The 271678-nt window shown below is 44.8% G+C and overlaps 6 protein-coding genes, 1 long non-coding RNA gene and 1 pseudogene across 11 annotated transcripts in view; 2 read left to right on the plus strand and 6 right to left on the minus strand.

The window, feature by feature from the left end:
- Window positions 1-79087: 79087 nt before the first annotated feature.
- LOC139545149 (uncharacterized) lies at window positions 79088-86367 on the minus strand. The gene is made up of 3 exons (XR_011669003.1): window positions 86101-86367; window positions 85921-86030; window positions 79088-79814 (listed from the first exon to the last, which is right to left on the minus strand). It is a non-coding gene; the product is annotated as an uncharacterized lncRNA (long non-coding RNA).
- An 8231-nt stretch (window positions 86368-94598) lies between these two features.
- On the minus strand, window positions 94599-95627 carry LOC139545150 (transcriptional and immune response regulator-like). Its single transcript, XM_071352593.1, has one exon. The coding sequence runs from the start codon at window positions 95505-95507 to the stop codon at window positions 95202-95204; it is 306 nt and encodes a 101-aa protein (XP_071208694.1). The 5' UTR covers window positions 95508-95627; the 3' UTR covers window positions 94599-95201.
- A 31499-nt stretch (window positions 95628-127126) lies between these two features.
- Window positions 127127-156360, plus strand: LOC139545151 (zinc metalloproteinase-disintegrin-like berythractivase). Its single transcript, XM_071352594.1, has 22 exons — window positions 127127-127281; window positions 129847-129932; window positions 130332-130408; window positions 130705-130783; window positions 130883-130959; window positions 138678-138861; window positions 139173-139235; window positions 140731-140802; window positions 144580-144749; window positions 145658-145739; window positions 146956-147089; window positions 147369-147546; window positions 148511-148600; window positions 149823-150018; window positions 150239-150344; window positions 150465-150621; window positions 150766-150852; window positions 151288-151381; window positions 151623-151731; window positions 151911-151995; window positions 152124-152213; window positions 154075-156360. The coding sequence occupies exons 1-22, from the start codon at window positions 127224-127226 to the stop codon at window positions 154102-154104; spliced, it is 2304 nt and encodes a 767-aa protein (XP_071208695.1). The 5' UTR covers window positions 127127-127223; the 3' UTR covers window positions 154105-156360.
- Window positions 156361-156601: 241 nt separating this feature from the next.
- LOC139545152 (serine/threonine-protein phosphatase 2B catalytic subunit gamma isoform-like) lies at window positions 156602-201786 on the minus strand. Of its 5 annotated transcripts, none has more exons than XM_071352596.1 (14): window positions 201082-201786; window positions 189265-189462; window positions 186109-186233; window positions 180998-181109; window positions 175023-175168; window positions 174709-174848; window positions 172463-172540; window positions 172261-172355; window positions 171917-172042; window positions 171659-171736; window positions 168360-168447; window positions 167668-167765; window positions 165807-165833; window positions 156602-159592 (listed from the first exon to the last, which is right to left on the minus strand). In XM_071352596.1, exons 1-14 carry the CDS (start codon window positions 201149-201151, stop codon window positions 159450-159452), a joined length of 1524 nt encoding a protein of 507 aa, XP_071208697.1. In that variant the 5' UTR covers window positions 201152-201786; the 3' UTR covers window positions 156602-159449. The 5 variants fall into 5 exon arrangements, with proteins under 5 accessions (XP_071208697.1, XP_071208698.1, XP_071208696.1 ...); XM_071352597.1 differs by having other exon boundaries at window positions 156602-159583; window positions 168360-168450; XM_071352595.1 differs by having other exon boundaries at window positions 168360-168450.
- Window positions 201787-203924: 2138 nt separating this feature from the next.
- Window positions 203925-225025, minus strand: LOC139545154 (vacuolar protein sorting-associated protein 37B-like). The gene is made up of 4 exons (XM_071352602.1): window positions 224618-225025; window positions 212468-212639; window positions 207373-207455; window positions 203925-207038 (listed from the first exon to the last, which is right to left on the minus strand). The coding sequence occupies exons 1-4, from the start codon at window positions 224720-224722 to the stop codon at window positions 206556-206558; spliced, it is 843 nt and encodes a 280-aa protein (XP_071208703.1). The 5' UTR covers window positions 224723-225025; the 3' UTR covers window positions 203925-206555.
- A 568-nt stretch (window positions 225026-225593) lies between these two features.
- Window positions 225594-243213, minus strand: LOC139545153 (ABC-type oligopeptide transporter ABCB9-like). The gene is made up of 12 exons (XM_071352601.1): window positions 242514-243213; window positions 238544-238658; window positions 238224-238354; window positions 236989-237194; window positions 236617-236814; window positions 236213-236341; window positions 235657-235845; window positions 228328-228501; window positions 227918-228077; window positions 227558-227694; window positions 226758-227046; window positions 225594-225892 (listed from the first exon to the last, which is right to left on the minus strand). The coding sequence occupies exons 1-12, from the start codon at window positions 243211-243213 to the stop codon at window positions 225879-225881; spliced, it is 2442 nt and encodes an 813-aa protein (XP_071208702.1). The 3' UTR covers window positions 225594-225878.
- An 18986-nt stretch (window positions 243214-262199) lies between these two features.
- On the plus strand, window positions 262200-264942 carry LOC139545155 (2-oxoglutarate and iron-dependent oxygenase domain-containing protein 2-like; annotated as a pseudogene).
- Window positions 264943-268877: 3935 nt separating this feature from the next.
- Window positions 268878-271678, minus strand: part of LOC139545156 (electrogenic sodium bicarbonate cotransporter 4-like) — a 29517-nt gene continuing 26716 nt past the window's right edge. The window contains exons 21-23 of the mRNA XM_071352603.1: window positions 271268-271450; window positions 271074-271132; window positions 268878-269484 (exon numbers count right to left, since the gene is read on the minus strand). Of these exons, the coding sequence (XP_071208704.1) occupies window positions 269313-269484; window positions 271074-271132; window positions 271268-271450 (414 nt within the window). The 3' untranslated portion in view covers window positions 268878-269312. The remainder of the gene's footprint in view (window positions 269485-271073; window positions 271133-271267; window positions 271451-271678) is intronic.

Raw genomic sequence — 271678 nt, forward strand, 5'->3', positions numbered from 1 at the left:
AAAAGTGTGTGTGTGTGTGTGTGTGTGTGTGTGTGTGTGTGTGTGTGTGTGTGTGTGTGTGTGTGTGTGTGTGTGTGTGTGTGTGTGTGTGTGTGTGTGTGTGTGTGTGCGTTTGTTTGTCTGTGTGGGTACACGCGTTCTAAAAGAGTAAATTCCTGTCCTGCACTCACCTCTCTCTGCTAAGCCCTCTGGGGCCCCAAAGACCACACACACACACACAATATCTGCTCAGATCAGGTGACAGTTCAATAGAAAGTCAGCCTTGTTTGTTGGCCAACTCTGACCACTCACATTACATCCTGACTCATGTCAAATCATATCATTTTAATCCAATCTCTTTTATTAAATTCTCCGCCATGTACCCCCCCTTCCTCTTGGGGGGAATCTTTTGGAAAATGTCAGACAACAAATTAAAATAATATTGCATGGTAGTGTAGACGAGGGGACACTTTCATTTCATATCCCTTTCATTACAAGTCTGAGAGCAAATGAGGTAAATAGATGGAAAGTGTAAACGATTGGCTACTACACATCACTTAATATGAGGCCTCTGAGTGGACCCCTACCTATATGTGCAGTACATATCTACCTCAACTACCTCGTACCCATGCACATTCACTCGGTACTGGTACTCTCTATATATAGCCATGTTAATTTCGACTCCCTATATACGGTGCATTCGGAAAGTATTCAGACCCCTTGACTTTTTACACATTTTGTTACGTTACAGTCTAGTTTCTAAAATTAAAAAAAAAAAAAATCCCTCCTCAATCTACACACAATACCCCATAATGACAAAGCAAAAACAGGTTCAGAAATGTTGCAAATGTATAGAAAAAAATCTAAAACTGAAATATCACATTCAGACCCTTTACTCAGTACTTTGTTGAAGCACCTTTGGCAGCGAATACAGCCTTGAGTCTTCTTGGGTATGATGCTACAAACTTGCCAAACCTGTATTTGGGGAGTTTCTCCCATTCTTCTCTGCAGATCCTCTGGCACAGCCATTTACAGATCTCTCTAGAGATGTTTGATCGGGTTCAAGTCCGGGCTCTGGCTTGGCCACTCAAGGACATTCAGAGACTTGTCCGGAAGCCACTCCTGCATTGTCTTGGATGTGTGCCTAGGGTCGTTGTCCTTTTGGAAGGTGAACCTTCGCCTCAGTCTGACGTCTTGAGCGCCCTGGAGCAGGTTTTCATCAAGGATCTATCTATACTTTACTCCATTCATCTTTCCCTCGATCCTGACTAATCTCCCAGTCCCTGCCGCTGAAAAACATCCCCAGAGCATGATGCTGCCACCACCATGCTTCACCGTAGGGATGGTGCCCGGTTTCCTCCAGACGTGACACTTGGCATTCAGGCTTGGTTTCATCAGACCAGAGAATCTTGTTTCTCATGGTCTGAGAGTCCTTTGGGTGCCTTTTGGAAAACTCCAAGCAGGCTTTCATGTGCCTTTTATTGAGGAGTGGTTTCCGTCTGGCCACTCTACCATAAAGGCTTGATTGGTGGAGTGCTGCAGAGATGGTTGTCCTTCTGGAAGGTTCTAACATCTCCACACAGGAACTCTGGAGCTCTGTCAGAGTGGCCATCGGGTTCTTGGTCACCTCCCTGACCAAGGCCCTTCTCCCCCGATTGCTCAGTTTGGCCAGACGGCCAGCTCTAGGAAGAGTCTTGGTGGTTCCAATCTTCTTCCATTTAATAATGATGGAGGTCACTATGTTCTTGTGGACCTTCAATGCTGCAGAAATTTTGGGGCACCCTTCCCCAGATCTGTGCCTCGACAAAATTCCGTCTCGTAGCTGTACGGACAATTCCTTTAAACTCATGGCTAGGTTTTTTTTCTGACATGCACTGTCAACTGTGGGACCTTATATAGACAGGTGTGTGCCTTTCCAAATAATTTCCAATCAATTGAGTTTACCACATGTGGACTCCAATCAATGGAAACAGGATGCACCTGAGCTAATGTAACGGTGTAGCTTCCGTCCCTCTCCTCACCCCTACCTGGGCTCAAACCAGGGACCCTCTGCACACATAGACAACAGCCACCCTCGAAGCATCGTTACCAATTGCTCCACAAAAGCTGCGGCCCTTGCAGAGCAAGGGGAACAACTACTTCAAGGTCTCAGAGTGAGTGACGTCACCGATTGAAACGCTATTAGCGCGCACCCCGCTAACTAGCTAGCCATTTCACATCGGTTACACAAAATTTTTACTCTCATATCAAAGGGTCTTAATACTGTACTTATGTAAATAAGGTATATATATATTTTTTTTATGCATTTGCAAAAATATTGAAAAAATTGTTTTTGCTTAGCCATTACGGGGTATTGTGTGTAGATTGATGAGGAAAACATTTGTTTTCTGTACCGTAACAAAATCTGGAAAAAGTCAAGGGATCTGAATACTTTCCGAATGCAATGTATTATGTTCTACTCCCTATAGCCATGTTATTTTTTACTCCTCCTTTTTACCCCTTTTCACTACCTGTTGTCTACGAAGCATGTGACAAATAAAATGTTATTGATTGATTTGAATCCAGGTGTACTGATATAACACAGTGACATATGTAAAGACTTAATTTTGATTTCCCCTAATGATACATTTATAAATTTTAAATAATCTACCGTACACTGAGACTTTAAGCACTGTTAGAAATGGAGGGACAGTAGTTGCTGATTATATTTCCATAAATAATTTGTGACATCAAAATTGTGCAAATTACAGTTCATAAAACACTTAATTGCTCTGGGAAAATCAATGAATTACATGTTTATTGTCAATAATCATATCTAGCTGTTCTTTGTGGCATAGTCTTCCCTTTGGAAACTATTTCAGTGGAATTTGCATTAATTCAACTCACATGAGTGATATTGATTGTCTGAAATGCATTTTGGCAAATGAAACCATAGCCGACAGCGTGAAGCCAGAGGGAACAGATTTGTTTTGATGAATTATGCTTCTCCAGTAAATCCTTGCAATAATTCAGACATGTTTTTCTAAGGGATTTCACACATATACAGGCACACACACACGCACACTTGCGTACACACACACACAGTTTGAGTTACATTTCTTCTGGGAATAACATGATACAGTATTATCATTCTGAAACTGCCACCTGTTTGAATCGACAAATTGCTCCTGAGTGAGAAAAACCTTGACGAATAATCTCTGAAAACATTTCTACCCATATACTGTAATACCTGTATATCTTCCTCTATCCCAGAGACAGAAGCCTGTTCAATAATGCAGCAGGCATTCAGTTGAACCTGCTTTGTAAAGTTATAACTTCCTTACAGTATGTGAAATCATTATGGCATTTTCCAGTGGCATTTTCCAGGCCATTATTTCAGGAAGCAGATGATATGGCATCTGATCTGTAGTCTGACAGAGGGATAGTTATAAGTCAGAAGGAGCACCACACTGTTGAATTCTGCAGAAATAGCTTTACAAACACCCACAGCTTTATACAATAATTTGAGTCTGCTTCTAACAGCAGGAAAATAGTCCTGCAACAACAGGAAATTTGAATTATTATGTGGATTTAAATTTATGGACATTTTTGTAGCGGTTGATTTGTCGGGCAAATCAAGTCTGAAATTGAATGTGAAAATGATAAACTATAAAAGTATTTTTTAAACCTTGTACACACGTTACAATTGTTATTTCGTGCTGTGCAGGAACATTCTCTACAACAGACCTGTAACAGTAACATCTTTTTTGGTATCTCTGATGCTACGGTGGTGGAAATAGAAGTGTCACTCACGGGGTAGTAACAAATCATCTAATCCCCAATCACTGCAGGCTAGGAATGAACACGTCTCCTCCTCCACAAGAGTGAAACTAATGGGATATGGAGATGATGAGTGTTTCTGTGTGTGACGCATGTGGTTCCAGACTGCTTCAGCCCCTCACTGATGCACTGGCACCAAGGAGAAGGAGACTGAATGAACTTAAATCCTTTTGGGAAGATTTAATACATCTCCTCATGAATATTTGACGTGTCTTTGCTATACTTAGCCTCTGAACCACGCATCCATCATCTTGTGCAACAGATGTTCTTGCTACACCGGGTAATGGATTATCATGTTCCACAACACATCTGAACCAGCAGTGTGGGATGGGAAACAATGTGTTCACCATTGTTGGTATAGATTTGCTCTCATCGTAGCCTTATTGTCTGAATCTGAGCTTGACCAAAAAGGGTCTGAAACATTCTGTTCTCAGAAGGTTATGTGGCTCTATGACAAGATGATGACATCTTGGAGATACTATGCCCGTAGGCCTACAAAAAAAAACGGTGTGAGAAGTCTGCCTAGTTCTTCATGTTGAGTGGCTGCTAATGAATTCACCAGGGATTTCTATTGCAACATGGTCTCATTAGAAAATGTGACATGTCCGCTTATTGACAACTGCTCTCTATACAGATCTTAATTTGACCAGTTTCTCATAGCAGGTAAATAATTCCGCAGCAACAGGAAATGTGAATTATTATTAATCAAATGGCCACCCGGACCATTTACATTGCAGGTGGGTACACAGACGGGACAGACGAGGGTCAAAACCAGGAGGGCGAGAAAAAGAGAGGCTGGGAAAAACAGGAGCTGACAAGACAAATGCTGGTAAGCATGACGAACTGGCAACATGTCACGCCCTGACCTTAGAGAGCCTTTTTATGTCTCTATTTGGTTTGGTCAGGGTGTGATTTGGGGTGGGCATTCTATGTTTTGTTTTCGATGATTTTGTGTTTCTATGTTTTGGCCTGGTATGGTTCTCAATCAGGGACAGCTGTCTATCGTTGTCTCTGATTGGGAAGCATACTTAGGTAGTCCTTTTTCCCTCCTTTCGTTGTGGGTAGTTGTCTTTGTTTGTGGCACAATAGCCCTTAAGCTTCACGGTCGTTTTTGTATTGTTTATTGTTTTGTTGGCGTCATTCCAAAATAGAAGTAATGTACGCTCATCACGCTGCGCTTTGGTCCACTTCATTCGATGGCCGTGACAGAACTACCCATCACCAAGGGACCAAGCAGCGTGCGTCAACCTGGAGGACGAGCTGGACCGGGGAGGGGAGCATGTGACTGGTCAGGCACCGTGTTATGGGGTGATGCGCACGGTATCTCGAGTGAGCATTCACAGGCCAGTGCTCTGTGCCAGCGTCCCGCATTTGCCGGGTGGAAGTGGGCATCCAGCCAGAACGGGTAGTGCCAGCTCTGCGCTCGAGACCGCCAGTGCGCCTCCACAGCCCAGTGTATCCGGTGCCAGCGCCAAGAACCAAGCCTCCAGTATGTCTCCCCAGCCTGGTGAGTCCTGTGCCTGCTGCCAGAACCAGGCCTCCTGTATGTCTCCCCAGCCTGGTGAGCCCTGTGGCAGCTCCACGTACCAGTCTGCCCATACGTCTCCTCACTCCAGTGATGATCCAGGGCAAGAAGCCTCCAGTGATGATCCATGACACAAAGCCTCCAGTGATGATCCATGGCAAGAAGCCTCCAGTGATGATCCATGGCACAAAGCCTCCAGTGATGATCCATGGCACGAAGCCTCCAGTGATGATCCATGGCACAAAGCCTCCAGTGATGATCCATGGCAAGAAGCCTCCAGTGATGATCCATGGCAAGAAGCCTCCAGTGATGACCCATGGCACGAAGCCTCCAGTGATGATCCATGGCAAGAAGCCTCCAGTGATGATCCATGGCACGAAGCCTCCAGTGATGATCCATGGCACGAAGCCTCCAGTGATGATCCATGGCAAGATGCCTCCAGTGATGATCCATGGCACGAAGCCTCCAGTGAAGAGTCATGGCACGAAGCCTCCAGTGACGGCCTCCAGTCCGGAGCCAACAGCGACGGTCCCCAGTCCGAAGCCTCCAGTGACGGCCTCCAGTCCGGAGCCAACAGCGACGGTCCCCAGTCCGGAGCCTCCAGCGACGGTCTCCAGTCCGGAGTCTCCAGCGACGGCCTCCAGTCCGTAGCCTCCAGCGATGGAGGTGGTGGTGGAGGCAGTGGTGGAGCGGGGTCTGCGTCCCGCACCTGAGCCGCCATCGCGGATAGATGCCCACCCAGACCCTCCCCTATAGGTTCAGGTTTTGCGGCCGGAGTCCGCACCTTTGGGGGGGGGGTACTGTCACGCCCTGACCGTAGAGAGCCTTTTTATGTCTCTATTTGGTTTGGTCAGGGTGTGATTTGGGGTGGGCATTATATGTTTTGTTTTCTATGATTTTGTGTTTCTATGTTTTGGCTGGGTGTGGTTCTCAATCGGGGACAGCTGTCTATCGTTGTCTCTGATTGGGAACCATACTTAGGCATCCTTTTTCCCACCTGTGTTTTGTGGGTAATTGTTTTCTGTATAGTTTATGCACCTTACAGAACTGTTTCGGTTTTCCCTCTTGTTTATTTTGTTTGAGTGTTTTGTGATCTAATAAAATCATGAACACTTACAACGCTGCGCTTTGGTCCGATCCTCATTACAACGAACGGGACATGAATGTATCGAGCTGTCTGTTTAAAATACCTGCACACAGCTCAGACAGCCATGCATACCCCTCAAGACATGGCACCAGAGGTCTCTTCACAATCCTCATATTCAGAACAGACTATGGGAGATGCACAGTACTACATAGAGCCATGACTACATGGAACTCTATTTTACATCAGGTAACTGATGCAAGCAGTAGAATCAGATTTTTTTATATTTTTAAATACACCTTATGGAACAACGGGGACTGTGAATAGACACACACAAAGGTACAGACACGTCCACATTGTTGTATGGTGGTATCAACCATGTTGTATTGTAGATATGTATTGGTGTAATAATGTTATATGATGTACTGTTTTAAATTTCGTTTTATATATAATGTAAGTGCTTTAATATGTTTGACAGCAGCTAATGGGGATTCCTAATAAATACAAATACAAATTGTGAACAAAATATATATGCCATTGCATACTTTCATATGTTCATTACTCTTGGTCCCAAATTTATGGGATAGTTTATTATATCTTAGTGAGGCGCTGTCCTTATATAGAGGTCAGATGTTATAGTGGTTCTCAAATGGCTCCTGGGTTTTTTCACCCTAAACCCATTCCATCTTCTTATAGAATTTTGCAGGTTAGTGAATGTTCCATTTATAGCTGCCATCAGGGCAGGTTCCGTTGATTCTCCTGTAATCGGATGATAATTTTTTACTGGTTTGTAGTAAAAACGTTCAGATGTTTTGCAGTGACGCACGGCTGCATAGATCAGACCCACAACGCTGTGGATATTGAATGAGACCGGCTGAAGAGGCACTTTATCTGTAGGCAGAGAATTCCATTATTCAAATCTGAAATCAATCAGTGTGCCAGCCCGGGCACAGACCCATTTCAAACATCCAGCTGAATCATTTAACGATTAGGCCTGGATAAATGACCCTTTAAGCACATAAGGCAAACAAATTGGATGTTGCTTAAGTTCCCACCAACATCAGCAACACCGCTGGTGTCAGCTACTTGTGATCGAGGGTTCTGCAATTAGAATGTGATAATGTTCTCTCCTTAACTGCAGTACCTTTTTACTTATCTATTTTGTAAATTATGATTCTTTGTTTTTGGTTTGTTGGCTGTAATATGTGTTTTCCTTTGACTTATTTACATTCGTAGTATCACAATGTTCCACATATTGTCTATCTTCTATAGGTAAGAATGATTGAAGATTGTAGATAAACTACCAGAACCTTATCAGCTAAGGAAGTCACCAGAGACTACCGTAGATGTAATGCACATCATGAGTTCCACAGATTAAGAAGTTACAGAGGGAAGGTCATTCTTGCTCACCATATAAAGATTGTCATTCTTACTCACCATATAGGCTAGGCTGCTGAAGGCTGGACAAGTCACTCATAATGTCTGACCAATGACATCAAAGGTCAAAAAGAGCTTCAGGGGATCTGTGTGACAGATAGAAACCTAGCTGCATGTTATGGAAACCTATTTAATGGTACTTTCCCTTTCAATGACTTTATCAAGGACATTATCTACAATCAAACCAAAGGTGTCCGTCCCAAATGGCACCATATTCCCTATATAGTGCACTACTTTTGACCAGACCCATATGGACCCTGGTAAAAAGTAGTGCACTACAGTGCATATAGAAAGTCTACACCCCCTTGAACATTTTTCACATTCTGCTGCCTTAAAATTTAATCTAAAAGGGGATTCAATTAGATGTTTTTTCCTACAGATATACATAATCTACTCCACATTTTCAATGTGAAAGAAAGTTATAGAACATTTTCTAAATTAAGAATAAAAAACAAATAATAATGACATATCATAATTGGATAAGTCTCAACCTGTCACGTTCTGACCTTAGTTCCTTTTTTATGTCTTTATTTTAGTCTGGTCAGAGCGTGAGTTGGGGTGGGCATTCTATGTTGTTTTTCTATGTTTTGTTCTGTTCTATTTCTATGTGTTTGGCCTAGTATGGTTCTCAATCAGAGGCAGGTGTCAGTCGTTGTCTCTGATTTGGAGCCATATTTAGGTAGCCTGTTTTCCTTTGTGTTTTGTGGGTGGTTGTTTCCTGTGTCTGTGTTTGCACCATACGGGACTGTTTTGATTTTTGTTTGTTCATTCACTTTGTTATTTTGTATTTTTGTAGTGTTAAGTTTTATATATTAAAATGGACACTTACCACGCTGCACATTGGTCCGATATCTCTTACTCCTCGTCAGAAGAAGAGGAAAGTCGTTACACAACCCCCCGGACATAACACTTGGTGGAAGCACATTACAGCTGTGAATCCTTTTCATTAATACCAACTTTGCACAACTCTTAGGGCAACATGTGTCCATTGTTTTTGTCAAAATTGCTCAAGCTCTTTAAATTTGGTTTGGAATCATTGATGGACAGCAATATTCAAACCTTGTCTCTAATTTTCAAGCAAATTTAAGTCAGAACTGGAACACCTCTTAAATCAGGAACATTCAACATCTCTTGGAACTGGATATACTGTAAGAGTTGTGCAAATTTGGTAGAATTGTTATGAAAATGATTCACAGCTGTAATGACTGCCAAAGGTGCCTCCAACTAGTATTGACTCAGGGTGTGGAGACTTATCCAATTATAATATATGATATTTCAGTTTTTAGAAATGTTCTATAACTTTTTTTCACTTTGAAAATGTGGACTAGGTTGTTTAGATCTCTAGGGGAAACAATATAATTTAATCCCTTTTTAGATTTTATTTTAAGGCAGCAAAATGTAAAATTCAAGGGGGTTAAATTATAGAAGCAGGGTATGGTGGAGTTTCGAGAATTTTTTTCCTTTCTCCTACTTCCCTTTTAAGGGCACAAGGACATTTCCTTTCCGAGCTAAAAACAAATCGTTGAGAGATATTGGAGACCTTTCAGGGTTTTATCAAGGGGAATTTAAGGTCTATAGATTGTGTCTGTGCATGTTACATCTTACTTAACTCCTCCGTCAATTTCACATACTGTAAGTAATTGCTCCAGAAAGGAAAATAATGTGCTTTATCTGCCAGTCCGGATTCTCTGTCAAAGATAGATGAGGGTGAGGCTGTAATACGTTCATCATTAAATGTATTAGATAAAAGGACAAACAATGTTGGTTAGAGCCTTATCTGATAAAAGCACCACTTGCTGTAATGTGCCAAATGATGCACTACAGAAGATTCACATGGCTTTTCTACATTCTGATGAGGGAATTGTATTGTTCTAGGTTGTTCCACAGTCAGGGTGAGATACTGCAGCTGGTCACTAGGATTTAATCTACTCCATGCAACTTGGCTGTTTCTGAAACAAGGCAGGCAATAACCTCTGATTGCTTTATTCAGCCTTATGAGAATACAAGACTGATTTCCGTTTATCTGAATCTCTGTTGTACTGAGATTACTCAGGTTAAGAATGTAATACAGTGCCTTGCAAAGCATTCATACCCCTTGGATTTCTTCACATTTTATTGTGTTAAAAAGTGAGATTCAAATGGATTTCATTCCATTTTTGTCAACAGTCTACACAAAATGCTCTAATGTCAAAGTGGAAGATTTACACAGACTGGATATAAGGATTGGAAACCAGCACTAAATCCTATGCCTGTTGTCCTCCCTCCCTGTACTGGGAGAAAAGCAGAGTGGACCGCTACATCTCCAACTCATCTGTCTTGAAAGGATATAATAACATCTGAACTTCAAGCCGCTGCGTCTGGCTTTTCTCTCCTCCTCCCAGTCTACTGTATGCTCATCAGACACAGATCTGACAGGTAGGACCTATCCATCAGCTGCAGATTATGACTACGTCCCAAATGGCATCCTATTCCTTTTATAGTGCACTACTTTTGACCAGGGATCTGGCATGGGGTGCCGTTTGGGATTCACACTTATGTGAGATGACCTACAGGTGTAGGATCTTAATTTGATCACTCTTTTGTTATTCTCTTTTGTTGCTCTCTTTTGTTGCTGTCGTGATTTACATAATTTCTACGAAAACCCACATTAACACACCTTTATATTAACAGTATTTCATTTTCATGTAGTCTACTTTTGGCCAGCTAATAGCCTATAGGACTAAATGTTAAAATCCTTTTGCTGCAGGATTATTTTGCTGTGACAATATAGGTAAAATTAAGATCCTGCATTTGTCTCCATTGGCTGCAGACTATGTGATATGACCTCATATAGCCTCCCTCACCTTCACCACCATGACAGGTTCTGTCTATCATACAGAGATATAAAGAGAGTGACAGAAAGGATTCCAGAGTCGAATGAACGCATGTATCAGAGAGCAATGAGAGAGCAATCAGACTTTGTAATAGAGTCAAATCCCCACTCCCAAGGTTTTCCTGCCAATTAATAGAATATAAAATGTTTTAGATTAGAACATTGTTTCTGATATCTGACTTTTTGGCTGCCTGCTCATGAGAACGTTTCACTGATTTTGTCCTGCCATAAAATAAGATTGCCAACATGAACAATTTTGCATTAATGCCCATATTTTGAATGGGGTTTCAAGAAAAGTAATGAAAAAAGAGTGAAGAGATATAGCATTTCATTATAAACGGAGATAGCTGCCTGCCTCATATGGAAATTCTTCTGTACTCTTTCCAATAGATGTAATTTTAAAATGCTATCGCTCCCACAATGACCCAGAGAAAGTGTAGACCAAGCATATCTGTACACTCTGATGGAATGAAGCAAAACAAATTCCCTATAGAAAATAGACATTGCTCATAATATCATTTAAAAATTGCTAAGGTTGCATTCAACAGCATCACGGTTGTCAAGATTAAGCTCCAATAAGCATTTTTTCAGAGGTAGTTGTTTTCAAACTCACTTTTTGAGACTCAGGGCTGGATTCAATCCATATTGCAGAAGTAGGCTATTACGGAAGATATGCGTTTTAGCTTGATTTAAATTTAAAGGCAATGTTCCCGTGTTCGAAGAGACTGCATTCACGGTGAACTTTGCATATGTCGGCTCAATCGGATATTACCTTAAATATTTTATGCGGATCTTCCGCGATACTTCCGCGATATGGATTATATCCAGCCCTCAGTCTTGGAAAATGAACATCCTATAATTACACATTACTGCACTGTGCCATTGTCTCATTACTGGCAACAAGCACCACAGCCTCTCTCAATGTCACACCATAGTTCTACGTGACCTTCATGGAAGTCACAGAGGATGTAATCCTGTTATAGCTCCATTAGTGATGAGCGCTGCTGCTTTCTTGATAGAGAACCATGTCTAATGGGTTACTTTCTTTGTGGGGATGTTTAATTTTGTATTAATCACCATACATGGATTCTATAGGACTCATACTTAATTCAACTTTAAAAGTAGTTCCGGTATATTGTTTTTGTGTAAAAAATTGTTTTTTACGTTTATTGGAATTTAACAAGGTTCAGTGGATATACAGTTGAAGTGGGAAGTTTACATACACTTACATTAGAGTCATTAAAACCAGTTTTTCAACCACTCCACAAATTTCTTGTTAACAAACTATAGTTTTGGCAAGTCAGTTAGGACATCTACTTTGTGCATGACACAAGTCATTTTTCCAACAGTTGTTTACAGACAAATTATTTCACTTATAATTCACTATATCACAATTCCAATGGGTCAGAAGTTTACATACACTAAGTTGACTGTGCCTTTAAACAGCTTGGAAAATTCCAGAAAATGATGTCATGGCTTTAGAAGCTTCTGATAGGCTAATTGACATAATTTCAGTCAGTTGGTGGTGTAACTGAAGGTACCACGTTCATCTGTAGAAACAATAGTAAGCAAAGTATAAACACCATGGGACCACACAGCCGTCATACCGCTCAGGAAGGAGACACATTCTGTCTCCTAGAGATGAACGTACTTTGGTGTGAAAAGTGCAAATCAATCAAAGAACAACAGCAAAGGACCTTGTGAATATGCTGGAGGAAACAGGTGCAAAAGTATCTATATCCACAGTAAAACGAGTACTATATCAACATAACCTGAAAGTCCGCTCAGCAAGGAAGAAGCCACTGCTCCAAAACCGCCATAAAAAAGCCAGACTACGGTTTGCAACTGCACATGGGGACAAAGATCGCACTTTTTGGAGAAATGTCCTCTGGTCTGATGAAACAAAAATAGAACTGCTTGGCCATATTGACCATCATTATGTTTGGAAGAAAAAGGGGGACACTTGCAAGCCGAAGAACACCATCCCAACCGTGAAGCACGGGGGTGGCAGCATCATGTTGTGGGGGTGCTTTGCTGCAGGAGGGACTGGTGCACTTCACAAAATAGATGGCATCATGAGGATGGACAATTATGTGGATATATTGAAGCAACATCTCAAGACATCAGTCAGGACATTAATGCTTGGTTGCAAATGGGCCTTGGTGTCACGCCCTGACCATAGAGAGCTTTTTATGTCTCTATTTTGGTTTGGTCAGGGTGTGATTTCGGTGGGCATTTATTTTTATTTTTTTCTATGATTTGTATTTCTGTGTGTTTGGCCGGGTGTGGTTCTCAATCAGAGGCAGCTGTCTATCATTGTCTCTGATTGAGAACCATACTTAGGTAGCTTTTTCCCACATGGTTTTTGTGGGTAGTTATTTTCTGTTTAGCTGTTTTGTTTGCCTGACAGAACTGTTCGCTTTCATTCTCCTGTTTGTTGTTTTTGTTCGATTGGTTTTTTAAGTGTTCATGATTAAATCATGAACACTTTAAACGCTGCACCTTGGTCCACTCTTCCTTCAGCCCACGAGAAACGTGACACTTGGACAATGACCCCAAGTATTCTTCCAAAGTTGTGGCAAAATGGCTTAAGGACAACAAAGTCAAGGTATTGGAGTGGCCATCTCAAAGCCCTGACCTCAATCCTATAGAAAATTTGTGGGCAGAACTGAAAAAGAGTGTGCGAGCAAGGAGGCCTACAAACCTGACTCAGTTACACCAGCTCTGTCAGGAGTAATGGGCCAAAATTCACCCAAGTTATTGTGGGAAGCTTATGGAAGGCTACCCAAAACGTTTGACTCAAGTTAAACAATTTAAAGGCAATGCTACCTAAATCTAATTGAGTGTATGTAAACTTCTGAACCACTGGGAATGTGATGAAAGAAGTACAAGCTGAAATAAATCATTTTCTCTACTATTATTCTGCCATTTCACATTCTTAAAATAAAGTGGTGATCCTAACTGACCTAAAATAGGGAATTTTTACTAGGATTAAATGTCAGGAATTGTGAAAAACTGAGTTTAAATGTATTTGGCTAAGGTGTATGTAAACTTCCGACTTCAACTGTATGTGTCTCTAATATGGTCATACGTTGGGCAGGAGGTTAGGAAGTGCAGCTCAGTTTCCACCTCATTTTGTGGGCAGTGTTTACATAGCCTGTCTTCTCTTGAGAGCCAGGTCTACCTATGGCGGCCTTTCTCAATAGCAAGGCTATGCTCACTGAGTCTGTACATAGTCAAAGCTTTCCTTAAGTTTTGGTCAGTCACAGTGGTCAGGTATTCTGCCACTGTGTACTCTCTGTTTAGGACCAAATAGCATTCTAGTTTGCTCTGTTTTTTTGTTAATTTTTTCCAATGTGTCAAGTAATTATCTTTTTGTTGTTTCATGATTTGGTTGGGTCTAATTGTGTTGCTGTCCTGGGGCTCTGTGGGGTGTGTTTGTGTTTGTGAACAGTGCCCCAGGACCAGCTTACTTAGGGGACTCTTCTCCAGGTTCATCTCTCTGTAGGTGATGGCTTTGTTATGGAAGGTTTGGGAATCGCTTGCAGACTGTGTAGACTTTTCTAGTGCCCTTGTAACCGATGTGAAATGGCTAGCTAGTTAGCGGTGGTGCGCTCTAATAGCGTTTCAATCGGTGATGTCACTCGCTCTGACGCCTTGAAGTAGTTGTTCCCCTTGCTCTGCAAGGGCTGCGGCTTTTGTGGCATGATGGGTAATGATGCTTCGTGGGTGTCAGTTGTCAATGTGTGCAGAGGGTCCCTGGTTCGAGCCCAGGTAGGGGCGAGGAGAGGGACGGAACCAATAGTACTACACCCTCGCCAATTCATTGTTATATTTGTTGAAGAGGGTGGGGCTTAAGCTGCATACCTGTCTCACCCCATGGCCCTGTGGGAAGAAATGTGTGTGTATTTTGCCTATTTTAACCACACACTTGTTGTTTGTGTACATGGATTTTATAATGTCATATGTTTTCCCCCCAACACCACTTTCCATCAATTTGTATAGCAGACCCTCATGCCAAATTGAGTCAAAGGCTTTTTTGAAATCAACAACATTGTTGTTCTTTGAGGAAATGTACAAGTCTGCTGTTAATGATAATGCAGAGGATTTTTCCAAGGTTGCTGTTGACGCATATCCCACGGTAGTTATTGGGGTCAAATTTGTCTCCACTTTTGTGGATTGGGGTGATCAGTCCTTGGTTCCAAATATTGGGGAAGATGCCAGAGCTAAGGATGATGTTAAAGAGTTTTAGTATAGCCAATTGGAATTCGTTGTCTGCAAATTTGATATTTTGTTTTTAGGATACTATCAACACCACATGCCTCTTTGGGTTGGAGGGTTTTTATTTAGCCCTGTAGCTCATTCAAGGTAATTGGAGAATCCAGTGGGTTCTGGTAGTCTTTAATAGTATCTCTCCCTCTTTCTTTTTCTTTCTCTCTCTCTCTCTTTCTCTCTCTCTCTCGCTCTCTTTATTTTTCTCTCTCTCCTCTCCCTCTCTCTCTCTCTCACTCCTGTTATCTCTCTTTATTATTCAAATGTTTCTTAAACCTATGTTACCTACTGTAAGATATATATGCTATTGCTATGATTATCTCTCACATTGCCATAGGAAGAAACAAATTAACTAAATTATTCTGTTCTGGAAGAAGAAGATGACCAGATGACCAAGGAAACAGTTTAATTGTAATTTAGAGACTCTGAGAGGCAGGAGAGACAAACGGTCAAATCAGTCAAATCAAGCTGGTGTGTTACACATTTGTTTATTATGTTTCTTCCTTTGGCAAACACACCAGGTTGATTTGACTCATTTGACCATGTAGTACTGTGGTAGTATGGGATTAAGTGGGAGAGGTTTCTTCTCCCAATGCATTTCAACTACACCCTTTCTCCTCGCCAGTTTGGATTCTTTCTCATTGACTTTGTGGAAGCGAGAGTCTTGACTTTGTTCTTGTGAAAGAATATTGAATTGAATTATAAAAAATGAGGGAGAGATTGAGGAGCGGGTCAACGCTGAGTTGAGGCGAGAAGAAGCGCCATCATGTGTGGATTAATCAAGCTGTGAGGACTCAGAGTCTTGCGGGAATGAGATAGAAAGACAATAGAGAAGAAAGTGTTGACATTTGCACTCTATTATACTTGACTGTTTTCCTTGTTTTGCTTTGATGTGAGGGGCCGTCTCTGTCTGATTGGGAGATTCTGCAGAGATGCTGGAAAAGCAGCAACATGTTGCTACAGCTTTACTTTGGTTTAGCTTCAGGGCTCGGAGGGTAGCCTCTATACTACCTCGTATGATGAAAGCATGTGTCTGAAAATCTCCATCCGATGTAAAAAATTGCAATACTACAAAATATATAGAAATCAAATACATCCTAGAGGAAGTGAAGATCATGGACATAGACTTATGTGAGGAAAGACATTTATTTAAAAAAAATTGTCATTATTCAAATGAAAGGCACTTCTCCATCAGATTAAACTGATCACATAAATATTACAAAATGAATAACTTAGAGTTCTTAATGGAGTCATAAAACAGTTACTGTCATAATACTGTCACACCCTGATCTGTTTCACCTGTCTTTGTGATTGTCTCCACCCCCCTCCAGGTGTCGCTCATCTTCCCCATTATACCCTGTGTATTTATACCGGTGTTCTCTGTTTGTCTGTTGCCAGTTTGTCTTGTTTGTCAAGTCAACCAGTGGTTTTGCGCCTGCTTTTTCCAGTCTCTCCCCCCCCTCACCCTCCTGGTTTTGAACCTTGCCTGTCCTGACTCTGAGTTTGCCTGCCTGACCTCTCTGCCTGCCCTGAGCCTGCCTGCCTGACCCTGAGCCTGCCTGTCACCCGGTAACGTTGCTCCACCTCTGGTTTACTGACCCCTGCCTGCCTTGACCTGTCCATTGCCTGCCCCTGTTGGATTATTAAACCATTGTTCATTTGACGTTGTCTACATCTGGGTTTCACCCTCATACCTGATAAATACGTTGCACACAACAGGATAATTGGATGTAGGTGAAGTAGACTAGCTACACTCTACACAATTAAATTGTGACTGCCATCAAAAACAACTTAAATACCCGTGTTACAGTGAGTGCACCTCGGGACTGGATCAATGTCTGATTTTTAAGGTAATTGTAACACAACGACATTAAGGTCTTATTTACCACATAAGACACCTTAAACATAGTGTACACCATACTGATGATTAGTACAGGCTTTCTCCCTCTCACATGCTGAGGTCATTGATTTGTGGCTTCTCTAAATTTGAATAATGAACAGAGCGGACAGTCAATAATGTGACTCTTTTCATGTTGATTTGTGTTGGAGTCAAACATGTAGCTAGTTGACAGATTACTTCTATAGGAATCCAATGAACACAGTGTTAGACATAGACTTGCAACCCAAAATGGCACCCTATCCCCATAGCACACTTCTTTTGACCAGGGAATAGGGTGCCATTTGGGACACCGTCATGGACTCCTAAAGCATCAACTCAGTGTGAGAGTAATGGGGATTGGTACACTTTCTCTTTTCGATTGATGAGGTTGAACTTCCCTTTAAAAGCACCCACATTTTATAGACTCCTCTCTGGCGGTAAATCATACCAATGTAAATCATACCATGTGAGCATGGATATTCTCCTCTCATCATAACTGACTGCCTGGCATGATTTGATTTGTGGAAGGCTCCCCGTGCTCTGAATGAGATTTGTATTCTCACCACCTCTTTGTCAGGCATTATGTTTTTACCAGCCCAATATAGTCTTACTATAGTGGTGGATACAGTGCCAGGACTGGAATTTGTTCATCACTCAAACGTGGTTACAGGTGTGGTACCGTAGCTCTATAGTGAAGCCTGCTATGGAGGAAGACAAGGGGCATTACAGAGGAAAGCTCATTCTCATGTGTGCTATGAGGTTTCATCTGTTTGCATGGGAAGCTACTCAGTTTCACTTCTCTAAGTGGGCCCAATTTTACCAAGACTTAGTCACTGAAAACATCCTGGATCCTGTCATTCCCAATGAACCCCACAACAAACCACTAAATGTCATCCAGAGAGAGAACATGTATTGTGTTGCTAAATCTGATTGACATGAACGTTATTATGAAACACAATCTCGTACATCGCAACCAGATCCCAGAGAAATGGCAATGTTAAACTATTTTCAATGTGGTGCCGGACACTTGAGGGCACAGGAACAATGCTTTTGTTTTGCTAGACATCTACAGAGCCTGTATATGAGCTAATTGATGAGAGCCTGTATATGAGCTAATTGATGAGAGCCTGTATATGAGCTAATTGATGAGAGCCTGTATATGAGCTAATTGATGAGAGCCTGTATATGAGCTAATTGATGAGAGCCTGTATATGAGCTAATTGATGAGAGCCTGTATATGAGCTAATTGATGAGAGCCTGTATATGAGCTAATTGATGAGAGCCTGTATATGAGCTAATTGATGAGAGCCTGTATATGAGCTAATTGATGAGAGCCTGTCACCAAGTTAATATCTCTGCTGTAGTATATTTGTTTCCATAACCCCCTGACAGTTAATAAACAAACAAAATGTAACTGTTGTAAAAGAGATTGTCTGTAAAATGTGTATAAGATGTATAAACTGAAGGTAGAAGCCTAAGTGTTATTGTTTATTCGTTTACTCCAATTGGAGGGGTGGTAGGGTTTGCGGGGAATAATAAAGATATATTCAAAAAAATAAAGTATATACGGTATGTATGTGTATATGTATGAATGTTTGTGTGTGTATGTATAAGGTAAAATATATTTACTCCAAAAATATATGGGGGATTGGAAATGATGCAGACAATTACATTGATGGAAGCAACAACCTATCCGTAATATTAAAGCTGATCCACCCCTTAGCGAAAACAAATAATAAATAAATAATAATAATACTGCATGGGGGATATCAAAGGAACAAACAAACACCTGTTGAATATTTGAAGCCTTTATTTGCAGGCATCCTGTGGACTGAGATATATAAATAACTTTACTGATAAAGCAAGTAGAACCTTTGTGACTAGAAACCTGTCTTATCAGCTTAGGCAGGACTTGCACAATTATCCCAACATAAGCCTAAACAACAAAAAACTATTAGAAAATGCCCTATTCTTACCCATGCCTGATTTAACAGATTTTTTGAAGATGAGCTGGAAACAATATGACTAAAATAATCATATTATTGTATTGTGCACATCTTTAGAAATGATCGGACGGCAGGTGGCCTAGCGTTTAAGAGCGTTGGGCCAGTAACTGAAACGTTGCTGGTTTGAATCCCTGAATCGACTAGGTAAAGAATGGTGCCCTAGAGCAAGGCACTTAACCCAAACCGCTCCTAGAAGTTGCTCTGAAGATGTGTCTACTAAAATGTCAAAAATCTATACATCAGTCTACAGGGAAAACAATGTTTTCTGAAAACCTGATTCTCTTTCTTATCCATGCCCGATTTCCTAGTTTTAGATATGAACTGGAAATAATCACATTTATCATATATCATATACAGTAGCGGAGAGTGGGGTAAGTTGAGCAATGTTTTACATTTACCATCACTTCGTTAAGGGAAATCATCAAGTTAATTTTTTTATATAGCCCTTCGTACATCAGCTAATATCTCGAAGTGCTGTACAGAAACCCAGCCTAAAACCCCAAACAGCAAGCAATGCAGGTGTATATATCTTCATATATTTCAGGATCTTGTGTATCCCTGGAAATAATCAGAATTAATGTAAACATTACAGTTTTGAAAACATAGCTTGTCCAAAAAAAGTGGTCTCATGGCACAACTTAGCCCGGGTATGTGGTAAATTGAGCAGAGGGACAGGGTACGTGAAGCCGCATATTTCTATACTAAATGAAATATTACCACTAACTTTTTTTAAACATGTCTATCTTTATTTCCCAAACACAATTCAACACAATCACAATAGATTATTGTTTACACTTTTAACATAGGCCCTGTTGTTACCTCATATCCCAGCGATAATGTCTTCTATTACACCTGGGAAGAAAACCCTTCAACTTGCCCAACTTGCCATTGGCTCAACCATTGGCTCTAGTTAACCCATGGTCACTGGCCCAACTTACCCTAAGGCAAACATTTTGACTATACTAGCCCACACAGCTACCAGGATGCACTTTCATGCTAGGTTTAGGACCTCATATTGAAGCTTATAAAGACCCCAACTGACACATAGAACCATCTTTAAATGATCTACTTTGGTTTCAATACAAGCATCATGAAGCCTTCTATAACACAATACATTCATTTAACAGGGTGAAAATCAGTTATTTTACCTAACTTGCTTACCACTTTTTCTATGTGGTTTCTTCCTTCACAGACGCCATGAAAATATGGCCTCTTCTTAAATATTTGGTCAAATTCTGAATTTTTGTATGATTTCCTAGAAACAAAGGTGGCTCAACTTACCTCTTTGGCTCAACCACACTCCCCTACTGTAGATGACTTCATCCTGATTTGTCTCTCTTACCCATATTGTGGCAAAGGAAAAACAAATAACTACACCATGTAAAATGTGATGCAGTCCTTTTTTGCAGGAAAGTGTCCTGCTTAGTTTCTGTTCTTCTCCTGTGAATGCCGAATGAGAGAATGAGTGATGAACATTTTTAAAACATTGAGTGCCCTGAAGGCGGCAGTCCCTCACTATATGACAATGTCAGTGTTAGAGATCAAGCTGATAAATCACACAGCTGTCAAGTGAATGATTCTCTCAGCCGCTGAGAAATGTCACTGTCATTGGCCTCATTGTTGCATTTCTTATCATGCAGCTACATTAACTGCCTGACGATATACAATTCCTTCAGCTATTTGTAATACATGAATTCCATCATGTTATTAACACACTCTTAGAAAAAAGGGTTCCAAAAGGTTTCTTCGGCTGTCCCCATAGGAGAACCCTTTTGGTTCCAGGTAGAACCATTTTGGGTTCCATGTAGAAACCTCTGTGGAAAGGATTATTCATGGGACCAAAAATTGTTTTACTTGGAAACAGAAGTGCTTTACCTGGAATCAACAAGGGTTTTTTAAAGGGTTCTCCTATGGGAACAGCCAAAGAACCCTTTTAGGTTATAGATAGCACCTTTTTTCTAAGGGGCAGGGTACTGTGTAAACCGAGTGGAATATGAAAAGAAGAAGACGAAAATTGTCTTGATTTTCTTTCAAATCATTCATGTCTCCACCAGCATGACTTTGTTTAAATCTCAGTGAGTTTTTTGCATTTTGAGGTGCTGGAGATTATCAGTGGCAGATCAGTGATGACTATTGCAGAGGCTCAACTCCAACATTCCCTTATCACCATTCTGCACGGGCGTATGGTAATTGTCACGGTGCTAAGCAGATCTAACCAGGATAACTCAGACTCAGGGACCTATGGGTCCTGGTCAAGAGTAGTGTACTATATAGGGAATAGGGTGCCATTTGGGACTCATTCACAGACTACACAGTCTTAACTGGGAGATATCGCTTTCTTTTTTCTTTTAGAACACCGTTCGTTTCCATCCAACCCGTGCTTACAGTTTTATAAAACAGTTTTTCAGACATCCATTTGATCTTATCTCCCCCTTTTATGCCTGAAACAGAATTAACTTACCTTTACAATTAAGTCCCCCGGTGATTAATTATAATCTTCAGCAAAACGTCACATTAATTTAGCAGCAAGCCTTCTTCCACTAGGGCTGTGTAGTGTTAGCTTCATAGCAGCACCCACCCTCAGAGAAGTTAAACACGTGAAGGAATTAAAGAAACATGTTTCATATGACACATCTCTTTCCAGCACATTAAGTTACTTTTCGTGCCAAGACCCAGGGCTGTCAAATAAAATGTTGAGTTATTAAATGACACTAAGTATGCAACCCACTGAGTTATTAATCATAAAAGTGTTTATCGGATTACAACAGAAGCAATCTTTTTACAGGAGGAAAATGAAAATAAGATTCAGAAGAAAAAATATATTAGATTCAGATAACAAATTCAGAACGCTGTGTGTATATTAAGATGAATAGCACAATTGTCTTCATGCCCACCAGGACTCTCTGCAGATGTTTCTCTTAAATTGCTTAAGTGTACATGTATGGAGACCATATGGGTCCAATCTTCTACGGCACAGTAACTGATGGTTCAGCTGTGACCGGTGTTGTTCTATGGTTATATAATTATGCACCTCATTTGGTCTCATTTGTCTGTTGCACAATCAAGCCTATGCAGTACCATACGGTACCACCTGTTATATTAATACTGCACCAGTCACTTTGGTCAACCCTGAAATAACAACAACCCGAACAACAGAGGACATCGAGGTATGACAGTATGTGTTGCTCTGTTCATTTTCCAAAGACAGGATCGGGGACGTGACATGCTCCATCTCCTCCCCCTGCCTAATGGAGTCACACCTCCTCCATGCGTGTTCTCCTTGTAGAGCAGGTCATTAAAGCTGCATGCGATTCATCCGCCACCACTGTGCCACACTTGACTGCATGCTCTCTCTCTCTCCATCTCTCTCACTCTCTCTCGCTCTCTTTTGCTCTCTCTCCTCCGTCGAGTTCCCTCTCACTCATACCGATCAAAGGAACAGGCCCCAGGCATCCAACACACGGGAGAATTTCAACACCCTTCATTGTCTCCGCTCTCTCTCTCTGCTGCTATGTGTTGATGGCCTTTTATATGAGGATGTCTTCTTTACGTATGACAGCAATCTGAATGCACATGGATGTTGATGTAGAGTTAGAGTAAACCTCTGATGTGCAGGCAGCAGTCTACTCATGGCCTCGGTACAGCACTAGTACATCACGGTGCAATATGACCAGGCTTTAGACGTGTTTTATCTGGATGGTTGCACACTGTACACATTCCATGACAATTCTGTCAGCTCGGCTGAGTTAGTGTGTTGTTGCGTGTGTTGTGTGCGCTGTTACGTGCGCTGTTACGTGTGTTAGTAAAGCTAAAAGCCTGGTGTGATTGAAGGTAGTAGCATGAGATCAAGCATAAGCGGTTGAGTCCGTAGTGCCCTTGCAGGATGACCTGAGCCTGCAGACGTTTGTGTTTCTGCTTCCTGTGGCTGAGGCTGAGGCTCAGCATAAGGGACTTAGACAGAAGCAATGTAGGTGGAGGGGCATGCAGGCAACCTCTTCTGAGTCTGGGGTCAAACTAGAAGACAAATTAAAGATTGTTTGGGATGTTACTGTGGTAATGGGTGGAGGTCATGACTTGAAATGATCTTCCCTCACTGCGTGACATCTGAACTAACTGTACTTCTACTACTGAGAGAGAATCAATCATGTGTTTCTCTATTATGAAAATCTCCTGTTAGATTCAAATCTAAGATGCTGCTTGTATTTTCGCACATTGATGGAGTCATTTATTCAATACAAATATAGTCGCCGTTTTGAAGAAAACACAACATTCATAACACCAATCTTTGACTTGTTTAGACCTGTGGCACTTTCCCAAGATGCCATGGAAGTGTAAACATTAGCAGTCATTTCCATGCCAGTCCTATTCTAAGTAACACCATAATATTACAACAATTGGCTACACATAATTACAGATTTAAAAACCACATTGTGGACCACTCAGAGAGAGTTTTGAGACACTGTTATCTTCTGTAGGCAATCATAGTACAGGCCATCAATCTATTCTAATATTTTTTCATTGGAAGCCAAAAGAGACATAATAATACAGAAAATAATTATTTGATGTGGTGTTGTCAGTCTGGTATTTAAATTGTCCAAACCTTGACAGCTCTCACAGGCTATCTCCACAAAGAAGACAAGGACACCCAAGATGTCTCTGCCTGTCTGGAATACATAATATTATTCCAATGACAGCCATTGTTTCAGCTGAGTACTCACTCACGCAGAGGAAAACACTTTGCACCCCTCTTAACAATTCCCCTGAATCTTTAAATGGCTCAAGCCTTCACTATACAGACAGCAAACTATAACCTTTTCTGAGTGAATATCTGTGTTTGAGTCGGCGATCTGTCAGTCACTACGCCTCATCTCCATACAGATGGCTGGAGACACAGGTCGCGTCACAAATCGAACACTATTCCCTACATACAGTAGTGCACTACTTCTGATCAGGGCCCATAGTGGGACCAGGGCCCATTAGTGGCACCAGGGCCTGTAGTGGAACCAGGGCCCATAGTGGGACCAGGGCCCATTAGTGGCACCAGAGCCCAGTAGTGGCACCAGAGCCCATTAGTGGGACCACGGTGCATTAGTGGCACCAGGGCCCATAGTGGGACCAGAGCCCATAGTGGGACCAGGGCCCATTAGTGGCACCAGGGCCCATAGTGGGACCACGGCTCGTTAGTGGCACCAGAGCCCATAGTGGGACCAGGGCCCATAGTGGGACCAGGGCCCATAGTGGGACCAGGGCCCATTAGTGGCACCAGGGCCCATTAGTGGCACCAGGGCCCATTAGTGGCACCAGGGCCCATTAGTGGCACCAGGGCCAATTAGTGGGACCAGGGCCAATTAGTGGGACCAGGGCCAATTAGTGGGACCAGGGCCAATTAGTGGGACCAGGGCCAATTAGTGGGACGAGGGCCATTTAGTGGGACCAGGGCCCATAGTGGGACCAGGGCCCAGTAGTGGCACCAGAGCCCATTAGTGGGACCACAGTGCATTAGTGGCACCAGGGCCCATAGTGGGACCAGAGCCCATAGTTGGACCAGGGCCCATAGTTGGACCAGGGCCCATTAGTTGGACCAGGGCCCATTAGTGGGACCAGGCCCATAGTGGGACTAGGGCCCATTAGTGGGACTAGGGCCCATTACTGGCACCAGGGCCCATAGTGGGACCAGGGCCCATAGTTGGACCAGTGCCCATAGTTGGACCAGGGCCCATTAGTGGCACCAGGCCCATAGTTGGACCAGAGCCCATAGTTGGACCAGGGCCCATAGTGGGACCAGGGTAGTGGCACCACAGGCCAGTAGTGGCACCAGAGCCCATTAGTAGCACCAGAGCCCATAGTGGGACCACGGCCCATTAGTGGGACCACGGCCCATTAGTGGCACCAGGGCCCAGAGTACGACCAGAACCCATAGTGGCACCAGGGCCCTTTAGTGGCACCAGGGCCCTTTAGCGGGACCAGAGCCCATAGCGGGACCAGAGCCCATAGTGGGACCACGGCCCATTAGTGGCACCAGGGCCCATAGTGCGACCAGAACCCATAGTGGCACCAGGGCCCATTAGTGGCACCAGAGCCCAAAGTGGGACCAGGACCCATAGCGGGACCAGAGCCCATAGTGGGACCGGAGCCCATTACTGGCACCAGAGCCCATCGTGGGACATGAGCCCATAGTGGGAACAGGGCCCATTACTGGCACCAGGGCCCATTACTGGCACCAGGGCCCATAGTGGGACCAGAGCCCATAGTTGGACCAGGGCCCATAGTTGGACCAGGGCACATTAGTGGCACCAGGCCCATAGTGGGACCAGGCCCATAGTGGGACTAGGGCCCATTAGTGGCACCAGAGCCCATTAGTGGGACCACGGTGCATTAGTGGCACCAGGGCCCATAGTGGGACCAGAGCCCATAGTTGGACCAGAGCCCATAGTTGGACCAGAGCCCATAGTTGGACCAGGGCCCATTAGTGGCACCAGGGCCCATAGTGGGACCAGGGTAGTGGCACCACAGGCCAGTAGTGGCACCAGAGCCCATTAGTAGCACCAGAGCCCATAGTGGGACCACGGCCCATTAGTGGCACCAGGGCCCATAGTGCGACCAGAACCCATAGTGGCACCAGGGCCCATTAGTGGCACCAGAGCCCATAGTGGGACCAGGACCCATAGCGGGACCAGAGCCCATAGTGGGACCAGAGCCAATCGTGGGACCGGAGCCCATAGTGGGACCAGAGCCCATTAGTGGCACCAGAGCCCATCGTGGGACATGCGCCCATAGTGGGAACAGGGCCCATTACTGGCACCAGGGCCCATAGTTGGACCAGGGCCCATAGTGGCACCAGGGCCCATTAGTGGCACCAGGGCCCTTTAGTGGCACCAGAGCCCATAGTGGGACCAGGACCCATAGTGGCACCAGGGCCCATAGTGGGACAGGAGCCCATCGTGTGAACAGGGCCCATAGTGGCACCAGGGCCCATTAGTGGCACCAGGGCCCATTACTGGCACCAGAGCCCATTAGTGGCACCAGAGCCCATAGTGGGACCACGGCCCATTAGTGGCACCAGGGCCCATAGTGCGACCAGAACCCATAGTGGCACCAGGGCCCATTAGTGGCACCAGGGCCCATTAGTGGCACCAGAGCCCATAGTGGGACCAGGACCCATAGTGGGACCAGAGCCAATCGTGGGACCAGAGCCAATCGTGGGACCAGAGCCCATAGTGGGACAGGAGCCCATAGTGGGACAGGAGCCCATAGTGGGACCAGAGCCCATTAGTGGGACCAGAGCCCATAGTGGGACCAGAGCCCATTAGTGGCACCAGGGCCCATTAGTGGCACCAGGTTCCATAGTGGGACCAGGGCCCAGTAGTGGCACCAGGGCCCATTAGTGGCACCAGGGCCCATTAGTGGGACCAGGGCCCATTAGTGGGACCAGAGCCCATTAGTGGGACCAGAGCCCATTAGTGGGACCAGAGCCCATTAGTGGGACCAGGTTCTATAGTTTGACCAGGTTCTATAGTGGGACCAGGGACCATAGTGGCACCAGGGACCATAGTGGCACCAGGGCCCATAGTGGCACAAGAGCCCATAGTGGGACCAGAGCCCAGTAGTGGCACCAGAGCCCATAGTGGGACCAGAGCCCATTAGTGGGACCAGGGACCATTAGTGGGACCAGGGCCCATTAGTGGGACCAGGGCCCATTAGTGGGACCAGGGCCCATAGTGGCACCAGGGCACATAGTGGCACCAGGGCCCATTACTGGCACAAGAGCCCATAGTGGGACCAGAGCCCATAGTGGGACCAGAGCCCATAGTGGGACCAGAGCCCATAGTGGGACCAGAGACCATAGCGGGACCAGGGCCCATTAGTGGCACCAGGGCCCATTAGTGGCACCAGAGACCATAGTGGGACCAGGGCCCATAGTGGGACCAGGGCCCATTAGTGGCACCAGGGCCCAGTAGTGGCACCAGAGCCCACTAGTGGCACCAGAGCCCAGTAGTGGCACCAGAGCCCAGTAGTGGCACCAGAGCCCATTAGTGGGACCAGAGCCCATTAGTGGGACCAGGTTCTATAGCGGGACAAGGTTCTATAGCGGGACAAGGTTCTATAGTGGGACCAGAGACCATAGTGGCACCAGGGTCCATAGTGGCACCAGGGCCCATAGTGGCACCAGGGCCCATTACTGGCACAAGAGCCCATAGTGGGACCAGAGCCCATAGTGGGACCAGGGCCCATTAGTGGCACCAGAGCCCATAGTGGGACCAGGACCCATAGCGGGACCAGAGCCCATAGTGGGACCAGAGCCAATTGTGGTACAGGAGCCCATAGTGGGAACAGGGCCCATTAGTGGGACCAGGGCCCATTAGTGGGACCAGGGCCCATAGTGGCACCAGGGCACATAGTGGCACCAGGGCCCATTACTGGCACAAGAGCCCATAGTGGGACCAGATCCCATAGTGGGACCAGAGCCCATAGTGGGACCAGAGACCATAGCGGGACCAGGGCCCATTAGTGGCACCAGGGCCCATTAGTGGCACCAGAGACCATAGTGGGACCAGGGCCCATAGTGGGACCAGGGCCCATTAGTGGCACCAGGGCCCAGTAGTGGCACCAGAGCCCAGTAGTGGCACCAGAGCCCAGTAGTGGCACCAGAGCCCAGTAGTGGCACCAGAGCCCATTAGTGGGACCAGAGCCCATTAGTGGGACCAGGTTCTATAGCGGGACAAGGTTCTATAGCGGGACAAGGTTCTATAGTGGACCAGAGACCATAGTGGCACCAGGGTCCATAGTGGCACCAGGGCCCATAGTGGCACCAGGGCCCATAGTGGGACCAGGGCCCATTACTGGCACAAGAGCCCATAGTGGGACCAGAGCCCATAGTGGGACCAGGGCCCACTAGTGGCACCAGAGCCCATAGTGGGACCAGGACCCATAGCGGGACCAGAGCCCATAGTGGGACCAGAGCCAATTGTGGTACAGGAGCCAATAGTGGGAACAGGGCCCATTACTGGCACCAGGGCCCATTACTGGCACCAGGGCCCATTACTGGCACCAGGGCCCATAGTGGGACCAGGGCCCATAGTGGCACCAGGGCCCATAGTGGCACCAGGGCCCATTACTGGCACAAGAGCCCATAGTGGGACCAGGACCCATAGCGGGACCAGAGCCCATAGTGGGACCAGAGCCAATTGTGGTACAGGAGCCCATAGTGGGAACAGGGCCCATTAGTGGGACCAGGGCCCATTAGTGGGACCAGGGCCCATAGTGGCACCAGGGCACATAGTGGCACCAGGGCCCATTACTGGCACAAGAGCCCATAGTGGGACCAGATCCCATAGTGGGACCAGAGCCCATAGTGGGACCAGAGACCATAGCGGGACCAGGGCCCATTAGTGGCACCAGGGCCCATTAGTGGCACCAGAGACCATAGTGGGACCAGGGCCCATAGTGGGACCAGGGCCCATTAGTGGCACCAGGGCCCAGTAGTGGCACCAGAGCCCAGTAGTGGCACCAGAGCCCAGTAGTGGCACCAGAGCCCAGTAGTGGCACCAGAGCCCATTAGTGGGACCAGAGCCCATTAGTGGGACCAGGTTCTATAGCGGGACAAGGTTCTATAGCGGGACAAGGTTCTATAGTGGACCAGAGACCATAGTGGCACCAGGGTCCATAGTGGCACCAGGGCCCATAGTGGCACCAGGGCCCATAGTGGCACCAGGGCCCATAGTGGCACCAGGAACCATTACTGGCACAAGAGCCCATAGTGGGACCAGAGCCCATAGTGGGACCAGGGCCCACTAGTGGCACCAGAGCCCATAGTGGGACCAGGACCCATAGCGGGACCAGAGCCCATAGTGGGACCAGAGCCAATTGTGGTACAGGAGCCCATAGTGGGAACAGGGCCCATTACTGGCACCAGGGCCCATTACTGGCACCAGGGCCCATTACTGGCACCAGGGCCCATAGTGGGACCAGGGCCCATAGTGGGACCAGGGCCCATAGTGGCACCAGGGCCCATAGTCGCACCAGGGCCCATTACTGGCACAAGAGCCCATAGTGGGACCAGTGCCCATAGTGGGACCAGTGCCCATAGTAGGACCAGTGCCCATAGTGGGACCAGTGCCCATAGTGGGACCAGGGCCCATTAGTGGCACCAGAGCCCATTGTGGGACCAGGTTCCATAGTGGGACCAGGGCCCATAGTGGGACCAGAGCCCATTAGTGGGACCAGAGCCCATTAGTGGCACCAGGGCCGATAGTGGGACCAGGGCCCATAGTGGGACCAGGGCCCATAGTAGGACCAGAGACCATAGTGGTACCAGGGCCCATTAGTGGTACCAGGGCCCAGTAGTGGTACCAGGGCCCAGTAGTGGTACCAGGGCCCAGTAGTGGCACCAGAGCCCATAGTGGGACCAGGGCCCATTACTGGCACCAGGGCCCATTACTGGCACCAGGGCCCATTACTGGCACCAGGGCCCATAGTGGGACCAGGGCAAATAGTGGGACCAGGGCCCATAGTGGCACCAGGGCCCATAGTCGCACCAGGGCCCATTACTGGCACAAGAGCCCATAGTGGGACCAGTGTCCATAGTGGGACCAGTGCCCATTAGTGGGACCAGGGCCCATTAGTGGGACCAGGGCCCATTAGTGGGACCAGGGCCCATAGTGGCACCAGGGCACATAGTGGCACCAGGGCCCATTACTGGCACAAGAGCCCATAGTGGGACCAGAGCCCATAGTGGGACCAGAGCCCATAGTGGGACCAGAGACCATAGTGGGACCAGAGACCATAGCGGGACCAGGGCCCATTAGTGGCACCAGGGCCCATTAGTGGCACCAGAGACCATAGTGGGACCAGGGCCCATAGTGGGACCAGGGCCCATTAGTGGCACCAGGGCCCAGTAGTGGCACCAGAGCCCACTAGTGGCACCAGAGCCCAGTAGTGGCACCAGAGCCCAGTAGTGGCACCAGAGCCCATTAGTGGGACCAGAGCCCATTAGTGGGAACAGGTTCTATAGCGGGACAAGGTTCTATAGCGGGACAAGGTTCTATAGTGGGACCAGAGACCATAGTGGCACCAGGGTCCATAGTGGCACCAGGGCCCATAGTGGCACCAGGGCCCATAGTGGCACCAGGGCCCATTACTGGCACAAGAGCCCATAGTGGGACCAGAGCCCATAGTGGGACCAGGGCCCATTAGTGGCACCAGAGCCCATAGTGGGACCAGGACCCATAGCGGGACCAGAGCCCATAGTGGGACCAGAGCCAATTGTGGTACAGGAGCCTATAGTGGGAACAGGGCCCATTAGTGGGACCAGGGCCCATTAGTGGGACCAGGGCCCATAGTGGCACCAGGGCACATAGTGGCACCAGGGCCCATTACTGGCACAAGAGCCCATAGTGGGACCAGAGCCCATAGTGGGACCAGAGCCCATAGTGGGACCAGAGACCATAGCGGGACCAGGGCCCATTAGTGGCACCAGGGCCCATTAGTGGCACCAGAGACCATAGTGGGACCAGGGCCCATAGTGGGACCAGGGCCCATTAGTGGCACCAGGGCCCAGTAGTGGCACCAGAGCCCAGTAGTGGCACCAGAGCCCAGTAGTGGCACCAGAGCCCATTAGTGGGACCAGAGCCCATTAGTGGGACCAGGTTCTATAGCGGGACAAGGTTCTATAGCGGGACAAGGTTCTATAGTGGACCAGAGACCATAGTGGCACCAGGGTCCATAGTGGCACCAGGGCCCATAGTGGCACCAGGGCCCATAGTGGCACCAGGGCCCATAGTGGCAGGGCCCATTACTGGCACAAGAGCCCATAGTGGGACCAGAGCCCATAGTGGGACCAGGGCCCACTAGTGGCACCAGAGCCCATAGTGGGACCAGGACCCATAGCGGGACCAGAGCCCATAGTGGGACCAGAGCCAATTGTGGTACAGGAGCCCATAGTGGGAACAGGGCCCATTACTGGCACCAGGGCCCATTACTGGCACCAGGGCCCATTACTGGCACCAGGGCCCATAGTGGGACCAGGGCCCATAGTGGGACCAGGGCCCATAGTGGCACCAGGGCCCATAGTCGCACCAGGGCCCATTACTGGCACAAGAGCCCATAGTGGGACCAGTGCCCATAGTGGGACCAGTGCCCATAGTGGGACCAGGGCCCATTAGTGGCACCAGAGCCCATTGTGGGACCAGGTTCCATAGTGGGACCAGGGCCCATAGTGGGACCAGAGCCCATTAGTGGGACCAGAGCCCATTAGTGGCACAAGGGCCGATAGTGGGACCAGGGCCCATAGTGGGACCAGGGCCCATAGTAGGACCAGAGACCATAGTGGTACCAGGGCCCATTAGTGGTACCAGGGCCCAGTAGTGGTACCAGGGCCCAGTAGTGGTACCAGGGCCCAGTAGTGGCACCAGAGCCCATAGTGGGACCAGGGCCCATTACTGGCACCAGGGCCCATTACTGGCACCAGGGCCCATTACTGGCACCAGGGCCCATAGTGGGACCAGGGCAAATAGTGGGACCAGGGCCCATAGTGGCACCAGGGCCCATAGTCGCACCAGGGCCCATTACTGGCACAAGAGCCCATAGTGGGACCAGTGCCCATAGTGGGACCAGTGCCCATAGTAGGACCAGTGCCCATAGTGGGACCAGTGCCCATAGTGGGACCAGGGCCCATTAGTGGCACCAGAGCCCATTGTGGGACCAGGTTCCATAGTGGGACCAGGGCCCATAGTGGGACCAGAGCCCATTAGTGGGACCAGAGCCCATTAGTGGCACCAGGGCCGATAGTGGGACCAGGGCCCATAGTGGGACCAGGGCCCATAGTAGGACCAGAGACCATAGTGGTACCAGGGCCCATTAGTGGTACCAGGGCCCAGTAGTGGTACCAGGGCCCAGTAGTGGCACCAGAGCCCATAGTGGGACCAGGGCCCATTACTGGCACCAGGGCCCATTACTGGCACCAGGGCCCATTAGTGGGACCAGGGCCCATAGTGGGACCAGGGCCCATTAGTGGCACCAGAGCCCATTGTGGGACAGGAGCCCATAGTGGGAACAGGGCCCATTACTGGGAACAGGGCCCATAGTGGGACCAGGGCACATAGTGGTACCTGGGCCCATAGTGGGACCAGGGCCCATTAGTGGCACCAGAGCCCATAGTGGTACCAGGGCCCATTAGTGGTACCAGGGCCCAGTAGTGGCACCAGAGCCCATAGTGGGACTAGGGCCCATTACTGGCACCAGGGCCCATTACTGGCACCAGGGCCCATAGTGGGACCAGGGCCCATAGTGGGACCAGGGCCCATAGCGGGACCAGAGCCCATAGTGGGACCAGAGCCAATTGTGGGACAGGAGCCCATAGTGGGAACAGGGCCCATTACTGGCACCAGGGCCCATTACTGGCACCAGGGCCCATTACTGGCACCAGGGCCCATAGTGGGACCAGGGCCCATAGTGGCACCAGGGCCCATAGTGGCACCAGGGCCCATTACTGGCACAAGAGCCCATAGTGGGACCAGGACCCATAGCGGGACCAGAGCCCATAGTGGGACCAGAGCCAATTGTGGTACAGGAGCCCATAGTGGGAACAGGGCCCATTAGTGGGACCAGGGCCCATTAGTGGGACCAGGGCCCATAGTGGCACCAGGGCACATAGTGGCACCAGGGCCCATTACTGGCACAAGAGCCCATAGTGGGACCAGATCCCATAGTGGGACCAGAGCCCATAGTGGGACCAGAGACCATAGCGGGACCAGGGCCCATTAGTGGCACCAGGGCCCATTAGTGGCACCAGAGACCATAGTGGGACCAGGGCCCATAGTGGGACCAGGGCCCATTAGTGGCACCAGGGCCCAGTAGTGGCACCAGAGCCCAGGAGTGGCACCAGAGCCCAGTAGTGGCACCAGAGCCCAGTAGTGGCACCAGAGCCCATTAGTGGGACCAGAGCCCATTAGTGGGACCAGGTTCTATAGCGGGACAAGGTTCTATAGCGGGACAAGGTTCTATAGTGGACCAGAGACCATAGTGGCACCAGGGTCCATAGTGGCACCAGGGCCCATAGTGGCACCAGGGCCCATAGTGGCACCAGGGCCCATAGTGGCACCAGGGCCCATTACTGGCACAAGAGCCCATAGTGGGACCAGAGCCCATAGTGGGACCAGGGCCCACTAGTGGCACCAGAGCCCATAGTGGGACCAGGACCCATAGCGGGACCAGAGCCCATAGTGGGACCAGAGCCAATTGTGGTACAGGAGCCCATAGTGGGAACAGGGCCCATTACTGGCACCAGGGCCCATTACTGGCACCAGGGCCCATTACTGGCACCAGGGCCCATAGTGGGACCAGGGCCCATAGTGGGACCAGGGCCCATAGTGGCACCAGGGCCCATAGTCGCACCAGGGCCCATTACTGGCACAAGAGCCCATAGTGGGACCAGTGCCCATAGTGGGACCAGTGCCCATAGTAGGACCAGTGCCCATAGTGGGACCAGTGCCCATAGTGGGACCAGGGCCCATTAGTGGCACCAGAGCCCATTGTGGGACCAGGTTCCATAGTGGGACCAGGGCCCATAGTGGGACCAGAGCCCATTAGTGGGACCAGAGCCCATTAGTGGCACAAGGGCCGATAGTGGGACCAGGGCCCATAGTGGGACCAGGGCCCATAGTAGGACCAGAGACCATAGTGGTACCAGGGCCCATTAGTGGTACCAGGGCCCAGTAGTGGTACCAGGGCCCAGTAGTGGTACCAGGGCCCAGTAGTGGCACCAGAGCCCATAGTGGGACCAGGGCCCATTACTGGCACCAGGGCCCATTACTGGCACCAGGGCCCATTACTGGCACCAGGGCCCATAGTGGGACCAGGGCAAATAGTGGGACCAGGGCCCATAGTGGCACCAGGGCCCATAGTCGCACCAGGGCCCATTACTGGCACAAGAGCCCATAGTGGGACCAGTGCCCATAGTGGGACCAGTGCCCATAGTAGGACCAGTGCCCATAGTGGGACCAGTGCCCATAGTGGGACCAGGGCCCATTAGTGGCACCAGAGCCCATTGTGGGACCAGGTTCCATAGTGGGACCAGGGCCCATAGTGGGACCAGAGCCCATTAGTGGGACCAGAGCCCATTAGTGGCACCAGGGCCGATAGTGGGACCAGGGCCCATAGTGGGACCAGGGCCCATAGTAGGACCAGAGACCATAGTGGTACCAGGGCCCATTAGTGGTACCAGGGCCCAGTAGTGGTACCAGGGCCCAGTAGTGGCACCAGAGCCCATAGTGGGACCAGGGCCCATTACTGGCACCAGGGCCCATTACTGGCACCAGGGCCCATTAGTGGGACCAGGGCCCATAGTGGGACCAGGGCCCATTAGTGGCACCAGAGCCCATTGTGGGACAGGAGCCCATAGTGGGAACAGGGCCCATTACTGGGAACAGGGCCCATAGTGGGACCAGGGCCCATAGTGGTACCTGGGCCCATAGTGGGACCAGGGCCCATTAGTGGCACCAGAGCCCATAGTGGTACCAGGGCCCATTAGTGGTACCAGGGCCCAGTAGTGGCACCAGAGCCCATAGTGGGACTAGGGCCCATTACTGGCACCAGGGCCCATTACTGGCACCAGGGCCCATAGTGGGACCAGGGCCCATAGTGGGACCAGGGCCCATAGCGGGACCAGAGCCCATAGTGGGACCAGAGCCAATTGTGGGACAGGAGCCCATAGTGGGAACAGGGCCCATTACTGGCACCAGGGCCCATTACTGGCATCAGGGCCCATTACTGGCACCAGGGCCCATAGTGGGACCAGGGCCCATAGTGGGACCAGGGCCCATTAGTGGCACCAGAGCCCATTGTGGGACAGGAGCCCATAGTGGGAACAGGGCCCATTACTGGGAACAGGGCCCATAGTGGGACCAGGGCACATAGTGGGACCTGGGCCCATAGTGGGACCAGGGCCCATTAGTGGCACCAGAGCCCATAGTGGGACCAGAGCCCATTACTGGCACCAGGTTCCATAGTGGGACCAGGGCCGATAGTGGGACCAGGGCCCATAGTGGCACCAGGGCCCATAGTGGCACCAGGGCCCATAGTGGCACCAGGGCCCATTACTGGCACAAGAGCCCATAGTGGGACCAGTGCCCATAGAGGGACCAGTGCCCACAGTGGGACCAGGGCCCATAGTAGGACCAGAGACCATAGTGGTACCAGGGCCCATTAGTGGTACCAGGGCCCATTAGTGGTACCAGGGCCCATTACTGGCACCAGGGCCCATAGTGGGACCAGGGCCCATTAGTGGCACCAGGACCCATAGCGGGACCAGAGACCATCGTGGGACCAGAGACCATCGTGGGACCAGAGACCATCGTGGGACCAGAGACCATCGTGGGACCAGGGCCAATTAGTGGGACCAGAGCCCAGTAGTGGCACCAGAGCCCAGTAGTGGCACCAGAGCCCAGTAGTGGCACCAGGGCCCAGTAGTGGCACCAGGGCCCATTAGTGGCACCAGGGCCCGTAGTGGGACCAGTGCCCATAGTGGGACCAGGGCCCATAGTGGGACCAGGGCCCAGTAGTGGCACCAGGGCCCATTAGTGGGACCAGGGCCCATAGTGGGACCAGGGCCCATAGTGGGATTAGAGACTATAGTGGCACCAGGGCCCATAGTGGCACCAGGGCCCATTACTGGCACAAGAGCCCATAGTGGGACCAGAGCCCATAGTGGCACCAGAGCCCATTAGTGGCACCAGAGCCCATAGTGGGACCAGGGACCATAGTGGGACCAGGGACCATAGTGGTACCAGGGCCCATAGTGGCACCAGAGCCCAGTAGTGGCACCAGAGCCCATAGTGGGACCAGGGCCTATAGTGGGACCAGGGACCATTAGTGGCACCAGTGTCCAGTAGTGGCACCAGAGCCCAGTAGTGGCACAAGAGCCCATAGTGGGACCAGATTCCATAGTGGGACCAGAGCCCATTAGTGGGACCAGGGCCCATAGTGGGACCAGAGCCCATAGTGGGACCAGAGCCCATTAGTGGGACCAGGTTCTATAGTGGGACCAGAGACCATAGTGGCACCAGGGCCCATAGTGGCACCAGGGCCCATAGTGGCACCAGGGCCCATAGTGGCACCAGGGCCCATTACTGGCACAAGAGCCCATAGTGGGACCAAAGCCCATTAGTGGTACCAGGGCCCATAGTGGCACCAGGGCCCATAGTGGCACCAGGGCCCATTACTGGCACAAGAGCCCATAGTGGGACCAAAGCCCATTAGTGGTACCAGGGCCCATAGTGGCACCAGAGCCCAGTAGTGGCACCAGAGCCCATAGTGGCACCAGGGCCGGTAGTGGGACCAGAGCCCATAGTGGGACCAGGGCCTATAGTGGCACCAGAGCCCATTAGTGGCACCAGGACCCATAGCGGGACCGGAGCCCATAGCGGGACCAGAGACCATAGCGGGACCAGAGACCATAGTGGGACCAGAGACCATAGTGGGACCAGGGCCCATAGTGGGACCAGGGCCCATTAGTGGTACCAGGGCCCATAGTGGCACCAGAGCCCATAGTGGCACCAGAGCCCATAGTGGCACCAGAGCCCATAGTGGCACCAGAGCCCATAGTGGCACCAGAGCCCATAGTGGGACCAGAACCCATCGTGGGACCGGAGCCCATCGTGGGACAGGAGCCCATAGTGTGACCAGAGACCATAGTGGGACCAGGGCCCATAGTGGGACCAGGGCCCATAGTGGGACCAGGGCCCATAGTGGGACCAGGGACCATAGTGGCACCAGGGCCCATATGGGACCACGGCCCATTAGTGGGACCACGGCCCATTATTGGTACCAGGGCCCATAGTGGCACCAGAGACCATAGTGGGACCAGGGCCTATAGTGGCACCAGAGCCCATTAGTGGCACCAGGACCCATAGCGGGACCGGAGCCCATAGCGGGACCAGAGACCATAGTGGGACCAGAGACCATAGTGGGACCAGAGACCATAGTGGGACCAGGGCCCATAGTGGGACCAGGGCCCATTAGTGGCACCAGAGCCCATAGTGGCACCAGAGCCCATAGTGGCACCAGAGCCCATAGTGGCACCAGAGCCCATAGTGGCACCAGAGCCCATAGTGGGACCAGAACCCATCGTGGGACCGGAGCCCATCGTGGGACAGGAGCCCATAGTGTGACCAGAGACCATAGTGGGACCAGGGACCATAGTGGCACCAGGGCCCATATGGGACCACGGCCCATTAGTGGGACCACGGCCCATTATTGGTACCAGGGCCCATAGTGGCACCAGAGACCATAGTGGGACCAGGGCCCATAGTGGGACCAGGGCCCATAGTGGCACCAGGGCCCATAGTGGGACCAGGGACCATTACTGGCAGCAGAGCCCATTAGTGGGACCAGAGCCCATTAGTGGGACCAGAGCCCATAGTGGGACCAGAGCACATTATTGGGACCAGAGCCCATAGTGGCACCAGAGCCCATAGTGGGACCAGGACCTATTAGTGGCACCGGAGCCCATAGTGGGACCGGAGCCCATAGTGGGACCAGAGCCCAGTAGTGGCACCAGAGCCCAGTAGTGGCACCAGGGCCCATTAGTGGCACCAGGGCCCGTAGTGGGACCAGAGCCCGTAGTGGGACCAGAGCCCGTAGTGGGACCAGGGACCATTAGTGGCACCAGAGCCCATTAGTGGCACCAGAGCCCATAGTGGCCCCAGAGCCCATAGTGGCACCAGAGCTCATAGTGGGACCAGGGCCCATAGTGGGACCAGAGCCCATCGTGGGACAGGGCCCATAGTGGGACCATGGCCCATTAGTGGGACCACGGCCCATTAGTGGTACCAGGGCCCATAGTGGCACCAGAGACCATAGTGGGACCAGGGCCCATTACTGGCAGCAGAGCCCATTAGTGGGACCAGAGCCCATAGTGGGACCAGAGCCCATTATTGGGACCAGAGCCCATAGTGGCACCAGAGCCCATAGTGGCACCAGAGCCCATAGTGGCACCAGGGCCTATTAGTGGCACCAGAGCCCATTAGTGGCACCGGAGCCCATAGTGGGACCGGAGCCCATAGTGGGACCAGAGCCCATAGTGGCACCAGAGCCCATAGTGGCACCAGAGCCCATAGTGGCACCAGAGCCCATAGTGGCACCAGAGCCCATAGTGGGACCAGGGCCCATAGTGGGACCAGAGCCCATCGTGGGACAGGAGCCCATAGTGGGACCAGAGACCATAGTGGGACCAGAGACCATAGTGGGACCAGGGCCCATAGGGGGACCACGGCCCATTAGTGGGACCACTGCCCATTAGTGGGACCACGGCCCATTAGTGGTACCAGGATCCATAGTGGTACCAGGATCCATAGTGGCACCAGAGACCATAGTGGGACCAGGGCCCATTACTGGCAGCAGAGCCCATTAGTGGGACCAGAGCCCATAGTGGGACCAGAGCCCATTATTGGGACCAGAGCCCATAGTGGGACCAGAGCCCATAGTGGGATCAGGGCCCATTAGTGGGACCACGGCCCATTAGTGGGACCACGGCCCATTAGTGGGACCACGGCCCATAGTGGCACCAGAGACCATAGTGGGACCAGGGCCCATAGTGGGACCAGGGCCCATAGTGGGACCAGGGCCCATAGTGGGACCAGGGCCCACTAGTGGCACCAGGGCCCATTACTGGAACCAGAGCCCATTAGTGGGACCAGAGCCCATAGTTGGACCAGAGCCCATTATTGGGACCAGAGACCATTATTGGGACCAGAGCCCATAGTGGCACCAGAGCCCATAGTGGCACCAGAGCCCATAGTGGGACCAGGGCCCATAGTGGCACCAGGGCCCATAGTGGCACCAGGGCCCATTACTGGCACAAGAGCCCATAGTGGGACCAAAGCCCATTAGTGGTACCAGGGCCCATAGTGGCACCAGAGCCCAGTAGTGGCACCAGAGCCCATAGTGGCACCAGGGCCGGTAGTGGGACCAGAGCCCATAGTGGGACCAGGGCCTATAGTGGCACCAGAGCCCATTAGTGGCACCAGGACCCATAGCGGGACCGGAGCCCATAGCGGGACCAGAGACCATAGCGGGACCAGAGACCATAGTGGGACCAGAGACCATAGTGGGACCAGGGCCCATAGTGGGACCAGGGCCCATTAGTGGTACCAGGGCCCATAGTGGCACCAGGGCCCATATTGGCACCAGGGCCCATAGTGGCACCAGAGCCCATAGTGGCACCAGAGCCCATAGTGGCACCAGAGCCCATAGTGGGACCAGAACCCATCGTGGGACCGGAGCCCATCGTGGGACAGGAGCCCATAGTGTGACCAGAGACCATAGTGGGACCAGGGCCCATAGTGGGACCAGGGCCCATAGTGGGACCAGGGCCCATAGTGGGACCAGGGACCATAGTGGCACCAGGGCCCATATGGGACCACGGCCCATTAGTGGGACCACGGCCCATTATTGGTACCAGGGCCCATAGTGGCACCAGAGACCATAGTGGGACCAGGGCCTATAGTGGCACCAGAGCCCATTAGTGGCACCAGGACCCATAGCGGGACCGGAGCCCATAGCGGGACCAGAGACCATAGTGGGACCAGAGACCATAGTGGGACCAGAGACCATAGTGGGACCAGGGCCCATAGTGGGACCAGGGCCCATTAGTGGTACCAGGGCCCATAGTGGCACCAGAGCCCATAGTGGCACCAGAGCCCATAGTGGCACCAGAGCCCATAGTGGCACCAGAGCCCATAGTGGCACCAGAGCCCATAGTGGGACCAGAACCCATCGTGGGACCGGAGCCCATCGTGGGACAGGAGCCCATAGTGTGACCAGAGACCATAGTGGGACCAGGGACCATAGTGGCACCAGGGCCCATATGGGACCACGGCCCATTAGTGGGACCACGGCCCATTATTGGTACCAGGGCCCATAGTGGCACCAGAGACCATAGTGGGACCAGGGCCCATAGTGGGACCAGGGCCCATAGTGGCACCAGGGCCCATAGTGGGACCAGGGACCATTACTGGCAGCAGAGCCCATTAGTGGGACCAGAGCCCATTAGTGGGACCAGAGCCCATAGTGGGACCAGAGCACATTATTGGGACCAGAGCCCATAGTGGCACCAGAGCCCATAGTGGGACCAGGACCTATTAGTGGCACCGGAGCCCATAGTGGGACCGGAGCCCATAGTGGGACCAGAGCCCAGTAGTGGCACCAGAGCCCAGTAGTGGCACCAGGGCCCATTAGTGGCACCAGGGCCCGTAGTGGGACCAGAGCCCGTAGTGGGACCAGAGCCCGTAGTGGGACCAGGGACCATTAGTGGCACCAGAGCCCATTAGTGGCACCAGAGCCCATAGTGGCCCCAGAGCCCATAGTGGCACCAGAGCTCATAGTGGGACCAGGGCCCATAGTGGGACCAGAGCCCATCGTGGGACAGGGCCCATAGTGGGACCATGGCCCATTAGTGGGACCACGGCCCATTAGTGGTACCAGGGCCCATAGTGGCACCAGAGACCATAGTGGGACCAGGGCCCATTACTGGCAGCAGAGCCCATTAGTGGGACCAGAGCCCATAGTGGGACCAGAGCCCATTATTGGGACCAGAGCCCATAGTGGCACCAGAGCCCATAGTGGCACCAGAGCCCATAGTGGCACCAGGGCCTATTAGTGGCACCAGAGCCCATTAGTGGCACCGGAGCCCATAGTGGGACCGGAGCCCATAGTGGGACCAGAGCCCATAGTGGCACCAGAGCCCATAGTGGCACCAGAGCCCATAGTGGCACCAGAGCCCATAGTGGCACCAGAGCCCATAGTGGGACCAGGGCCCATAGTGGGACCAGAGCCCATCGTGGGACAGGAGCCCATAGTGGGACCAGAGACCATAGTGGGACCAGAGACCATAGTGGGACCAGGGCCCATAGGGGGACCACGGCCCATTAGTGGGACCACTGCCCATTAGTGGGACCACGGCCCATTAGTGGTACCAGGATCCATAGTGGTACCAGGATCCATAGTGGCACCAGAGACCATAGTGGGACCAGGGCCCATTACTGGCAGCAGAGCCCATTAGTGGGACCAGAGCCCATAGTGGGACCAGAGCCCATTATTGGGACCAGAGCCCATAGTGGGACCAGAGCCCATAGTGGGATCAGGGCCCATTAGTGGGACCACGGCCCATTAGTGGGACCACGGCCCATTAGTGGGACCACGGCCCATAGTGGCACCAGAGACCATAGTGGGACCAGGGCCCATAGTGGGACCAGGGCCCATAGTGGGACCAGGGCCCATAGTGGGACCAGGGCCCACTAGTGGCACCAGGGCCCATTACTGGAACCAGAGCCCATTAGTGGGACCAGAGCCCATAGTGGGACCAGAGCCCATTATTGGGACCAGAGACCATTATTGGGACCAGAGCCCATAGTGGCACCAGAGCCCATAGTGGCACCAGAGCCCATAGTGGGACCAGGGCCCATAGTGGGACCAGGGCCCATAGTGGGACCAGAGCCCATAGTGGGACCAGGGTCCATTAGTGGCACCAGGGCCCATTGTGGGACCACGGCCCATTAGTGGTACCAGGGCCCATAGTGGCACCAGAGTCCAGTATTGGCACCTGAGCCCATAGTGGGACCAGGGCCCATAGTGGGACCAGGGCCCATAGTGGGACCAGAGCCCATAGTGGGACCAGGGACCATTAGTGGTACCAGGGCCCATAGTGGCACCAGAGCCCATAGTGGCACCAGAGCCCATAGTGGCACCAGAGCCCATAGTGGCACCAGAGCCCATAGTGGCACCAGAGCCCATAGTGGGACCAGAACCCATCGTGGGACCGGAGCCCATCGTGGGACAGGAGCCCATAGTGTGACCAGAGACCATAGTGGGACCAGGGACCATAGTGGCACCAGGGCCCATATGGGACCACGGCCCATTAGTGGGACCACGGCCCATTATTGGTACCAGGGCCCATAGTGGCACCAGAGACCATAGTGGGACCAGGGCCCATAGTGGGACCAGGGCCCATAGTGGCACCAGGGCCCATAGTGGGACCAGGGACCATTACTGGCAGCAGAGCCCATTAGTGGGACCAGAGCCCATTAGTGGGACCAGAGCCCATAGTGGGACCAGAGCACATTATTGGGACCAGAGCACATTATTGGGACCAGAGCCCATAGTGGCACCAGAGCCCATAGTGGGACCGGAGCCCATAGTGGGACCGGAGCCCATAGTGGGACCAGAGCCCAGTAGTGGCACCAGAGCCCAGTAGTGGCACCAGGGCCCATTAGTGGCACCAGGGCCCGTAGTGGGACCAGAGCCCGTAGTGGGACCAGAGCCCGTAGTGGGACCAGGGACCATTAGTGGCACCAGAGCCCATTAGTGGCACCAGAGCCCATAGTGGCCCCAGAGCCCATAGTGGCACCAGAGCTCATAGTGGGACCAGGGCCCATAGTGGGACCAGAGCCCATCGTGGGACAGGGCCCATAGTGGGACCATGGCCCATTAGTGGGACCACGGCCCATTAGTGGTACCAGGGCCCATAGTGGCACCAGAGACCATAGTGGGACCAGGGCCCATTACTGGCAGCAGAGCCCATTAGTGGGACCAGAGCCCATAGTGGGACCAGAGCCCATTATTGGGACCAGAGCCCATAGTGGCACCAGAGCCCATAGTGGCACCAGAGCCCATAGTGGCACCAGGGCCTATTAGTGGCACCAGAGCCCATTAGTGGCACCGGAGCCCATAGTGGGACCGGAGCCCATAGTGGGACCAGAGCCCATAGTGGCACCAGAGCCCATAGTGGCACCAGAGCCCATAGTGGCACCAGAGCCCATAGTGGCACCAGAGCCCATAGTGGGACCAGGGCCCATAGTGGGACCAGAGCCCATCGTGGGACAGGAGCCCATAGTGGGACCAGAGACCATAGTGGGACCAGAGACCATAGTGGGACCAGGGCCCATAGGGGGACCACGGCCCATTAGTGGGACCACTGCCCATTAGTGGGACCACGGCCCATTAGTGGTACCAGGATCCATAGTGGTACCAGGATCCATAGTGGCACCAGAGACCATAGTGGGACCAGGGCCCATTACTGGCAGCAGAGCCCATTAGTGGGACCAGAGCCCATAGTGGGACCAGAGCCCATTATTGGGACCAGAGCCCATAGTGGGACCAGAGCCCATAGTGGGATCAGGGCCCATTAGTGGGACCACGGCCCATTAGTGGGACCACGGCCCATTAGTGGGACCACGGCCCATAGTGGCACCAGAGACCATAGTGGGACCAGGGCCCATAGTGGGACCAGGGCCCATAGTGGGACCAGGGCCCATAGTGGGACCAGGGCCCACTAGTGGCACCAGGGCCCATTACTGGAACCAGAGCCCATTAGTGGGACCAGAGCCCATAGTGGGACCAGAGCCCATTATTGGGACCAGAGACCATTATTGGGACCAGAGCCCATAGTGGCACCAGAGCCCATAGTGGCACCAGAGCCCATAGTGGGACCAGGGCCCATAGTGGGACCAGGGCCCATAGTGGGACCAGAGCCCATAGTGGGACCAGGGTCCATTAGTGGCACCAGGGCCCATTGTGGGACCACGGCCCATTAGTGGTACCAGGGCCCATAGTGGCACCAGAGCCCAGTATTGGCACCTGAGCCCATAGTGGGACCAGAGCCCATAGTGGCACCAGGGCCCATAGTGGGACCAGGGCCCATAGTGGGACCATGGCCCATATTGGGACCAGAGCCCATTAGTGGCACCAGAGCCCATTAGTGGCACCAGGGCCCATAGTGGGATCAGGGACCATTAGTGGCACCAGGGCCCATTACTGGCACAAGAGCCCATAGTGGGACCAGGGCCCATAGTGGGATCAGGGACCATTAGTGGCACCAGAGCCCATAGTGGCCCCAGAGCCCATAGTGGCACCAGAGCCCATAGTGGGACCAGGGCCCATAGTGGGACCAGAGCCCATCGTGGGACAGGGCCCATAGTGGGACCATGGCCCATTAGTGGGACCACGGCCCATAAGTGGTACCAGGGCCCATAGTGACACCAGAGACCATAGTGGGACCAGGGACCATTACTGGCAGCAGAGCCCATTAGTGGGACCAGAGCCCATAGTGGGACCAGAGCCCATAGTGGGACCAGAGCCCATTATTGGGACCAGAGCCCATAGTGGCACCAGAGCCCATAGTGGCACCAGGGCCTATTAGTGGCACCAGAGCCCATTAGTGGCACCGGAGCCCATAGTGGGACCGGAGCCCATAGTGGGACCAGAGCCCATAGTGGCACCAGAGCCCATAGTGGCACCAGAGCCCAAAGTGGCACCAGAGCCCATAGTGGGACCAGGGCCCATAGTGGGACCAGAGCCCATCGTGGGACAGGAGCCCATAGTGGCACCAGAGCCCATTAGTGGCACCAGAGCCCATAGTGGGACCAGGGACCATAGTGGGACCAGGGACCATAGTGGTACCAGGGCCCATAGTGGCACCAGAGCCCAGTAGTGGCACCAGAGCCCATAGTGGGACCAGGGCCTATAGTGGGACCAGGGACCATTAGTGGCACCAGTGTCCAGTAGTGGCACCAGAGCCCAGTAGTGGCACAAGAGCCCATAGTGGGACCAGATTCCATAGTGGGACCAGAGCCCATTAGTGGGACCAGGGCCCATAGTGGGACCAGAGCCCATAGTGGGACCAGAGCCCATTAGTGGGACCAGGTTCTATAGTGGGACCAGAGACCATAGTGGCACCAGGGCCCATAGTGGCACCAGGGCCCATAGTGGCACCAGGGCCCATAGTGGCACCAGGGCCCATTACTGGCACAAGAGCCCATAGTGGGACCAAAGCCCATTAGTGGTACCAGGGCCCATAGTGGCACCAGGGCCCATAGTGGCACCAGGGCCCATTACTGGCACAAGAGCCCATAGTGGGACCAAAGCCCATTAGTGGTACCAGGGCCCATAGTGGCACCAGAGCCCAGTAGTGGCACCAGAGCCCATAGTGGCACCAGGGCCGGTAGTGGGACCAGAGCCCATAGTGGGACCAGGGCCTATAGTGGCACCAGAGCCCATTAGTGGCACCAGGACCCATAGCGGGACCGGAGCCCATAGCGGGACCAGAGACCATAGCGGGACCAGAGACCATAGTGGGACCAGAGACCATAGTGGGACCAGGGCCCATAGTGGGACCAGGGCCCATTAGTGGTACCAGGGCCCATAGTGGCACCAGAGCCCATAGTGGCACCAGAGCCCATAGTGGCACCAGAGCCCATAGTGGCACCAGAGCCCATAGTGGGACCAGAACCCATCGTGGGACCGGAGCCCATCGTGGGACAGGAGCCCATAGTGTGACCAGAGACCATAGTGGGACCAGGGCCCATAGTGGGACCAGGGCCCATAGTGGGACCAGGGCCCATAGTGGGACCAGGGACCATAGTGGCACCAGGGCCCATATGGGACCACGGCCCATTAGTGGGACCACGGCCCATTATTGGTACCAGGGCCCATAGTGGCACCAGAGACCATAGTGGGACCAGGGCCTATAGTGGCACCAGAGCCCATTAGTGGCACCAGGACCCATAGCGGGACCGGAGCCCATAGCGGGACCAGAGACCATAGTGGGACCAGAGACCATAGTGGGACCAGAGACCATAGTGGGACCAGGGCCCATAGTGGGACCAGGGCCCATTAGTGGTACCAGGGCCCATAGTGGCACCAGAGCCCATAGTGGCACCAGAGCCCATAGTGGCACCAGAGCCCATAGTGGCACCAGAGCCCATAGTGGCACCAGAGCCCATAGTGGGACCAGAACCCATCGTGGGACCGGAGCCCATCGTGGGACAGGAGCCCATAGTGTGACCAGAGACCATAGTGGGACCAGGGACCATATGGGACCACGGCCCATTAGTGGGACCACGGCCCATTATTGGTACCAGGGCCCATAGTGGCACCAGAGACCATAGTGGGACCAGGGCCCATAGTGGGACCAGGGCCCATAGTGGCACCAGGGCCCATAGTGGGACCAGGGACCATTACTGGCAGCAGAGCCCATTAGTGGGACCAGAGCCCATTAGTGGGACCAGAGCCCATAGTGGGACCAGAGCACATTATTGGGACCAGAGCCCATAGTGGCACCAGAGCCCATAGTGGGACCAGGACCTATTAGTGGCACCGGAGCCCATAGTGGGACCGGAGCCCATAGTGGGACCAGAGCCCAGTAGTGGCACCAGAGCCCAGTAGTGGCACCAGGGCCCATTAGTGGCACCAGGGCCCGTAGTGGGACCAGAGCCCGTAGTGGGACCAGAGCCCGTAGTGGGACCAGGGACCATTAGTGGCACCAGAGCCCATTAGTGGCACCAGAGCCCATAGTGGCCCCAGAGCCCATAGTGGCACCAGAGCTCATAGTGGGACCAGGGCCCATAGTGGGACCAGAGCCCATCGTGGGACAGGGCCCATAGTGGGACCATGGCCCATTAGTGGGACCACGGCCCATTAGTGGTACCAGGGCCCATAGTGGCACCAGAGACCATAGTGGGACCAGGGCCCATTACTGGCAGCAGAGCCCATTAGTGGGACCAGAGCCCATAGTGGGACCAGAGCCCATTATTGGGACCAGAGCCCATAGTGGCACCAGAGCCCATAGTGGCACCAGAGCCCATAGTGGCACCAGGGCCTATTAGTGGCACCAGAGCCCATTAGTGGCACCGGAGCCCATAGTGGGACCAGGGTCCATTAGTGGCACCAGGGCCCATTGTGGGACCACGGCCCATTAGTGGTACCAGGGCCCATAGTGGCACCAGAGTCCAGTATTGGCACCTGAGCCCATAGTGGGACCAGGGCCCATAGTGGGACCAGGGCCCATAGTGGGACCAGAGCCCATAGTGGGACCAGGGACCATTAGTGGTACCAGGGCCCATAGTGGCACCAGAGCCCAGTATTGGCACCTGAGCCCATAGTGGGACCAGAGCCCATAGTGGCACCAGGGCCCATAGTGGGACCAGGGCCCATAGTGGGACCATGGCCCATATTGGGACCAGAGCCCATTAGTGGCACCAGAGCCCATTAGTGGCACCAGGGCCCATAGTGGGATCAGGGACCATTAGTGGCACCAGGGCCCATTACTGGCACAAGAGCCCATAGTGGGACCAGGGCCCATAGTGGGATCAGGGACCATTAGTGGCACCAGAGCCCATAGTGGCCCCAGAGCCCATAGTGGCACCAGAGCTCATAGTGGGACCAGGGCCCATAGTGGGACCAGAGCCCATCGTGGGACAGGGCCCATAGTGGGACCATGGCCCATTAGTGGGACCACGGCCCATTAGTGGTACCAGGGCCCATAGTGGCACCAGAGACCATAGTGGGACCAGGGACCATTACTGGCAGCAGAGCCCATTAGTGGGACCAGAGCCCATAGTGGGACCAGAGCCCATAGTGGGACCAGAGCCCATTATTGGGACCAGAGCCCATAGTGGCACCAGAGCCCATAGTGGCACCAGAGCCCATAGTGGCACCAGGGCCTATTAGTGGCACCAGAGCCCATTAGTGGCACCGGAGCCCATAGTGGGACCGGAGCCCATAGTGGGACCAGAGCCCATAGTGGCACCAGAGCCCATAGTGGCACCAGAGCCCATAGTGGCACCAGAGCCCATAGTGGGACCAGGGCCCATAGTGGGACCAGAGCCCATCGTGGGACAGGAGCCCATAGTGGGACCAGAGACCATAGTGGGACCAGAGACCATAGTGGGACCAGGGCCCATAGGGGGACCACGGCCCATTAGTGGGACCACTGCCCATTAGTGGGACCACGGCCCATTAGTGGTACCAGGATCCATAGTGGTACCAGGATCCATAGTGGCACCAGAGACCATAGTGGGACCAGGGCCCATTACTGGCAGCAGAGCCCATTAGTGGGACCAGAGCCCATAGTGGGACCAGAGCCCATTATTGGGACCAGAGCCCATAGTGGGACCAGAGCCCATAGTGGGACCAGGGCCCATTAGTGGGACCACGGCCCATTAGTGGGACCACGGCCCATTAGTGGGACCACGGCCCATAGTGGCACCAGAGACCATAGTGGGACCAGGGCCCATAGTGGGACCAGGGCCCACTAGTGGCACCAGGGCCCATTACTGGAACCAGAGCCCATTAGTGGGACCAGAGCCCATAGTGGGACCAGAGCCCATTATTGGGACCAGAGCCCATAGTGGCACCAGAGCCCATAGTGGCACCAAAGCCCATAGTGGGACCAGGGCCCATAGTGGGACCAGGGCCCATAGTGGGACCAGAGCCCATAGTGGGACCAGGGTCCATTAGTGGCACCAGGGCCCATTGTGGGACCACGGCCCATTAGTGGTACCAGGGCCCATAGTGGCACCAGAGTCCAGTATTGGCACCTGAGCCCATAGTGGGACCAGGGCCCATAGTGGGACCAGGGCCCATAGTGGGACCAGGGCCCATAGTGGGACCAGAGCCCATAGTGGGACCAGGGACCATTAGTGGTACCAGGGCCCATAGTGGCACCAGAGCCCAGTATTGGCACCTGAGCCCATAGTGGGACCAGAGCCCATTATTGGTACCAGGGCCCATAGTGGCACCAGAGACCATAGTGGGACCAGGGCCCATAGTGGGACCAGGGCCCATAGTGGCACCAGGGCCCATAGTGGGACCAGGGACCATTACTGGCAGCAGAGCCCATTAGTGGGACCAGAGCCCATTAGTGGGACCAGAGCCCATAGTGGGACCAGAGCCCATTATTGGGACCAGAGCCCATAGTGGCACCAGAGCCCATAGTGGGACCAGGACCTATTAGTGGCACCGGAGCACATAGTGGGACCGGAGCCCATAGTGGGACCAGAGCCCAGTAGTGGCACCAGAGCCCAGTAGTGGCACCAGGGCCCATTAGTGGCACCAGGGCCCGTAGTGGGACCAGAGCCCGTAGTGGGACCAGAGCCCGTAGTGGGACCAGGGACCATTAGTGGCACCAGAGCCCATTAGTGGCACCAGAGCCCATAGTGGCCCCAGAGCCCATAGTGGCACCAGAGCTCATAGTGGGACCAGGGCCCATAGTGGGACCAGAGCCCATCGTGGGACAGGGCCCATAGTGGGACCATGGCCCATTAGTGGGACCACGGCCCATTAGTGGTACCAGGGCCCATAGTGGCACCAGAGCCCATAGTGGGACCAGAGACCATAGCCAGGGCCCATAGGGGGACCACGGCCCATTAGTGGGACCACTGCCCATTAGTGGGACCACGGCCCATTAGTGGTACCAGGATCCATAGTGGTACCAGGATCCATAGTGGCACCAGAGACCATAGTGGGACCAGGGCCCATTACTGGCAGCAGAGCCCATTAGTGGGACCAGAGCCCATAGTGGGACCAGAGCCCATTATTGGGACCAGAGCCCATAGTGGGACCAGAGCCCATAGTGGGACCAGGGCCCATTAGTGGGACCACGGCCCATTAGTGGGACCACGGCCCATTAGTGGGACCACGGCCCATAGTGGCACCAGAGACCATAGTGGGACCAGGGCCCATAGTGGGACCAGGGCCCATAGTGGGACCAGGGCCCACTAGTGGCACCAGGGCCCATTACTGGAACCAGAGCCCATTAGTGGGACCAGAGCCCATAGTGGGACCAGAGCCCATTATTGGGACCAGAGCCCATAGTGGCACCAGAGCCCATAGTGGCACCAGAGCCCATAGTGGGACCAGGGCCCATAGTGGGACCAGGGCCCATAGTGGGACCAGAGCCCATAGTGGGACCAGGGTCCATTAGTGGCACCAGGGCCCATTGTGGGACCACGGCCCATTAGTGGTACCAGGGCCCATAGTGGCACCAGAGTCCAGTATTGGCACCTGAGCCCATAGTGGGACCAGGGCCCATAGTGGGACCAGGGCCCATAGTGGGACCAGAGCCCATAGTGGGACCAGGGACCATTAGTGGTACCAGGGCCCATAGTGGCACCAGAGACCATAGTGGGACCAGGGCCCATAGTGGGACCAGGGCCCATAGTGGCACCAGGGCCCATAGTGGGACCAGGGACCATTACTGGCAGCAGAGCCCATTAGTGGGACCAGAGCCCATTAGTTGGACCAGAGCCCATAGTGGGACCAGAGCCCATTATTGGGACCAGAGCCCATAGTGGCACCAGAGCCCATAGTGGGACCAGGACCTATTAGTGGCACCGGAGCCCATAGTGGGACCGGAGCCCATAGTGGGACCAGAGCCCAGTAGTGGCACCAGAGCCCAGTAGTGGCACCAGGGCCCATTAGTGGCACCAGGGCCCGTAGTGGGACCAGAGCCCGTAGTGGGACCAGAGCCCGTAGTGGGACCAGGGACCATTAGTGGCACCAGAGCCCATTAGTGGCACCAGAGCCCATAGTGGCCCCAGAGCCCATAGTGGCACCAGAGCTCATAGTGGGACCAGGGCCCATAGTGGGACCAGAGCCCATCGTGGGACAGGGCCCATAGTGGGACCATGGCCCATTAGTGGGACCACGGCCCATTAGTGGTACCAGGGCCCATAGTGGCACCAGAGACCATAGTGGGACCAGGGCCCATTACTGGCAGCAGAGCCCATTAGTGGGACCAGAGCCCATAGTGGGACCAGAGCCCATTATTGGGACCAGAGCCCATAGTGGCACCAGAGCCCATAGTGGCACCAGAGCCCATAGTGGCACCAGGGCCTATTAGTGGCACCAGAGCCCATTAGTGGCACCGGAGCCCATAGTGGGACCGGAGCCCATAGTGGGACCAGAGCCCATAGTGGCACCAGAGCCCATAGTGGTACCAGAGCCCATAGTGGCACCAGAGCCCATAGTGGCACCAGAGCCCATAGTGGGACCAGGGCCCATAGTGGGACCAGAGCCCATCGTGGGACAGGAGCCCATAGTGGGACCAGAGACCATAGTGGGACCAGAGACCATAGTGGGACCAGGGCCCATAGGGGGACCACGGCCCATTAGTGGGACCACTGCCCATTAGTGGGACCACGGCCCATTAGTGGTACCAGGATCCATAGTGGTACCAGGATCCATAGTGGCACCAGAGACCATAGTGGGACCAGGGCCCATTACTGGCAGCAGAGCCCATTAGTGGGACCAGAGCCCATAGTGGGACCAGAGCCCATTATTGGGACCAGAGCCCATAGTGGGACCAGAGCCCATAGTGGGATCAGGGCCCATTAGTGGGACCACGGCCCATTAGTGGGACCACGGCCCATTAGTGGGACCACGGCCCATAGTGGCACCAGAGACCATAGTGGGACCAGGGCCCATAGTGGGACCAGGGCCCATAGTGGGACCAGGGCCCATAGTGGGACCAGGGCCCACTAGTGGCACCAGGGCCCATTACTGGAACCAGAGCCCATTAGTGGGACCAGAGCCCATAGTGGGACCAGAGCCCATTATTGGGACCAGAGCCCATTATTGGGACCAGAGCCCATAGTGGCACCAGAGCCCATAGTGGCACCAGAGCCCATAGTGGGACCAGGGCCCATAGTGGGACCAGGGCCCATAGTGGGACCAGAGCCCATAGTGGGACCAGGGTCCATTAGTGGCACCAGGGCCCATTGTGGGACCACGGCCCATTAGTGGTACCAGGGCCCATAGTGGCACCAGAGTCCAGTATTGGCACCTGAGCCCATAGTGGGACCAGGGCCCATAGTGGGACCAGGGCCCATAGTGGGACCAGAGCCCATAGTGGGACCAGGGACCATTAGTGGTACCAGGGCCCATAGTGGCACCAGAGCCCAGTATTGGCACCTGAGCCCATAGTGGGACCAGAGCCCATAGTGGCACCAGGGCCCATAGTGGGACCAGGGCCCATAGTGGGACCATGGCCCATATTGGGACCAGAGCCCATTAGTGGCACCAGAGCCCATTAGTGGCACCAGGGCCCATAGTGGGATCAGGGACCATTAGTGGCACCAGGGCCCATTACTGGCACAAGAGCCCATAGTGGGACCAGGGCCCATAGTGGGATCAGGGACCATTAGTGGCACCAGAGCCCATAGTGGCCCCAGAGCCCATAGTGGCACCAGAGCTCATAGTGGGACCAGGGCCCATAGTGGGACCAGAGCCCATCGTGGGACAGGGCCCATAGTGGGACCATGGCCCATTAGTGGGACCACGGCCCATTAGTGGTACCAGGGCCCATAGTGGCACCAGAGACCATAGTGGGACCAGGGACCATTACTGGCAGCAGAGCCCATTAGTGGGACCAGAGCCCATAGTGGGACCAGAGCCCATTATTGGGACCAGAGCCCATAGTGGCACCAGAGCCCATAGTGGCACCAGAGCCCATAGTGGCACCAGGGCCTATTAGTGGCACCAGAGCCCATTAGTGGCACCGGAGCCCATAGTGGGACCGGAGCCCATAGTGGGACCAGAGCCCATAGTGGCACCAGAGCCCATAGTGGCACCAGAGCCCATAGTGGCACCAGAGCCCATAGTGGCACCAGAGCCCATAGTGGGACCAGGGCCCATAGTGGGACCAGAGCCCATCGTGGGACAGGAGCCCATAGTGGGACCAGAGACCATAGTGGGACCAGAGACCATAGTGGGACCAGGGCCCATAGGGGGACCACGGCCCATTAGTGGGACCACTGCCCATTAGTGAGACCACGGCCCATTAGTGGTACCAGGATCCATAGTGGTACCAGGATCCATAGTGGCACCAGAGACCATAGTGGGACCAGGGCCCATTACTGGCAGCAGAGCCCATTAGTGGGACCAGAGCCCATAGTGGGACCAGAGCCCATTATTGGGACCAGAGCCCATAGTGGGACCAGAGCCCATAGTGGGACCAGGGCCCATTAGTGGGACCACGGCCCATTAGTGGGACCACGGCCCATTAGTGGGACCACGGCCCATAGTGGCACCAGAGACCATAGTGGGACCAGGGCCCATAGTGGGACCAGGGCCCATAGTGGGACCAGGGCCCACTAGTGGCACCAGGGCCCATTTCTGGAACCAGAGCCCATTAGTGGGACCAGAGCCCATAGTGGGACCAGAGCCCATTATTGGGACCAGAGCCCATAGTGGCACCAGAGCCCATAGTGGCACCAGAGCCCATAGTGGGACCAGGGCCCATAGTGGGACCAGGGCCCATAGTGGGACCAGAGCCCATAGTGGGACCAGGGTCCATTAGTGGCACCAGGGCCCATTGTGGGACCACGGCCCATTAGTGGTACCAGGGCCCATAGTGGCACCAGAGTCCAGTATTGGCACCTGAGCCCATAGTGGGACCAGGGCCCATAGTGGGACCAGGGCCCATAGTGGGACCAGAGCCCATAGTGGGACCAGGGACCATTAGTGGTACCAGGGCCCATAGTGGCACCAGAGCCCAGTATTGGCACCAGAGCCCATAGTGGGACCAGAGCCCATAGTGGCACCAGGGCCCATAGTGGGACCAGGGCCCATAGTGGGACCATGGCCCATATTGGGACCAGAGCCCATTAGTGGCACCAGAGCCCATTAGTGGCACCAGGGCCCATAGTGGGATCAGGGACCATTAGTGGCACCAGGGCCCATTACTGGCACAAGAGCCCATAGTGGGACCAGGGCCCATAGTGGGATCAGGGACCATTAGTGGCACCAGGGCCCATTACTGGCACAAGAGCCCATAGTGGGACCAGGGCCCATATTGGGACCCTAGCCCATAGTGGCACCAGGGCCCACAGTGGGACCAGAATCCATAGTGGCAATAGGGCCCATTAGTGGCACCAGAGCCCATAGTGGTACCAGGGTCCATTAGTGGGACCAGAGGCCATTGTGGGACCAGGACCCATAGTGGGACCAGGGCCCATAGTGGGACCAGAGCCAATAGTGGGACCAGGGCCCGTTAGTGGCACCAGAGCCCATAGTGGGACCAGGGCCCATAGTGGCACCAGGGCCCATATTGGGACCAGGGCCCATAGTGGGACCAGGACCCATAGTGGGACCAGGGCCCATAGTTACACCAGAGCCCATTAGTAAGTGCATTATGTAAAGCCGGGGTAGGCATCTAGATTTAGCCGCTAGACTTGGTAGGCTAGTGGTTAGAGTGTTGGGCCAGTAACCGAAAGGTTGCTAGATCGAATCCCTGAGCTGACCAGGTAAAAATCTGTCGTTCTGCCCCTGAACAAGGCAGTTAACCTGCTGTTCCTGGGTAGGCTGTCATTGTAAATAAGAATTTGTTCTTAACTTACTTGCCTGGTTAAATAAATAATAATAATTTGTGACCTGCAAATTCACCACAACTAATCCCAAAAAGAGATTGTGTTTGAAAAAGAACAATCAATTCATAACTTGATTACATTGAGACACCATCACATATGTCTCTTTTTTTATATTTGTGGGAATACTTGGGATTGTTTTTTGTAGGGAATAAGGTACCATTTGGGACTCTCCCACGGTGACTGAACTCCACCACTAGTTAGGCGCCACCTCTGGCAACAATACAGCAATTAAGGGAAAATAGCCATTTCAAATTCAATGACCATTTTTCTGGTCGTTGGAAAATCCCACAATCCTGCCTGCTCAGTACAGCATCAATGTGGTTTCAGAGAGAGAAGTACTCCGAGAGGATAACAGGGAGATAAAGAGGAGGCCAAAGACTGTCATTAAATTACCAACAATAAATAAGACAACAATATCTATCCACCTATGTGGGGATCATAGCATTATTATAGCTAGCCTTAGGCGGTGGGCCAACACTTTAAAACCACCGGTGAACATTGGTTGCGTCCCAGATGGTATCCTATTCCTTATGTAGTGCACTACTTTTGAGCAGAGTTGTATGGGCCCTGATCCAAAGTAGCGCACTAAATAGTCAATAGTTTATCATTTGAAAGCACAATTCCCTAACCTCCTTAGCCTATGTTCCTCAAACACAACTGTATTGTTTAGTTCCATAATGCATCTGTACCGAGTGGTTCCTTCCCTAGGCCCTTTGCTGCTCAGTTCTGTTATAAAGGTACCTTCACTTTTTAAAGAGGGCACTTACCAGCAGAGGGCACTTGCCAGCATTAATCATTGTGAACAGCTGGCCTTTAGCTGGGGCCTTGAATGCACAGTGCCCTAGGTCTAGGGTACAGGCAGCAGCACAATAACCTAATCATTCTCCTTCCCTTCCCCAGCCCAGACCCAAGCTCCAGCCTGGTTCCCCAGCCCAGTCACCTGCCCTAGCCCACTTTCCAAGCCCCAGCCCGGTTCCCCAGCCACAGCCTGCTTCCGCAGCCCCAGCCCAATTTCCCAGTCCACAGCCCATTGCCCTAGTCCAGTTCCCCTGCCCCAGCCCGCTGCCTGCCTGACACCCTCTGGTTCTGTTTCACGATACAACATTTTTTTTTTCTGTCGGTCGACTCTGACCTTTCACTATTTCATGTGTCTATTTTTCCAAATGTCAACATATTGGCACTGACTGTTAAACCAGTTGTGTTAAACATGATCTGAAGTTCATGTCTTGGGACCAAATAATGGATTGAATGGACAATGCACGTAAAGTCATCATGACTTTTTCCCCTTTTGAAAAACTCCTATATTCTCTCCTGTGAAACAGTGAGTCACAATGTTGATGTTTTCATGCTCCTTGCCTCCATATGCTTGGTATGTCATTATCACATTCTAACCACAGTGACCTTATAACAATGACCTTTGAAAAACAGCACAACAACATCTTTACTCAAGTGTAAAGAATGTGCAGCACGTGTCAGAAACAGTCAGACAGAAAACAGACCTCTGTACATCACAATATAGGAAATACTAGTCCCCTTCCCAGCTCCTCTGACTTCTTTGTTTATTGTCTTGGCCAAACTATACTAAGTGCGTAGAAACGTAAGTGATAGGATATTATTGCCTTGCTTCATGCTTCCATGTTTTTATTAAATGTTAGAACTTCAACTCTTGTGTCATAATCATTGTGCTCATATGATGTCATGGTGTACGGTATGCTACTTCTGCACATGTCTGCTAAAGTCCTGTACTTTGCAACTAAAGACACAGTGTTCAGTTTGACCACAAGGTGGAGTAATGGTCCAAAGAAATAGTGGTGACTCAATGGAGAAAATAGTATTTGTGACGGAATGTACAATACACAATCAGAACTAATGATACAAATCCCATGGTTTTTAAAGATTGCCCTTTAAAATGTTAGTATGTAAATTATTAATAGTTAATTAAAATTGGTCTAAAAATCACTTGAGATTCAAAATATATCTGTAATATATATTTAACTAGGCAAGTCAGTTAAGAACAAATTCTTATTTACAATGACGGCCTACCCCAGCCAAGCCCTAATCTGGACGACGCTGGTCCAATTGTGCACCGCCCTATGGTACTCCCAATCACGGCTGGTTGTGATACAGCCCAGGATCAAACCAGGGTGTTTGTGGTGATGCATCTTGCACTGAGGTGCAGTGCCTTGGACAGCTGCACCACTCCAGAGCCCGAGTGACTTGAAGTGATGACTTTAATGATTTGAAGTGATCTGTAAAATACAGTAGTGAAACATACAAAAACTGTTCATTGAGTTGAAGTCAGAAGTTTACATACACTTAGGTTGGAGTCATTAAAACTAGTTTTTCAACCACTCCACAAATTTCTTGTTAACAAACTATAGTTTTGGCAAGTCGGTTAGTACATCTACTTCATGCATGACACAAGTCATTTTCCCAACAATTGTTTACAGACAGATTATTTCACTGTATCACAATTCCAGTCGGTCAGAAGTTTACATTCACTAAGTTGACTGTGCCTTTAAACAGCTTGGAAAATTCCAGAAAATGATGTCATGGCTTTAGAAGATCCTGATAGGCTAATTGACATAATTTGAGTCAATTGGAGGTGTACCTGTGGATGTATTTCAAGGCCTACCTCCAAACTCAGTGCCTCTTTGCTTGACATCATGGGAAAATCCAAATAAATCAGCCAAGACCTCAGAAGAAAATTGTGGACCTCCACAAGTCTGGTTCTTCCTTGGGAGCAATTTCCAAACGCCTGAAGGTACCACGTTCATCTGTACAAATAATAGTACGCAAGTATAAAGACCATGGGACCACGCAGCCGTCATACCGCTCAGGAAGGAGACACGTTCTGTCTCCTAGAGATGAATGTACTTTGGTGTGAAAAGTGCAAATAAATCCCAGAACAACAGCAAAGGACCTTGTGAAGATGCTGGAGGAAACAGGTACAAAAGTATCTATATCCACAGTAAAACAAGTCCTAAATCAACCTGAAAGGCCGCTCAGCAAGGAAGAAGCCACTGCTCCAAAACCGCCATAAAAAAGCCAGACTACGGTTTGCAACTGCACATGGGGACAAAGATCAAACTTTTTGGAGAAATGTCCTTTGGTCTGATGAAACAAAATTAGAACTGTTTGGCCATAATGACCATCATTATGTTTGGAGGAAAAAGGGGGACGCTTGCAAGCCGAAGAACGCCATACCAACCGTGAAGCACGGGGGTGGCAGCATCATGTTGTGTAGGTGCTTTGCTGCAGGAGGGACTGGTGCACTTCACAAAATAGATGGCATCAAGAGGTAGGGAAATTGTGGATATATTGAAGCAGCATCTCAAGACATCAGTCAGGAAGTTAAAGCTTAGTCGCAAATGGGTCTTCCAAATGGACAATGACCCCAAGCATACTTCCAAAGTTGTGAAAAATGGCTTAAGGACAACAAAGTAAAGGTATTGGAGTGGCCATCACAAAGCCCTGAGTTCAACCCGAAATAAAATTTGTGGGCAGATCTGAAAAAGAGTGTGCGAGCAAGGAGGCCTACAAACCTGACTCAGTTATACCAGCTCTCTCAGGAGGAATCGGCCAAAATTCACCCAACTTATTGTGGGAAGCTTATTGTGGGAAGCTACCCAAAACATTTGACCCAAGTTAAACAATTTAAAGGTAATGCTACCAAATACTAATTGAGTGTATGTAAACTTCTGACCCACTGGGAATGTGATGAATTAAATAAAAGCTGAAATAAATCGTTCTCTCTATGGACTCTACAAGGTGGCGGAAGCGTTCTACAGGGATGTTGGAATAATATTATTTATTATTCTAACATTTCACATTCTTAATAAAGTGGTGATCTAACTGACCTAAGACAGGGAATTTTTACTAGGATTAAATGTCAGGAATTGGGAAAAACTGAGCTTAAATGTATTTGGTTAAGGTGTGTGTAAACTTCCGACTTCAACTAGAATTGTATAAATACTCTGTGAATAAGTAATACATTGACCTACACTACCGTTCAAAGGTTTGGGGTCACTTAAAAATGTCCTGGTTTGAAAGAAAAGCACGTTTTTGTCCATTAAAGTAGCATCAAATTGATCAGAAATACAGTGTATACATTGTTAATGTTGTAAATGACTATTGTAGCTGGAAACATACTTTTTTTTAATGGAATACTGTATCTCCATAGGCATAGAGAGGCCCATTATCAGCAACCATCACTCCTGTGTTCCAATGGCACGTTGGGTTAGCTAATCCATGTTTATCATTTTAAAAGGCTAATTGATCATTAGAAAACCCTTTTGCAATTATGTTAGCACAGCTGAAAACTGTTGTGCTGATTAAAGAAAACCAGCCTTCTTTAGACTGGTTGAGTATCTGGAGCATCAGCACTTGTGGGTTCAATTACAGGCTCAAAATGGCCAGAAACAAATGACTTTCTTCTGAAACTCGTCAGTCCATGCGAGAAATTGCCAAGAAACGAAATATCTCGCACAACGCTGTGTACTACTCCCTTCACAGAACAAACTGTCTCTAACCAGAATAGAAAGAGGAGTGGGAGGCCCTGATGCACAACTGAGCAAGAGGACAAGTACATTAGAGTATCTAGTTTGAGAAACACATGCCTCACAAGTCCTCAACTGGCAGCTTCATTAAATAGTACATACAAAACACCAGTCTCGAAGTCAACAGTGAAGAGGCGACTCCGGGATGCTGGCCTTCTATTATGACGGCAAAGAAGGACTGCATGTTGAAGAATGTGTTATCAGGAATTGTTGTCTTGCACGGGAAGATGGGACACATTAAGTAATCAGGAACATATGGCAAAAAACCAGACTAATGGCTCTTTTCAATCTGTAAAGTTGAAGCGTTACAGATTCTGCGATGGTAATGTAAAGGTAATTTCAGATTGAGCCGACGTGTGCAGTGTTTACTGTGAATGCAGTCTGCGGTAAAGAGGGAACATTGCCTTTAAATTTCAATCACGCTGTAAAGCTGATCTCCTTCGGTGCTGATTGAATAGAGCCCTTAAGTATATGAAGATGCAGTATACGTCCTATATACAGGAGGATATTAGTGACAGGAGGTAGAGTAGAGGTAAAGAATAAAGAGGTCATACAGGACACACACACTGGGAGGGAGGGCAGTGCCTGGGGTTCAGAGATCATTGGAGCATGCCCAGGTGACCTGAACTGGCAGGAGCACAACCTCCCCCAGGGCCAGGTGGAACCATTAAATACAGACAAATAATAGTTTGTTTACTTGTTTCAACTACAGAAGAGGGCAAAGGGCTTGTTTATACAATTTTATTGTAATTTAAAGTGCTAGCACAGCAGGATACTGTAATAAACAGATTGTGCTAAATTCTCCAGTAAGTCCCAGAGCAGCACAAGGAGTCCAAAAGTACACAGACAACATGAATTAGCTCATTGATATTAGAGTAAAGATGGCATGAGCTGGAGTTGTGTGTTTGTGCTACCCTGAGTGTACAGAACATTAAGAACATCTGCTCTTTCCATGACAGACTGACCAGGTGAATCCAGGTGAATCCAGGTGAATCCAGGTGAACGCTGTGATCCCTTATTGATGTCACTGTAGATGAAGGGGAGGAGACAGGTTAAATAAGGATTTTGAAGCCTGTAGACAACTGAGACATGGATTGTGTATGTGTGCCATTCAGAGGGTGAATGGGCAAAACAAAACATTTAAGCGCCTTTGAACGGGGTATGGTAGTAGGTGCCAGGCACACCGGTTTGTGTCAAGAACTGCAACACTGCTAGGTTTTTCATGCTCAACAGTTTCCCGTGTGTATCAAGAATGGTCCACCACCCAAAGGACATCCAGCCAACTTGACACAACTGTGGGAAGCATTGGAGTCAACATGGGCCAACATCCCTGTAGAACGCTTCCGCCACCTTGTAGAGTCCATGTCCCGATGAATTGAGGATGTTCTGAGGACAAAAGGGGTTGCAACTCAATATTAGGAAGGTGTTCCTAATGTTTTGTACACTCATTGTATATATTTATAGCCCTTCAGTGTGGAGGAAATGCATCATTCAGTCATTAGATATCTCTCTGTACGTGAGAGCCTACTTTAGAATGGTCTGGTGGGGTTTTCACAGTGTAATGCACTGCTATGACGAACCTGAACACAAATTCAGCAGAGCACAGGTACAGTGGCTTTGTGCGGAATGGCACCCTATTCTCTATATAGTGTGCTTTTTTTGACCAGGGCTACTGTATAGTTAAGAAGGTGCCATTTGGGACGCAGACACTGTGAGTAACGTTATCAAAGAGTCAATAGGCATTTCTTAGTGTGTTAGATAGTGTGACAAGCTCTAGGTGGTACTGTACGAGACGTTGGTGGAACATGTGTGGGCATGAAGGGCAGTAAACAAAGCTGCGGTGAGTCAGAAACAAGACAAAGCAGCTGTCATCTCTCTTTCTTTCTCTTGCTCTCTATCTCTCTCTCTCCCTCTGATAAGCTTTATTAGCATAAATGACAAGGCCACTGTTGCTAAAGCAAGCTGAGATAATGACATCAACAATAACAGCATAATGATCTCTCTCTCTCTAGCCATCTCTTTATCTGCTGCAAACACACACACAAACTCACAAACACACACACAAACTCACAAAGACACACACAAACTCACACACACACAAACTCACAAACACTCACACAAACATATGAAGGTAATTAAACACTCTGTAAACAAATGCCCCTATCTCGTGAGACAGCTTGCACCTCAACATTTTTTTAAAAAGATAAGCAGTGAAAAGAGGTATAATTTAGGCTCCTGGCTGTTCTCCATCATTCTGCTTGTTGAAAACAAACTTTGTTTGCAAAACAACATTAAAGGTAGTAGACGGTAGCTGGTGGGCTGACAGTCTCAGTAATGTGTTGCTTGCTACCAAGACCGCTATTCCATAGTATGTGTTATGCAGAGAGGACTTTAACACCCAGCCAGGCAAGCAATCTGACATACCCCCTGCCTGCCTGACAGCGTTTCCATGCCTGCTCCTACTGCCTGTTAGAATCCGTGTTTACATGGTTATTTAACACATTTTAGAGTCATGTGTAAGATAAATGGTGACAGCATTAACTTTCTTGATCCACAGTCACACCTGTATGCATTTGATCTTTGGTATTGAAAGAAAAAGCTGATAGGAAATTGGGGGTTTGATCTGTGTCTGACTGTCAGCCACAAGATGCTTAAGGCATTATTACCAGAGACACTAAGATGGATCTGCTCACCAGAGTGGAACAGAACAGCCTCCCTAAGCACATGTAATACAAATATACGACGAGATATGGCTCTACATAGAAAAAAGGCCAGAACGTGAAAGGAAATAGGGTAAGGCTTTTCTTAAAGCCTGCAATAATGTAGTATGATGCCTTTATAATATTTAAATGTCATACAATTTAAATGTTTATTAGGTACACCTATCTAGTACTGGGTTGGATCCCCTTTGCCACCAGAACAGCCTGAATTATTCGGGGCACGTAAACATTGCTCAATTGGTTTCAAGGGACCTAACGCATTTCCACGAAAACATTCCCCACACCATTACACCACCGCCACCAGCCTGTACCATTGACACCAGGCAGGATGAGGCCATGGACTCATGCTGCTTACGCCAAATCCTGACTCTACCATCAGCATGACGCAACAGGAACCAGGATTCGTCCGACCAGGCAACGTTTTTCCACTCCTCAATTGTCCAGTGTTGGTGATCTTCTTGTTTTTAGCTGATAAGAGTTGAACCCGGTGTGGTCATCTCCTGCAATAGCCTATCCCTGACAAGAACCGACAAGTTGTGCGTTCCGAGATGTCCTTCTGCACACCACTGTTGTACTACGCCGTTATTTACCTGTTTGTGGCCCGCCTGATAGCTTGCACAATTCTTGCCATTCTCCTTCGACTTCTCTCATCAACGAGCTGTTGTCGCCCACAGGACTGCCACTGACTGGATGTTTTTTGTTTGTTTCACCATTCTCTGTACACCATAGACACTGTCTGGTGTGAAAAGCCCAGGAGGCTGGACATTTCTGAGATACTGTAACAGGTGCGCCTGGCACCAACGATCATACCACTCTCAAAGTCACTCATTTTGCCCATTCTAACATTCAATCAAACAGTAACTGAATGCCTCGATGCCTGCTGCCTGCTTTATACTGCAAAGCAACCAATGGCCATGTGACTCACTATCTGTAGGAGAGAACCATTTTCGTGAATGGGGTGGGTTACCTAATGATACTTTTCCTAAGCATGTATGACCCTGTTGTCATGTCTTATAATCATCTTATAATGATCCTGACTAAATACCTTCCATTTTAAGACAGTTAAAATTACAGAGGTGGTTACGGCATGGTCAGCCACACTGGCGGGCTGACATCTGAGCTACTTATGGGCTTTAGGTGCCAGGCTGCTGCACGTGATAAGGTGACCTGGCCTGGCCTGCCTGGCATACTCTCTGACGCGGTGCCCTCTCTAACTTACTCTGACTTGACCTGCTGGGTTAATCTGAGCAGGTTTCAAACTGGATCTGAAGCCGTGGTGCCCGAGCTCATGCAGATCTGGCTGGGGTGTACCGGCAGTTTACCGACTGCTGCTAGTACTAGTGTGGTCTCTCGCTCTCTCTCGCTCTGCACAGCCAGATGCATACTTACTGTCTACTCAACTCTGAGTGTCTTAGATGTGGTTTGGACATCTGCTGGGCCTTTTCCCAGAAGCTCTCTGATGTTATTGTCTGTCAAACCCAGAAGTTATTCTGGGGCTTGTTATTTTAGCCATCGTCTCGATCTTTTCAAAATGTCATCATTTCTAATGTTTTTGTTATTTTGAACTTGTTCAAATAACTCCAAACTTTGGGAGTTGTTTTGCTTTGTTGCACGTTGATATGATGATGACCTCTACTCTAGTATTGACAGTGTGTTGTTGGTAGAAAACAGCTCAATTGTTTCTTCAATAAATGTGCTGAAACCAATATGTATTTGTCATTGCAACACAGCAGGAGCAGCTAAAACATAGAATAGGAGTGGTGAAACAAAGAGCAGGGATGCAGAAGAAATCACATCTCCAAGGACATCATTATCCTCTCATTTCTAGATTTGAAGTCCCTACACACAGCATGCAGATATATAAATATATTGCACTCTATTGTCCCCCTTGGCTGGAGTTCAGAGGTTAGTCCAGAGTTAGCACCTCTCCATAACCTCTGAGTTCCTTTCAGAGAGGTTGGGTTAAAAGGGGAAGTCAAATTTCACTTGCACCTTGTGTTATCTTAATGTTAATTGAACATACTGAGCACAGACCCCTTTCCTCACAGTACTGTATGTTACCCGATGAGTGCGTCCCAAATGGCACTCTAGGCGCTGATCAAAAGTACAGAAGTAGCAGCACCGGTACTCCCTGCATATAGCCTCATTATTATTATTATGTACTCCCTGCATATAGCCTCATTATTATTATGTACTCCCTGCATATAGCCTCATTATTATTATGTACTCCCTGCATATAGCCTCATTATTATTATGTACTCCCTGCATATAGCCTCATTATTATTATGTACTCCCTGCATATAGCCTCATTATTATTATGTACTCCCTGCATATAGCCTCATTATTATTATGTACTCCCTGCATATAGCCTCATTATTATTATGTACTCCCTGCATATAGCCTCATTATTATTATGTACTCCCTGCATATAGCCTCATTATTATTATGTACTCCCTGCATATAGCCTCATTATTATTATGTACTCCCTGCATATAGCCTCATTATTATTATGTACTCCCTGCATATAGCCTCATTATTATTATGTACTCCCTGCATATAGCCTCATTATTATTATGTACTCCCTGCATATAGCCTCATTATTATTATGTACTCCCTGCATATAGCCTCATTATTAATATGTACTCCCTGCATATAGCCTCATTATTATTATGTACTCCCTGCATATAGCCTCATTATTACTATGAACCCCCTGTATATAGCCTCATTATTATGGACCCCCTGTATATAGCCTCATTATTATGGACCCCCTGTATGGACCCCCTGTTGCGTCTTCTTCACCACGCTGTCTGTGTGGGTGGACCATTTCTGTTTGTCCGTGATGTTTACGCCGAGGAACTTAAAACTTTCCACCTTCTCCACTACTGTTCCGTCGATGTGGATAGGGGGGTGCGCCCTCTGCTGTTTCCTGAAGTCCACGATCATCTCCTTTGTTTTGTTGACGTTGAGTGTGAGGTTATTTTTCTGACACCACACTCCGAGGGTCTCACCTCCTCCCTGTAGGCCGTCTCGTCGTTGTTGGTAATCAAGCCTACCACTGTAGTGTCATCTGCAAACTTGATGATTGAGTTGGAGGCGTGCATGGCCACGCAGTCATGGGTGAACAGGGAGTACAAGAGAGGGCTGAGAACGCACACTTGTGGGGCCCCAGTGTTGAGGATCAGCGGGGTGGAGATGTTGTTTCCTACCCTCACCACCTGTGTGCGGCCTGTCAGGAAGTCCAGGACCCAGTTGCACAGGCCAGGGTCGAGACTCAGGGTCTCGAGCTTAATGACGAGTTTGGAGGGTACTATGTTGTTAAATGCTGAGCTGTAGTCGATGAACAGCATTCTTACATAGGTATTCCTCTTGTCCAGATGGGTTAGGGCAGTGTGCAGTGTGATTGCAATTGCGTCGTCTGTGGACCTATTGGGGCGGTAAGCAAATTGGAGTGGATCTAGGGTGTCAGGAGGGTGGAGGTGATAGGATCCTTGACTAGTCTCTCAAAGCTTTTCATGATGACGGAAGTGAGTGCTACGGGGCGATAGTCATTTAGCTCAGTTACCTTAGCTTTCTTGGGAACTGGAACAATGGTGGCCCTCTTGAAGCATGTGGGAACAGCAGATTGGGATAAGGATAGATTGAATATGTCCGTAAACACACCAGCCAGCTGGTCTGCGCATGCTCTGAGGACGTGGCTAGGGATGTCGTCTGGGCTGGCAGCCTTGCGAGGGTGAACACGTTTAAATGCTTTACTCACGTTGGCTGCGGTGAAGGAGAGCCCGCAGGTTTTGGTAGCGGGCCGTGTCGTTGGCACTGTATTGTCCTCAAAGCGAGCAAAGAAGTTGTTTAGTTTGTCTGGGAGCAGGACATCGTGGTTTTCTTTTTGTAGTCCGTGGTTGACTGTAGACCCTGCCACCTCTCGTGTCTGAGCCGTTGAATTTCAACTCTACTTTGTCTCTATACTGACGCTTAGCTTGTTTGTTTACCATGCGGAGGGAATAGCTACACTGTTTGTATTCGGTCATGTCATAGTGGGACCAGAGCCCATAGTGGGACCAGAGCCCATTATTGGGACCAGAGCCCATAGTGGCACCAGAGCCCATAGTGGCACCAGAGCCCATAGTGGCACCAGGGCCTATTAGTGGCACCAGAGCCCATTAGTGGCACCGGAGCCCATAGTGGGACCGGAGCCCATAGTGGGACCAGAGCCCATAGTGGCACCAGAGCCCATAGTGGCACCAGAGCCCATAGTGGCACCAGAGCCCATAGTGGGACCAGGGCCCATAGTGGGACCAGAGCCCATCGTGGGACAGGAGCCCATAGTGGGACCAGAGACCATAGTGGGACCAGAGACCATAGTGGGACCAGGGCCCATAGGGGGACCACGGCCCATTAGTGGGACCACTGCCCATTAGTGGGACCACGGCCCATTAGTGGTACCAGGATCCATAGTGGTACCAGGATCCATAGTGGCACCAGAGACCATAGTGGGACCAGGGCCCATTACTGGCAGCAGAGCCCATTAGTGGGACCAGAGCCCATAGTGGGACCAGAGCCCATTATTGGGACCAGAGCCCATAGTGGGACCAGAGCCCATAGTGGGACCAGGGCCCATTAGTGGGACCACGGCCCATTAGTGGGACCACGGCCCATTAGTGGGACCACGGCCCATAGTGGCACCAGAGACCATAGTGGGACCAGGGCCCATAGTGGGACCAGGGCCCACTAGTGGCACCAGGGCCCATTACTGGAACCAGAGCCCATTAGTGGGACCAGAGCCCATAGTGGGACCAGAGCCCATTATTGGGACCAGAGCCCATAGTGGCACCAGAGCCCATAGTGGCACCAAAGCCCATAGTGGGACCAGGGCCCATAGTGGGACCAGGGCCCATAGTGGGACCAGAGCCCATAGTGGGACCAGGGTCCATTAGTGGCACCAGGGCCCATTGTGGGACCACGGCCCATTAGTGGTACCAGGGCCCATAGTGGCACCAGAGTCCAGTATTGGCACCTGAGCCCATAGTGGGACCAGGGCCCATAGTGGGACCAGGGCCCATAGTGGGACCAGGGCCCATAGTGGGACCAGAGCCCATAGTGGGACCAGGGACCATTAGTGGTACCAGGGCCCATAGTGGCACCAGAGCCCAGTATTGGCACCTGAGCCCATAGTGGGACCAGAGCCCATTATTGGTACCAGGGCCCATAGTGGCACCAGAGACCATAGTGGGACCAGGGCCCATAGTGGCACCAGGGCCCATAGTGGGACCAGGGACCATTACTGGCAGCAGAGCCCATTAGTGGGACCAGAGCCCATTAGTGGGACCAGAGCCCATAGTGGGACCAGAGCCCATTATTGGGACCAGAGCCCATAGTGGCACCAGAGCCCATAGTGGGACCAGGACCTATTAGTGGCACCGGAGCACATAGTGGGACCGGAGCCCATAGTGGGACCAGAGCCCAGTAGTGGCACCAGAGCCCAGTAGTGGCACCAGGGCCCATTAGTGGCACCAGGGCCCGTAGTGGGACCAGAGCCCGTAGTGGGACCAGAGCCCGTAGTGGGACCAGGGACCATTAGTGGCACCAGAGCCCATTAGTGGCACCAGAGCCCATAGTGGCCCCAGAGCCCATAGTGGCACCAGAGCTCATAGTGGGACCAGGGCCCATAGTGGGACCAGAGCCCATCGTGGGACAGGGCCCATAGTGGGACCATGGCCCATTAGTGGGACCACGGCCCATTAGTGGTACCAGGGCCCATAGTGGCACCAGAGCCCATAGTGGGACCAGAGACCATAGCCAGGGCCCATAGGGGGACCACGGCCCATTAGTGGGACCACTGCCCATTAGTGGGACCACGGCCCATTAGTGGTACCAGGATCCATAGTGGTACCAGGATCCATAGTGGCACCAGAGACCATAGTGGGACCAGGGCCCATTACTGGCAGCAGAGCCCATTAGTGGGACCAGAGCCCATAGTGGGACCAGAGCCCATTATTGGGACCAGAGCCCATAGTGGGACCAGAGCCCATAGTGGGACCAGGGCCCATTAGTGGGACCACGGCCCATTAGTGGGACCACGGCCCATTAGTGGGACCACGGCCCATAGTGGCACCAGAGACCATAGTGGGACCAGGGCCCATAGTGGGACCAGGGCCCATAGTGGGACCAGGGCCCACTAGTGGCACCAGGGCCCATTACTGGAACCAGAGCCCATTAGTGGGACCAGAGCCCATAGTGGGACCAGAGCCCATTATTGGGACCAGAGCCCATAGTGGCACCAGAGCCCATAGTGGCACCAGAGCCCATAGTGGGACCAGGGCCCATAGTGGGACCAGGGCCCATAGTGGGACCAGAGCCCATAGTGGGACCAGGGTCCATTAGTGGCACCAGGGCCCATTGTGGGACCACGGCCCATTAGTGGTACCAGGGCCCATAGTGGCACCAGAGTCCAGTATTGGCACCTGAGCCCATAGTGGGACCAGGGCCCATAGTGGGACCAGGGCCCATAGTGGGACCAGAGCCCATAGTGGGACCAGGGACCATTAGTGGTACCAGGGCCCATAGTGGCACCAGAGCCCAGTATTGGCACCTGAGCCCATAGTGGGACCAGAGCCCATTATTGGTACCAGGGCCCATAGTGGCACCAGAGACCATAGTGGGACCAGGGCCCATAGTGGGACCAGGGCCCATAGTGGCACCAGGGCCCATAGTGGGACCAGGGACCATTACTGGCAGCAGAGCCCATTAGTGGGACCAGAGCCCATTAGTTGGACCAGAGCCCATAGTGGGACCAGAGCCCATTATTGGGACCAGAGCCCATAGTGGCACCAGAGCCCATAGTGGGACCAGGACCTATTAGTGGCACCGGAGCCCATAGTGGGACCGGAGCCCATAGTGGGACCAGAGCCCAGTAGTGGCACCAGAGCCCAGTAGTGGCACCAGGGCCCATTAGTGGCACCAGGGCCCGTAGTGGGACCAGAGCCCGTAGTGGGACCAGAGCCCGTAGTGGGACCAGGGACCATTAGTGGCACCAGAGCCCATTAGTGGCACCAGAGCCCATAGTGGCCCCAGAGCCCATAGTGGCACCAGAGCTCATAGTGGGACCAGGGCCCATAGTGGGACCAGAGCCCATCGTGGGACAGGGCCCATAGTGGGACCATGGCCCATTAGTGGGACCACGGCCCATTAGTGGTACCAGGGCCCATAGTGGCACCAGAGACCATAGTGGGACCAGGGCCCATTACTGGCAGCAGAGCCCATTAGTGGGACCAGAGCCCATAGTGGGACCAGAGCCCATTATTGGGACCAGAGCCCATAGTGGCACCAGAGCCCATAGTGGGACCGGAGCCCATAGTGGGACCAGAGCCCATAGTGGCACCAGAGCCCATAGTGGTACCAGAGCCCATAGTGGCACCAGAGCCCATAGTGGCACCAGAGCCCATAGTGGGACCAGGGCCCATAGTGGGACCAGAGCCCATCGTGGGACAGGAGCCCATAGTGGGACCAGAGACCATAGTGGGACCAGAGACCATAGTGGGACCAGGGCCCATAGGGGGACCACGGCCCATTAGTGGGACCACTGCCCATTAGTGGGACCACGGCCCATTAGTGGTACCAGGATCCATAGTGGTACCAGGATCCATAGTGGCACCAGAGACCATAGTGGGACCAGGGCCCATTACTGGCAGCAGAGCCCATTAGTGGGACCAGAGCCCATAGTGGGACCAGAGCCCATTATTGGGACCAGAGCCCATAGTGGGACCAGAGCCCATAGTGGGATCAGGGCCCATTAGTGGGACCACGGCCCATTAGTGGGACCACGGCCCATTAGTGGGACCACGGCCCATAGTGGCACCAGAGACCATAGTGGGACCAGGGCCCATAGTGGGACCAGGGCCCATAGTGGGACCAGGGCCCATAGTGGGACCAGGGCCCACTAGTGGCACCAGGGCCCATTACTGGAACCAGAGCCCATTAGTGGGACCAGAGCCCATAGTGGGACCAGAGCCCATTATTGGGACCAGAGCCCATTATTGGGACCAGAGCCCATAGTGGCACCAGAGCCCATAGTGGCACCAGAGCCCATAGTGGGACCAGGGCCCATAGTGGGACCAGGGCCCATAGTGGGACCAGAGCCCATAGTGGGACCAGGGTCCATTAGTGGCACCAGGGCCCATTGTGGGACCACGGCCCATTAGTGGTACCAGGGCCCATAGTGGCACCAGAGTCCAGTATTGGCACCTGAGCCCATAGTGGGACCAGGGCCCATAGTGGGACCAGGGCCCATAGTGGGACCAGAGCCCATAGTGGGACCAGGGACCATTAGTGGTACCAGGGCCCATAGTGGCACCAGAGCCCAGTATTGGCACCTGAGCCCATAGTGGGACCAGAGCCCATAGTGGCACCAGGGCCCATAGTGGGACCAGAGCCCATAGTGGTACCAGAGCCCATAGTGGCACCAGAGCCCATAGTGGCACCAGAGCCCATAGTGGGACCAGGGCCCATAGTGGGACCAGAGCCCATCGTGGGACAGGAGCCCATAGTGGGACCAGAGACCATAGTGGGACCAGAGACCATAGTGGGACCAGGGCCCATAGTGGGACCAGAGCCCATCGTGGGACAGGAGCCCATAGTGGGACCAGAGACCATAGTGGGACCAGAGACCATAGTGGGACCAGGGCCCATAGGGGGACCACGGCCCATTAGTGGGACCACTGCCCATTAGTGGGACCACGGCCCATTAGTGGTACCAGGATCCATAGTGGTACCAGGATCCATAGTGGCACCAGAGACCATAGTGGGACAAGGGCCCATTACTGGCAGCAGAGCCCATTAGTGGGACCAGAGCCCATAGTGGGACCAGAGCCCATTATTGGGACCAGAGCCCATAGTGGGACCAGAGCCCATAGTGGGATCAGGGCCCATTAGTGGGACCACGGCCCATTAGTGGGACCACGGCCCATTAGTGGGACCACGGCCCATAGTGGCACCAGAGACCATAGTGGGACCAGGGCCCATAGTGGGACCAGGGCCCATAGTGGGACCAGGGCCCATAGTGGGACCAGGGCCCACTAGTGGCACCAGGGCCCATTACTGGAACCAGAGCCCATTAGTGGGACCAGAGCCCATAGTGGGACCAGAGCCCATTATTGGGACCAGAGCCCATTATTGGGACCAGAGCCCATAGTGGCACCAGAGCCCATAGTGGCACCAGAGCCCATAGTGGGACCAGGGCCCATAGTGGGACCAGGGCCCATAGTGGGACCAGAGCCCATAGTGGGACCAGGGTCCATTAGTGGCACCAGAGCCCATAGTGGCACCAGAGCCCATAGTGGGACCAGGGCCCATAGTGGGACCAGAGCCCATCGTGGGACAGGAGCCCATAGTGGGACCAGAGACCATAGTGGGACCAGAGACCATAGTGGGACCAGGGCCCATAGTGGGACCAGAGCCCATCGTGGGACAGGAGCCCATAGTGGGACCAGAGACCATAGTGGGACCAGAGACCATAGTGGGACCAGGGCCCATAGGGGGACCACGGCCCATTAGTGGGACCACTGCCCATTAGTGGGACCACGGCCCATTAGTGGTACCAGGATCCATAGTGGTACCAGGATCCATAGTGGCACCAGAGACCATAGTGGGACCAGGGCCCATTACTGGCAGCAGAGCCCATTAGTGGGACCAGAGCCCATAGTGGGACCAGAGCCCATTATTGGGACCAGAGCCCATAGTGGGACCAGAGCCCATAGTGGGATCAGGGCCCATTAGTGGGACCACGGCCCATTAGTGGGACCACGGCCCATTAGTGGGACCACGGCCCATAGTGGCACCAGAGACCATAGTGGGACCAGGGCCCATAGTGGGACCAGGGCCCATAGTGGGACCAGGGCCCATAGTGGGACCAGGGCCCACTAGTGGCACCAGGGCCCATTACTGGAACCAGAGCCCATTAGTGGGACCAGAGCCCATAGTGGGACCAGAGCCCATTATTGGGACCAGAGCCCATTATTGGGACCAGAGCCCATAGTGGCACCAGAGCCCATAGTGGCACCAGAGCCCATAGTGGGACCAGGGCCCATAGTGGGACCAGGGCCCATAGTGGGACCAGAGCCCATAGTGGGACCAGGGTCCATTAGTGGCACCAGGGCCCATTGTGGGACCACGGCCCATTAGTGGTACCAGGGCCCATAGTGGCACCAGAGTCCAGTATTGGCACCTGAGCCCATAGTGGGACCAGGGCCCATAGTGGGACCAGGGCCCATAGTGGGACCAGAGCCCATAGTGGGACCAGGGACCATTAGTGGTACCAGGGCCCATAGTGGCACCAGAGCCCAGTATTGGCACCTGAGCCCATAGTGGGACCAGAGCCCATAGTGGCACCAGGGCCCATAGTGGGACCAGGGCCCATAGTGGGACCATGGCCCATATTGGGACCAGAGCCCATTAGTGGCACCAGAGCCCATTAGTGGCACCAGGGCCCATAGTGGGATCAGGGACCATTAGTGGCACCAGGGCCCATTACTGGCACAAGAGCCCATAGTGGGACCAGGGCCCATAGTGGGATCAGGGACCATTAGTGGCACCAGAGCCCATAGTGGCCCCAGAGCCCATAGTGGCACCAGAGCTCATAGTGGGACCAGGGCCCATAGTGGGACCAGAGCCCATCGTGGGACAGGGCCCATAGTGGGACCATGGCCCATTAGTGGGACCACGGCCCATTAGTGGTACCAGGGCCCATAGTGGCACCAGAGACCATAGTGGGACCAGGGACCATTACTGGCAGCAGAGCCCATTAGTGGGACCAGAGCCCATAGTGGGACCAGAGCCCATTATTGGGACCAGAGCCCATAGTGGCACCAGAGCCCATAGTGGCACCAGAGCCCATAGTGGCACCAGGGCCTATTAGTGGCACCAGAGCCCATTAGTGGCACCGGAGCCCATAGTGGGACCGGAGCCCATAGTGGGACCAGAGCCCATAGTGGCACCAGAGCCCATAGTGGCACCAGAGCCCATAGTGGCACCAGAGCCCATAGTGGCACCAGAGCCCATAGTGGGACCAGGGCCCATAGTGGGACCAGAGCCCATCGTGGGACAGGAGCCCATAGTGGGACCAGAGACCATAGTGGGACCAGAGACCATAGTGGGACCACGGCCCATTAGTGGGACCACGGCCCATAGTGGCACCAGAGACCATAGTGGGACCAGGGCCCATAGTGGGACCAGGGCCCATAGTGGGACCAGGGCCCACTAGTGGCACCAGGGCCCATTTCTGGAACCAGAGCCCATTAGTGGGACCAGAGCCCATAGTGGGACCAGAGCCCATTATTGGGACCAGAGCCCATAGTGGCACCAGAGCCCATAGTGGCACCAGAGCCCATAGTGGGACCAGGGCCCATAGTGGGACCAGGGCCCATAGTGGGACCAGAGCCCATAGTGGGACCAGGGTCCATTAGTGGCACCAGGGCCCATTGTGGGACCACGGCCCATTAGTGGTACCAGGGCCCATAGTGGCACCAGAGTCCAGTATTGGCACCTGAGCCCATAGTGGGACCAGGGCCCATAGTGGGACCAGGGCCCATAGTGGGACCAGAGCCCATAGTGGGACCAGGGACCATTAGTGGTACCAGGGCCCATAGTGGCACCAGAGCCCAGTATTGGCACCAGAGCCCATAGTGGGACCAGAGCCCATAGTGGCACCAGGGCCCATAGTGGGACCAGGGCCCATAGTGGGACCATGGCCCATATTGGGACCAGAGCCCATTAGTGGCACCAGAGCCCATTAGTGGCACCAGGGCCCATAGTGGGATCAGGGACCATTAGTGGCACCAGGGCCCATTACTGGCACAAGAGCCCATAGTGGGACCAGGGCCCATAGTGGGATCAGGGACCATTAGTGGCACCAGGGCCCATTACTGGCACAAGAGCCCATAGTGGGACCAGGGCCCATATTGGGACCCTAGCCCATAGTGGCACCAGGGCCCACAGTGGGACCAGAATCCATAGTGGCAATAGGGCCCATTAGTGGCACCAGAGCCCATAGTGGTACCAGGGTCCATTAGTGGGACCAGAGGCCATTGTGGGACCAGGACCCATAGTGGGACCAGGGCCCATAGTGGGACCAGAGCCAATAGTGGGACCAGGGCCCGTTAGTGGCACCAGAGCCCATAGTGGGACCAGGGCCCATAGTGGCACCAGGGCCCATATTGGGACCAGGGCCCATAGTGGGACCAGGACCCATAGTGGGACCAGGGCCCATAGTTACACCAGAGCCCATTAGTAAGTGCATTATGTAAAGCCGGGGTAGGCATCTAGATTTAGCCGCTAGACTTGGTAGGCTAGTGGTTAGAGTGTTGGGCCAGTAACCGAAAGGTTGCTAGATCGAATCCCTGAGCTGACCAGGTAAAAATCTGTCGTTCTGCCCCTGAACAAGGCAGTTAACCTGCTGTTCCTGGGTAGGCTGTCATTGTAAATAAGAATTTGTTCTTAACTTACTTGCCTGGTTAAATAAATAATAATAATTTGTGACCTGCAAATTCACCACAACTAATCCCAAAAAGAGATTGTGTTTGAAAAAGAACAATCAATTCATAACTTGATTACATTGAGACACCATCACATATGTCTCTTTTTTTATATTTGTGGGAATACTTGGGATTGTTTTTTGTAGGGAATAAGGTACCATTTGGGACTCTCCCACGGTGACTGAACTCCACCACTAGTTAGGCGCCACCTCTGGCAACAATACAGCAATTAAGGGAAAATAGCCATTTCAAATTCAATGACCATTTTTCTGGTCGTTGGAAAATCCCACAATCCTGCCTGCTCAGTACAGCATCAATGTGGTTTCAGAGAGAGAAGTACTCCGAGAGGATAACAGGGAGATAAAGAGGAGGCCAAAGACTGTCATTAAATTACCAACAATAAATAAGACAACAATATCTATCCACCTATGTGGGGATCATAGCATTATTATAGCTAGCCTTAGGCGGTGGGCCAACACTTTAAAACCACCGGTGAACATTGGTTGCGTCCCAGATGGTATCCTATTCCTTATGTAGTGCACTACTTTTGAGCAGAGTTGTATGGGCCCTGATCCAAAGTAGCGCACTAAATAGTCAATAGTTTATCATTTGAAAGCACAATTCCCTAACCTCCTTAGCCTATGTTCCTCAAACACAACTGTATTGTTTAGTTCCATAATGCATCTGTACCGAGTGGTTCCTTCCCTAGGCCCTTTGCTGCTCAGTTCTGTTATAAAGGTACCTTCACTTTTTAAAGAGGGCACTTACCAGCAGAGGGCACTTGCCAGCATTAATCATTGTGAACAGCTGGCCTTTAGCTGGGGCCTTGAATGCACAGTGCCCTAGGTCTAGGGTACAGGCAGCAGCACAATAACCTAATCATTCTCCTTCCCTTCCCCAGCCCAGACCCAAGCTCCAGCCTGGTTCCCCAGCCCAGTCACCTGCCCTAGCCCACTTTCCAAGCCCCAGCCCGGTTCCCCAGCCACAGCCTGCTTCCGCAGCCCCAGCCCAATTTCCCAGTCCACAGCCCATTGCCCTAGTCCAGTTCCCCTGCCCCAGCCCGCTGCCTGCCTGACACCCTCTGGTTCTGTTTCACGATACAACATTTTTTTTTTCTGTCGGTCGACTCTGACCTTTCACTATTTCATGTGTCTATTTTTCCAAATGTCAACATATTGGCACTGACTGTTAAACCAGTTGTGTTAAACATGATCTGAAGTTCATGTCTTGGGACCAAATAATGGATTGAATGGACAATGCACGTAAAGTCATCATGACTTTTTCCCCTTTTGAAAAACTCCTATATTCTCTCCTGTGAAACAGTGAGTCACAATGTTGATGTTTTCATGCTCCTTGCCTCCATATGCTTGGTATGTCATTATCACATTCTAACCACAGTGACCTTATAACAATGACCTTTGAAAAACAGCACAACAACATCTTTACTCAAGTGTAAAGAATGTGCAGCACGTGTCAGAAACAGTCAGACAGAAAACAGACCTCTGTACATCACAATATAGGAAATACTAGTCCCCTTCCCAGCTCCTCTGACTTCTTTGTTTATTGTCTTGGCCAAACTATACTAAGTGCGTAGAAACGTAAGTGATAGGATATTATTGCCTTGCTTCATGCTTCCATGTTTTTATTAAATGTTAGAACTTCAACTCTTGTGTCATAATCATTGTGCTCATATGATGTCATGGTGTACGGTATGCTACTTCTGCACATGTCTGCTAAAGTCCTGTACTTTGCAACTAAAGACACAGTGTTCAGTTTGACCACAAGGTGGAGTAATGGTCCAAAGAAATAGTGGTGACTCAATGGAGAAAATAGTATTTGTGACGGAATGTACAATACACAATCAGAACTAATGATACAAATCCCATGGTTTTTAAAGATTGCCCTTTAAAATGTTAGTATGTAAATTATTAATAGTTAATTAAAATTGGTCTAAAAATCACTTGAGATTCAAAATATATCTGTAATATATATTTAACTAGGCAAGTCAGTTAAGAACAAATTCTTATTTACAATGACGGCCTACCCCAGCCAAGCCCTAATCTGGACGACGCTGGTCCAATTGTGCACCGCCCTATGGTACTCCCAATCACGGCTGGTTGTGATACAGCCCAGGATCAAACCAGGGTGTTTGTGGTGATGCATCTTGCACTGAGGTGCAGTGCCTTGGACAGCTGCACCACTCCAGAGCCCGAGTGACTTGAAGTGATGACTTTAATGATTTGAAGTGATCTGTAAAATACAGTAGTGAAACATACAAAAACTGTTCATTGAGTTGAAGTCAGAAGTTTACATACACTTAGGTTGGAGTCATTAAAACTAGTTTTTCAACCACTCCACAAATTTCTTGTTAACAAACTATAGTTTTGGCAAGTCGGTTAGTACATCTACTTCATGCATGACACAAGTCATTTTCCCAACAATTGTTTACAGACAGATTATTTCACTGTATCACAATTCCAGTCGGTCAGAAGTTTACATTCACTAAGTTGACTGTGCCTTTAAACAGCTTGGAAAATTCCAGAAAATGATGTCATGGCTTTAGAAGATCCTGATAGGCTAATTGACATAATTTGAGTCAATTGGAGGTGTACCTGTGGATGTATTTCAAGGCCTACCTCCAAACTCAGTGCCTCTTTGCTTGACATCATGGGAAAATCCAAATAAATCAGCCAAGACCTCAGAAGAAAATTGTGGACCTCCACAAGTCTGGTTCTTCCTTGGGAGCAATTTCCAAACGCCTGAAGGTACCACGTTCATCTGTACAAATAATAGTACGCAAGTATAAAGACCATGGGACCACGCAGCCGTCATACCGCTCAGGAAGGAGACACGTTCTGTCTCCTAGAGATGAATGTACTTTGGTGTGAAAAGTGCAAATAAATCCCAGAACAACAGCAAAGGACCTTGTGAAGATGCTGGAGGAAACAGGTACAAAAGTATCTATATCCACAGTAAAACAAGTCCTAAATCAACCTGAAAGGCCGCTCAGCAAGGAAGAAGCCACTGCTCCAAAACCGCCATAAAAAAGCCAGACTACGGTTTGCAACTGCACATGGGGACAAAGATCAAACTTTTTGGAGAAATGTCCTTTGGTCTGATGAAACAAAATTAGAACTGTTTGGCCATAATGACCATCATTATGTTTGGAGGAAAAAGGGGGACGCTTGCAAGCCGAAGAACGCCATACCAACCGTGAAGCACGGGGGTGGCAGCATCATGTTGTGTAGGTGCTTTGCTGCAGGAGGGACTGGTGCACTTCACAAAATAGATGGCATCAAGAGGTAGGGAAATTGTGGATATATTGAAGCAGCATCTCAAGACATCAGTCAGGAAGTTAAAGCTTAGTCGCAAATGGGTCTTCCAAATGGACAATGACCCCAAGCATACTTCCAAAGTTGTGAAAAATGGCTTAAGGACAACAAAGTAAAGGTATTGGAGTGGCCATCACAAAGCCCTGAGTTCAACCCGAAATAAAATTTGTGGGCAGATCTGAAAAAGAGTGTGCGAGCAAGGAGGCCTACAAACCTGACTCAGTTATACCAGCTCTCTCAGGAGGAATCGGCCAAAATTCACCCAACTTATTGTGGGAAGCTTATTGTGGGAAGCTACCCAAAACATTTGACCCAAGTTAAACAATTTAAAGGTAATGCTACCAAATACTAATTGAGTGTATGTAAACTTCTGACCCACTGGGAATGTGATGAATTAAATAAAAGCTGAAATAAATCGTTCTCTCTATGGACTCTACAAGGTGGCGGAAGCGTTCTACAGGGATGTTGGAATAATATTATTTATTATTCTAACATTTCACATTCTTAATAAAGTGGTGATCTAACTGACCTAAGACAGGGAATTTTTACTAGGATTAAATGTCAGGAATTGGGAAAAACTGAGCTTAAATGTATTTGGTTAAGGTGTGTGTAAACTTCCGACTTCAACTAGAATTGTATAAATACTCTGTGAATAAGTAATACATTGACCTACACTACCGTTCAAAGGTTTGGGGTCACTTAAAAATGTCCTGGTTTGAAAGAAAAGCACGTTTTTGTCCATTAAAGTAGCATCAAATTGATCAGAAATACAGTGTATACATTGTTAATGTTGTAAATGACTATTGTAGCTGGAAACATACTTTTTTTTAATGGAATACTGTATCTCCATAGGCATAGAGAGGCCCATTATCAGCAACCATCACTCCTGTGTTCCAATGGCACGTTGGGTTAGCTAATCCATGTTTATCATTTTAAAAGGCTAATTGATCATTAGAAAACCCTTTTGCAATTATGTTAGCACAGCTGAAAACTGTTGTGCTGATTAAAGAAAACCAGCCTTCTTTAGACTGGTTGAGTATCTGGAGCATCAGCACTTGTGGGTTCAATTACAGGCTCAAAATGGCCAGAAACAAATGACTTTCTTCTGAAACTCGTCAGTCCATGCGAGAAATTGCCAAGAAACGAAATATCTCGCACAACGCTGTGTACTACTCCCTTCACAGAACAAACTGTCTCTAACCAGAATAGAAAGAGGAGTGGGAGGCCCTGATGCACAACTGAGCAAGAGGACAAGTACATTAGAGTATCTAGTTTGAGAAACACATGCCTCACAAGTCCTCAACTGGCAGCTTCATTAAATAGTACATACAAAACACCAGTCTCGAAGTCAACAGTGAAGAGGCGACTCCGGGATGCTGGCCTTCTATTATGACGGCAAAGAAGGACTGCATGTTGAAGAATGTGTTATCAGGAATTGTTGTCTTGCACGGGAAGATGGGACACATTAAGTAATCAGGAACATATGGCAAAAAACCAGACTAATGGCTCTTTTCAATCTGTAAAGTTGAAGCGTTACAGATTCTGCGATGGTAATGTAAAGGTAATTTCAGATTGAGCCGACGTGTGCAGTGTTTACTGTGAATGCAGTCTGCGGTAAAGAGGGAACATTGCCTTTAAATTTCAATCACGCTGTAAAGCTGATCTCCTTCGGTGCTGATTGAATAGAGCCCTTAAGTATATGAAGATGCAGTATACGTCCTATATACAGGAGGATATTAGTGACAGGAGGTAGAGTAGAGGTAAAGAATAAAGAGGTCATACAGGACACACACACTGGGAGGGAGGGCAGTGCCTGGGGTTCAGAGATCATTGGAGCATGCCCAGGTGACCTGAACTGGCAGGAGCACAACCTCCCCCAGGGCCAGGTGGAACCATTAAATACAGACAAATAATAGTTTGTTTACTTGTTTCAACTACAGAAGAGGGCAAAGGGCTTGTTTATACAATTTTATTGTAATTTAAAGTGCTAGCACAGCAGGATACTGTAATAAACAGATTGTGCTAAATTCTCCAGTAAGTCCCAGAGCAGCACAAGGAGTCCAAAAGTACACAGACAACATGAATTAGCTCATTGATATTAGAGTAAAGATGGCATGAGCTGGAGTTGTGTGTTTGTGCTACCCTGAGTGTACAGAACATTAAGAACATCTGCTCTTTCCATGACAGACTGACCAGGTGAATCCAGGTGAATCCAGGTGAATCCAGGTGAACGCTGTGATCCCTTATTGATGTCACTGTAGATGAAGGGGAGGAGACAGGTTAAATAAGGATTTTGAAGCCTGTAGACAACTGAGACATGGATTGTGTATGTGTGCCATTCAGAGGGTGAATGGGCAAAACAAAACATTTAAGCGCCTTTGAACGGGGTATGGTAGTAGGTGCCAGGCACACCGGTTTGTGTCAAGAACTGCAACACTGCTAGGTTTTTCATGCTCAACAGTTTCCCGTGTGTATCAAGAATGGTCCACCACCCAAAGGACATCCAGCCAACTTGACACAACTGTGGGAAGCATTGGAGTCAACATGGGCCAACATCCCTGTAGAACGCTTCCGCCACCTTGTAGAGTCCATGTCCCGATGAATTGAGGATGTTCTGAGGACAAAAGGGGTTGCAACTCAATATTAGGAAGGTGTTCCTAATGTTTTGTACACTCATTGTATATATTTATAGCCCTTCAGTGTGGAGGAAATGCATCATTCAGTCATTAGATATCTCTCTGTACGTGAGAGCCTACTTTAGAATGGTCTGGTGGGGTTTTCACAGTGTAATGCACTGCTATGACGAACCTGAACACAAATTCAGCAGAGCACAGGTACAGTGGCTTTGTGCGGAATGGCACCCTATTCTCTATATAGTGTGCTTTTTTTGACCAGGGCTACTGTATAGTTAAGAAGGTGCCATTTGGGACGCAGACACTGTGAGTAACGTTATCAAAGAGTCAATAGGCATTTCTTAGTGTGTTAGATAGTGTGACAAGCTCTAGGTGGTACTGTACGAGACGTTGGTGGAACATGTGTGGGCATGAAGGGCAGTAAACAAAGCTGCGGTGAGTCAGAAACAAGACAAAGCAGCTGTCATCTCTCTTTCTTTCTCTTGCTCTCTATCTCTCTCTCTCCCTCTGATAAGCTTTATTAGCATAAATGACAAGGCCACTGTTGCTAAAGCAAGCTGAGATAATGACATCAACAATAACAGCATAATGATCTCTCTCTCTCTAGCCATCTCTTTATCTGCTGCAAACACACACACAAACTCACAAACACACACACAAACTCACAAAGACACACACAAACTCACACACACACAAACTCACAAACACTCACACAAACATATGAAGGTAATTAAACACTCTGTAAACAAATGCCCCTATCTCGTGAGACAGCTTGCACCTCAACATTTTTTTAAAAAGATAAGCAGTGAAAAGAGGTATAATTTAGGCTCCTGGCTGTTCTCCATCATTCTGCTTGTTGAAAACAAACTTTGTTTGCAAAACAACATTAAAGGTAGTAGACGGTAGCTGGTGGGCTGACAGTCTCAGTAATGTGTTGCTTGCTACCAAGACCGCTATTCCATAGTATGTGTTATGCAGAGAGGACTTTAACACCCAGCCAGGCAAGCAATCTGACATACCCCCTGCCTGCCTGACAGCGTTTCCATGCCTGCTCCTACTGCCTGTTAGAATCCGTGTTTACATGGTTATTTAACACATTTTAGAGTCATGTGTAAGATAAATGGTGACAGCATTAACTTTCTTGATCCACAGTCACACCTGTATGCATTTGATCTTTGGTATTGAAAGAAAAAGCTGATAGGAAATTGGGGGTTTGATCTGTGTCTGACTGTCAGCCACAAGATGCTTAAGGCATTATTACCAGAGACACTAAGATGGATCTGCTCACCAGAGTGGAACAGAACAGCCTCCCTAAGCACATGTAATACAAATATACGACGAGATATGGCTCTACATAGAAAAAAGGCCAGAACGTGAAAGGAAATAGGGTAAGGCTTTTCTTAAAGCCTGCAATAATGTAGTATGATGCCTTTATAATATTTAAATGTCATACAATTTAAATGTTTATTAGGTACACCTATCTAGTACTGGGTTGGATCCCCTTTGCCACCAGAACAGCCTGAATTATTCGGGGCACGTAAACATTGCTCAATTGGTTTCAAGGGACCTAACGCATTTCCACGAAAACATTCCCCACACCATTACACCACCGCCACCAGCCTGTACCATTGACACCAGGCAGGATGAGGCCATGGACTCATGCTGCTTACGCCAAATCCTGACTCTACCATCAGCATGACGCAACAGGAACCAGGATTCGTCCGACCAGGCAACGTTTTTCCACTCCTCAATTGTCCAGTGTTGGTGATCTTCTTGTTTTTAGCTGATAAGAGTTGAACCCGGTGTGGTCATCTCCTGCAATAGCCTATCCCTGACAAGAACCGACAAGTTGTGCGTTCCGAGATGTCCTTCTGCACACCACTGTTGTACTACGCCGTTATTTACCTGTTTGTGGCCCGCCTGATAGCTTGCACAATTCTTGCCATTCTCCTTCGACTTCTCTCATCAACGAGCTGTTGTCGCCCACAGGACTGCCACTGACTGGATGTTTTTTGTTTGTTTCACCATTCTCTGTACACCATAGACACTGTCTGGTGTGAAAAGCCCAGGAGGCTGGACATTTCTGAGATACTGTAACAGGTGCGCCTGGCACCAACGATCATACCACTCTCAAAGTCACTCATTTTGCCCATTCTAACATTCAATCAAACAGTAACTGAATGCCTCGATGCCTGCTGCCTGCTTTATACTGCAAAGCAACCAATGGCCATGTGACTCACTATCTGTAGGAGAGAACCATTTTCGTGAATGGGGTGGGTTACCTAATGATACTTTTCCTAAGCATGTATGACCCTGTTGTCATGTCTTATAATCATCTTATAATGATCCTGACTAAATACCTTCCATTTTAAGACAGTTAAAATTACAGAGGTGGTTACGGCATGGTCAGCCACACTGGCGGGCTGACATCTGAGCTACTTATGGGCTTTAGGTGCCAGGCTGCTGCACGTGATAAGGTGACCTGGCCTGGCCTGCCTGGCATACTCTCTGACGCGGTGCCCTCTCTAACTTACTCTGACTTGACCTGCTGGGTTAATCTGAGCAGGTTTCAAACTGGATCTGAAGCCGTGGTGCCCGAGCTCATGCAGATCTGGCTGGGGTGTACCGGCAGTTTACCGACTGCTGCTAGTACTAGTGTGGTCTCTCGCTCTCTCTCGCTCTGCACAGCCAGATGCATACTTACTGTCTACTCAACTCTGAGTGTCTTAGATGTGGTTTGGACATCTGCTGGGCCTTTTCCCAGAAGCTCTCTGATGTTATTGTCTGTCAAACCCAGAAGTTATTCTGGGGCTTGTTATTTTAGCCATCGTCTCGATCTTTTCAAAATGTCATCATTTCTAATGTTTTTGTTATTTTGAACTTGTTCAAATAACTCCAAACTTTGGGAGTTGTTTTGCTTTGTTGCACGTTGATATGATGATGACCTCTACTCTAGTATTGACAGTGTGTTGTTGGTAGAAAACAGCTCAATTGTTTCTTCAATAAATGTGCTGAAACCAATATGTATTTGTCATTGCAACACAGCAGGAGCAGCTAAAACATAGAATAGGAGTGGTGAAACAAAGAGCAGGGATGCAGAAGAAATCACATCTCCAAGGACATCATTATCCTCTCATTTCTAGATTTGAAGTCCCTACACACAGCATGCAGATATATAAATATATTGCACTCTATTGTCCCCCTTGGCTGGAGTTCAGAGGTTAGTCCAGAGTTAGCACCTCTCCATAACCTCTGAGTTCCTTTCAGAGAGGTTGGGTTAAAAGGGGAAGTCAAATTTCACTTGCACCTTGTGTTATCTTAATGTTAATTGAACATACTGAGCACAGACCCCTTTCCTCACAGTACTGTATGTTACCCGATGAGTGCGTCCCAAATGGCACTCTAGGCGCTGATCAAAAGTACAGAAGTAGCAGCACCGGTACTCCCTGCATATAGCCTCATTATTATTATTATGTACTCCCTGCATATAGCCTCATTATTATTATGTACTCCCTGCATATAGCCTCATTATTATTATGTACTCCCTGCATATAGCCTCATTATTATTATGTACTCCCTGCATATAGCCTCATTATTATTATGTACTCCCTGCATATAGCCTCATTATTATTATGTACTCCCTGCATATAGCCTCATTATTATTATGTACTCCCTGCATATAGCCTCATTATTATTATGTACTCCCTGCATATAGCCTCATTATTATTATGTACTCCCTGCATATAGCCTCATTATTATTATGTACTCCCTGCATATAGCCTCATTATTATTATGTACTCCCTGCATATAGCCTCATTATTATTATGTACTCCCTGCATATAGCCTCATTATTATTATGTACTCCCTGCATATAGCCTCATTATTATTATGTACTCCCTGCATATAGCCTCATTATTATTATGTACTCCCTGCATATAGCCTCATTATTAATATGTACTCCCTGCATATAGCCTCATTATTATTATGTACTCCCTGCATATAGCCTCATTATTACTATGAACCCCCTGTATATAGCCTCATTATTATGGACCCCCTGTATATAGCCTCATTATTATGGACCCCCTGTATGGACCCCCTGTTGCGTCTTCTTCACCACGCTGTCTGTGTGGGTGGACCATTTCTGTTTGTCCGTGATGTTTACGCCGAGGAACTTAAAACTTTCCACCTTCTCCACTACTGTTCCGTCGATGTGGATAGGGGGGTGCGCCCTCTGCTGTTTCCTGAAGTCCACGATCATCTCCTTTGTTTTGTTGACGTTGAGTGTGAGGTTATTTTTCTGACACCACACTCCGAGGGTCTCACCTCCTCCCTGTAGGCCGTCTCGTCGTTGTTGGTAATCAAGCCTACCACTGTAGTGTCATCTGCAAACTTGATGATTGAGTTGGAGGCGTGCATGGCCACGCAGTCATGGGTGAACAGGGAGTACAAGAGAGGGCTGAGAACGCACACTTGTGGGGCCCCAGTGTTGAGGATCAGCGGGGTGGAGATGTTGTTTCCTACCCTCACCACCTGTGTGCGGCCTGTCAGGAAGTCCAGGACCCAGTTGCACAGGCCAGGGTCGAGACTCAGGGTCTCGAGCTTAATGACGAGTTTGGAGGGTACTATGTTGTTAAATGCTGAGCTGTAGTCGATGAACAGCATTCTTACATAGGTATTCCTCTTGTCCAGATGGGTTAGGGCAGTGTGCAGTGTGATTGCAATTGCGTCGTCTGTGGACCTATTGGGGCGGTAAGCAAATTGGAGTGGATCTAGGGTGTCAGGAGGGTGGAGGTGATAGGATCCTTGACTAGTCTCTCAAAGCTTTTCATGATGACGGAAGTGAGTGCTACGGGGCGATAGTCATTTAGCTCAGTTACCTTAGCTTTCTTGGGAACTGGAACAATGGTGGCCCTCTTGAAGCATGTGGGAACAGCAGATTGGGATAAGGATAGATTGAATATGTCCGTAAACACACCAGCCAGCTGGTCTGCGCATGCTCTGAGGACGTGGCTAGGGATGTCGTCTGGGCTGGCAGCCTTGCGAGGGTGAACACGTTTAAATGCTTTACTCACGTTGGCTGCGGTGAAGGAGAGCCCGCAGGTTTTGGTAGCGGGCCGTGTCGTTGGCACTGTATTGTCCTCAAAGCGAGCAAAGAAGTTGTTTAGTTTGTCTGGGAGCAGGACATCGTGGTTTTCTTTTTGTAGTCCGTGGTTGACTGTAGACCCTGCCACCTCTCGTGTCTGAGCCGTTGAATTTCAACTCTACTTTGTCTCTATACTGACGCTTAGCTTGTTTGTTTACCATGCGGAGGGAATAGCTACACTGTTTGTATTCGGTCATGTTTACGGTCGCCTTGCCATGATTAAAAGCAGTGGTTCGCGCTTTCAGTTTTGCACGAATGCTGCCATCAATCCACGGTTTCTGGTTGGGGAAGGTTTTAATAGTTGCTGTGGGTACAACATCACCGATGCACTTGCTAATAAACTCGCTCACCAAATAAGCGTATTCATCAATGTTATTGTCCGACGCTATGCGGAACATATCCCAGTCCACGTGATCGAAGCAATCTTGAAGCGTGGAATCAGATTGGTCGGACCAGCGTTGAACAGACCTGAGCACGGGCATTTTCTGTTTTAGTTTCTGTCTATAGGCTGGGAGCAACAAAATTGAGTTGTGGTCAGTTTTTCCGAAAGGAGGGCGGGGCAGGGCTTTGTATGCGTCGCGGAAGTTAGAGTAACAATGGTCATGGATTTTTTCCGCCCGGGTAGTGCATTCGATATGCTGATAAAATTTAGGGAGTCTTGTTTTCAGATTAGCCTTGTTAAAATCCCCAACTACAATGAATGCAGCCTCAGGATATGTGGTTTCCAGTTTACATAGAGTCCAATGAAGTTCATTCAGGGCCATCGATGTGTCTGCTTGAGGGGGATATATACGGCTGTGATTATAATCGAAGAGCATTCTCTTGGTAGATAATGCGGTCGAAATTTGATTGTAAGGAATTCTAGGTCAGGTGAGCAAAAGGACTTGAGTTCCTGTATGTTGTTATGATCACACCACGTCTCATTAATCATAAGGCATACATACCCCCTCGCCCTTCTTCTTAGCAGAGAGATGTTTGTTTCTGTCGGCGCGATGTGTGAAGAGACCAGGTGGCTGTACCGACTCCGATAGCATGTCTCGAGTGAGCCACGTTTCTGTGAAACAAAGAACGTTACAATCTCTGATGTCTCTCTGGAAGGCAACCCTTGCTCGGATTTTGTCTACCTTGTTGTCAAGAGACTGGACGTTGGCGAGTAGTAAACTCGGGAGCTGTGCGCGATGTGCCCGTCTACGAAGCCTGACCAGAAGACCGCTTCTTCTGCCCCTCCTGCGGCGCCGTTGTTTTGGGTCGCTGGCTGGGATCCGATCCATTGTACTGGGTGGTGGACCAAATAGAGGATCTGCTTCAGGAAAGTCGTATTCCTGGTCGTAGTGTTGGTAAGTGAGAGAACGACAGGGAAAGAGAGAGACTGTGAGAGACTGTGTCCTCCTCTGCTTCCTGTATTACTGGATCACTGGAGGATATAGACAGAAGAGGAAGTTCATGCCCTGAATAGAGAGACCCTATAGTACATACTGTTCAGTACATACTGACTGGTTTATGTTCAGACAAAGAGACATTGGATGATCAATATGGAGACCCAGACAGCATAGGATGAGAGGCTGCATTAAAGACTGCAATCAATCCTATAGACACACGGAACTGTGTTTTCCACTGAAATACCTTTGCATGTATACAATTAATAGTAAACATACAAAATAATGACCCTCCATAACTGCCCAACACATCAGGAAGCAGAGTGAAATATCTGACTACACCAGAGAACAGAGAGAGGTGACAAAGCCTGACTAAATATCCGCTAAATATCCGCTCTTTCATCGGCCTACCGCCTGACGTTTGCCAAGCCTGATACGGATCAAGCCGCGAAGCAATAGAGGCTTATCAGTTTCCCTTCCCTTTATCAAGTTCCTGTCTTAACTGATGGATGGGGGGCGAGTCTGCACAGGGAAAGAGCCATTGTTAGGTCCATGTTTCTGGAGAACTGTGAAACTACTAACACTTGTAGGTCTAACAAGGCCTCTTATCAAAACAAAAGAGGTGTTATAGGTTATTAACAGAGACTGGACAACTCCCCAAAATCAGAAAACTACACCATCCCTATTTATGTATCAATAAGGAGAAGGGACACCATAGTGTTAGCTTTAGATGTGGGGGTGGGGTTGGCAATGCCCATCGGGACACCTTAGTGTTAGATTTAGATGTGGGGGTGGGGTTGGCAGTGCCCATCGGGACACCTTAGTGTTAGCTTTAGATGTGGGGGTGGGGTTGGCAATGCCCATCGGGACACCTTAGTGTTAGATTTAGATGTGGGGGTGGGGTTGGCAATGCCCATCGGGACACCTTAGTGTTAGATTTAGATGTGGGGGTGGGGTTGGCAGTGCCCATCGGGACACCTTAGTGTTAGCTTTAGATGTGGGGGTGGGGTTGGCAATGCCCATCGGGACACCTTAGTGTTAGATTTAGATGTGGGGGTGGGGTTGGCAATGCCCATCGGGACACCTTAGTGTTAGATTTAGATGTGGGGGTGGGGTTGGCAGTGCCCATCGGGACACCTTAGTGTTAGATTTAGATGTGGGGGTGGGGTTGGCAGTGCCCGTCTTGTAAAAGAGGTTTAATATCTATTTCAAGATTACAAATCTTGAACTTGAACATTGACTTGATTTTGCTGCACTGCTGCACATTATGCAAACACAAAGTTACCTGTAAGTGTAAGAATCTTGAGCACAATATCAGCATGTTGAGAGTGAGACGACACCCATTATGATCCGTTTACAGTGCAAAGTGCACTCTTAAAACCCCACAATGCCTGGTTCAAGCACCCACTGGCCTATTACTCTTCATCAGTCTCTGTGTGGGTATTACCAGCCAAGCACTTTCACCTGCATTAGACTAGGTGTCAGTGATGGGATCTGCCTGCATATGTCCTCGCCGTACTCTCAAAGAATTTATGTTGTGTTATCTGTGCTCAAGATTGCACCCGACCACCACTGATAACAGTTGACCCTTGGAATGGCACCTACATTCAGCCATTACGTCAGCCATTACATTCAGCCATTACGTCAGCCATTACATTCAGCCATTACATTCAGTCATTACCTTATGTTCACTTCCCAGAGTGTCACGTTGGCATAAAGGATCGGGAGACAGATGCAGGAATGCGTAATATGGGTTTTAATGACACCCAAATTACGGCGTGCCGTGGAAGGGCACGGGGACGAAGACCAAACAAACACTATACAAAAACACAGGGTTGAAACCCAAACAAAAGAGTGAGGAGTACCTCGAATAAATAACACAAGTGCACAATGATTAACACACGGGACGAGACCTGTAATCATCTGCGCAATCCACAATGTCACGAAAGCCAAAACACACAGCACAGGTACTCACACGCACATAGTAACAATAATCGACCCCCCAATGGAAACCAAAGGACACATATATACAAATACAATCAGTGGGAATAGGGACCAGGTGTGCGTAATGAAAGTTCCAGAGGGTTCCGTGACACAGAGAGAATGCTCCAACATGCCGGAAATTGTGATTTTTTTTTCTCCCCATTTCAAGTTCAAAGTCAATGCTACTGCAAGTTCAAAGACAATTCTACTGCAAAATCAAAGACAATTCTACTGCAAAATCAAAGACAATTCTACTGCAAAATCAAAAACAATGCTACTGCAAGTTCAAAGACAATTCTACTGCAAGTTCAAAGACAATTCTACTGCAATATCAAAGACAATTCTAATGCAATATCACAGACAATTCTACTGCAAGTTCAAAGACAATTCTACTGCAAAATCAAAGACAATGCTACTGCAAGATCAAAGACAAGTGTCGCAGTGTACCATATACAGTATATATGCTACAACCCCTGAAAATGACATTGGGAAATTCCATGACACTGTTGGCCTGTTTCATCCACAGTGCAGTGCGGCAAAAAATACTTTTATCTTTATCTATCTTTACCTTTTCATAATCCACCGTTACAAAATTTGCATCGCTGACGACCTAAAAATACATGCAAATAAATAAACCAAAACCTAAAAGTGATACATAAATAGCAGCTGGGGTCGGCCATTGTGCTGTGTCTTGCCTTGGCTTCCTCCTCAGGCCTATAGTCTAGCTGCACCTGCACGGCCAGGAGCAGAACAGGGTGGAGAGAGGGCGCTGGGGGGCTGGGGAGGTTAGTGTGAGGGGCGGAGGGGACAGGACAAGGGAGTGAAGGGAAGAACAATAGCAAGGCCACATGGTGGAACTAGAGCGAGACAGCCAGTCTGCCGGCCGCCCAGCCCCAGGAGAAACCTCAGCATCACAAAGGAAAAGGCTTCTCTGGAGCGCTCCCCGCACGCGCCCACAACCACACACACATGACAGACACAGATACACACACATACACACACACACACGACAGACATACAGATACACACACATACACACACAGAACAATAGAGACCCCCAGCCATCCCCGGTCCGGCAAGCCCTGCCCCGAACATGACTCCAGCTCCAGGGACTTAACGCACACAACCGAAGGAACAGGCTGTCCTGTCAGAGAGGGAGGGAGGGAGGTATACAAAAGGTTAGAAGAACTGTTCTGCATGTAGAGATCCACCACTATGCCCTGTTGCACATTGATGTGGTGCTGAGGTGTACAAGATTACTGCTCATATCAGTAATACAGTATGGGTTGAGAAATGTTTTATTCAACCATTGTGTTAGGTTTAGGGCCTAGCTCGATGGGACAGCCTGACCTGAATGGGACAAGCTGAACTAAATGGGACAACCTGGTTATGTAGATAAAGGTTAAATAAATAAAAGACATACAATTCAACAACAAAAATATATTTTCGTCTTGTCTTCAAGAGTCAGAAACGGAATTGAAACGTGTGTCTGCATGCAACTGCTGTTTTTGACCTCTTGGGTAACTTATGGGCACAATCCAATTGCTTTTTCCTCTGTCTAAGAACTATGTGATTGTTTTTAACATTGACCTCATCAACGATCACATTTTCCATCTCATAGTGTGTGTGTGTGTGTGTGTGTGTGTGTGTGTGTGTGTGTGTGTGTGTGTGTGTGTGTGTGTGTGTGTGTGTGTGTGTGTGTGTGTGTGTGTGTGTGTGTGTGTGTGTGTGTGTGTGTGTGTGTGTGTGTGTGTGTGTGTGTGTGTGTGTGTGTGTGGTCACTGAGAGTGTGCCTCACTGATGGATAACCCACTTGTTAAATCAACACGCGAAATAAAGCCACGGCAACAGGAAGAGACAGTGGAGAGATGCACAGCTGAAACAGACCAAATGTTTTGCTTGGGATGTGAAAGAATCAACAGTGTGTCTCCATGGTCCCACTCTGGGCACATGACGGGGAAGCAAGGGTCAGCTCCAACACAGTGGACTGACGCAACACACACACACCCTGGCCTGAATGTACCGCCCAGCAGCACCAATCCTACACAAATGGCGCCTAACACACAATACACTGATTCATCCAAAAACAACAGAGGCCCTTAGACTAAAGTCAGTTGTGTGTCGCTGTCTACGACATAACGCCAGTGATTAACACCCACAAGAATGTGCCAAATGCTAGGAATCCCCTCTCTGAGGTCCTAGGACCAGAACTGGGTTGTTTCTGCTCGAATATTTTGTGTTCCCTTTAAAGGAAAAGTCTCGATCAGTGCTTGTTCATCTCCATCATTACCTCTCACACGTTCCAGTCTTTCCTGTATGGAGATTACGTTTTCATCCCCTTTGACTGTTGGGTGGTCACTCTCTAAGCCAGCCAGCTGCTTTTGACACACGGCTGAGAGATTGAAGGAGAAAGGAGAAAAGTCGGCCGTAGCAACAGAAGCCCTGTTTATACCTGCTGTTAATATGCGTCCTTTGTCCTGATCATGTCCTGATCTTGACCTGATTTTGTCTGTTTACACTTAGAAGATCTGATCACAATCATATCACAATGTGTCTTTTAACCGTTTACACAAAATGTGGACAAAATCAGGACGAAGACGGCACATTAGAACCAGGTATAAATAGAGCTTAAATGCTTAGGTCAGAATCATCAAACAGCAGGAGGTGTGAGACCAAGGGTGTCATGCACCCCAACAATCTGAGGGGGCACAAAGTACGTGAGGATGGCTTGGGGGTGTTCCGGAGAGGGGCAAGGCCCAACATCTGTATGTTTTTTTGTTGTTGCATTTTTCAAAAACAGCTTTTTCCTGCATTCTAGAGCCATAATCCTTATGCTTAACAGAAAAAAAGGGCTATTGAGTTTTAGCGCTGAGTGTGATATGCTGAATGGTCATTCACAGTCAGTCTGTTTTCAATTGTGTTTTATAACCCTCCTTAACAGAAGATGCCAGTAAAGATGTAATTGCTTTGTTGTGGGGAACACTTGAAACCAAAGGAGTTGCTCAGCAGATGGGATGCATGGTTCACAGAGTTCTTACCCGAACAAACCTGGACTGATGCATTATAATCTGTTTACTGATATATCATTTCCCAATTTACAAATTCTGGGATCTGTCTGTGTGGCAATCTGACCCAGGGAATTGAGGGAAACCAATGTCTGTTTTAGGAGATGCATTTAAGAGTTTAGAACCATAAAACTTCAATTAAACACGTGTCTCAAATAGCCACCTGTCCCTTTTAATAGCTGGGCATCGGCACACATTTCAACAAATAAACGCCTGTTTTAAAATAAACGCTGGGTCTAAATTAATTGTTTACGAGGTTGCCATGAACACAGTTCTGATATTCCCATTGTGATGGGCATGAAAAATATATGTAAAAAAGTATCTCGTCATAGCTAGCCATGGCGCCAGCAAAATGAAAACAGAACATCAACTCCATGGTGCTGAAGCGTGAATCCGGGGGTGTATGATAGGCAGCCTAGTCTTTGCAAGTCTGATCTGCAATGGATGTGTTATTATAATGTTTCTAATGGTCACAATAAACGGTGTGGTAGTCTTTTCGACATTCTATTCAGCTAAAGATGTGTGCATTAAGGAAACAGACACCTGGCTCCAATAGAAAACTGTCTCTAATAAACGTTGGTTGTGTTCAGTGATTAAAGCAAATAAACGCCCAGACGATTCATTTATGGTACTTCTTGGTTTTAAACTCCTATAGAAATTTCTTCAGTTAACATTAAAATATAGCTCTATGATTTGTCACTAGTGTCTTTTTCAAGAATATGCAACTCAATTGAGAGATTAAGGAACAAGAGAGCCAGGTTTTAGGAGCGAGTTTGTATTAAAGATTTGGTTAATATAAGCCTAGTATTATGCCAGGAATTATAACAGAGAAAATGTTGAGAAGGGGCAGCTTTTCCCTCCTTTATCAAGAAAGTAAATGTGAGTCATGGGGATAACTTGTGGTTGTTTATACTTGGTTCTAACATGTGGCCTTTGTCCTGAAATTTGTCCACATTCTGATTGTGCCCGGATTTTTAGACAAGTGTAGACGATTAAAAGAAGCATTGTGATCTGATTGTGATCAGATCTTATAAATGCAAAGAGACCAGATCAGGACATGATCAGGACAAAGGACGAATGTTAGAATCAGGTATGAACGGGGCTTTAGTTCCTCTTTTTAAAGCGCATGGTTAAACCCGGTCTACACCGGAATCAGAGGCTAGTCCCTCTGATCATAAAATCCTGTCTCCCTCTCCTTCTCTTTCTCTTGCTCCGTCTCTACCTTTCACCATGGCAATGGCCCGAACATAAAGGCTAAAAGATTGTGTGCCACAGTGTCTGTTAACATCAAAGTGTCGCAGCACTGATCGCTGTATGAAAGGGAGGAAGAGGGCGGGAGAGGAGGACAGCCCTGAGTTAAACATATCACCCAGCCGCCTAGACAATTGGTTTAAATATTTAGCTTTCTTTTAGCTTTGTTTTCCGAAACAATTGGGTAGCCTTAAAAGGAAAAGAGGGAAATCAATGCTGTCCTCTGTGAGATGATACACAGAGCAACCGAACTGGAGCAACTGGTTATGCAAAAACCCTAAAAATGAACTCTAAATCTAAATCTATACCAATAATGTCAGACACTTTGTTTGAAACAGAGGTGGACAGTTTCCTTTTTATTGTGTTTATGAAACAAAAAGTTGTGTTTGATCTTCACAGTTTTTAACAGCAGCTACGTCTGTGCATTTGTGTGTGGGTGACAGAAAATGAGTGAGAGACTGAGAGAGAGAGGTGTTTTACGACGACTTAGCGCCAGCATGCCTGAAAAACGTGGATATTCACCTGAGAAATCCCCAACCGCAGGCTAGGGTTTCCTGTGTCTACGGTTCCCACTGCGGCGGGAGAGCGGCACATGCAGAGGCCAGGTACAGTCAGATGTCAGGTGATGCATCCCTTACCCTCAGAACTGGTTTGAGCCGGCAGAGAGACTATCAAAGCAATGAGATTAGCAGACATCCACTCGCTGATCCCCTTGGCTCCAGCTAAGCCAACCGATAGCAAAACCCTGACCAAAATTACAGACCTGAAAAACCCAAACACTGTGTGAAAATATGGAAACTGTTATTAGACATTTTAATAGGTGATATTGACACTATGTCTCCTGTACTGTCTGATGAGAGACAGTTAAAGGCATTGTGTTGTATAACCTCTAATGCAGCAGGCCTAAACCCTGTAATACTACTTAAACAAGCTCTTATCTGCAGAGTGGGGATGTTGAGATACACCTTACACAAACACTGCTGTGCACTGCAGAAAACCTCCCCAGCAGAACTGGTTTGCACTGGTCTGGAGGAAGCCCCATGAGGGAAACCTGATAAAGGTTAACCACATCAAGCCATGTGTAACTTTACCGCCCCCCCCCTCCCCCCGAAACACCTTTATTTCAACATTGACAGAGAGAAAGTGAAATCATGAGAGAATTTCTGAGAAATTAGCTATAGTTCCTAGAATACATGACTTGACATTTATTAATTGTCATTTGCTATTATTTCATATTCTTATGATGAATATGAATACATATAATTTGATATGATAACGAATAATGATATCATAATTATCATTTTATGGCAATGAAAAGATAGACTCCTTCTTGTTCTGTTTGCATAGGGATCTATGGGCTCCTGAGTGGTGCCGCAGTCGAAGGCACTCAGTGCTATCTCAGTGCTACAGACATCCTGGTTCAAATCCAGTCTGTATCACAACCGGCTGTGATTGGGAGTCCCATAGGGCAGCGCACAATTGGCCCAGCGTCATCTGGGTTTGGCTGGTGTAGGCCATCATTGTAAATAAGAATGTGTTCTTAACTGACTTGCCTAATTATATAAAGGTTAAATAAAAAAAGAGTCCATTGGAGAGGCCATAAATGATGTAAGGCTGGTTGCAGGTGAAGAGGGGCCACGTTAAGGTTTACACTACACTGTGTGTTAAACCATTTCAAGACAAATGTGTGCAGTATTATAAGTTTTAAAATGCTAAGCACCCCTCTCTATGAATGTCTCCCTTCAAACAACTAAAATGGATCTATAATAGTGTATAAGGGTGTAACTTGATGGAATTAGGGATGAAGACCATTTTAAACTAATAATACTAAAAAAGACAGTGTATTTACAATCTAACCTGAAAAGATACCTATCAGAGATCATTCAGAGTTTGTATCAAACAATAATATGATGCAGTCATTCGAAAAGAAAGCAAAGATAATAGAAGTTATATTTCAATAATAATTTATTAAAGAAATTGCAAAAGAACATTTCATAAATGCATGTCATCATGTTCCTATAAAATGTTTTGACGAATAAATTGGTGGCTACCATTCAACAGTGTTACTAGCAGGTATCACAAAGTTAAAATGATACAGAGACAAGGCATGTGTTTTCACAGGATCAGGCATTTTCAGGCACTTTATCTTATTACAGTTATTATTCACCAGCAAATAGGAACCTATGAGCTGCACATTGACAGCCGAGCATTCAACAGAATGCATAGTCAGTCAGGGAGAGCGTCATGTCTCCCTGTTTCTTTGTTCGGGACAACAGCCCCCATTATTCCCATTCTCTCCTTTCTTCTTCCAGCACGTTGTATCCATACGAACCAGTGTATGCTGCTATTACGCATGGAGCGCATCTTCATGGAATAGTCACACTTTGTTGCCTTCGAAGACAGTGCTTTGAATTTAGGCTTCCTCCATTCCAGGACGCTGCTTCTCCTTCTCCTTGCCAGGTGACAGGTCGGCGTCACCTGCCCAACCACCACAGCGTCATTCTAGTGCACTTCAATTCAACTCGTTCAGTAGAGCCGAGAAGAGAATGTTCAACGCAGTTTCAGCATGTGGCGAACCATGCCTACAATCTGGAGGAACTTGTCCTTCTTTCGCTGCTTGAGCGCCATCAGGGCTTTGGCCGTCTCCGCTGGATCTTGGGTGAAGGAGAAGATGCTCCTCACCCTCTCCTCCGCTTTCATGTCCCCCGTTTTCTGGAACAGCCTCATCAGTGCGTCCTGGTTGACATTCTCGAATATGTTGGGAACGGCCTTCTTGCGGTGTGCTGTGTCAAATTTGTTCCCGTGGACCGATGGACTGACACGGCAGGAGTCGGAGGATACAACGTAGTTAGACATCTTGTTGACGCTCTCTTTTTAGCTGGTCCAGCAACTTCTTTGACTGGGGTTGTATCAGGGAGAGGGAACACTACTCGCTCGTGCGCTAGGGATTGGAGTGAGTGAGGACTGGGAGCGCCGCCTGCGTTATTTAAAGGGCTGCTAGGGACGCTCATGCTGTCAAGCCCCAGTTACAGAAGTGACATCACTGGTCGTGCTACCCTCCCGCAGGGAACGCCTCTGTACTGTTGCTGTGCGCACATCAAACCGACTGAAACAGTAATTATGTATGATCCAGCAGAGGCAGAGCCTACTGAGGTGCATGATGTGAGCAAATGTTCTGTAGCCCATATCTACTGTGTATTGAGAAGGCAGTTGTCACAAGTTCAGTAAATACATGTTAACATATCATGTAAACATATATCTGTTCCCACATAGGACATGTAAAGGAATTTCAATCTCAATTGCCACACACTGTAGCTAGTTGAGTCATTATAGTACAAAATAACTTAAATTGTTATTTCCGTCTATGTCTGGAAAAGCATCATATCCTGTTGTTATTAGTTCAAGAGTCACTGTTTAGATGAGATAGTGTGTTTTGGTTGCGTAGGACCATAGTTTAGGCCCACGTGTTTCTTCAAACCATTGTCTTTTCATTTTCAACCCACACTTCTCATATCTGTCTCACTTTAAATGAAGAGAAAAAGTCTATGCAGTCTTTCTGAAGATACTTGCTATGGCAGTTGGCAAATTGTTTCTACAATGAGTAATACTCCTCTTACAATTCACTATCCATTCCTGGAGATATCCAAATTAAACCTCGATCAGCTTTAATAAAGGCATCCTGAACTTGACTCAAAATGTTCCTTCAGTTGAGCATGAAATAAATATCAATGTTCATAATGGCAATTCCTAGATGAAGAGAAAGGAGAACAGACATAGATCAAATCAATCAAAATAATGTTGGTTTAATTACGAGTTGCAACAGGGAGACACCTCCAGAGAAATCTAACAGGCCTTCTCTGAGAAGGCATTTATAAATGAATCAGACAGTACAACATGTTCTGTAAACATCAGCTCCAGAGGCTTGTAGGAAGTCACAACATCAGCTGCTACAGAATCACACCGTCTCACATATGCAGTACATTATCAGTGTGTCCCAGGCCCAGAATGGTGTCAAACTTTAACCATAACATTCAACGATGGCAGACATTTGATACTGGCAGTTAAGCAGGTCCAAGGTAGCTACATCAGTATTATAGTTACAACAGATAATTGTAGAAAATTAGGTATTGACACATACTTGGTTGAGTTCTGTTTCCCTTCCCCCATGGGATACATCTGTCTGCGTCTCCCATACCATCAAGTTACATATCAGTCCATATCAACAGTTAATCAAACACAGGAAATAGTGAAACAAATAATCCCCACTACAGTGTTGTATTGTATTAAACTGTTACTGGGTCAATCCACTAATTAGGTGTTTTTTGAGTATTGTAACTTGGAAAAAGGCACTAATTTCTTGAAATGACTCTGACTTTATTTACTGTAAGATAAATATAGGTGACATTCAATAATTCCAGCTAGTAGCACTATAAATACCCTTCGTTATGTTTTCCAAACCACGGGGAAGGTTTGTTTACTGGCAGGTCTGTCTGGGCTGGAGGGGAGTGAACTGAAACCCAGCCCCATACTGATTGATGGCTGTTGATAACAGAGCGTACGTCCCAAATGGCAGCCTATTCCCAATGGGCACTGGTCAGAAGTAGTGTACTATATAGGGAATAGGGTGCCATGTGGGACCGAGCCAGAGAAAGGCGTCCCCCTTAAGAGACGTTGGAATATATAAACTTCACTTAATATATAAACCTCTAGGGCACATATCCTGGAAATACTCACTGTGAATGTTCATAGAGCTTCAACCCTCAAGCTACACTCATTCCTCAACCTACACAACCCCTCATTCACTCTGCTTTTGTACAGGGCTGTCTGTATACTGTCTCACCACAGGATACCTGGCTGTCTCGAGCTGTCATGGCAGTTATGACAGAGGACACAGAATATTAGCCAGGTTCCGGATTGTCGGAGTCAGCAAAAATGGAATGTTTATGACATAAAAGTAGTTCAGAGCAGAGACAGTCAGACCAGCGCTACACAATGAGATCTCTCAGCTCAGCCAGAGGGGAAACGGATGTGCAGCGGTTTGGGCCGTTCTCCCATACACACAGAGTGTCTCCATATTAACCACATTAATAACAAAAGAGTGCTAAATGTACCGAGGGTCAAAGGTCTTATCATCATTCTTCCCCTTGGGGTCAACTCTGTGGAGACACTCTGGGGAGAGTCTCCTTCTACAGTCATAAACCGTCTCCGCTGGTTTGGCAGAACACTTTATTATAGTTAGCCATATCTCAATGTCTAAATCATCAATGTGTCCTCAAAACAGTGACATCTGGTATTTTGGTATTTTATTAGGATCCCCATTAGCTGTTGCGAAAGCAGCAGCTACTCTTCCTGGGGTCCACACAATCGCTGATATGAGATCACATAGGGGAGAACATGCTTAGCCTACGTGTTTCTTGATTTCTAAATCATGTACATTTCAGGGAGTCATTTTAAAATTGACGTAGCGATCTAGACCAACAGGGTCAATGTCCTTCTGTAGCTACCTCTATCCCCTGTCCCCATGTCTTTCTTTTGCTACCTCTATCCCCTGTCCCCATGTCTTTCTGTAGCTACCTCTATCCCATGTCCCCATGTCTTTCTGTAGCTACCTCTATCCCATGTCCCCATGTCTTTCTGTAGCTACCTCTATCCCCTGTCCCCATGTCTTTCTGTAGCTACCTCTATCCCCTGTCCCCATGTCTTTCTGTAGCTACCTCTATCCCCTGTCCCCATGTCTTTCTGTAGCTACCTCTATCCCATGTCCCCATGTCTTTCTGTAGCTACCTCTATCCCCTGTCCCCATGTCTTTCTGTAGCTACCTCTATCCCATGTCCCCATGTCTTTCTGTAGCTACCTCTATCCCCTGTCCCCATGTCTTTCTGTAGCTACCTCTATCCCCTGTCCCCATGTCTTTCTGTAGCTACCTCTATCCCCTGTCCCCATGTCTTTCTGTAGCTACCTCTATCCCCTGTCCCCATGTCTTTCTGTAGCTACCTCTATCCCCATGTCGTTCTGTAGCTACCTCTATCCCCATGTCTTTCTGTAGCTACCTCTATCCCATGTCCCCATGTCTTTCTGTAGCTACCTCTATCCCCATGTCTTTCTGTAGCTACCTCTATCCCATGTCCACATATCTTTCTGTAGCTACCTCTATCCCCATGTCTTTCTGTAGCTACCTCTATCCCCATGTCTTTCTGTAGCTACCTCTATCCCATGTCCCCATGTCTTTCTGTAGCTACCTCTATCCCATGTCCCCATGTCTTTCTGTAGCTACCTCTATCCCCTGTCCCCATGTCTTTCTGTAGTTACCTCTATCCCCTGTCCCCATGTCTTTCTGTAGCTACCTCTATCCCCATGTCTTTCTGTAGTTACCTCTATCCCCATGTCTTTCTGTAGCTACCTCTATCCCCATGTCTTTCTGTAGTTACCTCTATCCCCATGTCTTTCTGTAGCTACCTCTGTCCCCATGTCTTTCTGTAGCTACCTCTATCCCCATGTCTTTCTGTAGCTACCTCTATCCCCATGTCTTTCTGTAGCTACCTCTATCCCCATGTCTTTCTGTAGCTACCTCTATCCCCTGTCCCCATGTCTTTCTGTAGCTACCTCTATCCCATGTCCCCATGTCTTTCTGTAGCTACCTCTATCCCCTGTCCCCATGTCTTTCTGTAGCTACCTCTATCCCCATGTCTTTCTGTAGCTACCTCTATCCCCATGTCTTTCTGTAGCTACCTCTATCCCATGTCCCCATGTCTTTCTGTAGCTACCTCTATCCCATGTCCCCATGTCTTTCTGTAGCTACCTCTATCCCCTGTCCCCATGTCTTTCTGTAGTTACCTCTATCCCCTGTCCCCATGTCTTTCTGTAGCTACCTCTATCCCCATGTCTTTCTGTAGCTACCTCTATCACCATGTCTTTCTGTAGCTACCTCTATCCCCTGTCCCCACGTCTTTCTGTAGCTACCTCTATCCCATGTCCCCATGTCTTTCTGTAGCTACCTCTATCCCCTGTCCCCATGTCTTTCTGTAGCTACCTCTATCCCATGTCCCCATGTCTTTCTTTGGCTACCTCTATCCCATGTCCCCATGTCTTTCTGTAACTACCTCTATCCCCTATCCCCATGTCTTTCTGTAGCTACCTCTATCCCATGTCTTTCTGTAGCTACCTCTATCCCCATGTCTTTCTGTAGCTACCTCTATCCCCATGTCTTTCTGTAGCTACCTCTATCCCCATGTCTTTCTGTAGCTACCTCTATCCCCATGTCTTTCTGTAGCTACCTCTATCCCCTGTCCCCATGTCTTTCTGTAGCTACCTCTATCCCATGTCCCCATGTTTTGCTGTAGCTACCTCTATCCCCTGTCCCCATGTCTTTCTGTAGCTACCTCTATCCCATGTCCCCATGTCTTTCTTTGGCTACCTCTATCCCATGTCCCCATGTCTTTCTGTAACTACCTCTATCCCCTATCCCCATGTCTTTCTGTAGCTACCTCTGTCCCCATGTCTTTCTGTAGCTACCTCTGTCCCCATGTCTTTCTGTAGCTACCTCTGTCCCCATGTCTTTCTGTAGCTACCTCTGTCCCCATGTCTTTCTGTAGCTACCTCTGTCCCCATGTCTTTCTGTAGCTACCTCTGTCCCCATGTCTTTCTGTAGCTACCTCTGTCCCCATGTCTTTCTGTAGCTACCTCTGTCCCCATGTCTTTCTGTAGCTACCTCTGTCCCCATGTCTTTCTGTAGCTACCTCTGTCCCCATGTCTTTCTGTAGCTACCTCTGTCCCCATGTCTTTCTGTAGCTACCTCTGTCCCCATGTCTTTCTGTAGCTACCTCTGTCCCCATGTCTTTCTGTAGCTACCTCTGTCCCCATGTCTTTCTGTAGCTACCTCTGTCCCCATGTCTTTCTGTAGCTACCTCTGTCCCCATGTCTTTCTGTAGCTACCTCTGTCCCCATGTCTTTCTGTAGCTACCTCTGTCCCCGTGTCTTTCTGTAGCTACCTCTATCCCCTGTCCCCATGTCTTTCTGTAGCTACCTCTATCCCCTGTCCCCATGTCTTTCTGTAGCTACCTCTATCCCATGTCCCCATGTCTTTCTGTAGCTACCTCTATCCCATGTCCCCATGTCTTTCTGTAGCTACATCTATCCCCTGTCCCCATGTCTTTCTGTAGCTACCTCTATCCCCTGTCCCCATGTCTTTCTGTAGCTACCTCTATCCCATGTCCCCATGTCTTTCTGTAGCTACCTCTATCCCATGTCCCCATGTCTTTCTGTAGCTACCTCTATCCCATGTCCCCATGTCTTTCTGTAGCTACCTCTATCCCATGTCCCCATGTCTTTCTGTAGCTACTTCTATCCCCTGTCCCCATGTCTTTCTGTAGCTACCTCTATCCCCTGTCCCCATGTCTTTCTGTAGCTACCTCTATCCCCATGTCTTTCTGTAGCTACCTCTATCCCCATGTCTTTCTGTAGCTACCTCTATCCCCTGTCCCCATGTCTTTCTGTAGCTACCTCTATCCCATGTCCCCATGTCTTTCTGTAGCTACCTCTATCCCCTGTCCCCATGTCTTTCTGTAGCTACCGCTATCCCATGTCCCCATGTCTTTCTGTAGCTACCTCTATCCCATGTCCCCATGTCTTTCTGTAGCTACCTCTATCCCATGTTTTATTTGACGTCTTCTCCATCCTGCCTGTGCATGCTTGTCTTACCTAACTCTAACACAGCTGGACTTTTACTTGTACCATTGTAGGATATTCTTGCAACTCCCCTGTGTCTGGATTGGATGATTTCATGCATTGTAGTTTGGCACATGATGTCAACCAGCCAGCTAACTTGGCCATGTCCGATACTCATTAACAATATAGGCAATGGGACGTTGAAACTCTCCAGTATTATCTTAGTGCTCCTTTATCACACAGAGCAGTCTGGGATGCTGCCTGTGTCCCAAATGGCACCCAATTCCCTATTTAGTGCATCACTTTTGACAAGAGCCCATAGGGATCTGATCAAAAGTAGTGCACTATATAGGGAATGGGGTGCCATTTGAGATCCAACTGTACTGTTACATAACATGTCCGCCGGGGTGCAGATTTGAATGTGTTTTCAGCCTGGGTTGTTCGATACGGAGGAAAGCATTGATCATAAAACCAATACTCAGTATTAGCCTTCTAATGGGAAGCCGGCCGTATCGGATAGAGAAAACAGGAAAGAGCAGGGTTATTGGGTATTACTCTGCTGACAAATGTGTCCATTACGTATGTCAAGCTCTGTGTTGTTTACTAGGCTACTGACGTTCAGAAGGGCACAGTTATTCAAGCAATAAGGCCCAAAGGGGTGGTGGGGGGGGGGGGGGGGGGGGGGGTGGTATATGTCCAGTATACCATGGCTATGGGCTGTTCTCTGCACGAGGCAACAAGGAGTGCCTGGACACAGCTCTTAGTCTTTTTGGCAACATATCACAAACCCCCAAGGTGCCTTATTGCTATTATAAAATGGTTACCAATGTGATTAGAAAAGTAAAAATAAATGTTTTGCCATACCGTGGTATAGGGTCTTATATACCACAGCTGTCAGCCAATCACCATTCAGGGCTTCAACCACCCAGTTTATAATATGGGATACTGCATTGACATGTCATTCTCTTTCTATTGCTGCTATAGTTCTGCCCTTCTGTTCTGTTGCTGATCGGCACAGTTCTCTTATCATATAGGGCATGATGATTTCAAATAAAATAAAATAAAACACATATTTAGCAGATGTTATTTCGGGTGTAGCGAAATGCTTGTGTTTCACTAATGCTGTATTGACTGCTCTGTCAACTCTGACATCTGATACCAATGACCTGCAGCTGGACACTAATGGAACTAATATATAATGCTATTCATAACCCACAATAAAAAAGGATTATAAATCCACTGATTCCTATAAGAACAAATCAAAGTACAAAGTATCAAAGAACAATTTATTATGTGGTACAAAACTATACTATGCCAAAAATTCCAAAGGAAGCAAATCTGTTGACAGCCAAATGAAATATCCTGGGGCACAGGACCACTGACCAGTAAATAGTGACTCATGGAATGTAACAGGAAATAGAGCACAGCAGATCAAGCAGGCGACCATAGAGCCCATAGCTGCGTGTTTATGTGTACACATGACCTTCATTGCACCCTTGTTTGGAAGTCTGATTCCCTTTCAGGAATCTGTAGTGCTGGCAGCAATCATCCCATAACTATGACAGGTTGATTACTGGACCCATTACCCCCTTATTACAAAGAGCATTTATGAGAGTTAATGGGAAGTGTCTCTCCATGGGCCCTGGCTGTGTTTTGAACAGATCTTACCCATGGCACCTCTCCAATGGCAACAGACAGCTAGCTTCTCATAGTATGAACCGGACAAGGCCGGCATACCAGCTACATTCCTGCTTCTGACTGACAGTCTGGCAGGGTCTCAGATGGATGGAACACGGAACAGGGCCCTGGAACCCAGAATGGAACAGGGCACTGGAACCCAGAATGGAACAGGGCCCTGGAACCCAGAATGGAACAGGGCACTGGAACATGGAAGCACTGCAGCTGAACTGCTCTGGGATGGTAAACACCAGCACTGCAGAGGGATATTAAACTGGTGTGTGTGTGTTTTCTCTCCTGACGGTAACACGAAAACCACACAGCAACGCTTGATTGACTTTTAAAACCTATTACAGAGAGGAGCTCCTCAGTTGGGGGTCCAATCTATCTGCCTACAGTTATGGGAAATAGGCTTAGTAAATCATCTAGCGGTGGAAGGTTTACCAGAAAATGTTTTGTGTTTACAATGACAAATCTGTGAGGGGAAAAACAAAAACAAATCAGCTTTTTCCTTTTTTCTGGGATAAGTTTCATAACCCTCAGGGAGCCTGGTATAGATGATGGGCGAGATCGGTCATAGGTCAGAGATTCTGGAGGCAGCACTGGCACGCAGAGAGCAGGCGGAGCTACGTATATAGAGCTTGTGTTTCCTCTTTCTTCCTCCCACCTCCTCTCCCTCCCTTCTCTACTCCAGGGACAGACCTGAGCATATAGATTAAATGACTGTGCATCTCTACCACACACGAAGCCCAGGCAGCACTACACAAAATCGGTCGCTGCCCAATCGCCTCTCCCCCTGATCATGGCTGGCTGCACTAAGACCGGGTGGCAGCGTAGCCTAGTGGTTAGAGCGTTGGACTAGTAACCGAAAGGTTGTTAGATCGAATCCCTGAGCTGACAAGGTACAGCTGTCGTTCTGCCCCTGAACAAGGCAGTTAACCCACTGTTCCTAGGCCGTCATTGAAAATAAGAATGTGTTCTTAACTGACTTGCCTAGTTAAATAAAGGTAAAAAATAAAATTTAAATTTAAAAAAAACTCTCCAATCAGAGAAAGCCAGACACATCAAGGCAACACACGATCAGGAACATCATATTAGGTCACTGCAGGGCTGGACCTGGGGTGTCAGGATGACATTCCAGATTAGCAGTGGTGTAAAATACTTTAAAGTATTATGACGTTTTTGGGGGTGTCTGTAATTTCCTTTATTAGTTTTACATTCCTAAAGAAAATAACTCCCATACATTTTCCCTGACACCCAAAAGTACTCGTTGCATTTTGATTGCTCAGGCACATTCACAAACCTATCAATATCAAAATTCACGAACCTATCAATATAACGTGTTGTCATACCTACTGCCTCTGATCTGGTGGACTGTAAATGAGTGTGCCTCTGGCTGTCCGTAAATAAATAAAAACACGAAAATTGTGCCGTCTGGTTTGCTTAATATAAGAATTTGATGTATAGCATTTACTTTTACTTTTTACTTTTACAAAAGTATGACAATTGAGTACTTTTTACACCACTAAGTATATTCTAAACCAGATACTTTTAGACTTTTACTCAAGTAGCATTTTACTGTGTGACTTTTACTTGAGTCATTTTCAAGTAATGTATCTTTACTTTTACTCAAGCATGAGAATTGGGACCTTTAAACTGGTCAACATTCACAAGACCACAGGGCCAGATGGATTGGCAAGTGTCTTCCCTGACATTTTCAACCTGTCCCTGACTAAGTCTGTAATACCAACATGTTTCAAGCAGACCACCATAGTCCCTGTGCCCAAGAACACTAAGGTAGCCTGCCTAAATGACTACCGACCCGTAACACTCACGTCTGTAGCCATGAAGTGCTTTGAAAGGCTGGTCATGGCTCACATCAACACCATTACCCCAGAAACTCTAGACCCACTGCAATTTGCATACCATCCCAACAGATCCACAGATGATGCAATCTCTATTGCACTCCACACTGCCCTTTCCCACCTGGACAAAAGGAACACCTATGTGAGAATGCTATTAATTGCGTACAGCTCAGCGTTAAAAACCATAGTGCCTTCAAAGCTCATCACTAAGCTAAGGGACCCTGGGACTTAACACCTCCCTCTGCACCTTGATCCTGGACTTCCTGACGGGCCACCCCCAGGTGGTGAGGGTAGGTAACAACACATCTGCGATGCTGATCCTCAATACGGGGGCCCCTCAGGGGTGTGGGCTCAGTCCCCTCCTGTACTCCCTGTTCACTCATGACTGCATGGCTAGGCACGACTCAAACACAATCATTAAGTTTGCCGATAACACAACAGTGGAAGGCCTGATAACCGACAACAATGATACGGTCAGAGACCTGGTCATGCGGTGCCAGGATAACAACCTCTCCCTCAATGTGATCAAGAAAAAGGAGATTATTGTGGACTACAGGAAAAGGAGGACTGAGAACACCCCCATTCTCATCGGCGGGGCTGTAGTGGAGCAGGTTGAGAGCTTCAAGTTTCTTGGTGTCCACATCACCAACAAACTATCATGGACCAAACACACCAGGACAGTCATGAAGAGGGCACAACAAAGACTATTCCCCCTCAGGAAACTGATAAGATTTGGCATGGGTCCTCAGATCCTCAAAAACTCTACAGCTACACCATCGAGAGCATCCTGACCGGTTGCATCGCTGCCTGGTATGGCAATTGCTCAGCCTCCAACCGCAATGCACTACAGAGGGTGGTGCGTACGGCCCAGTACATCACTCTATACCAGGAGGTGTCAGAGGAAGGTCCTAAAAACTGTTGAAGACTCCAGCCACCCTAGTCATAGACTGTTCTCTCTGCTACCGTACGGCAATCTGTACCAGAGCGCCAAGTCTAGGTCCAAAAAGCTTCTTAACAGCTTCTACCCCCAAGCCATAAGACTCCTGAACAGCTAATCAAATGGCTACCCAGACTATTTGCATTGCCCCCCTCACACAGTTTTTACGCTGCTGCTACTGTCTGTTTATTATCTATGCATAGTCGCTTTAACTTTACCTACATGTACATATTACCTCAATTACCTCGACTAACCTGTGCCTCGCACATTGACTTTGTACCGGAACCCTCTGTGTATACTCTTATTTTACTGCTGCTCTTTAATTATTTATTTTTTACTTATCTATTTTTTACTGAACACTTATTTTTCTTAAAACTGCATTGTTGGTTAAGGGCTTATAAGTAAGCATTTCACTGTAAGGTCTACACCTTGTGAAAAATACAATTTTATTTGATTTTAGTACTTTTTTCACCACTCCAGATGAGGTATGAGTCCAAAATGTCACCCTTTTACTTATGTAGTGCACTACTTTTGACCAGATTGTGGCATTTGTGACACACATTAGATGTTGCTGCTGCCTACTGTAGTGTACTGTACTCTGTACCTTCCCCACTCAGCATCAACACTCTGCTAGGGATGTTCTATTTCTCCTTTGGGTCACCTTTCACCTCAATGTTCTTTATCATTCACACTTTCGATTAGATGGAGGAAAAGGGAAGAATTGATATGAAATATCAGATCAGGAACATAAGGCTGTAGTCAGGTGAGGAGGACGACATACATGTGCCGGTTCCTTTGTCTTACATAAAACATAAACATGACCTTTGACATTGTTACCGCATAACCACTCAAATCCGAAAAATAGGCTTATCGAATTATCATGAATTACGACTATAGATCAGGAATTATCGACTACAGATCAGGAATATGTTCCTTTGTCTTGCATGGAACACACAAAAACATAAACAGGTATCAGTCTAACTAAATGTCATTTGATAAATGTTCAAAATAATGGCGCTGTTGCATTGTCTCTGAGATCACCTGTGGGCCAAGACACTAGCAGGAAAGGGAAAGGGGAAGGGATTTCCAACACTACCCCAATTCCGTGGTGACAACAAGATCAGGTGAGTGAGGGGAGGGGTGAGAGGGGATGAAGGAGGGAATGGTAAAGGACATCAGCGGGGTGGACTGTGTCACTAATCACCATAGTACTGCATTCCCACTCACAAACAACAAAGTGTTACTCAGAAGGGTTGGTTCACTGGAATCTACAACTAGATTGTGGCTTCCTGTCACAGTGGCTAATGGTTTTCCATGGAGCTAGGGTGTGATAGTGGGCTGGGTGACCACGTCAGAGGGATGGTTAGTGCAATCTTAAACCTTACCGTAACCATTTTTTTTTCAACTTCACTGGGGTGATGTCAGAGTTGGACATCCCTGGCCTCCCGAGTGGCGCAGCAATCTAAGGCACTGCACCGCAGTGCTTGAGGCATAACTACAGACCCAGGTTTGATCCCAGGCTGTGTCACAGCCGGCCGTGAACGGGAGACCCATGAGGCGACACACAATTGGCCCAGTGTCATCCGGGTTAGGGGAGGGTTTGGCCGGCGGGGATTTCCTTGTCCCATCGCGCTCTAGCGACTCCTTGTGGCGGGCGGGGATCCTGCAAGCTGACTTAGGTCGCCAGCTGTTTCCTCCGACACATTGGCACATTGGCGCGGCTGGCTACCGGGTTAAGTGAGCAGTGGTGTGGGGGCTGTGCTTGGCAAAGTGGGTTGGGTTATATCCTGCCTGTTTGGCCCTGTCCAGGGATATCGTCGGACGGGGCCACAGTGTCTCCCGTCCCCTCCTGTCTCAGCCTCCAGTATTTATGCTGCAGTAGTTTATGTGTCGGGGGGCTAGGGTCAGTCTATTATATCTGGAGTATTTCTCCTGTCTTATCCAGTGTCCTGTGTGAATTTCTCTCTGTAATTATCTCTCTCTTTCTCTATTTTTCTCTCTTTCTTTCTCTCTTTCTCTCAGAGGACCTGAGCCCTAGGACCATGCCTCATGACTACCTGGCCTGATGACTCCTTGCTGTCCCCAGTCCACCTGGCCATGCTGCTGCTCCAGTTTCAACTGTTCTGCCTGCGGCTATGGAACCCTGACCTGTTCACTGGACGTGCTACCTGTCCCAGACCTGCTGTTTTCAACTCTCTAGAGACAGCAGGAGCGGTAGAGATACTCTGAATGATCGGCTATGAAAAGCCAACTGACATTTACTCCTGAGGTGCTGACCTGTTGCACCCTCGACAACCACTGTGAATATTATTATTTGACCATGCTGTTCATCTATGAACATTTGAACATCTTGGCCATGTTCTGTTATAAATCTCCACCCGGCACAGCCAGAAGAGGACTCATAGCCTGATTCCTCTCTAGGTTTCTTCCTAGGTTCTGGCCTTTCTAGGGAGTTTTTCCTAGCCACCGTGCTTCTACACCTGCATTGCTTGCTGTTTGGGGTTTTAGGCTGAGTTTCTGTACAGCACTTTGTGACATCAGCTGATGTAAGAAGGCCTTTATAAATACATTTGATTGGTTGATTGATTGATTGTGTCAAGAAGCAGTGCAGCTTGGCAGGGTCGCGTTTCGGAGGACGCATGGCTCTCGACTTTCGCCTCTCCCGAGTCCATAGGGGAGTTGCAGCGATGGGACAAGACTGTAACTACCAATTGGCGAAAAAAAGGGGTAAAAGTAAAAACTATTTTAAAAAATTGTTTGACAACCCAAGGATGAAAGGAGAGCAAGGAACTCAGAGGGATATGGGCAAAAAGTTATGTCCATTTATTATGTAATTATTAGGATGGAATACTCACTCATCACCACCAAAAATCCCATGCTGAACAATAAGGCGAACAATGGTTCAGACCGACAACACTTTCATTTCAGAACTGTGCTATATGCGGATTTGATAGTGTAACTCACATCCTTAGATTGTACTGTGTCTGAATTGGTACCTTTTCTATAGCGTAATTGAATAAGACGTCAAGTGGGCGGTCATGTGTGTTTGCGAGGCAGAGGAGCCGAGACAGAGTACCAGTAAGGACTTGTGAGGAAGGAAGCTGTACTGGTAGTTAAGCAAGCCCAGTGACACTAATGATGCCCAGGTTAACTCATAACCCACGTGGGGCGGGCAGGTTTAGGGTCATGAAATATTGAATGGGTGGGTGTCGGGCGGGCGGGTTGAATAAAGACAAAAAAAACCTGATTGTATAATTCTTGAGCAATTTATATCTATAGGCTACATTAAGGTTTTTCTTTCATTATTTGGCATTAGTGCATAAGCCTAAGCTTCAGGGCCTAACTCTACGTACGCCAAATAGACTACACGCCAATTTCCAAATGCTTTTGGGAAGGGTGAAAAGATCAATGTCAGAGTAAATTCAATAACTGCAAAATGGAGTCTTGAAAATAAAGAGAAGTAAAAAAGTAAAAAAAGTAAAAAAAAGTAATGTTTGGTAAAGTTTTGGTGAAGTGGTAAAAGAGACTGATGGCAGTGCGAGTTACAGTGGCTTGCGAAAGTATTCACCCCCTTGGCATTTTTCCTATTTTGTTGTCTTACAAACTGGAATTAAAATAGATTTTTTTGTGGAGGTTGTATCATATCACACAACATGCCTACCACTTTGAAGATGCAAAATATTTATTCTTGTGAAACAAACAAGAAATAAGACAAAAAAACTGAAAACTTGCATAACTATTGCATAACTATTCACACTGGACACTGACTGTAGGTCCTCGCACATATCCTTAACATGAACTCCTGCAGAATTAATTAAGCATTTCTTTCAGTAAAATGAATCACCAAGTAAATTTGGACTCGGAAACAGGAATGGAGAAATATGATTTATTTCTTTCAGCATCTTGAAAGAATGTGAATGCGCAGAAAATCTTTCACGTTTTGTTTTTTCTTTCATACTGATGTCAACTAGATTGAAGCATTAATTTTATCGATTTAAGAAATAATTCTGGATGAGCAAGGGTTTATTTAGTCTTCTAGGGCAACAAGTAGTCCAATGACAGAAGAGAAGCTGCATGTATCTAATTATAGACAAGTTGACTAACAAATAACCTACCAAAATGTCTGAGATTATAAGCAGAAGCATATCTAAATGAGGCCCCAAAAATCCTGCACCCCCTGTCCAAATTGTTTTTCTGCCGTCTCTGACTGTAGCCTACAGCATAGTTTCTATATTAGTGGGTTAGGATCAGGTACGGGCCTCAGATTTCACTTCATCACCTATAGTCGGGTGGTTGCGGATGGGTTATTAGCAATTGCGTGCAGATACGGGTGAACAAACGGCTGATCCGTGCACCACTACCAGTTACAACAATGGCCACATTTACTTGAGCAACAATCAAACTGACAGTCTCTTAAGTATTAAGTACTACTGCCAAGAACAATTTTATCTGGGATCTATGTAAGAAGGTCTATCCTATTGGCCCTGCCGACTTGATATTTTGCCTACAGTACAGAAGGGAGTCGTTTGAACTGGCGCCTGTTGAAGGAAAGGAAAGTACCAGAGGAAAGCGGGAGAGTCTCTGGGAGGGACAAGCCTATTGTCCATCCTGACTGGAGGACAAGGTCAGAGCAGGCAGACAGGCTTGAGGCTGGAGCTCCCTCTCCTGTGTGTCTTCCTGACTCCCCTCTCCCCAAGGCTGGGCCCTCCCCACTCTCTACACTGTTAATTCCCCTCACTCGTCTCCCCACTCCCCTCTCCCTGCTTCCTATGGCTGGGGCCTGCGACTAGCTCCTTCCTCACTCCCTACAGCTGAGGCCTGCCGACTCCCCACTCCATTCCTCTCCCCATGCCTGGAGCATCCCCACTCACGATTCCCCACACCCACGGCTGGGACTGGAGCCGGTGACTAAGTCATTTGCGTGTGTCTGTCGTAGAAACAGCTCACTCCCTCCCTTACTCACTGAAAGCAGAGCAGGCTGTGCGCCAGAGGACACATTGGGACTCAGAGCACTGTGCCAAGAACCCTAGAGCCAACGGATTACACCACAGTGGATAAGGGAGAATACTACTTATACATAGGAAAGCAGCACTTATTTACAGTAACTAACTGCAGACTTAGATGGATTGCACCTTCAATGGAAAAGCTAGTGTTACTGAACTATAAATAGTAGGGCTGCCCTGTACTACAAAACAATACCAAAACAAAACTAATGTGTGATTCATCTGGTAAGGATCAAAGTGGAGCAAATCCATGTCAGACTGGAAGTGATCCATTCTACAGCTGTTTTATAGTACAATGAAAAGTGTTTCAAATGTTAGTCTGTATCGTTTCCATAAAGACACGAATATGGCACACATTTATTACCCTTCTCCACAAAAAAAAATAAGAATCACATAAGTTGATTAGGTCATCCAAACAGTCAGTACGGTACCTCATATTATACAACCTGCAGTGGGGTGTATTTATTCAAATTCATACCCTACAAATCCCAATGCGATTTGCACATAGTAATACATAATAATACTCTAATAATAAAAACAGAAGGATTGACCACAACAGAGCCGTCTCGAGCCTGGCCCCGCAGGAAACAGTGTGAGCTCATAGGTTTAATTGTGCTTAGCATGGCTGCTTGGATGAGGAACTGAGCACCGCCGGCCCGCCAGGGCCTAATGCAGTCTGTTTTAAACTGGTTCAAACCGGTCACCCGGAGAAATCAATCAATCTTGTGGATGACTTAACTCACCACAAGGCAAGGCCTTGGATACCCATCAGCACAGCAGCAGCACTAGGGCCAGACAATGGAGAAAAGTAAAATAGAGGGTGCTTATATTTGTCCTGTTTTACACATGTACAAGTGTGTAACCTGTAGTGTGTGTGTGAAATGGAAATGTGTTTCTTGCATATCCCACTCCTCCTGAGACACCCTCAGATAGTGGGGTCACGGCCATGGATCAGACATTATTGATGGAGACCCTGGAGCAATTAGGGTTAAGTGCTTTTCCCAAGGGCAGATTGACAGATCTTTCACATAGTCGGTTTGGGGATTAGAACAAGCAACTTTTCTGTTACTGGCCCAATGCTCTAACCGCTAGGTTACCTGCCTGAAGAAAGCAGATCAGAGAGGAGAGAGCTAAAATCAGTATCAGCAGCTCACCATACAGAGAGAGACAGGCAGGGAATAACATTCAACCTAGCCAATAATTCCTTAACCAGCATCTCAGGTTGATTAGAAGGTACATAGCCTCACCTGAACCTTGATCATGGAATGAAGGAAGGAAAGAGGAACATAATTAGGTCAAAAAGACATGACTCTCCAACTCCACAATGACACTAATTCTATAAAACTATTCACGTGTGTTTAATGGTTTCTAAATATAGCAGAGAAGACAAGAGGGTTATTTTAAGAGAGCAGAATAGAACATGCGTAGTAGGCAACATAATACCTGCTCTTATTTCAAGTCCCAAACTTGCAGTAAGACCCCAAAGTAACCCCATCTGCAGATTAGTACCACAGACAAACATTGGCTGTGTTTGAGAGCATCAAATGTAGAAGTCACTGTTTTACAAACCACATTTTATCCTAAATAACTCAAGAACATCTACTAATCACATTTTATCCTAAATAACTCAAGAACATCTACTAATCACCTTGCATTCTAAATAACTAAAGAACATCTACAAATCACCTTGCATTCTAAATAACATCTACTAATCACCTTTTAATCTAAATAACTAAAGAACATCTACTAATCACATGTTATGCTAAATAACTAAAGAACATCTTCTAATCACCTTGTATTCTAAATAACTAAAGAACACCTACTAATCGCCTTGCATTCTAAATAACATCTACTAATCACCTTGCATTCTATATAACATCTATTAATCACCTTGCATTCTAAATAACTAAAGAACATCTACTAATCACCTTGTATTCTAAATAACTAAAGAACATCTACTAATCACCTTGCATTCTAAATAACATCTATTAATCACCTTGCATTCTAAATAACTAAAGAACATCTACTAATCACCTTGTATTCTAAATAACTAAAGAACATCTATTAATCACCTTGCATTCTAAATAACTAAAGAACATCTTCTAATCACCTTGTATTCTAAATAACTAAAGAACACCTACTAATCGCCTTGCATTCTAAATAACATCTACTAATCACCTTGCATTCTAAATAACATATATTAATCACCTTGCATTCTAAATAACTAAAGAACATCTACTAATCACCTTGCATTCTAAAGAACATCTACTAATCACCTTGTATTCTAAATAACTAAAGAACACCTACTAATCACCTTGCATTCTAAATAACATCTACTAATCACCTTGCATTCTAAATAACTAAAGAACATCTACTAATCACCTTGCATTCTAAATAACATCTACTAATCACCTTGCATTCTAAATAACATCTATTAATCACCTTGCATTCTAAATAACATATATTAATCACCTTGCATTCTAAATAACTAAAGAACATCTACTAATCACCTTGCATTCTAAATAACATCTACTAATCACCTTGCATTCTAAATAACATCTACTAATCACCTTGCATTCTAAATAACATCTACTAATCACCTTGCATTCTAAATAACATATATTAATCACCTTGCATTCTAAATAACATCTACTAATCACCTTGCATTCTAAATAACATCTATTAATCACCTTGCATTCTAAATAACATCTATTAATCACCTTGCATTCTAAATAACATCTACGAATCACCTTGTATTCTAAATAACTAAATTATGAAAAAGGTTGTGCTATCTGATGTAAGACAATGCACCACAGAGTCTTAACAATTTTACATAACTTTCTACTGCTCAGCCAACAGCTACATGTATGCCTGTTATACAATAAGAAAAAGATAGTGAATACAAATTAGGCTCAAGGAGCTTCAGTCCCATTCATAATCGTGCAAAATATGTAGGCTTTTCTTATAAATCCCCCAATTTTATAGATTTAAAGGATGTTTAACTTAAGTAACTTCAATAAAGTCACATTGTCCCACAGAAAGATGAGCACGCAACCCCAGTCAGCTGTCCTTGTGCTCATATCTGCCCCGGGCAGGCAGGCAGGGAAAGAGAGCAGGCAGGCAGGCAGACAGGGTAGAAGAGCAGGCAGGCAGGGAGGCAGGGAAGCAGAGCAGGCAGGGCAGGCAGGTAGGTATATCATTATTATTATTCAGTTAAGAACAAATTCTTATTTACAATGACACGCCTACCGGGAAACAGTGGGTTAACTCCCTTGTTCAGGGGCAGAACGACAGATTTTTACCTTGTCAGCTCAGGGATTCGATCCAGCAATCTTTCAGTTACAGACCCTGGTAGGCAGGGAGGCAGCTTCCGTCCCATTCATAATCATGCAAAATATGTAGGCTTTATTATAAATCACCATATTTCATAGATTTAAAGGATGTTTAACTTACAGTAAGTAACTTATAATTAAGCTGTACGCAATTAAGAATTAGAACTGGGCCACACAGGCAAATGCTTTCTGCAGCTGCAGTCCCTCATTTGTATGGTTGTACAGTCATTTTCACAGTCCTGCAGTCTGCACCAACACGTGTTAAACCAAGTGAAGCCTGACTGTCTGCAACCAGCAATAAAATAACTGCGTCACTGTAGTCATGATAGCAATAACATAACATGGTTATCAGTTCTAGAGACAAGCTACAGTTTCAAGGTGCAGATTCATCTTCTTCTGCAGAGCCAGGGAATCAGGAATCATGCAACATGGTGCCTATTAGAGAAAGTGTTCTGCATAAGAAGATCCAATCCCAAATTCTAGCCTAATCTCCCTTCTGTCTCCCAAAATAGTTTTTCTTACTGTCAGGGATGGTATGCTTTGTCTTTCTTCATTGGTGACATGCATTGTAAATAGTGCATAGAAATCCAATTGTAAAAGGGTGGTGCACCATTATGCAACACGCTTTCCCTCTGTCATCAAGGGCAAACCAGCCATATAACAGATGACCGTGTCCCTGGCAACAAGGCTCTACCCTAAAGCATCCCAATGCCGCTAGGCTGGAATGTCTGTCTGTCTGCAATCAATAAAGTCACATTGTTCCACAGAGAGATGAAGCAATCCCCAGCCAGTGGTTCTCCCTTTGACCTGCCCTTGTGCTCATATCGGCCCCGGGCAGGCAGGCAGGGAAGGAGAGCAGGCAGGCAGGGAAGCAGAGTAGGCAGGGCAGGGAAGCAGACAGGCAAGGTAGACATGCAGGCAGATGAGCAGGGTAGGCAGGCAGGGAAGGAGAGCAGGCAGGCAGGGAAGGAGAGCAGGCAGGCAGGGAAGGAGAGCAGGCAGGCAGGGAAGGAGAGCAGGCAGGCAGGGAAGGAGAGCATGCAGGCTGGGAAGCAGAGCGGGCAGGGGAGGCAGGCAGGCAGGCAGGCAGGCAGGCAGGCAGGCAGGCAGGCAGGCAGGCAGGGAAGGAAGGAGAGCAGACAGGGAAGGAGATCAGGCAGGGACAAAGATCAGGCAGGGAGGCAGGCAGGCAGGCAGGCAGGTAGAGCAGGCAGGCAGGCAGCTTAGCTGAGATTCACTGGGGAGTGCAGATTCACTTGGCTTGAGAGCCTGAGGTATTAATGAGGAGAGATCTCCCTCTTGTGGTGGTATTCTTTCATCACATCATTTTACTGTCAAAGGTTAGTCTGTCCTAACAGAGATGAAAACAGCTCACCAGAGGCCAGTGTTCACATGAGATTTTGATTCTGGCCTAGACAGTGGTGTAAACTCACTGTGTACCCGAATGAATAATGACATAACATTGCTCTAAAATGAAGATTTCTCAGTGGTCAGTGGTGAGTATTGCTTACCTGTATTTTTGAAAAATCGATATGTTTTTCTTTACACTGATAGATATATGGTAACCTGCTGGCCATCTCTGCATGTCACACCTCCAAAAAAGTGCCCTTGGACCAGCTATAGGGTCATCAGCCTGTGACCACCACTCCTCAGTGTTTCCCCTGTCCCGTTACATCTCCTGGTGCGTCTCCCTGCTCTGTCTCTCTGCTGTCCCCTGCAGAAAAACAAATAAAGAGAGATCAATTAAACATCCCAGCTGCCCTTTGACACATTTCATCACTGTCTATGTCTGAAATCATTGTCTGTCACATGGCTTCGTCTGTCAATGTGTAATAATGATAGTTTCATCATCTGAAATTCAGGTACAAGGAATAACAAATGTTCTGTAGACGTGAAAGCAGTTACACAAAGGTATTTGAAAGAAGACAAAAATATGTTTGGTTGCTCTGAAGTCACTATATTTTCAGATGGAAGTGCTTTAACGGATTGGGAGAGGAGCTACAGGAACCCAACATACATACATACATACCTTACCCACTAGGGGAGGCTATAACATCTGAAAACGTAGACTTAGATAGACAACACTAGTGCCCAAAACCCTGTTTTAGCATATGCAGCACCATTGAGGACTCACCATTTTCAAGTAGTCAACTGGGTGGGACTTCCTATAGGTTAAGAGTAAATCACCAAACTTGCCTCACACCTGTTCAAACAGCACACTCCAGGTCTCGGTATGTACCCTTTCAGTTTGTTTGTCAACTCACATCTCTGAAACTCACTTAGATAATGCCTTTGACAATAAAGTGGTAGCAATACATAGTTATAACATCTACAGAAAATACAGAAATACCAATGGTGGAGGTGTTGCTGTTAATATTCAGAAGCACATTTGTGTAAAGCTTAGAGAGGATCTAATTTTAAATACTGTTCAAGTAATATGGCTACAGGTTCATCTGCCTCACCTAAAGCCCATTATTGTGGGAAGCTGCTATAGACCACCAAGTGCTAACAGTCAGTATCTGGATAACGTGTGTGAAATGCTTGATAATGTATGTGGTATCAACAGAGAGGTATATTTTCTGGGTGATTTAAATATTGACTGGCTTTCATCAAGCTGCCCACTCAAGAAAAAGCTGTAACCAGTGCCTGCAACCTGGTTCAGGTCATCAGTCAACCACCAGGTTAGTTACAAATAGCACAAAAATGAAATCATCAATATGCTGCAAGATGCTGCAGAAATTTGCTTGAAAGCAGTATCCAGATCCATCGGATGTAGTGATCACAATATAGTAGCCATATCTTGGAGAATCAAAGTTCCAAAGGCTTGGCCTAATAAAGTGTATAAGAGGTCATACAATACATTTTGTAGTGATTCCTATGTTGCTGATGTAAATCATTTATTGGTCTGTGGTGTGTAATGAGGAGCAACCAGACGCAGCACTTGACACATTCATGAAAATGCTTATTCCAGTTACTAATAAGCATGCACCCATTAAGAAAATTACTGTAAAAACTATTAAATCCCTGTGGATTGATGAGGAATTGGAAAATTGTATGGTTGAGATGGATGAGGTATAAGGAATGGCAAATAAGTCTGGCAGCCCAACAGATTGGCAAACGTACTGCAAATTGAGAAATCATGTGACTAAACTGAATAAAAAGAAGAAGAAACTATAATATGAAACTATATTATATATATAAATTATATGACTAATGATAGTAAAAATCTCTGGAGCACCTTAAATAAAATGTTGGGCAAAAAGGCAAACTCAGCTCCATCATTCATTGAATCAGATTGCTCATTCATCACAAAACCAACTTATATTGCCAATTACTTTAATGATTTTTTAATTGGCAAGATTAGCACATTTAGGCATGACATGTCAGCAACAGATGCTGACACTACACATCCAAGTCTAACTGATCAAATGATAAAAGACAAGCATCATTTTGAATTCTGTAAAGTGAGTGTGGAAGAGGTGAAAAAATTATTGTTGTCTATCAACAATGACAAGCAACCAGAGTCTGACAACTTGGATGACAAAATTACTGAGGATAATAGCGGACGATATTGCCACTCCTATTTGCCATATCTTTAATTTAAGCCTACTAGTAAGTGTGTGCCTTCAGGCCTGGAGGGAAGCACTTTTCCTTCTGCTACTTAAAAATAGGAAAGCCCCCTTTACTGGCTCAAATTGCCAACCAATCTGCCTGTTACCAACTCATAGTAAACTTTTGGGAAAGTTTTTACAGTATACAAATGAACAACAGACTTTCAGAACGCTTATAGGGAAGGACATTCAACAAGCGCAGCACTTACACAAATGACTGATGATTGGCGGAGAGAAATTGATGAGGGGATATTTTGATAGACTTCAGTGAGGCTTTTGACATTATTGATCATAGTCTGCTGCTGGAAAAACCTATTTGTTATGGCTTTACACCTCCTGCTATATTGTGGATAAAGAGTTACCTGTCTGATAGAACACAGAGGGTGTTCTTTAATGGAAGCCGCTCCAACAAAATCCAGGTAGATTCAGGAATTCCCCAGGGCAGCTGTGTAGGCCCCTTACTTTTTTCAATCTTTACTAACGACATGCTGTGGTAGCTGATGTGAATAGTGTTGAGTCATCCGCATACATAACCAATGTGCTTTGAGTAAAGCCAGTGTGTCTATGTATGCGGATGACTCAACACTATACACATCAGCTACTACAGCGATTGAAATGACTGCAACACTTAATAAAGCACTGCAGTTAGTTTCAGAATGGGTAGCAAGGAATAAGTTAGTCCTAAATATTTCAAAAACAAAGCATTGTATTTGGGACAAATCATTCACTAAACCCTAATCCTCAACTGAATATCGTATTGAATAATGTGGAAATTGAGCATGTTGAGGTGACTACACTGCTTGGAGTAAGCCTGGATAGCCTGCTTGGAGTAAGCCTAGTCGAAACATGTTGATAAAACAGTAGCTAAAATGGGGGGGGGAAGTCTGACCATAATAAAGCGCTACTGTTCAATCGTGTGGTCAGGTGCCATAAAGAGGGACTTAGGAAAACATTAATGATATTCATGGCTCAGAGAGAATGACTTCATTACTACTTGTTTTTTGTAAGAAGTGTTGACAAACTGAATGTACTGAGCTGTCTGTTTAAACTACTAGCACACAGCTCGAACACCCATGCATACCCCACAATACATGCCAACAGAGGTCTCTTTATAGTCCCCAAGTCCAGAACAGACTATGGGAACTACAGTACTACATAGAGCCATGACTACATGGAACGCTATTCCACAATAGGTAACTGATGCAAGCAGTAGAATCAGATTTTAAAAAACAGATAAAAATACACGTGAAGAAACACAAACAGGGACAGACATGGGACAGACAGAGGGACAGGGACAGGGACAGGGACAGACATGCATACACACACATGATAACATACGCACTATACACACACGTACACATACATTTTTTGTTGTAGATAAGTGGTATTGGAGTAGGGGCCTGAGGGCACACACTTAGTGTGTTGTGAAATCTGTTATGAATGTATTGTAATGTTTTTAAAATTGTGTAAATGCCTTAATTTTGCTGCCTTGGCAGCAGCTAATGGGAATCCATAATAAATACAAATACAATTAGTAGTAGAAGAAAATTGTCTGCTTCACAATGGAGATGGCCTCAATGGTGCTGCCCGTACTGTTACAGATGCCATAATGGGACATACAAAGATGCGATGTCTATCTACAGTAAGTCAGGGCTGTTCAATGTCAGTCCTGGAGGGCCGAAACACTTCTGGTATTTGTTTCTACCTGGTAGTTAATTGCACTCAACTGGTGTCCCAAGTCTGACTTAGTCCCTTATTAGAAGGAGAGGATGAAAACCAGAAGTGTTTCGGCCCTCCAGGACCGACATTGAACAGCCCTGATCTAAGTCGATGATTTCACCTCACCTAGCCAGAGCCCCATAGCCTGGTGGAACCAGTCTGATCTAAGTCGATGATTTCACCTCACCTAGCCAGAGCCCCATAGCCTGGTGGAACCAGTCTGATCAAAGTCTATAATTTCACCCACCTAGCCAGAGTCCAATAGTCTGGTGGAACCAGTCTGATCTAAGTCTATAATTTCACCCACCTAGCCAGAGCCCCATAGCCTGGTGGAACCAGTCTGATCTAAGTCTATAATTTGACCTCACCTAGCCAGAGCCCAATAGTCTGGTGGAACCAGTCTGATCTAAGTCTATAATTTGACCTCATCTAGCCAGAGTCCAATAGTCTGGTGGAACCAGTCTGATCTCGTGATGGCTCACATTGACCAAGCTACACAGAGGACTACCACCATAATTGTGGTATCTTGTTGGACTTCTTTGTACTTTTAAATTGTTTTTAAACTGTACAAATTGTTTTACCCCAAAATAAATCAAATCACAGTTAGGGCTGTGGCAGTCATGACATTTGTAAGCTAAAGAATGTCAAGCAAATAACTGGTCGGTCTCACGGTAATTGACCGTTAATTAATATAAACACATTTAGTATCTCCTGGCTTCCACACATAGCCTACAAGCCACTGATGCAGACCTTTGGAACATCTACATTTAAAAAAAGTTGAATAAATCCATGTAATATAGCCTACATCATCACAATGAATCCATTATTTATTTTAGACAGTTCTAAAGAAACATGATATGAAGAAAATGTAGTGTATTTCAAAAGACCAGAATAGCATACTCTGAGTTGTCCTTATGTTAGGCCCTGATCTGGCTATGCTATATGGCTTTGGGCTACACTAGTTCATTTAGCAGACAAGATTTGCTTAGAATTCCGTTTAATTATTTTATATTATTTTATAGTATGAAGAATACAATTGACCATAGCTGAATAAAATAGAAAGGATATTTTCTCCAAACGATTTTAGGGAGTGCGCACATGAGGCTATTCTGTGTTGAGCAGTTAACAAAGAAACTCCTATATTCTAATTTAGAGTTACAGTGGGGAGAACAAGTATTTGATACACTGCCGATTTTGCAGGTTTTCCTACTTACAAAGCATGTAGAGGTCTGTAATTTTTATCATAGGTACACTTCAACTGTGAGAGAAGGAATCTAAAACAAAAATCCAGAAAATCACATTGTATGATTTTTAATTAATTAATTTGCATTTTATTGCATGACATAAGTATTTGATACATCAGAAAAGCAGAACTGAATATTTGGTACAGAAACCTTAGTTTGCAATTACAGAGATCATACGTTTCCTGTAGTTCTTGACCAGGTTTGCACACACTGCAGCAGGGATTTTGGCCCACTCCTCCATACAGACCTTCTCCAGATCCTTCAGGTTTCGGGGCTGTCGCTGGGCAATACGGACTTTCGGCTCCCTCCAAAGATTTTCTATTGGGTTCAGGTCTGGAGACTGGCTAGGCCACTCCAGGACCTTGAGATGCTTCTTACGGAGCCACTCCTTAGTTGCCCTGGCTGTGTGTTTCGGGTCGTTGTCATGCTGGAAGACCCAGCCACGACCCATCTTCAATGCTCTTACTGAGGGAAGGAGGTTGTTGGTCATGATCTCGCGATACATGGCCCCATCCATCCTCCCCTCAATACGGTGCAGTCGTCCTGTCCCCTTTGCAGAAAAGCATCCCCAAAGAATGATGTTTCCACCTCCATGCTTCACGGTTGGGATGGTGTTCTTGGGGTTGTACTCATCCTTCTATTCCTCCAAACACGGCGAGTGGAGTTTAGAGCAAAAAGCTCTATTTTTGTCTCATCAGACCACATGACCTTCTCCCATTCCTCCTCTGGATCATCCAGATGGTCATTGGCAAACTTCAGACGGGCCTGGACATGCGCTGGCTTGAGCAGGGGGACCTTGCGTGCGCTGCAGGATTTTAATCCATGACGGCGTAGTGTGTTACTAATGGTTTTCTTTGAGACTGTGGTCCCAGCTCTCTTCAGGTCATTGACCAGGTCCTGCCGTGTAGTTCTGGGCTGATCCCTCACATTCCTCATGATCATTGATGCCCCACGAGGTGAGATCTTGCATGGAGCCCCAGACCGAGGGTGATTGACCGTCATCTTGAACTTCTTCCATTTTCTAATAATTGTGCCAACAGTTGTTGCCTTCTCACCAAGCTGCTTGGCTATTGTCCTGTAGCCCATCCCAGCCTTGTACAGGTCTACAATTTATCCCTGATGTCCTTACACAGCTCTCTGGTCTTGGCCATTGTGGAGAGGTTGGAGTCTGTTTGATTGAGTGTGTGGACAGGTGTCTTTTATACAGGTAACGAGTTCAAACAGGTGCAGTTAATACAGGTAATGAGTGGAGAACAGGAGGGCTTCTTAAAGAAAAACTAACAGGTCTGTGAGAGCCGGAATTCTTACTGGTTGGTAGGTGATCAAATACTTATGTCATGCAATAAAATGCAAATTAATTACTTAAAAATCATACAATGTGATTTTCTGGATTTTTGTTTTAGATTCCGTCTCTCACAGTTGAAGTGTACCTATGATAAAAATGACAGACCTCTACATGCTTTGTAAGTAGGAAAACCTGCAAAATCGGCAGTGTATCAAATACTTGTTCTCCCCACTGTATTTATGCAACTTTAGTTGTGATACAAATGTCGGGGTATATGTTTTGCTTTTTAAGACATTCTAAGGCTGTATGTGTCACGCCCTGACCATAGTTTGCTTCGTATGTTTTATGTTTTGTTTGGTCAGGGTGTGATGTGGATGGGCATTCTATGTTGTTTGTCTAGTTTATCTGTTTCTATGTGTTTGGCCTAATATGGTTCTCAATTAGAGGCAGGTGTCAGTCGTTGTCTCTGATTGGGAGCCATATTTAGGTAGCCTGTTTGTCATTGTGGGTTGTGGGTGATTGTTCCTGTGTCTGTGTTGTTACCATACGGGACTGTTTCGTTTTCGTTCGTTCACTTTGTTGTGTTTGTTGTGTTCTATTTGCTTTATTAAAATATGGAAACTTACCATGCTGCGCATTGGTCCTCCGATCCTTCCTACTACTCCTCCTCCTCAGAAGAGGAGGAAGACGAGCATTACAGAATCACCCACCACAACCGGACCAAGCAGCGTGGTACCCAGAAGCAGCGGGTTCAGGACTCCTGGACTTGGGAGGAGATCTTGGATGGCAAGAGTGGGCTAGAGTGGGCATCGAGGCAGGTGCCATGAAGCCGGCTCAGCGCATCTGGTCTCCAGTGCGTCTCCTCGGGCCGGGGTACATGGCACCAGCCCTACGCATGGGGTCCCCGGTTTGCCAGCACAGCCAAGTGCGGTCTATTCCACCTCGCCGCACTGGCCTGGCTACGGGGAGTATCCAGCCAGGTAGGGTTGTGCAGGCTCGGTGCTCGAGACCTCCAGTGAGCCTCCACGGTCCAGTCTATCCGGTGCCTCCTCCACATACCATACCTCCGGTGGCAGCCCCACGCACCAGGGAGTCTCCCTCCTGTCCAGCGCCGCCTGAGCCGCCCTCCTGTCCAGCGCCGCCTGAGCCGCCCTCCTGTCCAGCGCCGCCCTCCTGTCCAGCGCCGGCTGAGCCGCCCTCCTGTCCTGAGCCGCCTGAGCCGCCCGTCTGTCCTGAGCCGCCTGAGCCGCCCGTCTGTCCTGAGCCGCCTGAGCCGCCCGTCTGTCCTGAGCCGCCTGAGCCGCCCGTCTGTCCTGAGCCGCCTGAGCCGCCCGTCTGTCCTGAGCCGCCTGAGCCGCCCGTCTGTCCTGAGCCGCCTGAGCCGCCCGTCTGTCCTGAGCCGCCTGAGCCGCCCGTCTGTCCTGAGCCGCCCGTCAGTCGGGAGCCGCCTGAGCCGCCCGTCAGTCGGGAGCCGCCTGAGCCGCCCGTCAGTCGGGAGCCGCCTGAGCCGCCCGTCAGTCGGGAGCCGCCTGAGCCGCCCGTCAGTCCAGAGTCTCCCTCCAGTCCGGATCTGCCAGAGTCTCCCTCCAGTCCGGAGCTGCCAGAGTCTCCCTCCAGTCCGGAGCTGCCCCTCAGTCCAGAGGCGCCCCTCAGTCCAGAGGCGCTCCTCAGTCCAGTGGGGTCCTTTATTAGCGTCCCCAGTCCAAAGTCCGTGGCGAGGGTCGCCGCTCCAAAGACGCCAATTAAGCGGGCTAAGACTATGGTGGAGTGGGGTTCACGTCCCGCGCCAGAGCCGCCACCGCGGACAGATGCCCACCCAGACCCTCCCCTATAGGTTCAGGTTTTGCGGCCGGAGTCCGCACCTTTGGGGGGGGGGGGGGGGGGGGTACTGTCACGCCCTGACCATAGTTTGCTTTGTATGTTTCTATGTTTTGTTTGGTCAGGGTGTGATGTAGGTGGGCATTCTATGTTGTATGTCTAGGTTGTCTGTTTCTATGTGTTTGGCCTAATATGGTTCTCAATCAGAGGCAGGTGTCAGTCATTGTCTCTGATTGGGAGCCATATTTAGGTCGCCTGTTTGTCATTGTGTGTGGTGGGTGATTGTTTCCTGTGTCTGTGTTTTTCACCATACGGGACTGTCGTTTTGTTCCATTCACGTTATTCTTTTTGTTCATTGTTCAAGTATTCCTATTAAAATGGATACTTTCCACACTGCGCATTGGTCCTCCTCTTCTCATTCCAATGACGAGCGTTACAGTATGCTGCTAATCTAATAATGATTTCTTTAAAGTTGCATGAAAGGCATGAGCTCTGCTTTGTTTTTTGTGCAGGCTCTACACACTTCATCAGTCTCTCATTCACAATTTGACAAATTTCCTGGCATTTTGCGGCCAGTGGCCGTTGTGCCCTTGGGCTGAATATAATTATAATTCCCTTCTCCCGGTTGCTTGCTGAAGCACCTCTCACTCACATGGCTCTCCATGTCATGTGATCGGGTCTCTCTCATAGGCTACAAGTGAAGACAGACACATCAATTTTGAAGATATTGGAAGAACTGTCTACATTTACTTTTCATCAGCCAACAAGATGAGTAGGCCTAACGAACAGCAAAAGCACTAGCCTATGTCAATCTACTATCCCCCATAGTACAAAAGTTGACCTATTCTGGGCGAGAAATAAATACTCCAAACAGTCTGGGAATGTTGTGGGATGCGATAGATCCCAAATGAATACAACCACTAGCATAAAAAAAAACTGTTTTAAGCAATGAGCTTGACACAACAGATGAGAACCTTTAGCTTAAAATGTTGCTAAACTATTAGGCTATTTCTTCACATTATAAGCTCAGCAATGTGCACACGGCAGTAGTCTATAAGCGCGAATGTGCCATTAGCAGGAAAACACCATTCTCAAAACTGACCATAAATGCCATTATGCATGTAATGCTTTTATAAGGAAGGTGCATTTTTATGGTGAAAATTATCTTCCCCAAACTTGAAAGTCATGCATGTATGTATGTATGTATGTATGCCAGTTAGGCTCTACACCCATTGTAAAGCGGACTAATGTGCTTCATTTTGAGAATTTATTTGGCCACTTTAGTTGTGATACAAACCTTATATACCTATGGGCTAGGCTACATAAGGTGTGCGACTATGGTTTGAAAAAGTTGGCTGTTTCTTGCATTAAGCTGGACATCATTCAAAAGTGAAAATCTATCATTCACAACTGACAAGCTAATAATGTCACCCATCACACTATTCTTGATTTAATCTTGTCTCTACATATACTAAATAATATGTGTGAAATTTGTTTTTATTTTGAATGGACCATTATCATGCACCTGTCTCAAAACAGGAGCAACGGGGAAAAATGCATGTCCTCTATGCACTTAAATAGCAGAAGGAGGGTGCTTTTCCCGTGGTTCATTTTAATGCCAGCCAGGTAGGCTATACTCCTGTTGTAAAGAGAAGCAATGTACTTAATATTAGAAAGGTTGAGAATTAAATATAGTTGGCCTAGCCTATATAAAGCTGATGGGATACTCCTCATTTTAACAGAGGCCATCACTCTGTTTTCTCACACAATTGCATAGCCTATAGAAATGTTGCACAACATGAGCTCATGGGGTCTCATGAAGTGTTTGATTAGATTTTAGATCACATTTGCATTGATGTCAAGAGTGATTAGAGGGACAATAGAGTGCTGAGTACCAGGCAGTTAGCAAGTTAGGTAGGCTACTAATGACCATCAGCAGCATCAGAGCTTGCAGAAGCCTAATTACCATGACTAAACGGTCATGTGGAATTTGACTGCCTTCATAACTCGTGACCACCGGAGTAGCGGTAATATGGTCACCGTCACATCCCTAATCACAGTGCATTTCTTACTGATTGAGCAACCAACATCTTTGTCAATGCAGTGAACAGTGACATAACCCAGAGTGACCCTATTCTCAACCATGAGATTCTTGGGATGGGTCATTCCCAGCCAACCGGCCTCAGGGCACCTCATTCTTTCATTGTCAACCATGTATCACAGTGCCACCAGATCATTGAAAAACCACACATTTTAAAATAGGTAGTAGGCCTACATCTAGTGTACCCATGGGGTAGTTTATACCATTAAAGTAGAGAGATGGTCTCATCTGAGAAGAAAGTATGACTTACGTATGTTTGCTATTATTAGATCCCCAGGGACACAGCATACATTTCTCCCCAGTGTTCTGGAATGGCCTGGCCATCCCTCTCTAGTGTGAGAGACAACCTTATTGTCTTCTCAGACGTGTCAGTATTTTGGGTGTGATCTAAGCATGCGTTTAGTGGGTGAGAGCCGCTGGGCATCAAAACTGCTACTGATAGGGTTTGAGTCTTTATTTGACATGGACAATGAATTGTCTTGGCTATATTTGAAAAGTAAATCGTAACAGAGAAAACAGAAGTGAAATGCTTTATGAAACTCCTAAATAGGAAAATGACAGTGATCATCGTCATCATCATCATCATCATCATACAGACCACAAGCTGTTTCAAGCTGACTCATGGGTTTCCGGCAAGCTGAAGGAGAACTAAGTCTTCCAAATAAAACGGTACAAGTAAAAATGTATTAACTTACTGCTACTAATCTCTGTATTGTAATGATAAAGGGAACAGTGGGAACATAGCTTCTCCAGAAACTGGTTTAAACTCATTTAATTTTATCTCTATGAAGATGCACTTCTTTCTAAAAGTGAATTGACAAATACATATTTTCTAACTGTTACCATTGTGTGTGTGTGTGTGTGTGTGTGTTTGCATGCGTGTGTATGTTGGTAGGACGGAATGTTACAGGAAAAAAGGCAAAGTTATGCAAAAAGAATGTTGTGTAAACACCTTCAACACCATTGGTACCTGGTATTTTCCCCTGCATTCTTTCAATTAACCTGGAGTGTGTTTATACAAGTCACTGTGTGCATCCCAAATGGCACTCCATTCCCTCTGTAGAGTACTACATTTGACCAGGGCCCATAGGGCTCTCGTCAAAAGCAGTACACTTTATAGGGAACAGGGTGCCATTTGGGACACACACACTGTAGCAAGTTGTGTGTACACTAGCTATTACAATCAGGAAGTGGCTGTGATACTAATAAGGTGTGGCCTGTGGACGGTAGATAACATGACATGAGCATGCAGCCATGTAACCTATAAAGCCCCTCAGTCACTCTCTTCTGTTTCAGCAGCTGTCTGCACGTCGACAATGGCACAGAAACATATATTGTGGATCTTTACCCTAACTGCTTCACTCAATCTCTCAGGTAAGTCATTGGATACACTCATCTCCACACAATACAATGACAGGTTAACTTAACCCCAGTCAGCCATCTTCTCAGTGCACTTTATTCAGACTACTACAGTGACTGTAAAGATATTTTCATGGGAGAAAGTAAAACAAGGATTTCTAAAGTGAGGAATAAATATAATATGAGTTGTTTAATACTGAAGCAAAAATATTTAGATGAAGAGGGGCAAAGAATATCTCTACTGTATATGTTTTTCTGAGGGAGTGAAATGTTTTGTTTAAATTGGAAGTCTATGTGAGCTTTCAGATTTCCCCATGGATTTGTTAACAGAATCCGAAATAGCAGCCAAAGTACAATGCGTGTACAAAACATTAGGATGACATCGACTGACCAGGTGAATCCAGCTGAAAGCTATGATCCCTTATTGATGTCACTTGTTAAATCCACTTCGGTGTATATTTCAGTCGAAACTACTTTTCCTCCATTTGTTTCTTTCATGGCTTCTGGAAATACAGAAAGTCATGATGAAAACCTGTGGCACCGACAGAGCACTAGACAGTGCTATCATGCTATCCGTGCTACATAGTAAAATAGTTACAGTAGTAATTACGGTCAATGAATATGGACAGAAAACAGACATACAGAGTACTTTTTGTGAAATTGTGTGACAGAAACTGGACTTTGTACCACAACAATGCCACATTTCTCAGTTCTCTCTCTTTCTCCTTACCTGATCAGGTGAGGTGAGTCGGGCAGGTACTACCTGTAAGCCCCTGTAAATACACTTAGTGATGAAACCTTAACTTAGACTCATTTTCACAACAACTGTTGGGAAACATCATTGTAGTAGTGTTAGTAAGTATTGGCACACGTAGGGTGCATTCGTTACGCACATTTTGTTGAAAAATGGAAGCAACCCGGATCAAACGAGGGGGGAGCTTCCTGAATTTGTCCAATAGAAACTATCATATTGCTCTGTTTGCTTCCATTTGGTTCTTAAACGGTAAACAGTTTCCGTAATGAATAAATCCAAGGAATGGATAGAATGAAAACAGAGATAATTGCATTATCTGGTAAATTCCCCCTGATTGTCTTGGGCATGGCCAGTATTTCAAAACCTTAGCTCTTCCAATAAGTAGAGACATGGAATGAGATTGCCTCATTTGCTCAGTATTGTTTGTTTTAATGTGAACAGTTCGTTGTAAAACATACAATTAAAAAGCCAGCAAATCATGCAAATTCACTTGAAAATACCCATACGTTGTAACGGTCATCTGTTGAAGAAGGTGTGGACCAAAGCGCAGCAAGTGTCCATGCTTTTTATTGAAACTGAACACTAAGAACAAAATAACAAAGGGAATAACCGAAACAGTCCTGTCAGGTGCAAAACACTAAACAGAAAATAACTACCCACAAAAACCATGTGGGAAAAAGCTACCTAAGTATGGTTCTCAATCAGAGACAACGATAGACACCTGCCTCTGATTGAGAACCACACCCGGCCAAACACAAAGAAATACAAAACATAGAAATTAACATAGAATGCCCACCCAAATCACACCCTGACCAAACCAAAATAGAGACATAAAAAGCTCTCTACGGTCAGCGTGTGACATACGTTTACCAATATAATAACCTCATTCCACAGCTATTGCGCAAAGGTGGATGTTCCTCTGTGGCCCAATCACAAAGCAGTGGATATGTACTGCAATTCAATGGCCATGGTCAAGTACAAATCAAAACAGGCCTGACAGAGAACAAGAAAGGGCATCAAAATAACGAAGCATCTGTATCCATTTGTTTCATACACAAACAAAACATAACACAGAATATAATTATTGCTGGAATGCTCATAGCAGCAGGAGTCTACAGTATGCCCTGTTTCTGTAGAGTAGGCAGCCTGATGTACAAGTACACCCCCTGGACAGGACGCAAGTCTATCGCAGTCTATTATCGTATGTAAGGGTCAAACAGCCTGTGTTCATTGTGTATCTGCGGTATTCATACTGTAGTTTGAAGAAACAATGTGTAAACAATAATGAAATGCATTAAAGTTCCGCCCAAAGCCCTCGCTTATTAAAAGATAGGGCCAAGTCAGCAGAAGCTTTCATTACAAGATAGTTGCCGTAGCTCAACCAAAGGTCCAACTATGTTGTTAGTGTACGCACCACACATTAATTTGTCATGGTTTGGTAGACACACACAATGGAATAACCCATACCCATAATTACAGGGTTGGCTGCACAAGGGACTGAGGGGATGAAGTGGCTGGAAGTTGATGAACAACCAGACGATCAAAATGCAATGTTCAGGAGAACAGGAATTTCAATAGAGTAACTTATATATGGAAAGCCGGGATTGTGCTACTGCAGTTCAAGGGCAAAACACTGCTATACTGCCACCTGACTGTTCCTTACCATTGGACCAGTCAATGCCTGGATACAAGCATGTTAACATCATCCTATCCAGGTTATTATGTTTAGAATAGATAGGATCAGTGTGGGGATAGACAAAGTGGGTCCATTCTTGAATTCTCTCTCATCTCTCTACCACTCCATCTCTCTCTCTATCGCCCCACAGTGAGTCATGGTCCTCTTGAAGGAGTGAGCGACTATGAGGTGGTCCGACCCATCAGGCTACATTCTCTGCAGAAAAGAGAAACACAAGTAAGTCTTCTCCTGTTCTTCCTCCCTGCACAGGAGCTGTTTTGATGTGAAATACACACCAATACCAAAATATTATTTGTTAACAACTGTGTTTAATGCTTGTAATAAAGTGGTGGAAGATCAACCATGTTAATGTAGTGAGGAGATATTATACTGCATCTAGGGTATCAACTAATCCTAATTCTCTGTAACACTTTATTTGGATAGTCCATCTATAGATGCTCTACAAAGTATCTACAGTCTATCAGTAACATTTCAACTAACTATCTACTAACCCTCACCTTAAACTTAACCCTTACCCTAACCCTATCTCTAAACGTAGCAAGCAGTTGCTTTTCAACAGATAGTTTGTTGATAGTAAACTATCCATATAAAGTGTGACCTAATTCTCTCCATCAGTCATCCAGACTGGAAACTATGAAGTATGCAATGAGAGTGGGTGGGAAAGACATTGAGATGCATCTGGAGAAGAATGGGTATGTACTCTAGCAAAAGCCACCTTCAATCTTTTTCTCCTAAATGTTAACCTCTTACACAACATCAGTAGAATGATCACATGCTTCATCATTCTCCTTAACAAGAACGGTCAGTATGTAGAGAACTGTCTTACCACAGTGTAATTTTCAGTTCTCCTTTATAATTACACACTGCATCATTGTCAAGCGTCATTAATGGAATGACACAATTTTGTTTTACCACAGCATGAATTCCTTTGAACATGTAGGTGCCTGATGAAATAATGTAATGAATAACTTTATTTTGGTTCCCTCAGTGAATTACTCACCAACGACTATAGTGAGACTTACTACACTGAGGATGGTACACCAGTCACCTCTACGCCTCAGGATGTGGTTAGTGATTATAACAAACCCTTGATAGGTAGCAGGAGGCTGTGTAGAAGTGTCTTGATTAGAAGGCCCTTAAACCTTTTAATTCATTCTCTTCTCCAGGACCACTGCTACTACCACGGCACTATTGTGAATGACAGTGAGTCAACGGTTAGCATGAGCACCTGCGATGGACTCAGGTAGGCAGCCCCACATTTCTACAGCATATACACTACAGGTCAAAAGTTTTAGAACACCTACTCATTCAAGGGTTTTTCTTTATTTTTACTATTTTCTATGTTGTAGAATTATAGTGAAGACATCAAAACTATGAAATAACACATATGGAATCATGTAGTAACCAAAAAAGTGTTAAACAAATCAAAATATATTTTATATTTGAGATTCTTCAAATATCCACCCTTTGCCTTGATGACAGCTTTGCACACTCTTGGCATTCTCTCAAACAGCTTCATGAGGCTTCATTAACCTCTCTGGGGTAGGTGGGACGCAATCGTCCCACCTGGCCAATAGCCAGGGAAAATACAGAGCGCCATATTCAAATAAAATTATATAAAAATCAAACTTTCATTAAATCACACATGTAAGATACCAAATTAAAGCTACACTCGTTGTGAATCCAGCCAACATGTCAGATTTCAAAAAGGCTTTTCGGCGAAAGCATAAGATGCTATTATCTGATGATAGCACAACAGTAAACAAAGAGAGTAGCATATTTCAACACTGCAGGCACGACACAAAACGCAGAAATAAAAATATAATTCATGCCTTACCTTTGACGAACTTCTTTTGTTGGCACTCCAATATGTCCCATAAACATCACAAATGGTCCTTTTGTTCGATTAATTCCGTCGATATATATCCAAAATGTCAATTTATTTGGCACGTTTCATCCAGAAAAACACAGCTTCCAACTTGCGCAACGTCACTACAAAATATATCAAAAGTTACATGTAAACTTTACCAAAACATTTCAAACTACTTTTGTAATACAACGTTAGGTATTTTTAAACGTTAATAATCGATCAAATTGAAGACGGGATGATCTGTGTTCAATACAAAAAGAAAACAAACTGACGCAACTTTTCTGGTAATGTTGCCTCTCTCAAACAATTTACTTCAAGTGATCCTCATTTAAGATGGCCGTACTTCTTCATTACACAAAGGAATAACCTCAACCAATTTCCAAAGACTGGTGACATCCAGTGGAAGCGGTAGGAACTGCAAACAAGTCCCTTAGAAATCTAGTGTCCCAATGAAACTCATTGAAAAGACAGTGACCTCAACAACAAAAAAATTCTGAATGGTTTGTCCTCGGGGTATTGCCTGCTACATAGGTTCTGTTATACTCACAGACATGATTCAAACAGTTTTAGAAACTTCAGAGTGTTTTCTTATATTCTGGGGATGAGTAGCAGGCAGTTGAATTTGGGCATGCTATGTATCCAAAAGTGAAAATGCTGCCCCCTACCCCGAAGAAGTTAACAGATGTGCATTCTTAAAAGATAATTTGTGGAATTGATTTACTTCTTAATGCGTTTGAGCCAATCAGTTGTGTTGTGACAAGGTAGGGGGGATTACTGAAGACAGCCCTATTTGGTAAAAGACCAAATCCATATTATGGCAAGAACAGCTCAAAAAAGCAAAGAGAAACGACAGTCCATCATTACTTTAAGACATGAAGGTCAGTCAATACGGAAAATTTCAAGAACTTTGAAAGTTTCTTCATGTGCAGTTTCAAAAACCATCAAGCCCTATGATGAAACTGGCTCTGGCTCTCATGAGGACCGCCACAGAAAAGGAAGACCCAGAGTTACCTCTGCTGCAGAGGATAGGTTCATTAGAGTTACCAGCCTCAGAAATTGTAGGCCAAATACATTTTTCACAGAGTTCAAGTAACAGACACACCTCATCATCAACTGTTCAGAGGAGACTGTGTGAATCAGGCCTTCATGGTCAAATTGCTGCAAAGAAACCACAACTAAAGGACACCAATAAGAGGAAGAGACTTGCTTGGGCCAAGAAATACAAACAATGGACATGAGACCGGTGGAAATTCGTCCTTTGGTCTGGAGTCCAAATGGGAGATTTTTGGTTCAAACCGCCGTGTCTTTGTGAGATGCGGTGTGGGTGAACGGATGATCTCCGCATGTGTATTTCCCACCGTAAAGAATGGAGGAGGAGGTGTTCTGGTGTGATGGTGACACTGTCTGTGAAGTATTCAGAATTGGCACACTTAACCAGCTTGGCTACCACAGCATTCTGCAGCGATATGCCATCCCATCTGGTATGGGCTTAGTGAGACTATCATTTGTTTTTCAACAGGAAAATGACCCAACACACCTCCAGGCTTTGTAAGGGCTATTTTACCAAGAAAGAGAGTGATGGAGTGCTGCATCAGATGACCTGGCCTCCACAATCAAATCAAATCAAATTTATTTATATAGCCCTTTGTACATCAGCTGATATCTCAAAGTGCTGTACAGAAACCCAGCCTAAAACCCCAAACAGCAAGCAATGCAGGTGTAGAAGCACGGTGGCTAGGAAAAACTCCCTAGAAAGGCCAAACCTAGGAAGAAACCTAGAGAGGAACCAGGCTATGAGGGGTGGCCAGTCCTCTTCTGGCTGTGCCGGGTGGAGATTATAACAGAACATGGCCAAGATGTTCAAATGTTCATAAATGACCAGCATGGTCAAATAATAATAATCACAGTAGTTGTCGAGGGTGCAGCAAGTCAGCACCTCAGGAGTAAATGTCAGTTGGCTTTTCATAGCCGATCATTAAGAGTATCTCTACCGCTCCTGCGGTCTCTAGAGAGTTGAAAACAGCAGGTCTGGGACAGGTAGCATGTCCGGTGAACAGGTCAGGGTTCCATAGCTGCAGGCAGAACAGTTGAAACTGGAGCAGCAGCACGGCCAGGTGGACTGGGGACAGCAAGGAGTCATCATGCCAGGTCATCCTGAGGCATGGTCCTAGGGCTCAGGTCCTCCGAGAGAGAGAAAGAAAGAGAGAATTAGAGAGAGCATACTTAAATTCACACAGGACACCGGATAAGACAGGAGAAGTACTCCAGATATAACAAACTGACCCTAGCCCCCGACACATAAACTAATGCAGCATAAATACTGGAGGCTGAGACAGGAGGGGTCAGGAGACACTGTGGCCCCATCCGATGATACCCCCGGACAGGGCCAAACAGGAAGGATATAACCCCATCCACTTTGCCAAAGCACAGCCCCCACACCACCAGAGGGATATCTTCAACCACCAACTTACCATCCTGAGACAAGGCCGAGTATAGCCCACAAAGATCTCCGCCACGGCACAACCCAAGGGGGGGGGGCGCCAACCTAGACAGGAAGATCACGTCAGTGACTCAACCCACTCAAGTGACGCACCCCTCCTAGGGGCGGCATGAAAGAGCACCAGTAAGCCAGTGACTCAGCCCCTGTAATAGGGTTAGAGGTAGAGAATCCCACCGGAGAGAGGGGAACCGGCCAGGCAGAGACAGCAAGGGCGGTTCGTTGCTCCAGAGCCTTTCCGTTCACCTTCACACTCCTGGGCCAGACTACACTCAATCATATGACCCACTGAAGAGATGAGTCTTCAGTAAAGACTTAAAAGTTGAGACCGAGTCTGCGTTTCTCACATGGGTAGGCAGACCATTCCATAAAAATGGAGATCTATAGGAGAAAGTGCTGCCTCCAGCTGTTTGCTTAGAAATTCTAGGGACAATTAGGAGGCCTGCGTCTTGTGACCGTAGCGTACGTGTAGGTATGTACGGCAGGAACAACTCGGAAAGATAGGTAGGAGCAAGCGCATGTAACGCTTTGTAGGTTAACAGTAAAACCTTGAAATCAGCCCTTGCCTTAACAGGAAGCCAGTGTAGGGAGGCTAGCACTGGAGTAATATGATCAAATTTTTTCATTCTAGTCAGGATTCTAGCAGCCGTATTTAGCACTAACTGAAGTTTATTTAGTGCTTTATCCGGGTAGCCGGAAAGTAGAGCATTGCAGTAGTCTAACCTAGAAGTAACAAAAGCATGGATTAATTTTTCTGCATAATTTTTGGACAGAACGTTTCTGATTTTTGCAATGTTACGTAGATGGAAAAAAGCTGTCCTTGAAACAGGCTTGGTATGTTCGTCAAAAGAGAGATCAGGGTCCAGAGTAACGCAGAGGTCCTTCACAGTTTTATTTGAGACGACTTTACAACCATCAAGATTAATTGTCAGATTCAACAGAAGATCTCTTTGTTTTTTGGGACCTAGAACAAGCATCTCTGTTTTGTCCGAGCTTAAAAGTAGAACGTTTTCAGCCATCCACTTCCTTATGTCTGAAACACAGGCTTCTAGCGAGGGCAATTTTGGGGCTTCACCATGTTTCATTGAAATGTACAGCTGTGTGTCATCCGCATAGCAGTGAAAGTTAACATTATGTTTTCGAATGACATCCCCAAGAGGTAAAATATATAGTGAAAACAATAGTGGTCCTAAAACGGAACCTTGAGGAACACCGAAATGTACAGTTGATTTGTCAGAGGACAAACCATTCACAGAGACAAACTGATATCTTTCTGACAGATAAGATCTAAACCAGGCCAGAACCAATTTGGGTTTCCAATCTCTCCAAAAGAATGTGGTGATCGATGGTATCAAAGGCAGCACTAAGGTCTAGTAGCACAAGGACAGATGCAGAGCCTCGGTCTGACGCCATTAAAAGGTCATTTACCACCTTCACAAGTGCAGTCTCAGTGCTATGATGGGGTCTAAAACCAGACTGAAGCATTTCGTATACATTGTTTGTCTTCAGGAAGGCAGTGAGTTGCTGCGCAACAGCTTTTTATTTATTTTTTGAGAGGAATGGAAGATTCGATATAGGCCAATAGTTTTTTTTATATTTTCTGGGTCAAGGTTTGGCTTTTTCAAGAGAGGCTTTATTACTGCCACTTTTAGTGAGTTTGGTACACATCCGGTGGATAGAGAGCCGTTTATTATGTTCAACATAGGAGGGCCAAGCACATGAAGCAGCTCTTTAAGTAGTTTAGTTGGAATAGGGTCCAGTATGCAGCTTGAAGGTTTAGAGGCCATGATTATTTTCATCATTGTGTCAAGAGATTTAGTACTAAAACACTTAAGTGTCTCTCTTGATCCTAGGTCCTGGCAGAGTTGTGCAGACTCAGGACAGCTGAGCTTTGGAGGAATATGCAGATTTAAAGAGGAGTCCGTCATTTGCTTTCTAATGATCATGATCTTTTCCTCAAAGAAGTTCATGAATTTATTACTGCTGAAGTGAAAGCCATCCTCACTTGGGGAATGCTGCTTTTTGTTAGCTTTGCGACAGTATCAAACTAAATTTTGGATTGTTCTTATTTTTCTCAATTAAGTTGGAAAAATAGGATGATCGAGCAGCAGTGAGGGCTCTTCGATACTGCACGGTACTGTCTTTCCAAGCTAGTCGGAAGACTTCCAGTTTGGTGTGGCGCCATTTCCGTTCCAATTTTCTGGAAGCTTGCTTCAGAGTTCGGGTATTTTCTGTATACCAGGGAGCTAGTTTCTTATGACAAATGTTTTTAGTTTTTAGGGGTGCAACTGCATCTAGGGTATTGCGCAAGGTTAAATTGAGTTCCTCAGTTAGGTGGTTAACTGATTTTTGTCCTCTGGCGTCCTTGGGTAGGCAGAAGGAGCCTGGAAGGGCATCAAGGAATCTTTGTGTTGTCTGAGAATTTATAGCACGACTTTTGATGCTCCTTGGTTGGGGTCTGAGCAGATTATTTGTTGCGATTGCAAACGTAATAAAATGGTGGTCCGATAGTCCAGGATTATGAGGAAAAACATTAAGATCTACATCATTTATTCCATGGGACAAAACTAGGTCCATAGTATGACAGTGGCAGTGAGTAGGTCCAGAGACATGTTGGAAAAAAACCACTGAGTCGATGATGGCTCCGAAAGCCTTTTGGAGTGGGTCTGTGGACTTTTCCATGTGACTATTAAAATCACCAAAAATTTGAATATTATCTGCTATGACTACAAGGTCCGATAGGAATTCAGGGAACTCAGTGAGGAACGCTGTATATGGCCCAGGAGGCCTGTAAACAGTAGCTATAAAAAGTGATTGAGTAGGCTGCATAGATTTCATGACTAGAAGCTCAAAAGACGAAAACGTCATCTTCTTTTGGTAAATTGAAATTTGCTATCGTAAATGTTAGCAACACCTCCGCCTTTGCGGGATGCACGGGGGATATGGTCACTAGTGTAACCAGGAGGTGAGGCCTCATTTAACACAGTAAATTCATCAGGCTTATGCCATGTTTCAGTCAGGCCAATCACATCAAGATTATGATCAGTGATTAGTTAATTGACTATAACTGCCTTTGAGGTGAGGGATCTAACATTAAGTAGCCCTATTTTGAGATGTGAGGTATCACGATCTCTTTCAATAATGGCAGGAATGGAGGAGGTCTTTATCCTAGTGAGATTGCTAAGGCGAACACCGCCATGTTTAGTTTTGCCCAACCTAGGTCGAGGCACAGACACAGTCTCAATGGAGATAGCTGAGCTGACAACACTGACTATGCTAGTGGCAGACTCCACTAAGCTGGCAGGCTGGCTAACAGCCTGCTGCCTGGCCTGCACCCTATTTCATTGTGGAGCTAGAGGAGTTAGAGCCCTGTCTATGTTGGTAGATAAGATGAGAGCACCCCTCCAGCTAGGATGGAGTCCGTCACTCCTCAGCAGGCCAGGCTTGGTCCTGTTTGTGGGTGAGTCCCAGAAAGAGGGCCAATTATCTACAAATTCTATCTTTTGGGAGGGGCAGAAAACAATTTTCAACCAGCGATTGAGTTGTGAGACTCTGCTGTAGAGCTCATCACTCCCCCTAACTGGGAGGGGGCCAGAGACAATTACTCGATGCCGACACATCTTTCTAGCTGATTTACACGCTGAAGCTATGTTGCGCTTGGTGACCTCTGACTGTTTCATCCTAACATCGTTGGTGCCGACGTGGATAACAATATCTCTATACTCTCTACACTCGCCAGTTTTAGCTTTAGCCAGCACCATCTTCAGATTAGCCTTAACGTCGGTAGCCCTGCCCCCTGGTAAACAGTGTATGGTCGCTGGATGATTCGTTTTAAGTCTAATACTGCGGGTAATGGAGTCGCCAATGACTAGGGTTTTCAATTTGTCAGAGCTAATGGTGGGAAGCTTCGGCGTCTCAGACCCCGTAACGGGAGGAGTAGAGACAAGAGAAGGCTCGGCCTCAGACTCCGACTCGCTGCTTAATGGGGAAAACCGGTTGAAAGTTTCTGTCGGCTGAATGAGCGACACCGGTTGAGCATTCCTACAGCATTTCCCTCCAGAAGCCATGAGAAAGTTGTCCGGCTGCGGGGACTGTGCGAGGGGATTTATACTACTATCTGTACTTACTGGTGGCACAGACGCTGTTTCATCCTTTCCTACACTGAAATTACCCTAACAATCCCCCGACCTCAACCAAATTGAGATGGTTTGGGATGAGTCGGACCGCAGAGTGAAGGAAAAGCAGCCAACAAGTGCTCAGCACATGTGGGAACTCCTTCAAGACTGTTGGAAAAGCATTCCAGGTGAAGCTGGTTTAGAGAATGCCAAGAGTGTGCAAAGGGTGGCTATTTGAAGAATCTTAAATTTAAAATATATTTTGATTTGTTTGACACTTTTTTGGTTACAACATGATTCCATATGTGATATTTAATAGTTTTGATGTATTTCTATAATGTAGAAAATAGTAAAAATAAAGAAAACCCTTGAATAAGTAGGTGTTCTAAAACTTTTGACCAGTAGTGTAAGTCCACAGTGAAACACTATTCTATACCCCAAATCAGTTGTGTCATGTCTATTATATGTTTTTATTTTAGGGGATATTTCAGAACAGCCGCCCAAAGGTACCTGATTGAGCCTCTGTCAGGGGGGGATGATGGCGATCACGCAGTGCTAAAATACGAGGACCAGAGCCCCAAGCCTGTGGTGTGTGGAGTCACCAACACTAGCTGGAATGCAGACTACCCTCCCATAACTAGCAAGAGCCGCTCTCGAGCCTCAGTAAGACATACAATCTATTAATATATTTGAAATTTCCCAATTTAAATATAGTCTGATGTGGTATCTCACATCAAAACAGAAATAGCAGAACAGGAAATTATGTGTTCTAATGAAGGTCATTGATAGCTGAAACGTCAACCTTTGAAAAAACATTGAGTTTTTAATGGTAAGCGTGGGTTGTGCCTTTTTATTTTCAATGATGATCACATTTTTGGGGATGCACCTCGACTCAAGTTGGATGAGCACACTCCACTTCCTTCCTAAAAAGAAATGAACCATATATATTACAACAATGGTTTCCTGTTTATTAGGGTCCATCTCTACTTCAACAGCAAAAGTATGTTGAGCTCGTCCTCGTTGCAGACAACCGTGAGGTAAGAACTTGCAGACAAATACATCAGAAATACAAGTCCCACCTTTACCAGAATCAACACAATACACTTGATCATTTCATACTTCAATATTTCATTAACATTATTTAATTGGCCATTACTTGACCTAATTGTATTTAGATCAAACCAACCTATATCTATAATAAACAAAAATATAAACACAACATGTAATGTGTTAGTCCCATGTTTCATGAGCTGAAGTAAAAGATCCCAGAATTGTTCCAATAGGCACAAAACCCTATTTCTGTAAAATGTGGTGCACAAATTTGTTTACATCCCTGTTCATGAGCATTTCTACTTTGCCAAGATAATCCTGACAGGTGTGGCATGTCAAGAAGCTGATTAAACAGCATGATCATTACACAGGTGCACCTTGTGCTGGGGGCAATAAAATGCCACTCTAAAATGTGCAGTTTTGTTACACAACACAATGCCACATATGTCTTAAGTTTTGAGGGAGCATGCAATTGGCATGCTGACTGCAGGAATGGCCACCAGAGCTGTTGCCAGAGAATTGAATGTTCCTTTCTCTACCATAAGCCACCTCCAACGTCGTTTTAGAAAATTTGGCAGTATGTCCTACCGGCCTCACGACCGCAGACGATGTGTAACCATGCCAAGCCCAGGACCTCCACATTTGACTTCTTCACCTGCAGAATGGTCTGGGATGAGCCACCCAGACAGCTGATGAAACTGGGGGTTTGCACGACCGAAGAAGTTATGCACAAACTGTCAGAAACCATCTCAGGGAAGCTCACCTGCGTGCTCGTCGTACTCACCAGAGTGCCTGATTGTGGCGGTGGGTTTATGGCATGGGCAGGTATAAGCTACGGACAATGAACACAATTGCATTTTATCGATGGCAATTTGAATGCACAGAGATACCATGAAGAGATCCTGAGGCCCATTGTCATTCCATTCATCCAACGCGATCACCTCATGTTTCAGCATGATAATGCCTGGCCCCATGTTGCAAGGATCTGTACACAATTCTTCCATGGCCTGCACATTCACCAGACATGTCACCCATTGAGCATGTTTGGGATGTGTTCCAGTTCCCGCCAATATCAAGCAACTTCGCACAGCCATTGAAGAGGAGTGGGACAACATTCCACGTGCCACAGTCAACTCTATGTGAAGGAGATGTGTCGCGCTGCATGAGCCAAATGGTGGTCACACCAGATACTGACTGGTTTTCTGATCCTAGCCCCTACCTATTTTTATTAAAGTATCTGTGACCATCAGATGCATATCTGTATTCCCAGTCATGTTAAATCCATAGATTGGGGCCTAATGGATTTATTTCAATTGACTGATTTCTTTAAATTAACTCAGTAAAATCTTAGAAATTGTTGCATATTGCGTTTATATTTTTGTTCAGTATACAGTATCTAATGAGTCAGTAGTGAGTAATGTATTGTGAAACAGGATCTCCACTGTTCTCTTGTGATTGTACTAAAACATGATGCTATTTCAGTACAAGAACATGAAGAGTAACCTCAGAGAGCTGCGTAAGAGGATATTTGAAGTGGTCAACTTTGTCAACATGGTGAGTCAGTCCCTGCAAGGTGGCAGTATTAGCAAACTGCCAGTAAATCCCGTATAAGATCCCCAACAGGACCTATAGTGGGTGCTTTTAGCAACATAGGTCTATTTACATACACTAGAGTTGCTTTCAATTGTATTTGGTTCCACAAAAACAGTCCATGGGAAGCCAGAAGTGAAATGTAATTCCATTCCAACTTACTGTGCCGGTGGGAACAGCACAGTAAGTTGGTCATTATGATGGGGGGAATTTGAGACAAAATATCTAAAGGACCATATTATTAAACAGGCTTTCTGTTGTACACCCACTTTCTCTCCGCTTACCTCAAAATAAAAGTTCCCCATTAGTTTAAAATTTTATTCCACATATGGCACATGTGCAGGACTTTTATTTTGACATGAGGTAAGCACAGAGAAAATGGGTCTACAACAGATCCACGTTTGGAAAGTCTGTTTAATAATATAATTTTTTAGACCAACCGTCCTGCCCACCGGCACATGAAGTTGAAATGGAATTGTATTTATCTTCTGGCTTCCCACGGACTGTTTTTGTGCAACCCAATACAATTCAAAGCAACACTATTGCATGTAAATAGACCTGCGTCGCTAAAAGCACCTAGACAGGAGCATGTCCCTGCTGTCTGGTCACCCAACACCATGTTAAAAAAAAATCCTCACCTTTTTGTATTCTGCCTCTGCTTGTACAGTACTTGTTTTCTTCTCTGCCTTGTGAAGGTCATTCAACTGAAACCTCACTATATTTGAACCCTATCAGTCGTGAGACTCCAGCAAAAACGCCTATTTATTTATCTGACCTTCATTTATCTGCATGTCCAGCCATTATTTTTAAATCATATCATATCAAATCAAATAGAATTTAATTTGTCACATTCCGTGAAATGCTTACTTACAAGCTTTTAACCAACAATGCAGTTCAAGAAATAGACTTAAGAAAATATTTACTAAATAAACTAAAGTGATTAAAAAAAAAGTAACAGAAGAAAATTACATAACAATAATGAGGCTATATACAGGGGGAACCGGTACCGAGTCAGTGTGCGGGGGTACAGGTTAGTCGAGGTAATTTGTATAGTGACTATGCAGATAGCTTACATACACAGAGCAGAGCAGCTCATAGATTACTGCACCTGTACATAGCCCATCTATAATTTAGCCCAAACAACTACCTCTTTACCTACTGTATTTATTTATTTATTTTGCTCCTTTGCACCCCATTATTTCTATCTCTACTTTTTCTATCTCTACTATCTCTACTCTACTTTTTTTTATTTTTTTACTTGCTATATTGTATTTACTTCGCCACCATGGCCTTTTTATATTTTTATTTATTTATATATATATTTTGTTTGCCTTCACCTCCCTTATCTCACCTCACTTGCTCATATTGTATATAGACTTATTTTTCACTGTATTATTGACTGTATGTTTGTTTTACTCCATGTGTAACTATGTGTTGTTGTATGTGTCGAACTGCTTTGCTTAATCTTGGCCAGGTCGCAATTGTAAATGAGAACGTGTTCTCAATTTGCCTACCTGGTTAAATAAAGGTGAAAAAATAAAAAATAAAAATAAAAATAGCTGAAGTCAGAAGTGTACATACACTTAGGTTGGAGTCATTAAACTCGTTTTTCAACCACTCCACAAATTTCTTGTTAACAAACTATAGTTTTGGCAAGTCGGTTAGGACATCTACTTCGTGCATGACACAAGTAATCTTTCCAACAATTGTTAACAGACAGATTATTTCACTTATAATTCACTGTATCACAATTCCAGTGGGTCAGAAGTTTACATACACTAAGTTGACTGCCTAAACAGCTTGGAAAATTCCAGAAAATTATGTCATGGCTTTAGAAGCTTCTGATAGGCTAATTGACATCATTTGAGTCAATTGGAGGTGTACCTGTAGATGTATTTCAAGGCCTACCTTCAAACTCAGTGCCTCTTTGCTTGACATCATGGGAAAATCAAAAGAAATCAGCCAAGACCTCATAAAAAAAGATTGTAGACCTCCACAACTCTGGTTCATCCTTGGGAGCAATTTCCAAACGCCTGAAGGTACCACATTCATCTGTACAAACAATAGTATGCAAGTATAAACACCATGGGACCACGCAGCCGTCATACCGCTGAGGAAGGCGAGGCGTTCTGTCTCCTAGAGATGAATGTACTTTGGTGCGAAAAGTGCAAATCAATCCCAGAACAACAGCAAAGGTCCTTGTAAAGATGCTGGAGGAAACAGGTACAAACATTTCTATATCCACAGTAAAACGAGTCCTATATTTGCACAACCTGAAAGGCCGCTCAGCAAGGAAGAAGCCACTGCTCCAAAACCGCTATAAAAAAGCCAGACTACGGTTTGCAACTGCACATGGGGACAAAGATCAAACTTTTTGGAGAAATGTCCTCTGGTCTGATGAAGCAAAAATGGAACTGTTTGGCCATAATGACCATCATTATGTTTGGAGGAAAAAGGAGGAGGCTTGCAAGCCGAAGAACACCATCCCAAACGTGAAGCACAGGGGTGGCTTTGCTGCATGAGGGACTGGTGCACTTCACAAAATAGATGGCATCATGAGGTAGGGAAATTGTGGATATATTGAAGCAGCATCTCAAGACATCAGTCAGGAAGTTAAAGCTTAGTCGCAAATGGGTCTTCCAAATGGACAATGACCCCAAGCATTCTTTCAAAGTTGTGAAAAATGGCTTAAGGACAACAAAGTAAAGGTATTGGAGTGGCCATCACAAAGCCCTGACCTCATCCTATAGAACATTTGTGGGCAGAACTGAAAAAGCGTGTGCGAGCAAGGAGGCCTACAAACCTGACTCAGTTACACCAGCTCTGTCAGGAGGAATGGGCCAAAATTCACCCAACTCATTGTGGGAAGCTTGGGGAAGGCTACCCAAAACGTTTGACCCAAGATAAACAATTTAAAGACAATGCTACCAAATACTAATTGAGTGTATGTAAACTTCTAACCCACTGGGAATGTGATCAAATAAATAAAAGCTGAAATAAATCATTTTCTCTACTATTATTCTGACATTTCACATTCTTAAAATAAAGTGGTGATCCTAACTGACCTAAGACAGGGAATTTTTACAAGGATTAAATGTCAGGAATTGTGAAAAACTGAGTTTAAATGTATTTGGCTAAGGTGTATGTAAACTTCCGACTTCAACTGTAGATAATAAACAGCGACTGTTCAGCAGTCTTATGGCTTGGGGGTAGAAGCTGTTAAGGAGCCTTTTGGTCCTAGACCTGGCGCTCCAGTACCGCTTGCCGTGCGGTAGCAGAGAGAACAATCTGACTAGGGTGGCTGGAGTCTTTGGCAATTTTTAGGGCCAGTGATGTACTTGGCCGTACGCACTAGTTTTATTGATGTCAAAAATAATTAAAACACTGCTCTAGCTCAGCCCCCGTTAATCGCACAGACTATTTGATTGCAGAAATAGGCAAATCCAATTGTACAACCCAGAAGTCTGTAGCTCAAACATAGCGTTTTTATAGGGTTAGAAGTCCAAAACATGCAGGCGTCATGGTCGGACTGTAGGAGTTAATTGTTATCCAATGAACTGTTAAGGCCGGTTTCCAGGACACAGATTAAGCCTAGACAAAAAAGGCCAAAAAAGTAAACTCAACGGAGAACCTATCTACATTTGTTTTAGTCCATGACTATTCTTAATCTGTGTCCGGGTAAAATACTACTTGTTTTAATGGGGAGAGTCTCACCTCACCATGCAATTAATCTGCCTGCAGGTATACAAGCCCCTCAACACCTTCATTGCCTTGGTTGGTCTGGAGGTGTGGACAGACAATGATAAGATATCAGTGACCGCCCCTGCTGGTGCCACCCTGGATGCCTTTACCAAGTGGAGGAACAGCGACCTGGTCAACACCAAGCGTCATGACAACGCACACCTCATCAGGTAGGTCACGACGTACACAACTTATTAGGAAGGCCCCAGCGCACACTTCATCAGGTAGGCCTGGACACACCTTCAAGGAGGCTACAATGCACACTTCATCAGATACCCCACAACGCACACTTAATCAGCTAACTCAAATAAATGGAATTGTTCATCTAAAGTGCCTCACCTCTATCTCTGACTCTCTGATTAAACACATATCTGTGAGCCTCTCAAGGTTTGAGTTGAGTACAAGATAAACAGGATTATAAACTGGGTGGTTCGAGCCCTGAATGCTGATTGGCTGACAGCCATGGTATATCAGACCGTATACCACGGGTATTACAAAACCTGTATTTTTACTGCTCTAATTACATTGGTACCCAGTTTATTATAGCTATAACGCACCTTGGGGGTTTGTAGTATAAGGCCGATATACCACGGCTAAGGGCTGTATCCAGGCACTCTGCGTTGCGTCGTGCTTAAGAACAGCCCTTAGCCGTGGTATATTGGCCATATACCACACCCCCTCGTGCCTTATTGCTTAAATATAACACATCAAAGAGGCAGATAACACAAGAGCGCATACCGGACGTCCTCCAATGACATGACTCCAACAAGATCACCGGGAGAGATTAGCCATTGAAGTTGGATGTCCCACCCAGTTGACTACATTAAAATGGTGGAAGGCTTTTGGACACTAGAGGCCTCTATCATTCTCTATTGGTGTGCTTGTCAGACAGCTAAATAGGGTCGGGTGACAATCAGCTGATGGGTCACCTGATAAGGAGGTCATCTTGGTTTGGAACGTTGTTATTATTGATAGACCCACATTTAAGAATTCATAACAAGAGTATGTGACATGTATGGGTACTTGATATATATATACATATGTGGGGTTCATATGTTTCTTGTTCCCTGTGTTTCAGTGGCATTGACTTTGAGGGATCGACGGTGGGTCTGGCCTTCATTGGGACTCTATGTTCAGATCATTCCGTTGGGATTGTGCAGGTAAAGTACATTTCATTAGATCTAGGCTGTGGTTCAAACTCAGAAAAGTCACACCCTCGTCCACTTACCCTCGCCTTATGCCCTTAGGGGAATCCCCGTCGCCATCTTGGAGGACGGTCCAAATGATTAGCCAAGCAAGGGATGTTTGCAACGTAAGCCCCTCAGCCCTTGTTTTTAGTCAAGTTTACAAGTGTACAATTATGTTCACTCTGAAACTCCCCATAATTCAATTTGCGACGATTGTACATCCGCTAAGAAAAGTCCACGAAAACTTAAAAACATCAATGGAGAAGTCAACATACAAGTATAAGTAAAAACGAATGCAAATAAGTTAGAAATTGTGCTACTAATGCACATGATGGCACAAACACGTCTCTTTTAGAAATTGTAGAAATAAAACATTTTCCTTTTGAAGTTCCAGCTAGGCAGGCTAACATTAGTTAATTAATGTGCTAGCTATCATACAGTATGCGTATATTAGTAATTATATATTTAATATAAGTAGACATGCATTCATAATTGACTGTACCGCATATAAAGCATCCACAAGCTACCGGTGGCTGAAAACACAAGTGACAAATTTCAGGCCAAGGGTGGTCCATTTAAAAATAATTCCTTTCTCCCTCGCCCCTTGGCCTGCAAGTGTATACTCGTCAGACATCATGATACGTCATCAGAAGTGTCCATTTAATTTGAGGGCTGCGGGTATAGGGTGTGTCTTTTAAGTGTTTGGACCGTCTCCCTACATTTGCATACACGATGAGCTGCCATTATTTGAATGTGGTAATAGTACTGTATTTGCTTGAGGTATTTCAACTATATGTTGCTTCATGTGGTATTGCAATAAGGGGACAACGGAGAGATTTTACCAAGTTTCCAAGAAGTGACGTTTCCAAAGAAGAAATTGTGTGTTGAATTGCAAGATTAACTCGTTTTATAAATACGTACGGGAAATGCAAAAAAAATCATGTGAATGGAGGAAGTAATTATTTCAAATGGTAAATTAGCCAATGAACCAACATGTAGATAATCTCAAAAAGGAAGATCAATTGTAGTGCACTTTAATACAGTGGAACAGTAACTCATACTCTATAGCAATGTAAATACTAACCAATGCATCCATATCAGTTTCCACTGATATAAAATCTATTTTACAAGAGAAATATGGTCCAATACATTCAGGTTTAGTGAATGTTAACTATGTGTTTTACTACAGGATCACAACCCCAGGGCCATTGCTGTAGGGGCCACATTGGCCCACGAGATGGGCCACAACCTGGGCATGAACCACGATGACTCCAGTGCCTGTGTTTGTTCTGGGAATAGTTGTATAATGGCTGGGGCCCTCAGGTAAGGACTGTTTTGAGATATGATCTTGTGACTAGATTGGAATGGTGTCAATGATTAACCATCTGATTGATTGTGTTGTACAAGGAAGAGGGAACCTCTATTAAAGAACACTTACAGGCATTGTTCTCCGCCCATAACACACACAGAGCAGCCATATTGCAAAAACATTTACATGGAACATAGCTCATGAGACTGTGTAGCAATAGCACAGTGGTGTGTGTCAGTGGTTTTATTAAATGAAAACATAGCCTATTTGGGTAACTAAAGTGTTTCTTTCAGCTGGGATATCCCAAAGTCATTCAGTAGCTGCAGTAGTGTAAACTACGACCGGTTTCTGAATAATCGTAACCCTGAGTGTCTGCTGGACAAGCCAGACTACCGGAATGTGGAATCAACCCCAGTGTGTGGCAATGGCTTCCTGGAGATAGGAGAGCAGTGTGATTGTGGCTCCCTGGAGGTGGATGAACCTTTCATTTACATTCCTTACACCACCTTTTGTATATTTTCTCTCATTATCCTAGATCAGCAATGCACCATTCAAATCATACAAAAGTATTTTGGTTCTCATGAAGTTAATACAAGGTTTTCAAGTGATTACAATATATATATATATATATTATTCAAAGCTATCTTTTACTAAAATGTTAACTTTAATCTTTGACCGTATCTGATCAAATGTAGAGTACATTTATTTTTCAACAAGACAGATAAAGACAAACACTTCTGGGAATAAGATTTACGCTTTGTCTGATCTTACCTGTTTTCCTTGGCTAGGGGTAAACAAAAGGAATGTATATGACAAGCACAGACCTTTCCCGATAACTGATGTATCTCCTCCACCGCCCACCTCAGAAAAACCTGTGTTTACTAAGTTTGGGACATTTCCTTTCGAATGAGTGTACTGACATGGCAGTAATGCAATGATGTGATTCAAATTGATAAAATTCAACAAGCTTCACATGTTTGTGCATAGTACAGCAGGCTATTCTGTACATGTCCATGCACAGTATGATAGCCATACCTATATGGTAAGCAGGCATAAGAAACTTTGATTATATTTATCCACAGAGTGGTTTAGTCAAGTCAATCTGTCCAGACCTGTTAGTCAGGCTGATAAGACACTATCTTATTATGTCCCTGTCTTGCTGAACCACTCCTCTCTTGCCAAGTCTTGTTTGCTTCAGAGGCCTGTAATTCCAGTTTCTCTTGATAGCCTACTACAGTACAATGTTTGTTTTACTTAGTTAGTGTATGTCTTAGTGTGGTGTAATACACTAAGGGGTAAATATGTAGTGGGAAACCGCTTAGTATCTAGTCCAAGTATACACATACACAGAGGCTTGACTATTTTGAGATACAATATTTAAATCATTATCAAAATGACTTAATGACATGTACTGTATGGTTTGATGTTGTTATAGGCGTGTACAAACCCATGCTGTAATGCCACCAGCTGCACACTGACTAAGGGCTCAGAGTGTGCTGCAGGAGCGTGCTGTGACAACTGTAAGGTGAGAGCAATAGTGTAAAGTATTTAAGTAAAAATACTTAAAAGTATTACCTAAGTCGTTTTTTGGGCTATCCGTACTTTAATTGACTATTTATATATATATTTTTTTACAACTTTTACTTTTACTTCACTATATTACTAAAGAAAATGATGTACTTTTTACTCAATACATTTTCCCTGACACCCAAAAGTACTCGTTACATTTTGTGTGCTTACCAGCTCAGGAAAATTGTATAATTCCCACTTATCAAGAGAACATCCCTGGTCATCCATACTTCCTCTGATCTGACGGACTCACTAAACACATGCTTCGTTTGTAAATTATGTTTAAGTTTGTCTATCTGGTCTGGATTGCTTAATATAAGGAATTTTAAATGATTTGTACTTGTAGTTTGATACTTAAGTATATTTTAGCAATTACATATACTTTTGATACTTAAGTATATTTAAAACTAAATACGTTTAGACTTTTGCTCAAGAAGAATTTTACTGGGTGACTTTCACTTGAGTCATTTTCTGTTAAGGTATCTTTACTTTTACACAAATAGGACAATTGAGTACTTTTTCCACCACTGGGTGAGAGCAGACCACAGTTCAACCATGCCTCTGCTCTGGGAAAATCTAAATTACATACTCCTCTCTCCTCATCTCCTTCTTAAACCCATTGGATGAGTAAGCCAGGGGTCCCTCCCCTCTGACCTTCTCCTCCAATGGGTTTAGAGAAAGAGACAAGGAGTTTGCATTTGAGATCTTCCCTCTGTCCACTCTTTACTTCCTTCTGTGTTCCTTTGATACAAAAGCCCTCTTGTGGACAGCAGCAGACACGCATAACTATGTCAAAGATTGTTTGACTCAAATGTATAAGTAAATTAAAGACATTTGACTTTCACTCTCTCATTTTATGAAACTTAAAAAGTAAAGGAATTACTGTAAGGAGAATATTTTCCATAGCATCACAATAAAAAAAATGCCGTAGTCTTGGATACGTATTGTTTAGAACTTGTCTGGCAAAAGCAGCTTGCTGTGTCCCAAGTGGGTCTGCGGGTCAGCCAGGCTAGTTTTGAACTTCTATTTCAGCAAACAGAGTAGATTCAGAGTGCAGTTGCAGCCTGACACGTCTTTCACCAAGCTTATAGACTATCTTGCCATAGTCTTCCCGCAGCCGACTGCCATGACTATCACGCTAGTGATACGAAACATGGCAACAACAACTCTCTCCACAGATATTGTCCTCGTCCAGAGAGTGCAGAATGATGCATGATGACTGTGACTTGCCAGAATACTGCACAGGGAAATCAGCCGACTGTCCCGAGGACGTCTTCACTGTCAACGGGATTCCCTGTGATGGAGGACGTGGGTACTGCAACAACGGCCAGTGTCCACAGCACCGCGACCAGTGTGTGAAAATGTATGGACCATGTAAGTGAAAGCATTTCCTTCCGTCTCAACAACACCGATGCACCTTTCATCTGTTTAGGTGATGTAGGTAGCTCTTCTGGATCCTATTCTCACACAGCAACCTTACTGATACCTGTCATTTTCCATCTGTAGTGTATTAGTGTGGAGACAGAGGACACACATGGTAGCTTCACTACTACTCTAACGCATTGTGTAACATTGGGCGTTATCCCCTCCTTAGCTGCTGAAAACGCCAGAACGTACTGCTATGAGCAGAACACCAGAGGACTGTACTACGCCTACTGTAGACGGCCTTCAAAGAACCAGTACATCCCCTGCCAGAGACAGTGAGTCCCGACAAGCAATACCATGCTATTTTAATAGACCGTTTTTCCTACTCAGATTATAGTGTTCGTTACTGAAGCAGTGTATCACTGATATGATTTCCCCGTTGTTCTCCTCTGTAGAGATGTGCAGTGTGGGAAACTCTTCTGCAAGAACGGTAACGACAACCCCAACTATGGTCGCATGGTGAAATTCTCCGACTGCAAAGCCTCATTCTACGATGATCACACCAGTGATTTTGGACAGGTGGACACTGGGACCAAGTGTAATGATGGAAAGGTGTAGTGATTTTTTGGCTTTTCCCAATGAGGCTTCTGTACCTCTAGCTGTGTTTTGGGGAAATTAAATGAGACGTCAGATTTAATGTGGTGAGTGTTATTTACTCTTAACCCTTGTTCCCATTTCCCCGTCTTCTATTCCAAGGTGTGCAGCCAGAATGAATGTGTGGATTTTGAGACAGCCTACGGACCTAGAGTCACCAACTGCTCAGCACTATGTAAAGGACATGCTGTGAGTACAGTGCTTCAAGCGGCCCCTGTCTCTGGTATTTTTGAGCTTGGGGACTTATAAGAGCCAAGGACCAAGTAAGTGTAACCGATGTGAAATGGCTAGCTAGTTAGCCGTGGTGCGCGCTAATAGCGTTTCAATCGGTGACGTAGTGGTTCCCCTTACTCTGCAAGGGCCGCGGCTTTTGTGGAGCGATGGGTAACGATGCTTCGTGGGTGACTGTTGTTGATGTGTGCAGAGGGTCCCTGGTTCGCGCCCGGGTCGGGGCGAGGGGACGTACTAAAGTTAAACTGTTACATAAGGAACATAGGCCATTGACAAATGTCCTCCGTTTCACTCGGTTTGGGGCAGATCTTTCCAGGTCACACCACAAACAATAAAATAGAATTGTAGAAAACCCATTATAATAATGTGTGTGTTTGTGTTGTGCCACTACAGGTGTGTAATCACAAAATGGAGTGCCAGTGTGAGCCAGGATGGTTACTTCCCGGCTGCGATACAAAGGATGAAAGCTTCACAGGTCTCTCCAGAGGTAGGCCCTTCAGACCTTGCTAAAGACATCCATAAAATCTTAGTTTTTTTATAACATGGTTTCAGTGGTTGAAAGGGATAATACTTTCCATGTCAATACAATGTTACTAGAGTGTTAGTGTTTTACTACACAGGTATTTGAACATCTTCATGTAAAGTGTTGCCAAAAGATTTGGTCTGTGCTTTCATGTATTCAGCTCATAGACCTTGCCATAACGGTCTCCCTCTCTGTGTGATTGTAGAAGGACTGATTGCCATTGCAGTGACAGTCACTCTGCTGCTCCTGGCTGCTATTGCTGGGGTAGTGGCTGTGTTCCTTAAGAAGAGACAACAGTCCCCCACTCTCCCTAGGTGAGTACACTAGGTGGACCATATATAAAGACTTGCAACAAGATGACCCTTTTGATGAATGTAAATATACTCTCTTACAAGGGAGACCTGGCAATTGAGGTCTTCTGAACTTAAATGGGACTTCCAGAATAAATAAAGGTTAAATTAATACAAAATGTCACTGTCTGCTCATCTACCAGCTACCATACCCAGCAGAAAACCAATAAAGTGTACAACGACCACAATAACAAACTGCCAATCCCCAGTAACGCTATGCCACCACAGGTAATAACAGTGAAATACCTTTTTAATTTATAGAGTATCATCTTAATGTAGGGTTTGGTTGATATCATTATTGTGTTCATGAACTGGACTTGTGCCTATTAGCTAATGCATCTCTTTACAATTTCCAGCCCAAGCAACCAAAGGGTGCTCCGCCCCCACCCCCTCCTGCTGCTAACCTATCACGAGCCCCAGCCCATGACTTCAGGGCCATGCGACAGGTAATGGTGATGGTTGAGAATATCAGCATCTAGTTATTATGATGGATACATCCTAAACAAATGCAATGGGCTTAAAAAAAGAAATCCATTAGATTTCAATATATAGTCCCTTCAGTATTCAGACCACTTGACTTTTTCCACATTTTGTTATGTTACAGCCTTATTCTAAAATGGATTGAATACAAACATTTACTCAGCAATCTATACACAATACCCCATAATGACAAATGTATTAAAAATAAACAGAAATAGCTTATTTACATAAGTATTCAGACCCTTTTCTATGAGACTCGAAATTGAGCTCATATGCATCCTGTTTCCATTGATCATCCTTGATGTTTCTACAACTTGGAGTCCATCTGTGGTAAATTAAATTGATTAGACATGATTTGGAAAGGCCCACACCTGTCTATATAAAGTCCCTCAGTTGCCAGTGCATGTCAGCGCAAAAACCAAGCCATGAGGTCGAAGGAATTGTCCGTAGAGCTCCGAGACAGGATTGTGTCGAGGCACAGATCTGGGGAAGGGTACCAAAAAAAAGTCTGCAGCATTGAAGGTCCCCAAGAACACAGTGGCCTCCATCATTCTTAAATGGAAGAAGTTTGGAACCACCAAGACTCTTCCTAGAGCTGGCCGCCCGGCCAAACTGAGCAGTCAGGGGACAGGGAGGGCCTTGGGCAGGGAGGTGACCAAGAACCCGATGGTCACTGAGATAGCTCTAGAGTTCCTCTGTGGAGATGGGAAAACCTTCCAGAAGGACAACCATCTCTGCAGCACTCCACCAATCAGGCATTTAAGGTAGAGTGGCTAGATGGAAGCCACTCCTCAGTAAAAGGCACATGACAGCCCACTTGGAGTTTGCCTAAAGGCACCTAAAGACTCTCAGACCATGAGGAACAATATTATCTGGTCTGATGAAACCAAGATTGAACTCTTTGGCCTGAATGCCAAGCGTCATGTCTGGAGGAAACCTGGGACCATCCCTACAGTGAAGCATGGTGGTGGCAGCATCGTGCTGTGGGTATGTTTTTCAGTGGCAGGAAGTTGGAGAGCAGCGAGGAGAGGCAAAGATGAACGGAGCAAAGTACAGATAGATCCTTGATGGAAACCTGCTCCAGAGCGCTCAGGACCTCAGACTGGGGCAAATGTTCACCTTCCAACAGGACAACGACCCTAAGCACACAGCCAAGACAATGCAGGAATGGTTTCAGGACAAGTCTCTGAATGTCCTTGATTGGCCCAGCAAGAGCCCGGACCTGAACCCGATCAAACATCTTTGAAGAGACCTGAAAATAGCTGTGCAGCAACATTCCCCATCCAACCTGACAGAGCTTGAGAGGGTCTTTAGATAAGAATGGGAGAAACTCCCCAAATGCAGGTGTGCCAAGCTTGTAGTGTCATACCCAAGAAGACTCAAGGCTGTAATCGCCGCCAAAGGTGCTTCAACAAAGTACAGAGGAAACGGTCAAAATAGTTATGTAAATGTGATATTTCCATTTTTTATGTAAAAATTTTTATATTTCCAATTTATATGTAAAAAATGTCTAAAAAAGCATTTGATTGTTTTGTCATTATGGGGTATTGTGTGTAGATTGATGAGGGGGGGGGGAACTATTTAATCAATTTTAGAACAAGGCTGTAACATAAATAAATGTGGAAAAAGTGAAGGGATCTGAATACTTTCTGAAGGCACTGTAGTCTCCCTAGACAAATGGGTTACCTCCCACATAGTGCTGTTTCCCTAGGTCTGGGATTTCCAAGACTAATATATAGACAACAATAGTTAAAGGGATGGTTAAATAAATGTTAATGTTCAGACAAAATTTCTGGCTTAAGTTAAACAATGTAATTTATTTTCCAGGCTTTGAGGCCCCCACCCCCACGGGTCTGATGTCGCCATCGAGAGGAAACAGGAGGATCACACAGACCTTACCAAGACCTCAAATGCAGGGCCGCCAGAGCTGAGTGCAGTCAGTGCATTGAGACCTCACGTCTTTGGGATAATTTTACAGATACAGTTGAAGTCGGAAGTTTACATACACCTTAGCCAAATACATTTAAAAACTCAGTTTTTCACAATTCCTGACCTTTAATCCTAGTAAAAAATCCCTCTCTTAGGTCAGTTAGGATCACCACTATATTTTAAGAGTGTGAAAAGTCAGAGTAATAGTAGAGAATGATTTATTTCAGCTTTTATTTCTTTCATCACATTCCCAGTGGGTCAGAAGTTTACATACACTCAATTAGTATTTGCTTTAAATTGTTCAACTTGGGTCAAACGTTTCAGGTAGCCTTCCACAAGCTTCCCACAATAAGTTGGGTGAATTTTAGCCCATTCCTCCTGACAGAGATGGTGTAACTGGGTCAGGTTTGTAGGCCTCCTTGCTCACACACGCTTTTTCAATTCTGCCCACACATTTTCTACAGGATTGAGGTCAGGGCTTTGTGATGGCCACTCCAATACCTTTAGTTTGTTGTCCTTAAGCCATTTTGCCACAACTTTGGAAGTATGTTTGGGGTTATTGTCCACTTGGAAGATCCATTTGCGACCAAGATTTGACTTCCTGACTGATTTCTTGAATGTTGCTTCAATATATCCACAATTTTCCTACCTCATGATGCCATCTATTTTGTGAAGTGTACTAGTCCCTCCTGCAGCAAAGCACCCCCACAACATGATGCTGCAACCCCCATGCTTCACGGTTGGGATGGTGTTCTTCGTCTTGCAAACCTCCCCCTTTTACCTCCAAATATAACGATGGTCATTATGGCCAAACAGTTCCATTTTTGTTTCATCAGAACAGAGGACATTTCTTCAAAAAGTTTGATCTTTGTGTCAATGTGCAGTTGCAAACCGTAGTCTGGCTTTTTTATAGCGGTTTTGGAGCAGTGGCTTCTTCCTTGCTGAGCGGCCTTTCAGGTTATGTCGATATAAGACTTGTTTTACTGTGGATATAGATACTTCTGTACCCGTTTCCTCCAGCATCTTCACAGGGTCCTTTGCTGTTGTTCTGGGATTGATTTGCACTCTTAGCGCCAAAGTACGTTCATCTCTAGGAGACAGAACGCGTCTCCTTCCTCAGCGGTATGACGGCTGCGTGGTCCCATGGTGTTTATACTTGTGTACTATTTTGTACAGATGAACGTGGTACCTTCAGGCGTTTGGAAATTGCTCCCAAGGATGAACCAGACTTGAGCGGTCTACAACATTTTTTCTGAGGTCATGGCTGATTTCCTTATAATTTCCCATGATGTCAAGCGAAGAGGCACTGAGTTTGAAGGTGGGCCTTGAAGTACATCCACAGGTACACCTTCAATTGACTCAAATGTAGCTTCTAAAGCCATGACATAATTTCCCAGAATTTTTACAAGCTGTTTAAAGGCACAGTCAACTTAGTGCATGTAAACTTCTGACCCACTGGAATTGTGATACAGTGAATTATAAGTTCAATAATCTGTCTGTAAACAATTGTTGGAAAAATTACGTGACATGCACAAAGTAGATGTCCTAACGGACTTCACAGAACTATAGTTTGTTAACAAGAAATTTGTGGAGTGGTTGAAAAATGAGTTTTAATGACTCCAACCTAAGTGTATGTAAACTTCAGACTTTAGCTGTAGCTACAAATGAGCCATGGACTGAGGAGACCTCTTTACGAGGAACAGACGTCTTAAAAATTGCACTTTTTACTATTTATTAGCCATATAATTTTATACCTGTGATTTGTCATTGCCATTTGAGGGGGTGAGTGCACAGTATGTGATATGCAATTTATTTTATAATACTACATTTGCTCTAGGCTGACTGTATATGCCTGACTTTGGATGAATACTGTAAGCCAACAGTAAATAGTTTTTATCAATAGTAAATATTACTGAGGGAGACAGACATTGCTGACTAAAGTAAACAAATATTCAATTCAGTGAGCGAGACCTTTTATCTTATGTATCTTTTCACAGCGTAGAACATTCTAAATTTTGCATAACCAACTGTGACTGAGAAATGACCATATACCATTACTTGAGGAACAGCATTTTCTTTAACAATTCTGTTGCCACTATTTTCTTCTCTCTGATTGTACAAGAAGTACGACCTGATTAACATTTCAAGCGTGAAAAAAATAAATTATTTTTTTTGGACATGACAGTCCTGCTTATGTAGAATTGTGATATTTATAAAACAACTTTTAGGGCTCAACATTTAAACACTGAAGAACCCAATGACATTCATCCACCCATTCAACCTGACATGTAGAGAAAATATTAGCAACATGTAGAATAACTTAGATCAAGGGAGACTAGAATTTAACAAGAGCATTGAAGTGAGAAAGCATCTGGCATACCATCGTAAAATCTGCAGAGCTAAAAACTCACAGCCAGGACAGGGAAACGCTTAGTATTTACATTTTATTTTTCAAGCGATTCATCTACATAGATTAAGATTTCATGGCCTCGCATGACAAGTACTGTACTTGACGAAAGGATTATTTTCATCCTTTTTACAGCTAAAGACTTTTGAATGACAAATATTTCTGTACACTCTGAGAAATATTTAGAAACTGACAAGAGGTCAGGAATACAGGCCTACTCTGGGGCCTCTAAGTCCTAGCTAACTTCACACCAAACCAACATTTTAAGCGGTCGTGAATGTGGGAAAAAACATTTTTAAAGAGCATCTTTTGACCATTTTCTGAACCCACAATACAGTAGAGATGATTTTTTATTTTACTAACAAAAAGGGGCTGTAAATAAGCATCTAGGCAGTGACAACTCAATGAACCTGACCCACGTTGAGTGGAAACAGGCTCCAGGATCTCTCCATGACCACTGAACACAAGAACAGGACATTCTGATGGCCATTCTCCCCCACCAGTCACACACAGGTGTTGGTGTTTGTTTAGGAAGTGGCATGGCACATTAAAAGCAACTTGTTTAAAGCTGTATAATATATTATAAAAGGGAAAATTCACATAAGGATAACAAAATCTCAATGCTTTTCTTGAATGATTGAAGACAATAGAATAACTACATGTGACGGGAGGAGTGTCAGATAAGCAGTTCTAGCCCCCCCAAAAATCTAGGGCTAAAACTCTAAGCACCGGTTCATCGAGTCACAAGTCCTAAAGAAGTCAATCATTAAAGGGTTCAGAGCAGGTGTTACAAAAGTGTCCAGTCCTCATTCCTGCCATGGAGGTGATAAAGACAAAAAGGTGTCAAGACCATAACTCAAGACACTCAATCAAATGAACATAGAAGAAACATCAGGAATTACTTATCTTTTTTACTGCATGATCAATGTAGAGTCTGTAGTTGGTCCCCAACTTTGCACTACCACCGATACTGAGAATTGTGTCAGTCCGTGGGATACATGATAAAGAGAGCTGATAAAGAGAAGGAAATACCCAAAACAATCCTCACAGTATCACTGAGAATGACTCGATCTACTACTCTTCGGGCTACAGCATTCCTCAAACTGTTAGCAACTAAAGCATTTGATTGGAGACAAGCTTTCCCTTCCGTTCATCTAACACATATGCATCAAATCAACAGTAGATGGAGTCAAGAAACCCCAAAAACATCCTTTCTGTAGTGTAGAGAGCAATATGAAATCAAACGAAGTGTCATTATTATTAGTAGTATTATAACACAGAAATCTTATCTAAAACATAAAATGAACATGGAGTTTCAGTTCATTTTGGGACAATATATGAGCATTTTTCACCATCTGCTCCATGGGAAATATTACCCCTCCATCTTGAGAAGAGGACACTGGTTGTTCTTCCTTGATATTAGGTTGGTATGTATGTTTCGTTACCATGAAGACTTCTTTCCCCATCCAGAAAATCACTCTGCAGAACAGTTGGCCACTCTCAGCTCAATGTCCCAGGAAAGCTAACCAAATAGCAGTGCCACCACAACCAAGTCCACTTGGAGATGTACCAATACATACTGTATGCCTATAACCCCTTTCAATCAGACTTTGGTTTTGCAGAAGATGATCTAAATATATATAATCCCCCAGCTGCTTACAGTTAAGCACACTGGTAAAAATGTTGGTTGGTGACAGCCTGCAAGCAACACCAACTGTCAAAACACTATACAGAACACATAAAACCAGAGAAACTAACCACCATCCATTGACACGTCACATCAATAATCGTAGCAAACTAGAATCAATTCTTCCATATACAATTTTTTCCATATCATTTGGAAAATGTACATTCACATTTGTCATTTAGCAGATGCTCTTATCCTGAGCAACTTACAGGAGCAATTAGGGTTAAGTGCCTTGCTCAATGGCACAGACAGATTTTTCACCTAGTCGGCTTGGGGATTTGAACCAGCGACCTTCCAGTGACTGGGCCAATGATCTTAAATCTCTAAGCTACCTGCTGCCCCAGGGCAGTTTCTCAAGGTTGACTAAAGGTTGTAAGATTAAACCCTGTTTATCCTAACTTTAAAATACAGGAGGAACACATTGACCCACAGAATATCTAAACAGCATTCAGTGGTTTCAAAGAAATTGGACAAAAAACAGTTGGTGTTTTTACTGAACTTCTGCTGGAGGTATAAAATAATCTTCTGCAATGGCGTCTCAAATCTAGTTCCCATAATTATTTTCTCTCCAGTTAATACACATCATAATATCATTTAAATAAACGTATAAGAGCAGACACACTCAACTTTTCCCTTGTGAAACACATAAAATAGAAAAACTTGAATTGACTAAGAACGGATAATAAGGTCTCCTTCAATAGCTACCTCATTCAACTCAAATTTACAAAATAGTCTTCATGGTTTTCGCTCTGACATTTACCATTGTTATAAGAATGTCAGTATGCTTATACATTTAAACATCTTAGAAATGTATGATTTTATGAAACTGTAGCTATGACATATACCTAATATAACTAATTGAATAAATAAAATAAGTGTTTGATTTATTCATATGGTTTTACTGCGTGGTGGCTGAAACCATTCTCCCAGTGCTGTGACGTCTTCTCTACCAACGTTCTGTGCCGTCTTCTCTACCCACGTTCTGTGCCTGTTCAACTGTATAGGCCAGCTGGGGGCAAATTCTCAATGAGACAGAGAGAGAAAGAAAGATGAGAGAACGTGAGAAGGAGGGAGCGAGCGAGATAGAAGACAGAGTTAAAGAGACAAAGATAGTTTGGGTGTATGAGACATTGCCATGGCCTGGGGCTGGTGGGGATGAGAGGGGGACTCTCTCTAGGTTTAGTCTGTGCCATTCTTGGGGGCATTTGGGTTGACTGGCTGCTGGCCATCCTTGCGTGGGGGCATTCTCTCGTTGACTTTGTCCAGGCTCTGTGCCTCTGCAAAGTCCTTGATCTTCCTTGTGGGAGAGAAGCCTTGAATGGCTGGAAGGAAGAAATGAAAGAGAGGGACAATTAGAAATCAAAGGAAACAATGCTTTGAATACTTAAACATTTAGTTAGTGAAAAATAGTTAGCCATTATACTGAACAAAAATATAAAAACGCAACAATTTCATTGATTTTATGAGCAAACCAGTCAATTTAAATAAATACATTAGGCCCTAATCTATGGATTTCACATGACTGGAATACAGATATTCATCTGTTGGTCACAGATACCTTTTAATTATAATTATTTTATTAATATATTAAAAAAAATAGGCCTCAGGAACTTGTCATGGTATTTTTGTGCATTCAAATTGCCATCGATAAAACGCAATTGTGCCCGTTGTCCATAGCTTACACCTGCCCATACCATAACCTCACCACATACACAGCACTCTGTTCACAACGTTGACATCAGCAAACCGTTCACACACTCGACGCCATACATGTGGTCTGGGGTTGTGAGGCCGGTTGGACATACTGCCAAATTCTCCAAACGTTTGAGGCGGCTTATGGTAGAGAAATTAGCATCCAGTTCTCTGGCAACAGCTCTGGTGGACATTCCTAGTTAGCATGCCAATTGCACGCGCCCTCAAAACTTGACATCTCTGGCATTGTGTTGTGTGAACTTTTATTGTTCCCAGCACAAGGTGAACCTATGTAATGATCACACTGTTTAATCAGCTTCTTGATATGCCACACCTGTCAGGTGGCTGGATTATCTTAGTAAAGGAGAAATGCTCACTAACAGGGATGTAAACTAATGTGTGCACAACATGAGAAATAAGCTTTTTGTGCGTATGGAACATTTTGGGGATCTTTTATTCAGCTCATGAAACATGGGACCAACACTTTACATGTTGCGTTTATATTTTTGTTCAGTGTACTTGAAGGATCTGCTATAAGAAATTGTAGGCAAAACCTGCAAAATGAAAACATTTACAGCTTTTTTGTGCAGATTCTCAGTTTTGCCTTGATTCGGTCAAATTGTATGCACTTAGTGAACTCCAGGTTATTTTGTTACCAAATGCAGGTAATAGCTGACAGACTGAAAACAGTGCAGACATACATTGAATACACAGAAACACGGCAAGTCGTATGGACAGAAAAACTGTACGAAAAACTGTACGGCAAAACCACTGAACAAGCTACAACACCTCACAGTGAATGTGGGACTTACTGTAACATTCCAAGTGCCAAGGAGAAACCACACAGAAAACATGGGCAAACCAGAGATATACAGTAAGTAACTATTCCACTTTTTTCCATAATGTTTCAAAGAATGTGAACATTTAGAATAACAGGAAAATAACACCCTAAAATGGTAGTTTTGGAGTTGATTTTATGATAATGTTATCTACAAAACTGCACTCAGAAATGGGCACTCTTGCACAACCAGAGATCTGCAGTTATAACAGCTGAAGTGCCACAAACACCTTAATACCTCTTAACATCAGTGAGAAATGAATCATTGCAAGGAAAGGCAAACAGTGGTACTTAATAGGTGAGTGGTACATAAAACATGCTCTGATAAACATATCAATATCATTGGACAGAAACGAAACTACTTCAAAATGTGCATGCGGTCAAGGAGAGTATGAGTGCTAAGATAGTAACATGTCAACAGGAGCAGACAGTGACAGAGTAGCAACAGCCAAGCAGCATAACAGGATTAGACTGAAAATATCCCTGGATAGCCAGGAGGAGGTATGTTCTATCTCCATTAGTGATGATGGGGGGGCTAGAAGTCTTCGCTGGCTTTGCTCAGGGAACAGCTGCCTGGACCAATGGAAAGGAAACCAGCAACCTCGGCTTTCACCCATGTGGCCTCTGCCTACAGTTTGTCTACAAATCACTGCTAGGCCTAATGTCTGACTCTCTGTATCTGTGACTCCAGTATATCTATCTGTGAAGACGGTTTAGGCTTTGCCTTTAAGTTATCATGGTCCAGATCTTGCAATGCCCCTAGGACTTAGGAATAATGTAACTGTCTGGTGCATGTTGAGGTTCAAGCTAAAGTCTCTCCTGCCAAATGAAGAGCCCACTGCTTGGGCATTTGAGTCCTATTATGTACACTACATTACCATGAGTATGTGGACACCTGCTCGTCGAACAAGTTCTTCCACACTTATCGACAAACTATTTCTGTATGGAAATTGCTTTTTGCATGGGGGCATTATGCTGAAACAGGAAAGAGGCTTCCCCAAACTGTTGCCACAAAGTTGGAAGCACAGAATCGTCTAGATAGTCATATGCTGTAGCTTTAATATTTCCCTTCACTGGAACTAAGAGGCCTAGCCCGAACCATGAAAAACAACCCCAGACCATTATTCCTCCTTCGCCAAACTTTACAGTTAGCACTATGCATTGGCACAGGATTCTTCCGTCGGACTGCCAGATGGTGAAGCGTGATTCATCACTCCAGAGAACGAGTTACCACTGCTCCAGAGTCCAATGGTGGCGAGCTTTACACCACTCCAGCCGAAGCTTGGCATTACGCATGGGGATCTTAAGCTTGTGTGCAGCTGCTCAGCTACGGAAACCCATTTCAGGAAGCTCTCAACGTACATTTATTGTGCTGATGTTGCTTCCAGAGGCAGGTTTGAACTCTGTAGTGAGTGTAGCAACAGAAGACAGGTGATTTGTACATGCTATGCGCTTCAGCACTCTGTGGTCTCGTTCTGTGAGCATGTGTCGCCTACCACTTCACGGCTGAGCCGTTGTTGCGCCTAGACTTTTCCACTTCACAATAACAGCACATACAGTTGACCGGGCAGCTCTAGCAGGGCAGAAATTTTACAAACTGACTTGTTGGAAAGGTGGCATCCAATGACGTTGCAAGTCACTGAGCTCTTCAGTACGTGCCATTCTACTGCCAATGTTTGTCTTTGGAGATTACATGGCTGTGTCCGTGATTTTATACACCCGTCAGCAACGGGTGTGGCTGAAATAGCCGAATCCACTAGTTTGAAGGGGTGTCCAACATACTTTGTCTTGCCTATGTATGCATGCATGTATGTATGTGAACCCTTTGGAATTACCTGGATTTCTGCATAAATTGGTCATCAAATTTGATCTGATCTTCATCTAAGTCACAACAATAGACAAACATAGTGTCCTTAAACTAAGAACACTGAAATTATTGTATTTTTCTTGTCGTCTATATTGAATACATCATTTAAACATTCAGTGTAGGTTGGAAAAAGTATGTGAACCCCTCGGCTAATGACTTCTCCGAAAGCTAATTGGATTCAAGAGTCCAATCAATGAGACAAGATTGGAGATGTTACAAAATTTGAGTTTGCTATTCACAAGAAGCATTGCCTGACGTGAACCATGCCTCGAACAAAAGAGATCTCAGAAGACCTAAGATTAAGAATTGTTGACTTGCATAAAGCTGGAAAGGGTTACGAAAAAGTCTCTCTAAAAGCCTTGATGTTCATCAGTCCACGGTAAGACAAATTGTCTATAAATTGAGAAAGTTGAGCATTGTTGCTACTTTCCCTAGGAGTGGCCACAGAAGAAGCCACTGCTGTCCCAAAAAACATTGCTGCAAGTCTGAAGTTTGCAAAGTGCACCTGGATGTTCCAGTATTCTGTGGACAGATTAAATTACAGTTGAGTTGTTTGGAAAGAACACACAACACTATGTGTGGAGAAAAAAAAGGCACAGAACACCAACATCAAAACTTCATCCCAACTGTAAAGTAAATTGGAGGGAGCATCATGGCCAGCTTGCTATCATCGACGGAAAAATGAATTCCCAAGTTTATCAAGACATTTTGCAGGAGAATGTAAGGGTATCTGTCCACCAATTGAAGCTCAACAGAGGTGATGCAACAGGACAACGACCCAAAACACAGAAGTAAATCAACAGAATAGCTTCAACAGAAGAAAATAAGCCTTCGAGTGGCCCAGTCATAGTCCTGACCTCAACCCAATTGAGATGCTGTGGCATGACCTCAAGAGAGCAGTTCACACCAGACATCCCATATATTGAACAAACAGTTTTGTAAAGAGGAATGGTCCAAAATTCCTTCTGACTGTTGTGCAGGTCTGATCCACAACTACAGAAAATGTTGAGGTTATTGCTGCCAAAGGAGGGTCAACCAGTTATTAAATCCAATGGTTCACATACTTTCCCCACCCTGCACTGTGAATGTTTACACGGTGTGTTCAATAAAGACATGAAAAACTAATAACAAACAATTATAAGTTAAGCAAAATGTGTTTGTCTATTGTTGTGACCTAGATGAAGATCAGATCAAATTTTATGAACAATTTATCCAGCAATTCAGGTATTTCCAAAGGGTTCACATACTTTTTCTTGCCACTAAAATATAAAAATATACATACATACACTTAGGTTGGAGTCATTAAAACTCATTTTTAAACCACTCCACACATTTCTTGTTAACAAACTATAGTTTTGGCAAGTCGGTTCGGAAATCTACTTCATGCATGAGAAGTAATTTTTCCAACAACTGTTTACAGACAGATTACATTTATACTTCACTGTATCACAATTCCAGTGGGTCAGAAGTTTACATACACTAAGTTGACTGTGCCTTTAAACAGCTTGGAAAATTGGCTATAGAAGCTTCTGATAGGCTAATTGACATAATTTGAGTCAATTGGAGGTGTACCTGTGGATGTACTTCAAGGCCTACCTTCAAACTCAGTGCCTCTTTGCTTGACATCATGGGAAAATCAAAAGAAATCAGCCAAGACCTCAGATTTTTATTTTTTGGAGACCTCCACAAGTCTGGTTCATCCTTGGGAGCAATTTCCAAACACCTGAAGGTACCACGTTCATCTGTACAAACAATAGTACGCAAGTATAAACACCATGGGACCACGTAGCCGTCATACCGTTCAGGAAGGAGACGCGTTCTGTCTCCTAGAGATGAACGTATTTTGGTGCGAAGAGTGCAAATCAATTCCAGAACAACAGCAAAGGACCTTGTGAAGATGCTGGAGGAAACAGGTACAAAAGTATCTATATCCACAGTAAAACGAGTTCTATATTGATATAACCTGAAAGGCCGCTCAGCAAGGAAGAAGCCACTGCTCCAAAACCGCCATAAAAAAGCCGGACTACGGTTTGCAACTGCACATGGGGACAAAAATCGTACTTTTTGGAGAAAAGTCCTCTGGTCTGATGAAACAAAAATAGAACTGTTTGGCCATAATGACCATCGTTATGTTTGGAGGAAAAAGGGGGAGGCTTGCAAGCCGAAGAACACCATCCCAACCGTGAAGCACGAGGGTGGCAGCATCATGTTGTGGGGGTGCTTTGCTGCAGGAGGGACTGGTGCACTTCACAAAATAGATGGCATCATGAGGTAGGAAAATTGTGTGGATATATTGAAGCAACATCTCAAGACATCAGTCAGGAAGTTAAAGCTTGGTCGCAAATGAATCTTCCAAATGGACAATGACCCCAAGCATACTTCCAAAGTTGTGGCAAAATGGCATAAGGACAACAATGTCAAGGTATTGGAGTGGCCATCAAAGCCCTGACCTCAATCCTATAGAAAATGTGTGGGCAGAACTGAAAAAGTATGTGCGAGCAAGGAGGCCTACAAACCTGACTCAGTTACACCAGCTCTTTCAGGAGGACTGGGCCAAATTCACCCAACTTATTGTGGGAAGCTTGTGGAAGGCTACCTGAAACGTTTGACCCAAGTTAAACAATTTAAAGGCAATGCTGCCAAATACTAATTGAGTGTATGTAAACTTCTGACCCAATGGGAATGTGGTGAAAGAAATAAAAGCTGAAAAATAACTCTACTATTATTCTGACATTGCATTCTTAAAATAAAGTGGTGATCCTAACTGACCTAAGACAGGGAATGTTTACTAGGATTAAATGTCAGGAATTGTGAAAAACTTGAGTTTAAATTGAGTTTAAATGTATTTGGCTAAGACGTATGTAAACTTTCAACTGTACACACACAGACACACACAGAGTAGTTGCAGGCACTGGTAATGCAAGAGCAGCCATTTTGCAAAGTGAAGAACATCAATCCATGACAAAGCATTTCATGAACCACACACAGTGAACGAACAACAAGAATAACAAAACAAACATTTCAAAAGTGACACAAAAACAGGGGTGCATAGAACATTTAAGGCAGGCCCCATTTGAAAAGGTTAAAAGTTACACAAGGACAAGACACTGAGGGAGGGATCCGGGGACCACTTGCGTACCTTTGGCCTCCGCGGCCTCAGCGGCAGCTATGTCAATGTGGGTAGTGGTGAGAAGGAGAAAAGTGAGTCATCAATGCAGAGACCAAATAACATCAATAACAGAACAGACAGAGCGAACCAACCAGGAAAACAGGTTATACTTCCAGAGCAACAGCACCATTCAAATACACCTCAAACCGTTTTTAGTGTGATGAGAGTCTGCCTCCCTAATGACAATGTATTATATTAGGATTAGGAGCACCCACAAGGCTCTGGTCAACAGCAGGCCACTATAGGGAACAGTGTCATTTAGGCTCTGGTCAACAGCAGGCCACTATAGGGAACAGTGTCATTTAGGCTCTGGTCAACAGCAGGCCACTATAGGGAACAGTGTCATTTAGGACAGTACCAGAGTGAGAGCGGCCTGCAGGAGATCTAGGATGCTAGCTGCTGTTAAAGGGTCATGAGGGCTTAAATGTGGATGGACAGATTTGGGGGGGAGGGGGTTCTGAGCAGTGAGCACGCACAAGCGTCTTTTATTGGGCTATTCTGGATCTTGTTATGGGAACAATCCAATGACGAAGTCTGCTGGGCGGAGAAGGGAACGGATCTCCTTGCTACATCTCTCTTAATGAAGTGTGTTATGGCTCAGTTCTCAAAGGAACACGTGTGATGACAGATGACAACTGTGGCGAGATGACAGCTTTAATCTTTCTATTCAACTTGTTCTTAATGAGGTGCTCTGTTACTGGTGTCACTCTGAATAACACATGGTGAATCTAGCTCTGAGACCATAACAGAGCGCTGAATACAGTAGCTAAAGTAAGGCATTTCCCCCTTTAGTTTTCAAAGAGCACTGGCACTGCAGTCAAAACGGCTCAGCATTTCCCTAAACGTCACCAGAGCACTGTCAGGTAGCAGTGAACACAAACAGGGATGTAATGACCCAGGACACACAACCAATCCAGGGTTTTAACTTGGCCAGTCAGCCTAGCCTCCTCGATGTTAAAGCCTTGGTCAGGCTGGAGGGGCGAAAGACACAGGGTGTGTCCCAATTACTAATAGGGGTCTGGTCATAAATAGTGCACTCGATTGTGAATAGGATGGCATTTGGGGCGCAGCCTGAGACAGACAATGGCATTCTGGTAAAGGTCACGTCATGTGGTTTCTCTCTGAGTGCTCACAGCTTTGTGGCGACGTTCAGTACACCTCCGCCTCGCTTGGGAGACCAGCCCCCAACATGCCCTTCTCTCCTTCCTGCTGACAGGCCTGGTGTGTGTATTTCCCCCGCTGGCTGGGCTGGTTGACCTTTAGATCAGGGCTACGGCCACTTCAGTGACAGGCGGCTCTGAGCCGACCCCCCGGACACCCGCCCACAGTCCCCCCTCTACCCCACGGGGACGGCTGGCTTGATACAGAGCCCCAGACAGACGAAGGTTGTGTCCCAAATCACAACATCTTCCCTTTATAGTGACCAGTGTGGCCCATAGTAGCCCAGTGAGCTAGGGGAGTGAGGGCAGCAATCTAACATGATGTTCATCTAATGTACATTAACAAAGGCCGGGTGTAGGCTTCAGCGACTGTGATGGTTTCCACATCTCCACTGCATCATGGAAAAAGGAAAGCAGAAGAGCCGGGTCTATTATGTTTTTTTCCCAAAGTGAACTTATTCATGTCAAAATGCAAAACATTGAGTGAAGCGTACATCCTTCGGTTTACTGTGGCAAGGCTGTGTCGTTAGTGCAGGTTAAAAACAGCATGGCACCCCAGGGCCCTCTGAGGGTAGGGCATGGGGAACGGGTGGAGCTGGGGGTACAAGAGAGAGAGGAGGACAGAGACAGCAAGGTGAGGGTAGACAGGGGAGGGTGAAAGGAACACTTACCAGTCTGCAAGGTCTGTTTGCCGCCTGATAACACTCCTAGAGGCAGCGACCCGGTCGGGGTAAGTCCTTTGAGTGTCAGCACACTCTCACTCTCCTCCCTGAAGAGCGGGAGAGAAAGGAGAAGAGACACCTTAGATATCTAACAAAGTTTTCAATAACTACATATGTTAAAACACTCCTCTGTAGCATCCAATGACATCCCTGTATATGGGCCACTAATAGTCCTACATACAGAAACAGTAATAGACCTCCATATAGAACATGTGTGAATTCTAGGATCTCTGTGCTGATCTGCATCTCCCTTTCCCCATTGCATTTGTGTGGCAGGCTAATGTCATTACACAGCCTCACCACGGTGCTGTGTCGTGACTCACTATTGCCTGCTCATTAAACCTCTGAGAAGCAGCACTGTGTTTTCAAACATTACTTCATTAGGCACTTAACTGACTTCAGTCATGTCATGAACTACACTCAAGTCTAAACTAAAAATAGACTTCAGTCTACTCCCAACCTCAAGGTCTTGAGACTTTGGGTGCGTCTGAAATGGCAACCTATTCCCTAAAGTGTACTACTTATAGCCAAAGCCCTAGGGCCCTGGTCAAAACTAGTGCACTATACAGGGAAGAGGGTGCAATTTGGGACACAATATATGCTGTCTGGTGTGATTCTGAGAGAGAGAGAGAACTTCTCACCTGAGAACAGAGAAGACTCTGGCCATCTTCCCAATGGCTCGGATCTTATTCCGGATCACCTCTTTGCGTACCGCTGGGATTCCACCGTCTTCTCATAAAATACAAGAAAAAAAAATCCTAAGCTGGAGATAGGAGATTTCGGAGATTTCATATTGCATTGTAATGGTTTCTACCATTTGACATACGCCGAGTCTACAAAACAACACATTAGTCCATGCCCCAACGAATTGAGGCTGTTCTGAGGGCAAAAGGGGGTGCAACTAAATATTAGGAAGGTGTTCCTAATGTTCTGTACACTCAGTGTAGTCTGACATTATCATAGGGAAGAGGAAAGGACAGTGGGGAAAATTAAGGGAGCCAAAGGAAGAAGCAGAGTGGAGAGGACAAAATGGGGAGGGGAGAGAAGTAGAGCTCTGTCAGATCTCCAGCGAGTCCTGAGATCTCCGAGCTGAACTCCACGCATGAGAGACTGTTTCTGACTGAGCTATGATGACGTGGTTCTACATCTGCATTGCTTGCTGTTTTAGGCTGGGTTTCTGTATAGCACTTTGACATTGACTGATGTAAAAAGGGCTTTATGAATACATTTGATTGATAAAACCAGCTACCAGCTTTACTTAGCACTCCAGCGATAACGTGGAGGTGTGTGTGTGTGTGTGTGTGTGTGTGTGTGTGTGTGCCTCTGTCATAGAGTTGGCGTTGAAGTGCCTTTTTAAAAACAGAAGGGCAGCTTTGCTTTTAATTGTATGATAGGTCTGATCACCGACAACGATGAGACAGCCTATAGGGAGGAGGTCAGAGACCTGGCCGTGTGGTGCCAAGACAACAACAACCTCTCCCTCAACGTGATCAAGATAAAGGAGACGATTGTGGACTACAGTAATAAGAGGACCAAGCACGCCCCCATTCTCATCGAAGGGGATGCAGTGGAGCAGGTTGAGAACTTCAAGTTCCTTGGTGTCCACATCACCAACAAGGTCCAAGCACACCAAAAGTCATGAAGAGGGCATGACAAAACCTATTCCCCTTCAGGAGACTGAAGAGATTTGGCATGGGTCCTCAGATCCTCAAAAAGGTTCTACAGCTGCACCATCGAGAGCATCCTGACTGGTTGCATCACTGCCTGGTATGGCAACTGCTCAGACTCCGACTGCAAGGCACTACAGAGGGTAGGGGCCAAGCTTCCTGCCATCCAGGACCTCTGTACCAGATGGTGTCAGAGGAAGGCCCTAAACTGAAAAAGACTCCAGCCACCCTAGTCAGACTGTTCTTTCTGCTACCGAACGGCAAGCTGTACCAGAGTGCCAAGTCTAGGTCCAAGAGGCTTCTAAACAGCTTCTACCCCCAAGCCATAGGACTCCTGAACACCGAATCAAATGGCTACCCAAACTATTTGCATTGCCTGCTCCCCCCCCCCCTTCCCCTTTACACCACTGCTACTCTCTGTTGTGATCATCTATGCATAGTTACTTTAATAACGCTACCTACAGCTGAAGTCAGAAGTTTACATACACCTTAGCCAAATACATTAAACTCAGTTTCACAATTCCTGTCATTTAAACCTAGTAAAAATTCCATCTAGGTCAGTTAGGATCACCACCTTATTTTAAAAATGTGAAATGTCAGAATAATAGTAGAGAGAATGATTTAGTTCAGCTTTTATTTCTTTCATCACATTCCCAGTGGGTAGGAAGTTTACATACACTCAATAAGTATTTGGTAGCATTGCCTTTAAATTGTTTAACTTGGGTCAAACGTTTCAGGCAGCCTTCCACAAGCTTCCCACAATGAGTTGGGTGAATTTTGGCCCATTTCTCCTGAAAGAGCTGGTGTAACTGAGTCAGGTTTGTAGGCCTCCTTGCTCACACACTCTTTTTCAGTTCTGCCCACACATTTTCTATAGGATTGAGGTCAGGGCTTTGTGATGGCCACTCCAATACCATGACCTTGTTGTCCTTATGCCATTTTGCCACAACTTTGGAAGTATGCTTGGGGTCATTGTCCATTTGCGACCAAGCTTTAACTTCCTGACTGATGTCTTGAGATGTTGCTTCAATATATCCACATAATTTTTCATCCTTATGATGCAATCTATTTTGTGAAGTGCACCAGTCCCTCCTGCAGGAAAGCACCCCCACAACATGATGCTGCCACCACCGTGCTTCATGGTTGGGATGGTGTTCTTTGGCTTGCAAGCCTCCACCTTTTTCCTCCAAACATAAAGATGATCATTATGGCCAAACAGTTCTATTTTTGTTTCATCAGACCAGAGGACATTTCTCCAAAAAGTACAATCTTTGTCCCCATGTGCAGTTGCAAACCGTAGTTTGGCTTTTCTATGGCGGTTTTGGAGCAGTGGCTTCTTCCTTGCTGAGCGGCCTTTCAGGTTATGTCAATATAGAACTCGTTTTACTGTGGATATAGATACTTTTGTACCCGTTTCCTCCAGCATCTTCACAGGGTCCTTTGCTGTTGTTCTGGGATTGATTTGCACTCTTCGCACCAAAGTACGTATATCTCTAGGAGACAGAACGCGTCTCCTTCCTGAGCGGTATGACGGCTGCGTGGTCCCATGGTGTTTATATTTGCCTACTGTTGATGAACGTGGTACCTTCGGGCGTTTGGCAATTGCTCCCAAGGATGAATCAGACTTGTGGAGGTCTACAATTGTTTTTCTGAGGTCTTGGCTGATTTCTTTTGATTTTCCCATGATGTCAAGCAAAGAGGCACTGAGTTTGAAGGTATGCCTTGAAATACATCTACAGGTACACCTCCAAATGACTCAAATGATGTCAATTAGCATATCAGAAGCTTCTAAAGCCGTGACATAATTTTCTGGAATTTAGTCAACTTAGTGCATGTAAACTTCTGACCCACTGGAATTGTCCTAACCGACTTGCCAAAACTATAGTTTGTTAACAAGAAATTTGTGGAGTGGTTGAAAAAACGAGTTTATGACTCCCACCTAAGTGTATGTAAACTTCTGACTTCAACTGTACATATTACCTCAACTAACCGGTGCCCCCACACATTGTACCGGTACCCCCCTGTATATCTGTATTTAGTCTCGCTATTATTATTTTACTGCTGCTCCTTAATTAATTACTTGTTACTTTTATTTCTTATTCTTATCTATTTTTTAAAACTGCATTGTTGGTTCGGGGCACTTAAGTAAGCATTTCACTCTAAGGTCTACACCTGTTGTATTCAGCACATGTGACTAATAAAATGTGATATCCAAGGTGTGCGTTTTGCAACCTGTGGACCAGCGAGGGTGAAATCCTGGCTGTGCCTCTTACCTTCACACAGGTCGTCTCCTTCCGACATGAGTTCATCATCAGAGCAGATGTTCAGCACGTTCACCAGCATCTCTGTCACTGTTGGGAGGGGAGAGACGGCAGCACCACAGCTCAGGTTAGCACCACCACCAAAACACTCTTTGCTGCATCTTTTTGGGTGCAGACCTATTACACTAGAATGTGCCAATGCTCCTTTCTGGCATTCTACTCCACATTCTTAACTCTGAAACACAGTTTGGACGGGGACCACATGCATACCTTTCTCTCCAACAAAGGGCAGAGACCACGTGAAGACGTCCATAAAGTTGGGCAGCCAGTAGGGGTGGGGGGAGCAGTTGAACTGCCGAATGTTCATCACATTGTTCTCATACTTTAATACAGCAGCTGGAAGTCGGAGCAAGAACAAAATAATGATACACTTAGCCATTCTGACATACAGAAAATGTAGCACTGGCAAAAGTAGCACTTATAACACATTGGCAAATTGTCATATTTTGGAGACAGAAGAGGGAAATGCCAATCCCAGCTAGTAAACATAACAGCCATATAAAGACTATGCATAAAACACCCACACACTGTCTTGATATAAGGAGTACACAAACCTTTGTTGTTGTACACATCTAGGTAATTTGGTGCTGAGAAGATTGTAATTAATGAAGGAAAGCCTGTAGTCTGGCTTTTTCTGTACATCCGATACCTGGGATGAGACAATTATTTTAGTTTGACAGCACAATAGTGAAGAGAGCCAAAAATAAATATTGCTATTTTTGGTAACGTTAAGTGACCAAAAACAGTGAAACTTACCCTGCATCCTGTGCTTCGTGTGCTCTTATTACCGACAACAAGTTATTATTTATCAAAAAGTCACATACAGCCGGGTAACTGCAAGGCAAGACAGAGAGAAAAAAAACTATTAGAACAGCGAGTGGAATTAAATCTGGACCTCAGAGTCAGTCTGACAACCATGCAACGTGACAGATTCTTTGAGTAAAACCATTCGAAGCATTCTCTAGCGGTTCTTTACTTTTGGAAATACATTTTGTGTATTACCCTCTGGCCTGGGAGGTAGGCAGGGTTTAATTAACTAGTGAGGCCAAAGTAGAGCAGAGGCAAGGCAGTGGTATTTATGAGCTCTGATAGCTGATCCAAATGCAGTCAAGAGAACAGGAGTTCACAGCTACGGCCAGCAAGGAGACTTGGTGTGAGTCTTAAATGGCACCCTATTCCTTATATAGTGCACTACTTTTGACCAGGGCCCTATAGGGAATAGGGTGCCATTAGAGACAGATCTCGATGTGGCTGCTGGACTGGCTTTTACACACAATATATTATTGTGGGGCATGCATGGTGTCCGAGCTGTGTGCTAGTAGTTTAAACAGTCAGCTCAGTACATTCAGTTGGTCAACATTTCTTACAAAAACAAGTAGCGATGAAGTCAATCTCCTCCACTTTGAGCCATGAGAGATTGACATGCATATTATTCATGTTAGCTCTCTGTGAACATTTAAGGGTCAGCAGTGCTGCCCTGTTCTGAGCCAATTGTAATTTTCAGAAGTCCCTCTTTGTGGCACCTGACCACAACTGAACAGAAGTCCAGGTGCGACAAACTAGGGCCTGTAGGACCTGCCTTGTTGATAGTGTTGTTAAAAAGTCAGAGCAGCGCTTTATTATGGACAGACTTCTCCCCATCTTAGCTACTGTTGTATTATCATGTTTTTGACCATGACAGTTTACAATCCAGGGTTACTCCAAGCAGTTTAGGTCACCTCAACCTGCTCAATTTCCACATTATTTAATATAACATTTTGTTGAGGTTTAGGGATTAGTGAATGATTTGTCCAAAATACAATGCTTAGTTTTTTGGGGTTATATTTAGGACTAACTTATTCCTTGCCACCCATTCTGAAACTAATTGCAGCTCTTTGTTAAGTGTTGCAGTGATTTCACTCGCTGTAGTAGCTGATGTGTATAGTGTTGAGGCCTCCGCATACAGACAACACTGGCTTTACTCAAGCATGTCATTAATAAAGATTGAAAAAAGTAAGGGGCCTAGACAGCTGTCCTGGGGAATTCCTGATTCTACCTGGATTATGCTTGAGAGGCGTCCATTAAAGAACACCCTCTGTGTTCTGTTAGACAGGTAACTCTTTATCCACAATATAGCAGGGGATGTAAAGCCATAACACATATGCATTTACAGAAGGAGATTATGATTGATAATGTCAAAAGCTGTACTAAAGTCAGGCAAAACAGCTCCCACAATATTTTTATCAATTTCTGACAGCCAATCAGTCATTTGTGTAAGTGCCATGCTTGCTGAATGTCCTTCCCTATAAGCATGTTGAAAGTCTGAATAATTTTTACAATAAAATAGCATTGTATCTGGTCAAATCATTTTTTCCTAAAGTTTACTAAGGGTTGGTAACAGGCTGATTGGTCGGCTATTCGAACCAGTAAAGGGGGCTTTACTATTCTAGGGTAGTATAATTACTTTTGCTTCCCTCCAGGCCTAAGGGAACACTTTCTAGTACGCTTAAATTGAAGATATGGCAAATAGGAGTGGCAATATTGTCCGCTATTATCCTCAGTAATTTTTAATCTGTTGTCAGACATCGGTGGGTTGTCATTGTTGATAGACAATTTTCTCACCTCTTCCACACTTTACAGAATTAAAAAAAATATATATATTTTTAAATTAAACCTTTATTTAACTAGGCAAGTCAGTTAAGAACAAATTCTTATTTACAATGACAGCCTACACGGGCCAAACCCAGACGACACTGGGCCAATTGTGCACCGCCCTATGGGACTCCCAATCATGGCCGGTTGTGATACAGCCTGGAATTTAACCATTTCAAATCAGTTATACTTGGATGTGTAGTGTCAGCATTTGTTGTATCATGTAGACCTATCCCTGGATACTCAGAGGATATGGAAACTATTCAAGTGGCAAACAGTATTATTTGATTTCATTGGCCAGTATTATTGAATATAATATTTATTTTATCCATCTGAAACTGGACACGTATTGTGCTCTACTAGTACCGTACCTGAAAAAGTAGGAGCAGCCTCGCACTGAGTTGTGGTTGAAGTGTTCTGCTGTCTTTTCACTGCCGTAGTCCTCTCCTGGGTCAGCCCAGATCAGGTCACACATAGGGCCGAAAGCTGGAGGCTCCTTAAACCTGTCTAACTGTGGAGCGCGTGCGCGCGCACACACACACACACACACACACACACACAGCACCGTGAGTCACAGAAAGTTGATCGATCACAGATTAAAATCAACCAAATGTATCCACACTTGGTTTTGTAGTCAAACGTGGACTCAAACACCACTTTCTCATCAGGTGCCAGGTGAACTTACTTTCCTAATGTCGTCTAGGCAGTTGATTTCTGGGGAGAGACCGCCGTGTACACACAGGAACTGTTGGTTGAGAAGAGCAGCTAGGGGCAGGCAGTCAAAGGCCTCCATGCAGGCATCATACACGCGCTCAGAGTACTTAATCTTACCTAAATATGGAACAGGTGAGACAACTTCACAATTGCTTTCAGAGAGAAACTACTAGCGCTATTTAAACACTTGATAAGACAGTACCACATTCAATTGTCACTGAGGTCAAACTAACCGTGTTTTCATGCCAAAATAACTTAGTAGGAAGTAGAGTCAATTAGCTACAGCCTAGTATTTGAGGGTTTCATTGTTTTGTTTGTCAGCCTTTAGTAGCAACAGCATACATGTAGTGGCGGCACATACTTCACACTGGCCATTTGGGACTAGTAACCTACATATGTTCAACCACTATCTTAACAGTTACTGGCTACACCGCAGCGGATGTTGTGTCTTCCTGGATAATTGCTTAAGCTTCTTTACTTCAGATGCTGGTGAACTTTCATCAGTGTAACTTGTCTTGCACAACACTTACCACAGGTCAGATTAACTGACTGACTGTTGAGGAAGTGAAGTCCATATAAGGCGAGAGAACGGCAGTGTTTCTTATTAGGCCAGTAAATTAGGAGCAGTTAGTTCGGCCTAACAACAAACGTCCCTTCCTCTCTCATTAACTAGTCCAGAAAATACCCTAAATGAAAATGCTTAGTACTGGACAGGGGCCACTATCATTGAGAATTCAAGGAAAGCAAGATAATCAGTGAGTACCATGATTGAGAGAGAGAAGCATTCAAACTATTCTAAAGTAGCGAAGGGAGAGAGAACCACACCGCACTCCATTTGACCTTCAGCGTTTGAAATCAGTTTATATGGAACTCATGTTTCCTGTCATGGTTAAAATGTTCAGAGGCCTGTACAGGGAATTCATCAGTCTTGCACTAGCCTTACACTAACCCAAAGGCTGAATGACAAACCAGAACAAGTCTTTGAAATACTAAGGCCTTTGGCTATAGCCCATCTAATTGAATCTACTGTTAAAGATTTTGGCGATCAAGTGAAAGCCATTCATCTGCCCAAGTAGGGCTGGGCGAAATATTGAATTAATTAGAACGTATGTTTTTGTGCGATATTTCAAAACGCCTATCGCAAGAATCGAGGTTTGTTATTTTTATGAGCGTTTGTCCGCTTGTTCTCATGTTGTATTTTTGGTCTCGTCTCCTTCGCTCTTCTGAGAGTCTCTTCATTTACACCAGATTTTTGTATAGAATGACAAGATGCAAGTCTCAGTTTTAGCAAGAGTGAAACCTCTCGCTTCGCCACTTACTCTACAGTTTACACACACATCAAGAGCCCCCTTCCCCTGCCTCTCACAGCAACAAAGTTGAGAGGTTCCATCTTCCTCTTTCACAAGCGGTTTCAACTTGCTATTTGCATCTGAGGTTTGGTCCAACAGAGTCGGTCATATGGACACCAAAACACATTGAGACATTATTTTACTGTAAGAGAGATATTAAAAAAGGCTATCGTTAGAAAAGTTGTCTCAACTACTCAAATTGTGCGTAGAGCAGACACTACTAAAACAAGAGTATCAATGCATATTGACTCTGGAAAATTAATGCTCTGTTTGTCGTGTGCGCTACTGGGGTACCACGTCCCGCTAGCAGCATTTTAGGCAAAGACTGTCATGCTACCTGTCTAGTTTGTTTTATGCTTATTGCACATTTATAAAACACAATTATATAAGGAATTAGCAACTTGTTCATTCTGAGAAATAAGTTAAGCCACTTGATTTCAACATCTGAACAAAGTGGACAGTCTAACATGCTTTTCAACCAGTTGGAGACAGAAGGGTGTGTTCGTAACAATTCAACCTTGTTAGCTAGCAAATAGATCCAGGTTGGCTACACTTGAAATACAAAGATTAGCTGGCTAATCACTAGCACGTGGGCTTGCGAGATTGTTGATGAGGCCTGAGTTCATTTTCTACAGCCTAATTCCTGCTTCAAGAAGTGAGTCATTATTAGTGAATGTGCATTATGCATGGTTCTACTTAAATTTGCATTTTTCACAGAGATACTTGAAAGCTAGATGAGTGATTGCAGAAAAAAACAAACAAGTTCAACTACTTTGATAAAATTCAATTATTAGTGGGTCGTATGGTTGTGGAAGGCTTATTTAGCCTAGGTAAAACTTCAAGCCCTGAATTAACTTGATGATTGCTGACTGTTTGAAATGCAGTGTAATTGACCTTTAAATTGTACAACACTTAAATTGTGAAAATCGGCCATAAGTTTGAAAACAAATCTAGATATAATTTTCAGGCCATATTGCCTAGCTCTATGCCGAAGGATCCCATAGCTAAACTGTTGTCAGTCACATGAGCTTCTGGCTGACTTCCAGAGAGGAGAGCTAATAACCAACTGGTCAAAAACTGGTTGACGCAACGTTGCTTCAATGTAATGCCAGGATTTCACCCTCGCTGGTCCACAGGTTGCAAAACGCACACCTTGGATATCACATTTTATTAGTCACATGTGCTGAATACAACAGGTGTAGACCTTAGAGTGAAATGCCCTGAAGAGCCCCGAACCATCATATTACATGTTTTATTTAAAGTGCATTTAAAGTTTGATTTAGTCCTATTTTTTTATTTAGATTTTTGGTTAAGATGAATCCAACATATCAATTGTTAATTTGTAGATAAACTTTAATTAAAGCCAGACTAAGTCAGCGGCACAGACGGAACTATTCAAGTAGAAGATAAATCTCCTTCAAAATGCTGATATTTGGTTGTGTTAAGGCATGGGTGGCTCACACACACACACACACAAGGATTTTTCTTAATTTTTTTACATTGTAGAATAATAGTGAAGATATCAAAACTACGAAATAACACATGGAATCATTTAGTAACCAAAAACAGTGGTAAATCAAAATATATTTTACATTTGAGATTCTTCAAAGTATCCACCCTTTGCCTTGATGACAGCTTTGCACACTAGGCATTCTCTCAACCAGCTTCATGAGGTAGTCACCTGGAATACATTTCAATTAACAGGTGTGCTTTGTTAAGTTCATTTGTGGAATTTAATTCCTTCTTAATGCGTTTGAGCCAATCAATTGTGTTGTGACAAGGTAAGGGTGGTATACAGAAGATAGCCCTATTTGGTAAAAGACCAAGTCCATATTATGGCAAGACCAGCTCAAATAAGCAAAGAGAAACGACAGTCCATCATTACTTTAAGACATGAAGGTTAGTCAATACGGAAAATGTCAAGAACTTGAACGTTTTTTCAAATGCAGTCACAAAAACCATCAAGCTCTATGATGAAACTGGCTCATGAGGACTGCCACAGGAAAGGAAGATCCAGAGTTACCTCTGCTGCAGAGGATAGGTTCATTAAAGTTGACAGCCTCAGAAATTGCAGGCCAAATAAATGCTTCAGAGTTCAAGTAACAGACATCTCAACATAAACTGTTCAGAGGAGACTGCGTGAATCAGGCCTTCATGGTCAAATTGCTGCAAAGAAACCACTAAAGGACACCAATAAGAAGAGACTTGCTTGGGCCAAGAAACACGAGCAATGGTCATTAGATCAGTGGAAATTTGTCCTTTGGTCTGGAGTCCAAATGGGAGATTTTTGGTTCCAAACGCCATGTCTTTGTGAGATGCAGAGTAGGTGAACGGATGATCTCTGTAAGTGTAGTTCCCACCGTGAAGCATGGAGGATGTGGTGTGATGGTGCTTTTCTGGTGACACTGTCTGTGATTTATTTAGAATTCAAGGCACACTTAACCAGCATCTGGTTTGAGCTTAATGGGACTATAATTTATTTTTCAACAGGACCTCCAGGCTGTGTAAGGGCTATTTGACCAAGGAAGAGAGTGATGGAGTGCTGCATCAGATGACCTGGCCTCCACAATCACCCAACCTCAACCCAATTGAGATGGTTTGGGATGAGTTGGACCACAGAGTGAAGGAAAAGCAACCAAAAAGTGCTCAGCATATGTGGGAACTCCTTCAATATTGGAAAAGCATTCCAGGTGAAGCTGGTTAAGAGACTGCCAAGCATGTGCAAAGCTGTCATCAAGGCAAAGGGTGGCTATTTGAAGAATCTGAAATATTAAAAACATTTTGATTTGTTTAACACTTTTTTGGTGTGTTATGATTCCATGTGTGTCATTTCATACTTTTGATATCTTCACTATTATTCTACTACGTAGAAAATAGTAAAAATAAAGAAAAACCCTTGAATGAGTAGATTTGTCCAAATGTTTGACTGGTACTCTTTCTTTATGAGCTGGATTGCTGGTCTTTGCAATTACATTATCTTCGTTTGCGCTTGTTTAGCATATTTAGCCAGCAGCCTCCATGGAAATTCGCTAATTTTGTTAGCATTCTGGTAATAGACACCAAATGGGCTTTTATTGCTTTTCTTGGTGCCACCTTCTGTAATAAACTAGTAATACCGTAAATCCAACGTGAGAAGGACGGTATGACGATATGAAAATCTGGATACAGCCCAACCCTAGTTGCATTGATAACCAAACAATTCAATATAATTTTTGAAGTACAATAAATTGCCTATTAAGTACACTTGCACCATGTACTTTTAATGTAATGTTAACTGCAATCAAGGTAATTTGGTTCTGCTATTCGATGAATCACAGTGATAACATTAATCTGTTGTATAAATAAACAAAATATCTGACATTGTATTCTAATTTCCTGTGCTTTTAAATAGTTGCACAAAAAAAATTGATAACACATCGGAAATTCACACTTTTGGCTGTCTTTTTGAGTGTGTGAACATAGGTTCTCTCATTGATCAACTTCAACCAAATATTACCCAATTATCCACGTTGAAATGATGTGGTGTGCCCAGTGTGATGGTCCAGGGTGGATCAGTGTTGCCGTAGCAACCAGACCAGGCTTCAGAAACAAAAACACTGGGACTGAGTTTGGGAAACCCTGCCCTATTCCACTATAGGTAATATGATGCAATTTGGGACGCACACTGTCTTAGACCGGTCACCCATCGCTTCTCAAAATGCCTGAGGAACATACAGGTACACACTCACGTGGCATTCCAGGTCATCTTTTTCAGAGGATAAGATCTCACAACACCTGGAGAAATGTTTTAACGACCCAGGAACCATATTACTAGACATTTTCAGACCGTTTGTTTTACTTTCATCCTGAAGAGAAGGGCAACACGGATCAGTCATGCAAACTGCCTCCGCCTGCCTGGCGCTGCTCAACTAGTTTAAATGCATGCTTATGAGTGCTTCATTATAAACAAATTAGACAAGCATCTTTCTTTCCAATGGGTGTTTGCCAATTAAATGCTATTTTCCAATGTTGTGGCTGTCTTTCCTGTCCTGTTTGCCAAAGTGGGGTTTGTTTCTTTGCCGATATTTGCATACTATTGCCTCACACCTGTGCTGCCACTTGAATGCAACGTCACCCACACACACACCTACCTAACTCCTCTATAAACACATTGTGGGTGTGTCAGCTCTGTGTTTAACTGTCTGAATAAGAACATGGCTGGCTGCTCTTCATGCCTCTGTAGCTCACTTTCTGTCTGTACCTTGAATAGGAGAAATGTTCTCTATGCATGGATAAAGACATCTGAATGATGAGACGTTACATCTGGTGACTGACTGACAGGCTTCCTGATCCTGGTGTCTGTCTATCACTGAACGGTTGCCAAGCTCATCAGCCACAAATACAACTGCACTAAGAGCAGCAATAGGCATCAAAGCTAGGGGGAAGAAGGTCCACTTTAAGCATGTACTTTAGGCTCCATCTGTTTGCAGAGCAGAGCCAGGTCTGCTACTCTAGGTTGGATAGGTCCTTTGATCCCTAAGTAGTACCCTACAGTGTTGCATCACATTAGGCTTGTCCTCATTGGTGTGACCTGCCATGCTGCAGTGACAGTACTTACATTCCTGTTTGAAGGTGAAGTACTCTGTGAGGTGCCGGCACTCGTGGTTCCCTCGCAGGAGGAAGAGTGTGGTCGGGTGATTGATCTTGAGTGACCAGAGGTACAGCACACACTGCAGAGGGAAGGAAGGAAAGACAGCGAGAGAGAGGGACAAGGCATGTAATTCAATAACACAAAGCCCGCATAGATCCTGAATGCCCTAAATGAATTACAAATCACTACAGTGGGGTTGGGTGGTATCCATGCAGTCATACCATTTCTGTACCATACCGGGGATATACGGTATTACCAAACGGGGCGCTATTTCTTTGAAGCACAAAACAATTTAGGCAACAGGGATCTTGATCCAGGAGGGGATTGAATGTCTCTGATGTAACCAAGAAGTTAGCAAACCAAATACATAGCTGGAGCCCTGAGCTAGATATCATTTATTTGACACATCTTAAATTTCTATATAGCTATAATTAACTTAACACAGCCCCCATAGCAATGTTATTGAGTTTAGTGGATAAATCATATGGTTAGAGAAAATAGCCTTAATGAAAAAAGCATTAATAAACAATGGCATTATTTTTTATTAACTCTGCAACGCTTTCAACTTTGGACTTTTTTCACAACTGCCACCAGTTTGACACCAAAACAATTACAAGACATATTGACATAGCTAGTAAAATACACAAGTGCGTAAGGGGTCGCGTTACACTTCAGAAATCTCAATTTTCAAAAAGCAGATCTCACCTGCGTTTTACATTGAAAATCAAGTGTTTACTTGCTTCAATAGAGTGATCAGGGGCGTGCAACTATAGTTTTCCTTCACAGAAAATACATTAGTGCAACATATATGGCTGAAAATCTATTCATTTTCATCAGATGACAACAGAAGTGGAATGCTATTTGGCTGGCAGCTACACAAGTAAATGAGCTTACAATGAAAAAGCAAGGTATTTTTTTGCAAAAATTATATTTCTAAAGTTGATCAAAGAAAGAATGTAGCCAGCTACATTTCAAACAGTTACACATGTAATGGAAGCTCAAAATGAGTGATACCGAACAGAAATTACAATAAGGAGCATTTTAGATCCGCATTTCCAAAACGCAGCAAGATATTTCTTATGGGTTCTTTTTTTCCTGTGTGAAAAACACAGAATTCTGCATTAACGCAACCCCTGGTGTAAAATATAAAGGGTATTTCATGTTGAAACACTCCTATTAAACACCAATGATATTCACTAAGTTGATGGGTTATATTCAGAATAATGTTTTACAGCTTTTATTATATTGTAAAATCTTGTTTTATATATTTAACATGTGATAAGGCCACACAAAGGGCCAGAGATAGACACCTGTGATAATCCGAAGTACCCCAAAAGGCCACTAGATGGCATTTGATAAATTCCATAAATTCCTTGAAAGTTACCAAACTCTGGTAGTTTACTGGTAAACCTTGAAAGTAACTTCCCTTTGCAACCCTAGTTAAAACATATGATCCAGCCAAATAAGATGCAGCCAAAGCCACCTCTTCAACTAACCAGATGGCCTGTGTCCACAGTACACAGAGAAGAAAAAAAACAGCGCATTGAAACTGACCTCCTCCGAAAAGCAACAATAGACAATTTTTTCTCTCCCCATTTAGGGCACTCATTGGGGGAGAAACACCGCCCTCCAGATTCAATCAAAATTAATTTATCCCCAGACACTCTTTGATGCTGGACCCAAATAGAGTCTAGTACGCATTTAATGTGCAACGACAATATGAAAAGCTGGCAGCATTTACAATCCAAATGAGACTGCTTCCCCTTCCACCCCCAGACAGACAGACAAGGTAGCAGCACTCAGTCTCCACTTGGCTTGCCACTTTCAGTCTCTCTCTCAGCCCCCAGTCCTCCTCTTCAGAATAAACATACAGCCAGGAACACAACCAGAGCCCTACATTAAGTCCTGAGAACAGGGTGCCGAGGTAACCAAGGCCAGCAGGTGTGCATTCATATGATACACCAATAACAGACAATGGAAGCGAGAGGTGTGGGGAGGGAGCATTACGCTACCCTTGAATCCTAATTTCTAGGACGGACAAAGTGTTACAGAGCTGAGATGGTAACCTGAGTGTCAGTCTTTGTGCCATCATGCCAAACATGGCTTGACAATGAAAGCAAAGTTGGCAAGAGCACAAACCAATCTGGGACCAGGCTAGGGGACTGGCTGACCATGGGGAAATGTTCAGGCCAGGGAGGGAGCCAGGGTGAAGAGGGGGGCAGTAGTCGATGAAAGGACCTCTAGTGTGAGTGAGGGGGTGGATGGTGGAGGCTGAAGGGACCAGGCGTTTAAATGAGGACAGCGCTCCTCCTGTGTTCTCACTCTCTTGCTCCCTCTTTCAGCCAGACTGTCTGTTGGAGCCTTGAGCTGAGCGGGGGAGGCAGACAAAGGCAGCAGAACAGCACATTGTGTGTCAGACATGAGTGGCTGCTACCTCCCTCGCCTCAACAGTCGACACACACTTCACCTCAGCTAGACGTGTGCTGCCTGGGGGGAGGGGAGGTCCATAGGTGAGAGCACTTTCCTGTATCAAAGAGGAAGAAAGGAGACCTAGAGGCAAAGAATAAAATGGATTGCTCACACACGCTCAATTTAGACCCCCGAGCAAATCGCCAGCCTGAAATGGTAATGCTACCTACTTTCTGTGAGAGGATAAAGTCAATCTTTCCGTTACCAAGGTAACTCCATTGAGATCCCCTTTCCTTGTATAGCCTATCCTCCTTTATGTGTGATTCCAGAGTGGCTCTGTGTGCTTGGCCATCATAAGGAACTGGAATACACAGGTTTCTGAGCCCAGCTCCGTTGAATCAAATCAATCTAGGTGTACAGAGGAGGCATTGGCTGGGGGATGTGGGGGATAGGGCCTAAGTGCCTGGCAGCTTCCATTCAGAGTTCCATTGGGAGGATTATACTGAGGTGGATGGAGATGAATTCAGTGGGGTAGATAGATCTCACATTGTACATCCCAAATGGCACCCTATTTTTTATTTTTTTTTACCTTTATTTAACTAGGCAAGTCCGTTAAGAACAAATTCTTATTTACAATGACAAATATTGACCAGAGCCCTATGAGCCCTGGTCAAAAGTAGCGCACTACATTAGGAAATAGCGTGACATTTTGGACGGTACCACCTATACATTAATTGAGCTGTGCGTCATTCCACTTTCGTCCACCCTTGGCCTTCGACCAACGGTAGATCTCATTACTGGCCTAGTTAACACACTGGTTTCATCTATGCAGCACAGCAAACACAGCTTCTCTCTGCCAGTCCTTCTAGGAGAGCAAGGCACTGACAGTACCCTCCTCCTTACCCCTACACTAAGGCACAGTAGATAATCATTACTAACCTATATATGATGTGTAACAGAGAGCACATGGAGTCATTTCATTAGTATTTATTAACCAGGATAGTCCATTGAGTAACCCTTGCCACTGGTTTCCAGGTTGTAAAGTGAGAATCAAGTGAACAATAAACACTGCATGCTTGACTACACACTAGCTAAGTGTTTCTGACATTTTGGAAGTGGAATGAACCTTGATTTGTACAAGCACATCCCTCCATTGTGCTTCCAGAGGTGTCACCTGCCTGGGTTATGAGGGGGAGGACAACATTTCAGCCAGAATAGTTCAATGCCCCAGGAGTCACCTGTCCGGAAAGCTCCCTCAGTGTTTGACTCTACCTGTCATTCCCTATTCTCTTTCACCGACACCTTTTCATCTATGACATTTCACCCACCGCCTCCCATCAAAAGACCTCCACAGCCACAGACGGAGCTGATCAATGCTTGGCCCAGTTAGCCGACCAGGCCCTATGGCCCTGTTGGCTATTCCATTTAACCCACTTACAGCCCTAGTTCAAAACCCAGCCAGCCCAGCTCTGTAGCCAGTGGACCAATCCACTCTGCTGAGTGGATCCAGGTTTCCACTCTGTCTGGTACCAATTTAGGGCTAAAATCATCCACACGCTGCTCTTCTCATTACTGGCTGTAAAATTCATTATTTAAATGCTCTCCATCTACGCAAAAGTGAAAATGCTTCCATCCACTTTACATGACACTGGCTCCTAGACTGAAATGTTCACTTCTCACTCACATTTCAAACTAAATCATGCAGTAACCATGATGACCATTCAGAAAGCACAGGAAAGCAGCAGACAGAACCCATTTGAGATGTCCATGATGACGACAATGACTGTTAAAGAAATCTCTCTCTCGGCTGTGTTTAAGGCAGTATGGTCTGAAGAGGGCTTGGCAGGGCCATCTCTGTGTGTCTAGCAGACATTATACAGAGACAGATGGCTGAGTGAGAGGCTGGCATGAAGGCAGCAAAGGGCCTTAGACTTAGTTAGCATGAGACAGCCAGTCTCCTCGCACAGAAAGACAGACACATAATCATCCCTACTTGGAAGAAAACAACTTAGGCTACACCATAGAAATAGAACCCAGGCTGTTTCTGTGGTCTACACACGTTCACCCAGATTAATCGAGCTGAAGTAGGGGACACTGACCCCAATTCACATGCTCTGCCTTGTGGGAAGCCACAGACTTATGACCATAAACCGAGATGGCAGCTAAAATTAAGGTTTTGACTATGTGATGTAACAAAAGACTTAGCCAACTTGGCTCTAAGCAACTTCAGACATGACATAATGCTTAGTGAGAGCAGAGCGGGTGTCCGTCCCTCCCTGGGCCTGAGAGAGAGCATCTCGTGCATTACGCTCATCTCAATATCTGCAATACTGCTCGTGGCAACATTTCACTGAGTCAACCTTTTAATTAAACATGGCACACCAGTCCAGCAGGGCCAGACAACCATTACAATGTTAAATGCCTCCGCCGCACTGCTCGCCTTCAAACTCAAGACAGGGAATTTCCTCCTGCTGCAGAATTTAAAATAGGGCCAATTGCTTTTGCCCTCATTTTGAGTGGTCTCGAATACTCACCAGGCAGTCTCCAACCCTGATCCCCCAATGACTCCCAGTATTTATTCACTCTTCCCCCTCCAACCAAATTTAGATTCTCCTTTTTCATTGGTAGACTTAAGGATAGAGGGAATTGGGGCAGTAGGGTAAACTCACTTCGATACTGAAGTAGCCTCGGTCTACGTAGTCTCCGAGGAAGAGATAGCGTGTGTTGCTGGGCAAGCCACCAACTTCAAACAGCTTCATTAGGTCAAAGAACTGTCCGTGGACATCTCCACACACTGAGGACAAACAAACAACACTGTTATGGAAGGAAACAGAATAGGTTATTATCCTCTAATACAGGAGAGGCACGGTGCTATATGACAATAGTTTGACAGTAATTTGAGAGAGTAGCCTCATTCAGTCTATGAAGAAGTAATCTATTGATGTAAAAATGTGAATTACAGGGAATAAATGTAGGTCTATATTAAATCAATGTTTTCCTCCATTATTTCTCTGTAATACAAAAACATATTGAATAACCCTGAAGGGAGTCAGAAGAAAAAGCCTCTAATAGAAAGATAAACGTGTAATTCAGAGTCCGGTGTCCCATTGTGACATAGGTACATGGTTCTGAGACCACCATCCGAGGGGGAAGCACAGGTCAAACGCGCACCTCTCCACAATTCCCAACCAACGCTGCTCCACATACTCTTCCTCTATTCATCTGGATGTGTTAACATTTGGAGAAATTGCCTGAGCCGTGCTGAGAATTTGAAAGGTATGAAAGTTAACGGTCCAATACTTTAACCTAGAACACTGCTGAGTGTACACGTTTTGGACTCTGATATGTGCTGAAGCTGGATCAGGACAGTAAGGACAGCTGTGTGAAACGGAGTTCAGAACTCTGGCCAGTAAAATGGGTCTACTCCACTCCAATACACCTTTTGCTAACAGATGCATTAAACAGTGGTGTGGCACCATGGCATACTGCCCAGCCCAGTGCTGTGTTTACTCTGGGCCTGGTTGGGCACTATTCCATGGCACTAACTGTCTGTCTGTCTGTCTAAAAGAGAGAGGTGCATGCATCATCCTCACTCAGCATGTCTAGGCCAGAGGAAGTAGTCTAGCCTGGTGGAACCAACCTGATCCCTGTGTTCTCACCATTCTACTTCACTTGATACGTGCAGTAAAACAGAATGGTAAATGGAGGAATCAGACTGGTTCCACCAGGCTACGAGAAGGCACTAATATGTGTACTATTCAAATCCATAGCACGTATATGATGTAACCTAAATCCATAAGACCTGGGGTTTAAAACTTGCTAAACCCGGATGTTGTTTTAGACAAATTCCAAAAGGTCAGGCTTCACAAGCTAAACACAACTAGACCTAATGACAGGCTAAACGTGACTATTTGCATAAGATCCGTTTGAAGTAAAGTTAGTGGAGGCCGGGTGACTGACAGCCATAGAAGCAGCAGGTAAGTTCCTCCTCAGATAAAGGGAGGGAATGTAGTCAACTATCTTTTTGCGTAAAACATTGAAAGGGTGCTTCAAGTCAACAGCCAGGCACATACAGTGTACAAAACATTAGGAACTTTCCATGCTCTTTCCATGACATAGACTGACCAGGTGAATCCAGATGAAATCTATGATCCCTTATTGATGTCACCTGTTAAATCGACTTCACTCAGTGTAGATGAAGGGGAGGAGACGGGTAAAAAAAAATATTTTTAAGCCTTGAGACATGGATTGTGTATGTGTGCAATTCAGGTCGCGTCTACACTTGACACTTGCATCCGACTTCTGTTATCAGAATACGAAGATCGCATTGAAAAGACAGGTCTAGACCCACAAAAGTCACTTCGTGGTCTGATTGTGTTCAGATCTGGCTGACCATTTCAGGTGGTCAGGGAGGCATTGTGTAGGGGCCTCCCGAGTGGCGCAGTGGTCTAAGGCAGTGCTAGCTGTGCCACTAGAGATTCTGGTTCAAATCCAGGCTCTGTCGCATCCGGCCGCAACCGAGAGAGGCATGGGGCGGCGCACAATTGGCCCAGCGTTGTCCGGGTTAGGAGAAGGTTTGGCCGGCAGGGATGTGCTTGTCCCATTTGCACTCTTGCGACTCCTGTGGCGGGCCGGGCGAAATGCACGCTGACACGGTCGCCAGGTGTTTCCTCCGACACATTGGTGGGGCTGTCTTCTGGGTTAAGCGGGCATCGTGTCAAGAAGCATTGCGGCTTGGCTGGGTTGTGTTTTGGAGGACACACGGCTCTAAACCGTCACCTCTCCCGATTCCATACGGGAGTTGCAGCGATGAGACAAGAATAACTACCAATTGGATAGCACGAAATTGGGGAGAAAAAGTGGTAAAAGTACAAATAAATAAAAGGGAGGCATTGTGTGCGGATTTCTCCTCAGTCTGGATGCAATAAGGCTACCGAAAGCGCATCAGCACTCCTCCCACAAGACTCCAGAAGACTTGTGTTTTGGGACCGAGAGGCATTATAACGTTGGAGGAAATACGTTCTAAGTGTGTGAGGAATGTGTTTGCTGGCCTCAAATGCTAGCCAGGTAGCTAAAATAAATTTAAAAAAAATAAAGTTATGCTAACCCGTTTTCAATCCCTTTAGCATTGATTGCTAGGTAGCTACAGAGGTTAGCTACTGCCATCAGTTGTGGTGTTTTCATATTTTGCCTATTCCACTGTTTGTAGAATGCCTATTGCACGGGAAAAGGGAATCCAGATACAATGTGGACACATTTAAATGTAGTTGTAGATGCATTACGCATTTGGAATTCCATGTTCAGAACTATATGATCAGAATCTTAAGGCTTCATGAACAGTAAAGTCTAGACACGCCTCAGAGGATGAATGGGCAAGACAAAAGATTTAAGTGCCTTTGAACGGGGTATGGTAGTAGGTGCCAGACGCAAAGGTTTGAGTGTGTCAAGAACTGCAAAGCTGCTGGGTTTTTCACACGCAACAGTTTCCCCATGTGTATCAAGAACGGTCCACCCCCTAAAGGACATCCAGCCAACTTGACAACTGTGGGAAGCATTGGAGTCAACATGGGCCAGCATCCCTGTTGAACTCGACACCTTGTAGCCCATGCCCCAATGAATTGAGGCTGTTCTGAGGGCAAAAGGGGGTGAAACTCAATATTAGGAAGGTGTTCCTAATGTTTTGTACACTCAGTGTACAGTAACAACAAAAAAGGTGACCAAGTTCCTTCTCTCCAACCTAATGTGCGTCTGTTTATGTCGAAGGTGTTGTGCAGTAGAAACATTTCTGTCTCAAACAGATCAATAAAGTACTCTACTTCTCTTACCTGTGATGGGTGCCTCTACCTCCAGCATGCATTTTTCCTGTCGCAGAATGTTGGCTCCGTCGTTGATGATCCGGAGGGCCACTTCCTCCTCCAGCCGGCCCTCCTTCACCAGGTGGGTTCGGAGGGTCTCTGGGTTGGGCTTGCCATCCTCAAACAGCTCCTTCATAGACAGACGCTGCTGTGGAGGGTATGGCACAGCTAGACAGGGGAACAGAGGGCCAAACAGGTATTATGGATGAGTACACTACTTTTGACCAGGGCTTTGGTCATAAGTAGTGTACTAAATAGGCTAAAGAATGCCATTTGGGATGGGACCCTGGTCAAAAGTAGTGCACTATAGGGAATAGTGTGCCATTTGGGATGCAACCCTAGATGCAAGGGGTTACATTTATATTCAATACCTAAATGAGTGCAGCAATCTACAATGCATTATGTCCACCATTAGTGTACTACAGATTGTTCATTTGTGCTGGCAAACCACATACAATCTAGGCTTTAAGTTAGCCTAGAGAAATAGAATGAGAACCCAGATCTTAGGCAATGAAACAATATTAAGCCATCCAGTAATAATTTGAAACAAACTGATGGGAAGTGTTTCCCCATCTGCCTACAGTGTCCACCCAGTCATTAATATACTAGTGAAGCAGACGGCAGCATCCCTGGTAGGCTAGTCAATCACTTTATCAAATGTCATTCCCACTGAGGTGTTATCAGGAGAGGTAGACATTTAGAGAGAGAGTGATGAAGTTATGGTCACAAGAGGACTCTGATGTAGAGGCTACGCTATAATAATGCAGCCATGCAAGGTCTCAGACGCCGAGCACCAATCCATCCCGGCTCACCTCACATGAACCGCCTAGCCTGGTCACTAATCTGTTCTACAGACTCACAATCCCTTACAGAGTGCAAAAGGTTTCCATGGAATAAGAAACTTGATAATGTTTTAGCTACTGGACTCTGTTGTCAAATGAAAAATAAATGTTCCTCTTTTTGTTCAGAAACTAGGCTAAATTGTGTAGCAAGTAGCTATGCAGGCAAGCAATTAGAAAATATGACAATTGTTGTTTTTAGTTGTAGGTTATAATATAGACTTGGTGTGGAATGGATGTGTTGGCAGTTGGATTACATGGGGCAACAACCTCCAATCGTTAAACAGGAAAGGACTGTTCCAATGCAAATCAGCAGACAGACCGATAGGATGAGGCATTTACTATCGGAATAATGAGGCAGGCCATATCCAGTTTGGCAGGTAGGGCCTAGCATTCCCTCTGTCCTGGTTTGAAAGATTAGGTAAATTGACCTATAACCTTTCACAGAGCCACACAGTAAATGTGTCTTCTACTACAAGAACACTTGTCTTTGTTTTCTAAAGAAGCCCAGCAATGACAAACTAATCAAACTGTCATTAAAAAAAACATCCATATCATGGTCACTTCAGATCACAGGTGTCAAACTCATTCCACGGTGGGCCAAGAGTCTGCGGGTTTTCGCTCCTCCCTTGTACTTGATTGATGAATATAAGGCACTACTTAGTAAAGAACATCCCTCATCTGGTTGTCTAGAGCTTAATTGAAAGGAAGAACCCAAAACCCCCAGACAATAGGACCTCAATGGAAAGAGTTCGATGCCTGAGAAGAAGGTACTCAGTCTCCACCATGGCTCTGCTTATAACACTGTATAGATCATCAAGGACGATCATGAAAGCGACATAAACCAAAGGCTGGAAAATGAGTGAGCTCTAATTAGCTTTTGTGTGGGTGTGTTTAATCAGCGCGATGGCACCTGACTCTGCAGAGGAACAGAGGTAGCCTAATGCATTATAACCTACTACCATTCATCTCAGGTTACCAGGAGGTTGACGCTGGTCTGGAGAGATGAGAGGGGAGGTTGACTTGTGTAATGTGTCAGCAGCAGAATCAATTGATAATATTATCTGTCTGAGACAAACACTTTGTCATGCTGAAACAAATGTCCATGCTTCTTTTCTTCACTAGCATCATTGAGTAGGGATGTTAACGTTAACAGTTAAATCGGTTAGCTGCCGGAAATACATTTGACAGGTCATGCTTATCAGTCTAAAGGTTCATTTGCATAATTTACAGGAATTAAATTGACACATGCATTTTTAGGTAGCCGCTATGTATCTTATTTAAATCACATGCGCACAGCATATAAAGTGTGTGAGGAGCGGAATATTACCTGTCGGACAGCGCAAAAGCTTCAGCTCCTGGAGTGAAGTGTTCTTATAAGCCAAATCATTGTGCAACAATTCTAAATGTAATCGAGAGTTTATGGCCACGATTAAAAAGAGGATTCCAGCTTTCTATGACAACATTTTTATTTCTCAACAACTAATTGAAAGGTGTCATCCATTAGAGTGCATAGGCAAAACGATAGGACTATAAGTGTGTCAGCACCTTGTAATCTAAACTGGAGACAGTATGCAATTTGAAAACATATAGCCTCCTTAATTGTTTGAAACCTGAGTGTCTTAGTTCATATTATGAGGCATGTCTTACCTTGCTTCAAAGTAGCCTAGCCAAAATCCAACCATAAAAAACAACCTTAATATCAAGCCCTGGAGGGAATTATTTTAAAGACAAAGTATTCGGTTGCAATTGTAATATTGTATAGGCTACCAAGGGTGGCCAACCATCCTCCAGGAGAGCCTTAAAGGGACATTGTTGTAATTAGGGACAGGTTTGAATATGAAAGACAATAGGCAGAGTGTAGTCTACATTCTTTTCTGATTCTCTATGGTAAAAAAACTATTTTGTAAAGTGGTTCCCCCCTTTTTTTCTTACCTTTAACTAGTTAAAAAAAAGGTTAAATAAATAGAGGCTAAAAAAATACAATAAATAAAACAAATGTTCCTTGCATCGTACAATCAGAGTTGCTAAAGGTCTGAATTTGGGATATTTTACTTAAAATCACCCAAAAAGTTAGCTTATTTTTTATTTAACCTTTATTTAACTAGGCAAGTCAGTTAAGAACAAATTCTTATTTACAACGACGGCCTAAGAACAGTGGGTTAACTGCCTTGTTCAGGGGCAGAACGACAGATTTTTACCTTGTCAGCTCGGGGATTCGATCTAGCAAGCTTTTGGTTACTGGCCCAACGCTCTAATCACAAGGCTACCTACCGCCGCAAAAGTGAACCATTTTTTATCGGATACACATAAGGCAATTCTAGGTCTTGTGGCATATTTTGGTTAAAATATCCCCAATTCAATGGAATTACAACCCTCTGCATGCACAGTGCACTTCCATCACATGTGCAGATGATTCTCAAGACCTTGTACACTAATGAGCTGCTATTGAGCCCACACTACTACACTGTCTGAGCCAAGGACTACATGCTTTCTGGTAAGTTTTGATTACAATACTGGGTGGGATGAATATATTTTATGACATACACGATTTTTTGTTAACTAGTAAACAGTAGCCTACAGCAAAGTGTGTTTAAATCAATTCTAACTTGTTAACCATTTCTGCTAGTTAGTGTTTGCTACCATACGGATTTAAACTTGCTCGAGCCTGCTAACTGAGTGTTAATTCACCTGTTTCCATACATGTTTCATTTTAAAACATGCATCTTACAAAGGAGTTGTTCAATCTAGCCACTTGAAACAATGCCACTTAATATAATGTATATGTATATACTGTACTCTATATCATCTACTGCATCTTGCCATCTTTATGTAATACACGTATCACTAGCCACTTTAAAACTATGCCACTTTTATGTTTACATACCCTACATTACTCATCTCATATGTATATACTGTACTCGATACCATCTACTGCATCTTGCCTATGCCGTTCTGTACCATCACTTATTCATATATCTTTATGTACATATTCTTTATCCCTTTACACTTGTGTGTATAAGGTAGTAGTTGTGGAATTGTTAGGTTAGATTACTCGTTGGTTATTACTGCATTGTCAGAACTAGAAGCACAAGCATTTCTCTACACTCGCATTAACATCTGCTAACCATGTGTATGTGACAAATAAAATTTGATTTGATCTAACTGCTTAACAATTTATCTATACATGGAATTGTATTTGGATTTTTTTTTACTAATTTTTTTCTAATCTTTACAGGAAAATGCCACGGGTACTATCTGATGTGTGGAGACATTTTACTGCAGCTAATGTAGAAGGAAAAGCGGTTTACATTTGCAAATACTGTGCCAAATCATATGTGAAGAATGCAACAAAGATGCAGAATCATCTGGCCAAGTGCATAAAGTTCCCTCAGTGCTCACAACAAGCAACCTCTGACAAAAGTCCCTCTACTTCTATTCGAGGTGAAAATGATGAATCAGACACCTTATCGACAGCAACAGCCTATGGTCCTCCTGGAATCAGAAGTTTTTTTGGCTCAATAGAGGAACGTAGTCAGAGAAATGCTGATGAATGTCTTGCTCGAGCTGTGTATGCAACTGGTTCACCTCTGATGCTTACAGGCAATGTGTATTGGAAGAGATTTCTGAATGTTCTTCGCCCAAAATACACCCCTCCAACCAGACATGCTTTATCTACTCATTTTCTGGATGCAGAGTTCAAGTGAAGGTCAAGGAAATCATAGAGAAAGCAGACTGTATTGCAATCATCTCTGATGGGTGGTTGAATGATCGTGGAATAATTAACTACATCATCTCCACCCCTCAACCAGTATTCTACAAGAGCACAGACACAAGGGACAACAGACACACCGGTCTCTACATTGCAGATGAGCTGAAGGCAGTCATCAATGACCTTGGACCACAGAAGGTATTTGCACTGGTGAAAGACAAAGCTGCGAACATGAAGGCTGCTTGGTCTAAAGTGGAGGAGTCCTACCCTCACATCACACCCATTGGCTGTGCTGCTCATGCATTGAATCTGCTCAAGGACATCAAGGCACTGAAAACAATGGATACACTTACAAGAGAGCCAAGGAAATGGTTAGGTATGTGAAGGGTCATCAAGTTATAGCAGCAATCTACCTCACCAAGCAAAGTGAGAAGAATAAGAGCACCACATTAAGAGCACCACCCAGCAACACACGTTGGGGTGGTGTTGTCATTATGTTTGACAGTCTCCTGGAGGGGAAGGAGTCTCTCCAAGACATGGCCATATCACAGTCTGCCGATATGGACAGCCCCATCAAGAGGGTCCTCCTGGATGATGTATTTTGGGAGAGAGTGGTAAGCAGCCTGAAACTCCTAAAATCTATTGTAGCAGCCATTGCACAGATTGAGGGAGACAATACCATACTGTCTGATGTTCAGACTCTGCTTGCAGATGTAAGAGAAGAAATCTGTACTGCCCTGCCCACGTCACTGTTGCTCCAAGCAGAGGAAACTGCAGTTCTGAAATACTGCAAAAGGTGTGAAGACTTCTGCCTGAAGCCCATACACACCGCAGCGTACCTGTTGGACCCCAAGTATGCTGGCAAAAGCATCCTGTCTGGTGCAGAGATCAACAAGGAATATGGTGTCATCACTACCGTGTCTCGCCACCTTGGTCTGGATGAGGGAAAGGTTCTTGGCAGTCTGGCGAAGTACACTTCCAAGCAAGGGCTTTGGGATGGAGATGCAATATGGCAGTCGGGCCAACATGAGATCATCAGCCATCTGGTGGAAGGGACTTTGTGGATCTGAGGCTCTTTCCCCTGTTGCCTCCAACATCCTCCAAATCCCACCAACATCAGCCGCCTCAGAGCTCAACTGGTCCTTGTTTGGGAACACAGACACACACACCAAAGCACGCAACAGCCTGACCAATACAAGGGTTGAGAAATTGGTTGCCATCCGGGCAAATTTGAGCCTGACAACGAGCCATCCTCAACAAGGTTGGAAAGTGACAGTGAAGATGAAGCCTCAGACTCTGATGTTCAAGAGGTGGACATCGAGGAGGTCCAGGGAGAAGACATGGAAGCCTGAGAGGAAGACAACCAAAGCTTTAGTTTCTACACTATCATTTTACAGATGTATGTTGAAAACGTTTTTGGGAGATGTGATGGTTCATTCAATATTCCCTTTTGTTGTTCAGTCAATCATCCCATGTGAAGAGTCAACTCATTTAATTAAAGTTCAATTCATAACTAAATTGTATTTGTTTTCTTCCATTGGAAGGATTTAATCATTTGCAATTATGTCTACTTATGATAAGGTAAAACGTTAATTTTTCTGTCTCCATATGATATGGTAAATACACTGCTCAAAAAAATAAAGGGCACACTAAAATAACACATCCTAGATCTGAATGAATTAAATATTCTTATTAAATACTTTTTTCTTTACATAGTTGAATGTGCTGACAACAAAATCACACAAAAATTATCAATGGAAATCAAATTTATCAACCCATGGAGGTCTGAATTTGGAGTTACACTCAAAATTAAAGTGGAAAACCACACTACAGGCTGATCCAACTTTGATGTAATGTCCTTAAAACAAGTCAAAATGAGGCTCAGTAGTGTGTGTGGCCTCCACGTGCCTGTATGACCTCCCTACAACGCCTGGGCATGCTCCTGATGAGGTGGCGGATGGTCTCCTGAGGGATCTCCTCCCAGACCTGGACTAAAGCATCCGCCAACTCCTGGACAGTCTGTGGTGCAACGTGGCATTGGTGGATGGAGCGAGACATGATGTCCCAGATGTGCTCAATTGGATTCAGGTCTGGGGAACGGGCGGGCCAGTCCATAGCATCAATGCCATCCTCTTGCAGGAACTGCTGACACACTCCAGCCACATGAGGTCTAGCATTGTCTTGCATTAGGAGGAACCCAGGGCCAACCGCACCAGCATATGGTCTCACAAGGGGTCTGAGGATCTCATCTCGGTACCTAATGGCAGTCAGGCTACCTCTGGCGAGCACATGGAGGGCTGTGCGGCCCCCCAAAGAAATGCCACCCCACACCATGACTGACCCACCGCCAAACCGGTCATGCTGGAGGATGTTGCAGGCAGCAGAACGTTCTCCACGGCGTCTCCAGACTCTGTCACATGTGCTCAGTGCGAACCTGCTTTCATCTGTGAAGAGCACAGGGCGCCAGTGGCGAATTTGCCAATCTTGGTGTTCTCTGGCAAATGCCAAACGTCCTGCACGGTGTTGGGCTGTAAGCACAACCCCCACTCATGGAGTCTGTTTCTGACCGTTTGAGCAGACACATGCACATTTGTGGCCTGCTGGAGGTCATTTTGCAGGGCTCTGGCAGTGCTCCTCCTGCTCCTCCTTGCACAAAGGCGGAGGTAGCGGTCCTGCTGCTGGGTTGTTGCCCTCCTACGGCCTCCTCCACGTCTCCTGATGTACTGGCCTGTCTCCTGGTAGCGCCTCCATGCTCTAGACACTACGCTGACAGACACAGCAAACCTTCTTGCCACAGCTCGCATTGATGTGCCATCCTGGATGAGCTGCACTACCTGAGCCACTTGTGTAGGTTGTAGACTCTGTCTCATGCTACCACTAGAGTGAAAGCACTGCCAGCATTCAAAAGTGACCAAAACATCAGCCTGGAAGCATAGGAACTGAGAAGTGGTCTGTGGTCACCACCTGCAGAACCACTCCTTTATTGGGGGGTGTCTTGCTAATTGCCTATAATTTCCACCTGTTGTCTATTCCATTTGCACAACAGCATGTGAAATTTATTGTCAATCAGTGTTGCTTCCTAAGTGGACAGTTGGATTTCACAGAAGTGTGATTGACTTGGAGTTACATTGTGTTGTTTAAGTGTTCCCTTTATTTTTTGAGCAGTGTATATCCAATGCAAAAAACATCTACATTTAAATGGTATTAATATTAATTTACATATATTTCTGTTAATTCCCATATATTCCACACAGAAAGTTTCCACCTCTGAATATTCCCCAAAATGTGCAACCCTACGTAAAATATAAAAATTGTGTTACACTTTTTTATTTTGTACAAGTGACTTCGGCTTTTGGAACAACAAAAAAATATGTCCTACTTTTGGTGTCAATCCCTGTTTTCATATCAACATTATTTGTCCAGAAGCCAAAGGCACAATCATAGTCATAATAACAACGCATTGTAGTTGCTCCATCTTTAGATCCCCCCGCATTATAAGTTTCAACCTGAGATTTTCATCAGTCACACAAGGAACCGCTTGCATCAGGTGCCCTTTTAAGAATGTTTTACATTGGCTGCTTCATTACAGGAGTTGCATATTCATGGCTGTGAGACAAAAGGCTTGCTATTGTTGCATGTTTCAATTAAGCTCTTAATGAAAAACTTGTGTTCAGTGTATGATGATGCTCTGTTGGTCACATCATTTTACTGTTTGGAACTAACTTTACAGTTTGCTAACCGGTTAATGAGAGTCGGTTAGTCGGCAGCAAAATTGACCGAAATGTGCATCCTTATTTTGGAGCAACCATCAGTCAAACGCAAGTCCAACCTATTCACGCACTACTTTTGACCAGAACCTTATGATACTATGCAGCCTTGTTTTGGTGTGCAGCACAGAACAGGTGTGGCACAGGCTGAATATGTGATGGGCTGGCATAGGATCGGACAGCCAGTCTGCAGTAGGATTGCTACGGCAGCACACACAGTGAACTCAAACTCACCCTATGATCAGTACAAGCTGTCATGCTCACAAGTGTGGTATAAATAAACGTAAGCGCTCCTGGGCCTACGAGGCAGGCCGCGAAAGGAACTGTAAGCCGGGTACGAGCGTTAAGAAGAGATTAGGGAAAAGCCTCTATTAGCCTATTATTACAGGGTCAGAGTCTGTGTATTTGGTAGCCTAGCAAGCTAACCCCACTGGAGGCAAGATCCTGGCCGCAAGGATCCAAGAAAATATGGATGGAGACTCAGTGAGGGGCAAAGGCAGGCAGTGGCGACCATATGTCAAGGGCTAGGCCTATTGGCCAGGTATAGGGATCAATGCCACCATCTCAGTGACACTAACTAGAGCAATGCAGTTGGATCACACAGTCATGTATTCTAGGGTCACCTGCGCATGATCTCAGTCTGCAGTAGTGGTGAGAGTCAAACTGCTACTGGTCAGGAGGACCAGGAGTTTGGGAACAAAATTATAGGTTAGGATAGGCATACACTAGGCTTGGGCAATATACAGTTTATACCAGGATATAATTGTCAATACCGTTAAATTACACATTGCAGGAGCTGCGTGGTACGCCACTGCTTATAACTATAAGAATTCTAAGATGTCAAATTATATCCAGGTCAGGGCTCCAGCTATGCATTTGGTTTGCTAACTAAGTGGTTAGATGTCAAGAACAAGCTTCTTGGTTACAGCAGAGACAATCAATCTCCTCCTGGATCAAGATCCCTGTTGCCCAAATTGTTATGTGAGTAAAAAAAAATAATACATATTTTGTATTTGGGGGGAAGGGGGGTATAGCGCCCTACTGTGCACTTCCGGTAATACCATATACCCCGGTATGGTACAGAAACTGTATGACAGTACGAAAATCTGGACACCACCCAACCCTAACAGTACACCGGAAATTCATCTTTCCTTCAGATTAGTTTACTAATTAGCATGGTTGTTCAATAGCCTCTGCTTCATAACAAATGAGTCTTGAATCTAATGAAGTAGGCCGACATCTTACCCAAACAAACAATATGTATTTAATTCTCAGTGTTTCCCCTAGGATTTTTTCCTATTATTTTTTTTCAGCCGCAGCGGCAGTTGGGGGGGAGGGGGATCTTCCCGTGGAATATCAATACATCTACAAGAGGAACAAAAAATTATTGTGGCAGCAATGATTTAGCAGCCGCGGTGCACCGCTGCTAAATGCATATAGTGAAAACACTGAATTCTGATAAACTTGTTTCAGATTTGGTCTGTCTATTATAGTCGGTCTGTCTATTATATAATCAAATACTCACAAAAGGGGGTAATGGCACACTGACTGATTAGGCTACAGAATCAGGGCAGTGGATGTGGCCCAGGGTGCTGTGGGAAGGTCCCTCCCATCCAAATTGCCCTAATCACTGAATGCCTTTACTTTACCCAATGAATTAATTACACAGAGTTGTGGTCATCTCTGGCACTTAGTCAGTGACATCACATACACTGCACCCAACTGGGCAGCTCCCGTTCAGACAGGAACACCTGCCAAGGCTACACAGTTTTTAATTACCCATACCAAATGATTGATTTGAGGCTCCCCATAAATCACACAAATGAAGTGGAGTGCGAAATATGAACTCACCAATAAAGAAAGAATTATGAATACCTCCTCTTTTCCATCTGGGCTACAATTGTGGTACAAGTAGAGCACTTGCACAACATCCCATCTCTTCAATAATGTAGGCTATCCAAAGTGTCAGTTTCAGTAACTTTTTAGTCATATCTAGCAGTGAGTGAGATCAATCGTGTGGATAGTACCACTAGCAGAGGAGTAGCAGTATCATCCTACTCACCAAGTCTCTCCTGAGCCATGGTACAGTTAAACTGCCAGGTTGGGACCCCCACTGCTTCTGGCTGGCTGTACAAACAACAAACCAATTTTTCTTCCACTCTTCCTCCCTCCCGCTACTCTCTCACACCCTGTGGTAGCTAGACCATGTTGTACACGTCACTGGGGAGATTCTTTCCGCAATTAACTCACCCTCTCACTACTGGCAGACATGCATACAAATTGCAATCCCCTGCCAGGGCATTCTCTTGCTGCAGGCCCAGCACTCTCCCCGAAAGGGTTGGTAGCGCTGGGTTGATAGAGGGGGTCTCCCCGGGAGCTGGCTCGGGTTCGGCTGAAGAGACCGGTTCAGGCCAGGCTCCGCTGTGCTAACGAGGTTCTGCCTGCCCAGGGAGCCACAACAGCAGAGTGCAGGAATCCCCTTGCCAGCCTAATCACAGCAATAGCAAACCTCTCACGGCACGCTCTCCCTCAGTCGCACTTGTGTGACACTGCACACAGTCACTCAATTCCTCATGATGAGAAATTACAGGCCTATCTAGACCTAGAGTGCCCCACTGAAACCTGCCTAATGATGTCACCCTGCATCACGTTCCTTGACCACAGACTGAGTCAGCAGACATGGGAGAAGGTGTCTGTCTGCGACCCAAAGTGGGCCCTGAATGTGAGAGGTGGGTCACGAGTTATGAGAATACATTTATAATCACGCACCATTTATTATTAATTTGGGTCGTTGGAAGACAATTTAGGTCATAGGACGACAGTCAATTTCACATTTTGGGTCTCGATCTGAAAAAATTTAAATAACCCTGATTTAGAGCCAATGTCAAAGGGGCCCCCTGAGTCCTGTTCACAGCCAAGCTTCATGGCAGGGCTGCTATAAACCCGGTCCTAAAAAATACCACCACAAGTGTAAACCCATCACAGAGAAATTGGTGACTGTCACAAAAACAAGCATTTTGTTTTTTTGGATTAGGCCGTCTACACCCCTGGTTATACACATTAGAAAACACATTTGAGTAGCTAGTTAGCTAGACAACAATTTATAACAAACTAACTTTTTTGATTGCGAGTAACATTAATTGTCTCTCTGTCCATTCTGTATATGTCGTGCCTGTTGACTACCTAGCTATAGGTGTTGAGTGAGCCATGCTAAATATATATAGCTAGTTACAAACTGTGTGTCCTAACGAAATGCATGTATGACAGAACTAGCTAGCTAAGCTACCCAACTACTGCAGCCAAGCAGATACAATTTGTTCGTTCAATATAGTTTACTAGCTTGCGAGCATGCTGTTCTTGCAGTTTCTTGTGGTGTAACGTTAGCTACCTAAGGTTAGCTAGCCAACTGTCTAACCCATGGACTGTTAAATTGAAGTCTAACTGGCTAACTCCTGCAAAGTCAACTCACCTTTTACGAGCCGCTCAGTTGTAGATTGTTTTTCTCCGGCTTTCTCCTTGTCTTTGTCTTTTCCAGACATGATTGTTTCGCCTTGCCTCAAAACTCAGGACCAAGCTCGATGACCAAGCTAGCTAGCTTCTAGCACTAGCTAGCTGCTTACACTGTTTTGACGTTATGTTGAGACTGAAGAGAGACTGGCTTTATTTCCGACAAGACTGATTTGATTAGCTACAGTAGTTAGCTAGCTATGCTCGATTGCTAACGAGCTAGCTAGTCCGTGTCAAAATTTCACAAACTGAAGTGGACCATCAACACCGGGACTGCTTGTTCCGCGTATCAAAAGTCTTTAATATTTTGTGGAAAATACGATTTTCCACTTTAAGAGGTTAAGAGCAAACTAGCTAACTAACTGTTAGCTGGCTAACTAACGTTAACGTTAGATGTCTATCAAATTGACAAATGACTAGCTATCAAGCCATTTGAATGCTAACGTTATTCAGACATCTCATCAAATGGCTTGGATTACTTAGATTAGCTACTCATTCATAAAATCTATCGCTTTCAAACCTGAGTTTCCTCGTGGTTATTGAGCCCTGTTCCAGGTATAACTAGCGTTCTGACCATAACCTAAAGGATTAAACTCTAGCTAATCTGACAGCCCACACAGACAGGGCGCGTTCGAGCAGACCAGTTTTGTCAAATCGGTGCGCCTTCTTCTTTAAATTTGTGTTGGCTGATCGCAATCGAGAAGTGCATACATCGCCACCTAATGTACTGGCGTGTGAAGCCGGTCACGACCTCCCTATTATTTAATTGAATTTGTCTAGCTGTGTTTCTACCTACTGTTCGGGAGTATGAATTCATTACACTTTGTGACATAAAAAGGGAAGGGGAAAAGGACGGACAACAGGGGAGAAAATTGCCCTACCAACTAACCCTACACCCATTAAAACCTCACCACTATGCCACTATTTGGCCCTATCTGATCCTAAACCAGGCTGGCATCCTGGGAGCAGTGGTGTAAAAAGTACCAAATTGTCATACATGAGTATCAGATACCTTTATAGAAAATTATTCAAGTAAACATCACACAGTAAAAGTCTACTTAAGTCTAAAAGTATTTGGCTTTAAATATACTTAAATATCAAAAGTAAATGTAATTGCTAAAATATACTTGAGTATCAAAAGTATGAAGCATTTCACATTCCTTATATTAAGCAAACCAGATGGCACAATTTTCATGTTTTTTTTTAAATTAACAGATAGCCAGGGGCACACTCCAACGCTCAGACATAATTTACAAATTAAGCATTTGTGTTTAGTGAGTCCGCCAGACCAGGAATGTTCTCTTAATAAGTGTGTGAATTGGACCATTTTCATGTCTTGCTAAGCATTCAAAATGTAACGAGTACTTTTGGGTGTCAGGGAAAATGTATGGAGTAAAAAGTACATTTTCTTTAGGAATGTAGTGAAGTAAAAGTTGTCAAAAATATAGTCAAATACAGATACCCCAAAAAGAGAACTTAAGTAGTACTTCAAAGTATTTTGACTTAAGTACTTTACACCACTGTAAACGAGTATATTTTCATTACGAAAAATAACATTATTAACCGGTTCTCAAGATTTTAAAATAACAGTTCTGTTCCAGAACACTAGAGATGACTTTCGTTGCTGGTTCTGTTGCCATTCCTCCAAAAATGTGGTTTTCTGTTCTGTACCCTGACCCGGTCATGATGTAGCTATGATAACATAATGCATACATCTGCACGTCACTTGGGGTGCATTCAAAATACACAATGTTTTGGCTGTATCAGAAAGGGTTTAACACTGGAGAGAATTTGCCAAAGCTAAATTAGTTTAATCATAAATGAGAAGTCTACAATGAATTCAAAGCAGTGTAGGTAGTTCTTAAGTCGAGTGTCCGGTTTCATTGACATTGATTGTTGTTAATAACATTTTTTTGTATTGAATGCACACCTATTGGACACACCTACCAGGCAGCCAATCTGTCATATCATTATCCATACACTTCAGATTTCTGTTTAGATTAGGAAAAGTCTGAATATGTTCATTTTTAGACCATAGCTAAATATTGTCCCAGAGACGACATATACACACACGGGGAGAATCTTAATTACATACCCTGTGCTTCCTTGTTTCATTCTCAAAACCCATTGGCTTTCTCATCCAGAGGTCCCGCCTCTCTGACCTCCTCCAATGGGTTTTGAGAACGAATCGAGAGAGGACGTGAGAGGATGCAATTGAGACTCTCCCCTGTTGTCCAAGGAACATCATACAGTAATTATACTTCATGGCAATGTCAGTACATTAACACTAGATGGCAGTCTTGTTTCAATATACCCTGCAGCTTGATTTTACCATCAAGGCTGGCTCTTGTATTGTAATTAGGATTCATAAAAATAAAATAAAAACCTTCCTCTAACTCTAATGTTCATTATAACATTTAACATAAGATGTGACAATGTATACATCTTCACAGCAAAATATATTAACAGTGAGACAGTAGGTAAGCGTGGTTGTGTTCCTAATGGTACCCTATTTCCTACATAGTGCACTACTTTTGACCAGAGCCTTACAGGAATAGGACTGTGATGCCTAGGCCGTAGAGGGAGATCAACTCCATTGAAAGTTCATTCCAAGCTCAGATGTCATTGTTAATCTCACATTTTAGAATATAACCTTTCTAAGTATTCTGAATTAAGTTGAAATGGGCAACTGTACCAGCTCTACTCCCGAACAACCTACATTAAACTTACAGGTCAAGCTTTGTGATTTGGTGTGATGCAACTCAAGAGACAACAAATACAACAACAAAAAACACACTTGATTGATTCACCATCCTTAAAAATAGTTTTATAATTCCACCAACCACCTCTACAATCTTAAAAGCTAAAAGACCTACAACATTACATTGAATAACATAGCAAACAATGTATGAAAATGAGTACTACAAATGTCTATTTTAAAGCAGCCCAAACAGCTGAACTATGCCAGTTATAGACAAACAGCTAACTACAGCAGAGAAAAACTCTGAAATGAATCATTGTTTAACAGTTTGTTAGAAATGCAAGTTCGTCAAACAAAATGGGTATATAATAAATCCCAAGCAAACGTATTGCTCCGATTGTGGCCCATTTATCAAAAATATGCATTTGTTCGATATCAGACACATTTAAAAACTCTAGGAGTCCTATTGTGTTGGTGAAACATAGATATGCATAAGAACAGAACTAGTGGTCACCTACCCCAGGGCAGGCAAACCACCTTCTATTGATGGTATAAAGAAGCGGTACAAGTACCACACAAGCATTAGGCACAGTCCCTGAAGACATACCTCTCAAGCACAAATTCAGAAGCAAACTGAAGCGGTGGCACCAGCCCCATAGCACCAGTTAGGGGAGTTGAATCCTGACAGGCAGACAGACTCAAGCGTTTCCTGCCCCCAGGCATGCATAACCATCACATTAGTTGGATAACTGAACTGGGCCACAGCCAAGGGGAAGTAAAACATTGATGGTATGGTTAGCAAAGGGCTAGGAACATACTATACATGTATGTTCTTAGGCTAGGGGGATCCAGAGCAGCAGAGCAGTCAAGCATGGTCAGTGTTCACAGATCAAGTCTAGAACAGTATGATTCTCCATAATCAGTCCAGTGTAGGCACTAAGTGGCTCTTTAACAGCGCACAACTGCAGCATGTAGGACAAGGTAACCAACCACCGTTTTAGGATATGTGACTCCTTCAGGATAAGTATTTGTAATAAAAATGGTGCAAGAGACATTTTAGATGGGTACAGAATTATGTTTGATCCAGACTCCATTTCCTGAATATGGTGTCTGGTGTGAAGAAACAATAGGTTACATATGTTAAAATGTGCACACCTCAAACTACTGCCATTTGGGTATAAACCTAACAAATGGATATGCAGGAAGGTATGAAAATAGTACTTTTACACAACGGTTACTTTATAAACAACTTCAGAGACATTAAGATGACATGGAATCTTTGGTGTTCAGTCAATATGATCCGAATGAAATCTTTAGAGCCCAACACAAACATTGTCTACATACAGAGGGTGCTACTGCTCACAACTGTGGATGACTGGCTCAGTTATATGCTTGATTTTACATGGAGTATATGGTTATATCACAGTTTAAGATATATAGACTAAATCTTGTTTCAACAGCAATGACTTAAAACATCAAGAATGATAAGCTTTAGAACATGTACCCAAGTAAAATCAAGATAAAAAAGGTAATTCAATGATGAAAGGAGTGATGAAAGATAAGACAAAAAAAAGGTAAAAAGGAAAACAAATGTCTCAACTGTCGAGCATAAAATATGCTTATTAGATAAAGGACTAAAATATAGTTAAGGAAAATGTATTATATGGCCATGGACAGATCCTTCATTAGGCCAGAGCAAGAGACCCAGGGTTCAGTGTGTTTGTGACAAGAGCCCCACCCACCCTTATCAGTGCATGTTTGCACATATCTTCCCTGAGCGACAGAGACCAACTGTCCTCCGTATTGGATTGAGCATGCAATCCATACAATCCTTTGACAAATCCCTGTGCTGGAGAAGAGATGCACCCACCTCACATTTTCTGTAAAATGTCTGTCCACTCCTTTCTGGCAAAAAATAAGCATCCAGCATCCTGTAAGACATTAGTACTCTAAATATATATTAATTAATTTAAGAAGAAGTCTCAACATTTCTAAGTACCCTATGGAAATAAGTCAATAAGTCAGAATATAATGTATACAGGTTTGTGCAGATATACCTGGGAAATAAGTTTTAAAAACAGCACAGTAAGGTCTCTGTTCGTTTTGCATATGGTTCGCCATTATCTTCCGTGAACAGTCTCTGGTAACGCAACATAAAAACAACCAATTCAAATGACACAGTAGATCAGATGAGAAACAGCGATGAACGGCTATAGTCCCCCTTCCCTTTAGATACCTCAGACGAGGCACCATCAAGAGAAAAGGGAGGACTGAGTACATAACTGAGGGGCATGGACTTTCTGACTGGGACAAAGTGGCAAAAACCTAGGGCTCATTTAACTGGGGTGATGGCCAGTCCAGGCTACTGAGGCCAGTGAACCATACATGGACATTTATTTGACTTTAGACTACATCTAAAGCCCTGTCGCTGAGGGATTTAGCTTTGCAGACATAGACAGACTGGTAGGTCAAGTCCTTTCTGGAGTGTTGTAGCAATGGAGTTCTGATTCTGGTGAGAAGAGTGCAAATTCAATCTCGATGTTGTATAGATTGTTTTTTTCTTCTTCAGTTGGACATGCCCAGACCAGCCTTAGCAAGTCAATCAACCCCCTTTGCGATACGTTGCACCGTATTCATAGAGGCTCACAGCCTGACAACACAGAAGATAGTTCCAGCGAGGCTGCAGTGCAAGTCCACTGCGTGTACTGTAATGCACCTTTACTGTGGCCCCTTCACTACTGAATCATGAAGCCAGACTGCGGAGCCATGCGAGGGGGAGGCCTCTGAGGCAGGGCAGGGGGGTACTGAGACACAAAAGGGTGCTGGTACCCAGGGTTGACACTGAGCAAAGGGTGGCCCGCCCTGGGGGGGATAGGGGGGTATGGGGTGGCAGGGTAGGAAAAGACAGCAGGCTGGGGCTGGGGGGCTACAGCTGGGGGTTGTTGGGCTGGAGGTGGAGGGGGGGCTCTCCTGGGCTGAGGCACTGGAAAGGGGTTGTGGTTGTTGGCCTCTGTGTAGAGGGGGGCTGGCCTGGCTGAGACCTCCTGAGGATGGGAGCAGGAGACTGGGACCCGAGGCAGCTGTCCACCCTTCAGCACCATCTCCTGCAGCTTGTCAATCTTCACCCTCCTCAGGTGGGCCAGCTTCCTGTTGCTCTGGTACGAGTCCATGAAGGCATCCAGGGTGACGTCCCCGTCCAAGAAGGAGTCCGCCATGTTCTGTTTAGAAAAGAGGGACGGTTTAAAAACATTCCAAGAAAGCAGTCTGGAGATTCCATGCACACCTTTTATGGAAAAATAAATAAATAATAAAGTATAAACAACGTGATGAATAGATGTGAGGATTCGACAGTAACAAAACTAAAGAACAAATGTGAGGTGTTCCCCCAACTTGTAACTAGATTAATAATAAGATGAATAAACCATAAATGGATAGGCCCTCATGGCCACAGCGGAAATAAAAACAGGAACGGCAGCACACAGTGTTTAAACTGATGTCGCAAGACACATTGGGCCTTCCTTTGACAGAGAGAGGTGTTGTAATGCTGCTTACCTCTGTCTCCTCTTCAATCTTGGCTCCCTCTGCCTGCAATAGAGCAAGAAATGTGTCCAATGAACTGTTCCCAGAGCTGTGGTCTGTGAGCAGAAGAGAAAAAATAAAATAAACAAAGTTACCATTTTGTTTACGAATGCAGCTAGAATTCATCATGTCAGTGACAACACTCGGAAATATGTGGTCTGAACAGAGGAGAACGGAAAGGACAAGACAAAAGTTGACATTTTGTTTTACGACCGCAACTAGAATTAATCTCAAACAGTCGCCTCTCATAGTCACACGACTGTTGAAACTGTACTGCTGAAAATAATGAGTAGGCCTCAATAACATGAGACACTGACTCACATGATGACTGCTACAGAAGTATGAGGGAGTATTCAACCAGTGAGCAGGGAACACACACACAGCTCCATATCCAGCCGTCACTCATTCTCTACAACAACCTCTGACACCAAAACCAAGGCCTCATTACGAGTTGCCAGGATAGAACCACTCTGAGCAAAGAGACTGACTGTCTTTCATAATGAGTGGTGAACTGAAATATATTGGGGCCTGTGTCTGTAAATGCACCCTACTCCAAAAATAGTGCACTGCTTTTGACCAGAGCCCTTTGTGAGTATGGGGTGCTATTTGGCCCAGTTAGGGAATCTCCAAGGAATCTGAACGATAGGCCAGCCTGGTTTCTGTGTTGAGTCAGTCTGCTGACTGAAAGACAATACCAGCAGGAGCTGCTGGAATTACATGCAGGACCGGACACCAAAGCAACCAGATCACACAGCAAAACTCTAGGTTTATGATCCCTAACCACTAGTGTGGTGCCAATGCCAACTCACCCACATTTCACCAACACTGGACAAATCACACCTTACAGAAAGACAGAACTCATGTAGCCTAGAAGACGAGAACATGAGTGGTTGGAAAAATTTGTATGCATTATTTTTTTTAAATCATATCTGTTATTACAATGTTTGTGTAATAACAAAATAAGTATGTATGTGTAAACCCATTTGACTTGTCAGAATAAGACAGATCTGAGCTATACATCAGGGAGCTCCAGCAAGAAAGACAGAGAGACAGATAGAAAAAGAAAGGCCGATCGAGAAAACACGGTAAAGCATAGACAAAGGCCTGGCCCCCTCCACCTCCCTGCGCAGTGTCAGATAAAACTGGCTTAATTTAACCAGCTTCCCCGGGCATGATGCAAGGCGTTTCACAGCTGCCTCAGCCAGTGGAGTGCACCCACTCACAGTGAATGATCACACTGACAGAGAGAGAACTACTGTCTGTCTAATATCACAGGAAAACAACTTTTAAACAGAGAGGACAGGGAGGGGAAGTGGTCATCGGTCCAATTGACATGACTGAGATCGTTTGATATGTTTGTGAACTAGACATGTTCCAAGTAGTGTATTAGAACCAAATCCAAGCGTACTGTAGGTGTGAGTTGCAGAGTGAAGTGTTAGGAGGATAGAAGCTCTTCCTCTGGCCCAGCCAAATGACTCTCTCATCCCCTCTCCACTCTAATGAGACAGACTCACACGAGCATCAGCACTCCTCCACACAATGGAATGATTCTCCACCTCTGAAAGACCAGAGTGGAACACACACACAGTTTGGACCCAGGGATCATGAGACTGCCATTTAGTAATGGATACAGACCAGCTTCCACTGACAGTGAGGGGGGAGTTTTTGGCCTCTCTTCCTCTCGCTCTTTCCCTCCCTCCCTCCCGTGCTTTTTTGCCCTCACACGCCAGCAGCACAACAGCCCGCTGTTGTACTAAGGGGCAGGGGGGCACAGTCTGTCCTGCCACCCTGGTCCCCACTCACTGCCACCTTAGAGAATCTTCTGAAGCACCCCTGTTGCAGTTGCTATGGTGGAGGATGGAGGGAGTCACTGTATGCAAAGGAAACACACAGACCAAACAATACTGGGTTGATTCTGCCGTAAGACCATGCTTTTCATCTGGGTCACATGGCTGAGTTCAGTTGCTCCCAGCGCTGTCTCCCAAATGGCACCCTATCCACTATATTGCGCAAAAATAGGGTGCCATTTGGGACACAACCCTGCTCTGTCCTTCCCATGCAGATGCACTACGGCTGCTGCTTACAGCAAATCCACAACTAGGACAGCCAGCGCCAGCCAGCACACAGGGAAACCGGTATCCTACATTTGACAAAAGCACACTTGCCATCAACAAACAAATGGCAGGTGGCGAGGTCTTCCGTGATACAACAGTCACACAAGTAGAGCATGGGAATAGAAGTCCAGGCATTGTCATCTCCCGTCTGGACTACTGCAACTTGCTGCTGGCTGGGCTCCCTGCTTGTGCCATCAAACCCCTGCAACCTTCCCAAGTTCTCTCATGTCACCCCGTTCCTCCGTACACTCCACTGGCTTCCAGTCGAGGCTCGTATCCACTACAAGACCATGGTACTTGCCTACGGACCAGCAAGAGGAACTGCCCCTCCCTACTTTCAGGCTATGCTCACACCCTACACTCCAACCTGAGTACTCCGTTCTGCCACCTCTGGTCTCTTGGCCCTCCCACCCCTATGGGGGGGGCAGCTTCCACTCAGCCCAGTCCAAGCTCTTCTCTGTCCTGGCACCCCAATGGTGGAAGCAGCTTCCCCCTGAAGCTAGAACAGCAGAGTCCCTGCCCATCTTCTGAAAACATCTGAAACCCTACCTCTTCAAAGAGTATCTTAAATAATCCCACAGCATCCCCTCTCACACCAAAAAAGAACATGTATTTTGTGAACTAACACTCACACTTTAATTTCTAGCTCTGACTTTACTGATAGCTACTTTGAGGAAAAATGTACATACTAGAACTGTGATATTTGGTTGTCCCACCTAGCCATCTTAAGATGAATGCACTACGTCACTCTGGATATGAGCGTCTGCTAAATTACTAAAATCTCAATGTAAAAGCACAATACCATCTACTGTGTACAAAAGGAGGCAGAGAGAGACAGAAAGCCTGTTCAGCTACAGGAGGGTAAATGGCAGCCTATGCATTGAGGAGGGCCAAATCACTGCTCTTGTGACTAGAGGAGAATACAAAGACAAACTAACTTTATCAGTGAGTGCTACATCCACAACAAACACTGAAGTGAAATGTTGGCATGCTGTTTGGAGGGGGCTGCCTGGCAACCTTCGCATCATACCAGGTCATAAGTATCAGCAGTCAATTTATTCAGTGGCGTAGGATGCACCCCCACAGGCCCCGCAAGGCAGGGGGGATCCCCTAAAGCTCGGGGGCCCCCCAGATAGCAGATGAACACGTCAAATGTAACACAAAATGTTTAGAATTACAGGAAATTAACTTTAAAACTGCAACATTTTCTCTCAGCCTCATTGCAAAATATGTCAAATAGCATGAGATTAGCTATTAGAACTGTACATTTTTCTCTCTGACCCATTTAAAAATGTGTAGAATTGCAATAAGTTAACCATTTTCCTACAAAACTTGCCTGGACCTTAAAAATGAAATACAGAAATATCTCATTTGCATAAGTATTCACACCCCTTTACTATGACACTTCAAATTGAGATCAGGTGCATCCAATTTCCTTTGATCATCCTTGAGATGTCCCTACAACTTGGAGTCCACCTGTGGCCAATTCAACTGTTTGGACATGATTTAGAAAGAAACACCTGTCTAGATAAAGGTTCCACAGTTGAAACTGCATGTCAGAGCAGAAACTATACCATGAAGTCCAAGGAAGTGTTCATCGACCTCCTAGATCAGGGATGGGCAACTTTGATGGTGGTGGGGGCCACAAAAAAACAGAACTCCTCATGGGAGCCACAGTGGCTCATGGGTCTACGTACTCACATCCCCCAGAAGGACAACAGTCTCTATAGCACGTCACCAATCTGGGCTTTATGGAAGAATAGCCAGACGGAAGCATGATGGGGGTTTGCAAAAATGCACATGAAAGACAGAGCATAAGGCAAAAGAATCTGTAGTCGACGAGACAAACATGTTACTATTTGGCCTGAATGCAACGCACTATGTTTGGAGAAAACCAGGCACAGCTCATCACCGGTCTAACACCATCCCTACTGTGAAGCATGGTGGTGGCGGCATCATGCTATGCGGATGCTTTTCTGTGGCAGGGACTGGTAAGGATCAAGGGAACATTGAATGGAGCCAAATACAGGCAAATCCTTGAAGAGAACCTGTTTCAGAGTGCAAATGACCTTAGACAGGTGCGAAGATATACATTCCAACAGGACAATGACCCCACGCATACAGTCAAAGCAACGCTGGAATAGCTTCAGAACAACAATGTGGCCCAGCCAAAGCCCAGACTTGAATCCCATTGAAAATCTGAGGAAAGACTTGAAGATTGCTGTTCACCGCTGCTCTTCATCTAACAAGGAAGAATGGGAGAAAATCCCCAAATCCAGATGTGCAAAGCTGATACAGTCATACACAGACGACTCAAAGCTGTAATCGCCGCCAAAGGTGCTTCTACAAAGTACTGACTCAGGGGTGTGAATACTTATGTCAATGAGATATTCCTGTATTTCATTTTTAATACAATTGCAAAACATTCTAAAAACATGTTTTGACTTTGTCATTATAGGGTATTGTGCCCCCCCCCCCTTCAATTCAATGCTGGATCCTGCTCAATACTGGCAGAGATGAGCTACTGCAGGAGGGGAAATTAAACTGGGTTAGGGCCACTATATGGGCCTTCTGATGGGAAAAGCTGGAGAAACTGGTCAGGTCTGTGTGTCATAATCCAATGGAAGAACAAACAAGAGGAAAATATTATGCAAACTCACAAACTACGCGCCATGACAGTAAATTACAATGTTCAAAAGCTCAAAGTGAGTTGTCAATTTGGCAATCCGGGTAATAGCATTGAACTTCTTCAAACCGTCAAGCCATCACACAAACCATGTCAACCAAAATAAAAGCTTATCATATCAACCTATTCATGTCAACAGTCATGCATTTCAAATTCAAATATATAAATTCAAACCGTAAGAAAGCCTCATCTGAGCCAGAATGGCCAATAGGGCAGGAACCTTAGTCTTGTTTCTGTAGCGTGTATTACCTAGTTTAACATATATTACCTAGTTTGGATTTGTGAACCTGGTAGGCCTCGAAGCTCTCCTGTAGGGAGCTGTAGCACCTGGTGAGCTGGCTCTTCTGGTGATTCAGTCTGGGCTGCAGTTGAAGGTTCTGCTCTGCCAGGCTCCGGTTACTGGCCAGGATCATCTCCTTGGTCTGTTGCACCTCATGCATCTACAACATACAAAGGATCACACAGACATTGAGTATGATTATATGAATACAATAATGCGATTATTGTGGATAGTCAGATAAATACAATAGATTAAAATGTTTGCAAGAAGAAAGATTTCCCTAATAATCCTGTTTACATGGACACATCTGGAAAATCAGACTACCTGATGGCAATCAGAAAATCGGCAATCAAAATAAACATTCTACCACAGTGACCATGTTATTTTTGGGAAGCATACTTGATTCTGAGTTCGGATATACAGTATAAAGTTTGCAAGTAAGCATATTCTCTTTTTCTGAACTACACTCACATAAGGAGTGCTAGCACATGCGCTGATCAAATACACCACTGGAACGCCTATTAAGATGTTTACATGTTATTGCAGTGCAATGGGTGTAACTTTTGTTGACAATTTCGATACCTTTTGGAAACAAAACACATTTTATAAGGAGGATGGGATCCAATAGCATAATTTGGGTTGCTAGATCCTTTCACAGCATTATAAGGCTGCATTGAGACAATGACTTATCAGTGACCCAAGCCCAGCTCAGTTAGTCCCTACCATTGTATCGATGAGTTGTCATAATCCTACTACAAAAGTACATTATACCAGGGGCGTTGGTAGACACAATATAAGTAACCTATTTTATGTTCCTCTAACTGCCCTGAATGCCTCTGCTGATCCTACAGCTATTGTTTGCAGTAATCAGGTGCCTATGAACCAGAGTTATATTGTTAGCACTGAGGCAGTGTATTCTAGTAGGAAGCTCACTGTGTGCAGCCCACCTTGCAATAACAAAAATAACATGAGCATGTAAACGTCTGCTAAGCTTCCCAGTAAAGCAATGCAAACAATCAAGCATCCCAGTAAAGAGCTAAAAATAGCCCACATTAACATATTTAGCTAAAGAAACAAGATTCATGAAATGACTAACTTGGTAGTAACCGATAACATTCAAATTCTGACTATCTGAAACTAAGATAATACCTTCAACGATACAATGGTAGCAATACATGGTTATAAAACCTACAGAAAAGACAAATGCCAATGGAGGTGTTGATGTTTATATTCAGAACCACATTCCTGTAAAGCTTAGAGCGGATGTAATTTTAAATACTGTTCAAGTAATATGGCTACAGGTTCATCTGCCTCACCTAAAGCCCATTCTTGTGGGAAGCTGCTATAGACCACCAATAGCTAGTCAGTATCTGGATAACGTGTGTGAAATGCGCGATATCAACAGAGGTATATTTTCTGGGTGAATTAAATATTGACTGGCTTTCATCAAGCTTTCCACTCAAGAAAAAGCTTCAAACTGTAATTAGTGCCTGTAACATGGTTCAGGATATCAGTCAAGCTACCAGGTTAGTAACAAACAGCACAGGATTTAAATCTAACGTGTATTGATCACATCTTTACGACTGCTGCAGAAATTTGCTTGAAAGCAGTATCCAGATCCATCAGATGCTGTGATCACAATATAGTAGCCATATCTAGGAAAACCAACATTCCAAAGGCTGGGCCTAATATAGTGTATAAGGGGTCATAAAATACAATTTGTAGTTATTCCCATGTTGTTGATTAGAGGTCGACCGATTAATCGGAATGGCCGATTAATTAGGGCCGATTTCAAGTTTTCATAACAATCGGAAATCGGTAATTTTGGACGCCGATCTTTTTTTTTTTACACCTTTATTTAACTAGGCAAGTCAGTTAAGAACACATTCTTATTTTCAATGACGGCCTAGGAACGGTGGGTTAACTGCCTTGTTCAGGGGCAGAACGACAGATTTTTACCTTGTCAGCTCAGGGATTCAATCTTGCAACCTTACAGTTAACTAGTCCAACGCTCTAACCACCTACCTCACGAGGAGCACGCCTGTTACGCGAATGCAGTAAGAAGCCAAGGTAAGTTGCTAGCTAGCATTAAACTTATCTTATAAAAAACAATCAATCATAATCACTAGTTATAACTACACATGGTTGATGATATTACTAGTTTATCTAGCGTGTCCTGCGTTGCATATAATCAATGCAGTGCGCATTCGCGAAAAAGGACTGTCGTTGCTCCAACGTGTACCTACCCATAAACATCAATGCCTTTCTTAAAATCAATACACAGAAGTATATATTTTTAAACCTGCATATTTAGCTAAAAGAAATCCAGGTTAGCAGGCAATATTAACCAGGTGAAATTGTGTCAATTCTCTTGCGTTCATTGCACGCAGAGTCAGGGTATATGCAACAGTTTGGGCCGCCTGGCTAATCGCAAACTATTTTGCCAGAATTTTACGTAAGTATGACATAACATTGAAGGTTGTGCAATGTAACAGGAATATTTAGACTTATGGATGCCACCCGTTTGATAAAATACGGAACGTTTCCGTATTTCACTGAAAGAATAAACGTTTTGTTTTCGAGATGATAGTTTCCGGATTCGCCAATATTAATGACCTAAGGCTCGTATTTCTGTGTGTTATTATGTTATAATTAAGTCTATGATTTGATAGATCAGTCTGACTGAGTGATGGTAGGCACCAGCAGGCTCGTAAGCATTCATTCAAACAGCACTTTCTTGTGTTTTGCCAGCAGCTCTTCGCAATGCTTCAAGCATTGCGCTGTTTATGACTTCAAGCCTATCAACTCCCGAGATTAGGCTGGTGTAACCGATGTGAAATGGCTAGCTAGTTAGCTGGGTGCACGCTAATAGCGTTTCAAACGTCACTCGCTCTGAGACTTGGAGTAGTTGTTCCCCTTGCTCTGCATGGGTAACGCTGCTTCGAGGGTGGCTGTTGTCGATGTGTTCCTGGTTCGAGCCCAGGTAGCGGCGGGGAGAGGGATGGAAGCTATACTGTTACATTGGCAATATTAAAGTGCCTATAAGAACATCCAATAGTCAAAGGTATATGAAATACAAATCGGATAGAGAGAAATAGTCCTATAATTCCTATAATAACTACAACCTAAAACTTCCTACCCGGGAATATTGAAGACTCATGTTAAAAGGAACCACCAGCTTTCATATGTTCTCATGTTCTGAGCAAGGAACTTAAATGTTAGCTTTCTTACATGGCACATATTGCACTTTTACTTTCTTCTCCAACACTTTGTTTTTGCATTATTTAAACCAAATTGAACATGTTTCATTATTTATTTGAGGCTAAATTGATTTTATTGATGTATTATATTAACTTAAAATAAGTGTTCATTCAGTATTGTTGTAATTGTCATTATTACAAATAAATACAATTCGGCCGATTAATCGGTATCGGCTTTTTTTGGTCCTCCAATAATTGGTATCGGCGTTGAAAAATCATAATCGGTCGACCTCTATTGTTGATGTAAATAATTTGTTGGTCTGTGGTGTGTAATGAGGAGCAACCAGACGCAGCACTTGACACATTTATGAAATTGCTAATTCCAGTTACTAATAAGCATGCATCCATTCAGAAAATGACTAAAAATGGTTAAATCACAGCGGATTGATGAGGAATTTAAAAATTGTATGGTTGAAAGGGATGAGGCAAAAGGAATGGCAAATAAGTCTGGCAGCCCAACAGATTGTCAAATGTAATGCAAATAGAGAAATCATGTGACTAAACTGAATAAAACGAAGAAGAAACTATACTATGAAACAACGATAACTTATATAAAAGAATCAGAGTAAAAAGATCTGGAGCACCTAAATAAAACTTTGGCCAAATAGGCAAACTCAGCTCCTTCATCACAAAACCCACTGATATCACTAATTACTTTAATAAAGTTTTTTCATTGGCAAGATTAACAAACAGCAAGATTAACAAACATAGGCATGACATGCCAGCAACAAACGCAGACACTACACATCCAAGTCTAACTGATCAAATGATGAAAGACAAGCATTGTAATTTAGAATCCCGTAAAGTGAGGGTGACATTTTTTGTTGTTGTCTATAAACAATGACAAGCCACCAGGGTCTGACAACTTGGATGAAAAATTACTGAGGATAATAGAGGACGATATTGCCACACCTATTTGCCATATCTTCAATTTAAGCCTATTAGAAAGTGTGTGCACTCAGGCCTAGAGGGAAGCAAAAGTAATTCCGCTACCTAAGAATAATAAATCCCCCTTTACTGGCTCAAATAGCCAACCAATTAGCCTGATTGCCAACCCTTAGTAAACTTTTGGAAAAATTGTGTTTGTCCAAATACAATGCTATTTTACAGTAAAATAACTGACAGACTTTCAGCACGCTTATAGGGAAGGACATTCAAGAAGCACAGCACTTAAACAAATGACTGATGATTGGCTGAGAGAAATTGATGATAAAAAGATTGTGGGGCTGTTTTGTTAGACTTCAGTGCAGCTTTTGACATTATCGATCATAGTTTGCTGCTGGAAAAACTTTACACCTCCTGCTATACTGTGGATAAATAGTTACCTGTCTAATAGAACACAGGGGGTGTTCTTTAATAGAAGCCTCTCCAAACTAATCCAGGTTGAATCAGGAATTCCCCAGGGCAGCTATTTAGGCCCCTTACTTTTTTAATCTTTACTAACAACATGCCACTGGTTTGAGTAAAGCCAGTGTGTCTATGTACAGTACCAGTCAAAAGTGTGGACACACCTACTTATCTTTTTTACATTGTAAAATAATAGTGAACACATCAAAACTATGAACATATGGAATCATGTAGTAAAAATAGTGCTAAACAAACCAAAATATATTCTATATTTGAGATTCTTCAAAGTAGCCACCCTTTGCCTTGATGACAGCTTTGCACACTCCTGGCATTCGCTCAACCAGATTCATGAGGTAGTCACCTGGAATGCATTTCAATTAACAGGTGTGCCTTGTTATAAGTTAATTTGTGGAATTGCTTACCTTCTTAATATGTTTGAGCCAATCAGTTGTGTTGTGACAAGGTAGGGGTGGTATACAGAAGATAGCCCTATTTGGTAAAAGACCGAGTTCATATTATTGCTAGAAAATGCTCAAAATAGCAAAGATAAACGACAGTCCACCATTACTTCAAGACATGAAGGTCAGTCAACATGGAAAATTTCAAGAACGTTGAAAATTTCTTCAAGGGCAGTCGCAAAAACCATTAAGCGCTATGAGGAAACTGGCTCTCATGAGGACTGCCACAGGAAAGGAAGACCCAGAGCTACCTCTGCTGCAGGGGATAAGAGTTAACTGCACCTTAGATTGCAGTACAAATAAATGCTTCACAGATTTCAAGTAACAGACATCAACATCAACTGTTGAAAGGAGAATGCGTGAATCAGGCATTCTTGGTCGAATTGTTGCAAAGAAACCACTACTAAAGGACACCAATAAGAAGAAGAGACTTGCTTGGGCCAAGAAACACGAGCAATGGACATTAGACTGGTGGAAATCTGTCCTTTGGTCTGATGAGTCCAAATGTGAGATTTCTGGTTCCAACCGCCGTGTCTTTGTGAGATACAGAATAGGTGAACGGATGATCGCCGCATCTGTGGTTCCCAGCATGGAGGAGGATGTGTGATGGTGCTTTGCTTGTGACACTGTCGGTATTTAGAATTCAAGCTACACTTAAGCAGCATGGCTATCACAGCATTCTGCAGCGATACGCCATTCCATCTGGTTTGCGCATAGTGGGACTATCATTGGTTTTTCAACAGGACAATGACCCAAAACACACCTACAGCCTGTGTAAGAGCTATTTGACAAAGGAGAGTGATGGAGTGCTGCATCAGATGACCTGGCCTCCACAATCACCCAACCTCAACCCAATTGAGATGGTCTGGGATGAGTTGGACCGCGGAGTGAAGGAAACGCAGCCAACAAGTTCTCAGCATATGTGGGACCTCCTTCAAGACTGTTGGAAAAGCATTTCTCATGAAGATGGTTGAGAGAATGCCAAGAGTGTGCAAAGCTGGCATCAAGGCAAAGCGTGGCTACTTTGAAGAATCTGAAATATATTTTGATTTGTTTAACACTTTTTTGGTTACTACACAATTCCATATTTGTTATTTCCTAGTTTTGTGGTCTTCACTATAATTCTACAATGTAGAAAATAATACAAATTAAGAAAAACCCATGAATGAGAAAGTATGTCCCAACTTTTGACTGGTACTGTATGTAGCTCCAAAAAAAATAACGCACTCTGGGGCTTCTACTATAATTCTAACTAAATTTGCACAAACTGATAGCGAAATTTCAGACGCTGTTAGCTAAATGCTAAGCGAAAACGAACATAACTAATTGCAATGACTCGAGTCATTTTACCACATGACTCGGGTCAGTCTCATCAAGCTACATGGACAGAAAAAGCGAGTAGCTTGGGCGTGAACAGCATCATGTGGCCCAGCTCTGAAAATGAATTAACTAGCCTAATAAGCAGTAGAACACTTCTTCCAAAACAAATGATCTTGTCATGGAATGACAGAAGCCAGCCAGCAGTGTGGACTTGGGCTGCGAGTGGATGGGTATGAATGGTGACAGAGAGAAAACAACATTTCAGACAAGGCCAGAGGCTAAGTGCATTCATAACCACTGTGCTTCACTGCTTCCCACACTGTACTGCCGTGACCTGAGCTGACCAAACCATACAACCAACTAACTAACTTCTCAGAACCGTGTCTCAATAAGCCACTCCAACGCAGTGCACTGGAGAAAAAAAATTACTTCCTTAAATAGCGTCCATGACTGCAGGCTTGTTCTGTCAAACCCCCCCCAAAAAACACTATGTTTTGCAGGGGAAGGAAATAGTTAATGACTGGCTCTCCACTTTCTCTGTACAGTGACAGAAGATGAGGAACAAATTTAACAGGGGAACACCAAAACTGTCACACCAGACAGAGTGTGCTGCTCAACATATTATTTTTCTCCCTATTTAAGATGCCATATAACATAATGACGTTATTATGCTGAAGGCAGAGGCTTTTAGCTGTGTGGGGATTGAGTACAGCGGCCATATCTGTATCAAGCGGCTCAGAGTTGGTAGGGGTGCTGATCTAGGATCAGTTCAGCCTTTTAGATCATAATTAATATGATTTTATGGACAGGGAACACCTAATCCTAGATCAGCACTCCTACTCTGATGCTTGATAAACACACATACAGCCACAGAGCTCAGAAGGCCAGAGGCAGCATCACACCCAAACAAAGGCTTTCATTTGGAGCCTCCTCTGGAGCTCAGTCAGGGCTCCAGACTGTGACCATCTAGTCACATTGCAAGTGCACTAAGCCATTGTAAAGTTGTTTTTTTAGGACATTTACTGTTAGATTATTACATGGCAACTAGCAGTAGGTGTTATATTTAAGGCCAGAGGAGGTGTGGTATATGGCCAATATACCACAGATAAGGGCTGTTGTTACATCATCCTTATCACTTTACAGAAATTCTCTCCGAACCCAAAAGTAGAGATAGTTCTAAATAAAAATGTTATGCTCTAAAGTGTCAAAAAAATTATAATCTAAACACAATATAAAGCCATCTATTAACTCACTGTAATCTAAAATATCAATAGTATATGGTTATGAATACTCCTTCCTTTAATGAAGGTTGAGTTTCACTGATATCATCAAGGCCCTTTTTCAGCCTATTAGCATAGACATGGGCTAGTAACTTAGTCAGTTGCCAACAATGTGATAGGTCTCCAATTGTTCAAGTAAAGAGAGTTCTTCTTTGGTTTGGGCATAAAAACTATTAGTCCCTGTCTCAAAGAAGGAGGTAAAATAGGATTAGCAATACCCTCTTTGTAGACCGAAAGCAAGAACCTTCTAATATCAGGCCAAAAAAGTGGATAGACATGATACTAGCAGTTTGGTGGCTATGAGTAATGGCACATCCCCTCGTTTCTCTATTGCTAGAGGAATTAGACAGGGTTGTCCAATCTCCACTCTTTTATTTATTGTAGCCAACAATTTACTGAGAATCGAAAAGGGATCCGTATCTAACAAATCTGAGAATTTAAAAGGGATCCATATTTTTGGTAAAGATATAAATATCAGTCAATTTGCAGATGATATTGCCCTTTTCCTCCCTTGGCTATTGACAGAATCAAGAAATGTTCTATGGCCTCTGGGTTGACTCAACCTTAACAAATGTGATATCATGCCAATTCATTGCTGTGACTCAAGTCAACATTGCCTCCCTACCTGTTAAAAACAAAGTTAAATATTGAAGAATTGTTATCACAACAAAATGTTTCAGAGAATCTTTCAACATTGATAGTATAATTAATTTCATGAGAGATTATTTAAATCAGTGGCTGCAACGTGATGACTCAAAATTGAGTTGTGTTCTTTTGTGCAAGACTGATGGTTTATCTAGAATAATTTACCCAAGTCAATTCCTTTTTCTTTCTTCTAACAACATCAAAAAAGTAAATTCTGTTAGATTTATTTGTAGGAATAAAACACATATTTGGAAATCAAAATTTGTGAAAGACTATGATCATGGATGTTTACTTATTATTGATTTTGAGTCGTTCGTGGGTACTTCTAGGATTAAATGGTTGAAATTGTCTGTCTAATCCTACCTCTGTGGTATCATATCCCTAAAAGTCTGTAAAAAAAAAAACTTGGACTTGAATTTCTAATGAAATGTGATTTTGACCCACCAAAATTACCTGTGAAATTATCAAAGTTTCACCAGCAAATCACATTTTTCTAGAAAGAGATTAAAATTGATAGGAAATTAATTTTCAAAGGCCTTTGGTTTGACAAGGGTATTAATTTTATCATTAGAGTTACGATCTAGCTAATGTGTTTTGAGTTTCCACTTCCTCATATGGTGAATAACCACAAATTGAATTAGGCCTATATATAATATTAGTGCACACACAGATGAAGGCAAATTCATCTCTATTGAACCAAAAAAACTGACAATTCTGTAGTCCTATTTTGGCCCAATTGTTAACCCAAAATGCATGACAAATCACTGGATTAGGTTGCATGTCTAAATATTTTGAATCATGAATTCCTGTTTGGACATGTTAGAACTTATTTATTGAATACCATCTCAGTAGTCTGTCACTTCTTAATAAAACATTGTGAATGACTTTATAATAACTTATAAGATGATGACTCAAATGTATTGTGTGACGCTGCACACATTTTTTGAGGGGGGGGTTCCACCTAATCATGGCCTGGTCATCACCAACTGAAAAAGTTAGTAGGGGAAAAGGTTAGTCTGGAGCCCTGTCAGTCCAAGAGAACCCAAACAGGGAGTGAGATAAAGAGGACATGTCTCAATGTCAGGCCTGGTATAGGTCTAGTTACATATCACAGTCTCTTATTCACTGACTGATACTGGCTTACACCTGTGGTTATGTTATTTTACTTCCTCCGGTCTCTAACTACAATCACATCAATCGCTCCACTGAGAAAGAGGCTTTGCCTGCTGAGACACTGATCATGGAAGGAATTCACATAGAGAGGCTGAATGACTGTAGACAATCAGCTTAAACTCAAATTCACTTAGAATTTGTACATTTCACATGTTAAGTTAATCATAAGATACACCATGTGGTGATAGACAACTAGGTCACCCAGCACTCTGGCATCCAGATCCTCCCTGTAACATTTGTTCAAAGGGAACTTTCCTTGCTTGATATGCTATTCTTAGCTGGATGTGTTGAGTTGAAAATAGTGTGCAGTTTCTGCTGCCTGATCAAACCAAGGCCAGTCTGGCAGCTATAGTCCCCGTCTGTCCCTGACTAACATGCACCACACACACACACTCCACACATGCCATTAGAGAGTGCAGTAAAATAATAATACACAGAGTTAACTTAGAACAGTAGGTTTATATCTACTGGTAGGGCACAACTTAGTCTACACCGGTTGTTTACGAAGCATGTGACAAATATAATTTGATATCAATACGTATGAAAATGTATGCACTCACTACTGTAAGTCTCTCTGGATAAGAGTGTTTGCTAAATTATTAAAATGTAAATGTTGATTGATGTCTGGCTGCCAGACAAACATAAAACAGTCAGTATGTAGCCTATGATACGAAACCAAGGTAAACCAAACAGAAGAGACTCGTGTAGATTCAGACTGAGATTATTCTTCATCTCAAATAATAAGAACAGACCACATTTAAATGTAACCCCATTTGCACACAATAACTGCGCCAGCGAGGGCGTTTCCAAATGTGTTAGCTAGCCGGAAGTGTACACGTGTCTATACTTACAGGTATGCATTCAATGAATTCTCAATCCTGGAGCAGTACACAGTGTACTTACTTACTGTACTGTACCTGCTCAGATTACATTCACATGTTCAGAGCTGTGACAGCCAGCAGCTTCGCCTTTGTCCCCTTACAATATACACACAGACATCATATGATAAAGGTGCAGAACTTCCCAACTTACTCAATGAGGTGTGTCCTGAGTTAGCCAGAACTGCCTTTTCCAGTCATTAGGAGCACTTCTCACTTATCTCACTGTGTACCAAATGGCACCCTATTCCCTACATAGAGCAGCACTACTTTCAAAAGGGGTATAGGGAATAGGGTGCCATTTGGTACACAGACTATGACTAATTCCCTCCACTGCCAGGTCAATACACCACCCTCTGTAACCTGTAATGACATAGCTGAAGGTCCAAGGTTGGTAACCTACAGCATTAGCTCTGTGATATATAGCCCTATCGGCATTCAACTCCAATGCCACAAACTGTTGCTGCATCATACGGAGTAAAACGAAACCATGGTCAGCTAGAATCAGATAGAGGGAGTAATAAAAAAGGAACTTGGGACTATAAAAAGCTGATCTCTGATGATAGCACATTGAGACAAGCAAATCAATGCTTGCTGGTTTCATTGATTATTTTACAATGTCAGTTAAAGACCTTACAGATTATGAAGGCCTTGATCCATCTGTAGGAAAGGAGGATTCTATGGAATTCATGTCTAGGAACCAAGTAAGTTCACCCTCACATACAGTGGGACAGCTAGGTTCTTGTTTTTTGTGTGATACTAGAAGTCCTGACCAAGGAGGACTGAAAACTTAAGCAATCATCAGTATTAAGCCGTGGAGTAGTTTACATTCAATATAATCTAACAAAGTACTGAAAGTTATTATGTTTTGTTGAGCAGAATGCCATGGCACAGTTTGCAACTAAGTCCATTTAGCAGCTGACAACGTCATGCTTGTTGTCATCAGTGTCCTTAAAAATGGCCAGTTGTGGTCATATGCATTTATTTACTAACAAACTGTGTTCGGGGCAGGGTTCCCCTGGGCTAAAAAGGATGCTGGTTATACAAGTGAAAATTTAATATTTTTAGATCGGGCGCATGACCATGACTTCGAGGCATTGCACCAATTTAAACAAAAATAAGTGTGAATGCCTGCCCTATTGGGTCTTGCAATTGACGTTTCCCAAACAGATCCTTTCTGACCAGCTGAACTGAACTGTATGTCATGTCATTGCTGCAGCTTGGCAACATAGCGTACAGTATTTTGCTTTGTCACTCACCAACCACAATACTGGACTCCCTCCCCAGAGAGGAAGTACGTATTTTTACTATTTTCATTACATGTTGATCATGATGAATCTACTACCAAGACAAACATGGGAAGGATTCTGCACATTTTAACTACAACATTGTTGTCATGTTTCTTGTACTGTCAATCACTGCGAGTGTTTTTGCTTGTTACGCTGTAAAAAATGCAAACTGCACCAGTGCTTCGATTCTACGAAACGTCTCGAGTTCCAGGAAGGTTACTTCGAGTAAGAAAGCAACGTTCTAAAAAGGTCGTAAAAGAGCGTAACACACATGACATCGAAATAGGCTACTCTACCTCCCCGAACATAACTGAGGTAAATATATATATATATATTGGGAAGTATGTCATTGTTCCGCAAATTCTTAACTTTCCCTGGAGGCTTCGTTGCCTACCCTACAAGCTGGCGAAAGCTAAACAAAGGGCTTGACATTGAAACAATGCAGCAGAAAACCCAAGTGATATAGTCATATTGTTATAGTGGCTTACCTCTTCCATTTCTTGGACAATGCTGTTGAGTTTGTCATCATCTTCAAGCAATTCGTTGAGCTGTGTCATCGAGTACGAACTAAACTTGTTCCCAAAACCAGACATTTCTGTCACAGCTGTGTTCCTCTCTTTGCCTCGCGGATCCTTTCGGGCCTTCACTTCACCGAGTTCACGCGATCCGGAGAATAAACAACAGCATCAAGCTAGGTGACTGGCTGAAGATTAAAAAAAAAAAAGCTAGAGTATCACCGGAAGCTGTGGGTCTCTAGGACAGGATTGGTGGGGATTTGACATCATACCAAAGACAATACATTACAGAAAGTATAGTTGTTGGTTTTTTTTTATATATGAAAATAAAAAGTATAGTTATTTTAAGTTTCTTCAGAGAAAATATAAGTGTAGTGATATCCTGTTTCTTTTTGTTATTGTGTTGTAATTTGAAATTGTAAAAATAATAAGAGAAAAAGTACAGTATTAGTGTTAGGTTTAGAAATGCTATGATCTAAATATACTACAGTCAGAGCCATCTCTGCTACAGTAAAACCAATAGGCAACAACAACCAATATGTTTTCAGTAGCCTAGTTCAGAATGACAGTCATATCTTAGTTCAATCAGTAAATTCACATTTAATTGTGCAAAATCAAGAATCAGACAGCATCAACATAAAATGTAATCTATTGAAAATCAGCAATGATAGTGTCATAGTTTGAAGATAATGCACTTCCCATTGATTTGCAAAGAATTCAAAAATAGTCTCCAGCGAAGGCACCTCTCTGTCCTGAACACAGTACACATTTACACATTAACAGAGAGAGAAGCTTAGTTGTTGACATGTAAGCGGAGATGCCTTTACCATTTCCACCTAGTATTGCCATAAGAATAAAGTATCACAATACTATTACTGTTTTGTACTATAAGGGATTTGCGTCAATTCAAATCTGGTATCAGGATAAAATGTGATTCAGAGTCACCGAATATACTTTAAGTATTTTTATTAAACTCAAGCGATAAATGGTAAATTCAATTTTCGTATATACGGGTTCACTGTAACACCTCGCAGGGTAGAACAGGGAACTGGCAGGAGGTAAGTAAACAGCTGTTCTTATACTGTGATAGACGTAGTTCCAACCCGTCTGTTGGCCTATCACAGTAGAGGCTGAGCGTGGTTTAAACTTGCTCAGCCTTTCGCCGGCGCTCAGGCTGGTCCCAGCCTCTTGGCGCTCCTTGGTGTCCGGCGCTGTTGCTGTGTAGATTACGCTCTCACACCCTAGAGACTGAGGTCAGACAGTTCTGTAACATTGTTTGAGCTATTTGCACCTGCATAGAAAGCATACTGTTCTCGCGCAAGGTTAACCACAGCTTCTCAGCACACTATCTGGGGCAAAATGTTACTTCCAGCACACACACACAGACACCCAGGCGCCCAGGCCAACAGTTGCTAATATTCAATCACGTGATGTAGTGTTGGGTTATAGCGCAATAAACACAGATCCTCACAGTACGTCATACAATCAACGATGTTAACTTTGGCTTGAGCTGTCTCCACCTCAAAATACATGTATGTTCAACACGAAGACCACTGCGATAACCATAGACTGTATAATAGACTCTATGAAAAATAACATTGATAAACTAATTAAAGTGTTGCTCATTCAAGTCCATCAAAGCTGGTCAAATGGCTACCAAATCTCATTACTCTTTTTGATTAATCAATAATTATGCATTATTCAAGGTTTTGTACACCGTTAAATCCCTTAAAAGGTCCAATGCAGCTGTTTTGATAGAAAATTGAGAAAGGGGTGGAGTTAGACCTGTAACTAATTTACTGCCTGGTGATTTCACCAATTAGGCCAAAACTCCATCCCACCAAAACAGGTCTTTCCAAACAGCTCTTACACTAAAAGGGCATTATCATAATTTTCACAATTTCACAGTACTATTCCAACCGCATAGTGTGGAAATATATATAAAACACAAGATTTTTTTAAATTATTATTGGCCTTTAATGAATCTAGGGTACTGTAATGTAATTCCTTGGATATTGGGCACTCCTTAGTCCATGATTGCCAGTCAGTCAGTGTTAGCTACCGATGGAGCCCAAGCTCTCTCAGTAGCATGGTGCTTCACATTCAGACTTACTGGGACTGCTGCTATCAGGTCCACTCTGCTGACTACCACCCTCGGACTTCCAGGAGTGCTTCTCTGGGGTGTTGAGAACCTCTGCCCCCATCTCGATGCCCAGGACCTGCCTCTGCACCAGCTTGCAGTACAGGCCCCCCTTGGCAATGAGTTGGTTGTGTGGCCCCTGCTCCACCACACAGCCGTGGTTGATAACTATGATGTTGTTTGCCTTTTCCACTGTGCTGAGGCGGTGGGCGATCACCAGCACTGTGTGCTGACGCATTTTGTTGTTCAGGGCCTGCTGGACCTGAGGAGAGAGAACAGGGAGAGGATCCTAAGCTACACTAAGTCTAAATAACACAATACATAGAATTCAGAAAACTAGTGGCATCAAATTTGAGACAACAGATAAAGAGAATATGTTTAAATGCTGGCAAACATTCTTCTGCAATAATACTGACTTTTTGAAAGCAGCATAGTTACATTGCAGACAGTTTATTTATACTAAAACGGATTCTCCAGGGTTAATAGTATCTAGTATAGTTCAATACTTGATTTGCATGAAGACAGAGAGCAGGGAGAGGACACCAGCAGCTGAGAGTCCTTATAATAACATTAGACTGCATTTAGAGAACTAGGTTATTGAACTAAAACAAGAAGTAGGTTATTGTCATGAAACTTGAGCCACCAAGGCAGGGAGGGGTTTTCATTTTTCAGGATATACTGTATCTTGATCTATAATTCACAACATGATCTAATTAAACACAAATTACAGAACACGATCACAGAACACTGATTTGGCCTGCCTCTTAACCTACAGCATGTTCGCTGTCTGCGTCCAGTGCACTGGTGGCCTCGTCCAGGATCAGAACATGTGGGTTGCGGATGAGTGCCCTTGCGATGGCCACCCGTTGCTTCTGTCCCCCTGACAACTGGGTCCCCTTCTCACCCACTCCTAAGAAAGGAATGAGGAACAGTTCCACTGCGTTAGAGATCTTAAAATAGAAATGCAAGATCATATGAACATTGTGAGGATATGCTGTGTTTCTCAACATACTGATCGACCAATTTTCATATGTTGCTGTAAACATCATAAGATTCAGTAGATTTTAGTTACCTCCTAAGATGTTAGTTTTTATATTTCACTCCAACAGCTTAGGCAATAGCATTAATATCACCTGTATCATAGCCATTGGTTAGACCGGTGATGAAGTCGTGTGCATTTGCCTTGGTGGCTGCCTGCACCACAGCCTCCATAGGGATATCAGTCAGGCCATACGTTATGTTCTGCTCTACAGAACGGGCAAACAGGACAGGCTCCTGGCCCACAAGTGCTACCTGCAAAAACAACACAGATACAGAGGCATAGGGATAGGGATCCTGATAGGATTCTTTACTAGTCTTCAACTAAAAAGGAACACTGCTTCCCTCTGGTGTTTAAAAAGTATAAGCTATATCTAGCACGAGACAGAATATGGGGACTTCATGGCAAACTTCTCAGGTAGTAATGGCGATTTAAAACAGATTCTCAAAGACGCCATTGTAAACAAGGAGTTAAAATGCCAGAGGACAAGTGTGGAGTGCTGACCTGTGAGTGGAGGAGGTCATGCTGGTAGGTGTGCACCTGCCGGCCGTCCAGCAGCACCTGGCCTTGTTGTGGGAGGTAGAAGTTCTCTAGGAGCCCCACACAGGAGCTCTTCCCACTGCCTGATGGTCCCACCAAGGCTGTCACCTCCCCAGGCCGCAACGTGAAGGACACACTCTGGAGACACAAACCAGAGTCATATACAGTGTAGAAAGTCTACAACCCTTTAAACTTTTTTCACATTTTGTTGCGTTACAAAGTGGGATTAAAATAGATTTAATTGTATTTTTTTTGTCAACGATTTACACAAAACACTGTAATGTAAAAGTGGAAGAAATTTCAGAGTCAATACATGTTAAAAAACCCTATGGCAGTCTCATAAGAGCTTTGCAGACCTGTATTGCGCAATATTTGCCCATTATTCTTTTCAAAATTCTTCAAGTTCTGTCAAGATGTTGGGTATCATGGCTAGACAGCAATTTTCAAGTCTTGCCATAGATTATCAAGCAGATTGTGAATTCCAGTGTCTGGTGTAAAGCAGACTGAAGCAGGTTTTCCTCTAGGGTTTTGCATGTGCTTAGCTCCAACCCGTTTCTTTTCATCCTGAAAAACTCCCCAGTCTTTGCTGATGTCAAGCATACCCATACCATGATGCAGCCACCACCATGATTGAAAATAAAGAGGCAGCTACTCAATGATGTATTGTCTTTGCCCCAAACATAAGGCTTTGCTTTTAAGTCAAAAAGTATATTCCTTTGCCTTGTTTTTTGCAGTATTACTTTAGTGCCTTGTTGCATGTTTTGGAATATTTGTATTCTTCTTTTCACTGTGTCATTTAGGTCATTATTGTGGAGTCACTACAATGTTGTTGATCCATCCTCAGTTTTCTCTCATCACAGCCATTGCACTCTGTAGCTGTTTTAAAATTACCAATGGCCTCATGGTGCCATCCCTAAGCAGTTTCCTTCCTGTCCTGCAGCTCAGTTCAGAAGGACGACTGCATCTTTGATATGTGGGTGGTTTAATACATTATCCACAGCATAATTATTAACTTGACATGCTTAAAGATACACTACATTCCAAAAGTATGTGGACAGCAGCTCGTCGAACATCTCATTACAAAATCATGGTTCCCCTTTGCGGCTATAGCAGCCTCCACTCTTCTGGGAAGGCTTTCCACTAGATGTTGGAACATTGCTCCAGGGACTTGCTTCCATTCAGCCACAAAAGCATTAGTGAGGTCGGGCACTGATGTTGGGCGATTAGGCGTTCTAATTCATCCCAAAGGTGTTCGATGGGGTTGATGTCAGGAATTGGGGTAGGCCAGTCAAGATCTTTCACACTGATCTCAACAAACCATTTCTGTATCGACCTCACTTTGTGCACAGGGGCATTGTCATGCTGAAACAGGTTAGGGCCTTCCCCAAACTGTTGCCACTAAATTGGAAACACAGAATCGTCTACAATGTCATTGTATGCTGCAGGGTTAAGATTTCCCTTCACTGGAACTAAGGGGCTAGTGAAGGGAAACAGCCCCAGACCATTATTCCTCCTCCACCAAACCTTACAGTTGGGACTATGCATTGGGGCAGGTAGCGTTGTCCTACCATCCGCCAAACCCAGATTCGCCCGTCGATACTGCCAGATGGTGAAGCGTGATTCATCACTCCAGAGAACGTGTTTCCAATGCTCCAGAGTCCAATGACGGCGAGCTTTATACCCCTCCAGCTGACGTTTCGCATTGCGCATGGTGATCTTAGGCTTGTGTGCGGCTGCTCGGCCATGGAAACCCATTTCATGAAGCTCCTGACGAACAGTTATTGTGCTGACGTTGCTTCCAGAGGCAGTTTGAAACTTAATAGAAAGCATTGCAACCGAGGACAGACAATTTTTACGCGCTACAGGCATCAGTACTCAGCGGTCCCGTTCGGTGAGCTTGTGTGGCCTACCACATTGCGGCTGAGCCGTTGTTGCTCCTATATATTTCCAATTCACAATAACAGCACTTACAGTTGACCAGGGTAGCTCTAGCTGGGCAGAAATTTGACGAAATGACTTGGAAAGGTGGCATCCTATGACGGTGCCAAGTTGAAAGACACTGAGCCATTCTACTGTTGATGTTTGTCTATGGAGATTGCATGGCGGTGTGCTTGATTTTATATATCTGTCAGCAACAAGTGTGGCTGAAATAGCCAAATCCACTAATTTGAAGGGGTGTCCACATATTTTTGGCAGTGTAGTGTATATTCAATGTCTGATTTGTTATTGTTACACATCTACCAATCATTGCCTGTCTTAATGAGGCTTTCGAAAAGCTCCCTGGTCTTTGTAGTTAAATCTGTGCTTGACATTCATGTTGTAAATATGGGTGACAGAGGAAAGGGTTGTCATTCAAAAATCCTGCCAACCCCTATTATTTCACACAGTGTGAGTCCATATAAATTATGATGTGATTTGTTAAGCGACATTTTCCTTCTGAACTTATTTAGGCTTGCCTAAACAACCAGAGGTCTCTTGACAGTTCCCAGGTCCAGAAAAAAGCCTGGGAAACACACAGTATTAAATACAGCCATGACTAAATGGAACTCTCTGCCACCCCAGCAGGGTTAGTGCTGCTGGAGCGCAGGGGAGCGGTGCTCCATCATCTTTTTCAATTTGAGAATTGGTAAAAGAGTTGGTAACACTATTTCTGGAAAATGTATTCTCCTAAATTCTAAATATATTATATTTATTTACCATAAATTCCATGAAAAACGATAGAATGGCAAACCAAATAAATATGTATAGCAGCCTAGAGGTAAGTAAATGGTGGTTTCTTCCCTGTCTTCTCTCTGGCGATGGCGAGAATGATGAAAAACTGTATGCTGTGTATGCGCACTGTGAAGGTCCGATGGAGGCTTGACCACTTTGGCCAATCAGAACGTTGAAAAAAACAATCACAATCACCGTGTGTTCCCCTTGATTGTTCATAAAACTCGACGGACCCTCTTTTGCGCAGTGGAACCCAGAACAATGTTTGACCACTAGGTTACGGCAACACCGTTCTGCCGAGCACACCCAAACCAAAGTAGTCACCGCAATGCCGAAGCAGTCTGACCTTCTCTAGAAGTTGCTGTAGCGGTGCTTGGGATATGTAGCTGATTGGCTATTGGTTGAGACTCGTGGCCCGATCTAGCTTGGTATGTTAGTGTGGGAAATTGGAGGTAATAATAAATGTATTTAGGTTATAGTTTATTGAGATGCATGAATACACCACACCAAAAGCTTGATTTGTTCGCTGTTTTAAAACGAATTTCCTGGTGCAATAGTGCCCCCATGATAATTAAAAATAAATTGCAGATATCGCAGAACAAATTAGTCAGTATTATTCTTAAACTTCTAGCACGTACTCATCTTAACCATTCCCGCTTTGAAAGCCTTAAATGTCTCAAAGTGGAGAAGTGAGTCTCTCAGATTAAATTGTGTCTTGTACACAAGATTGTCTACCGTATGATCCACAGGCACCTATGTAACAACATTAACTTGGTCCGGGATAACCATCATTATTCCACTAGGAGTGAAACTGACGTTGTTCCTTTTAGATGTAATAGTGGTATGGGGAAATACACTTTTTTTCTATTCAGTTGCCATTCTTTGAAATTGTCTTCCATTGAATTTGAAACGTATACCTTCTGCTGCATCCCCCCTTCCAAAGGGACCACAATGGAAATACGCTTTTAAGCTTTATTGTGTTATCCTTGATGATTTTTGAAAATTGTATATGGAGGAGTCACCGGCTGGTCCTTATCTATGTATTTTAACTATTGTCTAATAAATTAAATAATGCGGCGCACAATTGGCCCAGCGTTGTCCAGGTTTGCCCGGGATAGGCCGTCATTGTAAATAAGAATGCGTTCTTAACTGACTTGACTAGTTAAATAAAGGTTAAATAAAAAAATAAAATAACAAATCAATCAATCAATCAATACAGCGTAGTGTAAACTACACAATAGAAAGAAATGCCTACGCGCAACTTAAGCTCTCCTGCAAACAGTGCAATGAAATTAAGATATGTGTAGGTTATAGCCTAATAAATACATATAACTATACCACGTAACCGTAAGCCTATGAGGTTATACTGAAATGATTGTTTTTTCCTGAACTGGCCGAATGGCAGAGTTATCATTCGGCACCACAAGTTGGTTCAAGTTCTTTAACATCATTGCGCGATCCTGGCGCTGTGCTTTCAATATCTAATAGTCCTATACTCATCACTTATTATTCTGATTATTATTACAAATAGAAGATTATCACTTCCAACAAGGGTGCTTGTTTAGTAAAGTTAGATTAAAGTTGAAACAATGTCTCGCAAGATCATTAGTATTTTACATAACAGAACCGAATATACTGTAATAGAATAGCATAGTAGGCCTATAACGTTACTGTTACACAAACAGCACCTCATTTCTAATGAGATTTTAGAATGGTTAGCTGAAGCTGAATAGTCAACATGTTTTATCATGCGCAAAAACTCAACAGAGCGCGCCACTATGCATTATACATGCTTTGATTTAAACAAAATATAAGAAAGTGTAATAAGTTTGTTAACACCATCTGCTCTAATTCGCTCACGAAACAGTAACTCAAGAAGATCAAAATGCATTGGCTATTACCATGAAACTTATTGAGATCATTGAAATGATTGGCATGCAGATGCAGTTTCACGGGTAAAACATGACAGTGTTGACAGTGATAACGGCCTATTTTGAAATGATGTATGCCTAACTTGGTGTTTGAGGGTTTTAAAAATAGAACATGTTCTTGGGACAATATATGTGGGCATAGACAGAAGTTGCAATTGGAGGATGCATATTATGCATATTCTATAATGACAGGCTATAAGGATACATCTGACCGTACAAACGTTGATAGAGGAAACGATGACGTAATTGACATTTTTTTTGCCTCCCTCGCCTAAAAAAAAATAGCACGACACCACTGAATCCCAGGGAACTCAAGCTAGCAATAACACCAAATCCCCCCAAAAAACTGATAAAAGAACACCTTACAGCACGACGGGGACTGTGAAGCAACAGACATTTTCATGCATTTTGTTTTGTATTATAACGTTATGTGATAAGTGGTTGGGATACGACTGCGATATGGTTGTCTCGCCTATGCTCGCCTGGCTATCTTAAGATGAATGTACTAGCTGTGGGTCGCTGTGGATGCTAGCGTCTGCTGAATGGCTAAATTGTAATGTAAATGTTGTGCTATGTATGTCGATTTATGTATATTATATTTTTAATTGGTTGTGATGTTGCCATCACTGGCACATTAGATGCTGCTGCCCTATACATAGACTTGAAATCACTGGCCACTTTAATAATTAGAACACTAGTCACTTTAATAATGTTTACATATTTTGCAATACTCATCTCATATGTATATACTGTATTCTGTCCTATTTTACTGCATATTAGTCTATGCCGCTCTGACATTGCTCGTCCAAATATTTATATATTCTTAATTCCATTATTTTACTTTAGACTGTGTGTATTGTTAGATATTACTTGTTAAATATTACTTGACTGTTGGAGCTAGAAACAAGCATTTCGCTACACCCGCAATAACATCTGCTAAACATGTGTATGTGACAAATAACATTTTATTTGGATTTGATTTGATTTGTGTTGTTTCCTGTTTGGACCCCAGGAAGAGTAGCCGTAGCCTCGGCAGCGGGGATCCTAATAAATACTAAAGGGGTGAATACTTACTCAACAACAATTTTTTTGTTATTTAATTGTTATTCATTTGTAAAAATGTGTAGGATTTTCTTTTCACTTTGACATTATGATTAATTTTGTGTAGATCTATGACATTTTTTTTTAATTCAATCTATTTAAATCACACTTTGTAACACAACAAAATGTGAATAAAGTTCAAGGGGGTGTAGACTTTCTATAGGCATTGTATGTGCGCAAAGTTATTGAAAATGAAATAAAGAAATATTTCATTTACATAAGTATTCACACCCCCTGAGTTAATAACCACCTTAGGCAGCAATTACAGCTGTGAGTCTTTCTGAGTAAGTCTCTAAGAGCTTTGCACACCTGGATCTGCTTGAAAATCTATGGAAAGACTTGAAAATGGTTGTCTAGCAATGATCAACAACTCATTTATCAGAGCTTGAAGAATTTTTAAAAGAATAAGTTGTGCAAAGCTCTTAGAGACTTTCCCATGAAGACTCACAGCTGTATTCGTTGCCAAAGGCAACTCTAAGATGTATTGACTCAGAGGAGTGAATACTTGTGAAAATTATATATTTCTGTATTTAATTTAATACATTTGCAAAATTTCTTAAAACATGTTTTCACTCTGTCATTATGGGGTATTATGTGTAGATGGATGAGAAAACAATTATTGAATCACTTTTGAATTCAGGCTGTAACGCAACAAAAAGTGGAATAAGTCAAGGGGTATGAATACTTTCTGAAGGCACTGTATGTGCTCTCTATGCACACCATTCACATATATATATATTTATTTATATTCCAGACTGTGACATTGCTTGTTCTGACATTTCTCGTTCTGACATGTCTTCATTTTTCTTTTTACTTTTAGATTATCTGTGTATTGTTATTGTACTGCTAGATATTGCTGCATTGTTGGAGCTAGAAACATACGCATTTCGCTGCACCTGTGATAACATCTACAAAACTGTATACGTGACCAATACATTTGGATTTGATTTATATTTCGATGGAAGCCTGTGGCACCAGACAGAGCTATCAGTTCTACATAGTTTATATTCATTACAGTATTCATTACAGTCATATTGCCAAATTACTAAATCAGGGGTATCAAACTCATTCCATGGAGTGCCTAGTGTCTGCTGGTTTTTGTTTTTTCCTTTCAATTAAGACCTAGACAACCAAGTGGGGGGAATTCCTTACTAATTAGTGACCTTAATTCATCAATCAAGTACAAGGGAGGAGTGAAAACCCACAGACACTCGGCCCTCCGTGGAATGAGTTTGACACCTGTGTTCTAAATAGATGGCTCTGACACAAACCATCCCTTCATTCACACCCAGCCATCAAGGCATAGGCATACATACAGTATATCACAAATATACGTTTAGACATGACGAAATGTACTGACATTGATTAATAGCTTTATTTTATGACGATAGACAAGAGACGTGTAGCGGGTAACTTTACTCTATGGTAATGGTGTATAAACTTTCTACTGGCATGAAATGATACAGAATTGCCTGACAAGTTTTTCTGTATATAGCTCCACTCAGCAGTCTAGCTTTGAGCCCAATTTTAATGGTCAGCTGACACATACCTTTAGAATTTCTGTTTCGGGCCGTGTTGGGTAGGAAAACGTGACATCTTTAAACTCGACCAGTCCTTTGCAGGTATCAGGGATCTCTTTCCCATCATGTGGGTGTTTGGACTCCCTGTCTATGTACTCAAATACCTTCTCAGCTGCTCCCACTCCCTGCATGAGACCTGTGTAGACCGATGCTATGCTCTGTAACACAATTCAATCAAGACAGGGGATAATGATAATACAATTATTATGGTCTTTTTCAGTTCCTCTGGATTTTCATAGTGAAAGTCTTCATCATCTTGCCTATGGTAATGTAAGGTTTCTAAAGGGATAGGTTGTGATTGTCATGTGTACAGTTACCGATGTACACTATATGTGCTTTTATTTTTATCAGACCTAGTCTTGTTTCCCTGCTTTTTTTAAGATCCTATTTTCTATTTCGGACCTCTGATTTTGAGCTCTGCATGGTTGAGAAGGAGCTTGTAAGTAAGCAGTTCACTGTATGGTTTACACCTGTTGTATTCTGTCATGTGACAAATAAACTTTGATTTGAATGAGTCAGACTTGCCTCCAGGCACTCTCCTAGCTCCAGCTCATATAAGATGAATGATATCAGGCCCCCTCCACTCATCTGCTCAGTAACGACCAGGTGACCGCCGTAGAAGAGGATAGCCACTTCAAGAACAAGCTCTGAGACCTGAAGCAATGACAAACACATTTGAAACTCTTGTGAATTTGTGAATGTACCCAACGACAAGGGTATAGCACCGACACAGTGCATACAATAAAAAAAACACAAAACAGATATAAGACATGAGGCAGCTCATTAAATCTCCATCTGTTGTACGTCAGAGCAACGTTCAGTCCCCGTCTATCTTTATTTATTTCACTTATTTAACCTGTCGAGTCAGTTAAGAACAAAATTCTTGATTCTTATTTACAGTGACGGTCTCACATCTGGGTAATACCTACACAACTGGACCACATGTAGAGGGCATAGGCCAACGCTTGCTTCTTGTTCAGCTGAAACATGACCTGTAGCCTGCCGTAGTAGGAATCAGCCTCCTGTTCCTCATTGGCAAAGCTGCGTACCGTCTTCATGGCTGAAATCGTCTCCTCGGCCACCTGGTTAGCCTGAGCCAGGGCAGTCTGGACCTCTTTGGTCAGTCTCTGAGAGGATGGTTAATAAGAAAATGTACCAACTAAATACGGTGTGAATGAATCTGTTAATACACACAAGTATTTCAACTTAATAAATGGGCTGGGGACATTGGTTTGGAAAGACAAGTGAAGTGTGTGTGTGTTTGTGCGTTTGAGTGTGTGCTTGCTTGTGCGTGTGTGTACCTTGTAGTACTCCCCATAGACTTTGGAGATGACTGCGATGAAGGGGAATCCCATGATGGTGACCAGAGTCAGCTTCCAGGACATCCCGAACATGAAGATGAAGAACCCTATGCCCTTCACCAAACTCTTTAGGAACATGTTGATGTTCAGAGAGATCAAGTCACTCACTTGTGTAGTGTCAGAGGACAGGCGAGAGGTGATGTCACCTGGAGGACAAACAGTTTTTTTCTTGTACTTTTTCTAAACTTTCGTATTCTCATTACTTTATGACAGGATAGGAACAGAAGCAGGGAAACAATGCAAAAGGGCTCATGCAGGGATCGAACCGGGATCACCGTCACGAGGACCAAACTCTGGGCCCAGGAGAAAAGCTTTTACACTTTGTGGAAGAGGAACATTTCATTTGTTATCTTATATGCCCTGAAGAAGGGACAGGTCATCTGATTCCTCTTAGTTTCTGTAAGACTGCTCTTAATCAGTGTCCTTGGTATGATTTGTCTTCTGCCTGTGGGGCTGCTATCTACTGATAAGCAGAATTACCAGACTCATACAAATGGCATGTGAAACACCACACCCATCCTGGGTCTGTATAAAATGTCTGTGAGAACAAAGAGCGAGTTGAATTTGTTTTCTCATGCATGCTCAAATAAAGCTTTACTGTATTTTGAGATCGGATTCCCTTCAGAGTGGGTTTTTTCCTCCACAACTTTAACGCTTTACTTAAAGCCTGTAGGCATAGAGAGACGTAACATAGTATAATAAGCCTTGTTATAAGACATTATCACTTTAGACGTATTATACATCCTTATAACAAGTTATAAAGCATTAATAACTAGTTATAACCCATTAATAACAAGTTATAAAGCATGAACAACAAGTTAGAAAGAATGAACAACAAGTTAGAAAGCATGAACAACAAGTTAGAAAGCATGAACAACAAGTTAGAAAGCATTACAAATTGCTATAACAGCTAGACTAGCTCTTCTCATGGTGTCAGTTGATGGGGATCTAAGAAAAGATTATACCTGCAGGCTTAACGTAAAGCGTTGGCAAGTGTTTTATGTATCTTCTGATCAGAGGAACAAAGGAAAAGGGAATGAATGGAAATAAGTGTTGAGGTCTACAATACCTCCTAAATGATACCCTATTCCCTATTTAGTCTACTACTTTTGACCAGGGCCCATAGTGCACTATAAAGGAATAGGATGCAATTTGGTACACAACTGAGATGTCACCTGTGTGGTTAGCATCAAAGAAGCCTATCTCCTGACGCATCAGAGATCTGAAGAGAAGGTTCCGCAGGCGAACATTCAGTCTGGCAAATGTTAGACTAAAGAGACCACCTCGTACTCCAACAGCAATAGAGCTGAGAAGAGATGCAAGAAATTAAACACTGCCAAGGATAAACGCAACAAACACACAAGAATGTACGTCATAATCTATTCAAATGTAGAATCAAGCACAGATACAGTCCATCAAAGAGGATATAGCACACAACATAGTCTAAAAAGTTAACACAACACACACACAACTTCAACCATTCATAGTGTCTTACCTGGCTAAGGCCAACACCGTAAGGGTGATCAGGGGCTTGGTAAAGTACTTCATACTTTTGTGAATAACAACGCCATCTATAGCCTGCCCAATGTAGTAGGGGATGAAGGCCTCACCTATGAATGGGATATCATTGTATCATTAACTGTTATGAAATGCTAACAATAAGCACAACAGTGTAAAATAGAAATATGATAAGGCAACATACTGATGTCTCTAATGAAGGGAAATTAGTAAGAATAGCGCAATAGTTATACAACATGCTTAGGTTATTTACTCATGTTGCACGAGTCATCTACTGTAATTGGACAGTAAGTTTGGCTAATAAGTAGTAGAGAAACATATTGCCAATGTAAATGCAATACAATGCTGGTATGAGTAACACCGTCGTAAAACACAAACGCATGGGATCTAAACAGAACTTCAAAGATAGTATTGCTGCTTTATTACCCATGTTCACCTTTGACCAACTGTAGATAGAATACTATCTCACACAGCACTGTGTAAAGTGTATGCCTCACAATGGTGATCATTAAGCAACTTGATTTGTCATCTATAGGGCCCAGAGTTTTTCCTGACCATGTTACTAACCAACAAGAGGTGTGATGGGTCCGCACTCAAAAAAAAATCACATAAAGCTTACTTCATTTGTTGTGGTTTTCACTGCACGTGTATGCTATTCCTGATGCAGTGAAAATAATAAAAATATTTTAAAAATTAAGTAAGCTTTATGTGACATCTTTTTGAGTGTGGACCCATTACATCTTTGGAATGTATGAATTTACGGGTTTTACGCACAGGCCAAGCTTCTGGGAGAGCGCGATGGTCCCCTTTTGACATGTGACTGACCAAGAAGAACTCTGTGGCCCTAGTAATAAGCTATAGGAGCCATGAGTTGTTCCTGGTCAGGCCCCATTGTCTCACGTCAGATAGCGCGAAGGCCGTCTAGGTTGAGGGACGAGCGTAACGTGAGACATTGGGTCAAGCCCTAGTCATCTGAGGATTGTGTTTAAATAAGGGTTTTGACTAGACGGGATGATTGCAGCTGTCAGAAGTGACTTTTCGTAGCAGGTTAGGAGAACTTACACAGCAGGTTAACTGAATTAGCGTGGCAGGTTAGGAGAATTAGGTTAAAGATAGGAAAAGGGTTGGGGTTAGCTAAAATGAAAACATTATCCCCGATGCAACTCAAACATGCAACTTTTGACCAGTAGCGGTGCTTGGGTAAAATCACTGGGGAAGCCAATCCATTAAAAAATTACATATTACAACATGTGTTGTGATAAATGCGTTGTTTGCTCTATAACCTTTTAGTTCATATGCCTTGACAACGTGATATAGAGGCCTAAAGACGAGACAATAAGAAGACAGTGGATAAATGAATTCAACCACAACAAAACCGGAGAGCAACATCTGTTCTGTGAATTCCACAAAACGTATTGCATGTAACAAACAGTTACATGACCTACAGCATACTTAAGCAAGTTATTTTCGGACCACTAAACAACTATTGATTTAGAACCATGGAGAGATACCGCAAGTCTCAAAGAAATCAGGAGCTGCCTCCACTTTTCCAGCACCATTTCAACTTCAACATCATCTAATCACCTAATACAGTGACAACTAAAAGACACCAAAAACGATTTAGTCCAAACAACATAAGCTAAATATGATGTAGCTGTCCATGGTACTGATTACTGAGTGTGTGTGTGTGTGTGTGTGTGCATGGTGTGTGTGCGTGCGTGCGTGCATGCATGCATGCAAGTAGAAAAAATATGTTGACTCACCCTACTTGTAGCGAAATGCCAATGCCATCCTCTTCTTTCATGTTGCCTAAACGATCTATGACTCTATCATACACTCCACGCATTTAGTTTTTGTTGTCCTAGGCTACCTGGCTAAAATACAGTGCCTTCGGAAAGTATTCTGACCCCTTGACTTTTTCCACATTTTGTTATGTTACAGCCTTATTCTAAAATGGATTAAACAGTTTTTTCCCCCTCATCAATCTACACACAATACCCCATAATGACAAAGCGATAATAGGTTTTTATAAATTTTCACAAATAAAAAACTGAAACATTACATTTACATAAGTATTCAGACCCTTTACTCAGTACTTTGTTGAAGCACCTTTGGCAGTGATTACAGCCTCGAGTTTTCTTGGGTATGACGCTACAAGCTTGGCACACCTGTATTTGGGGAGTTTCTCCCATTCTTGTCTGCAGATCCTCTCAAGCTCTGTCAGGTTGGATGGAGAGTGTTGCTGCACAGCTATTTTCAGGTCTCTCCAGAGATGTTCAATCGGGTTCAAGCCCGGGCTCTTGCTGGGCCAATCAAGGACATTCAGCGACTTGTCCCGAAGCCACTCCTGCGTTGTCTTGGCTGTGTGCTTAAGGTCGTTGTCCTGTTGGAAGGTGAACCTTCGCCCCAGTCTGAGGTCCTGAGCGCTCTGGAGCAGATTTTCATCAAGGATCTCTGTACTTTGCCCCATTCATCTTTGCCTCGATCCTCACTAGTCTCCCAGCCCCTGCCACTGAAAAACATCCCCACAGCTTGATGCTGCCACCACCATGCTTCATCGTAGGGATGGTGCCAGGTTTCCTCCAGACGTGACGCTTGGTATTCAGGTCAAAGATAATCTTGCTTCTCATGGTCTGAGAGTCTTAAGGTGCCTTTTGGCAAACTCCAAGTGGGCTGTTATGTGCCTTTTACTGAGGAGGGGCTTCCATCTGGCCAATCTACCATAAAGGCCTGATTGGTGGAGTGCTGCAGAGATGGGTGTTCTTCTGGAAGTTTCTCCCATCTCCTCAGAGGAACTCTAGAGCTGTGTCAGAGTGACCATCGGGTTCTTGGTCACCTCCCTGACCAAGGCCTTTCTCCCCCAATTGCTCAGTTTGGCCGGTCAGTCAGCTCTAGGAAGAGTGTTGGTGGTTCCAAACTTCTTCCATTTAAGAATGATGGAGGCCACTGTGTTCTTGGGGACCTTTTTTCATACCCTTCTCCAGATCTATTCCTCAACACAATTCTGTCTCAGAGCTCTATGGACAATTCATTCAACCTCATGGCTTGGATTTTTCTCTGACATGAACTGTCAACTGTGGGACCATAAATAGACAGGTGTGTGCCTTTCCAAATCATGTCCAATCAATTTAATTTACCACAGGTGGACTCCAATCAAGTTGTAGAAACATCTCAAGGATGATCAATGGAAACAGGATGCATCTGAGCTCAATTTCGAGTCTCATAGCTAAGGGTCTGAATACTTATGTAAATATGGTATTTCTGTTTTTTATTTTTAATACATTTGCTAAAATTTCCCCCAACATTTTCTTGCTACGTCATTATGGAGTATTGTGTGTAGATTGCTGAGGATAAAATAAAATAAAAGACTTTAGAATAAGGCCGTAATTTAACACAATGTGGAAAAAGTCGAGGGGTGTGAATACTTTCCGAAGGCACTGTACATGCTTCCTACCCTAACTTCCTTTCATGGGCAACGATATGCCAGGCCAGCTTGTTAAGCATAATACGTCTAACTCCTATCCTCTCAGACCAGGGGCACATCAATGTATGAATTTTTGGTTGGATCAGATTTGGCGTTATAATCGATGGCCGTTATAATCAACTCCAAATCCCTATCTCCATCCATGGCTAATTTAGGAAAGGGACAATTTTAGCTAGCTAGTTAGTCACCGGAGAAAAACGACACAATGGAGATGCAACAATGAAAGTTTTTTTCTGTAAATTATACAAATAAGATAAATGATTTTTTATGTTTTTTTGTTATTTTCCTTGTCATTTTTGGGGGGAAGCCTGGCTTCCCTTGGCATCCATGAATACATGCCACTGCTTTTGACATCACCAAGACATTAGCTGTCGGAGCAGGGCGATCTGGCTCACCAACCCTGGTTGGTGACCCTGGCATCCCTTCTAGCCATGACCTTAAATAAGAGGTTAGAGTTACTCACACACAGCAGAGATGAGGAGGAAGAGGACGGCAACAGAGAGCAGCCCAGCGTCTTTACTGCAGTAGGACAGCAGACGCCCCATTGTGGCCCCTGAGTCCGTCTGGTCCTGTGTTCCTTTCCTGCTAGCCCTCCTCCTCTTCTTCCCCCCATGCTCCTGTCCGTGCTCCTCCACCTCTTCAGTGCCATTCTCTCCAGCTGTCTCCACCAGCCTCTCAATCTCTTCAGAGCCCCCATGTCCTCCTCCACCACCACCTCCCTCTCCTTCAGTAACAGTGTTGGGAGTCCTTCCCAGGAGCCTCCAGAGGAGCACGGTCCCCAGCGCTGACACACAGGTCCAGGAGAACAGGCTAAGAAACCAGGGTTGGTGAGCCAGATCGCCCTGCTCCGACAGGATCAGCAGCTTGGCTGAGGCATAGGTACTGATGGTCAGGCAGATGAGGAGAGTCAGGGTCCCCAGGGCAGAGACCCTGTGTGGACCGTCCACTCTGTTCCATAACACGCCTATGGAGGCCCCCAGCAGAAGGCAGACTCTGACCAGCACAGTACCCCAGAGGTCCAGGACGGAGTGGAGAATGTCAAAGTTCTGCCCATCCTCTGTGAATATTGCAGTCTGGGATCCGTGTAAGTAGATGACAGTGGTGACAATAACATCCATCAGGATGAATACCAAGATGCAGCTCACCACTACTATGACCCCCATTCTGTTTCAGTCTATCAGTGGTGTAATGTCAAAAAGTCTTGGGAGAAACAAGTTTCAGTGAAACTCAAACTATAGCTTTTTATATTTGTTTTAATAGAGCTGCTATTAGAAGAAATTAATAGGGTATTACAATCATAAAGTTTTTTTTCAGACTAGTTTTGAATTCAACTCAAATTGTATGCCGACCGTGATCACTAATGCGCCCGTGACATCAGTTTTCAAGGGCTTGCGTTAATTTATCACATTTCCCTACCGTTGCTCGTCTTCTCTCTGATATTCGATTACTTAACAGCTTTCCTTGCTACAGCAATTTATTATATTTTAGGCGACAGACCCGTCTCTCGTTCTTGTTTCATGCCTTATTGTTTAGTGTATACGGAAGCCGGTAATAGTTATGGTGTGAGAGACTCCTCCCTCAAGATAATACAAGGGTTTGGCGGGGCAAATGGACAACCAGACCTGTACATTGTTATTTATATTAGGTTTATTCAAAATAGAGAGAGTGTGTGCGTGTGTGTGTGCCCGCGCGCGTGAATGAGGAGAGAGCATTTTTGAAAAACAGAACTGACAAGTCAATATTTATTTAAATATTAATATTAACATTAAAATATGCATTAAGTGAAAGTAATATTTATCATTACAGTCTTAAAGCTGCAATATCTAACTTCTTGGGTGACCCGACCAAATGCACATAGAAATCTGAGTTAGATATTTCTAATTCCCATTGACAGCAAGTCTAAGAAGCAGGGGAGAACGACTGCCCCCCTCGCATTGAGGATTTGAAGTTCAAGGCCGACCCCGGTATTGCAGGTAATTGATTCCAGAAAACAAGACCCTTCGATTATAGTCAAAGGGAGTATGGCGATCTTCGTAGTCAATATTCGTGGATTATTCGTGCTTCTACACCCGCATTGCTTGCTGTTTGGGGTTTTAGGCTGGGTTTCTGTACAGCACTGTGAGATATCAGCTGACGTAAGAAGGGCTATATAAATACATTTGATTTGATTTAAAACCATTTTCCGAACACAATAATGTACCAATACTTGCTTCTATTTCACCAGATGTATGTCCTTGAACCGATTACTTTAAAATCACACACAGACGAAGTTATGAGGATAGTTTTTTTGCTACCGGAAGCTAGTTTTGACTTCACAATCATCTGTAGAGAAGAAAAGAGAGCCCTACAGGCTGATATAAACGCTATCAGATATAATTGTACGATCTCTAATCGCGCCACTTTTCAGTGTTTGTTCTTCTGAGTCGTTTGGATACCAGTGTTGATAGCAGGGCAAACATGGCTTGTTCAGGATTTAACTGCACTAATCGCCATTCGAAGGAGGATCATGATCTTTATTTTTCCCCGGTAAATCTGTAATCTAAAGAAATAATGATTTTCACTTTCATATTTTCATGTCAACTAGGACTAGGTTTATGCTAGTAGAGGTTAACTAGCAGATAGCCTAGCTTCCAATGCTAGCTTAGCATGAATGTTCAAATTGTATGTTCAATAGTGAGCGACATGCAAAGCATCTTACAGTATGTTTGCTAGTAGCAAGTGTGTTCATGAGTCATGAATACAGGTTTGCCACAGAGGTCTGTTAGCTAGTTAATATCAACTCCGCATGGACCTGCATTTCATGACCCAACTTCATTTATAGTCTACATTTATGTGATAAATGTTGGTTCCTGTGAACTGTAACTGACGTTAGCTAGCTAGCTGACGTTAATGATTGACACGTGTCAGACTCAGACAAGACACTTAGCTACTAGCCTTCTCTTGCCCCAGAAACTGCTAGCTACTTCATCATGGCACTAATTTAGTATTCCACGAACTGGGCATTCTATCTGACACAAACAGGATCATGACAATTAGCAAACGTCAACTAGCTAACGCTAGCTAATATATTTTGATTAATTATGAAAATATATTCGGTTTCATAGAGCTCTGGTTGCTATTGCATAAAGATAGCACAATTAGCCTTGTTATTTATAACTTGTGAATGCGAATGCCTAAGCATTGAAAAAAGATTACACCTATTCAACATGAATACATGTTTTGTACAGTGTGTCATACATAGGCTGTGTCATGCATGATGTAATTTCATATGTAACTATGTGAAAACAAAACTCATTATCAAAATCAGGGGTGAAAGTAAGGCGGTAGGCAAAATAAATAGTTGGGGGTAACTTACACTGTACTGGTAAAACATGAACCTATCACAATAATTAAAACAATATTTCAAGAAAACTAGGCTATTACACCAGTATTTATGATTACCGCATGTCAAAGGCATGAAAAATTAGCGAATGGGACTTGATAGATGGTTGGACTAGAACAGGTATTCTGAACTGGGGTTACTCCAACGGGGCTATACATTTGGGTGAGGTTTTTTTCTCGCCTCTGAATAGTCTCATTTCACTGCCAAGAATAGAATTAAACCATCTAGTGTTCAGAGAAATAACAACACAATGTCAAATACAGGTAGCCTAGTCAAATAATTAACATCCAATCACATTAACCGTTACTCTCGCGGGAATTCCACTAGCGGTCCGTATGTTGCCAAACGTAGCTGCTGCTCATGTTGGTGTCTGTACTGATGGCGCAAAAGCCATGACAGGGAGACATATTGGAGTGGTAACGCGCGTGCAAGCAGTTGCCCCCGACGCCACTTGGGTACACTGCAGCATCCACCGAGAGGCTCTTGCTGCCAAGGGAATGCCTGACAGCTTGAAAGACATTTTGGACACTACAGTGAAAATTGTTAACTTTGTTAAAGCAAGACCCCTGAACTCTCGTGTATTTTCTGCACTATGCAATGATATGGGCAGCAACCATGTAACGATTTTACAACATACAGAAGTGCGGTAGTTAACAAGGGGCAAAGTATTGACACGTTCTTTTAATTGAGAGAGGAGCTTAAAGTTTTCTTTACTGACCACAATTTTCACTTGTCTGTCCGCTTAGTTGATCCTCCAAGGTCATTTTTAAAAATAGATTATTTGCCGTTATTGACATAATTGTCATCCAAGTTTTGATTTCGATATTGATCTTCATGCATTCTAAAAATATGTCTAAAACACCTTGCAAACACTCCAAAACAACTTTTATTGTATCTGAACCCATTATGTCATATTATTTGGTTTGGAGTCTTTAAGGTGTATTTTCTAAAATACATTACAGACTATGGAAACAAAATAAGCTTCTAAACAATGGAAATAAATATAGTAAAATGGTAAATGCACAAACTACAATCAATGTATTAGTGATAAAGGGTCAACGTGTAAAAATTTAGGAATTACTCCCTGTTATTTGTTTAGTAATGAACATAGGTTACATTTCTAAACCTTTATCTTTACCTTACAGTTTCCCTTTGGGTAACGAAGCCAGGCTGCAGCAGTGGATGGTCAATGTCAGGAGACAGAATTGGAAACCCAACGCAACTTCTCGTCTGTGCTCCCTCCACTTCGAGGATGACTGTTTCTCCTGAGATCCAAAGAGAAAGCGCCGCCTTAACAAAACAGCTAAGCCTACCATTTTCTCCTTCCCCCAATCGTTTGCAGAAACAGTCTGTGAGAAGTGGGGTAAGAGGTGTGGTAACAGTCTGTGAGAAGTGGGGTAACAGTCTGTGAGAAGTGGGGTAGGAGGTGTGGTAACAGTCTGTGAGAAGTGGGGTAACAGTCTGTGAGAAGTGGGGTAGGAGGTGTGGTAACAGTCTGTGAGAAGTGGGGTAACAGTCTGTGAGAAGTGGGTAAATTCAACTGCAGAGGTAAGTGGCACCACACTTACAGAACATGGATACTCTAGGTTAGAGTATGTGGGGTTGCTGCCAATCACAATGATGATGTCATGATTGAGAACATCAATGAGCAGACCTTTGTTGTCATCGAAGTGACAGTTGACAGCAACGTTAGTGGGGTCAAACCAAATGAGAATTTATATTTTTTATTTAACCTTTATTTAACTAGGCAAGTCAGTTAAGAACAAATTCTTATTTTACAATGACGGCCAACCCCGGCCAAACCTTCCCCTAAACCGGATGACGCTGGGCCAATTGTGCGCCGCCCTATGGGACTCCCGATCACGGCCGGTTGTGATACAGCCCGGGATCGAACCAGGGTCTGTAGTGACACCTCTAGCACTGAGATACAGTGCCTTAGACCGCTGCTGCGTCGCTCGGGAGCAGGATATACTTGACCATAGTTACACAGCTGCATTTTCTAAAGGTTATGTTGAAACTGATAACTCCAAAATGTTGGCAAATGATGTGTCATCTCCAAGAACAGTGAACCGGAAAATGGATTCAAAACAGGGTCAGCTGAAAGCATGCTGTTAAAGATGCCGTGGCAGAAGACCAGCCGATTGAAGAGAAAGGTTTCCTCTTTGTCCTCTGTCACACAGCAACTGAAAGAAAAACTACTGATCTCAACAGACTGTGCAAAACTGATGAACCTTAAACAATGTACCAAGGGAAGTCCTGTCCAGGTTACAACAGAGAGAGTCTGCAAAATTCTCAGAAGAATTTGCATTGATTCCACGTTTACTCCGCGAAAGCGTATGAGTATGTGCAGGAAAGTTTTAATCTTGCATTATCACACCTCCAGATGATCCGTACCTAGTACAGTAGTGTCTCGGCTGATCCTGGATTTACTGAAGCTTCATTTATTGGAGATAATAAGGAAAGAATGCAAGGTGACTCTCTGTGCTCTCATGGTGGATGAGAAGGCTAAACGCAAACAACTGGAGTTTTCAGGAGGCAAAATACAGTTGAAGTCGGAAGTTTACATACACTTAGGTTGGAGTCATTAAAACTCGTTTTTCAACCACTCCACAAATTTCTTGTGAACAAACTATAGTTTTGGCAAGTTGTTTAGGACATCTACTTTGTGCGTGACAAGTAATTTTTCCAACAATTGTTTACAGACAGATTATTTCACTTATAATTAATTCACTGTATCACAATTTCAGTGGGTCAGAAGTTTACATGCATTAAGTTGACTGTGCCTTTTAAACAGCTTGGAAAAGTCTGGGAAATGATGTCATGGCTTTAGAAGCTTCTGATATGCTAATTGACATAATTGGAGGTGTACCTGTGGATCTATTTCAAGGCCTACCTTCAAACTCAGTGCCTCTTTGCTTGACATCATGGGAAAATCAAAAGAAATCAGCCAAGACCTAAAAAAAAAAAAATGTGGGACTTCTACAAGTCTGGTTCATCATTGGGAGCAATTTCCAAACGCCTGAAGGTACCACGTTCATCTGTACAAACAATAGTACGCAAGTATAAACACCATGGGACCACGCAGCCGTCATTCCGCTCAGGAAGGAGACATGTTCTGTCTCCTAGAGATTAACTTACTTTGGTGTGAAAAGTGCAAATCAATCCCAGAACAACAGCAAAGAACCTTGTGAAGATGCTGGAGGAAACAGGTACAAAAGTATCTATATCCAGAGTAAAACGAGTCCTATATCGACATAACCTGAAAGGCCGCTCAGCAAGGAAGAAGCCACTGCTCCAAAACCGCCATAAAAAAGCCAGACTACGGTTTGCAACTGCACATGGGGGGTGCTTTGCTGCAGGAGGAACTGGTGCACTTCACAAAATAGATGGTATCATGAGATAGGAAAATTATGTGGATATATTGAAGCAACATCTCAAGACATCAGTCAGGAAGTTAAAGCTTGGTCGCAAACGGGTCTTCCAAATGGACAATGATCCCAAGCATACTTCCAAAGTTGTGGCAAAATGGCTTAAGGACAACAAAGTCAAGGTATTGGAGTGGCCATCACAAATCCCTGACCTCAATCCTATAGAAAATTTGTGGGCAGAACTGAAAAGGCGTGCGAGCAAGGAGGCCTACAAACCTGACTCAGTTACACCAGTTCTGTCAGGAGGAATGGGCCAAAATTCACCCAACTTATTGTGGGAAGCTTGTGGAAGGCTACCCAAAACGTTTGACCCAAGTTAAACAATTTAAAGGCAATGCTACCAAATACTAATTGAGTGTATGTAAACTTCTGACCCACTGGGAATGTGATGAAAGAAATAAAAGTTGAAATAAATAATTCTCTCTATTATTCTGACATTTCACATTCTTAAAATAAAGTGGTGATCCTAACTGGCCTAAAACAGGGAATTTTACTAGGTTTAAATGTCAGGAATTTTGAAAAACTGAGTTGAAATGTATTTGGCTAAGGTGTATGTAAACTTCCGACTTCAACTGTACCTATTGTCCGTTTTGTATTCTTTAAGTGTGCACTTTCTGTGTTATTTTCTATGTTAACTTACTCAGTCATACTAACACCTCACTTTTGGCCTGTAGCTTGCAGTGATGAGTGGGCTTTAAACCAGAGCAGGCCTGGTTGTTGTCTCTGCTACTCTATAGTTGAATGTGTTTTATCTTGTGTTTCAGCGTGTTCAAAGTTTTTGTTGTGAATGTGGTTCCATCCTCCCCAAACTCTTAAAGCACCATCCATTGTCTCGCGCTACTATTATTAAGTTGTCTTTTTCACTCACACACAAAACACACACACTCTGTCTATCAACGTAGCATGCAGCATTGGCAGAACGCCGCCGAGGAGGAAGCCCTTCAGAGAGGGACAATTTTTTCCATACTTTATTCTTCATTGGCGTGTCATTTACCGTTTTGTGTTCAGCTGAAACTTAACTGAGGTCCTCCTGTGTGTTCTGACGCCCGAAGCAAACCTGCCGCCGCTGCTGCACCTTCACCTCCAAAAAAGAACGTGTCACACTCTCAGTCCCTCAAGACTGATGGTAAATGTCAAACTCCATCAACTGGGCCAGCAATCAGTATATAACCTGACACCACTGGAGGTCTTGATAAGATTTGTGTTGAACAAGAAAGAAAACAAGTAGGTGGCCAGTGCGATGCAGAAAAGTTTAAACTATTTACAGATAATATAACACAACGGGTAACTACAATACTGTTATTGTGAGCATCTTAGTGTATCCTGGAGTTGGTATATTAAACTAACTGCCACTGGGTTAGGCATCCACACATAAAAGACAATTGCCCTTCCTATTTCTGGGCAATGATTGCTGTGTTCAGCCCTTTATCAATGATGACCTTGGAGGACACCAGAAAGATCGGCAGCAGGCTGGACCATCTCATTCATATTTAGCAGGGCCTGTATCCTCTGGGCTAGCCGGGTCCGGGAAGGTTGCCACTCTCTGCCTCTATCAGGGCTTGAGAGGGAAGTAAGCGACAGGGACCTTCACTTTCACATCGTCATTTAGGCTCACCAGCATAATTGTGATCATGTCCCTAGCCATTGTGCAAGTGGACCAAGTTGGGTTAAGGTCTGAACTTTAAGCAGTCATTCACGATGGTGCGGAGGTACTGGGTTTGGTCCTGCTCTGCCAAGTCTACCTCCATGCTGTGACTAGGGGCCTGGCTAGTGAGCTTATCACAGATCTTATCCAGGAAGAAACATGTCAGGATGGCCCACAGCCTTCTTCTGCATCACTTTGGGCAGCTGTGGGTGACACCGTACCATTTCACTCATTTCTGAAATGAGATGAAATAAAAACAGGAAATAATAGAGGTCTTTCGAAGGACCAATTACACTGTTACATCATCATATTGCAACTTCCGGTTGTAAGCCAAGTTGATTTGTAATTCACAAATGTTGTAAAATGTGCTTTTGTGATATACTCTAATAAAGTATCATTGCGGAATAGTTCTGCCTCCTGTTGGTCTGAGTTCTTATTTATTGATGGTAGTTTAAATAAAAAGACGCATGTAAGCCTTCATTGCAATGCTTGTAACATCTACCTCCTACAGAAGCAGTCAGTTGATGGCACTGCTGGAGACAAAACAGCGCACAGCTCGATCAAAGATCAGTGTCTAACAGGTCACCTCTTACAAAACACACAATTCAATACAGACTATGCATTTTAAGACTGGTGCTGCTGATTTTTGAGCTATAATTAGATGGTGTTTTAAATCATGCAAATTAGTTATTGAGGACTAAATCACATGTGCTCTAGCTCTACATGCACACCTGAGGCATAGACAAAAACAATTAGGAGAGCTAGCAGTGTAGCTTAAGTAACATAGTGTTTTGGTGAGAGATCCTCCTGTAATACAATGCACACCAGAAAGGCCATAAAACTTGTATAACTTTCAAATGCAACAGGCACAAACAAATATGTTGGGCCAAAACATAACTTAAAGATTCAGGCTACATAGCTAAGCTATGGCCACCTTTTCCCACCCTTCTCTCAAAGTGTAGTAATGGAATATAGTGGACGTACAGTACAATGAACACATACCGTTACAAAAAAAATCTATAAACCAGATTTTGCTTTGTCATTATGGGTTATTGTGTGCAGATTGATTCAGGGTTTTTTTTCAATCCATTTTAGAATAAGGCTGTAATGTAACAACATGTGGAAAAAGTCAAGGGGTCTGAATACTTTCTGAATGCACTGTGTGTGGCGTGGGGGGAAAAGGGCCAGAGAAATGTTAGGTAGGGTCTGGGGTTAGAGGCAAGGGTGTCATGGTTTGGGGTGGTCTGGTCTTCTCACCATATTCTACAAACAAATGGATTCCCAGTCTGGCCCATATCCTCTTGGTCCATGTGGGGGGGAATGATCTGGGGCAGGTAAAGTGTGGACATTGTGAGGAAGATGAAGGAGGACCTGCTGCACCTCCACCGGCTGTTCCCAAGAATGAAGCTTGTCTTCTCTTCCATCACCTAGAGGCACCAGTGGAGGGCTGCCAATGGGAGCAAGATGAATAAAGCATGGCTATTGGGGAATTTACATTTGTTCAGGGTTTGGGTGGGTACTAGGTAAGCCATCCTTACATAAAACATGATAGCCCTGGTCTATTTCTGCATGAAATAGTTAATTACACCCCATCTGGAAATTATATTTTTTAGATGCCATCCACCATAGCCTTAAACAGTTATTATACTTTAATTATGTTGACATACTGCGTCACTCATTTCATATGTATATACTGTATTCTATTCTACTTCAGTACTACTTAGTCACTCTACTTAGTCACTGCCACTCCGACATTGCTCGTCCTAATATTTATATATTTCTTAATTCCATTCTTTTACTTTTAGATTTGTGTGTATTGTTGTTAATTGTTAGATACTACTGCACTGTTGGAGCTAGGAACACAAGCATTTTGATACACCCCCAATAAAATCTGCTAAATATGTGTCAGGATGCGGGATGTTTAGTTTTTTTTTTGTTAAAAAAAAAAGGTGCAGCACTTATTGTTTTGAATAGCAGCACAGAAATAATGTAGCTCATGCTGTACTTATGTTGAAACGCACCCCACCTTACAGTCACAGCAAACCATAGCAACAAACAGTATATCTAACATCCTATATTGGTTTGACAACACTCACAATGTCAGTGGCTCTATAAATAGCTAGCTACATATTGTTTTGAGCTTCTTACAAAATCATGGAGTTGGTACTACGTGGCACTGGGTTATGCATCCTCACATAAAACATGATAGCCCTGACTTATTTCTGCACGATGATAGCCTTTCGATTTTAAGTTGTATATGATGATTACAATAACAACCAGTCTGGTTATACAAGGCAATTGACTGATTTATTGGGACAAGGCTTGAATTATTAATATATTATTAATTTGTTTTAGGTTTCAGAAGATATGTCCAACACAAGCCATGAATAGCTTACTTTGATATATGGCTGCATGCACTAACTTTCATTTTTGTATGTATTGTTGTGATTGCGTTGACAGACAAAATCAAAAAAGTGTTTATCGACATATTCAATCTCTCCTTATCCCAGTCTGCTGTCCCCACATGCTTCAAGATGGCTACCATTGATCCTGTACCCAAGAAAGCAAAGGTAAATTAATTAAATTACTATCACCCCGTAGCACTCACTTCTGTCATCATGAAGTGCTTTGAGAGACAAGTCAAGGATCATATCACCTCTACCTTACCTGACACCCTAGACCCACTTCGATTTGCTTCCTGCCCCAATAGATCCACAAACGATGCAATCGCCATCGCACTGCACACCGCCCTATCCCATCTGGACAAGAGGAATACCTATGTAAGAATGCTGTTCATTGACTATAGCTTAGCATTCAACACCATAGTACCCTCCAAGCACATCATTAAGCTCGAGGCCCTGGGTCTGAACTCCGCCCTTTGCAACTGGATCCTGGACTTCCTGATGGGCCGCCCCCAGGTGGTGAAGGTAGGAAACAGCACCTCCACTTCACTGGTCCTCCACACTGGGGCCCCACAAAGGTGCGTGCTCAGCCCCTCCTGTACTCCCTGTTCACCCATGACTGCGTGGCCACGCACGCCTCCAACTCAATCATCAAGTTTGCAGACGACACAACAGTAGTAATCCTGCCTACAGGGAGGAGGTAAAGGCCCTGGGAGTGTGGTGCATGGACAATAACCTCTCACTCAACGTCAACAAAACAAAGGAGCTGATCGAAGACTACAGGAAACAGCAGAGGGAGCACCCCCCTATCCACATCGACGGGACCGCAGTGGAGAAGATGGAAAGCTTCAAGTTCCTCGGCGTAGGAAAACTGAAATGGTCCACCCACATAGACAGTTGTCTGAATATGATTATAAAATATACTTGTTATAAAATCAACATTTACCTAATGCTCATGTGTCCCCCAAACCAATTAAATTATTATACATTTAAAATGTATGTAAAATCTCAGAAATATGCTACATTAAACCCTGAAATATACATATTATATGTCAGTGGGCTCATCATTTAAATAAAAAAAATGCTTTCAATTCAGAATTTTAACATAAATCTAATCTTCCTGGGATTGTCCTTAACATTTCAGACTGAGCTCAGAAAACATAAAATTAATATTTATTAATCTTTGCTATTTTATTTAACAAATATTGTCATGTGACAGGGTTGAGACTAGGGTGACAGGGTTGAATACTGTAACGGGGTTGAAGAGACACATCGGTTTCCATATAAGCTAGTTTAGTTTACTATCAAAATCCCTCTAAGATTTACCCAAAAACATCATTTCATTGTATGCAACCATGTAATAAGGACATTAGATATATTTAGAATAATCTGGGTTTTATTAACCAAACTGCAGTAAATATTAAAAACAAATAAAAACACATCAGGCATTAGGGTAATTAATAACATTCAACAGGTTTCATCAGAAAAGTTCAATGTGTCATTAAACTGTAGGAACATTTTCCGAGGGCATTTAGAATGCTAGAACAGCTGTAACTACAGCACTAGTGTCACCATGACTATCCTTCTCAGGAGCACCATATTCATTCATGCTTTTCTTCCTGAGAGTCTGGCCCACACATCTCGCTCAACCTCTACGTGGCAGGATGTCACACACTGTGGGGGTGGAATCATCAGACCACATGGTGTGCATGAAATTAATAGATTGTATATTTTCATGGGTTGAAGTGTAATTTTGATAAGTACTAGTTTTCCATCTTTATTTCATGTAACAGAGTTGAGTTGGTCAGCTCGACAATCCCCACCTGACTTTAAAAAACAACAAAATACAATTATAAAAGAACGTGATTGTTTCTATACCATGCAGTTGAAAATTGTTGCATAATGTCACTTCCTGTTAATGATGGCACATAAGGCTGACCATTTTTATTGGCAGAGTTTGGTTGGCGTGACAGGGTTGACTGTAGACTGAGGGACAGAGCTAAATTGTGTGATTTTAATCAATAATCATGCATTTATTTGATAAAAATACTTTCTCAACAAAATAACACAAATATATGTTTGCATTAATGGCAAAAGTTATTATGTGCACATTGTAGTATTAATTTCCCAAGTAAAAATTAAGTTAAATGCCTGGGGGTATAACGACACAAGGCGAGACCCAGATGCAAACACAGGAGGCAGATGGTTTATTTATTGAACAACGAGGGGCAGGCAAGAGTTCATAACCAGGTCAGAGTCCAAACGGTACAGGGCGGCAGGCAGGCTCGAGATCAGGGGCAGGCAGAATGGTAAGGCAGGCGGGCTCAGTGTCAGGGCAGGCAAAAGGTCAGAACTAGAAAAGAGAGACTAGAAAAAACAGGAGCTTGGAAAAAGGCTGGTTGACTTGGCAAGACAAACTGGCAAGAGACAAACAGAATACAGGTATAAATACACTGAGGGTTATAGGGAAGATGGGTGACACCTGGAGGGGGTGGAGACAATCACAAGGACAGGTGAAACAGATCAGGGTGTGACAGGGGGACATGACACAAATATTAGTGTCAGTTAAAAAAATAAGATTTATTAAATAAAAAGTTTAAATTAATGCTTTATTTATTTAAATGCATTAATACTGGACATTTAAATGTATATACAAAATCTTAACATTTCATTTTGGTGACCCAATACTTGAAATATAATGTAAAAGTTAGAGGGACTGAAATATTACCCAAGCCCAAGAATGACCCATATGCTGTATTCTGTCCTATTCTACTGTCTGTGCCGCTCTGACATTGCTCATCCAAATATTTATATATTCTTAATTCCATTCCTTAGATTTGTGTGTATTGTTAGATATTACTTGTTAGATATTACTGCACTGATGGAGCTAGAAACACAAACATTTCGCTACATCCGCAATAACATCTGCTAAACATGGGTATGTGACCAATAACATTTTATTTTATTTAAACAACCGCCTTTTGTACCGCTAGAAGTGGTGGTGCATGATATCCTCTCCCCAATTTATACGTTTTTACTCGTGCACATAGAGCTGGCTTGAGCCATAGACCGAAGCAGATCGAAGAGTACTGTAGCTCTCACTGACAAAAAACAACAAAAGCTGCCTCTGGCACATAGACAGCTCTTGCATGCAGTGGCCTATGACCATACATCTGAACTACCGGCAGTTTGCCTAAACTCCACCTGATGGAATGTTGTCCTTTCAGACTGTCGGAGCCTGTGACGTCACTTCTGGGACTAGCTCAAACAGCGCATGCGAGGTTCCAAAAAACTCTTCCATGAGACAAGATAGCGCGCGCATCAACGACGCTTTCTGGTCTTCAAAATGTGCCACTGAGCGTTCCCATACAAAATATTGGCTTTGCCAATATCTTTTACAGTCTACGCTAAGAAGCGGTAGATCTGTTCTATGTGAGCTATTTCTATGCTTTAGTGTCATTTTTGTTTTTTTACTATCGGTTTTTGTACACCAGGTACAAACAGCTGAAAATACAATATTTTTGGTTATTGAAAATATTTTCACAGAGATTTAGATGGTACAATGTTTCTCAACATCAGGGTTCGTCAACTAGGTTTGGCCTAAAAAATTCTGACCTAATAGTCGGCGGTTCATCACATAATTAGTATATCATATTATCGCACTTAACTGGCCTACACTAGAAATTGTACAATTTGTTAAACACATCCGATTAGTACATAACAAATTCAGTGACAATAACATAATCATTTAGATATGATTACGCTCATAAAATCACCATGTCTCTATTCAAATATTATTTTGTCTATTTCTCTGTTGATTGGTGGGAAAAACAGGTCTACGTAGCCTACTGTAACATACACTATTTTTTTAACTTAATCATTCGTTCAGAATAATTAGCTTGATAACAAGAGAAAAAGTCGCTATCAAAAAGTATCAAAAGATGAATAATGAAAATCGAAGTTTCCGGGAAGAATGTACAGAGAGATATGCGTTCATCTTACCATATATTCCCAATGCCAAGCCAGTATCTTATTTGCAATGAAAATGTCGTTGTTTACAAATAATTCAGTCTCAGACGTCATTATGAATCTAAGCATTGAACTTTCAGTGGCCTTCCCGCCCCAGACAGATGCCCGACGCAGATACATTGAAGAGTTAACTGCAAGATACACAACCGGCTTTTTTGGCTGACATATTCTGTCACTGAAACGGGTTAAATATCCAGTTACAAGGAAGAGGGAAAACAGTCGTGGACATGGTGGAAAAACTTGAGGCCTTTACTGGAAAGCTTGAGTTGTTCGATTTGGACTTGACATCTGGAAGGCTACTGCACTTCAGAACACTGAAGAAACGACAGGTAGAGGGACCAGGCCGCAGCATTGTCACAGAGGATGGAATATTTCATCAAGCAGCTGAGGGACAACTTCTGGAAGTCCTAATTTTCCTCTATGAACGCAATATAGACCCACGACAGCATTCACACAAGTCAATCAAGGACTGACTGCGCATCAAAATCACACCCATCTCGCGCGATATCCAAGATCGTGTCTGAGTGGAAATGCAACTTTTTCCATTGAGTAAGTAACTTAGTGGCCTATATGACTCTACTTAGTAAATACTAACATTATTGTGAGTGCTTATCCTGGGATATTTAGGTCTCAAGTTGACAGTATTTTCTGTTTGTTCTGTCGTTAAAGCAGCAGGCTATCCCGATACAAACATCGCCATTTTCTCTTTTAAGTATTGTTTTATGTAGGATGCCACATTTTTGTCCATTTGCAATTTTAAGTAGGCCAAATAAAAAAATGTCCCACCTCTATAAGGCTATATGTTTTTTTATTGTGAACGATGCTGTAAAGACTCATAGCCTACCTCAGCCAGTTAAAGTATTTTATATAGTCTCGAAGAAAGACTCCAATTAAGCCCTCTTGTTGTTTGTAAAGTCAAATTACAATTAAGATTATTGTTGAAATTAATTAATCGACTGGTGTAGGTTCTTCATCGGTTGCTGTGCACCCCTTGCATAACAAGTTAGCTATATTTTCAGCACCAGGCGCTGTTCACGTCCTATTGATTGCGCTGCGCTTGCAGCTTACGTATCAGCACGACAAAATGGTCCGCTGCCTGCTTTATTAGTTGACTGTCTCCTGCATTCTCTATCCTCATGAATGAAGGTAAAACGTAACTTTTGCATTACTGAGGTAGGGTAACTTCCTTCTTGGGACATTACATTTGAGAGTTTTTGCATCTCGGGTCCGAGATTAAGTATTTTTTATGGGAAAAAATATTCATAATTAATTTGGGTGGCCAGATTTGGCCCCGGGGCCGTCAATGGGGGAACGCTGCTCTAAACTATACATTGCTTGTTTTGTCTAAAACTAAAATTAGGTGAACTATTAGAATTTTTGCAACCAGGAATTGGTGGAGCGATTTCTGGATATTGCACCTTTATAAATTAAAAGGTTGATTTGTTTTGTGTTAGCTTATTTTAAAATACATTGTTTTTACTTTAGAACTTTATTGTGCTTTTCCATCCACATTTCTTCAAGGTTGCACTGGTCAATAGAATGTTGGGGCTATCGGGAATATTGAATCCATGCACAGCAATAAACCAAATGCCATCATTTGATATGGACCCTAACCAGTTAAAGTCCTTCCCTAAAGCATGTAGCAGAGCCGAAATTCAAAGAACTGTGAATGAATGACTGATTGTGAAGACAAAGTATTCTAAGTGTGGCCACAAAAAAACTGATGCAGACCCCAAGTGCACATACCCTGCTCCATGATGTCAATACAACTTCATATCACATTTTTAACAGAGTTGGAGAAAGGTGTATCCTACATGATAGGATAGTGACAACGTACTCATTTCATTCACCTCTTCGCAAAAAAAATTGGCCTTTAGCACCTACATGCCTCACAATATCAATGACTAGACCACAAATCCACCAGGCATTGACTGGGAAAACCTATGTATTTGGACATATGTCCAACCCAATATAATTTCTTATCAATATTTTTGGTCAAGCTTCTTGATTCCGGTGCCTCCATGTTCACCAATCTTCTCTCTGAGATGAAGCATCTTATGAGGACATCATGTCTCCATCATACCACTGAAGCAAGAGGAATTGTTGATCCATTAATACAGCCACTGTATGCTTCTTAATTATGTTCCTTGTATACTATAACCCCCAGCATAGCAGGCCTCAATGCGCATCAGAAATCGGCAGGGGGTATTCCAAGTCATTCTTTTTGTCATCAGAGCTGCATTGCTCAGTGGCAAGGACCGTTTCCACTGGGAAAGACAGGTAAATGCTCCGTTTCAGTTTCTTCTGGGAGGACGACTCACCCGAGCCAAACAATGGGTCTGTGACTTTGAAGGTAATGGAGGGCATGTTCCGAGCTCTTCTCTTGGCATTCTTCTTCTCCTGTTTGTACGCCGCATTCATGTTGGCAATCACCTGTAAACACAAACAATTATTGACCATTTCCAGTGGAATCCAGAGAAAGCTCACATGGAAATTACACACATGACCTATGTCATACGATGACCTATGCTCCGCAGAGCGCAATAGGGTTGTAGGTCAAGTAAGTTAGCATTGAAGTAGAAATGAAAAGTGGCAACCATGAAACAAGCTCATCAGGCTCTCTTTGGCAGTGTAGCACAGCGTCTCCCAAACGGCAAGATATTCCATTTCCAATTCAAACTCACCAGTTGCTTCACAGAGTTCTGGTGCTCCTGCATCACTGTCATACACACAGAGGCCTCTTCCTTAGAGTGATACAAATCCGTCTCTTGGTCGGTCTTGACAAAATACATTTTAAATGAATAATTCAATATTAACAACAAATAAGACATAGTATTAACGCAATTAAATGTCTTTAAAAAACAAAATCTCACCTCACTAGGTAAAATAGTTTTCCTATTAAACATGAGTGAATAGGGTGTGAACTTTGTTGTGGGGTTGATGGTCGTCCTAAACAAACATAAGACAGGGTCCAGGAAATCGTCCCACTCTGCCTGCTTCTCTGCCACCACCTGTGTGATGGCTTCCTTCAGTAGTCCACTGCTGTGGTCGTGTAGCGGGTTCAACTCTACAGCAGACACTCTCTGCACTACGTTCCACCTGTTACAGAGGTGCTTTGTCACCTAGAAGCAACACATTATACAAAGGCAATGTTTTCTGTACCTGCAATATTTTCTGTACCTGTGATCACCTTTACACAAGTGTGTCACACATTGTATCTGACACCCTGATGTATTTTTGTATTTAATGTATTTTTAATGACTTAGCCCACACATTAAAGGCTTTTTAACTTGCAAACCCACACGAGTGCCTGGACTTGGATTTTTTCATGCAAACTTAGCACCTATTTGTGGTTATAATAAATTTTTTATTAAAACAATTCTAGCAGATTTTCTGTGTTTGAATAGTGTGGGCGATCCCCAACAGCAGAATGGTTTGGGCGTAAACAGGTCATTAAAAATATTCATGCAGGTAGACCACTGACTGGTCAGCTCAGTCAATGAGCCAACATGACGGCATGTTCTATGAGAAAATAGCAAGCATTATTTAAACAGTCTGTTTGAGATACAAGTTTGAGCTGGATTTGTTTCTCTCAAATTCATGCTTTGGCCTCAGATACGAGTATAGAATGACGAGTCAACATTATTTAGGTACGAGTTAATAGAATATGAACTTTTAAAAGTGAGATTTCCACTGGACAGTTACTTTAAGAGCTTGTAAATAGAAAAAGGCTAATAATGTCTTACCTCGTCACAAAAGTCAACGCTTTGTGTGGAGATAACTGTTTTTGCTGCTCCAAACCTGGTAGGAAAAGAAATATGGTGCTCCATCTCATTGCCACTCATGTTGGTGATGATGGTTGTATCTTGCAAATAACTGTCAAATCAAGATGAAATTGTGTGTGTGTTGAATTACCTGTAAATGGATGTAGATATACATCTGGCAACAGAGAGGGCATCTCTTTTTTGAATGGGAAACGCCTCCACCCACTTGCTGAAGTAATCTGTGACAATTACCACACTGGAATTACCTTGCTGTGTTTTTTGGAAAGGCCCTGGTGAAAACATGAACAAATTCAACAAAGTCAGACAAACAATTGTACTCTGAGTTCATCTATTGTTGTGAGACTAGCCAAGTAGTTTCATTTTCTGATAAGATATGAGTTTATTTACCAAATATATCAATCCCTAGAATTTCCCAGGGAGCATCCACTTTGATTGGCCGAACAGTCCTTGTCATGTTTTTGTTCCTCTCTGTGTGTTGACAGGTTTCACATACCTTTATCTGAGACAGACAAGTGCACAATTTGTAAGAAGAATGAATGTATGCCTCCAAGCTGTATTACACTGAACTCCAAATAGACAAACATACCCAGTCCACGACATCTTTTACAATACCCAGCCAGTAATACTTGCTCTGGATCCTATGAACAGTCTTCTTCTGTCCCAAGTGATGACCAATGTCATTAAAGTGGCACTCTAGGAATATCTGCCTCTTACGTTCAGCTTCAATCACAACCTCTCGCTTCTCCTCCTTCTTGGGCCCCACATAGTACAGTCGACCCTCTAGGACGACACAACCACACAGACAACAATCAATGAAACATGCCATTAGAAAGAGACACTAGGCTACATTCAACGGCACACATTTCAGATCGCCTACGTCTCAAGCATTTTCGCTTTCTTTTTTTACCATCAATGATGAATTTCTGAGCATATCTTTTGAGATTCTTCTTTCGTATGGGATTCATTGTCTGGGGGTAGCAGCCCTCGGCCACAAACGTGTAGATGTCACCCAAGCGGTTTGAGCTCGACTCCACCACCTCCTCTTCAGCCACCACTTGCAACGAGTCCACACTCAACATCTCTGCAGCGAAATGGACCTCAAACTACGTAAAATATGCAAGCCAGATTATATAATGGAAGGAGAAACCGACTTACGTGCAAACAAATATGACAAAAGAACAACTAACTAAAGAATGAATCAACGGAGGAAATATTCGCATGTTGCCCTGGTACTCAGAGAACGGACGATTTATGTTGACGCACGCGGAAACACAACTCGAACATTTTTATTTTTACCGTTCCGGTTGAATCTATTTTACACCATGAAAAATTGCAACACATTTAAATAATTAAGTAATGTTTAATATTGTGAAATGTTTTATCTAGCAATGTGACTCTATTAAAGCCGTTTTGTTGATTACATACCTTGGAAACTAAATGCTAAGAGTATCGGTTCACATCGGACACATAACAACGTTGGATCACAACAAACAACTCAAAATCCGGAAGCAATACCATAACTGCTTTTGACAGCTCCTCGTTCACTCTCATTTAACTACTAACAATAGCTTTTTTATTATGGATTTTACTATAACGTTAATACGTTTATGTGTATTATCTTCATAGGATAATCATGCAAACCTGTAAGGATCGTAACGCAAATGTTTACACGAGTTGTTTTAGCGCTGAATATTTTCCTTGAGTTCAAACGTCATGTCAGATCAGCAGCAGTTAGAACTTATTATCAAGCGGTGGGTATCTACTAGCTAGCCATTACAGTAGATCTACAAATAATTGTCATGTTAAAACATCTTGTTGGATAAATGTACTAGTTTGCGAGCTAACGTTAGCTAGTTAACTGGAAACCAAAAATTATGTTTGCCCAACAGGTGTTAAGAAAGCTTGGCTGCTCCACTGACACACAGTTCGAGAATATCCTGACAAAGGCAAGTAGGCCCACGCATTTTGAGTATTTATTAAAATTGTACTGAATGATTAGTCTCGAAAACCGGAGCGTTTGAAAATTGTGGGAGGCAACGCGGATGTCTAGACACTACTGAATGATCTTTCCATTTTGATGTGTGGTTAAATGTTTACTTTCTAGATTGCCAAAGAAGTTTAATGGCGTCAGAGCCTTGGTGTGAAGTCAGCTGAGAGAGCTGCTGCCATAAGGGAGATTTATAAACCCCTCCATGACCATGTCTACCATCTACAGGTAGGAAGGAAGCCTACAATACTGTAGTCTCCATACACACTAAGATTGTAAAGTGTAATATTTGACTTACACTATCTCTTTAGGAATCCTATCTGGCTCCAGAGTTTAAGCAGATGATGGATTATTGTCGAAGTGATGAGACCAGCGAAGAGGGACTGTTGAGTTTAATGCAGACAGAAGCAGGTGAGTTTTCCATAAAGAGCTCCTATTTGAAATAGGTGGTGCATGTCATTATTAAAAATAAAAAAAATTGAAGCCCCAAGGATCTTGCGCTTGCCTGTGTTTAAAAGAAAAAAGCTTCTGTGATGAGCTGATAGAAGAGATGGAACACTTTGAACAGTCTACAGACCCAACAGAATGAACAACTACAGGGTATGCTTCCTCTTTCATATAAAATACATCTGTAGGCTATTAGATATGGAGACCTCAGGCAAAATATTCAATGTATCAAGTGTTACCTGTGGTAACTCATGTTCCTTTTGTTTGCAATGTTCTTTTGTCCACACAGATCCTCCTGAACGAGCTAGGGTTTGACGATGGCTTTACCACCCCTCTCCGTGTGCAGTATCTGTAGCCTCTCACATCTCTGCTCTACCCTAACTGTTGCGGACGCTGCCTAGACAGCCACAAGGCCTTCATGGTGAAATACGACATTCATGAAGACCTGGACCTCAGCTACCATTACGACAACGCAGAGGTCACTCTCAACGTGTCTCTGGGGGAAAAGTTCACTGAAGGGAACCTCTACTTTGGTGACATGAGACAGGTGCCTAATCAGAGCCAGATTGGGAAGTGTAATAACCCAATATATTATAGATATTGAAATATTTGAATTGACCTTATGTAGAATGAAAGAACAAATAAAGCTGTGATATTGATTTAGATTCATACTCTCTCTCATTGATTCCACACACTGTGGTTTTAAAACTATGCCAGTTCATACAGGTTACACACTGTTATATTTCAGGTTGAGAAATCTCCCAGAAGTATTAGTTGCACAAACAAAAGTCGCCACAGCCCTATGAGTAAACATTCTCATTGTTAGTCTAGTGTGGCTCATTGGTTGATAGTGTTTTCCTGACCCTGCAGGTGCCTCTGAGTGAGAGTGTCTACAGAGGTAGAGCAGGGAATGACAGAGGGTCTCCTCTACAGAGGACAACACATGCACGGTGCCCTGCCCATCTCCTCTGGCCAGTGCTGCAACCTCATTGTCTGGATGAGGGCCTCACAGGAGAGGAAAAACTGTGCCCCATGTGCAAAAAGAAGCCTACCTTGGTCGAGGGACAGGGCTTCACAGATGGCTTCACCAGTGACTCAGGGATGTCTCTTCTACAGAATGTATCATGCGTTCCGCGTTAACTTAATGCTGCTGGTCCATATGTATTTGTGTATGTTAGTATGACTTGTGTCTGGATGTCTGCTTATCGTGGGGTTTATCGCATGTGCCAAAAAAAGAGTTATAGAGAGGAAATGTGGTAGACATTAGGAACATAGGGAGGCTCATCACTATTTCTACATAACACTGCACTACAAACTTCATTACGCAGTGTCACATTTATTCCAATCTTTTCTAAAATATCATGTCCATAAAAAATATGTGTAGCCTGTGAATTGAATGGTCTTTTGTCCAGGTAGGGGTATTACATATCCAAAAGTCATTAGACACTAGTGAAGAAAACCTGAGCGTTCACCTTTGTACCTTACTTTTAGTGGGCTTGCTTCTTGCTCACAGAAATGGGGAAATATTTGAAATGCTGTAAACTTTATACATAATGATAATAATAATAAAGTAATATAAATAAATTCATAGCTGTAGTTATCTTAGTACATCAGTAATATATTTTTTGAAAACAATAATGCACAGGCATTTCTCTGTATTGGTAAAATCAATAATATTGAAAGGATCAACAACACATTTACACACCAAATATCTCAAGAATACAGTTTGTACATAGTATTAATAATATTAATAATATTGAATTTAATAAACCATAATTGTTAATTAATTTATTGCCCCTCTGTGCATGCCTCTTTTGTTGTCAAGTATGGTAACCCCTCCTCCCTAATTGTCCTCCTTTACACCCTGTTGTTCAGTGTCTGCACAGTAATTGCACACAGTCATTTACACACAGTAGGGAATAATAACGTGATTGCAAAACACTGTATTCAACCATGTTATTATCAAATCAATCCTTTTCAGCACTAAAATCAATATTCAGTCCAGTGGGCTATTCCATTTTTTTGGTTGTTTCTTTTTTCCAATGGCTTGAAAACACAAGAGGGAACAGGGAATAGGAAAGCTAGTTTTCTAGCAGAAGAGATGCACCATATAACCTCTCAACACACATACACACACCAAAACACTTATTTTCTTTTGCAAAAGAAGGATATTCAAAAACTCATTTGTCACATGAAAAGGCAGGCCATGTTTTACAATCACCTACAGTACATTGAAATTCTGGATTGCACTTAAAGTTATCCTGGACCTTATACTTTATACTTACTATACACTGTGTGTATAAAACATTAGGAACACCTGCTCTTTCCAAGACAGACTGACCAGGTGAATCCAGGTGAAAGCTATGATCCCTTATTGATGTCACTTGTTAAATCCACTTCAACCAGTGTAGATGAAGGGGGGGAGACAGGTTAAAGAACCATTTTTAAGCCTTGAGACATGGATTGTGTGTGTGTGCCATTCAGAGGGTGAATGGGCAACAGAAAATATGTATTAAGTGCCTTTGAACGGGGTATGGTAGTAGGTGCCAGGTGCACCGGTTTGTATCAAGAACTGGAACCATGGGCCTCCCGGGTGGCGCAGTGGTCTAGAGCACTGCATCGCAGTGCTATGCTGCGCCACCAGAGTCTGGGTTCGCGCCCAGGCTCTGTCGCAGCCGGCCGCGACCGGGAGGTCCGTGGGGCGACGCACAATTGGCTTAGCGTCGTCCGGGTTAGGGAGGGTTTGGCCGGTAGGGATATCCTTGTCTCATCGCGCTCCAGCGACTCCTGTGGCGGGCCGGGCGCAGTGCGCGCTAACCGAGGGGGGCGGGTGCACGGTGTTTCCTCCGACACATTGGTGCGGCTGGCTTCCGGGTTGGAGGGGCGCTGTGTTAAGAAGCAGTGCGGCTTGGTTGGGTTGTGCTTCGGAGGACGCATGACTTTTGACCTTCGTCTCTCCCGAGCCCGTACGGGAGTTGTAGCGATGAGACAAGATAGTAATTACTAGCGATTGGATACCACGAAAATTGGGGAGAAAAGGGGATAAAATTTAAAAAATAAAAGAACTGGAACCATGCAGTGTTTTTCATTCTCAACAGTTTCCCGTGTGTATCAAGAATGGTCCACCACCAAAAGGACATCCAGCCAACATGACACAACTGTGGGAAACATCGGAGTCAACATGGGCCAACATCCCTGTGGAACGCTTTCGACACCTTGTAGACAATGTTCCCTCTAAGCTGCGCGTATGTGCAGAAGAAATATTGGCCCATGCAGAGAAGCAGGAGATTGAACTTCACTCAACTTTCTAGAGTTTTCCCCCTTAGTTAACATTATCCAAGTTTCCCTTTACTGTGGGAATTGTGACTGAATCCACCCAATATTAGTCACTTTCAATGCAGCATACTGAAAACAAAACAAACTATGCAAGAACTATGCAAGTATGCAAAGCTAGGTATGCAAGAGATTTTGTTGTAGGCTTTCTATGAAATTGACTCTCACCACTCAGCCTGTACTCTACACAAACACAGGACTGTGTTTACAGCATGAGTGGTAGTGAGTAGATGCGCTTGTTTTGAGATCAAAGCCAGAGTTGCATATAGCAACCTGGGCACATTTGTTCATATCCTTTGCTATATCCTTTGCTAGTTAGTGAGCTATAAGCCCAGTTAAAGCTAATTTGTAGTCAGCAATGGGGGAGTGATTGCTTCCAACAAGAGCACAACATGTGTACATTTCCAGACATCTTTCAAAAGCGAGTCAGGTAAAGGACTTTTTTTTGTCTTAAAGGGGCCAATGTCCTATTTTGAGACAGGCTTGAATAAGCTAAGTAGCCAATAGGCATAGGGTAGCATAGTGGTTTCTTGCATCAAACAACACAACAACATTTTCAGTCACCTCCTTGTCTGAAGGACAAGTGGATAAACAGGTTAATGTCAAGCCCTGCATGTTTTTTTTTCTTCAATAGTCTCATGGAATGTTGGCCTACATTGAACACCACACATTGGTTGCTACTGTAAGCTGAATGATAGAACAGCTATTTCCATGTTAAAATGTTATGGGATGCATTTTATCCATTGTTTTTGATGGTAGGACACTGGTAGGCCTAAATTATGATCAAATAGCCACAGGAGCCTACTTGACCACTGTCTGCAACTGTAAGTTAAAGCAGGTACAACTTCAATGGTCATAGTAAATGCACGCTGGAAGTTGCACAGAATTTTCACAACATTCAACTTTGCGCTCAGCAGACCTGAAATTTACTCAGTGCCCCAAACAATTTGGGGGAACACTGAGTCAGTCCATGCCCTGACGTATTGAGGCTATTCTGTGGGCAAAAGGGGGTGCAACTCAATATCAGGAAAGTGTTCCTAATGTTTTGTACACTCAGTGTAACTTTCTGTATGAACAAACTATGAAGAAAATACTATATATACAGTATCAGTCAAAGTTTGGAAACACGTACTCATTTTATACATTGTAGAATAATAGTGAAGACATCAAAACTATGAAAAAATACATATGGAATCATGCAGTAACCAAAAAAGTGTTAAACATTGATTGTCCTGTTGAAAAACAAATGATAGTCCCACTAAGCACAAACCAGATGGGATGGCGTATCGCTGCAGAATGCTGTGGTAGCCATGCTGGTTAAGTCTGCCTTGAATTCTAAATACATCACAGACAGTGTCACCAGCAAAGCACCCCACATCATCACATCTCCTCCTCCATGCTTCACGGTGGGAACCACATATGCAGAGATCATCTGTTCACCTACTCTGCGTCTCACAAAGACACAAATTTGGACTCATCAGACCAAAGGACAGATTTCCACCGGTCTAAAGTTCATTGATTGTGTTTCTTGGCCCAATCAAGTCTCTTCTTCTTATTGGTGTCCTTTAATAGTGGTTTCTATGCAACAATTCGACCATGAAGGCCTGATTTAACGCAGTCTCCCCTGAACAGTTGATGTTGAGATGTGTCTGTTACTTGAGCTCTGTGAAGCATTTATTTGGGCTGCAATCAGAGGTGCAGGTAACTCTAATGAACTTATCCTACGCAGCAGAGGTAACTCTGGGTCTTCCTTTCCTGTGGCGGTTCTCATGAGAGCCAGTTTCACCATAGCGCTAGATGGTTTTTGCGACTGCACTTGAAGATCTTTAACATTTCTTGACATTTTTAGGACTGACTGACCTTCATGTCTTAAAGTAATGATGGACTATCATTTCTCCTTGCTTGTTTGAGCTGTTTTATCAAACAGGGCTATTTTCTGTATACCCCCCTACCTTGTCACAACACAACTGATTGGCTCAAACACATTAAGAAGAAATTAAATTCCACTAATTAACATTTAACAAGGCGCACCTGTTAATTGAAATGCATTCCAGGTGACTACCTCATGAAGCTGGTTGAGAGAATGCCAAGAGTATGCAAAGATGTAATCAAGGCAAAGGGTGGCTACTTTGAATAATATAAAATATAAAATAAAATTAGATTTGTTTAACACTTTTTTGGTTACTACATGATTTCACATGTGTTATTTCATAGTTTTGATGTCTTTAGTATTATTCTACAATGTAGAAAATAGTACAAATAAAGAAAAACCCTTGAATGAGTAGGTGTGTTCAAACTTTTGACTGGTACTGTATATATTTATATAAATATAAATATCTTGACATAAAATATATTCTTATATACAGCACATACAGAGGAGATCCTTCACTCCGCTTTTCTCCTATATCCCTCTACGTTGTTTCTAAAGCTACGCGTGTCCTGAAGATTATACAGTCAACATGTTCTCAACAGAGATATCCATGACAGTTTACAACAGCAAAGAGCCTCCTAGGTTAAAAGCAGAAGCTGTTGCTTGGACTTTGGACACATCAAAACGGACAGCTATATGAGGAATCAGATCAAGTATAAATGTACTGTACATTCACGCTAAGTTATTCCATGTACATGTATTCCCAGCATCTAATTTCTTTACATTAGGTGTCATATGCTGTCAGCTGTTAGTCCATGACACCTTGCACTGTCCTCTGCAGGCATTCTAGAAGAGTCTTAGTGTGTGAGTGGGTCAGCGCTCTAAAGCTATGTACTGTAGAGCGTCCGCGTTCGACCCACGTATGCCACTGCTCTGTCACACAGTAGTCAGTGCCTACAGCGTTGTTTCGCTGCTCATGTCCCTGTGGCGGGGGTGGTCAGTGTCTGTGTCGTAGTCCGACTCCATCTCGATCTTCACCTGGGGCACGGGGAAGGCCATGCCACGGCCGTGGGCCATAGGCACCGCCGGGGACGAGGGGCAGGAGATCTTCAGATGCAGGGTGATGCTGAGGAACGGCAAGTCCCAGTTATCATACATATCATACATACCTGTATGTATGTCCTGTGTGGTTCAGATGGGTTCGATTCTCGCTGGGGCCACCCATACAAAAATGTATACATGCACTATTGTAAGTCGCTTTGGATCAAAGAGTCTGCTAAATTACATATATGACATACACAGTGAAAGAAACACAGAAGGGAGGGCGGACTGGAGACAGGCGAGGGGGAAGGTAACCTTGGGCTAGACACGGGGGGGTCAGTAGTGAGATGTCATCTGGAGCTGGTGCCAGAGAGTACCTGAGAGTGAATTAGACTAGAGGACAGGTTGGGCAAATTAATGTGAAACAACATGACAGAGAGTTAGACTAGCTGTCAACTGTGATTGATGTCTGTTCTTTATGCCGTAGTATTCCAAGCCTTTCTGCGGTGTAGTTCGCAGCCTATGGGGAATGTGAGATGTGGGGAGGAATGCAATGCACAGTTTGTGATGCAAAACTAACAGTAAAAGAAACAAAGTTTCTCCTTATGTTGCAGTTTCCCCTCTCCTAATTTCACAGTCTTCAGGATTTTTTTTAGCAAATATGTAGGCCTACTGAATACTGCTGAACCATGCTTCCTTAAAAGCAATTCAGACATGAATTTGATCATAGTTTCTATTTGACATAAGGAGTCAAAGACAACACGCAGATAACATGACTAAAAGGATAGAGGGGAGAGGAATGTTCAACTATATGGGATGAAGACACAACTAAGAACAAAACAGTAGTGTTCGTGAATGGGACCCATCGATAGACTACTAGACTATTGGGTACATACAACAACACATGGAGGAAAAAGAAACAACCAAAACTCTGAGAAAGGCCTGATGCATGTGGTATGAGGTCACAGTGCACCAAACACTGTTCACTCTCAAATACTGCTATCTGCTACATACAGATAGAATGTCAAACTTTTATTCATCTATTCAAATATGCCACACATTTCTACAGAATATAAACCAAGCCAGTGCCTGAAAAGTAGGAAATAGTGTGTTGGAATTATGCACATGCATGTGATGTGTCTACACATAGAGACACATTGACACAAAATTACACAACTAGTTTTCATAACGCATAGGAGTGCAGGGAAAATAGCAGCAAGGGCTGCTTAGCAAAACCCAAAATAACATCTGCATTGCATTAAAGTGCATGGAGAGAAGGGTATGAAGGCATATTCTCTGAGATATAGCTTATACTTCAGCCCAGCCTTGGCAGAACACTATGGAATACTGTGTCTGTGAGAAGTTATGTGTGGAATTATGGATGCTGTGTGTGTGTGTGTGTGTGTGTGTGTGTGTGTGTGTGTGTGTGTGTGTGTGTGTGTGTGTGTGTGCGTGCGTGCGTGCGTGCGTGCGTGCGTGCGTGCGTGCGTGCGTGTGTGTTCGTGCATGTTTCTGTATGTCTGCTTATATCTGCCAGGCTGATGTTTCATGTTTATGTAATCTATGAATCAGGGGAAGTATTTGCCTGGCTGGCAGTGAGCAGCCCACTGTGACTGGGCATCAACGGGCTGAAGGAGGTCACTGTAGGGGACGTGTAGTTTGAGCACACAGTACCTGCGGTCCACGTCAGACTCAGAGCTGGGCGAGCAGTTGGAGTACGCGTGGTACTTCTCCTGCATACAAACACATGCACACACACACACAGAACAGACACACACAAAACACAGCCATCAGAAATGAATTATTTAGCGAGAATTGTTTTTCTCTAAACCAGCCAGTTGGTGGGAGTAAAACCTAACATTTCTCACCTCGTCTTCGCTGTCGTCTGATCTCCCTTTCTTCTTGTCTTTCTTCTTTGTGTCATCTTTATCACCCTTCTTCTTCTTCTCCTTTTTCTTGTCTTTCCCAGGCAGGATATCATCTATCCAGGCCAGGTCGTGTTGAGAGAACACCATGTCCAGCATCTTACGCACCACCAGCAACCCCAGGATCTGATGGCCGCACAAGCAAATTATCACTATCCTCAACTTCTGTGACAAGAAAATAACATCAACAGGAAAGAAGATGCATGTAATACTCTTCATAAGTAACCAGCATTTACATCATAAGTAACCAACATTTACTTCATAAGTAACCAACATTTACATCATAAGTAACCAGGATTTACATCATAAGTAACCAACATTTACTTCATAAGTAACCAACATTTACATCCTATC

Source organism: Salvelinus alpinus, chromosome 19 (genome assembly GCF_045679555.1).
Source record: "Salvelinus alpinus chromosome 19, SLU_Salpinus.1, whole genome shotgun sequence".
Lineage (NCBI taxonomy): Eukaryota > Metazoa > Chordata > Actinopteri > Salmoniformes > Salmonidae > Salvelinus > Salvelinus alpinus.

Coding starts and splice junctions, on each gene's coding strand:
- LOC139545150 (XM_071352593.1), bottom strand. CDS start 95,507: ATGTCTAACTACGTTGTATCCTCCGACTCCTGCCGTGTCAGTCCATCG.
- LOC139545151 (XM_071352594.1), top strand. CDS start 127,224: ATGGCACAGAAACATATATTGTGGATCTTTACCCTAACTGCTTCACTC. Junction 130,784..130,882: donor CCTCTACGCCTCAGGATGTG/GTTAGTGATTAT, acceptor TCTCTTCTCCAG/GACCACTGCTACTACCACGG. Junction 151,382..151,622: donor CTTCACAGGTCTCTCCAGAG/GTAGGCCCTTCA, acceptor GTGTGATTGTAG/AAGGACTGATTGCCATTGCA.
- LOC139545154 (XM_071352602.1), bottom strand. CDS start 224,722: ATGTCTGGTTTTGGGAACAAGTTTAGTTCGTACTCGATGACACAGCTC. Junction 212,640..224,617: donor TTGTCCAAGAAATGGAAGAG/GTAAGCCACTAT, acceptor TGTATGTTGTAG/ATGCATGAGGTGCAACAGAC. Junction 207,039..207,372: donor AGATTGAAGAGGAGACAGAG/GTAAGCAGCATT, acceptor TTTTCTAAACAG/AACATGGCGGACTCCTTCTT.
- LOC139545153 (XM_071352601.1), bottom strand. CDS start 243,213: ATGGGGGTCATAGTAGTGGTGAGCTGCATCTTGGTATTCATCCTGATG. Junction 228,502..235,656: donor CCGAAACAGAAATTCTAAAG/GTATGTGTCAGC, acceptor TTGTGTCTCCAG/AGTGTGTCCTTCACGTTGCG. Junction 227,695..227,917: donor AACCAATGGCTATGATACAG/GTGATATTAATG, acceptor TTCCTTTCTTAG/GAGTGGGTGAGAAGGGGACC.
- LOC139545152 (XM_071352595.1), bottom strand. CDS start 201,151: ATGTCTGGAAAAGACAAAGACAAGGAGAAAGCCGGAGAAAAACAATCT. Junction 171,737..171,916: donor GCCCTTTGTTGGAGAGAAAG/GTATGCATGTGG, acceptor CCCTCCCAACAG/TGACAGAGATGCTGGTGAAC. Junction 159,593..165,806: donor TGAGGCCGCGGAGGCCAAAG/GTACGCAAGTGG, acceptor TCTTCCTTCCAG/CCATTCAAGGCTTCTCTCCC.